General features: G+C 40.6%; 2 protein-coding genes, 1 long non-coding RNA gene and 1 pseudogene across 6 annotated transcripts; 2 read left to right on the top strand and 2 right to left on the bottom strand.

Annotated features, from left to right (window-relative positions):
* The first annotated feature begins 41,347 nt into the window (after positions 1-41,347).
* LOC133227406 (sorting nexin-24-like) lies at positions 41,348-42,484 on the top strand (annotated as a pseudogene).
* A 23,846-nt stretch (positions 42,485-66,330) lies between these two features.
* LOC133227578 (usherin-like) lies at positions 66,331-144,035 on the top strand. Its single transcript, XM_061382189.1, has 10 exons — positions 66,331-67,946; positions 71,060-71,381; positions 97,306-97,515; positions 100,615-100,853; positions 102,246-102,454; positions 110,102-110,278; positions 112,111-112,194; positions 118,072-118,316; positions 138,510-138,731; positions 140,145-144,035. Exons 1-10 carry the CDS (start codon positions 66,835-66,837, stop codon positions 140,232-140,234), a joined length of 2,910 nt encoding a protein of 969 aa, XP_061238173.1. The 5' UTR covers positions 66,331-66,834; the 3' UTR covers positions 140,235-144,035.
* Positions 77,188-78,693, bottom strand: LOC133227582 (uncharacterized). The gene is made up of 2 exons (XR_009729879.1): positions 78,460-78,693; positions 77,188-77,939 (listed from the first exon to the last, which is right to left on the bottom strand). It is a non-coding gene; the product is annotated as an uncharacterized LOC133227582 (long non-coding RNA).
* A 1,979-nt stretch (positions 144,036-146,014) lies between the features above and the next one.
* Positions 146,015-214,409, bottom strand: KCTD3 (potassium channel tetramerization domain containing 3). Of its 4 annotated transcripts, none has more exons than XM_061382191.1 (18): positions 214,245-214,409; positions 208,711-208,764; positions 208,431-208,476; positions 206,209-206,282; positions 200,491-200,549; positions 200,139-200,219; positions 199,012-199,152; positions 198,471-198,561; positions 184,338-184,528; positions 173,378-173,493; positions 161,617-161,704; positions 161,382-161,498; positions 159,351-159,521; positions 155,393-155,548; positions 151,565-151,661; positions 148,503-148,687; positions 148,285-148,417; positions 146,015-147,635 (listed from the first exon to the last, which is right to left on the bottom strand). In XM_061382191.1, the coding sequence occupies exons 1-18, from the start codon at positions 214,325-214,327 to the stop codon at positions 147,074-147,076; spliced, it is 2,445 nt and encodes an 814-aa protein (XP_061238175.1). In that variant the 5' UTR covers positions 214,328-214,409; the 3' UTR covers positions 146,015-147,073. The 4 variants fall into 4 exon arrangements, with proteins under 4 accessions (XP_061238175.1, XP_061238174.1, XP_061238176.1 ...); XM_061382190.1 differs by having other exon boundaries at positions 148,285-148,423; positions 214,245-214,408; XM_061382192.1 differs by lacking the exons at positions 206,209-206,282; positions 208,431-208,476; positions 208,711-208,764; positions 214,245-214,409 and having other exon boundaries at positions 148,285-148,423; positions 200,139-200,289; positions 200,491-200,547.
* Positions 214,410-288,358: the final 73,949 nt, after the last annotated feature.

Here is a 288,358-nt window from a genome sequence, read left to right as displayed (position 1 = left end):
ATGAATGCCCTTTAAATATATAGTTCCTGGTTTAATAATTATTTTTGTTTTCTTCTTAAGTGTTAAGCAACATTAAATTAACTTGAATTAGAAGAGGGAATTACTGAAGTATCTCCCACATGAGCTTAAGCAGAGGCAACTATTTGGCTCTTCAGAGAGAACCGGAAATGTGGTTTTCCTGCACACAGACTGTTCCGGAGGAAACATTTCCAGTTAAATGAACAGTTGAAGCTTACATCTTAAATAAATTAGAAAAAATTGTTGTCTATTCAACATCTTCTATTCAGAGTTCATTCAGACATAAAAATGTCCTATTTTTTTAAAAAATACCACAGATGAAATGGTTCAGTTCAGTTCAGTCACTCAGTTGTGTCCAACTCTTTGCGACCCCATGAATCACAGCACGCCAGGCCTCCCTGTCCATCACCAACTCCCGGAGTTTACCCACTTATGTCCATCGAGTTGGTGATGCCATCCAGCCATCTCATCCTCTGTCGTCCCCTTCTCCTCCTGCCCCCAATCCCTCCCAGCATCAGAGTCTTTGCCAATGAGTCAACTCTTCGCATGAGGTGGCCAAAGTGTTGGAGTTTCAGCTTCAGCATCAGTCCTTCCAATGGTTACCTCACTATAATATTAATTATTTCTTATCAGAACTGAATATTTAACCAGGCTGCATCCTCCAACTATTTTTGTGGATAAATTTGGGGTTAACATAATACTTTATCTCTTACATAGTACAGATTTTTAAAATTTACACTTTCAGGCAATTTTTAAAAGAATATCCACAATGGAAATTTGCTGTATGGCTCAGGAAACTCAAACAGGGGCTCTGTATCAACCTAGAGGGGTGGGATGGGAAGGGAGATGGGATGAAGGTTCAGGAGGGAGGGGATATGTGTATATCTTATGGCTGATTCATGTTGAGGTTTGACAGAAAACAACAAAATTCTGCAAAGCACTTATCCTTCCATTAAAAAAGTAAAAACAAAGAATATCCATTGTGTGTGTGTGTTCTTTTTTTTAATTTTTTATGTTTTCTCCTACTTTTTTTCCTTTTTGTTTTGTTTTTTCTTTTCTGTTTTAATAGAATGTCAGTTTTATGACAACTGTGGCTATACCTCAATGTAGGAATTCATGAGAGTTTAACAAAAATTCATTCAATTGTCATAGAAAGTTTGAAGCCAGACAAAACAGACCATTTTATTTTCCCATAGAGGTTCAGGTGTTTGTCTGCTGCATTGTATTCTCAGCAAACACCTTTTGAAAAACTTACCGAGAGGAGTTTTTGGCTGTGAGCCCTGTGGTCCTCATTAGAATGGATCCATCCCACTGATGCACCTGGTACCTGGTGTCAGCAGCAAGTACAAAGGCCGAACCCTGCACACCTGTACGGGGTGCAGAGTCTGGCCCAGTATGGTGGCACGGAGTCATGAGGTGGGTTGTTGAACCGTAATTGCAGATCACTGGGATTATCTGTGAGTTCTTCACAGCCTCCAGCAGGTAGACTGTCATTGCTCTTTCCCAGGTCATAGTGACTTATCAACTTGAGTATCATCAAATTCTCAAAGCCAAAGATTTTAAATATCCTGCCTTTTCTTGAAAGGTACTGTCATTTACTTTGTCTTAATAACCCTTTCCATTTTGATGGTTAATCTGATATGGCAGCATGTGAACATGCCAGCATCTGAAGAGTGAGTTAATTAAATACCCCTAACAGCCTGGAAAATACTCATTTATTCATCAGTCTTTTAACTGGAGATAAAGCAAAATGAGGAAAGGGTCATCCCTTGGGTATAATTCTTCCCCATCCTAGAATACTTACCCTCATAGGAAAGAAGGGTTGATAGAGATGAGGCAAAGATGCAGAAAACTCATGGAATTATATGACTTTGGGCCATTCATTCAAAAAATTATTTGGACTGGAAGTTTGGGGCTAGTAGTTGCAAACCGTTATATGTAGAATAGATAAACCACAAGGTCCTACTGTAAAGCACAGGGAACTATATTCAATATTCTCAGATATATGGTATATCTGAGAATATACCATAATGGAAATGAATATAGAAAAGAATGTATCTACCGAATCACTTTGCTGTATAGTAGAAATTAACACCCCTTTGTAAATTAACTATACTTTAATTTTTTTTAAAAGTTTTATTAAGCTTACTGGGTTCAATTGCTGGTAACACAGAAAGAAACCAACCACAATTCCTTGGAAACTTCCCATTCTGGTCAGGTCTGCATCATGATTTTATACCCAGATTAGCAAGTATCTTCCAAATGAAATATCATATAACATATTTGGGGTCATTCTAACAAGTGACAATTCCATTTCTCTTACTTAGACATTTAATGCTCTATGTGTATGTGGGTGGGTGTTAGTCGCTCAGTCGTGTTCAACTCTGCAACCCCCTAGACTGTAGCTCGCCAGGCTCTGTTGTCCATGGGATTCTCCAGGCAAGAATACTGGAGTGGGTTGCTGTTTCCTTCTCCGATGCTCTATATATTGAGTCCCAGAAGAGTTTGCATGGGCCTTAGGGGTTTTTGCGGGGGTGAGGAGGGGAAGGTTGAAATATAATTGATTTAAAATGTTGTGTTAGTTTCAGATGTACAACAAAGTGATAGTTACTTGTTTTTTTCTGTCTGACTTCATGAGCCCTAGTTTTGACATCAGTAAAATCTAAAGATGGGACTAAATTCCTTTCTTAGATAGTTGAAAGAATATTTTGAGCATACCTTGCTTTTTACTAGGTTTTGGAGAAGCCATCTGAAATAAATTTGACTTTTGACCTTTAAAGAGTTCCGAAGCAAACTCCTATTATTAGACTTACCGTGTTCATTTTGTTAACGGGACTGTTGAAAAACTGAGTTTGTAACAAATTCTTCTAAAAAGCAATTTCTTACTCTGTCCACAAACTCTCTTGAGTGTGCGGTGTCACTGACTCCTTCCTGGTTTCCTTTCAGACGTCCTACTGGCACTGAAGAGGAATCCCTTGTGTTTGTCTGGTCAGAAGGAGCCCTTGAATTTATTGACGATGCAGACACTTTGAGGCCTTTCACGCTCTATGAGTATCGGGTCAGAGCCTGTAACTCCAGGGGCTCTGTGGAGAGTCCGTGGTCATCAGCACGAACTCTGGAAGCCCCACCTCAAGATTTCCTGGCACCTTGGGCTCAAGTCACCGGTGCCCATTCAGTTCTGTTGAACTGGACCGAGCCAGACTCTCCCAATGGCATCATCTTCCAGTATCGTGTAGTTTACCAACAGAAAACTGATGACCCGACCTTGAACTTCTCTGCTGTGCATGCTTTCACAGTGATGGTAAGAACTTTAGAAAAAAGAAAAAAAAAAGAATAACAGGTACTTAGATTTTTAAATTAATTTTTATTGAGGTGTACCCGCTTTACAATGGTCTGTTATTAATAGTTTCTACTGTAGAGCAAAGTGAATTAGCCATTGTTGTTGTTCAACTGCTAAATCATGTCCGACTCTTTGCAACCCCATGAGTTGTAGCTCACCAGGCTTCCCTGTCCTTCACTATCTCCTGGAGCTTTCTCAAACTTACGTCCATTGAGTTAGTGATACTATCTAACCATCTCGTCCTTTGATGTCCCTTTCTCCTTTTGCCTTCAATCTTTCCCAGCATCAGGGTCTTTGCCAATGAGTTGGCTCTTCACGTCAGGTGGCCAAAATATTGGAGCTTCAGCTTCAGCATCAGTCCTTTCGGTGAATATTCAGGGTTGATTTCCTTCAGGATTGGCTGTTTTGATCTCCTTGCTGTCCAAGGACTCTTAAGAGTCTTTTCCAGCACCACAATTCAAAAGTATCAATTCTTCAATGCTCAGCCTTCTTTATGGTCCAGGTAGGCTGTAGTCCATGGGGTTGCTAAGAGTCAGACACGACTGAGCGACTTCACTTTCACTTTTCACTTTCATGCATTGGAGAAGGAAATGGCAACCCACTCCAGTGTTCTTGCCTGGAGAATCCCAGGGACGGGGGAGCCTGGTGGGCTGCCATCTATGGGGTCACAGAGTCGGACACAACTGAAGCGACTTAGCAGCAGCAGCAGTAGACATATACATATATCCCCTCTTTTTTGGATTTCCTGTCCCATTTAGGTCACCACAGAGCATGGAGTAGAGTTCCCTGTGTTATAAAGTAGGATCTTATTTGTTATCTGTTTTTTCCCTTTGGGTATCTATTTTATGCATAGCATCAATAGTGTCTATATGACAATCCCAATCTCCCGATTCATCCTGTCACCCCTCCCTTCACCCTTGGTATCCATATGCTTGATCTCTATGTCTGTGTCTCAATTTCTGTTTTGCAAATTAGATCATCTGTACTATTTTCTTAGATTCCACATATTTGCATTAATATATGTTTTTCTCTTTCTGACTTGATGCTGTATGACGTCTCTATGTCTATCCATGGCTGTACATTGAACCCAATTTTGTTCCTTTTTATGGCTGAAATATTCCATTGTGTTTAAGAATAGGTACTTATATGGTTAATATGTTGACATTAATTTTCTTAGCTGGCTTATCATTTTTCTTTACTTGATGCTTAAATCAGAGAAGGCAATGGCACCCTGCTCCAGTACTCTTGCCTGGAAAATCCCATGGGCGGAGGAGCCTGGTAGGCTGCAGTCCATGGGGTCGCTAAGAGTCGGACACGACTGAGCAAGTTCACTTTCACTTTTCACTTTCATGCATTGGTGAAGGAAATGGCAGCCCACTCCAGTGTTCTTGCCTGGAGAATCTCAGGGACGGGGGAGCCTGGTGGGCTGCCATCTATGAGGTCGCACAGAGTCGGACATGACTGAAGTGACTTAGCAGCAGCAGCAGCAGATGCTTAAATATATGGGAATTGTTAAGTGCAAAAGTTGCAAAGTAGTCATGGGGACAGGATACTGAACTAAGTATAGGGGATACTGGAGACCAGTGTTCAGATCATAGTTAATCTGTGTTACTGCCAAAAAATAACTGAATCTCTTTGCATGACTTCCAAACCCATTAAATGGAAGTATTAAATGTTTCCCTCTGCACCTCACAGGGATGAAGCTCAGATAAAATTAGACATGTCACATATGTAAATATGATATTATTGACTCTTTGAGGAAAAAGAAAATTTAATTTCTAGATATACCTATCTAGATATATAGATATAATTATACATATACATCACATGCACTATAACTCAATGGTGATTTTTCAGGGCTGGCCTCCTCTGGCCCATACCACCCTTAATTCAATTTACCTTCTATCTCCTGAGAGCTTTCTTTGTACCTGGCATAGCCTTATGTTCTATAGAAGATACAAAAAACAGCATGGTCCTTCTCTCAGGGAGCTTTCTCTCTAATAATATTGCAGAGATGAGAATTGAGCACTAAAAAGTAAGCGAAGCAGTGGGTTACAGCCTGTAATATTCACCACACTGGGATTCAGATCCCAGACCCCACCACCTACTGGCCACAAACCACAACACATGAAAACATCATACATCAAAAGTGTTAAGCAAGAAATGCTCTGGAAAGTTTGTAAATGTGATTCTATTTGTATAAAAAGTTCTAGAATATCGTAAGTATAGAGAGGAGATATATTGGGACAAGGAACTTCTCTGCCCTTATCAATAAGGCTACCTGTAAGGAGAGGAGACAGTTTTACATTTTGCTTCATGTAATTCTCTCTTTTTTATTTTTTCTAATAACTATTATTATTTTATTTAAAAAAGTTTAATCTTAGTAAAGATCTGTAAAACCCCAAATTAATCAAATTATGTCTCATAGATATTAGTTGGCAGCCCTGACTCTCCCCAGCATTGAGCAGAATGATGGGCAAGTAGCAGATATTAACAAAATAGGAAAGACAGAATGAAATGCTCTGGGAGGTCAGCAGGAAACCTTGACTGAAGGGATTTCATGGGAAAGATGAAACATTATGGTCTTGGGAGTGAAACACACATGGTTTTCAAAATGTGCGATGACTGTCCTAAATATGCAAACCCCTCACAAGGAAGAAAAACTGGACAACATAAGGCATCATTTTCAAAGACCAGATCATTTTCTATGCTTCCAGTTTTGGAAGCCCAATTTACATGAAGGTTATCTTATAGAGGATACCCAAAATACCTAAATAAGGTGAGGCAAACATATTTTAATGAAACTCCAGAAGAATCTTCATAAATGAATAGAATGTAATATTTTCTCACTATCAATGTTCAAATTTCTCCTATGACTAAGAAATAAGCAATGTATGAATTAAAGAAATCTTCGTTTTTAACTTAATTTTTGTTTATATTGGAATATAGATGGTTTACAATGTTGTATTCCTTTCAGGTGCACAGCAAAGTGATTCAGTCATGCATTTCATATATCCATTTTTTCCCATATAAGTCATTGCAGAATGTTGAGTAGAGTTCCTATGCTATACAGTAGGTCCTTGTTGACTATCAACAAGGCTTTATATTTTATATATAGTTTGTATATGTTAATCCCAAGCTCCTAATTGACCCCTCCTCTCCTATATTTCATCTTTGATAACCATAAATTTGTTCTCTGAGTCTGTGGGTCTGTTTATATTTTGCAAATAAGCTCATTTGTATCATTTTTTTCTTAGATTCCACATATAAGTGATATCATGATATTTGTCTTTATCTGACTTCACTTAGAAATTTAATCTCTAAGTCCATCTATAATGTGGCAAATGTCATTCTTTCATTTTTTTATGGCTGAGTAACAGTCCCTTGTATATATGTACCACATCTTCTATATCCTTTCCTCTGTCAAAGGACATTTAGGTTGCTTCTATGTCTTGGATATTGTAAATAGTACTGCAGTGGGTATTGAGGTGCTTGTGTTTTTTCAGATTAGAAAACTCTAATGCCCAGGATTGGGATTGCTGGACCATATGGTAGTTTTATTTTTAGTTTTACAAAGAACCTCCATACTGTTCTCCATAGTGGCTATACCAATTTATATACCCATGAACAGTATAAGAAGGTTCCCTTTCTCCACATTCTCTCCAGCATATATTGTTTATAGAATGTTTGATGATGGCCACTCAGAATGGTGTGAGGTGATACTAATCTTTTTTAATTTGCATTTCTCTAATAATTATCACGGAGAAGGCAATGGTACCCCACTCCACTACTCTTGCCTGGAAAATCCCATGGACAGAGAAGCCTGGTGGGCTGCAGTCCATGGGGTCGCTAAGAGTTGGACACGACTGAGCGACTTCACTTTCACTTTTCACTTTCATGCATTGGAGAAGGAAATGGCAACCCACTCCAATGTTCTTGCCTGGAGAATCCCAGGGATGGGGGAGCCGGTGGGCTGCCATCTATGGGGTCGCACAGAGTCGGACATGACTAAAGCGACTTAGCAGCAGCAGCAGCAGCAGCAATAATTATCAATGTTGAGCATCTTTTATATACCTCTTGGCCATCTATTTGTCTTCTTTGGAGAAATGTCTATTTAGATTTTCTGCCCATTTTTTGATTAGGTTGTTTATTTTTTTATATAGAGCTGCATGAGCTGTTTGTAAATTTTGGAGATTAATCCCTTGTCAGTTACTTCATTTGCAAATATTTTCTCCCATTCTGTGGGTTCGCTTTTCATTTTGTTTATGGTTTCCTTTGCAGTGCAAAAGCTTGTAACTTTGATTTGGTCCCATTTATTTTTGTTTTTATTTTCATTACTCAAGGAGATGGATCCAAAAAGATTTTGCTGAATTTTATATCAGAAAGAAATCTTCACTTATATTTAGAATTAAGAATGTATTTTTTATTTGACACTTAATTTATATATCATGGTCTTTTATATTACATTTAACAGTGCCCTCATTATACGATTAGAAGCAATGTTCTTAAGCGTAGAAGTTCTTTTTTAGTTATGTGAACCATGGGGAAATCTATTATCTCCCACCGTACCCCTGTATTCATGTCCTCAACTTCCACCCTGAAAGAAGAATACTGAAAAATCCTTGACAGGAGCTTTCTGAATGAGACATCTTAATTTAAATATATTTTATTGACAACATCATTATTGCGATTATTAAACTTCTAATCTTTTAAATATGGCTTTCATAGATATGAGCCAAAACATTTAATCTCTCAGAAAGTTCTACTGGAATTCCAACATGACTTAGCCTCTAAGTCTTCCCTTCACATTTTTGTTTGTTTATTTGCTCAGTCATATTCTACTCTTTGTGACCCCATGGACTGTAGCCCGCCAGTCTCCTTTGATCATGGGATTTCCCAGGCAAGAATACTGGAGTGGGCTTCCATTCCCTTCTCCAGTGGATATTCCTGACACTGGGGTTGAACCCACTTCTCCTGCATCTCCTGCATTGGCAGGCGCATTCTTTACCACTGAGCTACCTGGGAAGCCCTCATCCCTTCATATCCAGTTTCATTTTACAGCACAATACTCAAAGTATTCAATGAACTATGTTCTTTATTTAAGCTGTTTGATACTATTTTTATTACACTAAAAAGTTCCTTCAAAAGAGGAAGGTTTATAGCCTCAAGCTTTAAGCCTTGCATGTCTCTTGGTATATGGGCCTTCCCCAACATTCATTTACCAGACCAATATTGCTTTATTCCTCCATTTTTCTAAAGATTAATCTTTGCAGTGTTAAAAAGAAGAGCCAGAATAATTGAGAAACAGTATTTCTGCATTCTGTTTTTGAGTATATGTATGTGTGTGTGTTCAAAGTGGTCCTCCAAAACCTGGATCTTTGTCCCTGAGTATCTCAAGAGGAAATTTCATTAGCGTCATCAAGAAAAGTCCCATTTGAACTTTTTAGCAATCAAGGACATATTCCACAAAGCAATCAGGCTAGAGTTATGACATTCTGTTTACTAGACAAAGTGTCCATGACTCTTTATGGACTGACGTCTTTGAAAGAAGTAATCAAGAAAACAAACTATTGTCTTTGAGTTTCATCCATTCCTATGTCCCCAAGAGAATGTGTTCAACCATTTTTTAAAGATACCTAAAGAAGGAGATTCTAGAGGTTCTTTCCAATTCCTCATTATCAGAGAAGAATGTTCCTTTTAGCCTATCCAAATCCCTCCTCCTATATTTGAGGTCCATCTCTTCCTATTCAAAATAGCATTACTTCTTTCTATACTAGTATATTGGAACCTCGGGGTCAAGAACATGTTATTGACCATTCAATCCAATTTGGCAAATAGTCATTGAGTACTCTATTCAATTTGTCAATACTCTATACTGCCTTCTACTGTATGAGAGAAGTCTGCCATGCAGCTGGGCTATGGGGCAGAGACTCTGAGGGAAGAGAGTAGTCAAGTCTGAGACACAGATTTTTCACTGCTAGGCATTTCAGGCTTATAAGGTTCTTTGCTTCTGAGTTTCTGCTGCTCATGTGTTGATGTTGTTTTTCAATTGCTAAGTCATATCCAACTCTTTGAGACCCCATGGACTGTAGCATGCCAGGCTCCTCTTCCTCCACAGTCTCCCCTGAGTTGGCTCAAATTCATGTCCTCTGAGTCAGTGATGCTATCTAACCATCTCATACTCTGCCGCCTCCTTCTTCTTTTGCCTTCAAGCTTTCACAGCATCAGGGTCTTTCCCAATAAATTAGCTCTTCGCATCAAGTGGCCAAAGTATTGGAGCTTCAGCTTTACCATCAGTCCTTCCAAAGAATATTCAGAGTTGATTTCTTTCAGATTGACTGGTTTCATCTCCTTGCAGTCCAAGGGACTCTTGAGTCTTCTCCAACACCATAGTTCGAAAGCATCAATTCTTCAGTGCTTAGTCTTCCTTATGATCCAGTTTTCCCATCCATACATGACTACTGGAAAAACCATAGCTTTGACTACTTGGACCTTTGTCAGCAAAGTGATATCTCTGATTTTTAATATGTTATCTAGGTTTGTCATAGCTTTTCTTCCAAGGAGCAAGTGTCTTTTAATTTCACAGCTGCAGTCACCATCCACAGTGATTTTGGAGCCCAGGAAAATAAAATCTTGCACTGCTTCCACATTTTCCTCTTCTATTTGCTGTGAAGTGATGGGACTGGATCCATGATCTTAGTTTTTTGAATGTTAAGTTTCAAGTCAGCTTTTTCACTCCCCTCTTTTACCTTCATTAAGAAGCTCTTTAGTTCCTCTTTACTTTCTGCTATTAGAGTGATATCACCTGTATATCTGAGGTTGTTAATATTTCTTCCAATAATCTTGATTCCAGCTTGTGAGTCATCCTGCCCAGCATTTTGCATCATGTACTTTGCATATAAGTTAAATAAGCAGGGTGATAATATATAGCTTTAATCTACTCCTTTCCCAATTCTGAACTGGTCCATTGTTCCATGTTCAGTTCTAGAGAATATATGCTTTTTGAGCTGCATACAAGTTTCTCAGGAGACAGGCGAAAGAATTTTCCAAAGTTTACTGTGATCCATACAGTCAATGTAGTCAATGAAACAGAAGTACATATTTTTTCTGGAACTCCCTTGCTTTCTCCATGATCCAACAAATGTTGGCAATTTGATCTCTGGTTCCTCTGCCTTTTCTAAACCCAGGTTGTACATCTTGAAATTCTCCGTTCACAAACTGCTGAAACATAGCTGGAAGGATTTTGCACATAACCTTGCTAGCATATGAAATGAGTGTAATTGTGTGGCAATTCTTTGGCATTGCCTTTATTTGGGATTAGAATGAAAACTGGCCTTTTTCAGTCCTGTGGCCACTGCTGCGTTTTCCAGATTTGCTGATATATTGAGTGCAGCACTTTCATAGCATCATCTTTTATGATTTGAAATAGTTCAGCTAGAATTCCATCACCTCCACTAGCTTTGTTCATAGTAATGCTTCCTAAGGCCCACTTGACTTCACACTCCAGGATGTCTGGTTCTAGGTGAGTGACTACACCATCATGGTTATCAAGGTCATTAAGACTTTTCTTGTATAGTTCTTCTGTGTGTTCTTGCCACTTCTTAATTTTCTGCTTCTGTTAGGTCCTTGCCATTTCTGTGGTGATTTCCTTTTAAATCTCTCTATGGCCTTCCTGGCTCTACTCACTGTTTTTCCAATTCCTACATCAACTAAATGTCTTCACTACCTCTTTCCATTTCTGTGCCTCTCCTAGGATATTTTCCAACTTTTTGTTTCATTGACAACTGTGGCTGAAATGCACCAGAGCAAAGGAACTACATTTTCGATTTGTGAGATACAGAATCCATGCCCACAACCCAGGATTACAGTCCAGTTCCCAGACTTGCAAGAGGTGTCACTAATGCCCCTCATTTAGTCTCTTGTCTCTCTTGGGATCCCATCCCCCACGAGAAGTCACCAATAAATTGTGTGTAGAGTCGTGCCATCACTGACTTGTCCCAGAGTCCCCCCAGAGCTGTTTATAGACAGGTGGACGTAGCTGGGAGAGCCTCATAAAACAGGTGCAATGAATGCATGAGTCCTCCTGATGGTGGCAGTGGATGGAGAACTGGCAGTGGGGGCCCTCCATGGGGGTGGAGAGCATATGTATTGGCAGGAGCAACAGCAGCAGAGGCAGCAGGAGAGACGAAATAGAAAGAGGATGGCTTTTAATGTATCACCAGCTTCTCTCCTAATCACATGAAAAGTTTCATCTCTGTTTGGACTTACAGAGATTCTTCTAAGGGGAAGAGAGAGATATCTAGTTCCTTAGGGTCTCTTCAAACCAAGCCCCTCCTCTACTGAAAACCAGCTTTAGGTAGAAGTCCTTAAGCCCCCTCCCAATTAGCTCGGTGATGAATTGTGCGGTGTCAGGAGAGAAACTGCATGTAGCCTTGCTTGGCACGGGAGAGTTCCATGGTGGTATTTACAGGGAACACTCCTGGTGAGGTTGGCGGTACTGTTGCCACCATTCAGATGTGTTTGCTTTTTTTCCCTGGCACCTGCCATCACACTGGCAAAAATAACTTGGGACAGAAAGGCAAAAGTGGTTCACCTGTCAGTCTGTGTTGTCAGTATATCCCTGCTCACCCCACAGGGTTATAAAACATCGAGCCCAGATTAGACACTTGCCCAGTCCCCTGAAAGATAGATGGTCCCTCGCTCTGTACGTAGAATCGAGCATGCGGTGCTGAGGAGTAAGCAAATTATATGGGTCACTAAAAGTTGGCTTCCGATCTGGAAATAAAATCCAGAATTACAGACTCTAGTTTCTAGATTCTAACTGCCAAACTTCCTCACCCAATGTCACAGAGGAAGTATTCAAAACGTCCCCATGTGGTTGTCGCAAATCTCTTTACCATTAAGTAGATATGTAAGGGGAAAAAAATGAGACTCTTTATAATTGCCATATGATAGGGAGTTTGTGAATAAATCAATGATTTATTTTTAATCCCATTTTCATTTTGGCTTAGTCTAATGTAAAATATTATTGCTCTTTACATATGATCTTGAATTAGTTGGAGCTCTTAAATTTGATTGTTCTTGGCATTTTTCCCCAGATCCACTGATAAGTCAAAAGAAATGCTTTGGGAAATACAGTTATCTAAAAAGACTACTTTGGTGACTGTTGTTCCAAAATCAAGAAAAAATAGTGATAAAAACAATAGCCATACTTTCTGTGTCAGTTGGGGCTTTCACATTATAGAATATGAGTAATAACATCATTCATTCTGATACAAACTATGGGAGAGTAGATGTCACACAAAACAACGTGTTGGTACAACCCATTTTTTATTGTAAAGACCTTTGTTTGCTCTCAACTGTTCATTTATTAGGCTTCTGTTATCTTTCTGCTTTTTTCTAATACCCTACCCTACCCTAATACCTAACCAATCTTCTTGCTCAATATTATTGGGCATAAAAAAACATGTAAGTCTTGAACTTTGTGTAACTGGTTCCTTGGAAGGGCCTTACTTATCTCCAACCACTTTATTCCACAAGCTTTATCAAGACTTCCTTCTTTGCTCATGAGATCTCTAGAGCAAGTTCCATGGTTTTCCAGTCACTTTCAGTGACAAGGACTAGCCCAGTTTTGGTAATCAAGACTCATTTGTATGCTAAAAAATCCAGTCTAAAGCCTGACTTATGTTAAGGCATCAACAGTGGGGAATAGAGGGCATGTCCATTTTTATTTCTTTTGTTCTTGATTTCCCAAGGGTCATGGTAGAAAAGATAAAATTAAACTAAAAGAGACAGAGCCTAATATTGTTCTGGTCCATCTACCATTGCCTTCGTATGTGTAAATGTCTCATGGGATTTTTTTTTATGGGTTACATAGACGTCTCCCACGGGAAATTCCATGCTTCACAGTTCCTGATGCAGGCAACCCACTCTTTGGCAAATTTCTTGCATGCTTGTCCATTACTGCCCCCAAAGATCCACCCACAGCCTTCTACGTGTAGGTTCCCCTCTCCCAAAACATCAGCCAATATCAGGACCTAGCATGTTAGCAAAACTCATTCCTTTCTTGACATTCATAGGCTTGTGGAAAAGTTGTTCTGTTTAAAAAGGAAAGTACAACTAGTCCAGCACTATCTTCTCTACTTGCTTTACCACTGGGTGGGACCCAGCCAGCCTCAGAACTTGAGAATTCATTGAAAGAGAAGCAGGTATCAGCTTCTGTGTTAGGCCATGATCCCCAAATCCTGGGATCATGTAAGAATCTCAGAAGACCCTTCTTCACCCTGGTGGCTGCATAAAAATTGCCCTATAAGTCTCTTTACCTCCATAGCTGGCCTCTTGAAGAGAGTGGAAGGTCCATCTTGCCTTTTTTGCAGGCACCCTCAATTTCTTCCTGATGTTCTCCAGAGCAGTGGTACCTTTTTGACATCAGGTACCAGTTTTGTGGAAGACAGTTTTCCCACAGACTGGCATGGGGGGAATGGCTTCAGGATGATTCACGCACGTTACATTTATTGTGGACTTTATTTCTGTTATTATTATATCAGCTCCACCTCCGATCATCAGGCATTAGATGCTGGAGGCTGGGAACCCCTGATCTAGGGTGTCCTTCATATGCCTGAGAGAGGAATGTGGAGCACTTCCCCTCCCTCTCTCAAGTGGTAAAGAGATAACCTGGAGACACTGCCCTACAGAATTCCTCTCTGGAACTTGCTTTTCATAAACCTGGATCTTCTCTTATATAAGTTGTCTTAAACAGATCTTCAGAGGGAAGATGAACTTGAAGATGTAAACCTGATACTTTCTGTAAGTCGTGCAGACGTTTACCTAGCACTTCCAGTACAGCTGCATTGTTATTCAGTTGCTAAGTCATGTCCAACTCTTTGCAGCCCCCTGGACTGCAGCACACCAAGATTCCCTGTCCTTCAGGAGTTTGCTCAAACTTATGTCCATTGAGTAAGTGATGCTATCTAACCATCTCATCCTCTGTCACCCCCTTCTCCTCCTGCCTTCAGTCTTTCCCAGCATCAGGGTCTTTTCCAGTGAGTCAGCTCTTCGCATCAGGTGGCCAGAATATTGGAGCTTCAGTTTCAACATCAGCCCTTCCAATGAATAATCAGGGTTGATTTCCTTTAGGATTGACTAGTTTGATATCTTCACTGTCCAAGGGACTCTCAAGAGTCTTCTCCAGCACCACAACTTGAAAGCATCAACTCAGCCTCCTTTATGGTTCAACTCACATCTGTGCATGACTACTAGAAAAACCATAGCTTTGACTACGTGGACCTTTGTCCGCTAAGTGACGTCTCTTCTTTTTAATATGCCATCTAGGTTTATCAATAGCTTTTCTTCCAAGGAGCAAGCCTCTTTTAATTTCATGGCTGCAGTCACTGTCCACATTGATTTTGAAGCCCAAGAAAATAAAATCTGTCACTGTTTCCACTTTTTCCCCACATATTTGCCATGAAGTGATAGGACCAGATGCCATGATCTTTGTTTTTTGGATGCTGAGTCTTAAGCCAGCTTTTCACTCTTCTCTTTCACTTTCATCAAGAGGCTCTTTAGTTCCTCTTCACCTTCTGCCATTAGAGTAGTGTCATCTGCCTATTGAGGTTATTGATATTTCTCCCAGCAATCTTGATTTCACCTTGTGCTTCATCCAGCCCAGCATTTCACATAATGTACTCTATATATAAGTTAAATAAGCAGAGTGACAATATACAGCCTTGACATACTCCTTTCCCAATTTTGAACCAGTCCGATTTTCCATGTCCAGTTCTAACTGTTGCTTCTTCACCAGCATACAGGTTTCTCAATAGGCAGGAGTCACATATTTTTCTAAGTTCTAGTCATTATTCTGCAGCACACCCTGTTACATAGCTAAATGGATCCATCATCTTTCTAGTTGGTTAAGCCGCACCATAAGTTGTGTGGCTTGAGTCCTCTACTTTGCTTCCATATCCAATCTTTTCCTAAGTTCTGTTGATTCTACTTCTACAGTATGTTGAATCTTCTGCTTGAAGGTCCCATGATGTCCACTTCTCAAATGATCACATTGTTACACTTCAGATGGATCCGGCATCCTACTTAATTGTCAAGTTTGAACTATAGTGTTACTTACCTCACACAGGACTTGTTGTTTCAAGGACTAAATAAATGAATGCATTTGCAAAATATTTTAAGACTGGAAATAGCAATATAAATAAGCTATAAAACTTCAGATATCCTATTATTTTGAATAACAGAGGCTGATAACAATAACCCTGTGTACGAGACAGCAAATGAGACACTGATGTATGGAACAGTCTTATGGACTCTGTGGGAGAGGGAGAGGGTGGGAAGATTTGGGAGAATGGCATTGAAACATGTAAAATATCATGTATGAAACGAGATGCCAGTCCAGGTTCAATGCACGATACTGGATGCTTGGGGCTAGTGCACTGGGACGACCCAGAGGGATGGTATGGGGAGGGAGGAGGGAGGAGGGTTCAGGATGGGGAGCACATGTATACCTGTGATGGATTCATTTTGATATTTGGCAAAACTAATACAATTATGTAAAGTTTAAAAATAAAATAAAATTTTAAAAAATGAGCAAATGCAGAAAATATTAGGCTTGGATAAAGCAACTATATGAACTTTGTCATGACTGGAAAACCTGTGTTGCTGTGCTGTGTTCAGTCATGTCCAACTCTGTGACCCCATGGGTGACCCTTTGGACTCTAACCTGTCAGACACCTCTGTCCATGGAATTTTCCAGGCAAGAATATTGGAGTGCATTGCCATTTCCTACTCCAGGGGATTTTCCAGACCCAGGAATCAAACCCATGTCTCCTGCATGTCCTGCACTGGCAGGCAGATTCTGTACCTACTGAGCCACCTACGAAACCCCTTTGGGAAAACTTAGGTTGTATTTCTTTTAAGCAAGCCTTACCTTGCAACAAAATGCTGAGCTTGCAAATTTAAACATTTCCTCATACCTTACTGTTAATTTCCAGGTAATATCTCAGATACTGGGTTAGACTCTGTTTCCTTCCTAAGTTTCCCAGAGCGAGAATATGCTTTTCATCTCCCTGAGGTTTAGTCCTGACCCGTCTCCCCTCAAGACCATCAACATCTCACACTGGTCACCCTAAGAGTCCTCCTCAGGCCATTCCCACTCTAGATGCCGCTCTGTTTACCTGCCATGACACTCACAGGACCCTGCCCATTCCCTTGGAGCTGAGATCATATCAACAAAACATATGGTCTTTTGCACACACACACACATACACACACACACTTCCCAAATCATACAGATGCAGCCAAGTTGGCAGCCACCCACTTCACTTTTGCCATCGGTGTATGGGACACGGGTGGGAAGACTGTTTGCCCTTTAACTCAGGTATGTTGTTTTTTCCTGCTCTTTAACTGAATTATAAGGAAGCTCTATTTAGACACCAAGATTTTTCTCAGAGCCTTGTTAACAAATACTGTTTGATTCCATTTATTACAATATACTTAGGATAGTCAAATTCATAGAGTCAGAAAGTACATTGGTAGATGCCTGGGAAGGGGAGAGGGGATAGGGAGTTAAGAGTTTAATGGGGAAAGAGTTTCAGTTTAGGAAGATAAAAATTCAGGAGATGGATGATGTGAGAACTCCACAATGTGAAAGTACCTAGTGCTGACCTGCATAGTTCCAGATGGTTAAAATAACATGTTTTATATTATGTGACTTTTGCCAAAGAAAAAAAATTTTTAATAATATATGTATATATGGATATGTACACAAATATATGTATGAAAGTAAAAGGAACTAGCCCACACTCTAAACAGGCCCAGGTCATAAATTCAGAATATGCACTATTTAGCAGAGACAGCAAGCTGTAAATGGCAGTGAAGGGCAGAAGCTAATTGAACTCCAGGGCTCTTGTCGCCAGTGCAAAGTCACCAGTACCTGAGACAAGATGGCTGCTCCCAAATCCCCCTTTGTAGCCAAGAGATCACGTTCTGAGCTCTGCAAGGGCTTCTGGGTGAGGGGGAATCATACACAGATGACCAATTCTTTTATGGTTCACAGCCGATCAAAGTGAAATTCAGCAGCTGTTCAGGACAAGTGACCACTGTAACGGCTGTAATATAACCTACTAAATAGAGAGGGAATTGCATTAGAGCAAGAGGTTAGCCGTGATTATCGGCAGGTGAGTGCTTTATTGAAGTTGAAAGACCATTAACATTGATAGAGTAATTATTTCAACTTGAAAGTAATTACCTTGATGGGTGATAACTTCTCCAGTGTTCCCAGATTTGATTGGGCCAAACAATGGTGAGCTCCTGAAGCCTAGAAAAATATTACAACAATACCGTGATTTTTAAATTACTGAAACCACTGTTGGAATATTTTAATTATGCCGAACAGTGAAAAGATTTTGCCTTACACCAGCCAGTGACCTCTCATGTAGAGAGAGACATTTGCTTTTTAATCCAAATGCAATGACCCACACCCACCACCTGTGAATACATATGTGATGAGTTTCCAAATGAATCTTTTTTTATCTCGATATAATGTTTAAGGTGAAACATCTTGTTAATGCTGTAGCTGGATGTTACTAAGTTCCAATGGCTAGCCTTGGGGATCATAGATGTGAAGTAGGAGGCCCCAAAATAGCATTTTCTCTTTGTCACAGAGGGTTTAAATTTGTATGTATTAAATATTTTGCTAATGAAATTCTCAAAATTGAAAATTATGAATACCATGTATGTGGATCCCAAATCTCAGATTGTAGTGTGTCCTCTAATCCATTTGTTGAAATAGCTTTCTTGTTTGATGCGATGCAACTCCACTAGAATCATACCATAATCAGGGTACTTTCTGTTCATTCACACTGAGCTGCTGCTGCTGCTAAGTCGCTTCAGTTGTGTCCGACTCTGTGTAACCCCATAGACGGCAGCCCACCAGGCTTTGCTGTCCCTGGGATTCTCCAGGCAAGAATACTGGAGTGGGTTGCCATTTCCTTCTCCAATGCATGAAAGTGAAAAGTGAAAAGTGAAGTCGCTCAGTCATGTCCGACTCTTAGCGACCCCATGGACTGTAGCCCACCAGGCTCCTCCATCCATGGGATTTTCCAGGCAAGAGTACTGGAGTGGGGTGCCATTGCCTTCTCCGTCACACTGAGCATCAGTAAACAAAGTGAAAGTTGAAAACTTGAGCTTGTCTGAAAACTAATGCACGTGTGAAAACTGTGCGTTGTTTGCATTTGAGGACCAATACACACAAAATCTAAAGTGGTTGATCAAGACCAAGAAATATTATGGGACTCCTCCATTCATCAGCTGTTCACCTTAAGTTTCTTTTCAGATTCTGTCATGCACAGAAGCTACAACAGATGCAAAGTCTCTCCTCTCTGGGGCCCATGGTGTTCTTAGAGCAAATAAAGGGAGGGATAAATTACAAAATAATAAGCAATTATTTTTGGTTGTGCATAAGCATTGACTGTACTTACAAACATTTAGAAGAACCTGGGGCTGTCCTAACTCCTTCCTCTGCTTCCAAACCCAGCACTCACTCTCTGGAACCACAAAGCGTTGACTGAACACACACAGAATCATGAGTCTTAGTCCTGCTGTCAGAAAAGATGAATGTGGCATCACCCTCAAGTTCCTGGATGATTCCTTAGACCTTTCTATCATCTTGGCAGGATTTGATCAGATTATCAGCCAATGAAGGACTGTCTCTATGGCAGTACTTCCCAGGAGTTTTTTCCTAATGAAAATCTCAGACTCTCCTAAAGGCAAAACAGGTTTCCACCTGTTGTCTGAGAGCCGCCAAGGACTGTTTCACCAAGCAAGCCGTAATTCAGGACGTATGCCATGTGTGTTTCCTCCATCTCCCCTTCTCTGCTCTGAATTTTTCTCCATAGACAAAGATGTTGGGTCTCTCTTTTTTAGGGACTCAGAATGCAGAAATCCCTGCCTGTCAAGCTAAAAGAGATGTGCTAGCTGAAAAGTATAAGCACTGCTTTGAATTTGGTCAGGGAGTAAGGGTTTGAGATGAAACCATTGGGAAAGGAACGAGTTGATGGTTTGTATTATAAATCTCACCATTAAGGCAGCCAAAAAGGGAAGAATTCTGACCCAGGAGATGTCACATCAGAGTTCTCACCACAGTAGGCTCGCTGTGCATCATATATAGTTGAGCTAAAGATTGTATGAAGGAGTCCCTCAGGTACTCTGAATTTAAAATAAGTGAAATAACTAATTTTTAAACATTTTCTATGATACTTAAATTATTAAATGTTCACATTACAAAATCAGAGAGTTTTAATCCATTCCAAAAGGTGCATTGTCTACCTCTGAAAGATAATAGTCATGTCTAGATAGTTAAAATTACAATATTTTTTTAATGCATGTAAATGTTACTTTTTGACAAGACACAAGTAATGAATTTTCTCATATAAGTTCCTATTGGGTGATTATGATACAGAGTTTTATTTTTGCTCAAGCAATTACTAGTGTCATGGCTGGATACCTGTGCCCATTAGTGGCTGGTTCTGTGTTTTTTTAGGATGGTTATTGATCTCTTGCTGAGCTGAGATTCAGGTTTTATGCCAGATAGCTTGATTAATGGGTTGGTTTCTATAAGTGGACTGAATGGGGATAGAAAGCAGGGGCAGCCTGCTCTGCCAACCCCAAATCCGTCAAGACGCATAGCTCATTATGAAACAGTTATCAAGGATACATGAAAAATTAATTGGGCTCAGTTTGATTCTGAAAAGAATCGGCTTTCTACTTGGCGGGCCCCCCCACTCTTTCCAGATGTTGTGCACTGGCCCCTGGAGAAACAGCAAAGGGAGATGTATTAATACATTGTATTGATTAGATCAAGACCCCTGACAGTTATTTGTAGAGATACCATCTGGCTGCTGTTCGAATTCCTTCACCAAAAACAGGACGTGACAAGTTATTAATCTCAACTCTCTAAGTATAGACAGTTGCCTTTTCTGCTAAACCGCATTTTACCATTCCGTAGGAGATGGAGGCAGACCTGAAGGGTGCAGAAATTAAGGTTATTACACAAATTGAGCCATATGGTCCAAATATTTCAGCAAGAAAATTGCCAGGCAATAAAAATTGCTCCTGCCTTCCTAATGGTGTAAATTACAGTTTAACCATGCCTCTGATGATGTCCTTCTGCCGCGCTTAACTACTGTTACATGAAGGACATTGTTTTAAAAATATAAAAAACAAGTAAATGCCAGCAGCGTGTTTTACAATCTGTTAGTGTGTCATTAAGAACACTGTCAGAATTACATAAACATAATGGCAGGCAACCCAGCATACAAAAGAACTCGGATGGAAATAGAAAGAGTCTTGAAAACTCTTCTTTAGCTCTGTAATGTCAAGAGCATGGTCCCCTCTGGCAATTTTCCAGAGAGAAAAGCCCTGTCTGGGGATTTACCCTAATTCTCTCCTGTGCCCCGACAAGAGTGTTTTTCCAAACAAGACTCGCGAGACCTCATGGGCCTCGGTATATATCCTGCCCCAAGTGAGGGGAGAGCTAATGAATGCTAAATGGAATGATGGAAGTTGACCTTTTTAAGTATTTCTCTTGGTGGGGAGAAGCATCAAAACCCCATCCTCTTCCTAAATGGTGACAAGTAGCATTGAAAGTACAAATTCTGCTCTGTTTGCAAAGAAACAGATCCTGTTCTTTGAGTCACAGAATTAAGAGGATGCTTAATCAAGATAATTGTACAGTAAACACCATTCATATTTGAGGAAGACCTGACCCCGTCAAATTTTTTTTTTCCATTTATACCAAAGTGCCTGGCCTACCTTGCTATCATTTCAGTCCCCTTCCTCCACCACACATACACTTTCTATCCCTCTTCCCTGCTTCATCTTTCTCTTTAATATTTAATATTATGTAGCAGTATATTGAAGAAGGCAATGGCACCCCACTCCAGTACCCTTGCCTGGAAAATCCCATGGGCGGAGGAGCCTGGTGGGCTGCAGTCCATGGGGTCGCTAAGAGTCGGACACGACTGAGCGACTTCACTTTTCTCCTTCATGCATTGGAGAAGGAAATGGCAACCCACTCCAGTGTTCTTGCCTGGAGAATCCCAGGGACGGGGAGCTTGGTGGGCTGCTGTCTATGGGGTCGCACAGAGTTGGACACGACTGAAGCGACTTAGCAGCAGCAGCAGCAGCAGTATATATTTTCACTCATGTATCTCATTTACTGTCTGTCTCTCCACCCAGAATATAAGCTCCATGAAAGCAGGGATTTTTTCATTTACTTATTTCCCTTATTCCCATAACCTAGAACAATGTCACTTTTAGACAGACATTTGTGTAATGAATAAATGGATTGATGAATTGATATACTGTGTAATAAGCATGAGGAAACTTGCATTTTGTCTCTTGTTTCTATTCAGACTATAATCATATTCTAGAATTTTTTTAATTGCTTGGTAATGCTATGTATTTAGCTTAAGAGGAAATTTATATGTTTACAGATAAATCCAGTTGAGGTAGAATCATTTAAATCCTTCCTTTTTTATTGTATGTATTTATTTTGGCTGTGCTGGGTCTTCACTGTTGCACATACGCGTTCTCCAGTTGTGGCAGGCAGGGGCTACTCTTCACTGTGGTTTGCAGGCTTCTCATCGTGGTGGCTTCTCTTGTTGCAAAGATGGTTCTAGGGCACGTGGGCTTCAGTGGTTGCAGCACATGGGCTCAGTAGTTGTGGCTCATGGGCTTAGTTGCCCCACAACATGTGGGATCTTCCCAAACCCGGGATGGAACCCATGTCTTCTGCACTGACAGATGGATTCTTAACCACTGCACCACCAGTAAAGTATAGTGTCTTCCAGTTTTAATCAATAAGCAGTTATTGGCTGATAACTTTCTACATAAAACATATTGTGGACACGTTACACATGCTATCTCATTTCATCTTAATATCCACTTTGTGCAGTGAGCATTTTTATTTACAGTTTATTAGTGAAGAAACAGAAGCTCAAAGACATGCCCATGGTCACACATGGTTCAGTTTCAGGTCTCATTAATTCTGAAGTCTGTTCTTTCTACTAACAGTGCTGCCTCTTGAGTTATCAGCCTGTAGGAAATAAGATGCTATTTAGAAACAGCTGAATATTGGGTTGGCCAAAAGGTCTACTTGGGTTTTTCCATAAGATGTTACAGAGAATCTGAACAAACCTTTGGCCAAACCAGTAAATGAAAGCCACAAGCCATAGCTCCATACGAGTGAGAGATGCTGCATAGCTTAATATGGTTGTCTAATAGAAATATAGAAAACCATTTATAATGGATTCAAAGAATTAAAGGATCACTTGGTCTGAAAAGTTTAAAGAAGACTCTAGGGATAGGTCTGTGCCTTAAACAATGAATAAGATTCAGAGCGAGGAGAAACTGACATTTCCTTACTCAGGCAAAGAAACAGAAGTCTAATTTTTATAATAAGCATCTGAAGGCATATCTCTGGTTCAGGAGGCAGAGAGGGGGATATTTTTTTTAATCTCTCACCATTTATTGGGCTGATATTAAGACAGCTTTATTTAAAATAAATAAAGATGCCTAGCAAAGCTGTCAAGTGACGTAGTCAATGACTTGGGTCCTGGGAGGCCAGGCAAGAATGAGCTAGAGACTGTCTCAGCATCTTCCTTGGTGCGCCTTGGGGAGGTTAGGTCTAGGAGCAGAGCCCCATAGAGTAGCCAAAACAAAATAAATAACTCAGTGGATGTTAGTTCTTATGATCTGAAATAGATTGAGAGAAAAATCAGTATGTGACAGTGTTTTTTTTTTTTATTTTATTTTTAAACTTTACATAATTGTATTAGTTTTGCCAAATATCAAAATTTGCTTGTGTATTAACAGGGTTCTTTCTGGAGAGGCTCATTCAGAACTTTTTAAAAGAAAAAGAAAAAGTTGTCTTTCTTTTTTATTATTCCCCCTTCCTTCCCTACCAACTTCTTTGCCAGAAGCATGTGCCACTTAACAAGTCACAGTAATAGAAGAATGGTCTTGTGGCAACTCTTGACCCAAGAGTCGAGGTGACAGTACTGAGAAAGGAAAGGGCAGGCTACTGAGTCTTCTTCTCCAAAGCTGACCTGAGATACTAAACTCATTTAAAATTTTACCTGTGGGACTTCCTTGGTGGTGCAGTGTTAAGACTCTGCACTGCCAATGAGAGGGGTACGGGTTCAGTTGCTCATCAGGGAAATAATAGGCCTCATGCTGCATGGCATGGCCAAAAGAAGACAAAGAAGAAAAGAATATCCCAGAGAATCTGGGAATTCTTTATAAAATAATACCTAAAGTTCACAGTGTTCAGGTGATGCCTCACTTAGCTGTGGGCAGTGCTCAATCCCACTCCAATCTTATCAGGTAAGACTGTGAGGTCTTCCCTGGCTTTGGGGCGATGGCCTGGGGCCACCGCACCAGCCTTCAAAACTGAAGCCTTGACCACAGCCAAAGCGGTGAGGTCACAGCCCCGGGTACTACCCTTGAGATGCCACAGAGCCACATACAGAAGGAGGGGAAAGGAATTGCCAGTCACTCTTCTGAGGTCATCTCGTTTTTCTCCATGCGGGACCTGTGTCTCCATCTTTTCTTACCTTACCCTGTGTCATTCCTGATTTACCAAAAAACTTAATATATACCTAAAATTAGCTTCCTGAGCATTGCTGTGTACATTAAACCGTGACTAATGCTCTTCCTTAGTGACCGACCACATTCTAGAAATACGATAATGAGCACATTTAGGTTAAGGATGGTAACAGCCTCAAGAGAGCCCACCGATGTGTCCTTTCTGCCCAGAAGTACCTGGTCATGATACCTCACACCTTGGCATCCTGTCCTTAACAGAGTGATAATTATTTACTAGTGGAATATATGCTTATCACATCCAGAAATTAAAGTTGTGAGGGGCATTGTGCATCCAGGTCCCTGTGGCTGGATGGCCCCATCTGTTAGAGATAAATCACTTTAAAAAATTATATTAGCCTCACAGACGGTCAAGAAATGGAGAGGGGGAGGGGCGGCAAGGAGGCTTGGTTTTCAGTCCTGTGAAATAGAGTGTGGTCAGTCCACTGTCAGCACATTGCAGCCTTCAGACACCAACTCCACATTTCCACGCTCTGAACCCCAGGTGGCCAATTAACAGTGTGTGCTATTTATTCATTACAAAACAGGCAGGAGAAATGGGATGGTTAGATTGACTGATAAGAACTCTTAGCAAGGAATAGATAAAAAATCATAAATGAAGAGGCACCTCCCCTGCCCTCCCCCCCACACACACAGACAAAAAAAAACTCTGGGAAAGTCCAGAAGAAATCTGGAGGAATCCTCTTAAGTGTATCTGGAGTTTCAACTGGAAGCAAGGAATTTAAATGGAAAGATTCTCTTTGTACATTTTCTTCCTAAATATATATTACTCTTTAATTCTCTCATTTCCTTAGAATGTCTTTCCTTCCTAAGGCAAAAAACCAAAACAAAACAAAACAGTCTTAAATTCTTCCCATCAGTTATCATTAGGATGTTTTTGTGCTTTTTTTCTTTCTTTCTTTTTTTTTTACAATAAGCATTGCCATCCTGCAGCCTCTCTGTTCTTGAAGCTGCAAGTCTATAAATGAGGGGCCTGTGAGTTTACCTGCTATTGTGAATATTCATTTTTACTACAAATGTGAGTGAACTTAAGCAGGGATTCTAACACAATCTATCTGTATAATTTAAATTCATTTAAATATATGCATTAAATATATTAACGTATGCATTTTCATTGGGTGGCCAAATAGCATATGGTTCTATAATAGCTGACATTTATTCCTGTAAACGTTGCTCTCTTTTCATTGGAAAACATACATCGGAAAAATAAACTGGAAGAGAATGAAGGTTTGAGGATTTTCTTTTCACTGATGCGGTAGTGATGCGCCATGCAGTGTTACTGGATTGCATGCTTTGGGAATCTATAGAAGCTTATATAGGTTTCCAGAACAAGAAATCTTAACCTCACCTTCAAAGATCCGAAAAGATATGTTAATGCTCTTTGTTTATTAACTTTTAAATAACTTAGTAATTCTAGTTCAGAAAGATAAAGGTTTCCATCTGACAGAATCTAAAAGAAACGATTCAGTTGGGTACACCTTTGAATGCCAAATATATCACTTTAAAAGTCAGTATTTGTTTCAGCAGTAACTGTTTCTGACTATGTTAGCATACTGAGTATTTTCAGGCTTGAGCCCTCCAGCTGAGCACTCCATCGATAATGGTCTGTCCCCTTTCTTTCCACAAGGAGGATGCCCTTTGCTGGATATGTGTGCATGCCATGTACCACTGTGCATCAAACGTATAAGCAGTTAACATGCACCTGAGCATCTTAGGGAGGTTTTTGGAAAATCCTTGCCGCTTCTTGTACCAGAATGATTGCAAGTGTGAAAGTGGCCATAGTTCACTGTGGTTTTCTTTTTACTGCTGTATTATTGCACCCTGTTGGGGGATACATCTGAGCATTTCATGTGTCCTACTTTTAAAATGCCCAGATGGTGACTACGTGCTCTGGTTTGAATTGGGCAGGCCTCATCTTTCATGCTCCATAGTCTGCCTAGTTATCAGAGAGACACGAAACAAGGAAAATTCTTCCATTTTTCAGCTCCTCTTCATCTGTTTCGAGTCACCCCCAGTGAATGATGTACTTGCACAATTGTTAAGATGACAGTCACCATGATAACTGAACATCGCTTCCCTGGGCTGGGTAGTGCCCTGTGTACCCGGAGCTCTCTGCTCCCCTCCCAGCATTTTGCTGTGTAACTGATTACTTGCCATCTTGTAAGTAACACGGGAGTGAGAGACAGTGTAAATATTTTATACCTTGCTGAAACCACTTATATTTGCATTGGTCTTCTTCACACTAGACTATAAGCTTAACAGAGAATTTAAATCAAATCATTCAACCTAAGAAATAGTGAAAAGAACTAATGAAATAAATGTAACAGTGTAACTGGTTAAAATAGCCCAAGAGCATAATAGAGGTTTCAGATGATTTTGTGACATGCACCTTTTATAGGACTTTTGTCTCCGACTATATTCTTCAAAGTGCCATCAAGGCAATGACCGTCAGTATCGTTTTTATCAATAACAGTCAGCACTTCCCACTGGGAAATTAGTCAAGAGGATGAGATATTTTTTTTACAAAATCATCTTTAAGCATTTATCTTCCAAAAGATATTACAAAACTGTCCATTATAAGGCAGGAACTTAAATGAGTTACTTGTTCTTTTAGAATTTTATTCATAATAAGCTAGTGATCAGATTCCATTTTATTTAGAGAATAAAATGATTTTGTTTTGTTTTCTTAGTAATAGCTTTTCTAAAGACAGAATGTTAATATAGTCCAGTTGTTATCAAACTTTTTAAAATGTACACTCCTATTAATAATAATTTCTAGAGTACACATCCCCATTACATGTATATTTATTTATTTATAAATTATAAAATATGTGCATGCATGCATGCCTAGTTGCTTCAGTCATGTCTAACTTTTTGTGACCCTGTGGAATATACCACACCAGGCCTCTAGGTCCATGGGATTATCCAGGCTAGTGAACAAATATTATTTATACTGTGAAAGTAATCATTTTAAAAGGAGTCCTTATTGTTCTTGTTTTGTTGATAAGTCATGTCCAACTTTTTGTGACTCCATGGACTGTATGTAACCTTCCAGACTCCTTTATTCATGGGATTTCCCAGGAAAGAATAAGCGAGTGGATTGCCATTTCCTTCTCCAGGGGATCTTCTCAGCCCAGGCATTGAAATTGCATCTCCTGCATTGCAGGTGGATTCTTTACCACTGAGCCATAGGGAAGCCCTCTAAAAGGACTTGAGCTCAGTTCAGTCACTTAGTTATGTCCGACTCTGTAATCCCATGGACCACAGCATGCCAGGCTTCCCTGACATTCACCAGCTTCTGGAGTTTGCTCAAACTCATGTCCATCAACTCTCTGATGCCATCCAACCATCTCATCCTCTGCCGTCCCCTTCTCCTCCTACCTTCAATCTTTCTCAGAATCAGGGTCTTTTCAAATGAGTCATCTCTTTGCATCAGGTGACCGAAGTATTGAAGTTTTGCTTCAGCATCAGTCCTTCCAATGAATATTTAGGACTGATTTCCTTTAGGATTGCCTGGTTTGATCTCCTTGCAGTCCAAGGGACTCTCAAGAGTCTTCTCCAACACCACAGTTCAAAAGCATCAATTCTTTGGCACTCAGCTTTCTTTATAGTCCAACTCTCACATCCGTACATGACTACTGGAAAAACCGTAGCTTTGGCTAAACAGACCTTTGTTGGCAAAGTAATGCCTCTGCTTTTTAATATGCTGTCTAGGTTGGTCATAGCTTTTCTTCCAAGGAGCAAGCATCTTTTAATTTCATGACTGCAATCACCATCTGCAGTGATTTTGGAGCCCAAAGAAATAGTCTGTCACTGTTTTCATTGTTTCCCCATCTATTTGCCATGAAGTGATAGGACAAGATGCCATGATCTTCATTTTTTGAATGTTGAGTTTTAAGCCAGCTTTTTTACTTTCCTCTTTCACTTTGGTTCTTCTTTGCTTTCTGCCATAAGGGTGGTGTCATCTTTGCATCTGAGGTTATTGATATTTCTCTTGGCAATCTTGATTCCAGCTTGTGCTTCATCCAGCCCAGCATTTTTCATGATGTACTCTGCATATAAGTTAAAAAGCAGGGTGACAACATACAGCCTTGACAATCCAGTCTGTTGTTCCATGTTCAGTTCTAACTGTTGCTTCTTAACCTGCATACAGAGTTCTCAGGGGGCAGGTCTGCTGGTCTGGTCCATCTCTTGAAGAATTTTCCACAGTTTGTTTTGATCCACACAGTCAAAGGCTTTGGCGTAGTCAATAAAGCAAAAGTAGATGTTTTTCTGGAATTCTCTTGCTTTTGTGATGATCCAACAGATGTAGGCAATTAGATTTCTGGTTACTCTGCCTTTTCTAAATCCATCTTGAACATCTGGAAGTCCATGGTTCACGTTGAAGCCTGGCTTGGAGAATTTTGAGCATTACTTTGCTAGCAGCATGTGAGATGAGTGCAATTGTGCACTAGTTTGAACATTCTTTGGCATTGCCTTTCTTTGGGATTGGAATGAAAACTGACCTTTTCCAGTCCTGTGGCCACTGCTGAATTTTCCACATTTGCTGGCATATTGAGTAGACATAGACAAAATCATCAGTTGAATATTTTCTTAATCAAGAGCTAATACTATCATTAGTACATCAAGAAAACAATAGATTGGAAAAGTCTAGAGCTCTCTTCACGGTTAGAGATACCAAGGGAACTTTTCAAGAAAGTGTGAAAGTTGCTCAGTCACGTCCGACTCTTTGCGACCCCATGGACTATAATGTCCATGAAATTCTCCAAGCCAGAATACTGGTGTGGGTAGCCTTTCCCTTCTCCAGGGGATCATCTCAACCCAGGAATAGAACCCAGGTCTCCTTCATAGCAGGCAGATTCTTTACCAGTTGAGCCACAAGGGAAGACCAAGAATACAAGAGTGGGTAGCCTATCCCTTCTCCAGTGGATCTTCCTGACCCAGGAATTGAACTGGGGTCTCCTACCTTGCAGGTGGATTCTTTACCAACTGAGCTATCAGGGAAGCCCATTTCAAGGAAAGATAGCCACAATGAAGGACAGAAACAGTTAGGCTCTAACAGAAGCAGAAGAGATTAAGAAAGGTGGTCAGAATACACAGATGAACTGTATAGAAAACATTGTAATGACCTGGATAGCCATGGTGGTATGATCAGTCACCTAGAGTCAGACATCCTGGAATGTGAAGTCCAGTGGGCCTTAGGAAGCATCACTACGAACAAAGCTAGTGGAGGTGATGGAATTCTATTGTTGAATATTTCAAATAATAGTTGAACTATTTCAAATCTAAAAGATGATGCTATTTAAATGCTATACTTGATATGACAGCAAATTTGGAAAACTCAGCAGTGGCCACAGGACTGGAAAAGTTAAATTTTCGTTCCAATCCCAAAGAAAGGCAGTGCCAAAGAATGTTCAAACTACTGCACAATTGCACTCATTTCACATACTAGCAAGGTAATGCTCAAAATCCTTCGAGCTAGGCTTCAACAGTAAGTGAACCAAGAACTTCCAGATGTACAAGCTGGATTTTAAAAAGGCAGAGGGACCAGAGATCAAATTGCCAACAGCCTCTGGATCATAGGAAAAGCAAGAGGTTTCCAGAAAAAACATCTACTTCTGCTTCATTGACTGTTCTAAAGCCTTTGACTGTGTGGATCACAGCAAACTGGAAAATTCTAAAGAGATTGGAATACCAGACCACCTTACCTGTCTCCTGATAAACTTGTATGCAGGTCAAGAAGCAACAGTTAAAACCAGACATGAAACAACAGACTGGTTCAAATTTGGGAGAGGAGTACATCAGGCTGTATACTGTCACCCTGCTTATTTAACTTAAATGCAGAATACCTCGTGTGAAATGCTGGGCTGGATAATTCATAAGCTGGAATCAAGATTACTGGGAGAAGTATCAACAACTTCAGATATGTAGATAACACCCACCCTAATGGCAGAAAGTGAAAAGGAACTGAAGAGCCACTTGATGAGGGTGAAGGAGGAGAGTGAAAGAACCTACTTAAACATAAATATTCAAAAAAGTAAAATCATGGCATATGGCCCCCTTACCTCATGGCAAATAGAAGGAGGAAAAATGGAAACAGGGACAGACTTTTATTTTCTTGGACTCCAAAATCAATGTGGATGGTGACTGCATCCATGAAATTAAAAGATGCTTCCTCCTTGGAAGAAAAGTTATGATAAACCTAGAAACATATTAAAAAGCAGAGACATCACTTTGCCAACCAAGGTCCATATGGCTATGATTTTTTCAGTAGTCATATACAGATGTGAGAGTTGGACTATAAAGAAGGCTGAGCATGGATGTATTAATGCTTTTGCACTGTGGTGGTGGAAAAGACTCTTGAGAGTCCTTTGGACAGTGAGGATATCAAACCAGTCAATCCTAAAGGAAATCATCCCTAAATATTCATTGAAGGATTCATGCTGAAGCTGAAGCTCCAATATTTTGGCCAACTGATGTGAAGAGCTGACTCCATTGGAAAGAAACTGATGGGAAAGATGGAGGGCAGGGGATGACAGAGGATGAGATAGTTGAATTCCATCATCAATTTGATGGATATGAATTTAAGCAAACTCTGGGAAATACTGAAGGACAGGAAAGCCTGGTGTGCTGCCATTCACGGGGTTGGAAAGAGTGAAACACAACTGAGCGACTGAACAACAGCAACAAAACACAGAATTTTTAGGCGCAATTTTAGATACTGGGTATCAAAGCATTTTCCATGTGGTCTCCTTGACAACATGAATTTTGTTTTGTCAATTTCTGGTCAAAGATGCTTGGACTGTCAATGTTTATATCTTATACTATGGCTGGTGAAAAAGCTTGTCTCATAAGTAGGAAATATCAAACTGGTCTCTTTTTTGTTCTTTATTTAGTTATGAATTTAGATATTCTATCTGAACCATGGTTTTCCGTTTTTCAGGAACCTTGAAAGGTACCCATGTTTCCAAAGTAGTATAGTTAAAACCAGATAATATAATTCATGAACCACTTAGCATGGAGTCATAAACCACATCATGATGTACTGAAAGCTAATAAATGAGGTAAATATTTCTAGCTCCTCCACACTGTAAAACTCTTGTTCTTCCCTTTTCAGGGACTAATCCAGGACTTCATTCATTCATTCATTCACTTATCCAATTAGTATGCCACCAGGATATGCAGCAGTAAATACAACAAAAAGAATACAAAAATTCTTTCCTTTTTAGGCTTTTATTCTAGTGAGGAAAGATGGTAAACAGGATAAATAAGCAAGTTAAAATATATGTGTATATTAATATGTGTGAATGTATGTGTATATATGAATGATAAGGGCAATGGAGAAAAACAGACCATAGATGAGGGATCAGCAATTCTGTGCTCGCCTTTCAGGAGAGTATTATGTTGGCCAAGCATGGGACTAGGTAGAGTGTTGGCCTGGTGAGACAGGGAGGGTGAAACTTAAAGTAAGGAGGCCACGGAAAGCTTAAAAGAAGGTGACACTGGAGCAGGGCTTTGAAGGTGAAAACCATACAGTTAACTGGGAGAAAAAATTTTACTTCAGGAGGAGGGATATACAATCAGATTCTGGGCTTTAGGAGTCTGGGTTTGGCTCCTGCCTGTTCCTTTAATTCCCCAAACCCATTAGTATGTGCATTGACCTTCAGCCTAGGAGTCTGAAAGGTCAGGTTCAACCACTGACATCCCTGTGATGCCCCGTTGACAAGTAAATGCTTCATAGCTTGGGGACTTAAGGCTCAACCACCAGCTGAGTTGTGTAATGTAGACATTTTCCCAGTTTACAGATCTGCTCTTTGAGTCTGTAACATTCACGTACTGGTAACGAAGGCTACCTTGAATGCCAGTCCATCATCTGGGTGTCTGACTTCCTTCATTTCTTCCCATATCATCTTCCAAAATATCCCCACATTCCAGGTAAACCAGAATAAAATGAATTCATTGCAAAATAAAAGTCTTTTATTACTATCTGAAGTTTATGGAGGCAAGACCACCAAGAACTCAGATCGTTCAGGAATGAGTTTGGTTGTGCTCATCAGCCAAATAATCTCAATTTGTTAGGGATATAAGAAAGGGAAGTCATAAATACCACAACTGGCCTCATGACCTATTATAGAAATAAAGTCTAAAGACTGTACTCTGAACTCTTAATAATTTCCCAAATCTTTCTCCAGGTTTTTTTCCTAATCCCATTTTTATAATCTATAGCCCAAAAATTAAATAGTAAGTGTAACCACCTGGAAACATCAGGTATACAATATTGGGTGAAAAGAAGAGAATGAATATTTATATACACAACACAGAGTACAGTCTATAGACTTTATTTCTATAATAGGTCATGAGGCCAGTTGTGGTATTTATGACTTCCCTTTCTTATATCCCTAACAAATTGAGGTTATTTGGCTAATGAGCACAACCAAACTCATTCCTGAACGATCTGAGTTCTTGGTGGTCTTGCCTCCATAAACTTGCAGTGATCTTACATTAGCCTGGCAGAAGGTAATCGAAGTAACAGGCAACAATTTTCTGCCTTCAATTCAATGAAGGTGTTATAGAATCATTCTTCTTCTAAATTAGCAGATTCCAGAGTCTTAGTTATAGTAAATAAAGCTTTTACAAATTGATCTTTAGTCTCATTATGTTTGCAAGGAAGCCTCTCCTTGTACCTTTTTACCCCCAGTCTTCTGGGATTTCTGCATCAGATGTGATGGTCAAATAGCTAACTGTAAATGCTCTTCTGACTCTTAAGATTCTAGAAATTTTAAATTTGTTTTAGTTTGCTGAAATCTTACATTGGATGATACAATGACTACTCTTCTATCACATATACCTAGTACATTTCATGTGTATTGCTATTTAAAGCTCTTTCCATGCTGTGGAGTTTTTTTGTCACTGCTTAATTTAAGCACATAATAACTTCTTTAGTGCGAGTTTCCATGTGTTTTTACAGTGCTTTCTTGAATGTGAGTTTTGCATTCCTAGTGAGTTGCAGTACCTGAAATCTAAGATTTGAACACTTTCTACTTCTTTTCCACTCCCTTTAGTGCTTAGCACCATGTTAGAAAAAGTAGATGCTCAATCGGTATTTGACCGTGGATTTGACTCTCAGGCCATAAACCTATCTCAGCATTTTTCGTTGGTGAGATCTTTAAACAAAGCATAAAATCAAATTTATAAATAAATCAAGTGTACTTCAATTATAAAAAACAGGTGCCCTTTGAAATCAAATCATTTCCTTAGCTGCTTCTGATAGCAAGGATCTGAGCACTTTTACTGAACCCCATGAACAGTATGAAAAGGCAGAAAGATAGGGTTCAGTAAAAGTGCTCAGATCCTTGCTATCAGAAGCAGCTAAGGAAATGATTTGATCCTGACATTGAAGGATGAGCCCCCAGGTCAGTAGGTGTCCAATATAGTACTGGGGAAGGGTGGAGGAATAGCTGCAGAAAGAATGAAGAGCCTGAGCCAAAGCAGAAACAACACCCAGCTGTGGTTGTGTCCAGTGGTGCAAGTAAAGCCCGATGCTCTAAAGAACAATATTAGAAACCCGGAATGTTAGGTCCATGAATCAAGGCAAATTGGAAGTGGTCAGACAGGAGATGGCAAGAGTGAACACTGACATTTTAGGAATCAGTGAGCTAAAATGGCCAGGAATGGGTGAATTTAACTCAGATGACCATTATATCTACTACTGTGGGCAAGAATCCCTTAGAAGAAATGGGGTAGCCCTCATAGTCAACAAAAGAGTCCTAAATGCAGTATTTAGGTACAATCTCAAAAATGACAGAATGATCTCAGTTCGTTTCCAAGGCAAACCATTCAACATCACAGTAATCCAAGTCTATGCCCCTACCAGTAATGCTGAAGAAGATGAAGACTGATCTGTGAGGACCTACAAGAACTCCTAGAACTAACACTAAATATGTATGTGTGTGTATGTGTGTGTGTGTATGTGTGTGTGTGTGTGTATGTACTTTTCTTCATAGAGGACTGGGATACAAAACTAAGAAGTCAAGAGATACTTGGCATAAAGGCAAGTTTGGCCTTGGAGTAGAAAATGAAGCAGGGCAAAGGCTAATGGACTTTTGGCAAGAGAACACAATGGTCATAGCAAACACCTTCTTTTAGCAGCACAAGAGACAACTGTATACATGGACATCACCAGATGGTCAGTACCAAAATCAGATTGATTATATTCTTTGTAGCTGAAGATGGAGAAGCTCTATAAAGTTAGCAAAAACAAGACCTGGATCAGACTATGGCACAGATCTTAAGCTCATTATTGCAAAATTCAGGCTCACTCAAATTGAAAAATGTAGGGAAAACCACTAGGCCATTCAGGTATGACCTAAATCAAATCCCTTATGATTATAAAGTGGAGGTGATGAATAGATTCAACAATTAGATCTGGTAGACAGAGGTCCTGAAGGACTATGGACAAAGGCTCCTAACATTGTACAGGAGGTGGTGACAAAAGCTATCCTCAAGAAAAAGAAATGCAGCAAGGCAAAATGGTTATCTGAGGAGGTTTTACAAATAGCTGAGAAAAAAAAAAGGGCAAGACAAAGAAGAAAGGGAAAAACATACCCAACTGAATGCAGAGTTCCAAAGAATAGCAAGGAGAGTTAAGAAAGCCTTCTTCAGTGAGCAATGCAAGAAATAGAAGAAAACAATAGAATGCAAAAGACTAGCCTTCTCTTTAATAAAACTGGAGATACCAAGGGAACATTTCATGCAAAGATGGGCACAATAAAGGTCAGAAATGGCAAAGACCTAACAGAAGCAGAAGAGATTAAGTAGAAGTGGCAAGAATACACAGAAGAACTATACAAAAAAAGGTCTTAATGACCCTGGTAACCATAATGGGTGTGATCACTCAACTAGAGACAGACATCCTGGGTTGTAAAGTCAAGTGGGCCTTGGGAAGAATCATTATGAACAAAGCTAGTGGAGGTGATGGAATTCCAGCTGAGATATTTCAAATCCTAAAAGATGATGCCATTAAAGTACTGCACTTAATATGCCAGCAAATTTGGAAAACTCAGCAGTGGCTACAAGACTGGAAAAGGTCGGTTTTCGTTCCATTCCCAAAAGAAGGCAATGCCAAAAATGTTCAAATTACTGTACAATTATTCTCATTTCACATGCTAGCAAGATTATGCTCAACATCTTTCAAGCTAGGCTTCAGCAGTATGTGAACCAAGAACTTCCAGATGTACCAGCTGGATTTAGAACAGGCAGAGAAACCAGAGATCAAATTGCCAACACTGATTGGATCATAGAAAAAGCAAGAGAGTTAAAAAAAAAAAATTCTACTTCTGCTTCATTACATTAAAGCCTTTGACTGTGTGGATCACAACAAACTTGGAAAATTCTTAAAGAGATGGGAATACCAGACCACCTTACTTGCCTCCTGAGAAACCTGTATGTAGGACAAGAAGCAGCAGTTAGAACTGGACATGGAAAAATACACTGGTTCAAAATTGGGAAAGGAGTACATCAAGGCTATATATTGTCACCCTGCTTGTTTAACTTATATGCAGAGTACATCATGCAAAATGTTGGGCTGGATGACTCATAAACTGGAATCAAGACTGTCAGGAGAAATAAATATAAACAACCTCAGATATGCAGCTGATACCACTTCAATGGCAGAAAGTGAAGAGGAACTAAAGAACCTCTTGTTGAAGGTGAAAGAAGAGAGTGAAAAAGCTGACTTAAAACTCAGCATTCAACAAATGAAGATCATGGCAACAGGTCCCATCACTTCATGGCGAATAAATGGGGAAAAACTGGAAACAATGTCATATTTCATTTTCTTGAGCTCCCAAATCACTCCGAATGGTGACTGCAGCCACAAAATTAAAAGATGCTGTTCCTTGGAAGAAAAGCTGTTACAAACCTAGGGAGTGTATTAAAAAGCAGAATCATCACTTTGCTGACAAAGGTCCATGTAGTCAAGGCTGTGATCTTTCCAGTAGTCATGTATGGATGTGTGAGCTGGACCATAAAGAAGGCTGAGCACCTAAAAAGTTGATGTTTTTGAACTGTGGTGCTGGATAAGACTCTTGAGAGTCCCTTAGACAGCAAGGAAGTCAGGCCAGTCAATCCTAAAGGAAATCAACTATCAAACCTGAATATTCATTGGAAGGACTCATGCTGAAGCTGAAGCTCCAATACTTTGGCCACCTGAGTTTGAAGAGACAACTCACTGGAAAAGGCCCTGATGCTGGGAAAGTCAGAGAAGGCAATGGCACCCAACTCCAGTACTCTTGCCTGGAAAATCCCGTGGACAGAGGAGCCTGGTAGGCTGTGGTCCATTGGATTGCTAAGAGTCGGACATGACTGAGCAACTTCACTTTCACTTTTCACTTTCCTGCATTGGAGAAGGAAATGGCAACCCACTCCAGTGTTCTTGCCTGGAGAATCCCAGGGATGGGGGAGCCTGGTGGGCTGCCATCTATGGGGTCACACAGAATTGGACACAACTGAAGTGACTTAGCAGCAGCAACAGCTGGGAAAGCTTGAGGGCAAGAGGAGAAGGGAGTGACAGAGGATGAGGTGGTTGGATGGCATCACTGACTCAGTGGACACTGAAGAAGTTCTGAGCAAGTTCTGGGAGATAGTGAAGGACAGGGAAGCCTGGTGTGCTGCCATTCACGGGGTTGGAAAGAGTGAAACACAACTGAGCGACTGAACAACAGCAACAAAACACAGAATTTTTAGGCGCAATTTTAGATACTGGATATCAAAGCATTTTCCATGATTCAGTGGACACCGAAGAAGTTCTGAGCAAGCTCCAGGAGATAGTGAAGGACAGGGAAGCCTGGTGCACTGCAGTTCATGGGGTCACAAAGAGTTGGACATGATTTAGTGACTGAACAACGACTATGTACCAGGCTCTTTCAGAAGGTCATCCAGTTTAATCCTTACAAAAGTCCATGAGAGATATATTAACTGTTAGAAACCAAGACTCATAAAAAGTAGGTAATTTGCCAAATGTCCCCTCTAGTATGAGTGACAGAGTGGTCTTCTAACTCTAAGTTAACTGCTTTTATTTTTATTAAAGGACCTCGGCTCTCAGAGCTTACCTCATTCCCCAGACATTAGTCACAGGGCTTCTCAGAGAATTTCTTCTTGCATTAAAGAGACCATTTTTGTTTTTTTTTGCTAAAACAGGGCAAGCAAAGTAATAGATTGCAGAATAATTTTAATAATGCATTTAAGATGCCAAACTCATACCACACCGTCTATCCTCAGTGAGAAACTTTTTTTTTTCTGTTTTGTCCAACGGTCTAAAAACAATCTTTGACTTGCCTCAATGAAAATAAGAACCACAACTTCTGGCTCTCAGAACAAATATAAGTTGTTTTTATTTTTAATTAAGTATGCTTAGCTTAAGTACGTTTTCTCTTAAGGTGTAATGACTAAACCGTGATCATTTCTTTTTGTTTATTCATTTAAAGCGCAAATAAAAGCAGATAATCAATAGATCATAATCTAAAACAGGAGGATTTACAAGTTAATAAGCTTGAGTCAATAGATATTCCATAGTGAAGCCTTCAATGCTGAACCTGACATAATTTGCTTTGCACTAAGCTAGTTGACTTAATGCTTTAATTTAATGCCAATATTAACTGAAAAATCCAAAGAAAAGGGGAAATTTTAAATCCTATTATACTAAAATGTTTTCAAAGCAACAATGCAATCATGTCACAACTGCTTAAGTATGCCACCAGCATCTGCCTAAACTGCCTGCATGCTGCGTGCCTGCTAAGTAGCTTTAGTCGTGTCTAACTCTTTGCAGTCCTATGGACCGCAGCCCACCAGACTTCTCTGTCCATGGGGTTCTCCAGTCAAGAATATTGGAGTGGGTTGCCATTCCCTTCTCCAGGGGATCTTCCCGACCCTGGGATCAAACCCTCATCTCTTATGTCTCCTACATCAGTAGGCAGGTTCTTTACTGCTTGTGCCACCTGGGAAGCCCTGACTGCCTGGGCTCTGGTTGTTGGTAACAGTTAACCCCTTGGGGCCTGGCACATGTGAATTTTGGAAGATGACCTACCTTTGCAGTATCTTTTCTTAGCCTCAAGTGTTATCATTGTTTAGTCTTATAAAATCTGCTTTTCCTGACTTGCATGCAGATCATTGGAGTTGTGTTTATTTTGAAAGCTGTGTTATTTTGAATCTTTCTATTCCCCTTGATTCCTCTTGAGATTCTTCTTCATAAAACAGAGCAGTAAACAGGTCAGAGAGCAGAGGAAGTCTTTCTGGGTGCCTGGAAGGAAGAAGTGAGACCCTTTCTTTATAGAGAAGTAGTGTAGATTGGCTTCCACCTTCTGAAATCTGGTGGGACTATTGGGGGTATATTCAGGGTTATGAGCCTGGACTCTATAGTCAGAATGCCTCCCCTCAAATCCTGGTTCTGCCTCCTATAATTATATCAGTTCAGTTCAGTTGCTCAGTAGTGTCCGACTCTTTGAGACCCCATGGACTGCGGCACGCCAGGCTTCCCTGTCCATCACCAACTCCTGGAGCTTGCTTAAATTCATGTCCATTGAGTCGGTGATGCCATCCAACCATCTCATCCTCTGTTGTCCCCTTCTCCTTTTGCCTTCAATCAGGGTCTTTTCAAATGAGTCAGTTCTTTCCATCAGGTGGCCAAAGTATTGAAGCTTCAACTTCAGCATCAGTCCGTCTAATGAATATTCAGGACTGATTTCCTTTAGGATGAACTGGTTGGATCTCCTTGCAATCCAAGGGACTCTCAAGAGTCTTCTCCAACACCACAGTTCAAAAGCATCAATTCTTCAGCACTCAGCTTTCTTTATCGTCCAACTCTCACATCCATACATGGCTACTGGAAAAACTATAGCTTTGACAAGATGAACCTTGGTTGGCAAAGTAATGTCTCTGCTTTTTATTTTTTTATTTTTCCTCTCATATTTTATTTTTAATAATTAAAAAAAATACAATGATGTAAAATGCACCACAATGCTGTCTTTTAAAATATTCAGAGACCTGATGAAAAGGGAATATGAAGGTGCTAATTCTCTATTTAACTTTATAAAGATAATAATTCATATTCAAGTATATTCTCTTAGTGTTTAAAAATATCCTTTATTTTAAATTAGACAGGATTGAAAGATGAACTCAGTCAGTACTCTTTGGAATCAAATCATAACACAAGAACCTTATCTCATATATTGCTGTACAGTCACATGACGATTTTACTTTGGAGAATTTTAATAGAAAGAATATAAGCAATAAACTAACTTCAAACTTGATTTTGCAAAATGTAAGATTCAAGGAATTTAAAAAGCTTTACTTAATATATTTACATTATTTCTTTTGCAAATTGCAGTGTTTTTTTATATCTTTTTTTTAATAATTTTATTTTATTTTTAAACTTTACAATATTGTATTGGTTTTGCCAAACATCGAAATGAATCCACCACAGGTATACACATGTTCCCCATCCTGAACCCTCCTCCCTCCTCCCTCCCCATACCATCCCTCTGGGTCGTCCCAGTGCACCAGCCCCAAGCATCCAGTATCGTGCATCGAACCTGGACTGGCGACTTGTTTCATATATGATATTATACGTATTTCAATGCCATTCTCCCAAATCATCCCACCCTCTCCCTCTCCCACAGAGTCCAAAAGACTGTTCTAAACATCAGTGTCTCTTTTGCTGTCTCGTATACAGGGTTATTGTTATTATTAATATGCTGTCTATGTTGGTCATAACTTGTCTTCCAAGGAGTAAACATCTTTTTATTTCACAACTGCAGTCACCATCTGCAATGATTTTGGAGCCCAAAAAAATAGTCTGCTGCTGTTTCCCCATCTATTTGCCATGAAGTGATGGGACCAGATGCCATGATCTCAGTTTCCTGAATGTTGAGCTTGAATCCAACTTTTTCATTCTCCTCTTTTACTTTCACTCTCCTCTTTTACTTTCATCAGGCTCTTTAGTTCTTCTTCACTTTCTGCCATGCTGTGCTATGCTATGCTAAGTCACTTCAGTCGTGTCCGACTCGGTGTGACCCCATAGACGGCAGCCACCAGGCTCCCCCATCCCTGGGATTCTCCAGGCAAGAACACTGGAGTGGGCTGCCATTTCCTTCTCCAGTGCATGAAAGTGAAAAGTGAAAGGGAAGTCGCTCAGTTGTGTCCGACTCTTAGCGACCCCATGGACTGCAGCCTACCAGGCTCCTCCATCCATGGGATTTTCCAGGCAAGAGTACTGGAGTGGGGTGCCATTGCCTTCTCCACTTTCTGCCATAGACAATCATAATTATATGACCATGGACTATTTGCTTCAACTTTACATACATTTCCTTATCTGAAAATGAGGATAATAGCAGTGCTATCTCATGAGATTGCTTTAAGGATTAATATACATAAAGCACTTGAAAAGTGCTTACCCTATAGCATGTACTCACTGTCTTAACCCTTTGAGAAACTATTTATGAAAAGGATGAAAAGTACATAGACTATATGCTACAAATCACTTTGAAAGCAGCAGCACTGAATGTAGTAGTCAGATATGTCTTTCTGCACTGCTTTGTATGCACAACAAAAGTCCTAATGTATTCCATTTGTTACCACCCTCACAGCCTCATTTGTGAGTTCCCAGTCTGGTTTTCATTTCGTGCCATTGCTGGTTGCACTATAGCCAAAGTGGCGGTGTGTTTGGACTGCCCTTTAAGTAGGCCAGCTTTAGCTTTCTGGTCCCATCATTGTCACCAAAAACAAATCAGTTCGCTTTTCTAAAATAAATGGACTATAAGTTATGCACTGGTTTTTACCATAGGGTGAAAGTGAAAGTCGCTCAGTCATGTCTGACTCTTTGCAACCCCATGAACCTTACAGTCCATGGAATTCTCCAAGCCAGAATACTGGAGTGGGTAGCCTTTCCCTTCTCCAGAGGATCTTCCCAACGCAGGGATCAAACCCAGGTCTCCCGCGTTGCAGGCCGCACTCTTCTATTCAGGAAGGATACTCGGAAAACAAAGAACAGAAAGCTCATTGATTTTTATGATGAACATTTTTTCACATTTCTCCACCTCTCTCTGAAACCACATGCAACTAAGTCTTACCATCAGTGTAAGTGGCAGTTATTACCTACTTGTCATTTCCTGGGTCTGGATGAACTTGATCAATGCCATTCACACTCCTGTCACTTCAGTTGAGTTACCTACACTGCCAGTACTACACACGTAGCATTTAACTGCCACTTAAAATGTCTTCAAAAAGATTATACTATGGGCCCTCTGTCAGCCAGCTGGTGCGACCATGAAGGTCTACATCCTGTCCTTTTGCTACGAGGAGAGTGACCTGGAGCGGGGATACACAGTGTTTAAGATAGAAGTGCTAATGAATGGAAGAAAACATTTTGTTGAAAAAAGGTACAGCGAATTACATGCCCTGCACAAAAAGCTTAAGAAAGATATTAAAACCCCAGAAATTCCTTCTAAACATGTTTGGAACTGGATCCCAAATGTTGGAACAGCGATGACAAGGTTTGAAACCTATTTACAGGCTGTCATTCTGGAAAATGAAGAACTTCCCAAACTATTTCTTGATTTCCTAAATGTTCAACATTTGCCCTCTCTACCAAAGACAGAGAGTTGTGGATCTTTTGATGAGACAGAGTCTGAAGAGTAAAGCAAACTGTTCCACCAGCCGGTGCTGCTGTTCTCAGGGATCCATACGTCTTGCTTATAGCCAGTGATTTTCCAAATGTGGTTACTGAAGAAGTTCTCCATGGGATATTTTACCCTCATCTACAACCCAGGTAGAAATCATCCATGGCTAGAAGAAGCTGAAGCTGGTTTTGAAGTCGTAGTCAAGGAAATTGATACCTACCAAATTAACCTAAACTCTATGACATAACAGTTCTCTCTTGCTAGTGGTAAAATTCACAGTCCCAGCTTAATTCAGAGCAGGGACATTTCCATTGGAATGGTGCCTTTAAAATAGAAACCAAATCGGGGTGGTGCTGAGGTTAAGGCCAAATGTTTAAGAAGTAGAATGTAGCTGCCAATTTAGAAATCCCAGAAAAGAAGACTAAAGAACATCTTTGGGACCTCCAAGTGTAGCAGAACAGTTACTCTCCACTTCAATCACACCATTTGCTAATTGAAAATCTTACCCTGAATCATTATGAGACTGATCAGCTTTGGTAGATTTTTTTTGTTCAGATTCTATGACACACTAATCTTTTCATCGTGAGATTTTTCTCAGCCAATGATAGATAACATTCTGAAATGCTGGCACCAGGAGAGCATTACAGAAACGCACTGCTAAATGTGAGGAAGGAACTAAACTGGAAATGAAATTATACTGACCATACTAGGGCATTTAAAAAATCTCGGCATTTTAATTTGCATTACAGTGGAGTTGCATCATATGCAGGGATTTACTTCCAATGTCAGCCCATAAAGTAGACTGAGGTATCAAGACTGACCTTGAAAGCCCTTTAGAATGGTGCCATATCGGAAATCTCCATCCATGACAGCCAGTTTTTCCTCCCGTGTTGGAAGAGAGAACTGTTTCTTCAGTTGAAGACCAATTAAAGTTGTTGGTGCTTGTTTAGGGACTATTTTATAGAAGAAGTACTAACCTTTAAATGCTAGAATTATACTTACCCTTGCAAGATGCTTGCCCTATAAAAGGTACATGTGAACTGACAGTAGCTGAGGGAACACCAGATTGACAACACTCATCTCAGTTTACTCAAGGGTATCCATTCATTGAATAGGTGGTATAATTGCCAGATTGATTGTTATTTTCCTTTTTGCTTATCATTTCCTTTTCACTGACCTCATACATTGAATTAATATAAATTAAATGGGTTTATGATGCACCTCCATTGTAAATCTTACAGACATTCAGATTTTGACTAATAAAGAATAAAAGCATATGCAGCCTGTATATGTGTGCTATCTTTGGTCATTTCCTTGAAAACTAATTAATAGCTAGCTTATTTATGATTATTAGATTAATAAGCTTCTGTGTGGGAGAAAAGTATTTAAATTCAAAACTAATAAGTAAATCATGGTTTTTGACTAGGCTCTAAACATACAGATTTAAAGCTTGCTGCAAACTCTTGGTGATGTATTTATGCTAGATGTGTTAATACATATGGAAGCAAGTAAGGACTGAATAATCAAGGGTCATCAACCAAAAATGACTGAATAGTCAAGTGTTGGAGATATTTTTTAAGTGTTTTTGTCATTAGCTATTTTGGGTTAAATAAAAATGAAGAACCAAAAAAAGAAAGATTACACTATAATTTAGCATTAAAATGAAGTTATTTATTGTATACACAGAAAGACATAAGAGCCTCAGTTCAGTTCAGTTGCTCAGTCGTGTCCAACTCTTTGCAACCCTATGAATCGCAGCACGCCAGGCCTCCCTGTCCATCACCAACTCCCAGAGTTCACTCAGACTCATGTCCATTGAGTCGGTGATGCCATCCAACCATCTCATCCTCTGTCGTCCCCTTCTCCTCCTGCCCCCAATCCCTCCCAGCATTAGGGTCTTTTCCAATGAGTCAACTCTTCGCATGAGGTGGCCAAAGTATTGGAGTTTCAGCTTCAGCATCAGTCCTTCCAAAGAAATCCCAGGGCTGATCTCCTTCAGAATGGACTGGTTGGATCTCCTTGCAGTCCAAGGGACTCTCAAGAGTCTTCTCCAACACCACAGTTCAAAAGCATCAATTCTTCGGTGCTCAGTTTTCTTTATAGTCCAACTCTCACATTCCATGACCACTGGAAAAACCATAGCCTTAGCCAGATGGACCTTTGTTGGCAAAGTAAATGTCTCTGCTTTTCAATATGTTATCTAGGTTGGTCATAACTTTCCTTCCAAGGAATAAGCGTCTTTTAATTTCATGGCTGCAGTCACCATCTGCAATGATTTTGGAGCCCAGAAAAATAAAGTCTGACAGTTTCCACTGTTTCCCCATCTATTTGCCATGAAGTGATGGGACCGGATGCCATGATCTTAGTTTTCTGAATGTTGAGCTTTAAGCCAACTTTTTCACTCTTCCTCTTTCAACAACAACAAAAAAATGCAAGTCTCAAGGTATCTTTCCACATGTATAAGACAAAAATTCTAAGTGATAAAAGAGCATTGTATCTTCATTCAATTGGAAACATTTTTTTCTTTCTTGGGGATACATAAAATAACAGTGTGTCTTGGACTCCTTTGAATCCAAGGATTCAAAGAGAGGAGGTATATTCCATGAAGAATATTTTAAAAATTTATTTTATTGAAATTCTTGATTCATGATGTTTTGTTCATTCCTGTTGTATAGCAGTGATTCAGTTTTATCTTTCATATTATTTTCCATTATGGTTTATCACAGGATATTGAATATAGTTTCTATACTACACAGTAGGACCTTCTTGTTTTTCCATTCTAAATTTAATAGTTTGCATCTGCTAATCCCAAATTCCCAATCCATCCTTATCCTGTTCCCCTCACCCTCAGCAACCACAGGCCTGTTCTCTGTGTTTGTGAGTCTGTTTCTATTTTGTAGATAGGTTCATTTGTGTTGTATTTTAGATTCCATATATCAGTGATATTATATGGTGTTTTTCTCTTTTACTTAGTATGCTAATCTCTAGCTCCATCCATGTTGCTGCAAATGGCATTATTTCATTCTTTCTATGGTTGAGTAGTATTTCATTGTCTATGTATACCACATCTGCTTTGTCCATTCATCTGTCAGTTTATATTTAGGTTGCTTCTGTGTCTTGGCTACTGTAAGTAGTGTTGTTATAGATTGCATGTATTTTTTTGAGTTATGGTTTTGTCTGGATATATGCCCAAGAATGGAATTGCTGGATCATATGGTAGCTTTCAGAGACGGCAATGGCAACCCACTCCAGTACTCCTACCTGGAGAATCCCGTGGATGGGAGAGCCTGGTAGGCTGCAGCCCATGGGGTCGCTAAGAGTCGGGCACAACTAAGCAACTTCATTTTCACTTTTCACTTTCATGCATTGGAGAAGGAAATGGCAACCCACTCCAGTGTTCTTGCCTGGAGAATCCCAGGGACAGAGGGGCCTGGTGGGCTGCCGTCTATGGGGCTGCACAGAGTCGGACACGACTGAAGTGACTTAGCAGCAGCAGCATGGTGGCTTTATTTTTAGTTTTTTAAGGAACCTCCATACTTGTCTGCAGAGTGGCTGTATCAATTTACATTCCCACCAACAGTGTATGAGGGTTCCTTTTTCTCCAAACCCTCTCCAGCATTTTGTTATTTGTAGATTTTTTAATGATACTATCCTGAGCACTGTGAGGTGGTACCTCACTGTAGTTTTGATTTGCATTTCCCTAATAATTCACAATGATGAGCATCTTTTCATGTGACTATTGGCCATCTGCACATCCTCTTTGGAGAAATATCTGTTTAGGTCATCTACCCATTTTTCGATTAGGTTGTTTGATTTTTGTTGCTTAATTGTATGAACTATGTGTATCTTTTTGAAATTAGGCCTTTATCAGCATTTAATTTGCTTATTTTCTCACAGTCCATAGGTTGTCTTTATTTTGTTTATAGTTTTCTTTTCTGTGCAAAAGATTATAAGTTTGGTTAAGTCCCATGTGTTTATTTTTGCTTATATTTCTATTGCCTTGGGAAACTGACCTAAGGTAACACTGATATGATTTACATCAGAGAATGGTTTTTTTTTTTTTTTTGGTGTAGCATTGCCTAGAATTATCAGTACAATAATGAATGGAGGGCATCTGTCTTACCCTGTCTTACCTGATTGTTATCTTGATCATAAGATTTCTAGGACTTTAAATATAATTTACTGTATGATTTTAGTAAATTTTTATCAGATTAAGGATAATTTCTTCCATTTTTACCTGGCTAAGAGGTTTTATCATGAATGGGTGATGGATTTTATTAATTCTATTAAAATGATCATATGTTAATCAACTTTTCTAAGGGCTAAATCCTACAGAGTCATAATATGTCTTTTAAATGTGATGTTGGATACTACTTATTAATAATGTGACTCCATCTCAAGTGATTTTGATCTATGAAAACACATTTTTCTTATTATGTTCTTGTTCAATTTTGATATTTTCTTAAGACATGTAGAAACTTTGTTATGTGGCCAGTTTACCTATTTTCTGGAACTGCCCCCCCCCATATATAATATCAGTTATCAGTTGCAGATTTAGTTAAAAAGCAGTAACAGAAAACTTCCCTGGTTAAACTCTCTGGACCAGGGCCTTTTTAGAGTAAGAGGCTCATTCAGGACTTTATTTCATTTTGTTTTAAAGCTGATTAATGTATTTGAGTGCAGTTGTTTAATTTTTCCTGTTTTTTTAGAATTTCCCACTTTATGTAAACTTTTACATTTACTATCATAAAATTGTTCACATTTTTCTGTTTCTAAGGATAACCTGACCCACGAGGACTGAATGAGTATCTGTCATCCTAATACCCAAGACCCTCTGAAAAATATCATTTTGAGTGCATTACTAACAAACTGTCTTTGTAAATGTTCCATATTACCTAATAGTGTTATTTGTTCTTCATTGGAAAAAGATATTATCTTTTTCACCTCAGTCCCCAAAGTCAAGATATGTAAGAAGACAAAAACTGCATCATATTGAATGCCCTGTAGGTAAAAGTAAAAAAATCATGCCCATTATTAGATAATCCAGTTTATATATATGTACATATATATAAAGCTGCGTCCGACTCTTTTGTGACCCAACGCACTGTAGCCCTCCAGGCTTCTCTGTCCATGGGATTTCCCAGGCAAGAATATTGGAGTGGGTTGTCATTGCCTTCTCTAGGGGAACTTCCTGACCCAGAGATTGAACATGTGTTTCCTGAATTGCAGGTGGATACTTTACCACTGAGCTACCAAGAAAGATCCATACATATATGTATGCTGCTGCTGCTAAGTCGCTTCAATCGTGTCCGACTCTGTGCGACCCCACAGACGGCAGCCCACCAGGCCCTGCCGTCCCTGGGATTCTCCAGGCAAGAACACTGGAGTGGGTTGCCATTTCCTCCTCCAATGCATGAAAGTGAAAAGTCAAAGTGAAGTCGCTCAGTCGTGTCCGACTCTTAGCAACCCCATGGACTGCAGCCCACCAGGCTCCTCCGTCCATGGGATTTTCCAGGCAAGAGTACTGGAGTGGGGTGCCATTGCCTTCTCTCACATATATGTATCAGATCAGATCAGATCAGATCAGCTGCTCAGTCGTGTCCGACTCTTTGCGACCCCATGAATTGCAGCACGCCAGGCCTCCCTGTCCATCACCCGGAGTTCACTCAGACTCACGTCCATCGAGTCAATGATGCCATCCAGCCATCTCATCCTCTGTCGTCCCCTTCTCCTCCTGTCCCCAATCCCTCCCAGCATCAGAGTCTTTTCCAATGAGTCAACTCTTTGCATGAGGTGACCAAAGTACTGGAGTTTCAGCTTCAGCATCATTCCTTCCAAAGAAATCCCAGGGCTGATCTCCTTCAGAATGGACTGGTTGGATCTCCTTGCAGTCCAAGGGACTCTCAAGAGTCTTCTCCAACACCACAGTTCAAAAGCATCCATTCTTCGGCAGTCAGCCTTCTTCACAGTCCAACTCTCACATCCATACATGACCACAGGAAAAACCATAGCCTTGACTAGACGAACCTTTGTTGGCAAAGTAATGTCTCTGCTTTTGAATATGCTATCTAGATGTAAATAAATTTCCATGTAAATTTATATATGCACTTATATTTAAATAAATTTCTAAAGACCAAATAGTTGAAGTCAATAACAAGGCAGAATTTTCTCAGTTTTTCAATGCACATTTTTCCAGTACCTACTAGGTCTTCACAGAAAACATTTACAGAGATATTGCTTATAAATTTAACTTAAAAGATGTACTTACATTTATAAGATACTATGCCTTTTTTCAACATACCATTCTCCATATAGTCTCCATCTGAGCCAGGGTTCATTTCAGTTGCTCAGTCATGTCCAACTCTTTGCAACCCCATGAAATGCAGCACGCCAGGCCTCCCTGTCCATCACCAATTCCCGGAGTTCACTCAAACTCACGTCCATCGAGTCGGTGATGCCATCCAGCCATCTCATCCTCTGTCATCCCCTTCTCCTCCTGCCCCAATCCCTCCCAGCATCAGAGTCTTTTCCAATGAGTCAGCTCTTCACATGAGGTGGCCAAAGTACTGGAGTTTCAGCTTTAGCATCATTCCTTCCATAGAACACCCAGGACCGATCTCCTTTAGAATGGACTGGTTGGATCTCCTTGCAGTCCAAGGGACTCTCAAGAGTCTTCTCCAACACCACAGTTCAAAAGCATCAATTCTTCAGCGCTCAGCTTTATTTATATTCCCAATTCTCCCATCCATACATAACTACTGGAAAAACCATAGCCTTGACTAGATGGACCTTTGTTGGCAAAGTAATGTCTCTGCTTCTGAGCCAGGGTAGTATGCACTAAAAATACCTTGTTAGCTCTCCGTTGCTTGAGAATCAACCTTTTATTCTTTCATAACTTCCAGGATATTTATTGAGTGTCTTATGGATAGAAGTATCTTTTAGATGTTTAAGATACTAATAATAAAATCTAGCACTTATTAAATACCCTATATATCAAAAACTATTCTAAGATATAACTCACTAAAATTTACAAACTGAAAAAGATAGGTACCATTACTGTTCCTTTTTCATGTATGAGGAAACTAGAGTAGAGCAAGGTTAGGGAACACTCCTGATGCAAAACATTTCATTCACTTTGTAGTAGATGGACAAATAAGTGAACAGACAGATACAATACAGAAGATCAATTAATAAAGGAAGTACATCTATGAATAAATACAAGCCCATTCTCTTTCACAGGTGGTAATACTTATTACAAAGAAATTTGGGACAACTTGTTTCAAACAAATAGTTTTAATTTTAATTGAAAAGAGTATATATGTATGAGTTGGGAAGCTCAAGTTCAATTGCAAATCTAGTACTGATGGATTGTAAGATCTTATGCAGGTAATTTATGCCATTTGGACTTTAGTTTCAATCATAAAATTAGGCAGTTGAAGTATAGTCCAGTTATAATTTTTTGACTCTTTAACCCTAATTAAAAGTTTTACTAATAGGACTTATGTATACATGGATACTTCATATTTAATCACAAGTATTATGAGTGTGTCTATCAAAAGTTAGAAGTATAAGACTCCTTCTTTCACTGCATAAAAGTTCAAACAAATCTTTGATTAATCTTTAATTGGTACTTTAATTGGTCAATTAAAGCAGAGTATAATGTAGTTAAGTGGTATCACAATGTAGTTCATGAACCCCTTAGAGTCCCAGAAACTTTTTCAGGAAATCTACTAGGTCAAAAATATTTTGATAATTGATATGAGGACATTATATGTCTTTTTCAGTCTCATCTCCTCAAAGTGCACAGTGGAGTTTTCCAAGTATGTAATGATGTTTTCTCTCTGCTGGCTAGTAGAGTATATGCTTCTTAATATTTTCTCAATTTTAATTTTTTATATAGCAAATGTTAGGATATATAAAGCACAGAAACTAAAGCTTTTAGGGATCCTTATTATTTTTTAAAAAGAGGGGTCCTAGGACCAAAACATTAGGACTGTGGATGCAGTTGACAAGGACATTTGAACTGAGAATAGTACAGAAATAAAACATAACCATGCCATTTGTTAGCACTGTGACTCTGGGCAAATTACTTACCTAAGCCTCAGTTTCCTTACCACTTTCAGAGCTTTGTCATGCAGATGAAATGAGATAATGCGTGTAAAGCCCTTTTTACACTAGGTATGACAACTTCCCTGTGGCTCAGACAGTAAAGTGTCTGCCTGCAATGCAGGAGACCTGGGTTCAGTTCCTGGATCAGGAAGATTCCCCTGGAGAAGGAAATGGCAACCCACTCCAGTACTCTTGCCTGGAAAATCCCATGGATGGAGAAGGCTGGTTGGCTACAGTCCATGGGGTCGCACAGAGTTGGACATGACTGAAATGACCTAGCATGCATGGTATTTCTATTATGGCAGCCTGAGTAGACTAATACAACCCCCTACATAAATTTTTCACACAGCAACCAAAGTGGTCTTTTTTTTTATTCCTTTATTTGGTAACTCAGATGGTAAAGAATCTGCCTGCAATGTGGGAGACCTGGGTTCAATCCCTGGGTAGGGAAGATTCCCTGGAGAAGGAAATGGCAACCCACTCCAGTACTCTTGCCTGGAGAATGCCATGGACAGAGGACCCTGGTGGGCTACAGTCCATGGGGTCACAAAGAGTCAGACACAACTGAGTGACTAACACACACACACACACACACACACACACACACACACATTTTTTGTTGAGGTATAGTTGATTTATAGTGTTGTGTTAGCTTATGGTGTACAGCAAGGTACTCAATTTTATGTATATATTTATTTATATATATATATATGTTAGTATATATATATATATGTATATATATACACATCTTCTTTTTCAGATTATTTTCCATTATATTTTATATCAAAATATTGAGTATAATTTCCTGTACTATGCAGTAGGCCCTTGTTGTTTCTCTTTTTTATATATAGTTTTTCTGCTAATCCCAAACTCCTAATTTATTCCTCATGCCTTTCTCCTTTGATAATCAAAAGTTTGTCTTCTATGTCTGTGAGTCCATTTCTGTTTTGTAAGTAAATTCATTTGTATCACTTTTTAGATTGCACATATAAGTGATGTATGATATTTGTCTTTGGCTTACTTCACTTACTACGATAATCTCTAGGCCCACTCATGCTGCTGCAAATAGCATGATTTAATTCCTTTTATGGCTGTGTAGTATTCCATTGTATATATGCACCTCATTTTCTTTATCCACTCATTCATTGATGGACATTTAGGTGGTTTCCATGTCTTGGCCTTTATGAATAGTACTGCAAGGAACATTCCCGTGCATGTAGCTTTTTGAATGAGAGTTTCTCCAGATATATGCATAAGAGTGGGATTGCTGTATCATATGGTGACTCAATTTTTAGTTTTTTAAAAGAAGAATGATCTCTTTAAAACCTAAATCGAATTGTGTCACTCCCTTGCTAAAAGGCCTTCAATAATTTTCCATTGAAATTAGCATCAGGCTCTGACTCTTGGCCTAAAAGATGCACACCGTCTCGCACCTGCTCATCACTTTGACTGTACCTTGGGCTGTTCTCCTTCTCGCTCACACCCTCACTCACACTAGCTTCTCTCTGTCAGCAAAACTCCCAAGCTCATCCTTCTGCCTGAAAGTTTCTCCCCTGGTTCTTCACATGGTTTCTCCGCAGTCTAAAGAAGTTTCTAAATGAAACGTCTTCAAGGATTTTCACCCACCCTCCTTAAGCCAAGACTCGCTCTCCCCACCACCTAAACCTAAACACTAGTTCATCACTCTACTTATTCCCTTCATAACTTGCCACAATTTTTGACTCTCTCCATTTTGCTTATAGATGGCCCATTTTTTCTCATTTTAATATAAGACTCAGGAGGGTACTGTTTCATCGCTTTTGTTTTCTGCTGTGTCCTCAGAGCTTAGAGGGGTGTCAAGTACACAGGAAGCCTTCACTAAATGTGTTTAATCAAGGATTGAATAAATATAAGGCTGGCTGGAATGAATGAAATTTGGTTCAATGTAGTTTAGTGCCCTTTTTCTATAAAATAGATTGCCAGGTCATTGAGTATGCATATTTTTAATTTTGATAGATCAGGACTGCTTTTTAATATTTAGTGTGACTGATTTGCCACTTTAAAATTTAATTATCACAAATTTATTTTTTTTCCTCTTCTCTTTTGAAAAATGAGCCATTTCAAACTATTCTTTTCCTCTCTCAGTGTTTTTATGGTACCTGAGGTGTCATCGTTCACTTTGTAAGAACCCTAGCTTTTGCTTTACAGGCTAAATTGATAGACCCCATTCGTCTATAAAGAAAACTTTTGTGAATTGAATGTTCTTTTTGTATTGGCCCCTCATTACAAAATGAATGACATACTTCAATGAGAGAAAAGAAATACCACACACCCCCCAAGTTTTTCACATATCATTCTTCTTCTCTGAACATAGGTATTTGTAAAAGTACAGACACAAAAGTATACTACATGGCACTAACACATGAATACTCTAAGCTAAACATTTTAGATTTGAAACTTATAATTTTTATAACACACTCCTGACTAATCAATTCTATAACAATACATGTTAACAATTACTTAATGGGAGGATATGCATTTATACTTTCTTAAAATCTTTCCAGTTGAGCCCTCTGACATTAGTTAGAACCCAGAACTAGGAATTCCCTGGTGTCTCAGCTGGTAAAGAATCCACCAGCAATGCAGGAGACCCTGGTTCAATTTCTGGATTGGGAAGATTCCTGGAAAAGGGATAGGGTACCCACGCCAGTATTCTTGGGCTTCCCTGGTCAGGCTCAGCTGGTAATGAATCTGCCTGCAATGAGGGAGACCTGGGTTCGATCACTGGGTTGGGAAGATTCCCTGAAGAAGGGAACAGCTACCCACTCCAGAATTCTTGCCTGGAGAATTCCATGGACTGTATAGTTCATGGGGTCCCAATGAGTTGGACATGACTGAGGAACTTTCACTTTCACTTTTCATTCCTATTGTTTATACCTTTGAATCAGTTCCGTTTTACTTTGTGGTCATCAGCAGTATCCCTAAACTTTTCTAGTTGATTCTAGCTGTTTGATATGTACAGGGTATAAGGGTATGGATGGTTTAACACAAACATGTCTCCGCTACCAACAGAAACCATAGACCCAGGTACATGCGATCCTGACAGGAAGTCAGGACACAGGACAGTATAATTGGCTTCAATTCAGTCCAGTTTTCATAATCCCCACCTGGATACAAACACTGGGTAAAGAGTAATTTGAAATTTTGAAATGAAGCAAACATTCAATACATACAGTATACTAACACATATATATGGAATTTAGAAAGATAGTAACAATAACCCTGTGTACGAGACAGCAAAAGAGACACTGATGTATAGATCAGTCTTATGGACTCTGTGGGAGAGGGAGAGGGTGGGGAGATTTGGGAGAATGGCATTGAAACATGTATAATATCATGTATGAAATGAGTCGCCAGTCCAGGTTCGATGCATGATGCTGGATGCTTGGGGCTGATGCACTGGGACGACCCAGAGGGATGGTATGGGGAAGGAGGAGGGAGGAGGGTTCAGGATGGGGAACACAGGTATACCTGTGGCGGATTCATTTCGATATTTGGCAAAACGAATACAATATTGTAAAGTTTAAAAATAAAATAAAATTTAAAAAAAAAAGGAAAAAAAATCTTATTCCCAAGGTTATCATGTTTCAATTTATAGGAGCAGAAACTTTGTCTCTTAAGACTATGAGCTGAACAAGGCACATATTTGGCGTTATCATACACAGTTGAGGAATAATAGCTTCAACCTCTTTGTACGGCTGCCATAGTCACTTATGTATAATATCTGTGACGGTGAGCATTTTTATGCCAACATTATCTAGTTTCCAATTGTAAATTTACTATTATTTATAGCATATCTATTTTTTTCTTTTTTTCAATTGAAGTATAGTTGATTTATAACATGTTAGTTTCAGATGTGCAGCAAAGTGATTCAGATATGGTGTGTGTGTGTTCTTTTCAGATTCTTTTCCCTTATAGGTTATTAAAAATATTAAGTAGAGTTCCCTATGCTATACAGTAGGTCCTTGGTGTGTATCTATTTTATATATAGTAGTGTGTATATTTTAATCCAAACTCCTAAATTACCCTTATTGTTTATTTTATATATAGTAGTTTGTATCTGATAATCACAAACTCCTAATATATCTCCCTGGTCCCCCCTTTCCCCTTTAATAGCTATGTTTATTTTCTATGTCTGTAAGTTTGTCTATGTTTTTTATGAGTTGATTTGTATCATTTTTTAATATTCCACATATAAGCAATATAATATATTTGTCTTTCTCTGGCTGACTTACTTCACTTAGTATGATAAACTCTAGGTTCATCCATGTTGCTGCAAAATCTAATTCTTAAGAAAGCACTCTATCACCTTTTACATATGAAAAATCTATACATGTTGGCTGAATAATAATTAAATTAATTATTTCATCTAAACAGATTATTATTTTACCACCCACTAACCATGACCTGTACTATGACAGGACAAAATTTAAAAGTTCTTCCATCATTCCTTCAAATGATAGAGTTCTTTACTTATTTATAACTATAATTATTTCTTAAAATTGTCTCTAATGTTGTTGATTGTTTCCTACCAAATATGGTCCAAAAACTTTAGGGTGACATTCCACAATCCCTTCCAGTCATACCACCCTCTTCCTTGCCTTAATCCCCACTATTGCCCTATATCTACAACTCTGTGGCTCATTCAACTCTTAGCTCTTTCCCAAACGTATCCTGCAGTTTTTCTTCTATTCTTTCCTCTAATCCTGCACACATTTTCATCTACTCAAACTTTACATCTTTCCTGTCTTGTATCAGATGCCAATGAAGTTTTCCCCAGTGCTTTACCTCCTCCTTTCCCAACTAGAAGTATCATACCCCTCAGTAATTCCCTGATTTTCCTGGCACTCAGTTATAGCATTTACTGTACTCTGAATTGTGTGTGTCTGTATGCATTGTTGATACGCTCTATTAGATTATAAGCTCCTAAGAATCAGAAGCCTGTCCTATGCATCTTGTATCCCCCACACCAGTCTTGTACCAGATGCCCCAAAGAACTGAAAGAATTGAAAGCAGCTCCTGGCCAACAATGCTGAATGTTTCCACTGACCATTCTGGGACCTCTGTCATGCCACTAAGCAACGCTACCTAAGAAACACACTGTTCACATGCGTGACAGTAGACCATGAACCTAAAGGGTATTTTCTTCTACCTTTCTTATACGATCAGTCTATCTGTTCCTTGGAAGAAAAGCTATGACAAACCTAGACAACATATTAAAAAGGAAAGACATTACTTTGTCAACAAAGATTTGTATAGTCAAAGCTCTGGTTTTTCCAGTAGTCATGTATGGGTGTGAGAGTTGGACCATAAAGAAAGCTGAGCACTGAAGAATTGATGCTTTTGAACTGTGGTGTTGGAGAAGACTTTTGAGAGTCCATTGGACAGCAAGGAGATCAAACCAGTCCATCCTAAAGGGGACCAATCCTGAATATTCATTAGAAGGACTGATGCTGATGCTGAAACTCCAATACTTTGGCCACCTGATGCGAAGAGCTGACTCATTAGAAAAGACCCTGATGCTGGGAAAGATTGAAGGCAGGAGGAGAAGGGGATGACAGAGGATGAGATGGTTAGACGGCATCACCAACTCAATGGACATGAGTTTGAGCAAACTCTGGGAGTTAATAATGGACAGGGGAGCCTGGCGTGCTGCAGTCCATGGGGTTGCAAAGAGTCAAACACAACTGAGTGACTGAACTGAACTGAACTGATCTTAGATTCTGGAGCAACTCTACATGTATTTATGTGTCATCGAAAAATGTCTTCTTTATCCCACCAACTAGGAGATCTGCAGGCAGAGATGGCACTCATAAAGTCAGTGGATGTGTGAAATCAATGGAAATTTTCTTACTATATTAACATTTTGCAGTCTTGGAAGTCCATGCTTATCTAACCATGAATAAGCATTCAAGGTTGATAATTTGGTGATGGGTGATAGAGAGATCATTTCTGTATTAAGACTGATTTGATTTTTACAAAATAAGTACTAGATATAAATTATATTGATGAGCTTTTGGAGAACTCAAAAATTAACTTTATGAATGGAAAGGAATATATACTGATAACACTTCAAATTATCTGGCTTTCAGAAATCTAGAAAAATATCTTGTGATGATTTTTTAATGCACTAAACTGCATACAAGTCATCCAGTTGATTGGATGTACTCTGCTCAAAGCCATGAATTTCAAGTGATGCTAAATGAGAACTTTTTCTATTTCTCGTGTTTCAGTTGTAACTAAGCCAGAAGCTTCTCAATAGCCATTCATTTATTTTATCATTATGACAAGGCAACTATAACTTTTGATAAAACCGAGAAGCAGTATCCAAGTGGTTCAACTGAAGTTAATATATTTATACTTATAGAAGTTAATATATTTAGATCTAGATTTCTCTAAAGCTCTCTGCAAAAAAAAGCAAACTTTTGATATGATGTATTCTCTGGCTCTTGACATTCATGAGAATTAAGGAGGCGAGGAAATATCCTACAACCAGGTAAAGACTGATAAACCAAAAGTCACCCTTTTAAATGAGCCCAAGATAAGGGGTAAAGGCAGAAGAAACCTCATTGGCTGGGAATAAAGTTTAAGGTGACCAGAAAGATTGGGCTTCCCAGGTGGTGCTAGCAGTAATGAACCCTGCCAGCACAGGGGAGGTGAGAGATGTGGGTTCGATCCCTGGGTCAGGAAGATCCCCTAGAGAAGGGCATGGCAACCCACTCCAGTATTCTTGCCTGGAAAATCTCATTGACAGAGGAGCTTGGCGTGCTGTAGTCTATAGGTTTGCAGAGTCAGTCACGACTGAAGTGACTTAAACTTAGCAGGAGGATTAACCCTTTCCAGAATATAATAAGCACACAGAAAGCTTGATGAGCACAGCAGTGCCCAGACATCACTGCTCTAGTTCATTACCAGGAGCAGAATAAAAAGAGTCTTTAGGGCCAAGGAAAATGGGTTCAATGAAAATGCACCTTAAAGACCAGAGGGAAGGCTCTGGAAACTGCTGGATCATCAGATCAATAGACTCAAAGATGACTAAGTTAGGTTGCTTTATGCAGTTTAAACATTTGTGCAGGGAGTCTCCCCATGCAGCCTTTTATTGACAGCTACAGATCAATGGTAATTTTTGATCATTTTCAACCTACATAAACCTATTGACCCCATGGCCACCTTTGGGGCACTTCAAGTCATCAAAAATAATCAGAGGAGATGGTGTAAAATTGTCAGGCTGGCAAAGACTCCAAGTAGTTTCATGTGCCCCAGGAGCAGAGTTGAGAGGTTAAAATGTAGTTCAAATTGCCCGCAGAACCTCAACTGGCAGAGTGTTCCAGAGAGTCTTGTCTTATGTCTCATAAAAGGACTCACTGATTTGTATCCAGATGCTGCTGTTGTTGTTGCTTAGTCACTCAGTCGTATCTGCCTATTCTGTGACCCCATGGACTGTAGGCTGCCAGGCTCCTCTGTCCACAGGATTTCCCAGGCAAGAATACTGCAGTGGGTTGCCATTTCCTTTTCCAGGGGATCTTTCTGACCCAGGGATTGAACCCCCTCTCCTGCAGTGGCAGGCCTATTCTTTACTGCTGAGCCATCAGGGAAACCCATCCAGATGCTGACTCTCATGCATATCAGATTAAGAACAGAAAGCGTTATCTCATGGAAAGTATTAGGTTGCAGAGAACAGATTATTTCTGTTTTCCTTTATTGAGTCATTCTTTTCATCTGCTGCCTAACGGAAGTGGTTAATACACTTCTAGAATTTTTAAAAATAGGTACATTATGTGGATGTAAACGTGGATGGGGCAAAGACAAAAGGGAAGCAGGTATAAGTTGGTAGCCCAGAGGTCAGGAGTAACAAAAACATGTATATCTAAAAAAAATCAGTAGGACTGGAAAGCGAAATAAAATGACAACAATGGAGAGAAAAAAGGAAGAGCCTTGAATTAAGATCATCTGCAGAGGGAAGGAGGACAGGAGCAGCAGAGGAGTAGAAGTAAGGAAGATGGTTTTTAATAAGGACTTTTCCCAATCAAGGGAATAGCCTGCTGCAACCCCAAAGGAAGGAAAGGAACCCCAAGCATGTAAGATCCACAGGGCTCAAGCACATATTCTGAATTTAAGGAAAATCATAAGTAACTAAATAAACAGGCAAGACACAACCCAATCTATAGAGATTTTATAATGCCCAGATTTTATAGTAAGATTCCAAACTAGGGAACTCTGAGGTTAGAAATCCATTCAGGGAAGAATGACATAAATGATTTCCCGAAACGTCTGTTGGTATTGAGATTTGGTTATTGCCACAGGATAAATTTATAGGGATTGTCCTGCCATTTTTAAGTTTTCTTTATTTTTTATATAAACTTTACTAAGTACTGACAAAAAGTGTGGCTGCCACTGAGGTTTATTTAAAGCATATGTGTGTGTGAATGTGTATGTGTGTGTGTGTGTGTGTGTGTTGTAACTTTGCGGAAATAACAAGTTAACATAATACGGAAATTTGTCATCAGTATAAATGTATGATATAAAAATTCTCCTTCATGTTTCCTTTATGTTTATCATATATGATTATTCTATTTTTTAAGAAGATATATAGGCCAAATTAAGCAAAACAACCACTGTAATCACCTTTTGTAGGCGTCTACATATAAACATTTCTGTGTCAGGCATGCATGAACTGAAGCTCAAGACCTGCAGGTCATATTTCCACATTAGATGGTGGAGGTTTTGAGGCCAGAGCATTTTCAGTACTTCTGCTTTTAAGGATCTGGCTATAAATGTTTATTAAAAGAATCTATAATGAAATCAGTTTTGTTATTTTTTAAATGGTTGCCTGGAGTGTGTTGGATGACTGAACGTCGGTTGTTAATCACTGAGCACTCTTGGTACCAAAACTGTTTGATAGTATTGCCATCTAGGGGCTGAACGGAATTCTCAGCTCTGAAATAAACTGTAATTGAGCAGGTGCTGCTATTGACAATATACATATGTTTTTGCTTTATAGCCCACATGCTTTTCATGTTTCTTATGACAAAAGGATCTCTAAATGTCCCCCAGCAGCCTACCTTTTTTTTTTATATATAATCTGTTAGAGGTGATTACTATTTGCTTTGGAGCTGATGCTTTTTTGGCATCTATTACCGAATATTCTGAACAAAGAATTGTTCTTTTTTGCATTATTAATCTTGCCCATGTTTGCCCTATTTCCACAGAAAAGGAATCATTTATCAGAAAAGAATGTTTGTAATCGGGACTTGTAGCATCTTCAGCTTTAATATTCATTATGGTCATTCTAGTTCTGTGCTATATTTATCTAAAAGGCCAATCCAATGTTGTTGGAGAAATAAGTTTTAAATATTTATGATCTAACTTTTAATATTTCAAAAAAGAGAAATTAGTATTTCTGTAAAATTTGTTTCAGAGTCTGGTCGCTTAGCAAATGTTTAAATATTAAAAGATTTCAAGAGGTTAGCGTGTAATATCATAATAGGACCTTATTGAAACAGGAAAATTGACTTTACAAGTTTTTGATAAGTAAAGGAAATTATATTTCCTCTGTTTGTGTTTAACACATAATAAACATTAACTCATACCAACTTTACAAAACTTATCACCAAGGATGTGGGGAAACAGTGTCAAAAATGATTTCTACAGTGTTTTGGTTTTGTCTGACCAGGTGTTTTTTTGAAAAGTGGTTCAGTTGGGTTTGTTTCAGAATTATTCTAGATTCTATTCAAAGTGTTATTTGGACGCCCTCAGAAAGAATTTCCATACACATGACTTTGGTTCTCTCTGGTACCTACTCTCAGAAATAGCTTCCTCTTTTTCATCTCACGTTCCTCCTCCTGTGCCCACCAAGAAAAGGCAATTGGAGACTATCTGTCACATTTAAGCATCAAATAAACCAAAGCTGACCTCATGCACCATTAAGTGTAGATATTCTACTAAACCAGTAAAAAGTTCCTTGTGATTATCCACACCCAATAGGTACACAACAGAAAGAGTCTGTGGGTGTGTGTTTGCCTGTACACACATTACTGGTCACTTGCAGACATAATTTCTATCTGTAAGCAGGTATTTCCATCCAGCCCAGTCCTAAGCAAAGAGCACCTTAGGATTCTTGGCAGTTTAATTAAGCAAAATATGGTAATTGCTGGTCTCCAAGCAGAGGATAACTCATCCTGCTATCCTTCTTTTTTTAATTTTAAATTAAGAAGAACCGAACACTGAAAACCTAGCTAACAGTTATTTTTGGTAAATTAAGTAGTTTTAGTTAGCATGTTTTTAACAAAGTGATTTTCACACTGATATTAATAGTAGACTGCTCTCTGGATGTTTGTGCATTTATAGTTCAGTTAGTGGTTTTCTCTTGTGTTTATTTTATTGCCTTTGTAAAATGTATATGCACACCAAGAGAATGAAAGAGGATACTGGAGAGATGGGGAGAGTTTTCTATATAAACAAATAGTTTTGGGGTTTAAAGAGAGAATTACGGTTGCTGTGGTTCAACTTCTAGACCCCTAAGATTATCCCATTCCCTGCCATGCAACTTGGTACCACTGATTTCCATCATAAGCTGGATGCGACACTGACCTGAAACATCTTAGATTTTTGTATTGTTGTAATTATATATCACATCCCTTGGGTTGCAAGCTCTGGAAAAGCAAAGATCCTACTGATCCGAGGTGTGTATGTATGAAATCACACAACATTAGGTAATACATTTAGCGTGTGAAGAACAAGAAAACACCATATTGTTTTCTTAATAATTCAAAGCTCTGCTGTGCTATTTGTGCTGCCAGTGGTGAGATACCTTGTCCAGAGAATGACCTTCTAGCCACCAGTAGCAATTTTCCAAAAGGAAACTAACCTGTTCATTTTCTTCCAGGGAACCAGCTATCAAGCCCACCTGTTTGGTTTGGAACCCTTCACCACATATCACGTCGGTGTTGTGGCCACAAACCAGGCAGGAGAAGTTTCAAGCCCCTGGACTCTGGTTCAGACCCTCGAATCTTCCCCCAGTGGGCTGAGCAACTTCACAGTGGAGCAGAAAGAGAATGGGAGGGCACTGCTGCTGCAGTGGTCGGAACCTGTGAGAACCAATGGTGTGATTAAGGTAAAGTCTACCCTGGATATGTGGTCATATTTGGTGTTCTCCAGATAAATAGATGAGCCCTGACGTGCCATCAGGTCACTGCGGGAACACTCCCTTCACAGTCTGGTTAATTCTTCCCGATAGCTCCTCCAGGCACTTAATCATAGATCAGAGAAAACTAGCTCACATGTGTTATGCTTCCTGTGAACCTGACGCTAGCTAAGTACTCTCCATGGATTATCTCATTTAATCCTCACATCAGCCCTATGCGGTAGGTATCATTAAATCTCACCAGGCACATAAAGGCTAAATCATTGTCCAAGGCTAAATAGCATTGTGATGATTGAATTGGGATTTGAAGCTAGGAAGTCACACCAGAACTGAACTCCACATGACTGTGTTCCTACTACGTCCTGAATGGTCCTGCCCGACCCTTTGCTCAACCTTTCTCTAATGTGCACTTTGAATGGAGCTCACTCAGCAGGAAACAGGAAGCCCCACATGTCTGCTAAGTCCCCAATGTCCCTATGTGGCCAGGAGGTGCAGTCTTGTTAATATCACATATAACTCAGGCTTCACCAGTCTCTGAGCCCAAATGAGGTTGCATTTCCATTGTTACCCAAGTTAGGATGCTTTGAAGTATCACCCACATGAGAAACAGCCTCATCTCCCTTCTGATTTTCTTCCACCGTGGTAGTGGCAACTCAGCTGTCCACCTATTACTGTCTCAGTCCATAGTCTTCTCTGGCCCTGGACCACTACTCAGGCCTTCACCAACTGCCTTGTACAGGCTGGGGCTGCAGAATTTCCATCCGCTACGCCTCTCATAGACACTCTGCCTCTCCTTGACCACTGTCTCTCAAGGTGGCTGAGACTCAGCTATGCCTTTGAGTAAAGCTTCCCTGAAACCCCTATGAGGAGGATGCCAGCAGGAAATTACCTACAGCAGTGACTTAGAGCCATAACTAGAGCTCGCAGCCCAGACCCGCTCTCATGGGCCTTCCTGTGGGCTGCCTCACCGCCTGGTGTGCTGGCTGCTTCTCTGCCCACCTCCAGGCCTACTGCAGGCAGCACAAGCAACTGCTTTCTCCCAGTCCCCAATGTGTGACACAGCCAGACTTCACCAACTCTGGGACAGGAGGCCTGAGCCTTAGGAACCATGGATTTGAAATCCAAGCCACAGCGCTAAGGTTCCCAGCAGAAGGAAGAGTTTCTTTTCTCACACCCATCAAGGCATCCCTGATTACGAGTATTTGCTTCCTGTCCCTGCATCTGCCTTTTCCCAGAATGATTGACAATAAAAATATCTACTCCTTATATCTGCATTTGCATTTTGCCAAATATTTATTGAGCTTCTACTAAGTGCCAGGCAATTATTCAAGAGTGAACAAGACAGGCACGGTCCCTTCTGTTACAGACCTTACGTGTGTGTCAAACAAAAAACTAGTACACAGATAGACCAGAGATCTTCAGAGAGTAGTGAACAGAACTAGCGAATTAAACAGAGTAATGTAATAATTCCTGTTCAGTCTTTAAAATGATCATTTGAACTGAGTTGACATTTGAGCTGAGCCCTGAATAAGACAGAGGCAGTCATGTGAAATATGAGAACAGTAAATGCAGGACCTGAAGCCAGGGATGCATTTGGTGTCTTCACATCAGCGAAAGCAAGCCAGTGTGGTTGAAGCAATGGCTGGGGGAGGTGGGGCAGGGGATAGAAAGATGACACTAGAAGAGGTTCAAGGGATCAGCAGGGAGTGGATGGTGCGCAACCTTGTGGTCTGTGATCAGGGGCTTAGAATTTATTCTGAGTACAGTGAAAAATCATGGAAGTGTTTAGGCAAAGGAATAGCCCAATCAAATTTATATTTTTTTAAAATCACTCTGGCTCCTAGGTAGAAAGTGGGCTATAAGACCAGTGGTGTTTGGAGTCTATTAAGAATTCAGGGTGGAATTGACTGTGGGTTGAATCCCAGTGGAAGTTGTGAAGGCAGAAAAATGTGGGTGGATTGGGAGCGCATTGAGAAAGTAGAGATAATGATATTTGTTAATGGGCTAAATGTGACATGTGAAGAAAAAGGAATATTTCTGAATGACTTACAGATTTTGGTCTTGAGTCCGTAACCAGAAAGGTAAGGCTGGAAGATGGGCAGGTCTAAGGAGACAAGTAGGCAGGTGGAGGTACAAGTCTAGAACTCTCTCAAGAGTGCTTCATGAAGATGTATGTACTTGGAATTCATGAGCAGATGGGTAATGTTCAAACCCAAAGTCCTAGAGCAGATCAGCTATGGAGAGACTATAACTGAGATGAAGAGACCCTGGAATCAAGCCCAGGGGAATACAGAAATTTGGAGGTCAACAAAAATTTGGAGGTCAAGAGAAAGGAGATGATCTGGCAAGGCAAGTGAGGGAGGAAAAATAGATGAGTGGGATATTCCAAAAGGGAAGAGAAAATGTGCCAAATGGTGTAGAGAGATAAGTGAAAGAGGGCAGAGATACGACCCTGTATTTGGAAACCAAGAGGTCATTGTGATCTTGACAAGAAAATCAAGTGGTAACATGGGAAACCTGATCGGGATGTTTTGAGGAAATAGGATAGCAACTCCTCAAAGAAGTGTAGATGGAAAGAAAAGCAGAGAAATGGAGCACGAGCCAGGGGACTATGGCGTCAAGAAATTTTCTTCAAAAATCAATGAAAGATACTAGAGTACATGTAAACGCTAATGGAAGTAACTCAGTAGAGGGAGATAAACCAGTGATGCAAGAAATAATGAGAGTAATTGTGAGAGTGAAATCTATATGAAGGGGGGAGGCATGGGATCCAGGGCCCAGGTGGTCTTCAGTGGGGGCAGAAATACTTTATCCGTAACAAAAGGAGGGGAGGCAAATAGTGTAGTCTGGATTCACACATATGGTGGTGATAATATATAATGGGAGAACATTCCTTTCTGACTGCCTCTAGTTTCCTCAGTCAAACATGTGGTCATGTCAACAACAGGAGAGGTTGGCCATTAGTAGGGAAAGGAGAGACATGAAATAATCACTTTGGAAAATGAGAGAGTAAGCATGTGGTTTTATAGTTGGTGATCATCTATTTAAAAGTTATAGGAATAAGTTTAAAATGAGACCAGTTGTTGTTGTTGTTCAGTCACTAAGTCATGTCCATTTTTTTGCCACCCCATGGACTGCAGCACACCAGGCTTCCCTGTCATTCACTGTCTCCCAGAGTTTGCTCAAACTCACGTCCATTGAATCGATGATGCTATCCAACCATCTCATCTTCTGTTGCCCCCTTCTCCTGCTGCCCTCAATCTTTCCCAGCATAATGGTATTTTCCAGTGAGATGGCTCTTCATTCACATCAGGTGACCAAAGTATTGGAGCTTCAACTTGAGCACCAATCCTTCCAGTGAATATTCAGGGACCCAGTCAATATATTTGACTGTTTTTGTCCAAACTCAGTTGGAAGCTAAGTTTGAGAGGGAGAAATGAATTTAGCATTAATTAGAAATTTGCTTCAGATGGTGACTGCAGTCATGAAATTAAAGACGTTTGCTCCTTGGAAGAAAAGCTGTGACCAACCTAGACAGCATATCAAAAAGCAGAGATATAACTTTGCCAACAAAGTTCCATCTAGTAAAAGCTATGGTTTTTCCACTAGTCATATATGGCTGTGAGAGTTGGACCATAAAGAAAGCTGAGTGCCGAAGAATTGTTGCTTTTGAACTATGGGGCTGGAGAAGATTCTTGAGAGTCCCTTGGACTGCAGGCAGATCCAACCAGTCCATCCTAAAGGAAATCAGTCCTGAATATTCATTGGAAGGACTGATGCTGAAGCTGAAACTCCAATACTTTGGCCACCTGATGTGAAGAACTGACTCACTGAAAAGACCCTGATGGTGGGAAAGATTGAAGGTAGGAGGAGAAGGGGATGACAGAGGATGAGATGGTTGGATGGCATCACTGACTCAATGGACATGAGTCTGAGCAAACTCTGGGAGCTGGTGATGGACAGGGAAGCCTGGCGTGCTGCAGTCTGTGGGGTTGCAAAGAGTCGGACACAACTGAATGACTGAACTGAACTGAGAAATTTGCCAGGTGAATATGGGGTGTGAGAATATTGAGGGGACAGAGAATCATTGAGGCTTTCAAATTGATTATGTAATCTGAATTCCCTTCAGAAAATACTCTATACCTCTTCCCTCAGGGGTATAGATTATGTAATTGAATATGGGGTGTGAGAATATTGAGGGGACAGAGAATCATTGAGGCTTTCAAAATGATTATGTAATCTAAATTCCCTTCAGAAAATACTCTATACCCCTTCCCTCAGGAGGGTGATCTTGCCTTGAGACCCCCAACAAGAAAATCACATCAAAATACAATAGTCCAACAAGAAGAAGATTTCCAAGTCTAAGTTCTTTAATCTTAAATAATGTTAAAGTACATCAACAACCCAGTCTAAGTCAAGCAACAAGTTAGGCTACTTCTCCTCTTCCCCAAAGAACAATGAGTAGTATATGTTGGAAATGTGCTCTACATTTGTATAATGAGTTTTCAGATGGTTTTCCCCAGAAAAAAAGTATATTTTGCTCCAAAGCAGCCACCAATTCTTCCATAACTGGTGAGAGAAAATAGGGTGGTTTTTTCCATTCCTTGTCTCCTCGTATCTATGTTTTTATACACATGTATAAGGCAATGGCAACCCACTCCAGTGCTCTTGCCTGGAAAATCCCATGGATGGAGGAGCCTGGTGAGCTACAGTCCATGGGGTTGCGAAGAGTCAGACACGACTGAGTGACTTCCCTTTCACTTTTCACTTTCACACATTGGAGAAGAAAATGGCAACCCACTCCAGTGTTCTTGCCTGGAGAATTCCAGGGATGGGGGAGCCTGGTGGGCTGCCGACTATGGGGTCGCACAGAGTCGGACACGACTGAAGTGACTCAGCAGTTATAACATATATGTGTACCTCGGCACATACATGTGTGCCTATACACAGACACATTGATATATTTTCTGCCATGGCACTCTAGTACCTATGATTAAGCATTATAATCCATTTTCCAATAAATATTGTAGGAGATAGACAATGTGGATATGCCCTATTAGCCTACTGGGGATGAAATCAGAAGCACTTAATATTTATAAAATAGTGAATTGGAATACTAATCCCCACTTCTAAAAAATATAAAAACAGGAGGAAACCCCATAAGCACTCTTTAAGTCAAAGAATCAGGTTCAGTAACTCTTAGCTTTTAGATACATGCTTACATGACACACACAGAGTCAGACACAACTGAGCTGACTGACTACATGACACCCAACTTAATAAAAAAAGGAGAGCAAAGATCCCATTCCTCAAATTAATATCAGAATGCTTCTTCTGGGTTAGGGTCATCAAGATGAGGAATAGGAGAAAGAAGAAGTTAAAAGTAACAAAATAATGACACCAAGAAACCGTATGCTTTATTTTCCATCTTCCTGCAGACATACAATGTCTTCAGTGAGGACATCCTGGAGTACACAGGCCTGAATCGTCAGTTTCTCTTCCGACGCTTGGACCCCTTCACACTCTACACCCTGACCCTGGAGGCCTGCACCAGGGCGGGCTGTGCACACTCGGCGCCCCAGCCGCTCTGGACGGAGGAAGCCGCCCCCGACTCTCAGCCGGCCCCCACCATCCAGTCGGTGGGCTCCACCAGCGTTGAGCTGAGCTGGTCGGAGCCCATTAAACCCAACGGAAAGATAATTCGCTATGAAGTGATTCGCAGATGCTTCGAGGGAAAAGCTTGGGGGAATCAGACAATCCAGGCTGATGAGAAAATTGTTTTCATAGAATCTAATACTGAGAGGAATACATTTATATATAATGACACAGGTCTGCAGCCATGGATGCAGTGTGAATACAAAGTTCACACTTGGAACTCAGCTGGCCACGCCTGCAGCTCTTGGAGTGGGGTGAGGACCAGGCAGGCACCTCCAGATGGCCTGTGTCCACCTGAGGTAGCCCAGGTATCTGTGAATCCCCCCAAAGTGCTGATTGCCTGGGTCCCTCCAGAGCAGCCTAATGGCATCATCCAGTCCTACAGGCTTCAGAGGAATGGAGTGCTCTATCCTTTCAGCTTTGATGCTGTGACTTTCAATTACACAGATGAGAAGCTGCTCCCTTTCTCCACTTACAGCTATGGGGTCACAGCCTGCACCAGCGGGGGCTGCTCTGCCAGCACGACCACCAGCATCACAACCCTTGAGGCCGCCCCTGCAGGGGTCCACCCTCCGGCTCTGAGGACCATCAGCGCCACTCAGATAAATGTATCTTGGTCCCCGCCATCGATTCAGAATGGAGAGATCACTCAGTATTTACTCAGGTTGGATGGTAAAGAGTATCTCGCTGGGCAGAACCTGACTCTGTTGGTTTCCCACCTGCAGCCTTATACGCAGTATAATTTCTCCCTGGTGGCGTGTACCAAGGGAGGCTGCACAGCGAGCATGCCAGAATCTGCCTGGACAATGGAGGCCCCACCACAGAACATGGATCCTCCAAAACTGCAAGTTACGGGCTCAGAATCCATAGAAATCACCTGGAAACTGCCCAGAATCCCAAATGGCCGGATCAGAAGCTATGAGCTGAGGAGGGATGGAACAATTGTGTACACTGGCCTGGAAACTCGGTACCATGACTTTACTCTCACCCCAGGTGTGGAGTACGGCTATACGGTGATGGCCAACAACAGTCAAGGGGGTGTTTTGAGTCCACTTGTCAAAGATCGAACCAGCCCCTCAGCGCCTTCAGGGATGGAACCTCCGAGATTGCTGGCCAAGGGCCCTCAGGAGATCTTCGTGACCTGGGATCCTCCAGTAAGGACAAATGGTCGTATTGTCAACTATACCCTCTTCATCCGTGACCTGTTTGAAAGAGAAACAAAAATCATACACATAAACACAACTCATAATTCCTTTGGTCCACAGTCGTTCATGGTAAACCAGTTGAAACCATTTCACAGGTAAGTAACTGACTCTGGGTTTACTGAGAACAAGCCACTGTCTCTTTCTATTACATGAACCCTTGGTCAGTTCCAATGAAGACCAAGAGCAAAATGTGTGATGCCCTCCAACCCCTCATCCATTTAACCATCCAAGTAGACTAACCACATCCTTATCCAGCCCAAAGCTGCTTGCATAACTTCTGGAGAGCAAAAGTCTTGCAGATGACATTTTGAGAGTCAGCTGTTTAGAAATGTCTGCAACTCATCACAATGTCTGGAACCAAGTAGCGGAGAGATGCCATCACTTCCCTGAGTCTGGTCCCCCCTGGAAACAGGCCAGCCCCTGGGCAGTTCTAAGAACACCAGTGGGCTTATCTGACCTAGGCTCTGAGGAAAAGGAGGTATTATTTTAAACAATAAAACAAGTAGCAGGCAATGAGAGCTGTTGCCTGCCAGGGTTGGACTGATCCAAAATTTGTTCTGGAGAAAGCACTCCTTATTGAATCCAACACATCTTCCAGGAATGATGAGGCTCCTCTGACTATTTCTGTAGCTCCTTAGGATCCCCTCAGCTCTGATCCCATAGTTTCTTGGGACAGTGCCACTTCGGCAGCTCACGTTTCGTCAGTGGCCCCCTCTGGGCTCTCTGATGAGCACGGCTGTGTGTTGCTTTCCACACAAAGGAATCTGACCACCGGTGCTCTTCCCATAGCTTAAAGAATTGCTTGACTTTTTTCCACATCATATTTTAGGTAACATGAATCCCCAGCAAGAAGAGTAATAAAAAACATTTTATGCTTAAAATTTAGTAAAATGAACAGAACCACTTAAAAAAATTAAAGGCTAGAAAAGTGTTGATTTCCAACTACCATTCGTAAAATTCAGCTATTATTATAATCTACTGATATGCAGATTAGATCTCTCCTACAATTATCTCTGATATATAGTGCTGTTGAAATGAAACATTTGCAGTCCTGTGCATCTCCTCATGACAATTATTTAGGGTCACATTAAATATTAAACAGTAATTAAAACTTCCACAGGTATCTTCCATAGCTAATCCGCATGCTGTGTGAGCTGGCTTTCATCTTACTCTGATGCAGGGTATGAAAAGGGTGCATAGCTGCAGAACTGTACATTTTATCCTGGCGTCCTCTTTACATGACTGGTACCTGCACATTTTAAAGATCATATCAATTTGCTCCCCTTTGAAACTCTTACTAATAAATATTTCTAAGGGAAAAAAAAAAAAAGTTTCCAGATGTGAGAAGGGTACTTTTCCCAGCCTGAAAAAAGAAAATCTTATTTTTCTGAGACACTTAGGCATGTAAGACAATGAGAGATGTCCCTTGACTGTCCACTGTGTAACTGAAGATGTAAGTGACATAAATGACTTAAAATATCTGTGGAATATTACTCAGCCCTAAACAAAAAATGTAGTCATTTGCAATAATATGGGTAGACCTGGAGGGTATTACCTTTAGTTGAAATAAGGTGCACAGAGGAAGACAAAGGTTGTATGTACTCACTTACACGTGGAATCTGAAAAAAACAAGCAAACAAATACAACAAACCAGAAACAAGAGAGCAAACTAGTGTTTCCAGTGAATAGGGGGGTAAGGGATGGGCAAGATAGATGAAGGGGGTATTATACTACTAGGTATAAAATAAAGAAGCTAAATGGATGTAATGAACAATGCAAGAAACGTTGCCAATATTTTATAATAATTTTATATAGAATGTAAACAGTAAAAACATCAAATCATACACCAAAAATAAAAGCAAAATATCACTTCTATATGAAGTGGGATTTATGTCATTCGGGGTTTTCCCAGCAGATTAACATTTACTGAATACTGCAAATTAGTGTGCCCTCCTTGGGGTACCCCCAGCTGGTCAGTAGGAAGAAGGATCCTAGGAACACTCTAAGAAGCGGAAAGAATCTGACCCAGAATTTTTTAATCCCCACAAGTAATCCAGAAAGCAAATATTTCATATGTGAGAAATCAAAACTAATTCTCAGAATCACTTAGAAGTCTGATGTGCTATTCACAGCTGTGATTTGTTCACCAGTAAACTGGCAGCCCGTCATGGTGGAGATGGGCATGGGAGGAGAGGAAGGGAGAGGGAGCAGAAAAGGAAAGCAAGAGACTCCCCAAAGGGAGAGAAAACTGTAATTAAGAAGAGGGGAGGGGAACAGAAAGAGCAAGAAAGTGAACAGAAGGCGGGGATTGTCTGGAGGAGGTAAAGCAGGAAATAGAAGAGGGAATGGCCAGAAGCTAAAATAAATAAAGGGAGAGAGGAAGGTGGCTGGGGCTTGAGGGGAAATTAGGGGTGTCAAAGTCCGCTGGGCACGGAAAAGAGGAGGAAAGCACTTATTTGCAACCGCAGGCACTTAACACTAACAAAAGCCCTTTTTGTTGAAAGGAAAAAGTCCCTGGTATGTAAATAGACCTTTCCCAGTGGCAGGAGACCAGCTCTGAGGCAAAACATAATTGATTGGTTGAGTTTAACTAGATGGTGATAAGGTGTCTCTGTGATTGATAATCTGGTGTGTAGCTGGGTTAACTTTGGCCCCAAAAGGTCTCTGTGTGGTGTAAGGGAGCCTGTTCTAAGATGTTGGGTATCAGGTGAGGGGATTTATTACCACAGAGACCTTTACTCCATGACGTTCTTTCCTGACCTGAAATTGTTCCTGGGGAATCATTTAGCTCCAACTGCAAAGGGAGGAGGAGCCCAGGGTTGCTGAAAATGCGTTCAAATTCCCCAGATCTGTGTTCTTCCTCCCTGTAGTAAGTAATTCTACAGAGTACCAGAATTTTCCTGAAAAGTATCTTGAAAGTGTATTGATTCTGTGCATTCCTGTTTAGGGAAGAATTGTGCCCACCCTTTCCAGACAGGTGAGGATCTTTGCTTTAGTTTGGAAAGCCAAGAGGCTTGAAAATGCTCTAAAATTTCCATAGAAACATGACTTTGTTGACTTTGAAAAGGGCTTATTATAGATAAGGATAAATATAAAGGTATCTGTCTTCCCCCACCCCCACCCCCAGAAAACACTTGGTCTTTTAAAGATTCTTCCCATGAAAATAGATTTTGCCAATAATGGGTCATTTCTGCCTTGTGTCCTGAAGGTATGAAGTTCGAATCCAAGCCTGCACCAGGCTGGGCTGTGTGTCAAGTGACTGGACATCCATAGAGACCCTGGAGGTTGCACCGCAGCAGCAACCCCCTCCCCATCTAGAGGTGCAGATGGCTCCAGGGGGGTTCCAGCCCACCGTTTCCCTTCTGTGGACAGGACCCCTCCAACCAAATGGAAAAGTTTTATATTATGAATTGTACAGAAGACAAATAGCAACTCAGCCTGAAAAGTCAAAACCAGTGCTAGCCTATAATGGAAGCTCAAGCTCTTTTATGGATGTCGAACTACTGCCTTTTACAGAGTATGAATACCAGGTAAGAAGCGGGTGTTATCAACTCACTCTCAGTTGGCGGGCACACATCAGTGCCTACTTGAAGAATTGCTTGCTGTCTATAAAGTCACTTAAAGAAACATGGGGCTTAAGGAGTTTAATAATATTCTTTTTTAAAAAAACTTAAGCAGTAAATGGGGCTTCCCTGGTGGCTCAGATGGTAAAGCATCTGCCTGCAATGCGGAAGACCCGGGTTCAATTCCTGGGTTGGGAAGATCCCCTGGAGCAGGAAATGGTAATCCACTCCAGCACTCTTGCCTGGAAAATCCCATGGACTGAGGAGCCTGATAGGCTACAGTCCATGGGGTTGCAAAGAGTCGGACACGACTGAGCGACTTCCCTCATGACTGAGCGACTTCACTAAGCAGTAAATGAGGGAGGAAAAGGCATATTCATTTGCCTTCTTCGTTTTCTTGATTCTTGATCCATGTGATACATGCTTGTTATTCCCAGGTAGATTTCAGGTGAAGTATTAGCATTTCTTATTAATGAGGTGGTTTCTATCATTAAGCTTCTTTCTGTCAGTGTTGCCTTGGCTGCAAATACTCCTTGTGAAAAGATCACTTTGAAGATAACTCATGAATTGTAAAGAGAGAAAATAAAATCTAATGAGCAAGTGTCTCCAGCCCCTGTGCTGAGAAAAGTCTAGTGGAAACAACTAATCTGGGCATGAGAATGAAATAAATTTTGTAGGAGCACAGCCTAAAAAAAGAGGACTTTACATACCCCTAAAAAGCCAGGCAGAGAAGGCAATGGTACCCCACTCCAGTACTCTTGCCTGAAGAGTCCCATGGACAGAGGAGCCTGGCAGGCTGCAGTCCATGGGGTCACTGAGGGTCGGACACGACTGAACGACTTCACTTTCACTTTTCACTTTCATACATTGGAGAAGGAAATGGCAGCCCACTCCAGTGTTCTTGCCTGGAGAATCCCAGGGACGGGGGAGGCTGGTGGGCTGCCGTCTATGGGGCTGCACAGAGTCGGACACGACTGAAGCGACTTAGCAGCAGCAAAAAGCCAGGAATGAAGAATACTCTGAAGGTATTTTGAAATCAATAGAAGACTTCCCTTAGGTTTGTTTTGTTTGCCGTCAGAGTGCATTTGCAGTTTTCTTGTAACAAGCAGCCCCCGTTCCTGTGCGGGAGTGACTCCCCACCCGTGCTCAGGCTTCAGGCTTGGTGGCAGTGTTAATCAACACGTCAGGCTGTCATATAGCCAAGTGGTGGGCACCTGAGTCATATTCAGCCCCTCAGACTTGCCTGGGGCTTGATCTCCAGCAAAGTGACTCAGAATTTTAAAAGGTGGAACTAACTCAAGGTAAAATATCTCTAATTTCAATCCAAAAGCTTTTCTTATCCTTGCCATTTCCAAGCCTGGTTCCTCAACTGTTCTTTTAATTACACATCCCTTGGTATCTGAGGGTGGGGTTGGCTCCAGGAACCCTACAGATACCAAAATCTGTATAAATTGGCATAGTATTTGCATATAACCTACACACAGCCTCTTCAGTTTAATTCATCTCTAGATTATTTATAATACCTAATACAATGAAAGTGCCACATAAATAGGTGTAAATACAGTATAAACACTATGTAAATAGCTGTAGGCACATGGAAAATTCAAGATTTATTTTTTGGAGTTTTTGTCAAAAACTTTTTTATTGAATCCATGGATACAGAAGTCATGAACAAGGAGAGCTGACTGTGCTCCCAATAAGCTCCCTTTTGCTTAAGTCAGAATCAGCTTCTCTTGCTTACAGTTTCAAAGGAAGCTTGCTGAATGATGCAAGCACTATGTGCCCGGCAGAAGACCAAGTACAATTTTCTAAAAGAGGAAACTGGGCCTCTTAGGAAACTAAGCCAAGAGCTTACCATAACCAGAAATAATAAAACCACAAAGTCAGCAGGAATATGGTGAGCAAATCAATGGGGACAATGACCAGAGGTAACATTTTAAGTGTCAAAGGAATATGTTTTAGGCCTATAATATATGGGACAAATTTCCCAGTGAAGTTAGTAAGAATTGAGACTATAAATTCATTTTTGAATGGTTTGGAGATGTACACAGATAGAAATCCATAACCCCTTGTTTGTAATCCCAAATCTAAAAATGTCTTAAAAACAAGATTTTATCTAGGTTTGGCACAACTCATTTAGCAGCAAAACCCATTCTAAACAAACCTGAAGCTATTTATAGCATTTATTTATCCAATTTAAAGTGAATATTTATGTATTTTACCTCAGAAACATTATGTTTTATTACAAGAGCATTCTGGGGCCATTGCAAAATATACAGTGTGTGCATGTTAATAACTCCAAAACTTACAGAACAGGTATTTAAAAACACATCAATTCCCAAGGGTTTATGGTAAGGATTGTGATTTATGTCATGGAGGAACAAAATACCCATTGATGCCACAGTTGGAAACAGAATTTGGTTAAAAACAGCTAGAACCTATGTAGCCATCTTTTTGTGCTTTATCATTATCTTTACAGGAAAGTGTCAAGTTATCAGAGACTCTCTGTCAATTATCTAGCCTGCTTTATGAATAAAACTGCACCTTTGGAAGAGAACTGGATGGAATCAGCATAAGATATTGATATTTGGCCTCTCTTTAGACAAAGCTAAGTGATCCGTGGATACTAAAAGTGAACCAGTGATTATAGCTTCTTTGGCATCAAGTGTCATTGAGTTAAATAATTGGCTGCGTCATCTGTAAAGTCTTAGCTAAATTTTCTAAGGAATGGTAAACCCCAAGCGTGTGCCTTAACTCTGTCAGTTTTCTCACTGTTGGAGGATGGAGGGAATGAAATGTGCTCACTGAACTGAGAAGGTATCTTGAGACCAAAAAATGAAACAGGCTTCTCCATAGAATCAATTTATTATATTTACAGGCTCAGCTGGTAAAGAATCTGCCTGCAATGTAGGAGACCTGGGTTCGATCCCCAGGTTGGGAAGATCCTCTAGAGGAGGGAAAGGCTACCCACTCCAGCATTCTGGCCTGGAGAATTCCATGGACTGTATAATCCATGGGGTCTCAAAGAGTTGGACACGACTGAGCGACTTTCAGTCACTCACTCACTCATGGCATATTTGGGCTTCCCTGATAGCTCAGTTGGTAAAGAATCCACCTGCAATGCAGGAGACCTGTTTCAACTCCTGGGTCAGGAATATCCACAGGAGAAGGGATAGACTATCCTCTCCAGTATTCTCGGGCTTCCCTTGTGGCTCAGCTGGTAAAGAATCTGCCTGCAATGCGGGAGACCTGGGTTCGATCACTGGATTTGGAAGATCCTCTGGAGAAGGGAAAGGCTACCCACTCCAGTATTCTGGCCATTTAGGAGAATTCCATGGACAGTATAGTCCATGGAGTCACAAAGACATGACTGAGTGACTTTCACAGGGTGGGATTGGGCAGGCAAAGACCCAGAAGCATTGGCAGCTGTACTGTGTATCATGAAGGGACCGTTGGGACAATTTTATAGTTAACCTAAAGTAGGGGATACGTGCTGAGAAACAGGATGTGCATTTCTAAGTCAGGGTTTATGAATGGGTAACTAGTTTTGTTACCTATTAGAATATTCATTGGAAGGACTGATGAAGCTGAAACTCCAAAAATTTGGCCACCTGATGTGAAGAACTGACTCATTAGAAAAGATCCTGATGCTGGGAAGAATTGAAGGCAGGAGGAGAAAGGGACGACAGAGGATGAGATGGTTGGATGGCATCACAGACTTGATGGATATGAGTATGGGCAAGCTCTGGGAGTTGGTGATGAACAGGGAAGCCTGGTGTGCTGCAGTCCATGGGGTTACCAAGAGTCAGACATGACTGAGTAAACTGAACTGAACTAGTTTTGTGAGAACTGGGAATATCTCAGCAAAGGTCTTTATCATTGTTTGGAGAGTAACAGAGCACAGAGGCCTCCTGGTCCTAATGATTATTAAACAATATATTAACTACAAGCCCTTGATGACAGAGAAGTGATTCACTGCACAGTACAGTCCTGGGTAGGGTCAGTGGAAGGACAGGAAAAAAATGTATGAGCCCAGTATGGTGTCAGTGATGCTAACAGGCATACACTCACCAGGAGCTAAGAATAACCAGGTACCAAGGGACCCACATTTCAGAGGAGAGATGAGTTAAGAACCTCAGGCTATGCTGTCTATTATGTAACTGTTACTACCAGCCCTGTGTCATGTTCTTCCTCCATATTCAGTTCACCTAAATGAAATTATTTAATTTGATTTTCATTTGATTTCTAATTTGTATTTACTAGCTAATCCCATGTTATATAGAAAACAGGAGAAAAAAATCTAGCCTATCAGCCCCAAAACCCAGTTCTTACAAGAAATATTTTGAAAAATATAGATTAAATGCCAAAATAAATGAACTAAAATATTGGATTTATTTAGCCTGTGCAAATGCTGAGTCTTTATAGATCCTGAGTTATCTTACAGAAGTCATTTAGGAAGTAATGTACTAAAAGAATTGATTTCCCTTTAACAAAGAACATTTTGTCTTTGAGATGAATTTGAATTGTTCTCAAACCTGTCTAAGGATTACTTTTCTGCAAGTTGCTTTTTAGAAAGCACCTTTATTGTCCTAAAATCATCAGTTTACCCACCATGCCAGTGATTTGACTGACCCTCCTACAGAGGATTGTGTTTTGAGATAATCCATATATTTGTAGGAGATGAAAACAAAGAACTTAGAAACTGCCCAGAGATAGAAACCTATTCCATCAGAAGCATGGTAATGATCTGTGGTTGGGTAGGTGGCCATCCACCTGATGTGCCTAATGGGTATCAGATGGCCCCCTATTATTGTATTCATACCTGGTTTTGAGTTAAATCATTGATGGCAGCTTCAAAAATTTAGTTATGTGGGAAGAAGAAGACAGTATTCCCTATGTTATCACATAGAGGGGTCCTGCTACTTGCCACTTACAAACTCAATTACATACTCACAAATGTCAATAGAATGGAAAGATGCCTTTAATCAACAATGTAGCTGTACACCTCTGATTGAGACCTGAATCCAGTCTTTTAACTGATATCGTACCTGGTCTCAGGTTCTTAATGTCTGTCTCATTGCAGAAAGAATTCAGTGAGAGACAAAGTAGATGTATTTAGAGAGAAATACTCCACAGACTGTGGTCCATCTCAGAAAGTGAGAGACCTTGAAGTATGATGTGGTTAATTTTTATGGGCTGGGTAATTTCATAGGCTAATGAGTGGGGGGAATATTCTAGCTATTTTGGGGAAGGGGATGGGGATTTTCAGGAATTGGGAATCCCACTTTTTAACCTTTGTGGTCTGTTTTGTATCTGTCATGACATCTGTGGGTGTGTCATTTAGCTTGCTGACATGTTACAGTGAGCATTTAATGAGACTGAAGTTCCACTGGATGTTAAATCTTCTGCCATCTTGGACCTTGCTGGTTTTAAACGATTTTTTTTCATGGTGGGCTGCAGTCCATGGGGTCGCTAAGAGTCGGGCACGACTGAGCAACTTCACTTTCACTTTTCACTTTCACACATTGGAGAAGGAAATGGCAACCCACTCCAGTGTTCTTACCTGCAGAATCCCAGGGACGGCGGAGCCTGGTGGGCTGCCGTTTATGGGGCCGCACAGAGTTGGACACGACTGAAGCGACTTAGCAGCAGCAGCAGCATAGTGTCATTCTTTTAAATGTTGTGCGCCCTGCCCCCTTCCCTCTTATTTCAAGAATAGCAGCAATCTGGAAGGATGGTAGATTTAGCATCCCCGAAAAACTGTCTCAGAAGATTCTGTTCGGTCATGAAAGCTTTTAATGTCAGATAATCATTGACACAGAGGATCAGAGTCATTGTCCCCTGCTGTGAGCAGGCTTGTGATCATCTTCTAGATCTTATCTTGTTCACACAGTCTGATCACACAGTTTGTTCAGGAGATTACTGAAGGGGAAGCTAGGGGAGAGACCTGGTCATCTGTTAATTACTTAGTCTTCATTTCTATTTCTTTGATCTAAGGAAGGAACCAACAAATTAGGCTAGGTCAAAAGATGTGCTTGGGCTGGAGTGGAGTAGAGCATGGGAGTGCTTGCTTTAAAAGTTAGTTACAATATACCTTTGCTAAAATAAGAAAAGCGGCTTCCTGCCGAGGGTGGTTTCCTGCAAAGAGCTGCTGACAAATCCCCACTTGTCAGAACATCAGTCCATTTCTGTGGGATTAGGGGTGAAGTTCTATCTTCTGTGATTTCTTCATGCTGATACAGGGCACTGTATTCTCAGAGTGGAAGATGTCAGCATGGGTCTAGAGCATCTCTTTGCTGACTGTTTTCGTTGCCCCCTTACACATACAGACAGAGCAAGCTACAATTATTATGATACCTACAAAGATATAGAGTAGTAATGTTAATGCCATCCCCTTGAGACCAGTTCTTGGAATTGTGCTAGCCACAGATTCAGTACTGCTCAAGATGGAGCAGCTTATATCATAGCTCCAGTCAGATCATCACGCAGTTAGCTTTCTTCTTCCCGGGACTGTTGTAAGAATATCTGTAAAACAAGTCAGAAATATGCATCAGACTCTGAGTCTGTGACTCTGTTGTCCTAATCGTTTACTGTTGGGTTTGGTACTTGCATGGGAGGAGACCCTGCAGGGTTTTGCTCCAGTCCACCTCGTCTATATTAATTCTTTGACCTGATGACCAATGATAGACCTCTGGGCAAGAGAATAGTGCATGGATAAATTCTGATAAACAGGAGGGTCAAAAAGTATCTGGAGAAAGAGATTCTTACTGAGAGGGGGAGAATCATTTGCTACAGAAGATTTGGGAGGCAAAATGGTCACCTCATAATGACTCATGCAACCAATTTGGGAAGTAGCATGTTTGAAGCAGGCAAAAGCTGTGTGACTTTACAAGCATTTCCAAAGTTTTCAGTAATACCTCAAAATTGGATACCCTAAAGGTAGTAGACTCAGGATTTATAGTACAAAAGAATTGCCTAAAGAGTACATTCACAATGCAAATACCCAGGGGTGGGGGCAGAGATTCCCAGAAATCTGCATTTTTACCCAGCAGCTTAGATGGTCCACATCCTCTCTTTTTTGAGAAATACTGCCCCGGAGGGTACAGGGATGTTGCTATGCTACTTAAGCTCGATTTTCAGGTGCTGATTTCTTAAATCAGTGGTTCTCATCCCTGACTGCACATTAAAATCACCTGGGGAACTTTAACAACATTCCGGTTGCCAAGGCCCCATCCCCCTGTAGTTCTAATTCTGGGGTGGGTCCAGGCTTCGGTGCATTTCAAAAGGTCCCCAGGTGACTCTAATGTACAACCAGGGTTGAGAATTATAGTCCTAAAGCATCGTAAACTGATTGCCTAAGTAAGTGAACCCAGCTCCCCACAAGTGCCTAATTTACATGATGATAATTGATGGCCAGCCTATTTACCTTGGTCTGTCCATGACTTCCCTGAACCAGTTCTCTTTATTGTTTTGGTATGAAGCTGGAAAGAGGAACAGAATATATAACCTGCTAAAGCTCATGTCTTCAATTAATCAAATAATTTCATTTGCACTTCCTCTTGGATTTTGTTTGGTTATGGTTGTTATTTCATTTTGTTTTGTTTCTCATTTGGGAGGCCTGGATTTTGGTGAGAAGAGTTAACACGACCGTCATTGAAAATGGGAATTTTCTAGTTTGATTCATTTCAACACAGCTTCCAGATTGCTGGGTTTCATAAAACGAGTGATGATCTATAAATCACAGAAATTTGGAATTTTTTGAAAAAAGGTTTATTTATGGCTGCACTGGGTCTCTGTTGCTGTGGGAGGGCTTTCTCTAGTTGTGGCAGAGGCTTCTCTCCGTTGCCGTGTGCAGACTTCTCGTTGCAGTGGCTTCTCTTGTTGCGGAGCATGGGCTCTAAGGCCTGAGGGCTCTAGGGTGTTGACTCAGTGGTTGTGGCATTTGGACTTAGTCGCTGTCTGGCATGTGGGATCCTCCCAGACCAGGGATGGAACCTGTGTCCCCTCCATCTTCCCCTCCATCAGCAAGCAGACTCTAAATGAATAGACCACCAGGGAAACTCAGAAATTTGGAATTAAAAAAATATATATTTCACAAGGATAAATGGGCTGACTTTGCTGAGTGATGAAGTGCAGGTTCTCATCAAAGAATAGACATTTGTGAATTTCAGATACAATTTTGTTTACCAAAACCCAATTTTCAAACAACTCTGCAAATGTGTGGATCGTACATAAATGAGATGCCTCTTTGCTAAATGAAATTCTTCCAGTGCACAGACCTTTTCCTTAAATAGAGATTATAGGCTTGCTAGAGGATGAGATGGCTGGATGGCATCACTGACTCGATGGACATGAGTCTGAGTGAACTCCGGGAGTTTGTGATGGACAGGGAGGCCTGGCGTGCTGCGATTCATGGGGTTGCAAAGAGTCAGACACGACTGAGCGACTGAACTGAACTGAACTGATGCTACAAAATACTTACACATTTGGTAGGAATTTTTTTTTTTTCCACAGACAATACTCATTTCTATCATCAATGCTTTCAAAATTGGGATGTACAAATATATATGATGTAAAAGCTCCACAGATTCTATGTGGGGAAGTTCTTAATTGTTCAGCAAGCAAATTAAGATAGCAGTCTCTCCACAGGCTTCAGAGACGGACCTGGGCGTGTATCTGCTTTTATAAGAAGCCTCAGCTTTGGCCTGCGGGGAGAGAGCTGAGGCCAGTGAGTGGTTCTCAGTAACTGCGCCTTCATATTCATACACCCGCTTAAGGCCACAATGACTCATCATGGATTTACGAGGGCTGTCATGGCTCCCCTTTCATTGAATCCTGCTGTCAGTGACTTAATTCGCTTTCCTGAAACTTCCCCACTTTGACAGATTTTTTTCGATAAGCACCCCCACACACGCAGGGTCTCTGAAGGCTTCTGGGGCCTCGTGACTGGATGACTGAGACACAGCAAATAGCCTTGGAGGAAATCCCATGTGTGACTCACTGGCGTGTGGGTCTAATCTCTGAGCCGCCCAGAGTGGCAGTCTGCTACTTACTAACAGACTGACACTGCCCCCGAACAGTTCTGTCTGAGGATTTATGCAGGAGAGGCTGGGAGGAATGGCTATGGGGGAGATGTACTGGGGGTCCCTACTGCTCCTGCCCCAAGCGCTATGTGACGACTCCAGGAGGGGACAGTGGAGGCCTTCTCTGCACCAGCCCCCACGGAAGGTTCCCACAGTGTGGGCGACAAGCTATCAACAGAAGGCAGGAGCAGAAAGGATGGCAGGTTTTAGTTCTTTATCCCTATTTCTGGATCCTTGAGCAAATTAACTTCCTTCAGCCTTTCCTCACCTGGAAGTAGCAGCTCTTTCCAGTTCTAGATTCTGGGGCCTAAGTGGGGGGTCATCTCCAAGCACACGCTTTTAAAAATTCTCATCAGGGACTTCTGTGGCAGTCCAGTGGTTAAGATTCCGTATTTCCACTGCCGAGGGCATAGGTTCATTCCCTGGTCGGGGAAATAAGATCCCATGTGCCTCTCAGTATGCCCAAACAAACAACAACAAAATTAAAAATTCCCATGAAACGTTAGCTTCTCTTGATTGGCCTTGGTCATCTATAATTTGAAAACCTCACAGAATACATGCTGACCCTAAGCAACTTGATTTTCTAATAGTATTTAGGTGTAAGTTGTATCAAAGCATGTACGTGTATAAACAGCAAGATCCTGTTGTACAGCACAGGGAGCTATATTCAGTTCCCCTGTGGTAAACCATCATGGAAAAGAATATGAAAAGGAACACATGTATGTATAAGTGAGTCACTTTGCTGTATAGCCGAAATTAGCACAACATTGGAAATCAACTATAATTCAATACAATTTTTTTAAAAAGTCAGTGAGGCTGTGAGACCAGTTTATATACTAATAGTCATGTCATTGTGCTTAGTCGCTCAGTCATGTCTGACTCTTTTTGACCCCGTGGACTGCAGCCCTCCAGGCTCCTCTGTCCATGGGGATTCTCCAGGCAAGAATCCTAGAGTGGGTTCCCATGCCCTCCTCCAGGGGAACTTCCAAACCCAGGGATTGAACCCGGGTCTCCCACATTGCAGGTGGATTCTTTACCATCTGAGTCACCAGGGAAGCCCAAGAATACTGGAGTGGGTAGCCTATCCCTTCTCCAGGGGATCTTCCTGACCCAGGAATCGAACTGGAGTCTCCTGCATTGCAGACAGGTTCTTTACCAGCTGAGCTACCAGGGAAGCCCAGTCATGTCACCACCAAAATGGATATATGAGAAGATCAGTAGCGATGCTTCTGAAACCTAGTTTATTTACTAGTAGATTTATCGAATGAATTAGAAGTATATTGTAAAATATAAATGGAAATACATAACAAACCTAATTTATTTAGTTCACTAAATAAGAGTCCCACGTAAGTCCTTGAGAAAATTTACATCATCCATATGGTATCATAACTATTTTGCTATAATTGGTAGAAAGACAATTTTCCCTTAAACGGAAGACAGTTGCTTCTGTTCACCTGTCTGGGAAAGGGACTAAAGACGTTCCTTGAAACCAAGGAAAAGGTGCACTTTTCTGTCTCTGAAGAATCTCTCTCAAAATGCAGGACTTGATGCTGTTAGATTCATCCCTTATCTCCTTTCTTTGCCTCAGATTGTCTTTATTGGGCTTCATTCCATACCAGTCTCTCTCCAGGCATCAGAGTAAATTACTACCCCAGTGCTTCCTGACTCAAACCTTCTCTGTGTTTCGGTTTCCTTGTCTTTGAATTGTGGGTAGAAACACCACTGAACTCCTGGGCTTGCTTTGGAATTAAATGTGTTGAAACATGAATGTGCTTAGGTCAGTACCTCATACATAGAAACTATTCACACCGAACAGTAATAACAGCTAGTATTATGATAACTGTCCCACTTCAGAGTGGAAATGATCTTGGGTGGCCTCGGCCTGCAGGGGCTTGAAGCAGGATTTCAGTTCCTGGCTAGAGATTGAAGTTGGCCCATGGCAATGAGAGCCCTGAATCCCAGCCACTAGACTTCTGGGGACCAGTGGCCAATGAAAAGGTCCTGGCCCATCAGCTGTGTAGAAATGAATTTCCACATAGAGACGGAAAGTAGTGAAGCAGATAACGTGTTTATTAGAAGGAAAAAAAGTACAGTATGTGTCGATGGACACATGGGTAGACTCAAAGAGAGTTATGCCTTCTCTCTCTTTGGTTTGAATCACTTATGTGGGGCATTTCTTCTGGGTTTCCTTTGGCCAGTCATCTTGCTTTGCCTGCTTCTGAGTCTATTTGGTTTATCTTGGGGTCCTCCCACACGTACGCCCACATCTTTTAGCCAAGATGCCTTCCAGACAAGAGGCCCATGGCAGTCGACATTACTTACTATGGGGTGATACCCCCTCCCTTTTTGACCTCCAGGGAGCCTTTCTGTACCTGTGTAGTCAGGAAGGTCTCCTTGACTTCAAGAATGAAGAATATGTGGTCTTTTATCTCTAATCTGAGTACAGCTCAACTTCCTCTTGGAAGAGACATCAACTGTTCAGTCTGGGGCCCATCTATCTCCTGCCTCAGTAAGGACTTCTCTCTCCCTCTATCTATAGGTCAATCAAGGGCAGGAATCTTTTTTTTTTTCTAATTAATTAATTTTTGGCTCTGCTGGGTCTTCACTGCTGCACTGACTTTTCTCCAGTTGCAAAAGGCGGGGGCTACTCTCTAGTTTTGGGTCACTGGCTTCCCATTGAAGTGGCCTCTTCTATTGCAGAGTACAGGCTCTAGGGCACGTGGACTTCAGTAGTGGCAGTGCCCAGACTCTAGAGCTTAGGCCCAATAGTCGTGGTACATGGGCTCCTTGAAATGGGGGATCTTCCAGGCTCAGGGATGGAACTCATGTTTCCTGCATTGGCAGGTGGTTTCTTTACCACTGAGCCAACAGAGAAGCCCCAGGACAGGACTCTTACTGATGTACTAACACCTTGCACCTTCCTGTAAACAAGAGGACGGAGAACTGTGATGAAACAGGCCTGGGCATGAGACCCCCTCCTCCACTCAGGGCTTCCTGGGTGGGAGATACCTTTAGCTAGAAACCAGAGCTGCCCCAGAACACTGAACACAGCAGCCCTGCTATGTAGAATAGTTAGAAACCTCATGTTCTCTCGCATTCGATGCTCTCAACCATCCTGTTCTTCCAGGTGAAAATGCTAAGTGAAAATCATGCAGGTTGAGCAAGATACTTAAGTTCTCATAGCCTCACTTGCTCATTAAAAATGGGTGCATAATGAGAACCCAATTTTGTGTGTGGAGCAGCATGCCTGCTGCATAGTAGAGCCACCTCCCCACTCTACCTTCACTGTTCAGTTACTGAGTCCTGCTCAACTCTGCCACCCCATGGGCTGCAGCACACCAGGCTCCTCTGTCCTCCACCGTCTCCCAGAGTTTGCTCAATTCAGGTCCATTGAGTGGATGATGCTAGCTAATCATCCCATTCTCTGCTGCCCATTTCCCTTTGCCTTCAATCTTTCCCAGCATCAGGGTCTTTTCCAGTGAACAGTATGAAGGATATGACACTGGAAGATGAGCCCCACAGGTTGGAAGGTGTCCAGTATGCTAGTGGGGAAGACCAGGGGGCAGTTACTAATAACTCCAGAAAAATGAAGCAACTGGGCCAAAGCAGAAACTATCCTCAGCGTCTCACTAAATAAAAGAAGGTACTTTCTTCCAAGAGAGAAAAGAGGCAGGTTAAGAAAACTCTTATGTCTCTCAACAGTCATTAATACAATGTTAGAATGCAAACATCTCTAATTAAGAGCACAGTTGGTCCTGAAGATGCAGTGCTCCTTTGATGAAAGAGTTCAACCTTTCTTGTCCTTGCTACTCTCTTCCCAGGAAAGGAATAACATGTCCATGTTTGCACAGCTAAGATTCCCTCCAACTCTGATAGTCTGATTCCACATTTCTGTGACTAGCGACATGCTTCAAATTGTTTATTTTCTTGTGCCATCACTCTTAACTCATTCCTTTCCTAAGCCTTTTTTTTTTTTTTGTATTACATTTAGAGAAAATTCATTGAGCACCTTGTCTGTTTGGCTTTGGACTTGCATTTAATTAAGTATGAATCCCACTAACGTATTTCTGACCAGTGTGGAGGCTGATGTTTGGTTAGTTTCTCCCATGAGATGTAAGCTGCTCCCACCCACAATTCCCGCAGCTCAAGGTCTTAAATGATTTATTGATATTGGCTGACTCTAGCCGTGCGTGTGCTCTAAAACCCTAGAGCCTGAGCGCCACTGCTTAGACTGAAGGCCGTCAGGACATTCCGTGAACAGAAATCTGAATTCTGCCACTTGGTCCAGGGACTGTGTCCTTTTTAGCCTTCGGGTTTTGTGTTCCAACAGGAGGTCATTTCTACCTGTTTGTACGAGAGCATACAGGAGCAATGCTGGTTCACATATATGCAGGCCCCTGTCTTTTTCTGTCCCTCAGGGTGTCCCCTAGGACTCTATTCCTAAGCCCCTACCATTGGCAATCTCTACATTGCCTTTGAGACAAGTTACTCATCTGAAGATGGGTTGTTTCTCACCCTCCTTCAGACCCAGTTCATTTAAGCCATGTTTGAGCCTCCTGTCTCTTGTTGGAAGCTCCTTTGCTGGACGTAAAGCATTCAATGCAACAAGATTTCCTCTAAGCGAATGTAGATAATGTAGAATTCTGATCTGCCCCCATGGCTCTTCACAACTGGTTCCTGCTCCTCAGGGTAGTTGTAAAAGGAGAAGGCTGTATAAAGTCACCCAAAACTTAGGTCCTGTATGAATATCCAGGAAAGAGTGAGACATATTTCCTTCTTCCCCTTTAGCCTCTAAGCTGAGAATTTCATAACTTGTCATTATTAAGCACCCACCAAGTTCAAAGTGTATGTTGAGTTGCTGGGATTGGAACTAGAAGCTAAAAACCATGGACTCTACCCCCCAGAGGCTTAAAGTTTAGTTAATAAGGTAAAGAAACACACCCATGAACAATGTACTCATAAAAATACACGGATGGTAGTGTAAGCTGTGAAGACAGAGATTTGAGTGATGGCACAACAGACCTAGGGAGAAACAGACATGTCCTCAACCAGGAACAGCACAGTCTCCACACCAAACCCTCCTGGACACACTCTTTCCACTCTGGCCAGATCGTCTTGAGGAGTTCCTTGATATTAAAGATTGAATATCATACCCTAGGGGCTTCCCAGGTGGTTTAGTGGTGAAGACTCTGCCTGCCAATGCAGGAGATGCAGATTCAATCCCTGAGTGAGGAAGATCCCCCAGAGAAGGAAATGACAACCCACTCCAGTGTTCTTGCCTGCGAAATCCCAGGGGCAGAGGAAGAGCCTGGTGGGCTACAGTCCATGGGGTTGCAAAAGAGTTGGACCTGACTGAGTGAGTAAACATCATCATTCCATAGAGACTATTCAGTCTCGCAAAAAAAATGCTCTTCCATATCTCTCCATTCTTATGAGCAAACGCCTCTCTTAGCCTACCCACCATGATTGGTACCTGGTAAAGGTTCAAAATGTTCTCTCCTTTGTCAATCAGGATTTCAGCAGGAAGTAGCATACTCAAACGTGCATTTAAGGAAAGTTTAATGAAAAGGCTACATATGAGCAGTGGGCAGGATGAAGAGAATCAACAAGGGATGTTGACATACCTAGGGTCTAGCCATCATTGGGAGCTAATACCTTACCCTCTAGACCTAAAGGGGCAAGGGGAAGAAGCTGTTTCTGTAACTCAGTAAATGTTATAACCAGTGGGGAGGGGCTGCCCTGGAGAAGCTGCGTTCATGGAGAAGGAACACAGCCTGTTGCCAAACTGGGATGCCAGAGAGAGAGAAGGAGAAAGTGACAACTCTCTCTTTTTGTAAAGCGGGCCACCGAGCAGAGAAGGGCAGAGAATGGATCTGGAGGCAAAGAGAAAATCCCCCATACCCCAAGTGGGTGCTGTTTCTCACCCAAGTTATGACAATGCCTTTCCAGGAGAATTCTTTCTGGGCTGGAGGATCACCTGGCAAACTTTGGCTTGCCACTCTATGATTATTGATAAAACACTTGGTAAATCTAAGTACTTGAACTAATGGTTTATTTCCATTAAATTCCAAACATCTTGATCTCTATGAAGCTGTCACATCTAGAGAGAGTAGCAAAAATGTTAACATATTGAAGTAAATCAGATGCCTTCGATAGAAATCTTTAAGAAGACGGTCAAGACTTTATCTTGTAAATTGATTTATCTATCTGTTAATGTATCTGGTCATTACTAAGATGCCTATAAATGTCTAGGAAACTGAACAGTTCTCTCCCAAAGGCATATTTGCCATGAAACTGGAAACAAGATTCTTTTCTTTGAATAATGCATTCCCTTTCTTCACTGTTTCCTTTTTATATATCTTGAGGTACTTTTGAGAAATTTTAATAAGAAGGTAAAATGGAGGATGCCATCCAATCAACAAAGTTTGATGTAGAAGCAATATTCTGAAAAGCCAGGCTTTCATTTATTCTAACCCTCAGAGTTCTAGAGTGGAGAAGTACCCAGAGACAAAGACACAGAGAATATGGGTTGACCTCAGAATACGGTCAGGGTTTTCAAGTCTGTTGTTAATCCATAACAGCTAAATGGACCCAGAAGTGAATTAGAGAATTGCTATTTAGTCTCACTTTCTCAACTAAGAAGTCATATCCTGACTTTTTACACAAATATAATAAAAACCATCATCGTGTATTTAGTGCTTGCCCCACTTCAGTACTCTTGCCTGGAAAATTCCATGGACGGAGGAGCCTGGTAGGCTGCAGTCCATGGGGTCGCTAGGAGTCAGACACGACTGAGCGACTTCACTTTCACTTTTCACTTTCCTGCATTGGAGAAGGAAATGTCAACCCACTCCAGTGTTCTTGCCTGGAGAATCCCAGGGACAGGGGAGCCTGGTGGGCTGCCGTCTCTGGGGTCGCACAAAGTCGGACACGACTGAAGCAACTTAGCAGCAGCAGCAGCATGTACTGCTAAGGACTCTTAAAAGTTTTGCATGCATTAACTCATAATAATCATCTGAGGCAAGGATTATTCTAAATAATAACCCTTAGAAACCCTTAGTTAACATGCCCAAGGGTACAACTGGTAAGCGAAAGAACTGAAATTTGAACCTAGAATTCAGGTTCCACAGACTGTGTTCTTAATTCACCCTCTGGTTGCTCCAAATTGTGTTTGTGTACAGCTCTGGGGCTTTCAAAATCTTAGTAAAATATTTATAAATGTACTTATCCTCCACCCCATTTCTCAAAATTTATAGCAATTTTATTGCCCATAAATCTCAAAATAATCCTATGAGGTAGATATTATTTTTTCCATCATAATCAGGAAACTGAATGACTGAGCAAAGTGCCTAGTCAGGAAATGGCAGAGTCAGAACTTGGGTCCAAATGTTCTGACACCAGATCCCATCATTGTTCTGCTGAAACATAGCGTCCTCAAGTCACCCCATCAAGAGCATGAACTCCTGACCCTGCAAAGATAAACTGACTCAGGGTGTAATCTGGGCTGCAGGACTTATTGTCACCGTGTCCTCAGCCAGTAATTTACTCTCTAAGCCTCAGTTTCCTTACCGCTAAAATTGGGATGAAAAAAAACTTACCTTAGTATTTTAGTTTTACCCACCAGGGTTCTTGACCTCCTTAATAAAAATTGATCAGAGGCCAGAAAAAAAAATTAGGACAGTGCTTTATTGGAGCCCCTGCTGTAGCAGGGGGAGCAAGAACAAGTAACAGTTTCCCTTGCTAGCTCACTGAGGGTAGGGACAAGCTGGTTCCTTATATGGGGTGAGGGTAGGGGTGTGTCCAGGGTTGGGTTAGAGGGATGGATTAGGTGGTCTTCCCACCCCTTTGGTGATGTTGAGTTTTAAGGCAACTTTTTCACTCTCCTCTTTCACTTTTCATCAAAGGCTCTTTAGTTCCTCTTCACTTTCTGCCACAAGGGTGGTATCATCTGCATATCTGTGGTTATTGTTATTTCTCCCAGCAATCTTGATTCCAGCTTGTGCTTCATCCAGATTGGCATTTCCCATGATGTACTCTGCATGTAAGTTAAATAAGCAGGTGATAATATACAGACTTGACATACTCCTTTCCCAATTTGGAATCAGTCCGTTGTTCCATGTCCGGTTCCAATTTTTGCTTCTTGACCTGCATACAGATTTCTCAGGAGGCAGGTAAGGTGCTCTGGTATTCTCATCTCTTGAAGAATTTTCCACAGTTTGTTGTGATCCACACAGTCAAAGGCTTGGCATAGTCAATAAAGCAGAAGTAGATGTTTTTCTGGAACTCTCCTGCCGTTTTAGTGCATTTATATGGATTTCCCTAGTACCTCAGCTAGTAAAGAATCTGCCTGCAATTCAGAAGACACTGGTTTGATTCTTGGGTCAGGAAGATCACTTGGAGAAAGGATAGGCTACCCACCCACTCCAGTATTCTTGGGCTTCCCTGGTGGCTCAGATGGTAAGAATCTACCTGCAATGTGGGAATCTTGGGGTCAATCTCTGGGTTGGGAAGATCCTCTGGAGAAGGCTACCCACTCCAGTATTCTTGCCCAGAGAATTTCATGGACAGAGGAGCCTGGTGGGCTACAGTCGACGGGGTTGCAAAGAGTCGGACATGACTGAGCAACTTTCACTTTCACTTTACACGTGTTTGGAGTAGCAGGGAAAGTATTTGACTAGTACTTGCCTCTGTATAACAGGAAGTATTGTTTAAAGCATGATACGTAGCAGCAGGTATGGATACTGTGATGTTTGTGGTCGTTTCCACCACCTCACTTTAGGGCTCCTCTCTGCGAAACAGCCAGTCTGTGCAGAGTTCAACAGCAGCCTCAGGGCAGTATCTCGAACACATAGAAGATGTGTCTATCTAGGACCTCCTTCAATAGAAAAAGCAGAGGGCTCAAGCTTTTACCTCACATACCTGTATGACAGGGCTGGTCCTACACTTACCAAGCTGTCTCTGTGCCTCTGTTTCCTTGTGTATAAACTGGTTATGATGCTGATAGCCCCTCACAGCATGTTGAGAGGAGGAAGTAAATCAGCACGCGTAATTCCCTTATACAGGTATAGGTGCTCACTAAACCCATGAACTACTTTTACATATCCTCCAAGAGAGCTGGACAGGACTGAGTCCCTGAGTTTGCTCTCTCAGGGAGAGCAAACACAGCAATTAAAAGGGAGTATGATAAGTTCCAAATTTTCATTATCATTAGGAACATCAAATGGAAGCTAATTTCAGTATTCTCCGCTAATATGGAAGCCAGTTTTCCTCTTCTTACATTTTAGGAAAGAGCCATTCATACTTACTGAGCACCTCCACAGGACATGGCTGTGTGCTGAGCAGTAGTGACAGAAGACATCCATTTCTAGTGAGGAAAACGTCTTGTAATCTCTTTACTTAGCTTCACATCTCTGAATTTCAAAAGCACCAGTAGAAGCAAACACAATGTTCTGCTGTACCCTTCTTCCCCTGGGTCCCAGAATTCAATTAAAATCATGTTCCATCTTGCCTGATGCAAAGTGTTTTAGATTAAAGGAGCCTGGAATGCAAGGACCATATCTGTAAAAGCATAACTATAATGGACCCGGCAAAGCACCATGCAAACAGAGATGCTGAAAAAAGTCCATTTGATGATGAAAGAAAATCAGATAGGTAGATGGTTAAACAGATAGCTACCCAGAGCTTTTCAGCCAGTGATTCCTTTATGAATGCAGCCTGTGGGACTGTTAATGAATTTTTTTAATCTTATCATCATCATATTATTTCAGATTTATTGCCTTCTCTTTTTAGTCTCTCTTAACCTCAGTCCTGGCAAAGCCTATTTTAGTGTGTTGCTCTTTGAACATACTCAAAACCCATGGCAAGCTACCCTTTAAAAAGGCATTGGCATGAATGCCATGGGAAAATGTACTCCAAGGTTGCAGATGAATTGATATGATTTCCTTGATTGTATCTTTTTATTTATGAGGCATAATTTATGAGCGCTGGAGAGCAAACTGCAATGAGTGATGACTAACTGCAGCCCAAGTCATAAATCAGGAGCAGTGAAAGAAGAGGTGATTTTGATCGAATCTATTGAATTAGCTGTTGGCCTTAGCCAATATAGGTATCGGAAAGACCTTTTTAATATCTATTTGTCTCTCTCCTGGGAGTGGGATCACAATCTCATTACATGCCCCTAGGAAACAAATAATTTAATTGTTTGCCTGTTAACATGTAACCTATTTACTCTTCTTATTAATTACTGGCAGGGCTGTTCATGTTGGACCTGGTTGTTTCTGATGTGAATTGTCCTGAAAATATATTCATATTCTCCAGTTTTTGTGAATAATGTTGCATCCCTAGTGCTGCTTGATGAAACAATATTGTTTGTTTGGCTTTTTTTTTTTTTTTAACTCGGCGGCACAGACCCGCCCCGACCCAGCGCGCCGGCGAGCTCCGCCCCCTGGGCCCTCTCGGGACACCGCCCCGGTCCGGCCGGAGTCCAAAACAATATTGTTGAAATGTTTCTGTTTTATCAAAAATTGCCATTATTCCACAAGGAAGTATGTTATAGAATATCACAGAAGTTGCAGAGAACTGAAAAATTCCTCTGTGTATTAATCCTCTCAGAGTCACAGTTATACTTCAACTTGTAATAAACAGCCTGGAAAAAAGTGCAAAATCTTAAAATGCTTCAAGGGGAAGGACAGCCACTGTCGCTTACATTAAGAGTTATCAGATAAGAGGGTTTTTGTGAAAGATCACTGGCTGAATTTGGTTATTCCTATATGTGTGTGTGTGAGTTGCTCAGTTGTGTCTGACTCTGCAACCCCGCCAGGCTCTACTCCATGGAATTCTTGAGGCAAGAATGCTGGAGTGGGTTGCTCTCATATCTCTAGGGGATCTTCCTGACCGAGGGATTGAACCTGAGTCTCCGCATTGCAGGCAGATTCCTTATCTCTGAGCCACTAGGAAAGTCCCATTATTCCTATGGTCCATTTTTATATGGAAAATGATAACAAATTCATGACCAAGTAGACATCAACTGGATACTAATAGTATAGAAAGCATTGCTAGGTTTGTTCTCCTGGTCTTATCAAGACTTGTAGCATTTCCTCAACCAAAAGAATCATAAGGTATTTTTATAATTAAGAAACCCTGAAATTTTACATTAAGAATTTCTCTTTGCACTAAGACTGCACTTGGAAAATATTAGTCCTGGGGAATGTTATTTGAGAAAGTATGGCTGGGGAATGTTATTTGAGAAAGTTATGAGCCATTGAGTGAGACAAATCATTAGAATGAAAACTACAGTTAAGCATGGAAGTTGTGCTAAAGAATAGTTAGGTCATTAATGTAAGCACCCATTGGGCCCCCACGCTAAGGTTTCTAAAGCGTCTCTCTTCTTTCATCCTCACTGGAGTCATGATTCCTTCTCTTTCTCTTTTACAAAATTTCTTACAAATGCTTCTGTTCACAAACTCTTGCTTTCCCTCTGGAATAAAATTAGGAGGGAAAATGTTGGGTGAGAGGAATTAAGAACATTTAAAAATAGTTAATAATGTTCATCTGGGCTGCATGGAGGGGAAAATACCCAGCAAGTTCTAGAGATAACAGTATTTCAAGAAATTTGCTCCTCAAGTGAAAACTAGGTGCCAAATGGTCATTCTACAAAAGCTAGTGAACTCTGGTTTGTTTGGAACTCTGGCCACTGTAATAAACTCGGTTAATGATCATTGCACTTGTAACATATTCAGCCAGATACATGCTGTGTGTTTATTTGAATGGCTGAAGGTAATGACAAAAGTAACGCAAAGTGCAATTCTGAATAGACAACATGTGAATAGAAATTGAAAAAAAAAAAAAACTGTATGATTTCTCTACCTGGTTCTGTAGGGAATAGCTCTCTGTGTTTCTCAAACAAGACTGGGCACAAGAATCACTTGGAAAAAAGGCAGGTTCTGAGATCATTTCACTAGAAATTCTCTTACAGGAATGCAAAATGATTCTGAAGATAATAGCCAAGGAGCACGTTTGGACAAAGACTCCTCTGAAGGAAGATTTGTAAAAGGCAGTTTTCAACAGAGGACAAACAATTGAACCCATTGTTTCCACAGCAGTGAGATTTGGGCAGCATGGTGGCAGATGTTGACATTTCATGTAATTAAAACTTTTTAAAGCAACATATAGTAATTAGTCCTAGGAGGCTGGGAAAGTGGGCAGAGGATAACTAAAAGAACAATTTTATCTTTAATGGGCAACAGCATAAGGTTGGTGATAGTCACTAGTTAGATAACAAAAATTAGATTGAAAACAAATAGATCTACTCTTTTGCTAGTCAATTAGAAAATTTGGGGTTAGCTCATTTTAGTTATTTTTAATTTATTCAAATATTTAATCTGTGTTTTCTATGACATCTTCTTACATTGTAACTCCTTTCATGGTTTCACCCAAAACCCTGGAGAGGAAAGCACCCCATCTCAGCCAGCCCTAACCTGTTCTAACTAGTAGCTCTAAGTTGGGAAACTCCAAACTCTTACAGTTATAATGTGTGGGTGTGTGTGTTGTACGTGTGTGTGTGTATATGTGCACATGTGCAAATGTTCATTAAACCCAAATGATAAATAGAAACTTTAATCACCTTTAATTTTTTTTTATTATCAAAGGATAAATGTGTTCAACTAGATGGTGTGAGTGTGAGGATATTTTGCATAAACAAAAGATGAAAATGTATCCTTACTTTTTTTCATTCTTGAGCATGAAATTCATAAATTATACTTTAGTTTTCAACTCTTAAAAAGTCCCTTCTTTTTTCTGAGTAACTCATACATTGTTTATATACCCTGGTGGCTCAGTGGTAAAGAATCCACCTGCAATACAGGAAATGCGCGTTGGATCCCTGAATCAGGAAGATCCCCTGGAGAAGGAAATGGCAACCCACTCCAGTGTTCTTGCCTGAGAAATCCCATGGACAGAGGAGCCTGGCGGGCTACAGTCCATGGAGTCACAAAGAGTCAGATATAACTTAGTGACTAAACAACAGCAACAAGAATATGTGAGGGGATCTTGGAATACAAATCAGGTGGGTTGGTTTATTTTAGGTAAATAAGAGGTAGATAGGTGGCAGATAGATATAGATATTTTGTTAGCCAAAAAGTTCATTCAAATTTTTTCATAACATCTTATGGAAAAATGCAAATGAACTTTTTCGCCAACCTGATAGGTGGCTAGATAGACAGACTAAGTACGCAATTCTACCTCTGTTCTCAAGATATCTCATTTCTTAATGTTTATATAGGTTCATTAAAAATAGAAGATCAGAGTATACTACTCATATTTCCCCATACAAGATCTCTGCTTTTTATCTACCATATAAAGATGGACCTAAATCTTGGAGCCATTATTTCTCAGTAAAAATAAACCATAAGCATAATCTGTTAGTATTTTTATCCTGAACCTTAAGCTATACTTTAGTTCCTTTATCTCCTGTTTAGCTGGGCATAGACAAAAATCTACAGCGATTTTTAGCTAAAGGACTTTTTACCTTGAGAGAGAGAAAGAAAGAGATTCAGTGACAGTTTCTTTCTGCCTTTTCTTCTGGTAGTTTGGCATAAGAGACACTGCCTTGTGGTATAACTCTTGAGAAATCCATAATGCTTCATTAGCACAGCTTTCTTCATTGTAACTGCTTTCATTTTCAGAGGAGCGCATGTAAATAGGCTGCTCCTGCTTTGCATAAGCATGTTGATTTATATGAATGCTATTTTGATCTCAAATTGATTGAATACTAAAAAGAAAGACTAGGAAAAAAAGCACTGTATTATGAAGGTCTCCTCTCAAAGACAAAAGACACTAGAGCCTACATTCATTCCCAGTTACTGATGGGGAATTCTGTATGGCCCCGTTTTTTTTTTTTTTTTTTAATATTTCTAGAGAAATACAGTAAAATACTACATTACTGAGACTCAAGTGTTTTAAAATACCATGAGTTAAATTATATTTTGGAACTAGAAGTTCACCCCATAAAAACTCATGCAACACAGAAAGGCATGAAGTCTAGACCTAACTGCCAATGTGAGCATTAAAAAGCCTTAATAGATTTGGTGCGCAGTAGTTAATCCACCTGCCAATGCAGGAGACACAGGAGACACAGGTTTGATCCCTGGATCAGGAAGATCCCCTGGAGGAGGGCATGGCAACCCACTCCAGTATTCTTGCCTGGAAAAACTCATGGACAGAAGAGCCTGGTGGGCTACAGTCCATGGGGTCTTCAAGAGTTGGACACGGCTGAGTGACTGAGCACGAATTAATAGGCAGCTTGCTGAATTTTTATTTTGTCAAACCCAGTTGCACTTTCCTCCTTGTGTTCTTCTCCATCCTTTGTGGCCCCTACTAAAATCCTGTATGCACTTAAATTACCAACCAAAGCCTTTCACTTGGCAAAGAGTTTGATATCAGCGTGTTCACCTTATTTTGCATCCCTTTCTCAAGAATATTTATTTTCTTTTCAAACTTTGTTACTTATTGTGTAATCAAAAATGCTTTCCTACCCTCCAGAAAGAAATTTTTATTAAAAGAGGTTAGTCTGGAGCAGACTGAAGTCAGAGGCTCTTTCTCATCAGCCTTACAGTATGACCTCCTCATCAGTTATTTCCTATAGCTACTCTCCCTGTTGTTAGACTGACCATGGCCATTCCAGAGAGGGTGGTAAGAGCAGCTGTTGTGTTCTGCCCTGGACCCTGGTTTCCATGGAACCTGGCTCTCACATTGCTAAGACAGTTTTCTGCTCCTTACTTCCCTGGGTCTATCAAAACAAACCTTCATCATTCAAGGCAACCTGGGTGTGTCTGTTTACCCTTGCAAGCTGAGATTTTACCTAATTCCAGAATTGCAGGTAATTGTCTATAGCTGCTGCTGCTGCTGCTAAGTCGCTTCAGTCGTGTCTGACTCTGTGCGACCCCATAGACAGAAGCCCACCAGGCTCCCCCGTCCCTGGGATTCTCCAGGCAAGAACACTGGAGTGGGTTGCCATTTCCTTCTCCAGTGCGTGAAAATGAAAAGTGAAAGGAAAGTCGCTCAGTCGTGTCCGACTCTTAGGGACCCCATGGACTGCAGCCTACCAGGCTCCTCTGTCCATGGGATTTTCCAGGCAAGAGTACTGGAGTGGGGTGCCATTGCCTTCTCCAATTGTCTATAGACAGGTTATTTAATATTCATAATCCTGAGTATCTTATTTATTTGTATGGATGACATACAGAATCAAAAGCACAGCTTACTGGAAAGAGCAATAAAATTTCCTGGAGAGTAGAATTCTAGTTTCAGGTATTGTGACTTCTGTCACCTTGAACAAGAGAATCACATTTCAGAGGCTTGATTTCCCCATCTGTAAAAGGGGCCAATAATATATTCTCTAGCCACCTTACAAAGTTGTGTTTGTGAGGACCTAGTCAGTGAACATTTGTTAAAGTGTCTTGTAAAGTATAAAATTTATACAAATGTGAGTGATTATTATCCACATGATGGGAGCAATGGATCAGAACACTGAAAAGAGCAGGCTCTACTTAGTAAGTAGGTTAGTTATCTCTTTTTAAAATCGGGCATGTATATCAATTATTTCTCAATAAAACTGGGGGTGAAAAACAGGGCTTCTGGCAATCCTATCAGCAACAGCCTGGAGATTTACTCTTGACTGTAATTCAAGAGCAATTCAACATCAGAAAGATTACTTTTAGAGAAATCTGCAAAAAAAAAAAAAAAGTACAGAAACACTGATAGGAGTTAGCCTAACTGCTGAAAGCTCTCTGATTCATTAAATTCTCTTAAAGATATTATTGATGTGAAAGCAAAATAAAAATGAAACTAAACTCTCATTGCAAAGTATTCTCCTACAGTGTTTCCTAAATATCTTGCATTTGAACATTCCACATGCTCTTTTAACATCACACACCTAGAACATGTGCACTATAGAATGAAGTTTTCAAGACTTGCCTTTAAAAGCTCAAAACAAATATATATAATTAAATACATATATATGTTATAAATAGACAATTATATGTATTATATGAATTATAATATTCATGTATGTGTATATATGTGTGTGTATACACACACACAAAGACACCAAATGCAGAAAAATTTTCCTGAAGTTAGACTTGCCCAACATGAAAGCTTACTAAGGAAGACTCCTACTCCTAAACATGCAGACAGTCCGCTTGTATTGCCATTTAGATCTATCATCCTGATTGATCACTGTGTAGTTGGCTGTTATTGGGCCTAATTTAACCCTATCCACTCATACATCCATCTACTCTGTCTATTGTACCTGACATTCTACAAATTACTTACTCATGCAAATAATGACCTAAGGCAACCTTTTAGGATATTCGTGTTTAATTATACAAATGGTGCTTGATAAATAAGATTATACTTCCTTCCATATGTTTATTCCCTCCTTGATGAAAGGAAAATTTAATTTTCATGCAGATTGAGTGAGGACAGGGTTTAAGAATTGCTGAGTTTTATGGAGTCTGCAGATCCATTCGGTTTGCAGAAGCTAACAAAAATCACTCCACGCCCTGCACGGGGATGAGCAGCTTTTCATTAGGCTTAAATCAGCTGATTGCATTTGGAAACCGAGGTTCTAATCAGCCCCTCTGTGTTCACAGGGTCAAAGGCTAAAAAGAGGGAAGACCTGCCCTCCTTTGCGATTGTGAAGTTCCAGAATCACAGTGTCTCTCATTCTGTGTGTTCAGTTGCTCTGGTTGCCAGCTTCTTTGCAGCTTGAGGTTACCTTGCTTTTGATGGGTCTTACTGATTTCTCTTTGGAGGTCTGGGCCGTGAATTCAGCAGGTAAAGCCCCCAGCAGCTGGACGCGGTGTAGAACTGGACCTGCCCCCCCGGAAGGTCTCAAGGCCCCCAAGTTCCACGCGGTTTCTGCCACCCAAGCAGTGGTCAACATCAGTGCCCCCCAGAAGCCCAACGGGATTGTCACTCTCTACAGATTGTTCTCCAGGAGCACCAGCGGGGCCCAGACAGTGGTGAGCAGCAGTATTCTGATTGGTTTACTTAAATAACCAAGCTTGGTGCCCTTGCTTTTTGTTAGCCTTGATCCTTCTTTCTTATCCATCTGTTCTCAGTTGCCCCATGGTGACCTTAGTGACACAAAGATCCCACTGCAAAGAAATAGCATCAGGAAACATACAGAAGATATGTAAATACTTGGGATGAGGAGGGCTAAAGGTGGTATTCAAGACTCCACCGATCTTGTAAGAAGCCTAAGACCTTAGAGATAATCAAATTAATTGAATGAATTTAATTAGGATACACATGTCAAGCACTTAACACAGTAGTGGCTTGTAGTAAGGGGCCAAGAAACAGTCTTTGTCAGTGATGTAAATGTTAATATGAAAAGGGAAAAAAACAGAGCAAAGGAAAACCTCAGAATCCCCATTTGGCATGAGCAAATCTCTAATCATACACTGAAAACTCAGTCTTTTGAGAAAGTTCTAGGTCTTTGGAAAAGACAACAGAATGGTTCAGCTCAGCCCTACTCACTGTTCATGCATTAACACATTTGGGGCACACTGAGGAGATAAGACAGTCCTGTGGAGGGAAATCACCTTTCACATTGTGTTTTAGCCCAGCCACTGGCTGAAAAGGACACTAGCAATCAACTCGTCTGGTTCCTGCATTATTTAAACCAAGAGACTACCATCCTGGAGATGAAGATGAAGTCTCTTTTCTCTGCAGGACAGCTGGTATCACTCTCACATTTCTCATGAATAAGTATAGATTATAATACTTTGTTCACACAGACCTCATAGAGAAATTGTGCACATCCCAGTATTACATGATAAATTATTTAGACTGATTGAGGGAACAATTTTGGCAAGTGTGGAGAAATCCTTTGAGGCCAGCATGCCAGGTATGGAAACACAATTTCAAAGGATCACTCACATGCAAGGAAGTCTCGTATTGAATGTTAAAGAAATATTAGCATATTTTCTACAAGGCTTCTGATTCAATAAATATAGATGATGTAAATACAATCAACCCTTGATTATCCATGCTTATAAAATGATAATATTAATAAACTAAAATAATTTATATTTGGAGTGCCTTGTATACATTTTTCTAAATAACAGGTAGCTCTTCTTAATTAAATGTTGCTTATGTCAATGTGAAAATGAGTTTCCAGTTTCGGAGCTCTCCTCTTCCAAAGAGCACTTAATAAAACCACAATAAGGTAAAAAACATTTGCTCCAGATAAACTAAAAAGTTCATAATGCAACAAAGATAACTGAGGAAAAAAGTATATTTCTTATAGAACAATACCTTTAGAGAAACACATGGACTTTCAAACTCTTAAATATATATAAATATATCAAAAAAGCAAGAGAGTTTCAGAGAAATATCTACTACTGCTTTATTGACTACGCCAAAGCCTTTGACTGTGTGGATCATAACAAACTGTGGAAAATTCTTAAAGAGACAGGAATACCAGAACACCTGACCTGCCCCCTGAGAAATCTATATGGAGGTCAAGAAGCAACAGTTAGAACTGGACATGGAACAACAGACTGGTTCCAAATTGGGAAAAGAGTACATCAAGGCTATATATTGTCACCCTGCTTATTTAACTTCTATACAGAGTACATCATGCAAAATACCAGATTGAATGAAGCACAAGCTAGAATTCAGATTGCAGGGAAGAAATATCAATAACCTCAGATATGCAGATGACACCACCCTTATGAGAGAAATCGAAGAACTAAAAGGCCTGTTGATGAAGGTGAAAGAGGAGAGTGAAAAAGTTGGCTTAATACTCAATATTCAAAAAACTAAGATGATGGCATCCAGTCCCATCACTTCATGACAAATTGATGGGAAAACAATGGAAACAGTGGGAGACTTTATTTTGGAGGGCCCCAAAATCACTGCAGATGGTGACTGAAGCCATGAAATTAAAAGACGCTTGCTCCTTGGAAGAAAAGCTATGATCAACCTAGACAGTGTATTAAAAAGCAGAGACAAAACAAAGGTCCATCTAGTCAAAGGTATCATTTTTCTAGTAGTCGTGTATGGATGTAAGAGTTGGACCATTAAGAAAGCTGAGTGCCAAAAATTGATGCTTTTGAACTGTGGTGTTGGAGAAGACTCTTGAGAGTCCCTTGGACTGCAAGGAGATCCAACCAGTCAATCCTAAAGGAATGCAGTCCTGAAAATTCAATGAAAGGACTGATGCTGAAGCTGAAACTCCAATACTTTGGCCACCTTGTGCAAAGAACTGACTCATTGGAAAAGACCCTGATGCTGGGAAAGATTGAAGGCAGGAGGAGAAGGGGACGACAGAGGATGAGATGGTTGGATGGCATCACCGACTCAATGGAAATGAGTTTGAGTAAACTCCGGGAGTTGGTGATGGACAGGGAAGCCTAGCGTGCTGCAGTCCATGGGATCGCAAAGAGTCGGACACAACTGAACGACTGACTGATATATAAAATATATTTCAAGCTCATGATACTCAACTTTAGAATTTGAGGGAAGTTTTGATACCCAAATTATTGATCCACACAAGTAACAATGGCAGAATATGAACCTTAGAAAATGTTGAATTTGAAATATAATTCAAATATAGATTTTTTTCAGAAAGACATCATTCTGAGGGTCATAGAACTTGGTCAGTATTTTGTGAGCTTTGTGCCATTTTCTAGTATTTATGGTAATAGACAACACTGCGCCTTGTGATTCCTATCCTGTGGCCTCAAACTTCTATCTAACTGTTATCTCATTGCATTTTTTGGCATGTGTAAGCCATGACTCTCCCACTGGGTTGATCATTCCTGAGGGTAAATATTGTGCTGGATGCTAGGGTGCATCTCCCAGAGTAACTAGCGAGGCACTGTTTTCAGAGAATGTATGGTACATGATTGGAGAAGGAAATGGCAACCCACTCCAGTGTTCTTGCCTGGAGAATCCCAGGGACGGGGGAGCCTGGTGGGCTGCCATCTATGGGGTCGCACAGAGTCGGACACGACTGAGCGACTTGGCAGCAGCAGCGTGATACATGATAAAAGTGAACCAACTGTCTGTGACTTGCGACCCGGCTTCATCTAGCCTTCTCTCTCCTTCTACAGCTGGCTGAAGGCCTGGCCACCCAGCAGACTCTTCACAGCCTGCAGCCCTTCACGACCTACTCCATTGGGGTGGAGGCCTGCACTTGCTTCAGTTGTTGTAGCCAAGGGCCAACAGCAGAGCTGAGAACTCCTCCTGCTCCACCCGCAGGATTGTCCTCTCCGCAAATCCAGATGCTGGCCTCAAGGACAGCCTCCTTCCAGTGGAGTCCGCCGCTGTCCCCCAACGGTGTTATTCAAAGGTAGTGTGGGAGAGCCAAAGGGAGAAATAAACCAAAATAAGACATGCACACGGACCTTCAGCTTCCCCACCCTCCCCAGGAAGACATGCTGATTGAACAGGTACCTGTAGCAAAATGGGCTTTCCAGGTGGCTCAGACAGTGAAGAAGCTGCCTGCAATGCAGGAGACCTGAGTTCGACCCCTGGCTTGGGAAGATCCCCTGGAGAAGGCAGTGGCAACCCACTCCAGTATTCTTGCCTGGAGAATTCAATGGACAGGGGAACCTGGTGGGCTACAGTCCTTGAAGTTGCAAAGAGTTGGACACAACTGAGCAACTAACACTTCATTTCATTTTATAGCAAAATAGACAAAAAAATCGATGAGTGGTCACATTCCTTACAAAGTGTCTCAATCATAAAATCAGCTAAGGATAGAAAGGTGAACAACAAAAATAAGGAACACAAGGCAGGGACTTTCCTAGCAGTCCAGTGGCTAAGACAACATTCTTCTACTGCAGGGGCTACAAGTTTAACCCCTGGTCCTTTGTGGCTCGCAGTGTGCTGCCAGAACAATGAAAGAAAGTTGAGGAAATGTGTTCCCTGTCATTGAAAGAATGTGCTCCTCCTCATGGTTCCCTGAGGAGAAGGCGATGGCACCCCACTCCAGTACTCTTGCCTGGGAAATCCCATGGACAGAGGAGCCTGGTAGGCTCCAGCCCATGGGTCGCTAAGAGTCGGGCACGACTCAGTGACGTCACTTTCACTTTTCACTTCTATGCATTGGAGAAGGAAATGGCAACCCACTCCAGTGTTCTTACCTGGAGAATCCCAGGGACGGGGGAGCCTGGTGGGCTGCCATCTATGGGGTCGCACAGAGTCGGACACGACTGAAGCGACTTAGCAGCAGCAGCAGCAGCGTGGTTCCCTGGCATTTTTCACTCTGCAGGGCTCAGTTAAAACATAAGGAACTTCTGTGGCTGAATCAGAATTCCTTTGATGTAATTTAGAGTTTTGTAATGAACCACTGTTTAAAAGAGCAAAGAAGTTATTTCACTCAAAATAATCTGTAGAGAGAAGAGATATTCTTTATTTCCGACAGGAGAAGTTTTATCACTGTCCTCTAAAAAGAGAACTATCTTATCTGTACCAACAAGGATTCCTGACTGCTGGGTGGACAGCAACATGTGTATACAGGGGACTTCTCGTATCGTTTCTCTGGTTCCATCTGCTGCCCACTTCCAACAGTGTTAAATAAAGTGTTTCTGAAAACAAGCATCTCCCACAAGTGGGAGTTTTAAAGTGCTGGTAGTTCGGTGAAAGCAAAATGGTTTTTCACTAAACATGATCAGGTATAAAAGAGAGTTAGACTAATTCCACTGACTGTTTCCTCTTTCTGTGTCCCTTCTCCTTCCAGCTATGAGCTCCAACTCTACAAGGCATGCCCTCCGGATTCAGCCACCCCCTGTACCCCCAGCCAAACTGAGACCAAGTACAGGGGGCCAGGGCAGAGAGCCAGCCTCGAGGGTCTCCAGCCCTACACCACCTACAAGCTGAGGGTAGTGGCCCACAACGAGGTGGGCAGCACGGCCACTGAATGGATCAGCTTCGTCACCCAAAAAGAATGTGAGTAGAAGTGGCTGCCACCATGTGCCCGAGAAGCGGCAGGGCAGCCAGAGGGGAGGCTTGTCCTGAAGGGAGGGGAACAGTTGGCTAAAGGGATTGAGTGTTCGATTTCAGTGAACGCTACTGAGACATCCATGAAGACAAGTATCGGGCGAAAATGCCCATTGGATTAAATAACATGGAGATCAAGAGGGAATTTAGGGAGGACTTCCCTGGTGGTCCAATGGCTAGGACTCTGTGATCCCAAAGAGAGGGCCCAAATTTGATCCCTGTTCAGGGAACTAGATCCCGCATGCCATAACCAAAGATCCTGAGTGCCACAACTTAAGACCCAATGCAGCCAAATAATTTTTTAAAAAAAGAATGAATTTAGGAAGATTTGTCATGTGGCAATGGGATGAAAACCAATTTAGAGAAAATTAATATATGGGTAAGATGAAAATAGACAGTGAAGATGACTTTTTTGTAATTCTTAAAACTTTTAATGAACCAATTTGGTAATTTATTTAATTTTGACTGTAATGGGCTTCATTGCTGCGTGGGCTTTTCTCTAGTCGCAGCGAGCAGGGGTGCTATGTGGTTGTGGTGTGCAGGCTGCTCACTGCAGTGGTTTCTCCTGTTTCAGTGCACAGGCTCTGGGCATGCAGGCATCAGCAGCTGCAGCATGAGGGCTCAGAGCGCAGGCTCAGTAGCTGTGGTGCAGGGCTTAGTTGCTCCACGGCATGTGGGATCTCCCTGGATCAGAAATCAAACCCGTGTCTCCTGCCTTGGCAGGTGGATTCTTTACCACGGAGCCACCCGGGAAGCCTTATATATTTACTTTGGGATAACTTTTTGGAGAAGTTTGTCACTCCTCTCCCTTACAAATGACGTAATCGCTCACATTGCCAGTAAGCACTGAAATCTGGCCCTTCCAGGAAGAACACAAGGGCTCCTGAGTGCAGAAAAGGGCAATTAACTAATTCATTGTGTCCTTACATTTCTATAAAATAACACCTTTTCTGAATTGATAAGGTTTATATGTCTACTTTTTAAAACTGGCAAATACAAAAAGTATGAAGAAGTACTTATAATCAGAACCAGCTATGTAGTTTGTGGGGTCCACTGGAAAATAAAAATACGGGGTCCCTTGTTCAGGAATCATTAAGAACTTAAAGACAATGACAGCAGAGCATCAGACTAAGTCTATAATTCTCCTACATGAGGGGCCCTGGGCAGCTACACAGGTTACACACCCATGAAGACAGTCCTGCTCATTATCCCACTCCACCCCAAGGCAACCACCGTTAATATGTTGGCATAATTTATTCCTTTAATCCCTTTTTATGCAGCTTTTATTACGTGGTTGAGATCATACTCTAATGAAAACTTAATATCTGATTTTTATACTTGATATTATTTTATTTGCATTTTCCATGACATTAAAAACTCTTAGCCACCAAGGTTAATGGCTGTATAATATTCCATCGTGTGAATTAGTTGAGCCATTCCAGTTGTTTCTAATATTTTCCTTTTATAAATGTGGTGAGAAATGAACAAATCTTTGTGTGAATGTCTGATTATCTTCTTAAATGGAATTTATCTTCAGCAAATGGAACTTACTACATCAGGTATTTTAAGTTTTTGAACACTTATTGCAAATTTGCTTTATTTATTATCAAAAACTTAAATATTTTAAGTTTTTGAACACTTATTGCAAATTTGCTTTCCAGAAACATTGTTAACAGATTATAATCTCATTTGACACTGACATTTTTAAAAATGAGAGATACACATTCACGAAAATTCAGTGCCTCGTACAAAGACCTTAATGTGCCTAAGCAACAATATAGCAGGATGTTAGCAAAAGGTCATCTTTAAAGAGCTTGCTTATTGCTGGCACTGTTCAAGCATTTGACAAATAATCCTTACCACAGACCTATGAAGTTAAGTCCTATTATTAACCAGATTTACAGATGAGAAAGCTGAGGCAGGGCTACGGACTGTGCATTACAGTTCCAGGATGCTATTCACGTCCGTTAGAATCTGCACTGAGGCTCCTGGGGTTGTGTGAGGAGCTAAAGCTAGCACTTCAGTCCTTCCATCTTCCACACTTAGAAAGTGGAAGTGTTTCTCTAAGTTCAGGATCACTCAGCTCAGCAGCAGCCTCAGTACTGCTGTATTAACCTGATCAACTAACCCCCTACTATCTGTAATAGAGATTTCAGACCTTCTCCACCCTCCTCCAACCCCTCACTGCTCCTCACCCCATTCCCACATGCCCTCACCATCCTCACCCACCTCACCCACCTGCAGAACTCCTTCCTCATAATTCACCAGGAAAGGAAAAGTCGTCGATTAGTAATTGGCTTCCTTCCCGCCCCAGACAGCCACATGCCCTACATCTCCATGATCCCCATCAGGGACATGGCAGGAAGGGATGGTCCTTCCATCTGAAATAGACCCTCCTCTTGTGTTTTGACCACCACTTCCATCCCTACTGATCACCGTTTTTCTATCCCTAATCTTTAGTACATCACTGTTGCTTCTACCCTTCTAATTTCAAAGCAAACAGACTCCATTTCCCTTTTGATTCCTGGCCAGGCTCCTCGCTCCAGGGCACAACTCTTCTAAAGAATGGTCTTCAAGTGCTTTCCCATTTTCTTTCTTTCCACATTTTATTTAGCTTCCTCCCAACTGATTTCCACATCGTCCCTGCATGAAAATCTCTTCCTAAATTTGCCCTTGACCTCCACACCGATAATCCATTGGGCATTTTTCACCAGTAATCACATGGTCTTCTTGGGAACATTCAGTGAGATTGAACCCTCAATCCTTGGTTAAAAAGTGGTTCTCCATACTTTGCATGGCAGGTCGCTCCCAGTTTTCCTCCTGCCTCTTTGGATGTTCAATTTTATTTCTTTTATTTTTAAAATTTTATTTATTTAATTTATTTATTTTATTTTTTATTTATTACTTAATATTATTATTTAATTTTTTTTATTTATTTGGCTGTATCAGGTCCTAGTTGTGGCAGTCAAGATCTTCACTGCGTCACGTGGGATCTCCCGTTGCCGGGCATGGGCTCTCTAGTTGTGGTGCATGGGCTCTGTGCAGGTTTAGTTTCTCTGCAGTGTGTGGGATCTTAGTTCCCTGACCAGGAATTGAACCCATATCCCCTATATTGCATGGCAGATTCAGTGGTAAAGAATCCGCCTGCCAGTGCAGGAGACACAGGAAAATGGGTTGGATTCCCTGGGTCAGGAAGATCCCCTGGAAGAGGAAATGGCAATAATGGCACTCGAGTATTCTGGCCTGAGAGGAGCCTGGTGGTCTACGGGCCATGGGGTCACAAAGAGTCGGACACAACTGGAATCACTGAGCACGCACGTACCTTCTTAACCTCTGGATCACAAGGGGAGTCCCTGTTCCATTTTAGTCAACTTTGTTGGTTGATCGTCCACCAATCAAGTTCTTTAAGCTTAAACCCCAAACTTTCTCTGCCCACACTTTCCCCTTCCTCCCCCTTCACTCTTTTTTCCTTCTCTTCTCCTGCCTCACCTCTTCCCTCTTCGGATGAGTTCATCTCTTCGAAGGCTTCCATTGCAAAGGCTGACTCCCAAATGGTCACCTTCTCCCCAAGCCCTCGGCTTGAAACCCAGAATCCCATACCCAGCTTCCACACCTCTCTTTGAGCTTTTCATAATCAGCTTGAGTTTGGAAGACTCCCTGACAGAGCTTGTATCTTCTCCCTTAAATCTGTGTCTCCTTTAGCCTCATTCTCTGCATTTTATCTCTAGCACTGGGCAGAGTGTTTTAGATACCCAGAATGTGTTGTTTATGGAGTGAGTGAAGGCATCAGAACTTCCTTGACATTGGAGAAGTGGCTAAAGGTTGCATTAGTACTGAAGGAGAAAGGGTTCTCTTAATCTGCTTACTGGATCCACAGACATGGAAAAACACGACAAATAATTGGCTGTCATATGGGGTTTAAATACTATTTATATTCCTTTTAACTCATTATACAAACTAGCAGAGAGAAAATGTGGATCAGACAATACAAACCACAAGATGCTTTGAAGATAGCATTTGCAGTTTTATGTAAATGTAATCACATGTACATGGTTTTAGAAAGGCAGAGGAACCAGAGATCAAATTGCCAATATCCACTGGATCGTCAAAAAAGCAAGAGAGTTCCAGAAAAACAAATATTTCTGCTTTATTGACTATGTCTTTGACTGTGTAGATCACAATAAACTGTGGAAAATTCTGAAAGAGATGGGAATACCAGACCACCTGACCTGCCTCTTGAGAAAACTGTATGCAGGTCAGGAAGCAACAGTTAGAACTAGACATGGAACAACAGACTGGTTCCAGATAGGAAAAGGAGTACGTCAAGGCTGTATATTGTCACCCTGCTTATTTAACTTGTATGCAGAGTATATCATGAGAAACTCTGGGCTGGAGGAAGCACAAGCTGGGATCAAGAGTGCCAGGAGAAATATCAATAACCTCAGATAAGCAGATGACACTACCGTTATGGCAGAAAGTGAAGAAGAAAAAAAGAGCCTCTTGATGAAAGTGAAAGAGGAGAGTGAAAAAGTTGGCTTAAAGCTCAACATTCAGAAAACTAAGATCATGGCATCTGGTCCCATCACTTCATGGCAAATAGACGGGAAAACAGTAGAAACAGTGGCTGACTTTATTTTTCTGGGCTCCAAAATCACTGCAGATGGTGATTGTAGCCATGAAATTAAAAGACGCTTACTCCTTGGAAGGAAAGTTATGACCAACCTAGACAGCATATTAAAAAGCAGAGACATCTGACTCTGCTGTAGGCCTGATAAAATAAAAATAATGGAAGAAAAAAAAATAAAAAGCAGAGACATTACTTTGCCAACAAAGGTCCGTCTAGTCAAGGCTATGGTTTTTCCAGTGGTCATGTATGGATGTTAGAGTTGGACTGTGAAGAAAGCTGAGCGCCAAAGAATTGATGCTTTTGAACTGCGGTGTTGGAGAAGACTCTTGAGAGTCCCTTGGACTGCAAGGAGATCCAACCAGTACATCCTAAATGATATCAGTCCTGGGTGTTCATTGGAAGGACTGATGTTGAAGCTGAAACTCTAATACTTTGGCCACCTGATGCAAAGAGCTGACTCATTTGAAAAGACCCTGATGCTGGGAAAGAGTGAGGGCAGGAGGAGAAGGGGACGGCAGAGGATGAGATGGTTGGATGGCATCATCGACTCGATGGACATTGGTTTGGGTGAACTCTGGGAGTTGGTGATGGACAGGGAGGCCTGGCGTGCTGCGGTTCATGGGGTCACAAAGAGTTCGACACAACCGAGCAACTGAACTGAACTGAATCACATGTACACTCAGTAAAGCTCTGGAGAAGCATTAGCAGCATATTCTGCCCTCTCTTTCTAAATTACACCTTCAGTGCGAGAGCAGAGGTGAGGTACAAATGTTTAACAACTGGCCTTCTTGAGAAAAAAATGTCGTGACTTGAAGGACTTGCCAATTTCCACAGTGTAAATACTCCCACTTGACTGATTTTAAGTTGCCAATGTGACAGCACTGAACACAGAGTTGGGAAGAGATCGTGTACTGTTATATAATATTTCCACCCTCCAGAGAAAGTAGATGTAAACAGCCTGAAGAACACAATATTAAAATGCAAAGTTTTAATATTTATTACCTTTGTTTTAATATATTTAGTTTTACATGATTTAATTTTTAATAGTGACTGGGTTCAATAACCAACTCACAAAATTCCTGAATATTTAACAATCAGGATGAACCAAATCAGAACTGGAGTGCCCCCATAAAGTAAATTAGTAAATCATGCTCCTTTAAATAAATGCACATTGATTACAACAAAATAACATAGCCTTTGGAGTTAAGCAAGCCTGGGTACAGATCCTTGGTCCCTTACCAGCTGTTGACCTTTGCAAGTTATTTAATCTCTCTGAAACTTAGTCCCTTCCTCTGAAAAATTAGGAGCTAATTCTTACAAGATTGTTTTAAGGAGTAACTGAAAAAAGTACATTAAGTACTCTGTTGTATGTGCTTTGGATTGCTTTATTGACATAGTAGTTAATAGTAGTTAATCATTTTCTCAATCTCTAAACCCATTATTCCTGATTATTTTGATAGTTTGATCACTCTTTTTTTCTTCAGGAAGATCTCCACATCCTACAAGGCAAATAAAGCCCCTATCTTTCTATTTTCATACTATTTACAAGCCTTCTCTTTATCTATACTGTTACAATGTAGGGGAGAAGTAGAAATCTACAGAAATTAAATGAAAGAGTGAAACCACAACAACCACAATAGTATCTTTCATTGTGATATTAGGCTCAATTTGGCCTCAATTAGGCTAGATGAGCCTTTCATTTCATTTTCAAGTGAAAAATGAATACATTTATCAACAGTATTGAAAAATGACTTGATACTTCTTGTTTCAGTATTTGCAGAAACATTTTCCTCTGTTTATGGAAGCATTTTCCTCTCGTCTTATTTTGAAAGATGAGAACCAAATTTGTCTTCCTAGTTTTAATCTATGATCACAATAGCATAATGATTCCTTATTTTGTTATATTTCCCCACATCAGCAACACATGGATTTGATTTTAAAAGAAAAAAGGATACCCAATTTATTTCTTCCACTCACTTTTTTCCTAAAAGCCAATTTCATATATAGCTGGATCTTAGTGTTGTTACAAATGTATTGATTATTTTGGAGCAAATGAGATCTCATGAAATAAATCACTTCTGACTTGACAAGATGATATGGTATCCCTTCATTTGTTGCTACCGAAATGATTCATTTAGAAGATGAGCCTCCGTTAAGGCTTGTTCTTCCTTTATTTTAGTAAGGAGCTGAAAAATGAAAAGGGAGCATTCCTGCTAAATGCACACAAAGTCACTTCTCTATCTGATATAATACTTACGAGACCTGCGCTTGATTATATACTAATGTACTGTGTTATTGATTGATTAGTCAGGGCAATGAATTATTATTCTCGAATTGCTACTTGCAAGGCTTTTTAACTATCTTAGAAAACAAACTAACGGTTCAAGAAAAAGCTTTAAAAATAAATGGGCGCCAAAAGAACATAATTCACCATCTAAGCAGTTTGGTTGGGAGAAAAAAATATATATATTAACTTCATCTAGTCCTTGGGGCTTTGTAGCAATAAATATTGATTTGATATGAAAAATAGCTATCCACTGGAGTTAATAGTGTTAAGGATACTTTACCTGTTAAAAGAAGGAAAATGTAACAAAATGTGAGCTCTGGGGCTATGCTGATGAGCAGAACCATTGTATGTTAATAGTTGTATTGCATAAAACACCATTCTTCATTGATCTTTTTTTTTTTTTTTGGAAAGCAGGTGCAACATTGCTGAGAAAGCATTTCACACATGTTCCAGTGATTTTCTTTTCACCCCCCAATGCCAGGTTTTTCCTTTAAGCTATAAGGTAAATAGGAAGGGTTCTAGCAACGGCAAAGTTTAAAATGTGTGCTCATATTTGAAAATGAAAAGCATGCACACACACCCACGCCACACTATTTTTAGAACTTAGAACCTACTCTCAGCTGTTGTTAGAACTTAGCACCTTCTGCCAGCTGTTTTCAGAACTGACATCCCTCTCGCACAGTGCCGCAGTACCGTGCCCCGTTCTCAGTGGACAGCAACCTGTCCGTGGTGTGTGTGAACTGGAGCAACTCCTTCCTGCTGAACGGGCGGCTGAAGGAGTTCGTCCTGACCGACGGAGGACAGCGCCTCTACAGTGGCCTTGACACCACCCTCTATATCCCGAGGACCGCGGACAAAAGTGAGTCTCCTGCTCCCATTTCTCAGTGCGTTAGGAGCTGGGTTTCCCAGCTTTCCAAGACGCTGGATCTGAAAAGTTGACCCGCAGACGTTCAGCATTAACACGTCCTGGGTTAAGTGACTACTTACGGAAAAATGACTGCTCTGTGTTGACCTGCCTGGTGCACTGCGTTTGTGATGCAGTCCTCGGAGCACTGCTTCCGCTGACCTGAGGGTCCCCAGGAACAAGACAGGAGGGCAGGTTGTGTGTGCCAGAGCAATAGCACTCACTAGCCACGTTGTTGTTCAGTTGCTAAGTCATGTCCGACTCTGGACACCATGGACTGCAGCACGCCAGGCTTCCCTGGCCTTCACTGTCTCCCAGAGTTTGCTCAAACTCACACCTTCTTGAATCACTGATGCCATGAGCAATGCCTGAAACAATACACTTTTAGGGACTTTGCAGATATTCTTGAGGCACCACCAGCACAGTTAGGCCATGACCATCTCCAGATATTAAGGACCCTGCTGCTACTGCTAAGTCGCTTCAGTCATGTCCGACTCTGTGCGACCCCATAGACGGCAGCCCACCAGGCTTCCCCATCCCTGGGATTCTCCAGGCAAGAACACTGGAGTGGGTTGCCATTTCCTTCTCCAGTGCATGAAAGTGAAAAGTGAAAGTGAAGTCGCTCAGTCATGTCCGACTCTAGGGACCCCATGGACTACAGCCTACCAGGCTCCTCTGTCCATGGGATTTTCTAGGCAAAAGTACTGGAGTCGGGTGCCATTGCCTTCTCCGAAGGACCCTGAATAAGGGCTTTTCTTAACCAACCTCCGTATCTGTTCTTGAAATAACAACCCTCTTCCCTCTAACACTGAATTCCTTCACCATATTTAATTACATGTGCTGCTTCCGTTTGCCATGTTTTTAAATTGAAATGAGAAAATGCTTTACAAGATACTATCTTCTGAGGATCAACATGGCCATAGGACCAATAGATGAGAGGTCATTTTGAACAATCTGGGTTTATACAATGAATTAATTAGTGGTGGGTTTTTTGTTTTGTTTTGTTTTTAGTTTCCTTGAAAATAGGTACTACTTATTTTGACTGAAAGGTGCAGGTAAACCATGAGCCTCCAGTATTGCATTTATAGCACTTGAAACTAATCAATAACATTTTTACAACAATCCAGCACATTTTTGTGGTCACAGTTCTTGGTCACCTGGGCAGCTTGTTGTGATGCGGAGATGGCCCACGGTTGGGAGATTCAGGTTCTACCCCTGGCCGGGCCTTTAACCATCTGTGTGACCTTACAAGACTCACTTCCCATGGGGTCCTGAGTACTGTAAGAAGTATTTAGGCCATTTGATTTCCAGGATCCCTTTTGAGCTCTCCTGCTTAGTGAGAAACTCTGGGTCCCCTAGTGAAGGAACACCTGTGCATTTTAAAGAAACAGGTTCGGACCATATGCAGAACAAGATACACTGTATGTATTGGGTTGGCCCAAAAGTTTGTTTGGGTTTTTCCATAACAGCTTATGGAAAAAGCCAAATGAACTTCTGGGCCAACCCAATATTATCCTTTACTCCTCTGATAATTCTTTTCCTTTGCTAGATAACCTCTGAACTTCTTTAGTTCTGTTACTTATATGTATGCTATTACTACACTAATAATAGCTGGTTTTCTTGATAGTTTTTAACTTTGAAATTAAAGTTTACGTAGTAGATAAAACCTCAAAACTTGCTGTGGAATCCTGTTTTTAGACTATTTCATGTTCTAACACATTGCTTTTCTGAAACTGTGCCCACTATTTGTTGATGTTGAATAACTAAGTCATCTACCTCTTGTTTAGCTTTCTTTTTTCAGGTCATCTGCATTACAGAAGAAGGAAGTGCTAAGACGCCTTTGATCCAATATGATACCTCCACTGGATTTGGTAAATATTTAACTCAAATTATATTTAGTGTAGCATTTACTCATTTTCCTAAAGAAACATGCATGTTTATTTGTACATACTTGTTTATGCATATATATATATATCTGTGTGTATGTATATATATAAATATATACACATCTTAGCATAGACTGTATGGAAGAAATTGTGTTAAGTGTTGTAAGAATTTGTTTTTAAATCCTCATGAAACTTACATTAGGCAAGGGGTTAGGGTATGCTCTTAAAATGCCAAATCATTGAATTGTAGATGCAGAGATATATGACAAAACTTCTCTCCTAATCAAAAATTCTGTCAATAAAAAGCCCTATGAATTTGTTTACCAAAAAAAAGTGAATTTATAGAGGAAGTCAGAGGAAAGAGAAAATACTCTTAATACCAATTTGTGTTGATCATAACAATAATATTCCAGATTCAGAGACTAAAATGATGAATTTGGGAAATTTCTGTCTTGTATCCTCTGTAAAAGATTATGATTGACTGTTAATACCAGGTAATTTAGTTGAAGTGGTGAAATTGCAATTTTTATGGAGCAGCTTTTAAATTGAGTTTTCCACATAATCTTTGCATCAAATGTAAAATAATTTACAATTTCAAAGGGCAAGTTAGAGAAATGCTGAATCTTTTCCATTAAAGTAGAATTGAGACTACTACCGTATTTTAAATTCCAATAAGTAATGTTCTGTCTACTTTGGATGCTTATTTAGTTTGCTTAAAAAAAAATTCTGAAACACAGGTGTACACACATACTGTTATTAAAGATAACTTCAATCTATAAAAATAACGAAGTACTATTCTGTTCCCAGACATTACATGTCTGGATGCCATGTAAAATCTCTTGTAACACCTAATGCATAGTGTATTTCATCTTACATAATAGCAGCTGTGGCACAGAGCAGACCTCATTTGGTCTTCTTTTAGGAACCCCAATGTTTCCACAATGGGAAAGATTAAGACCTGAGGGACATGGGGACTTATCCAAGAATGCCCCCTGCAAGCTCATTCAGTTCAGTCGCTCAGTCATGTCCAACTCTTTGTGACCCCATGAACTGCAGCACACCAGGCCTCCCTGTCCATCACCAACTCCCAGAGTCCACCCAAACTCATGTCCATTGAGTGAATGATGCCATCCAACCATCTCATCCTCTGTCGTCCCCTTCTCCTCCTGCCCTCAATCTTTCCCAGCATCAGGGTCTTTTCAAATGAGTCAGCTCTTTGCATCAGGTGGCCAAAGTATTAGAGTTTCAGCTTCAACATCAGTCCTTCCAATGAACACCCAGGACTGATCTCCTTTAGGATGGACTGGTTGGATCTCCTTGCAGTCCAAGGGACTCTCAAGAGTCTTCTGCAACACCATAGTTCAAACACATCAATTCTTCTGCACTCAGCTTTCTGGTATAGTCCAACTCTTACATCCATACATGACTACTGGAAAAACCATAGCCTTGACTAGACAGACCTTTGTTGGCAAAGTAGTATCTCTGCTTTTTAATATGCTGTCTAGGTTGGTCATAACTTTCCTTCCAAGGAGGAAGCGTCTTTTAATTTCATGGCTGCACTCACCATCTTCAGTGATTTTGGAGCCTCAAAAAATAAAGTCAGCCACTGTTTCCCCATCTATTTGCCATGAAGTGATGGGGCCAGATGCCATGATCTAAGTTTTCTGAATGTTGAGCTTTAAGCCAACTGTTTCACTCTCCTCTTTCACTTTCATCAAAAGGCTCTTTAGTTCTTCTTCACTTTCTGTGCAAGCTCATTACTGAGAAGTTAAACATGGTTTTTCTGTAGACTCCTGGTCCCATGATTTTTATTTAGCAGTTCTCAAATTTAAGAGTAGATAAGAATCATCTTGCTGATTTTATTTATTATATCCTTTCCAGGGCGCTGGTGGAGATTTTGAATCAGATGGGCCTAGGAATCTGCTCTTTTAAACAGGTTCTGCCCAGTGATGCTGACACAGGGAGCAGGACCATGTGATGAGTAAAACCACATGAGATCTTACCAGTCTAGTCTCCCTGGCCAGTGGGGAGTATGCCTTCCCTAGAGACAGGCAATTAACAGGATGGGATTTACTCTGACTCCAGCTCTGGGTTGGGTTTTTCTTTGGAGTCAAAGGGAATTGACTTACCCCCAGGAATCCCTTACCCTGACCATGAATTTCCCACTTGATGAGTGGAGTCCCTTAAAATGAAAGGGTACTTTGCAAAGAGAAACAGGGATGAAGAGACACGATCTGGTCAGGATTTTCAAGCTCTTCATAACAAAGGAGAAATCTCCTCTCGGTTCATGAATACAAATTGGGGTCCCATTGCTGAAAGGAGGAAAACCGAAAACCATGTGAAGTTATGGAAGATTCTAAGAGGTCTTGTCCAACTAATGTCCATAGTCACATTTAATTTGTATGATATAACTTTAAAAATGTTTCTGTTCCCTTGCATGAAGGCACCTTCAAGCAGGAAATTCACACAGACCTCATTTCCATCCAACTGGTGGGAGAGCTGTTTCCCTTTGGAGGCTTCCCCTGGACAGGCTGCCCTACATCCCCCTGAGTCCTCTTAAGCAAGGGGTCCACTGGGACCGTCAGATCCACTTCTGGAGTTACAGTCCTGTGCTCCACATGGAGAAAGTGCAACTCTTCAGTGCCTAGGCAAAAACTGTTGAGTTGTTTTTTAAATCAAACAACAAACATTGGTTCCTAATTAGAGGAATTCCAATCTGCTGGAGCTTGATCAGAATTTTGACAACAACATTTCATTTTAGAGATGAGGCCCAGAGAGGCAGTGACTTTTTTAGGACAGAGCTATCAGAAAGAGCTAGGGTTAGCAAAGTATATCCCTCACGGCATTCAAATTTTAAGTCACCCTCTCTCCCTCCTTGAAACATCCTCACCCCAGTACTGAACACTTCCTCTTTGATCCACTTCCCCTGAGAATGTGGGTGTGAGGGCCAAGCAAGCCCAAGCAGTCCTTCAGGTGCTGAAAAGGCAGAAGGCCATCCACAGAACAGGCATTTGCAGCTATGTCTGTCTGTCCTTCTTCCTCTTGACTGTTTGTTGTTGTTCAGTCGCACAATGTCTGATTCTTTGTAACCCCATGGACTGCAGAACACCAGCCTTCCCTGTTCATCAGTTCAGTTCAGTTCAGTCCCTCAGTCGTGTCCGACTCTTTGCGACCCCATAAATCATAGCACGCCAGGCCTCCCTGTCCATCACCAACTCCCGGAGTTCACTCAGACTCACGTCCATCGAGTCAGTGATGCCATCCAGCCATCTCATCCTCTGTCGTCCCCTTCTCCTCCTGCCCCCAATCCCTCCCAGCATCAGAGTCTTTTCCAATGAGTCAACTCTTCGCATGAGGTGGCCAAAGTACTGGAGCTTCAGCTTCAGCATCATTCCTTCCAAAGAAATCCCAGGGCTGATCTCCTTCAGAATGGACTGGTTGGATGTCCTTTCAGTCCAAGGGACTCTCAAGAGTCTTCTCCAACACCACAGTTCAAAAGCATCAATTCTTCGGCACTCAGCCTTCTTCACAGTCCAACTCTCACATCCATACATGACTACTGGAAAAACCATAGCCTTGACTAGACAGACGAACCTTTGTTGGCAAAGTAATGTCTCTGCTTTTGAATATGCTATCTAGGTTGGTCATAACTTTCCTTCCAAGGAGTAAGTGTCTTTTAATTTCATGGCTGCAGTTACCATCTGCAGTGATTTTGGAGCCCAAAAAATAAAGTCTGACACTGTTTCCCATCTATTTCCCATAAAGTGATGGGACCAGATGCCATGATCTTCGTTTTCTGAATGTTGAGCTTCAAGCCAACTTTTTCACTCTCCACTTTCACTTTCATCAAGAGGCTTTTTAGTTCCTCTTCACTTTCTGCCATAAGGGTGGTGTCATCTGCATATCTGAGGTTATTGATATTTCGCCTGGCAATCTTGATTCCAGCTTGTGCTTCTTCCAGTCCAGCGTTTCTCATGATGTACTCCAACTCCCAAAACTCACTCAAACTCATGTCCATCGAGTCAGTGATGCCATCCAGCCATCTCATCCTCTGTCATCCCCTTCTCCTCCTGCCTTCAGTCTTTCCCAGCAAAGGGTTTTTCCAATGAGTTGGCTCTTCACATGAGGTGGCCAAAGTATTGGACATCAGCTTCAGCATCAGTCCTTCCAATGAATATCCAGGGTTGATCTCCTTTAGGATGGACTGGTTGGATCTCCTTGCAGTCCAAGGGACTCTCAAGAGTCTTCTCCAACACCACAGTTCAAAAGCATCAATTCTTTGTCACTCAGCCTTCTGTGTGGTCTAACTCTCACATCCGTACATGACTACTGGAAAAACCATAGCTTGGACTATACAGACGTTTGTCAGCAAAGTGATATCTCTGCTTTTTAATATGCTGTCTAGGTTTGTCATTGATTTTCTTCCAAGGAGCAAGCGTCTTTTAATTTCAGGGCTTCAGTCACCATCTGCAGTAATTTTGGAGCCCAAGAAAATAAAGTCTGTCACTGTTTCTATTTTTTCCCCATCTACTTGCCATGAAGAGATGGGACTGGATGCCATGATCTTCGTTTCTTGAATGTTGAGTTTTAAATCAGCTTTTTCATTCTCTTCTTTCACTTTTATCAAGAGGCTCTTTAGTATCTCTTCACTTTCTGCCATTAGGGTGGCATCATCTATATATTTGAGGTTATTGATATTCTTCTGGCAATCTTGATTCCAGCTTGAGCTTCATCCAGCCCAGCATTTCACATGATGTACTCTGCATATAAGTTAAATAAGCAGGGTGACAATACACAGCCTTGACATGCTCCTTTCCCAATTTTGAACCATAGCATTGTTCCAAGTCCAGTTCTAACTGTTGATTCTTGACCTACGTACAGGTTTCTCGGGAGGCAGGCAAGGTGGTTTGGTATTCCCATCTCTTGAAGAATTTTCCTCAGTTTGTGCCATGAGCCTTGGCTTTAGAAAAGCAGCTCCCTGGCTCTCTGCTTTATGCCAGTCTAATGGCAGCTGCCACAGATTCTGAGGCCTCCAAGCTGGCCCTGGCAAGGGGCTAGGCTTGAGATGATCTCTAGACTCTCTCCTGCCCAGGTCAGCAGGCTGATGGCAGGATTCCACCACCTTACCCTGCCCTGAAGTGGACCCGGAAGCCCTTCCTACCTCCCTGGCCCATTCCAGTTCTCCAAGGGCATTTGAATGATGACTTGCAGAGCTTTTGCTGCTTAACCGAGGGGCCAGAGCACAAGAAGTAAAGAAACTATATGTTAATGAGTGCAGGCTATTAACAACCCAACAGAAAATGGGATCTGCTGTCTCAATATCTGTTTTGCACAGAACTTCACGGGAACAGGGCAGTTACAGGAAGTGAGGGAACTCTGGATTCACACAGCTATGTGTGTTGTGTGATGAGGTGTCTGTAGCAATATTTGTCTTGGTTCCAGCCCTTCACGTGAGCCCAGAAAGGACTTTGCTCCCAGGACAAACAGCTGTGACTTAGGCTTTCCCCAGGGTTACTTGGCATGCATGCACATGTGCTCAGTTGTGTCCAATTCTTTGCAGCCCCACAGAAGGTTACTTTGATAACCCTCTTGAAAATCTCCTCGTCCTGCCTCCAACTGTAATTCCAGGGAATGTGCCAAGGCAGCTGCCATTTCCAACCCGAGAAGTGTCAGCAGGGTCTCCTGAGGGTTGTCAGGGTCTCCTTATATCCCGCCGACCCACTGTACCATTTCCCCAGCCTGAGCACAAGTGCACCCTAACACTATAAATTCCTGTCTAGTTTATTATCAAACAACAGAGCAAGAAGTCACAAATTTGCCTTTTGAAATAACGTTTCCCTTTTCTGTCCTTGGGTTTTGCAGGCCTGGTGCTGACAACTCCTGGAGAAAAGAAAGGATCAAGAAGCAAAAGCACGGAGTTCTACAGCGAGTTGTGGTTCATAGTGTTAATGGCAGTGCTGGGCTTGATTTTGTTGGCCATTTTCCTGTCCCTGATACTACAGAGAAAAATCCACAAAGAACCATATATCAGAGAGAGGCCTCCCCTAGTGCCTCTTCCAAAACGAAGGTCTCCACTGAATGTCTACCCACCCGGGGAAACCCATGTGGTATGTTTCTAAAGGCAGCCTCGCTTCTCTCCCAATGGACCAGAATATTTGTTTTGATTTAGAAGGAAGGATTTTCAAAACCACAGTAACAAGGGACTAGATGACAGTTCAGTCTGGCTAAATGTGGGGCCAAGGGAGGCTAACCCTTGAATAGCATTCTCAGCTTCGGCTGCTCATTAGATATACATGGTGTGTGTGTGTGTGTGTGTGTGTGTGTGTGTGTTTATTTATTTATTTTTAATTAATTTATTTATTTGGCTGTGCTGGGTCTTAGTTGTGACATTCAGAATCTTCCATCTTTGTTAAGGCGTGTGGGATCTTTAGTGGTGGCCTATGGGATCTAGTTCCCAACCAGGGATGGAACCTGGGCCCCTGCATTGGGAGAATGAAGTCTTGGCCTTGGACCACCAAGGAAGTCCCCTGGTTGCACAACAGAACCACCTGCTGCTAGAGACAGAGTCTTGGCGTGTGCCCCCCAAATTCATATGTTGAAACCCTAGTCCCAAATGTGATGCTATCTGGGGGGGAAGGGCTTTGAGAGGCAATTAGGTCGTGAGGATGCAGCTTCATGACTGGGATTAGTGCCCTTATAAAAGAGACCCCAGGGAGTTCCCCTGTCCCTTCCACCATGTGGGGACCAGGAAGTGTGCCCCCATCACACATTCAATCTGTTGGCACCTTGATATTGGACTTCCCAACCTCCAGAGTTTAAGAAGTAAATTAGTGTTGTCTCTAGGCCACCCAGTCCACAGTGTTCTGTTACAGCAGCAGGCTAAGACATCTAGGAAACTGAAAATACCAATGCCTGGGCCTTATCCCAGAAATTCTGATTTCATTGGCCTTGGATGGGACTTGGGGATTGGTATTCTTTTTCAAACTTCAAAAGTGATTCTAATGTGCCCTGGGGGTGAATATGTCTGCTCTGTAGTTATGTCAGGGCATGGCAGAGGAGAGTTGTATGTTGAAATCAGCTGGGGAGTTTATAGGTTATTGTTACTGTGCAACTTGGAAGATTAGAGATAAAAGGGAAGATGGGGAGGGATTTAAGTCCTAGCAGTGCTGGATCTGTCCTTGGCCATAACACCCTGCACCAGGGCGGATGGATGGCTCTTTGTGGCTCCAGACCACCCACTGCCAAGACAGAGGTCGGGCAAAGATTCAGGGGCTAAAGGTAACACAGAGGGTGACCCGGGGCATTGCCCCACAGAGCACTAATTGAAGGCGTAAAGGAGACTGATCCCCACGGTGCACTCTGCAGTGGGGCTGTGTCTGCCTGGGCCAGGAAAGGCTGTAATTTCTAATCTCCCCCAGGCACCAGTCTGCTCCGCAAACTGTGTGCCAAAACCCATCTGCCTCATCTTCCCCCAGTTTGCACTAGACTCTGTGTGAGCTAGTGGCCACCGTGTGTAACTGAAATTCTGATCACCAATTCCAGTGTGTAGGGGAGGTTTTCCACACCAGAACAAAATTCTCTGACATCAGCTGGGTGTCTTCCAGTTCAATTCAATTCTGTCGCTATCTACCCAGAAACAGCCTCAGATCCCACCAGAGTCTCAGTCCTACGAGACTCTTGCCTGCTCTGTGTCCCCTTCCTGCCAACTTCAGACAAGTCGAGGTTGTGACTACTGGCTACAGATTGGAGGTTCCAATGACCCACTCCTTCAGTTTTTAAATTTGTTAACGAATTTAACAAATGGTAACAAAATTTCAATTCATTGTCATTTTCAAGATCACAAAGCATGAGTTTAGTCCCGCTAGTTTAAGTTCAGGTTTTACTTCCACAGTCAGCCCTACATATCTACAAGTTCCACACTGACACCCACACAGGGCTGACCGTAAGATCCGAGCTTTCTTGGATTTTGGTACCCATGGAGGGGGCGGTTCCTGGAGCCAGTTCCCCTTGGATATGGAGGAACAATTGTATTTACTGGCTTGCAGATTCTTTCATTCTCTGAAATACTAAAAAATCATGCAGTGTCACTTTGGACTAAGCAATTAGTTTCTACTAACTGAGTTCTGCAATTTAAATTGCAGAACTCTTTATGTTATGAAAATGCATCTCCAGATAGTAGTAATGTGTGGCTATGATTATGCTGTCCTTGGAGAAACATGAAGAATTTGTTTTTATTTTAATTTTATTAAAATATAGTTGATTTATAATGTGTTGATTTTGCTGAAGGACAGAGAGATTCAGTTATACATACACATATATATATATTCATTTTCATATTTTTTTCTATTGTGCATTATCAAAGGATATTGAGCATAATTCCCCTGCTGTACAGTAGGACCTAGTTACTTATCCACCCTGTATACAATAGTTTGCATCTACTAATCCCAAACTCCCAGTCCTTACCGCCTCCATATCCCTAGGCAACCCAAGTCTGTTCTCTGTGCCCTTAGGTCTGTTTCTGTTTCATAGATAAATTCACTTGTGACATATTCTAGATTCCACCGTAGGTATTATCATACAGCACTGGTCTTTGACTTTGGCTTACTTCACTTCGTGTGATAATCTCTAGGTCCTTCCATGTTACTACCGACGGCATTATTTCATTCTTTGTTATGGCTGAGTAAATATCCCACTGTGTAAAACAACACGTCTTCTTTATCCATTCATCTGTTGATAGACATTTAAGTTGTTTCCATATCTTGGGTATCGTAAATAGTGCTGTTATGAACATTGTGGCTGCATGTATCTTTGCAAACTAGAGTTTTGTCTGGACATGCCCAAGGGGTATGACCACTGGATCATAGGACAGCTGTATTTTTAGTTTTTTGAGGAACCTCCATGTTGTTTTCCATAGTGGCTGTACCAATTTAGACTCCTACCATGTGTATAGGAGAGTTCCCTTCTCTGCCAGCATTTATTGTTTGTGACTTTGTTTCTGCTGGCCATTCTGATGAGTGTGCGGTGGTATCTCATTGTAGTTTTGATGTGCATTCATCAAATAATTAGCAATTGAGCATCTTTTCATGTGTTTATTGGCCATCTGTGTGTCTTCTTTGGAGAAATGTCTATTTAGGTCTTTGGCTCATTTTTTAAATGGGTTGTTTTTCTTTATTGAGTTATATGAACCATTTATATATTCTGGAAATTAAGCCCTTGTTGGGCTGTACATATTTGCAAATATTTTTTCCCAGTTCATATGTTGCCTTTTCATTTGGTTTATGGTTTCCTTTGCTATGCAAAAGTGTATAAGTTTGATTAGGCCCCATTTGATGATTTTTAGCTTTTATTTCTATTGCCTTGGGAGACTGAGCTAAGAAAACATTAGTACGATTTATGTCAGAGAATGTTTGATCTGTGTTCCCTTCTAAGAGTTTGATGGTGCCGTGTCTTGTATTTAAGACTTTAAGCCATTTTGAGTATATTTTTGTGCATGGTATGAGGGTGTGTTCTAATTTCATTGACATGTGTGTGGTTGTCCAGCTTTCCCAACACCACTGTTGAAGAGACTCTCCTTCCCACTGTATTTTCTTGTCTCCTTTGTTAATTGACCATACGTGTGTGTATTTATTTCTGGGCTCTTTATTCAGTTCCATTGATCCACATGTTTTTTGTGCCAATCCCATATTGTTTTGATTACTGTAGTTTTGTAATAATGTCTCACAACCCACTGTTTGCATTCAAACAATTTGCTAGGACAATTCACAAAACCCAGAGAAACATTTTACTTACTGGATCACTAGTTTCTTATAAAAGGATATATGTCAGTAACAACTAATGGAAGAGACCTTGCAGAGGGCAAGGTCTAGGGGAAGGACCCAGGGCATCCATGCCCCAAATGCACCTCTCTCCCCAAATCTCCATGTGCACAACAACTCAGAAGCCATCTGGGCCCCATGTTGGGGGCAGGGGTGGTGGTTATGGAGGTTTTGTTATGTAGGCGTGACTGATTGTTATTGGCTATTGGTGATTGATTCAACCCCCATTCCTTCTCTCCTCTCTGGAGAGCAGAGGGTGAGACTGAAAATTCTGACCCTTTAATCAAGGCGTTGGTTTCCCTGGCACTCAGCCCCAAATTAAGTGCAATCAAAAGTCACTTCATTAACATAACAAAAGACACATTTGTCATGCTAATTATTTAGAAAATTCTAAGTATTTGAGAAGCCCTGTGCCAGAATCCAGACAAAGATCAAATATGTATTTCTCATTCCAAGACTTCATCCTAATCTCAAAGAAGTGCAATGCCAACAAATGTTTAAACTACCATACAGTTGTACTCATTTCACATGGTAGCAAGATAATGCTCAAAATCCTTCAAGTTAGGCTTCAACAGTATGTGAACTGAGAACTTCCAAACATACAAGCTGGGTTTAGAAAAGGCAGAGGGACCTGAGATCAAATTGCCAACATCCACCGGATCGTAGAAAAAGCAAGAGAGTTCCAGAAAAACATGGGCTTCATTGACTACACTAAAGCCTTTGACTGTGTGGATCACAGCAAACTGTGGAAAATTCTTCAAGAGATGGGAACACTGAAGCACCTTACCTGCCTCCTGAGAAGTCTGTATGCAAGTCAAGAAGCAACAATTAGAACCAGACATGGAACAAAAGACGTTCCAAATTGAGAAAGGAGTACATCAAGGCTGTATATTGTCACCCTGCTTATTTAACTTATATGCAGAGTACATCATGTGAAATGCTGGGCTGGATGAATCACAAGCTGGAATCAAGATTGCTGGGAGAAATATCAGCAACCTCAGATATGCAGATGAAACAACCCTAATGGCAGAAAGTGAAGAGGAACTAAAGAGCTTCTTGTTTAAGGGGAAAGAGGAGAGTGAAAAAGCTGGCTTAAAACTCAACATTCAAGAAACGAAGATCATGGCATCCAGTTCCATCACTTCATGGCAAATAGATGGGAGAAAATGGAAACAGTGGCAGATTTCATTTTATTTTATTGAGCTCCAGAATTACTGTGGATGTTGACTGCAGCCATGAAATTAAAAGACACTTTCTCCTTGGGAGAAAAGCTATGACAAACCTAGATAGTATATTAAAAAGCAGAGACATTACTTTGCCAAAAAAGGTCTGTATAGTCCAAGCTATGTTTTTTCCAGTAGTCATGTATGGATGTGAGAGTTGGACCATAAAGAAGGCTGAGCACCAAAGAACTGATGCCTTTGAACTGTGGTGCTGGAGAAGACTCTTGAGAGTCCCTCGGACTGCGAGGAGATCCCACCAGTCAATCCTAAAGGAAATCAGTCCTGAGTGTTCATTGGAAGGACTGATGCTGAAGCTGAAGCTCCAATACTTCGGCCACCTGATGCAAAGAGCCAACTCATGGGAAAAGACCTTGATGCTGGGAAAGATTGAGAGCAGGAAGAGAAAAGGGCAACAGAGGATAAGACGTTTGGATGGAATCACCGACTCAGTGGACATGAGTTTTAGCAAGCCCTGGGAGATAATGAAGAACAGGGAAGCCTGGCATGCTGCAGTTCATGGGCTCACAAAGAGTTGCACAAGACTTAGCAACTGAACAACAAATGATTTGAGAAGTCCGGTGCCAGAATCCAGACAAAGATCAAATATGTATTTCTCTTTATAAATTAGTTATCACAGCATCATCCAATTTAAGCACAGAAACCTGGTCAAAGTGCTTAAGTTTCAAGACTTCATATGAAGGAATGAAAGCACTGCCCACCTTCCAGACCTGTTCACTTTTCAAAGACAGAGCAATGAGCAGATGAAAAAGTCCCGAGGAAGTGAGATCACAGCCAAGTAGCAGAAGCCTTGAGAGCACAAGAGAGCCACAGTCTCTCAGAGACCCTTGGACTGCGGCTGGTGCAGGAAGCAGCCAGGGGACATTGACTGGGTGGTGGGAAAGCAAGAAAGATGCTCTCTATCCCCTGGCACTTGGCTCCCTCGACAACCGGATCCCCTCTCCTGGCTCCTCCTCCAAGCCTCCCTCCTCCCTGAGCATCTGGGTCCTCGTGCGGGCCAGCTGCTGAATGTACGGCTGCTGAGTGATCAGTTCAAGCCCAGGGTCACGTGCTTCTGTTCAGGGGAGAGTCCTGAGGAGACTCTCTTTGAGGGGCTGACACTGCACAGTTTTGGACAATGATGTTCTCAGCACTGATGGAGAGAGGAACCAGGAAGGCTGGAAAGGTCTGTTTAGCTGACCTAGGAGATGACTCAAATCACCCCTGGGACCCATTGAGTGTGAGGAGAAGGTGAATGGGGTGGTTGCTCAGGTACATCTCTATGACATGACGTGAGTTACAGGAGACAAACCCACAGGCCAGTAGCATCCAGAACTGGGTCAGGGGTCATTTCTGTCCCTCAACCCATCCCTCCAGACAGGCCCCTCTGCCTGGTAGCCTGTCCTGAGGAGGAATCTAGTTTTGCCTCTTGGGTTGAGTTAGTGATCAAGAAGCAAGCAGGTCATTTCTGTGGGCAAGTTAATATCGGGACGGTTCCTTTGCATGGGGTTTTCCTGAGTCTTGTTAATCATGGTTTTGTCCAAGTGAGGTTCCTAAATATTGGTATCAGCGTCACCTGGGAGGCAGTCCTGAATCTGAGGAGGAAACCGGAGAATCTGCCATTTCCAGCAGCCTCGGGAGGTCTGAGCTCAGGGAAGTTTGAGGACAGCCCTCAATGAATGAAAAGATGATTTAGTTGCTGTGAGCTGTGTATACAGTCCCATAGCCAGTAGAACCTGCACAGGGAGGTGACTGCAATTCCATTTATGTGAGGTATTTACATAGTCAAAGTCAGGGAAGCAAAGCCCAGAGTGGTATTGCCAGGGGCTGGGGGAGGGGGGAATGGGCAGTTGCTATGATCAGGTGGAAAGTTTCCGTGATGAATGACGCAGTTCTAGAACTGTGCTCTACCACATGCTCCTGCTGCTGTTGCTGCTGCTGCTAAGTCGCTTCAGTCATGTCCGACTCTGTGGGACCCCATAGACGGCAGCCCACCAGGCTTCCCCGTCCCTGGGATTCTCCAGGCAAGAACACTGGAGTGGGTTGCCATTTCCTTCTCCAATGCATGAAAGTGAAAATTCAAACTGAAGTCTCTCAGTCGCGTCCGACTCTAGTAACCCGACCCTATGGACTGTAGTCTACCAGGCTCCTCTGTCCATGGGATTTTCCAGGCAAAAGGTACTGGAGTGGGGTGCCATTGCCTTCCCCACCACATGCTCCTACAAAGAGCAATGCAGTGTTGTTGGGAAGTTAGATTGCTTACTTTAATACAATCAAATTTAAAAATAAAACAGGTGAAACTACTTATGAGCTCAACAAGACCCAGGCCAAGCTACACGTGGGGCCAGACAGGCTTCAGCTGGGAGAAGCTGACAAATTCAAACCCCTCCTCCTCTGTTCCTGAGAACATCTGAGTACAGCAGAGCACCCCGCCCCTGCCTCGCCCACAATTCACTTCTGCTGAGGGTCCTAGACGGAGTGAGGAAGGGAAGGAATAGGAGGCCAGGGGCTATGGGCCCAGAGAAGTGGCTCTTAGTAGGCAGGGAGTGTGCTATTTTCAGGTTCTGGAGGGTTCACAGAAGAGAGTGCCGGCAACATTTGTCCGAACCCCATTGAATCACAGTTTAATTCTACCCAGTGGACAAAAGATCCTTGCAAGCCTGCTTTTCTCAGACCTTATTGAAACTATTCTCATCAAGTTGGAGACTTGGATGAACATTAGCAAATGTTATTCAAACTAAAGAGAAGACACTTGCATTAGGAGAGCAAAACCAAGAGCTGAAATAGATGTCCATGGGCTCCAGAATCTGCAGGTAAGAATCTGAACAGGAGCGGGCTGCATTCACCTGCTCAGCTTCACTGACTGACTTGCTTTTCACTTGAGTACTGGGTTCTCAATGCAACACACACACACACCCACACACCCTCATCATGTGACAAGCTGTGGTCTCAGTTCTGCTGTAATCCTGTCCCAGGCACTCCTGTCCTCTGAACAGCTAAGGTACTCTTTGAGGTCAGAAACAAAAAGAATTTAAAGCTCCATCCTGAACAGAGGTAAACGGGTCAGTAGTGCCAGAGAATGAGAGAACTGTTTATATTGTTTAATACTAAATTTTTTTTTAACATTTTCAAAATGACACAGCATCAATTGAGTCCAGCTAAGTTTAAGTGCAGGTTTCACTTGCACAGTCAGCCCAAGTCTCTACAGGTTCCACACCCACAGACAGAGGGCTGACTGTGGGACTAGAGCATCCTCCAATTCTAGTACAAGGCCAGGGTCCTGAGGCCCATCCCCCTTGTAAATTGAAGGATAACTGTAATGTAATTACTGACTTGAAGATCCTTTCATTCTTTACTAATAAATGTCAGCATGGTGCTAAGTCTCTGCTCACCAAATCTTTTATATTGTAGAACTTTGTACATATCTGAAAATGCATCTCCAAATAGTATTAATGTTTGGATATGCTTATGCTGCCTTGGGAGAAGCACAAAGAACTTGGTTTTTGTCTGCTTGTTTTGTTTTATTGAAGTAGAGTTGATTTACAATGTTGTGTTAATGTCTGCTGTACAACAAAGTGATCCAGTTATACATATATATTTATGCATGCTTTTTTATATTCTTTTCCACTATGGCTTATCTGGGGATATTGAATATGGTTCTCTGTGCTCTAGAGTAGGACCTTGTTTATTCATTGTATGCAAAATTCTTTGTACCTGCTAATCCCAAACTCCCTATCCATTCCTTCCCCGTTTACCTCCCCACTGGCAAACAAAAGTGTGTTCTCTGTGAGTCTGTTTCTGTTGAATATGGGTTCATTTGTTTTGTATTTTAGATTCCATCATAAGTAATATTGTATGGTATTTGTCTTTCTCTCTGACTTACTTCACTTAGTGTGATAATCTCTAGGCCCATCCATGTTGCTCCAAATGGCATTATTTCATTCTTTTTTTGTGGCTGAGTAATATTCCATTGTATATATGTACTACATCTTCTTTATCCATTGCTCTGTTGATGGGCATTTAAGTTGTTTCCGTATCTTGACTTTGCAAATAGTCCTGGTGTGAACATTGGGGTACATGTATTTTTTAAATTTATTTTTAATTGAAGGATAATTGCTTTACAATATTGGTTTGATTTCTGCCATACATCAACATGAATTAGCCATGAGTATACATATGCCCCCTCACTCATGAACCTCCCTCCCACCTCCCACCTTTTCCCACCCCTTTAGGTTGTTACAGAGCTCCAGTTTGAGCTGCCTGAGTCATACAGCAAATTTCCATTGGTTACATTTATCTTTTTGAATTAATTTTTTTTTCTGGATATATGCCCTGGGGTGGGATTGCTGGATCATATGGTAGCTCTATTTTTAGTTTTTTGAGAACCCTCCATACTTTTTTTTCACAGTTGGCTGCACCAGTTCACATTCCCACCAGTAATACAAGAAGGTTCCCTTTTCTGTACAGCCACTCTTGCATTTGTTGTTTGTAGACTTTTTAATGATGGCCATTCTGATCAGTGTGAGATGGTTCAGTTCAGTAGCTCAGTCGTGTCCGACTCTTTGCGACCCCATGAATTGCAGCACGCCAGGCCTCCCTGTCCATCACCAACTCCCGGAGTTCACTCAGACTCACGTCCATCGAGTCAGTGATGCCATCCAGCCATCTCATCCTCTGTCGTCCCCTTTTCCTCCTGCCCCAATCCATCCCAGCATCAGAGTCTTTTCCAATGAGTCAACTCTTTGCATGAGGTGGCCAAAGTACTGGAGTTTCAGCTTCAGCATCATTCCTTCCAAAGAAATCCCAGGACCGATCTCCTTCAGAATGGACTGGTTGGATCTCCTTGCAGTCCAAGGGACTCTCAAGAGTCTTCTCCAACACCACACTTCAAAAGCATCAATTCTTCAGTGCTCAGCCTTCTTCACAGTCCAACTCTCACATCCATACATGACCACTGGAAAAACCATAGCCTTGACTAGACATATATGTACGTTAATGCTGTTTCAAATTCTTTCCCCATATAGCTTATTACAGAATATTAAGCAGAGTTCTCTGTGCCATACATTAGGTCCCTGTTGATTATCTGTTGTATATGTGGTAGTGTATATATGTTATTCACAACCTCCTAATTTACCCTTACCCAGAACTTCCCCTCTGTAACTATATGTTTGTTTTCTAAGTCTATGAGTCTGTTTCTTTTTTTGTCAGTTCGTTTATACCACGTTTAGATTCCACATGTAAGAGATATCAGATGATATTTGTCTTTCTCTGTTTGACTCACTTCACCTAGTATGCTGATTTCTAGGCCCATCAGTGTTGCTTCAAATGGCATTATTTCCTGCTTTAATGACTGAGTAATAATCCACTATGACTATGTACCACATGTTTGTCCACTCATCTTTTAATGTACATTTGTTTCTTCCATGTCATCACTATTGTAAATAGTGCTGCAGTTAACATTGGGGCACATGTACCTTTTCCAAGTATGATTTTTCTGGATATATGCCCAGGTATGGGAATGCTGTGTTACATGGTAGCTCAAGTTTTTTAAGGAAACTCCATGCTGTTCTTGATAGTGACTGTTAACAATTTATATTTCCACCAACAGTGTAGGAGGGTTCCCTGTTCTCCGCACCCTCTCAAGCATTTATTGTTTATAGACTTTTTGATGATGGCCATCCTTACTGCTGTGAGGTGACACCTCATTGTAGTTTTGATTTACATTTCTCTAATAATTAGTGTTATTGAGCATCTTTTCATGTGTTTTTTGGCCATCTGTATACATTCTGTAGAGAAATGTCTATTTGGACCTTCTGCCCATATTCTGATTGTCGTTTTTTTTTTTTTTTTTTTTTTCAATATTGAGCTGCAGGAGCTGTTTATACTCTTTGGAAAGTAACCCCCTGTAGATCACATCATTTGCAAATATTTTTTTCCCCATTCTATGGTTTGCCTTTTTGTCAGTGGTTTCCTTTGCTGTGCAAATCTTTTTATGTTTAATTAGATCTCATTTGTTTTTATTTTTATTTTCCTGACTGTAGAAGGTGTATCAGAAAAAAATCTTACTGCAGTTTATGTCAAAGAATGTTCTGCCTATATTTCCTCCAAGAGTTTTATAGTGTCTGGAATTACATTGGGGTTTTTAATCCATTTTGAATTATTTTTGTGTATGATGTTAGAAAGTATTCCAATTTCATTCTTTTATTTGTAGCTGTCCACTTTTTCCAGCACCACATACTGAAGAAATTATCTTTTCTCTGTTGTATGCCCTTGCCTTATTTGTCATAGAATAGGTGATAGCAGGTGCATGCGTTTATTTCTGGACTTTCAACCCTGTACCATTGATACAATTTCTTTGTTCCAATGCGGTACTGTTTTGTTTACTGTAGTTTTGTAGTATAAAGTCAGGTAGCCTGATTTCTCCCACTCCATTTTTCTTTCTTATGTTACTTTGGCTATTTGGGGTCTTTTGGTTTTAATTCTGTGAAAAATGCCATTGATAATTTGATAGGAATTGCATTGCATCTATAGATTGCTTTGGGAAGTATAGTCATTTTCATAATATTGATTCTTCTAATCCAATGCTATGCTATCTCTCTCCATGTCTTTGTGCCATCTTTGATTTCATCAAAATCTTACAGTTTTCTGAGTATGAGTCTCTAGCTTCCTTAGATAAATTTATTCGTAGTTGTTTTATTCCTTTTGAGGCAGTGGTAAATGGGATTGTTTCCTGAATTTCTCTTTCTGATCGTTCACTGTTAGTGTATAGGAAGGCAAGAGATTTCTGTGTATTAATTTTGTATCCTGTCACTTTACCAAATTCATTGATGGCCCCTAAAAAGTTTCTGATGGCATCTTTAGAATTCTGTACATATAGTATCATATCATTTGCAAATAGTGACAATTTTACTTTTTCTTTTCCAATTACGATTCTTTTTCTTTTTCTTCTCTGATTGCCATGCTAGGACTTTCAAAAGTATGTTGAATAATAGTGGCAAGAGTGGACATCCTTGTCTTTTCCTGATCTTAGAAGAAACACTTTTAGTTTTTCACCATTGAAAATTGTATTTGCTGAGCATTTGCCAAATATGGCCTTATTATGTTGATATTGGTTCCCTCTATGCCCACTCTCTGGAGAGGTTTTTTTTTTTTTTTTTTTTTTTTAATGGGTGATGAATTTTATCAAATGCTTTTTCTATTTCTATTGAGATCATGTGGTGTTTGCTTTTTTGATATGTCATATTTCATTGACTGATTTACACTTGTTGGACCATACTTGTGACCCTGGGATGAATCCAAGTTATTCATGGTATATGGTATCTATTACGTATTGTTGGATTTGGTTTGCTGATATTTTGTTGAGAATTTTTCTATCTGTATTCATCAATGATATTGACCTATAATTATCTTTTTTGGTAGTGACTTTAGTTGTGGTGGGGCTTCCATGATAGCTCAGTTGGTAAAAAAAAAAAAAAATCCATTGGCAATGCAGGAGACCCCGGTTCAATTCCTGGGTCAGGAAGATACACTGGAGAAGGGACAGGTTATCCACTCCAGTATTCTTGGGCTTCCCTTATGGCTCAGCTGGTAAAAAATCTGCCTGCAATGCAGGAGACCTGGGTTTGATCCTTGGGTTGGGAAGACCCCCTGGAGAAGGGAAAGGCTACCCTCTCCAGTATTCTGGCCTGGAGAATTCCATGGACTCTATAGTCCATGGGGTCGCAAAGAGTCGGACATGGCTGGGCGACTTTCACTTGCACTGGTTGTGGTATCAGTGTTGGTATGCTCATGGAATGCCTTTGGGAGTGTTCCCTCCTCTTTAGTCTTTTGGAAGAGTTTGGGAAGGATCAACGTTTTTCTTTGTATGTTTGGTAGAATTTGCCTGAGAAAACATCTGACCCTGGAGTTTTGTTTGTAAGTTTTATTTAAATTACAGATTCTGTTCCACTGCTAGTGAATGGACTGTTCAGGTAATCTTATTTCTTCTTACTTCAGTTTTGGTACACTGTGTTTCTCAAAACTTGTCTGTTTCTTGTACGTTGTTGAATTTGTTGACAAAATAATTCTTCACAGTTTTCTCTTTGTTCATTTCTGTAGTATCAGTTGTCAATTCTCCTCTTCCTTTTCTTATTTAATTTCGTTGCATCTTCTTCTATAACTTTAAAATCTCTAATTTATTTCCTATCTGATTTTTTTTTATCTGCTTGTTTCTGCCGACTTTAGGTTTTGTTTCTTCCTTTTCTCTTTTAGATGATGTGTTGAGTTGTTTATTAGAGATTTTTCTGTTCTTAAATAAATTCAATATAGCTGTGAACGTCTGTCTCACCAGAACTGCTTTTGCTGCATTGCCCAGATTTTGTATGGTTGTGTTTTCATTGTCATTTGCCTCAATGCATTTTTAATTATTTTTTGTGTCTTTCACAGAAAAGTTTTTATTTTCCTTATTTATCTTAAAATAGTTTATACTGAAGTATAGTTGATTTACATTGATGTGTTAGTTTCAGCTATACAGCAAAGTGATTTAGTTATACATAGTACATATTGTCCAGAGAAGGCAACGGCAACCCACTCCAGTACTCTTGCCTGGAAAATCCCATGGACGGAGGAGCCTGGTGGGCTGCAGTCCATGGGGTCGCGAAGAGTCAGACACGACTGAGCGAGTTCACTTTCACTTTTCACTTTCATGCACTGGAGAAGGAAATGGCAACCCACTCCAGTGTTCTTGCCTGGAGAATCCCACGGATGGGGGAGACTGGTGGGCTGCTGTCTATGGGGTCGCAAAGAGTTGGACATGACTGAAGTGACTTAGCAGCAGCAGCAGTACATATTGTCAACATTCACTGGATCATAGAGAAAGCGAGGGAATTCCAGAAAGACATCTACCTCTGTTTCATCAGCTACACTAAAGCCTTTGACTGTGTGGATCATAACAAACTGTGGAAAGCTCTTAAAGAGATGGGAATACCAGGCCATCTTACCTGTCTCCTGAGAAACCTATATGCAAGTCAAGAAGCAACTGTTAGAACCCTATATGTAACAACTGGTTGGTTCAGGATTGAGAAAGAAGTATGACAGGGCTATCTATTGTCACCCTGTTTAACTTATACACTGAGCACATCATGAGAAATGCCGGGCTGGATAAGTTACAAGCTGGAATCAAGACAGGTGGGAGAAACATTAACAATCTCAGATGATACCACTCTAATGGCAGAAAGCAAAGAGGAACTAAAGAATCTGTTGATGAGGGTGAAGGAGGGGAGTGAAAAAGCTGACTTAAAAATAAGTATTAAAAAAAACTAAGATCATGACATCCAATCCCATTCATTCGTGGCAAATAGAAGGGAAAAAGGTGGAAGCAGTGACAGATTTCCTCTTATTAGGCTCTAAAATCACTGAAGATGGTGACTACAGCCATGAAATCAGATGATTGCTTCTTGGCAAGAAAGTTATGACAAACCTAGACAGTGTGTTGAAAAACAGAGACATCACTGTGCAACAAAGGTCTGTATAGTCAAGACTATGGTCTTCTCAATGGTCACATACAGTTGTGAGAGCTGGACTGTAAAGCGGGCAGAGCACCAAAGAATTGATGCCTTTGAACTAGAGAAGACTGGAGAAGATTCCTGTGAGTCCCTTGGAGATCAAACCAGTCAATTTTAAAGGAAGTCAACCCTGAATATTCATTGGAAGGACTGATGCTGAAGCTGATATTTTGGTCACTTAATGTGAACAGCTAACTCATTGGAAAAGTCCCTGATGTTGGGAAACATTGAGGACAGAAGAGGGTGTCAGTGAGATGGCTGGATGGCATCACCCATGCAATGGAAATGAACCTGGGCAAACTTTAGGAGATGGTGAGGGACAGGGATGCCTAGTGTGCTACAGTCCATGGGGTCACAAAGAGTCAGCTATGACTGGATGACTGAAAATCAACAGTACATACATTAATGCTGTTTCAGATTCTTTTCCATAATAGATTATTACAGAGTATTACATTGAGTTCCTTGTGCTATATATTAGGTCCTTGTTGATTATCTGTTTTATACACAGTAGTGTATATATGTTAATCATAACCTTCTAATTTATTCCTACCCGTAACTTTCCCCTTTGTAACTGTGTTTGTTTTATTTTCAAAGTCTGTGAGTCTGTTTCTGTTTTTTAAGATCATTTGTATCATGTTTAGATTTCACATATAACTGGTATCATATGACATTTCCCTTTGTCTGTTGGGCTTAGTTCCCTTAGTATGATTTCTAGGTCTATCCATGTTCCTTTAAATGGGATTGTTTCCTTCTTTAATGGCTGAGTAATAGTCCATTATGTGTATATACCACATCTGTTGATGGACATTCAGATTGCTTCCATGTCCTGGCTGTTGTCAGTAGTGCTGCAATGAACACTGGTCTGCGTTTACTTTTTCCTGGTATGATTTTCTCTGAATATATGCCCAGGTGTGTATGGTAGTTTTAGTTTCTTTAGGAACCTCCATCCTATTCTCCATAGTGGCTGTACCAATTTGCATTCCCACCAACAGGGGTAGGAGGGTTCCCCTTTCTCCATAACCTCTCAAGCAATTATTGTTCAGACTTTTTTGATGATGGCCATTCTGACAGCTGCGAGGTGACACTTCATTGTAGTTTTTATTTGCATTTGTCTAATAATAAGTGATATTGAGCATCTCTTCACCTGTTTTTGTTTTTTTTTTTTTTGTCACCTGGATGTCTCCTGTAGAGACATGTCTGTTTGGATATTCTGCCCGTATTTTGATTGTGCTTTTATTTTTTTATTGAGCTGTATGAGCTGTTCATACCCTTTGGAGATTAATCCCTTTCTGGTCACATGGTTTGCAAATATTTTTTTCCCATTCTGTGGTTTGTCTTTTTGATTTCAGTGTTTTCCTTTGCTGTGCAAAACTTTTTAAGTTTAATTACATCTCACTTGTTTGTTTTTATTTACCATACTCTAGGAGGTAAATGTGAAAATATCCTGCTGCATATATGAAAAGATTCTTGCTTATCTCAAAGAATGTTCTGCCCATACTTCCCACCAAGAGTTTTATAGTGTCTGGACTTCCATTTAGGTCTTTAATCCATTTTGAGTTATTTTCATGTATGGTCTTAGGAATTGTCCTAATTTCATTCTTTTACTTGTAGCTGCCCATTTTTCCCCAGGACCACTTATTGAAGAAACCATATTTTCTCATTGGTATATTCTTGCCTCTCTTCATAGGTAGATGATAGGTGCATGGGTTTATTTATAGGCTCTATCCTGTACCATCGATCCATATTTCTGTTTTTGTGCCAAAACTGTACAGTTTTGATTACTGTAGTTTTGTAGTAAAGTCAGGGGCCCTGATTCCTCCAGCAGGTCTTTCTTTCTCAAGATGCTTTGGCTATTCAGGATCTTTTATAAATTCTAAAAATTTTTGTTCTAGTTCTTTGAAAAATGCCATTGGTACTTTGATGGGGATTGCATTACATCTGTAGACCGCTTTGGGTTGTGTAGTCATTTTCACAATATTGATTCATCTAAGCCAAGGATATGCTGTATCTCTCCGTTTGTGTCATCTTTCTTTCATCAGTATCTTATAGTTTTCTGAGTACAGGTCCATTGCTTCCTTGGGTTTATTCTTGGGTATTTTATTCTTTTTGATGCAGTTGTAAATGGGATTGTTTCTTAAATTTCTCTCTCCAATCTTTCATTGTTAGTGTATAGGAATGCAAGAGATTTCTATGTATTAATTTTGTATCCTGCAACTTTATCAAATTCATTGATAGGTTCTAAAAGTTTCCTGGTGGAACCTTTTGAATTTTCTATGTATAGTATGATGTCATTTGCAAACAGTAACAGTTTTGCCTCTTTCCCAATTTGGATTCTCTTCATTTTTCTTCTGATTGCTCTGTCTAGGACTTTCAAAGGGAGAAGGCAATGGCACCCCACTCCAGTACTCTTGCCTGGAAAATCCCATGGATGGAGGAGCCTGGTGGGCTGCAGTCCATGGGGTCGCTAAGAGTCAGACACGACTGAGTGACTTCACTTTCACTTTACACTTTCATGCATTGGAGAAGGAAATGGCAACCCACTCCAGTGTTCTTGCCTGGAGAATCCCAGGGACGGGGGAGCCTGGTGGCTGCAGTCCATGGGGTTGCACAGAGTGGGACACGACTGAAGTGACTTAGCAGCAGCAGCAGCAGGACTTTCAAAAATATAGTCAATTATAGTGGTGAGATTGGACATCCTTGTCTTTTCCTGATCTTGGAGGAAATACTTTCAGTTTTTCACCATTGAGCATGATGTTTGTTGTGGATTTGTCATTTATAGCCCTGTTATGTTGAGATTGGTTCCCTCTGTGCCCACTTTCTAGAGTTTTGTAAATCATAAATGGTTAACTTTTATCAAATGATTTTTATATATCTATTAACATGATCATGTGGTGTTTGTCTTTTCTGATGTGGTGTATCATCTTGATTGATTTACATATGTTGAATCATCCTTGTGACCCTAGTATGAATCGAAGTTGTTCATGGTGTTTGATCTTTCTTATGTATTGTTGGATTCTGTTTGCTAATATTTTGCTGAGAATTTTTGCATCTATATTCACCAATGATATTGGCCTGTAATTTTCTTTTTTGGTGGTGTCTTTGTCTGGTTTTGGTATCAAGGTGATGGTGGCTTAATTGAATGTCTCTGGGAGTGTTCCCTTCTCTTCAGTCTTTTGGAAGAGTTAGAGAAGGATCAGTGTTTAAAATTTTTCTTTGTATGTTTGGTAGAATTTGCCTGTGAAGCCATTTGTAAGGAGTATCTTTTATTACCTACTCTTTTTGTTTTCATCACTCTAAGAGGTGGGTCAGAAAAGATCTTCCTGTGCTTTATGTCAGCAAGTGTTTTTCCTATGTTTTCCTTTATGGTGTCTGGTCTTACATTTAGGTCTTTAATCCATTTGAGTTTATTTTAGGGTATGGTCTTAGGAGAGTGTTCTAATTTCATCCTTTTACTTGAAGCTGTCCAGTTTTCCCAGCACCATTTATTGAAGAAACTCTTTTCTGTACTGTATATTCTTGCCTCCTTTGCCATAGACTAGGTGACCACAGGTGCCTGGGTGTTATTTCTGAACTTTCTATGCTGTTCCATTGATCTATATTTGTTTCTGTTTAGTGCCATACTCCTGATTACTGTAGTTCTGTAGTATAGTCTGAAGTCAGGGAGTCTGATTCCTCCAGCTTCATTTTTCTTTCTCAAGATTGCTTTGGCTATTCAGCATCTTTTGCATTTCCTTACAACCTGTAAACATTTTTGTTCTAATCCCGCCTTCACACATTTAGTGGGCCTCTTCTTTGCTCTGTGTTGTCGCTACATGTCAGGGGCAGGGCCTGCTCCTGAGTTGTTGGAGTAGAAGCCCTCGGTTCCATTGCTGAGCTGCAGTGAGAGGTAGCCAGAACTGGAGAGCTCCTGCTGGGAGAGGTGCTTTGGCTGGGGTATTCCCTCCCCAGAGCTGTCTACTGTGGGGTGCATCCTGTGGTGTCACCTGCACAGGCTCACAGAATGAACTGTTGGCAATACCCCTGGCACGGCCTCCGCTGGGAATGCAGCATTTGGCCCTGGTGTCCCTCAGGCGCTGTGGTTACAAGGCCACCAGCACAGATCCTTAGGTGCCCACTCACTGAAGTCGGGACCACAGTGGTCATGTACCTGGAGCCATCATGGGAGCTGTGGAAGCCCCCCAGCCCCACCTCTGCATGTACATGCCACAAAGCTCATAGCTGCTGAGACCAGACTGGTGCCAGACATGGAAACACCTACTGTCCTGCTCCCAGAGCCCTTAGAGGCAGCTTGATGAAAGAGGCTATTATGGCAGGCCACGCCCACCCCTTCACACACCCTTTAGCAACAGTACTTTGCTGCTGGGGTGGGCCCAGGCTTTTTCTGCAATCACACTTTAGCCCTTTCTGGCTGTCTTTGTGTAGCCAACCTGTGCTCTCCCTGGGCCCGTTCTGAACCCCAAGTTTCAGCACCCAGCCCCTGCACGTACAGGCCGGTGTGCATCTTGGGCCATGTACTGCAGCAAGATAACACCAGTCCTCTTTGCCAGTCTGTCTTCTGCCTGCTTCCACCATAGCCAGAGCACCAGTCAGTACATTCATCTTCTGAGTCTCTGAAGCTTGCTTTCTGTCCAGACTGACCTCCTGGCCAGTGAAGGGGCTTCCCAGGGCACAGAACAGTTTCCTCTTCCACGGCTCCTTCCCCGGGGCCAGGTCCCATCCAGATTCCTTTTTCCCTTGGTTATATGGAGTTCTTTCTTGCACTTCTGGGTGTCTGATACCTACTGCCATCATTCAGTAAGGTATCACGTGAGAATCCATCCATGTGTAGATGTATTTCTGATGCATTTGTGGGAGGAGGTGAGACCCAAAGTCCTTTTTATTCCCCCATCTTGATTCTTCCCTCCATAGCATTTGTTTTTAAATGTTCCACAGACTGATCCTCCACTTTGGTTTTCAGTTTGACTCTGTGGCTGATGTATCTGATGTGTCGAGCAATGTCACCCTAAAGAGTTACACTGTGCACTTGGAGGTACCTCTGTGTGCTGCATAATGCATGATCTCTGCATGGTGTGTCAACTGCATGATGATAAGCCACACAGTTTGGTTAAATCAGCTCAATCAGAAACCTGATGTTTAGAGTGGCTACATTTCTTAATGGCACATTCTAGAACCTAATCCTAGAGTACTTTTCTTTCTGATGTGTTTTGCGTCCTCTTTATTTTGGAAGCTTTGCAACAAGGGGAACAAGGTGGGATGAGAAAAGAAGGTAAGAGTCAAGTTCTGTACATAAATCCAGGAATTTTAAAGTGAAATACAACTGCTCACTTAGTAAGTGATTATGAGAGAATACTGCTCTTTTCTCTGGGAAAGGAAAGTTGTCGAGGAGGTTCTGTGCTGATGGCCATGAGGAGCTTACCTTGCTACCCCTCACCCTCACTCTACTGCTTTGCTATGCAGCAGCCCTGTCCACAGGGAAACACAGCCAGTGCCCCAGCCAGTACATGAGCTCTTGGAGGCCCCAAGGACACTGGCTGTCTAATAAGACCATTAGCTTATTATCTCACTTTACCAGGAAGTTGTGAGCTACAGTATTCCTGATGTACACAATTGTGTAGGATATGGGGACAGTGTTCCCTTCGTTGACAATGTGACACATGATTTTTTCTCTTGCTTAAAGCCCATTTTCTTTAGACCTTACTCACCAAGAGCAACTTTCTCTTCAGGGCTTAGCTGATACCAAAATCCCCCGGTCTGGGACACCTGTGAGCATTAGGAGCAACCGAAGCCTGTCTGTTCTGCGCATCCCAAGTCAGAGTCACGGCAGTCAGACCTATTCCCAAGGCTCTCTCCACCGGAGTGTCAGCCAACTCATGGACATTCAAGACAAGAAGGTCTTGATAGACGACTCACTGTGGGAAACCATCATGGGCCATGACAGCGGACTGGTGAGTCGTTTCCTAATCTGGAGCCTTTGTTAAACACAAGTATGTAACAGGTGGCATGGTTTCCTGTACCCCGCAGAACAATCATCTCCCAAACACTCAGTTCATCCCTCTGACCACTTACCCAATTATTTTGTAACGACACGTTTACCTGCCTGAGTAGTGGGGGAGAAACTGTCTTATTCTTTTGGCACACAATAGAGGCTCAAAAAATACATTCATGTGTAAGTGAAGAGATGAACTGGTTCTACTTCATTAACTTGGACAGGACATGACTGAAAACACTGGAACATGCCTAATTGAGACATGAAGTACAAGCTCCTATTTTACTAAAAGAAAAAAAAAAGATACGTATTTTCCTTCTCGTTTATGGTTAGAGGAGAAAGAGAGTCTCTCAATAGGATCTATAGTTTCTTTTCAAAAAACTCAGAAAATCATGATAAATATAAGAGCATTGGTATGTATAAACCTCACTTTTCATAACTCCAGCCCAGGGGATACAAAAAGTTAACCTCATCATTATCTAATACTTTTTTGAGTCCCTAGCTCTGGTTCTACATTTGACTCTCACTCACTCTCTGCCCCCCTAATTCTCACTTTTGCTTCACTGAAATGTTGATGATTTTCATAAAGACTTCCTTAACTAATGGCAAGAAATAAACTTTCATGGCTCCAGATTTCAGTCACACATACACACAAAATAAAATTGATAGTCCTTCTGGTTTGTTAGGATGATGATATATAATAAGGACTTTAAAATCATGAGCCTGTTTGAAGTTATGATGACTACTGAATTCTGTGACTCCATTTCAGATGTGACGTTTCTATGTCAGGAATAATTATATTAGGTTGAAACAAAGAATTTGTTAATTGATCATATTTGACATACAAAATGGCAATTTCATATAGTTCAATATATTACATTGAAGGCTAGATGCATGTGTGCTCTTACCCAAGGACACACATCTAATCGTAATTTTTTTTTGGAACTGGGGATCTTAAAAGCACTGATTACAGCACCTCCATTCTTCACTATTGTACTGTGCTGACATTTTTGCTTACTTTTGACCATACTAGTAATAGGCAGTATGCAAAGCAATTCAGTGAAAGCTTTTTAAGATATCCGTATGTGGCAAATTATCTGTTCATTATAACATTATAATCCGTATTCATAGCCCTATTCAATTAAAAAAAAAAACACTAAGAAGATCGGACATAATGAAGCACAACAGCTTGCATTCTGGCTCTTCTGCTTAAATTCTGAACTGAATCATATGAAACCTCCCCACTTTCGGATGAGAAAACTGAGGCTTACACTGTGCCATGTCTTAACCTTTTAATGCTCAAAAGATATACATTTTGTGTAACACTGTTGCCAGCAAATATCCTAACCAGTGAGGACTGGTGTCTTTTCAGTATGTGGATGAAGAGGACCTGATGAACGCCATCAAGGGTTTCAGCTCTGTGACTAAGGAACACACCACATTCACCGACACCCACCTGTGAAGGATGGAAACCTGTAAGACATAAGCTGGATGCAGGCCCCACCCCTCATCACCACTGGGTTATCAGATATCATAAATGCTGAAAAGCTATTGCTTGTCATGTTGTAATCCTTTAAAGATGAGTGTTTTTGAAATTATTTCTCCCTAATCGAGGTCTAAGTTGTTTTTCTGGCAGTCTAAAATGAGGGGTTTCTGAAATTTTATGTCCAAGTGAAAATGCTTATTTTGCTCTCCTTATTTTGAGGACACTAAGCACGTAACTGTCACTTGGCTATGTTTGGCAGTGACACGGCTATTTAAATGAATATTCAGTGGCAATTTCAGGTTGGCCCACAGTTGCTACAGGTAAGTTACTAATTTAAAAGCTAAGGGGTTCTTCTGAGAGGATGTCATTGCTGCTGCTTTAAGCAGCAGAACACTGCTTCTGCTCTCAGCTCCTTGTTTATGGAAGTTGAAATAAACCAGTGAGGAACCATTCTAGTAACAGCTGCAAAATCAAATCCCAATGTCAGATCAAGCCGAAACACTCAAAGAGAAACAAACTGCATTGAGGCTATACATTTGACTGTGTAGGTTTCTATTTGATTATGATGTTTAGGGATAAGTATTTACCAAACCACATATACTTATAAATGTCTGTTCTTACATGTGTGAATCTTCTAAAAATCTGAGGAACAAGCAGCTAACTTATATATTTCAAAGAGAAAAATGAACTGTTTTGATATTTTACATAATTTTGACACTCTAGTCATTACTTTTTATAGAATTGTCAATTCACTGAATACCCAGGAATACCTTCACCTTGGCACATTCTATATGGAAACTACTGCTTTATTTGCATTTTTAACTAGCCTACGTGGAATTAAAGAAGAAAATTTATGTTCCTTCCAGCTTTGAAAATGTTTAAAATAACACATAAATATACATGTTTAACATATCTGTCCTATATTCCTTCATTTCAGAGAACTACTAGAATCATTAAAAGGAGAAATTGGTACTTTAACTGTTAAAGTGACTAATGACCAATTTCCATGAGTCAAAAAGTTTTTGTTATATACTCTATTTGGATTAGAAAGTTATTGGTAAGTCCTACCTCAAGAAACACTTTCCTCCCCAAGTAAACATAAAATGAAAAGTATTTAAGTTTATTCTTCACAGAAAACACTGTAAGAAAACCTCTTCTTCATTCTTAGAGGTCTTAATGATTCTGGGAAATTACTTTTGAGTCTGTATATCTCAAACACAATTGTTGGACATATTTTGTGAATTACATTCAGAGATAAGTAGATTACCCCAAAGCTGAGCTGTCAAAACTTGGAGCACAAGGAATAACTTTGCCTATTCTGCCTGAAAATGAGGAATCACACTAACTGTCCAGCAGTCAAAGAAAGACCATGGACTTTGAGGGCACTGAGACTTTATCCCAATTTGCGAAAGAGCAGCTCCTCAGAATGACCAACTCCTGGACAAGCCTTGCCAACAGTAAGTGTCAAAAGCACAGACCAGTGTTAAGCCCAAGTTCTGCCCCCTCGTTAGAACTGCTACAAACGAATCCATGAATTCATTAGCTGACTCGTTCACGTTTTGATCCCCTGGCTCACAGGGGACAGAAGCCTGCATGGCTTCCACCCACACCAACCCCGCAACAACTCTGAACATGACTTGTATCGATTTCAGAGAAGCACACGATGTTGTCTTCCTGCTTTAGGTGGTACCCGGTGCCAAGCCTCTACTCAACAGTCAGACTCACCCCTAGATATTCTGATTCAACTGGTCTGGGGTGGCACTGAGGTGTCAGTACTTCTAAAAGCCTCCAGGTGTTCCTCATGTGGAGACCCGGTTTTGTGAAGAACCTGAAAGAATACATGCTGTGCACTGGGACTCCGGTCCTCGCCCACTTCTCCTTTGCCGAGGCGACAGCAGACAGCTCTCTGTACACCTCCTGGCTCTGGTCCCATCACATGCTCAGCTTCAGTTTCAAGACCTGCTGTATGGTGTCTAACAGTAACTGATGAGAGCGCACAGCTATGCTTGCGTAAGCTCAACTAAGAACTGCACTTATCGATGATCTGTTGTCATTGCTGCCTGAATGTGAGATCTGTATTGGTACCTTATGCTGACCTAAAAATCATCTTGGCATCAATATAATTCAACCTGAACAACCTGTAAATAAAACATAGTCCAGGTGGAATAATTCAGTGAGTAGGAACTTAATTATGTCACACGTGAATAGTAGTTTATTTCCAATGCACAGATATCATGTAATTAATCGAAAGGTGGTTTGCTTAATAAATATTTAACTGTGAACCAAGTTTGATTTAATATATTTATGAAAAAATACTCTTAACAGCTCTGGGTTGTATTTACAGTTTACACATAATGATAAAGGTGAGCCCATTTAAGAAAACAGGATATTCTGAATAATCGATGTACATTAGAATCAATGTAACACATTTTGTAAGACGTGAGTCCCAACCGGCAGAGATACATATTTAGCAGATAACCTCAGGTGGCTCTGATATGTAAGCCTGGATGAGAAAGCCAGAAAAAGACCACAGGCTGCAGAGACAGATGTGGGTTCATGAGGTGGCTCAGTAGCTAAGGAGCTTTGTGGTGAAGCTATTGATCCTCAGAGGGCCTTGGTAATCTCATCTTGAAAGAGGATAACAATACTTATCCAGTTGACATGAAAATACTTATTTCATAATTACTGGGAAAACTTGACATCATGAGAATTATAATTCTGTTGTTTTTCATCTGTCACACAAAGTATATACATAGATTCATTTTTTTCCTCCACGTTTGTGTGTTTTGCAGTTTTTTTCTTATAGCTGATTTCTAATCTCATAGCACCGAGGCTGGGAAAGATACTTGATTACGATTTCAGTTTTCTTCAATTTACCGAGGCTTGATTTGTGATCCAAGATGTGATCTATCGTGGACAATGTTTTGTGTGCACTTGAGAAGAAAGTGTATTCTCCTGCTTTTGGATGGAATGTCCTATAAATATCAATTAAGCCTATCTAAGCTATTGTGTCATTTAAGGCCTGTTTCCTTACTAATTTTCTGTCTGGATGGACGATCTGCCCATTTAGGTAAGTAGGATGTTCAAGTCCCCCCAGTGTTATTGTGTTCCTGTCCATTTCTCCTTTTATGTCTGTTAATATTTGCTCTGTATTTTGAAGTTTGCCTTTACCAGTGAGCTTTCCCAAGGGTAATTTTGTTTCTAGTGTTTTGGGCTTTTCCACTTCCTTTGGCTTTTGCTGTAAAGCTAGTTTGACGGTACTGAATTCTTAGCTTTTGCTTGTGTATAAAGCTTTCTATCTCTCTGTCAAATCTGAACAAGAGCCTTGCTAGGTAGAGTATTCTTGGTTGTAGGATTCTCTTTCATCACTTTAAATATATCATGCCTTCTGGATTGCAGAGTTTCTGCTGAAGAATCAGCTGACGGTCTTAGGGGACTCCCATGTATGTTATTTGTTGCTCTTCCCCTTGTTGCTTTTAATATTTTCTTTTTGTCTTTTTTTTTGGTCAGTCTGACTACTGTGTGTCTCAGCATGTTCCTCCTTGGGCTTATCCTGTATGGGACTGTCTGTGCTGGGTGACTATTTCCTTTCCCATGTTTCAGCTGTTACCACTTCAAATATTTTCTCAGGCCCTTTCTCTCCCTCTTTTCCTTCTGTGACCCACCTATAATGCAAACATTGGTGCATTTAACGTTATCCCAGGGGTTTCTTCCATTCTTTGTCTCACTTATTCTGCTATTGATTCCTTCTAGTGTATGTTTCAATTATTGTTCATCTGTTTGCACTTTAGCTCTTCATTAAAATTTTTGTCTTTATTCTTTCACCAGGTTCTTGGATCCTCTTTAGGGTGATTACTCTGCACTCTTTCACAGACAGGCTGGCTATCTCCACTTCACTTAGCTATTCTGTGGGGGTTTTATCTTGTTCCTTTGGGACGTATTCCTCTGCTCATTGTTGACATTTGTTTGTATTTTTGTGTGTGTAGGAGCTTAGTTACGCTTCTCCATCTTAGAGAAGGGGCCCTTTGTAGGGGATATCCTTTGTGTCCCAGCAGAGGATCAGGAACCAGTTGGTCCTAGCGTAGACTCTGATCTGTGTTATAAACTCAGTTCTGCAGAACCGTACTATCCTTGCTTCTGGCGTCTGCTCCCTGATGGGTGAGGCTCTGTGTAGGTTTTCTGGGTGGGAGGGGCTCATGCCTCCTTACTGGTGTGTGCAGCAAGGTCTTGGGCCTTTGGTGGGCCAAGCTCTGTCAAAGGATGTGTCTAGGGGCGGCTGAGAGTCAGGAAGTCTAGGCAGCTTGTCTGCTGATGGACAGGGCCATTTCCTACCCCTCTGGTTGTCTGGCCTGAGGCGTCCAGCATTGGAGCTTACAGGCTGTTGGGTCTCAGTGCTAAGGACTCAAAATGTCTGACTCCACGCAGCATTCACATAGGTCCCCACTGTATCAGCCACCAGCTTTTATGATGGCAGACAGCCACAGCCGCCCCCACCTCCCAAGGAGACCCTCCAAGACCAGGAAGTAGGTCTGGCCCAGGTTTGGGTGGAGTCTCAGCTTTCGCCCTGAGCACGTGTGTGTGTCCTCCGAGGGTGGAGGCGGTTCCCCCCATCCTGGGGGGCTCCTGCAGTTAAGCCCTGCTGGCCTGCAAACCCCAATGCTCTGGAGGCTCCTCCTCCAGAGACTGACCCCTGCGCTGGGGAGCCTGGCATGGGGCTCAGCTTCCACTCCTGTGGGAGAAGTTCTGTGATTTAATTATTCTCCAGTCTGAGGGTTGTCCAGCTGGGTGGTATGGGATCTGATTACACCATGAGTGCACCTGTCCTTTCACCTCTTGATTGCATCTTCATGTCTCTGGATGTAATTTTTTTTTTTTTTTGGTGTGCTCAAAGAGAGGAGACTGAGTTCTACTCTAGCACCTCGGCTGAAAAATCTGTTCATGGTTCTGGAGGCTGTGAGCCTGGCATCAAGGTGCCATGGAGATTGGTTTCTGGTGAGAGCTCTCTTGTAGACGGCCATCTTCTCTCACGTCCTCACATGGCCTTTTTTCTGACATCTTATTCCTCCTCACACAATGGACAGTGCTCCTGTTCTCCTAAGAAGTGAGAGAGGTTCACATGGTGCAGGTGGTTCTGGAGGTTTTCCCCCTTTTGGACTAAAAAAGGAAACTATCCCTGCTATGCCTAAGATTTTTCATTATAATCTGCTGAAGTTTACAAAGTTACGTGCCAGAATAGACTCAAATTTCTGCTACACCATCAAGGTGCAAGCTCTTTTTACAGGGAAGAAAAACAACCTGACTGTAGTGCAAATATTGACAGAATAACTAGAGTGAGCTGCCGCTGCAGGTGTTCTTTTGTTTTTCAGAATTACACTAAAATCCCATAAAGAGCCCTTTTACTCTTGGAAAAGACTGGGTAAGTATTTAATTTTTAGTTTTCTTACTTGCCCACCCAACTTTTTACATGAGTATAATAATGAGAAAAAGGGTTTAAGAGATAAATACAATCCTTGGTAATACTGAAATTATGCTTTGTGTACCCTTTTCCCTGACAATACAAGTTAGTTTTCATACATATAAGATCCTCCCTCTTTCCTTTATTATGGGAGGAAGCAAAGCATGAACAAAACCTAAGTACACTTTAAACAGGATTACTATTCCTTAAATAACTGAAAACACCTAGTCTTAATCATTTTTATTTGCCTTACTTGACAAATAATTACAAGAAAGTGTCTATGAAACCACTGGCAATATAATAAACTTTAAAGAATTTATTTTGACTTGACCTACTTATATTTCTCAGAATGGGAATATATACATTATTCATCAATAAATGCTTAATGCTTTAAATTTACAATTACCTTACTTGCAGAAATTTGGAAATCAATTAAATCAAAGTACAAAAGATTTTTTTGTTCTTATATTTAAAATAAAATTTCTATAGCAGCCAAAACCTTTAACCAAAAATTCAGAAGTGCAGTCTCTTAAGTTTAACAAAATGGCCACATTCTAATTTAATTATCTTCATTATTAACACAAGAAAAAAATATGGTGGCTCCTCAAACAAGGCAAATTAGTAATTGGTAGTTTTCTTTTCTGGGCACTTGAAACTGTCTTTATTTCATCTGTTCAAACAGTTGCTCCAACTTTAAAGAAAGTTTAAATGGATTTTTGACATTTAATATTGGTAATGCTTGCCAAGACTTAAGTACTCCAACAATGAGAATCAGAAAATGACCACAATTAAAATTATCCTAAAGGACTCAGTACTACACAGAGCAATCTGGTATTCAATAGTGTTTTTGAATTACATATTTTTCCACAAACGTAGCACCTCATTAAATACCTGGTAAACCACTCTGCAGTCACAGTAAGGGTTGGGAGATTAAGTTCCAAAGAGCATTATGGAATTTGTTAAACAGAACATTGCAAGACAAAGCTCAGGCAAAATCAGCATAAGGAATGCAGTCTGTTGATTCTCACACTCTAAGGGGATGGTCATCTATAATGGGCACCATCTTATTGAGACATGGTATTAATACTATGCTTCCAAAATCCAGAGTAGATAAACATGGAAATGGACTCCTTCTTTACAAATGATCTATTAAATGTGCCTGTAAAACTAAAAAAAATTTCCAAAAGATCAGATGAGATATGGTTATTTTATCTCCTTAACCCAGGTAACTCTGTCAAAAAGATGATACTAAATGAAGTCCAATCTTAATATGTAAAGTTTTGGTGTAAAAGCTAATTGAAATCCAGTAGAGTTTAACTCTCTTCTGAATAATGAAACTACTACTCACTTTGCTGAGTTGTCACAAGCTGTACTCTTGACCTGAAGAATCACTTTTCTTGTGCCGAGGAGAGGGCGCAGTCTTTGTAGGAGACGGGGATGCAGTACCAGGTGAGTCAGTTCCTCCATCAGACGTACTTGGTGAAGATGCCAAGTGAGGGACTTTCTTTCTTCCAAGGAATCCTCCTCCTTCAAACCCTCCTTTCTTCCGTGACTCCACTTTATTTTCATTTTCATCTTCTGATGACCTTTTCTTGGATTCCAGAAAACCTTCGGCTAGTCTATGAACTTCCACTACACTATCTGATTCTCTCAAGCTTTTAACTTCTGTTCCAGGAGACTTCCTCTCAGACACATTACATTCCCCCGCTGCCCTCTTAACTTCGGCTTGTATTGGACCCAAGTTACCATTTTCAGGGACAGCTCTTTCTATGTTTCTGTTCAAATTCACAGTCTGGAAGTCCCTATAACTGTGAAAGCTCTCAGTCCTCCTTGCTCTTGCTAACAAAGGACTTTCTCTGTAAGGCCTAATGGAGCCATAAGTAGCTGCTTCGTGGATGGTTTCATGGTGCTGGAGCTGAAGACTGAAATACAAAAGTCACATGTCGTCTTGGGAATTTTCAGGGGCACATCTAATAAACTACCAGTTTAAATATATATAAAGAATATTATACATAAAAATGTATCTTAGCATGCTATATAAAAATATATCTTAAGCACTCTATATACTATGTGTATAAAATTAACAATGCAAATAATACCATACATATATTCACAATGAAGCTAGATTCCTAAATAGCTGAAAAAAGCCAGGGGAAAAACACCTTTAAAATCAATGTGGAACTAATATAGTTTCAGTATGTGGCCCTTAGTTCACATTTTGGAATTTTTCAAAAATATGCTTAACTAAAAGCAAACATGTCATTGTATTAAAGTACATACTGTTTAAGACTAAAGGGGTAATTTTGGTTAATATGTCCCTGAGACAATAGGAACAAAAGTTCCACATAGCATCTAAGGGGACATGTGATTTTTCTAATTTCCTTTGAATGAATTCTTGATCACGTTAACAGACATCTAAATTGAACTTTATTTAAAAAAATTTTTAAAAATTGAATAGTGACAAAGTATGATTTTAAAATGTACTTTGAAAAATTTGGTTTTAAAAGGTTATGTGATTACAGTATTTTAGCCAATTTTCCAAAAAGCAATCGATTCAGTGCATGAACCTACCTAGAACTTGATTCGCGAAGACGGCTATGCTGAACCACAGAAGTTGCTGGACTGATATTAGGAGTGGCGCAGCGAGACGTGCTCAGGTCACACTGATCCAGTAATTTGAGTAGTTCTTCTTCAGTTGGACCACCTACGTCTTAGGAAAACATACACCACTGTTATCATTTGCATCCAAAGCCTACCCTGTGACGAACACTGTTCCTTAAGGAACATACCCTTATCCTCGCTTTTGTTGACCATATCCATGGCGGTGGTCAGGTCCCACATCTGAATGCTGCCGTTGGTGTGGCCTGTGAACAAGTACCGCCTTGGCCTGGAGCCCATCCTGCTGGAGCCCTCACATTCTCTTACTGTAAATGAGGATATTGTAGTACAGTCAACAGCTTGGATTTCGCAGATTCTGCAAAACATAGTGTGTAGCTGTTAACTATGGAGAACCAATCACATTTTGTAATTCAGACTTTTAAAATTGCCTTTTTTCGAAGTTATAGTCAAATATTCCACATATATAAAACAGATTTAAAGGGATCAAAGAAAGTCCATAAAATTCAAGGCTTGTTTCTTTGAACCTAGAGAAAAGGCTCTTATAAAACAATGTATTAAGTAACTGAAATAAGACAAATAAATCAATCTTAAAAGAAAATTTAAAAGAGCCTTGATGAGAATTAAGCAATTATTCAAAAGGAAGTTACTAAACTAAAAAGGCATAAAGAAAGCAAGCAGGCATGATACTAGAAAAAAAAAATCTTGAAATCATTTAACATTTCTGTGAAAATTTTAAAAATCTAAAACCAGAAATGTACAGCTATATGGAGATGTCTAAACAGTATCCTCCAATAAATTAATATTGTTATTAAAATGCTTTGAAGTTATTTTCATTGATTTTTTTTTCCATAAAAGATAAACAGTAATCCATATTTGACAAATGAGAAGACCAATAAATAATGTCAGTAAATGATGTGCCAAAGTCATAGAAAGGTTAACAAAATTGTACTTGATTGAAATATTTATCCCAGCCCACTTTAAAAAAAAGAAAAAAAGATTAAGAACAATTAATGCCAGGCAAATGCAAGGTCAAAAAATGAAGAGGAAATACAATTCATATTAATAAGAGAGACACAGGCAAAGAATATGAAGCTTAGTTGAGCTTCCCAGCAGGCAGGGAAACGGAGAGGGAGGGGAAGAGTTGATTCCTGCAGTGCCCACACAGAGTGATAGAGGCTATCCCAGTCTCATTCCCAACCTCAAGGGAAAAGCTTGTAACATTTTACAGCTGAGTGTGAAGTTTGTATAATTACTTTTGCAGATATTATTCATCAGGTTAAAGAATGTGGCTTTATTAAGTGCTAGGATTCTTTTTTTTTAATCAAATGGTTGCCAAACTATCGAATGTTTTTTTCTGTTTATTAAGATGATCATTTTTCAATATTACGTATGAACTGACAAAATATTTTTTAAAATCTTGATTCCTGTTTAGAACAACTATAGTCAGCTCTCCGTGATGTGGAACCCACACAGACAGAGGGCTGAGTGCACTGTATCATTTTATATATGGGACCTGAGTATGGTGGGATTTTGGTATCTGCCTGCAGGGGGTGGTTCTGGACACAGGGGCCCACTGTCAAGAGAATTAAGAAAACGGGGACAGTCACGTGCAGTCAGTGAACGCACACAGCACGTGCAGCAGGGACAGTCACGTGCAGGCAGTGAACGCACACAGCACGTGCAGCAGGGACAGTCACGTGCAGGCAGCGCACACCTTCACACCACGCACAAAAATAAACTCAAATGGCTTCAAGACTTAATGTAAATACACGATACCATAAAACTAGAAGAGAACGCAGGCCAAACCTACTGACAAATTGTACAAACATCTAATAAAATGTTTTTTGATGTCAGTTGCCCAAGACAATAGAAATAAAAACAAACAAACTGGATCTAATCAAACTCACAAGCCTTTGTACAGCAAAAGAAACCATAAACAAAATGGAAACAAAACCTACAAACTGAGAAAAAAATTTGCAAGTGATTTGACCCACAAGGGCTTAATTTCCAGAATATACAAACAGCTCATAAAACTAAAAAAACCAACCCAATCAAAAGCAGGAATACGTAAATAGACATTTCTCCAAAGACCTACAGATGGCCAACAGGCATGTGGAAGGATGCTCATTATTGCTGCTTATGAGAGAAATGCAAATCAAAACTACAATGAGGTACCAGCTCACACAGGTTAGAACTGCCATCATTAAAAATATCTACAAATCACAAAATGCTGGAGAGGATGTGCAGAAACGAGAACCTTCATGCACTGTTCGCAGGAATGTAAACTGGTAAAGCCAGTGTAGAGAACACTATGGAGGTTCCTTAAACTACAACAAGAGTTGCCATAGGATCCAGCAATCCCACTCCTGGGCATATATATCCAGACAAAACTATAATTCAAAAAGATACATGCATCCCTACATACACAACCACACTGTTTACAACAGTCAACACATGGAAATAACCTAAATACCCAGTGACAGACCGATGGATAGAGAAGATAATGTAGTTACACACAATGAACTATTACTCAGCCTTAAAAAGAATGAAATGATGTCTTTTGAGCAACAGGGATAGACCCGGAGATTATCACACTAAGAAGTCAGAGAAAAACAAATACCACATGACATCACTTATGTGTAGGAATCTAAAATATGACACGAATGAAACAGAAACAGACTCGCAGACAGACAACAGACTTGTGGCTGCAAGGCAGAGGATGGATGGATGGTAGGTTTGAGCTTAGAAGACGCCAACCGTGTTTATTAGTCGCTCAGTGGTGTCTGACTCTTTGGACCCCATGGACTGTAGTCCACCAGGCTCCTCTGTCCATGAGATTTTCTAGGCAAGAATAGTGGAGTGGGGTGCCATTAACTACAGGGGACTATATACAAAATCCTGTGACAAACCATAGTGGTAAAGAATATGAAAAAGCTGTGTGTGTGTATGTATAAAAAACAATCACTTTGCTATAGAATATAAATAGTGTAAAGCAATCATATTTCAAAAAAATAAAAATTTTAAAAAGTACAGAAAGCCTAAATGTGTGAAAATAAACATATGATTTGGCTCTTTTAATTTTTCCTGTAGGATAGAGTCCTTAGAGTTACCTCCTCCTCTAAAAGATGTTACAGGTTCTTCTCCCTGGTCACTTTTACCACTGTCAATTACTTCCCCTTTTGTAACACAAACGTTGACTTCTGAACATAGAATCTTTTCAGTAAAGTGTTACCTTTTCCCAGTAGATGACAGTCTTACAAACAGTTTATTAGTGATGGGAACAACTTTCTGGATAAACACCTGTTGATCATCTCGCTCTCCAAAAGGTCCTTTATCAGAAAACAGAAAACACTGATGTAAGTTTAAGTTGATGTTTTTTCCAATTTTTTAGATTTCTAATGCCTGGAACAAAAGCACTCAATAAATATGTCAATGCTATACCTTTCAGTTACACAATGTTACTTGTCAATTATATCTCAATGAAGTTGGAAAAAAAAACTTTGTTGTCAAAACTGTAAACTTTCAGTGTCTATCATCACAGTTGGAAGTGGGTTCACAGGGCAACTATTAAAACTGACAACACTGAGCAGTTCTCGCTCTAAAAATACTAAGACCGGTTGTACAATTCTCATAAGCAGCTTACATTTTTTAAAGATAACTATTTTGAAGTCTTTACTGTGGGTGCATATTCATTTAATAGTTTCATGCATAAACAATTCTCATGTACTCCTTACATTCCACCAGTTCTGCCTATACAGGTGATCTAGAAGGCACATTAACGAACAGGTCCTATAGAACTATTAAAAGTATGGTGGGTATAGCACATATACATTACAGATTGTTTCAAACGGATCTTTACAGAAAAGAATCTACTTCTGTGAAGATTCTGTGTGTGTATATATGGTATGTTATGGCGTATGGAGAAACTGATTTAACTTTATATACCTTTTGCTAAAATCAGAGCCTTTCAGTAGAGACATGCTATACTATTTCCTGACAAATGCCATCAAAACCACTCTCAGAATCTAAGAACATCAGCCCCTTTCCAGCTTCAAAGTTATTTTCAGGTTAATTATTAGCAACTATGGAAAAAAAGTATTTCAAGTTTCAAATGTATATACCCATCATAGCTTCTAATTTTAAAAAAAGTGGTATTTGGAGATGGTATCACTTCAGTTCAGTCACTCAGTCGTGTCCGACTCTTTGCGACCCCATGAATCACAGCACACCAGGCCTCCCTGTCCATCACCAACTCCCGGAGTTGACTCAGACTCACGTCCATTGAGTCAGTGATGCCATCCAGCCATCTCATCCTCTGTCGTCCCCTTCTCCTCCTGCCCCCCCAATCCCTCCCAGCATCAGAGTCTTTTCCAATGAGTCAACTCTTTGCATAAGGTGGCCAAAGTACTGGAGTTTCAGCTTCATTCCCTCCAAAGAAATCCCAGGGCTGATCTCCTTCAGAATGGACTGGTTGGATCTCCTTGCAATCCAAGAGACTCTCAAGAGTCTTCTCCAACACCACAGTTCAAAAGCATCAATTCTTTGGCGCTCAGCTTACTTCACAGTCCAACTCTCACATCCATACATGACCACAGGAAAAACCATAGCCTTGACTAGATGGACCTTTGTTGGCAAAGTAATATCTCTGCTTTTTAATATTCTGTCTAGGTTGGTCATAACTTTCCTTCCAAGGAGTAAGCATCTTTTAATTTCATGGCCACAGTCACCATCTGCAGTGATTTTGGAGCCCAAAAAGATAAAGTTTGACACTGTTTCCACTGTTTCCCCATCTATTTCCCAAGATGTGATGGGACCGGATGCCATGATCTTCGTTTTCTGAATGTTGAGCTTTAAGCCAACTTTTTCACTCTCCTCTTTCACTTTCATCAAGAGCCTTTTTAGTTCCTCTTCACTTTCTGCTATAAGGGTGGTGTCATCTGCATATTGGAGGTTATTGATATTTCTCCCGGCAATCTTGATTCCAGCTTGTGTTTCTTCCAATCCAGTGTTTCTCATGATGTACTCTGCATATAAGTTAAATAAGCAGGGTGACAATATACAGCCTTGACGTACTCCTTTTGCTATTTGGAACCAGTCTGTTGTTCCACGTCTAGTTCTAACTGTTGCTTCCTGACCTGCATACAAATTTCTCAAGAGGCAGATCAGGTGGTCTGGTATTCCCATCTCTTTCAGAATTTTCCACAGTTTATTGTGATCCACACAGTCAAAGGCTTTGGCATAGTCAATAAAGTAGAAATAGATGTTTTTCTGGAACTCTCTTGCTTTTTCGATGATCCAGCGGATATTGGCAATTTGATCTCTGGTTCCTCTGCCTTTTCTAAAACCAGCTTGAACATCAGGAAGTTCACGGTTCACATATTGCTGAAGCCTGACTTGGAGAATTTTGAGCATTACTTTACTAGCTTGTGAGATGAGTGCAATTGTGTGGTAGTTTGAGCATTCTTTGGCATTGCCTTTCTTTGGGATTGGAATGAAAAGTGACCTTTTCCAGTCCTGTGGCCACTGGCTGAGTTTTCCAAATTTGCTCACATACTGAGTGCAGCACTTTCACAGCATCATCTTTCAGGATTTGAAATAGCTCAACTGGAATTCCATCACCTCCACTAGCTTTGTTCATAGTGATGGTTTCTAAGGCCCACTTGACTTCACATTCCAGGATGTCTGGCTCTAGGTCAGTGATCACACCATCGTGATTATCTGGGTCATGAAGATCTTTTTTGTACAGTTCTTCTGTGTATTCTTGCCATCTCTTCTTAATATCTTCTGCTTCTGTTAGGTCCATACCATTTCTGTCCTTTATCGAGCCCATCTTTGCATGAAATGTTCCCTTGGTATCTCTAATTTTCTTGAAGAGATCTCTAGTCTTTCCCATTCTGTTGTTTTCCTCTATTTCTTTGCATTGATCGCTGAGGAAGGCTTTCTTATCTCTTCTTGCTGTTCTTTGCAACTCTGCATTCAGATGCTTATATCTTTCCTTTTCTCCTTTGCTTTTCGCTTCTCTTCTTTTCACAGCTATTTGTAAGGCCTCCCCAGACAGCCATTTTGCTTTTTTGCATTTCTTTTCCATGGGGATGGTCTTGATCCCTGTCTCCTGTACAATGTCACGAACCTCATTCCATAGTTCATCAGGCACTCTAGCTATCAGATCTAGGCCCTTAAATCTATTTCTCACTTCCACTCTATAATCATAAGTGATTTGATTTAGGTCATACCTGAATGGTCTAGTGGTTTTCCCTACTTTCTTCAGTTTCAGTCTGAATGTGGCAATAAGGAGTTCATGATCTGAGCCACAGTCAGCTCCTGGTCTTGTTTTTGCTGACTGTATAGAGCTTCTCCATCTTTGGCTGCTTAGGAAATGCTAATAAAGATGAAAAATCTGCTCTCAACTTTTTAACAACTAAAAATAATTCCATAATACATATCTTCCTGAGCTTATGATGGGGTTATGACTTACAATACTGAAAATACCATTAAGTCAAAACTGCATTTAGTACTAAACATCACAACTTAGCCTAGCCTAGAGTAAATGTGCTCAGAACACTTACATTAGCCTTCAGGTGGGCAAAGCCATCTAACACAAAACCTATTTTATGATGAAGTGTTGAACACCTCATGTAACTTACTGAATACTGAAAGTGAGAAAGAGAATGGCTGTGTGCACACAGACTGATTCCAAGCATATCACTTGTTTACCCTTGTGGTCATGGGGCTGACTAGGAACTTACCAGGCCTGCTGCTGCTGCCCAGCATCACGGAGGAATATGGTACCACACATCCCTAGCCCGGGAAAAGATCAAACTTCAAAGTACTGGTTCTACTGAATGACTGTCACACTTTTGTACCATCATAAAGTCAAAAAATATCATCTGTATAATTTTTTGACTTTAGAGAACTTAATCAGAAAAACACACTAAGCTTCTGTTTTAAATAAGTTTAAAAGTGAAAATGAAGAATTTATATTTACAACTCTTTTTTTAGGTTCCTACTACCAATAATACACCTCTTCAGCACTGCCTTCATAGTACTTGAGAATGACCACCTATGTCGTTCCCAGAGGAGTAGCTTCCGTGGCTTTCTGTCTCCTCCAGAGACAGGATCTTGAACGATGCTAAAGGAGTAGAACCCGGCTGAGTAGAGATCATTCCTCTGAATCGTGTTACTGTCCATGTCCGGACATGATTATTATCTGCACAAACTAGGAGAGAAAGAGAACACACAAGAGTTTTTAAATACAGATTGTAAGAGCACCAACAACATCACTTTTATAAATTCATTTTAACTTTTTTCACTATGATCTACAATAAGTAGATCACAGCACATTTTGAGTGACAAAACAACTTATCTTAAAATCATACTTAAATTTGTACCTAGCCAACAAAAATGAGATAACAGAATATGGTTTACCTTGCTGCAAATATAAGGTATATAAGTTAATCTACGGATCCTTATAAAAGTAGCCTATAGGGTATAGATTTAGAAAAGGTTAAAAAAAAAGTGTATGTAAAAAAAATGTTGAATATTTTCTGTTCTGTTGGTAAACTACACTGAAGACAAGTTGCCTACTTTATTTTTTCCAACCATATAAACGGTTTCTGCTTATGTTACTCAAATATCAAACAATTAAGACCAGGAGTTACTGAAAATTTACTAGCACAAATGACATTTGTCCCAAAACTTGCTGCTCATTCAGTTACATCACGGAAAACTAAGATTTCAATACTAAAGTTGAGAATTATTTTTATATATGAGACTGTATTTAAGTAACTTATAATATTAAGCAGTTATATACTGAGATATCTCTGAATAAGTAATCTGTTTCTGTTGGTTTTGTCTGAATAGATACCCTATTAAAATATATAAACAACTATAACATTAATCCAAGAACTGTACTTTTGTGGCATGCTTTAAAAAATTTACTAACTTGTCTTTTATTATATATATAGCATTATATATAGCATCAGTATATACTATGAAATTATCCAAAATTTCTTCTATACACACATTTCCTCCTGGATAGGTGTCACAGTTGCACATTTTAAACAGAAGTTTAGAAATTTAATTTTAGCAAACAGCAATAAGAATAAAAAGTGTACATATTATACAGCAAAATTCTCAATTCTCGGAATACTAGTTTTCTAGTGAAAAAGAAGACACTTAGTTCTAGGCTATAATCAACTTAATGGGAAATAATTTCCTGATTTCATTATTAAACTTAAGGGGATTCAGAAAAATAACTGAAATATTTTTAGTAATTATGAAATCTGTTAGTATGAATAATCATCATACATTTATAACATTGAAACTAATCATTTACAATGTTGTAGAGTAATCGTTCACAGCACTGAAACTAACACTAAGAGAGACAGAACGTCATTACATATACGTGCATATCCACCAGGTGGCAGAGTAATACAGTTGAGCACATATAAAATACCCCCAGATTTTTGGCTAAACTGGGTATTTTTCTTGACAAATTTATATTTCAAACCTATACAGATATTTGTTACAAACCAAACTTCACCAAGTAATTCTTAGACATCACATCCAACACTAACATCATTACCAGCAAAACAGTATTAACTGCTCTTTAGTGCGCACTGTCATTTAAATATCAAAATGGTCTAGCAAGGAATAGTCTGTTTTTCTCACAGGGTCATATTGTGTCGTTTCATTCGTTTATTCACAAGAACTACGTTAAGTGCTGAGGACAGGGTGGAGGACAAAAGTTTCTGCTGCTGTAGAAACCTATATTCTAAAAGAGGGAGAGAGAGAGAGATCAGAAAGCAACAGTCTGTGAAGAAAACAAATGGATACTGACAGCAAAAGCTGACTGGACAGAGGTCTGGCTAGGTTAGACTGAGTGGCCAAGGAGGCCTCATCAGGAGGAGTTTGAAGTGGGACTTGAATGCCAAGGAGAGGCAGCCAAACAAATATCTAGGAAAACACATTTCAAATGAAAAGAAGAAGGTCAGAGGTTCTAAGGCATTTTCAAGAAATAGAAGAGCCAATGAGCTAGGGTACCATGCGCAATAAGGAAAGTGACAAGGGAGGCTGAGAGAAGAGACCCGAAAGCTAAGCAGGGTCCAGAACAGGAAGCGCCGCATTAAGTTACTTCTTCTACATACACTAGGAAGCCATCGGCAAGTCAGACCTGGTTTGCATTTCTAAAGATATTTCTGCCTGTTGTGTGGAACGTGAACCATAGAGAGCCAAGACAGAAACAGGGAAACACTGAGAAGCTCAGCAACCCAGGGGAGAAATGCTGACCTGAGCTACCAGGTTGGCAGCAATGGACACACAGTGAAGTACTCGGACGTGTGATACATGCTCAAGCAAAGACTCGGGAGTTACTGATGGATTCCACATGGGAGGCAGGGAGGCGACAGAAAGGGAGGAATCAAGCCTGATTCCTAGATTTTCAGCCTGGGTATAAAAGATTAGTGATACTGTGTAATAAGATGGCTTTTGAGAGAGAAATCAAAAGTACCATTTTATCCACCAGGTTAATTTAGAGATGCCTCTTAAACCTACAACCAAATCCTAAGGACAAGCACTGTATACACAAGTCTGGAAGTCTGTGGATGGTCACAGGTGGAAGGAAAGTCTGGAAGTCACTGGCATATAGATGACAGCATTCAAATCACCAGGGAAAGAAAGTACAGACAAATAAAAATGGAGAATCTAGAAAAAGATTTAAGGCAAACCAAAACTTAGTAACTGGGCAAAAGAGGAAGAACCAGCCATGCAGAGCAAGAAAGACTCCTCAGTGAGGCAGATGTTAGATGAGTACTGCTTTATAAAAGATTTAAAAAAGAGCTTGTTGCGGGAAGGCATCATTATATCCAAAACAGTGAGACATTCAATAAAAGCAGTCATCCATCCATCTACCCTTTTACCCATCATCCATCCATATATGGACAAGGTATTTCAGCTCCATTTGATGTTTAATTAGAGAAAGATGCATCACCTTTTTATATTAGGTAGTCTTCATATAAACAAAAGTTGATATATAAAAATAATGTTTATAAAAATTTAAATTAGGCAGGAACTGATCTACAAAAGATTTAATGCAAAATTGTCTTATAAATGCAAATGCTACTGATATACCTGACAATTCAATTTTTGTAAGGTCTTTCAGAAATTGTCTATCATATACAATAATTTCACAGTGGAATTTTACTTTTTGATCATTTTATGCTGTGTCATCCTAATTTTGCTTTAAAATCTGTAACTATTTTTTTAAATATTAAATTTGTATCTAAAATTTTTAAAAATCTATGACTATATAGAATAGAAAGTCCCTAAATCATGTCCAACTCTTTGCCCCCCCATGGACTATACAGTCCATGGAACTCTCCAGGCCAGAATACTGGAATGGGGAGCCTTTCCCTTTCTCCAGGGGATCTCCCCCAACCCAGGGATCGAACCCAAGTCTCCCACATTGCAGCCAGACTCTTTACCAACTTTACCAACTAAGCCACGGGGGAAGCCCTCTATGACTGCGAAAAACAATAAACCCACAAATGTTATTTTCTTCACACCTTTTTACACGTTTTCTAATTTTTAATATTAGTAGTTGATGTTAGACTACCAACATTCTACTAACTTTAGCATTAAACCTTAAGACAATACAACCAAATTTATATTAAATTCATATAAATTTCTCTAATAAAAAATTCTTAACAGGATTGAGAAATTTTCTGAAGTAAAACATACCATAAGAACACACTATTAAAAGAGAGTAAATAAAAGATACAATACCTTCTAAATCTATGTATACTACAGCTAGACAAGATCAAAGAAAATCATGATATTTTCACAGTATTAAGAGATAATCACAGTATTTCTTATTAAACTTTTCTACCATTTTTTGGTATGCCTATACATAAAACACTGCTTTTGTATTTTTTTAATTTGTAGAAGTCTAGAAAATTATACCCCAGGCAAGGTTTCATATGAGGCAGCCCACCTTACCAATACCAATAAAATCATTTCACCTGATACCAGATGCTTCTCTGACAGCATGATTTTTGTGACAGGACTTCGGTGAACAGTGAATGTCTGAAAAAGCTGAGGGCCCGACCCAACCGTCTCTGGGTGCTGCACAATGACGCGTACTGCGCCAGAACTCGTACCATAGGCAATCTCGATCCAGTTACCACTGACACCTACACAAAATCAAAAGTGGAAAGGGGAAATAATAGAAGACGATCAACAGAAAGCTGCCCTTGCAAGTGTTCTCTGTGACAGAAGAGGCAGAGCTGGATTCAGCACTTGTATCAGCCCAAATCCCACTCAGTGCAGAAATCTGAAGACTTCTCTGACTGTCTTAATGCCTTACTTCCTTTATTAATCGCTTCCTAACACTCACTCCACTGTACTAAGTGTTAGATTCTACCACAGCAACTGTAACCACCCAGTTCTCTATCTACCTCTACTCTTTATTGATGAGACTGAATCATAATCAGTTTAGATTTAAAACACCTTACAGAGTGCCTTGCCTGAGACAGTAGGTACTCATTAACTGCTTAAAGAATAAATCTGATATGCTAAGAACACCACTGATACAGCACAGGATTCCAAAAGTAATGCTCCATATGACTTCTAGCTTAGAATGACCACCTGTGTTACTTCTGCTACAACATTAAACCTTCTCTTTGAGTAATCAAGTACTGTAATTACTTGTACATACACAAGTAATATGCTCTTCAACAGTTTCAAAACTGTTAACTAGGGAACAAATATACCCATTACACTGCTGACATCACACTTACCTATGCTGTCTCTTTTAATTATGTACAAGTAGTTCATCATGTTAGGTTCGTGTGTGGATTTTTTCTCAAACAGGTGCCCAGATTCCATCACATATTTAAAGACAGAATGGAGTTCAGGGATAGATAGCCTTTCAAAGCTTCACAGAGAACCTCTTAATAGCTATTGTTTCTGACCAACCCAAAAATATTTGAATCAAGGGAGAAAGGGCAGGCTATGGAAAACACTTCTCAAAATTTAAGGCAACTACACCCTCATGTCTTAAAAGAAGATACTGCCACCACAAAAGAAATTTTTTTCTCCCTTTTAATTTGCGGGGGCAGGGGGAGCATACTTCATTCTAGAGCAGGGGTCAGCAAACTTTCTGTAAAAGGCTGAATAGCAAACAGTTTAAACTTTGCATGCCAAACTGTCTCTGTGACAACCACTCAATTCTGACACAGGGGCACAAAAGCAGCCAAAGACAATACATAAAACTATCAATGAAAAGAACATGGTTTGCTGACTTCTGTTCTGGAGCAATATAGTTTAAATTCTACCATAATTTCAATAAAAATCTGTGTACACCAGAATATTTTTCTTTCATATAGAAGATAATGATTTCTTAAAATCATTCAATAATATGATTCTACACAAGTAATATATTCAACCTATTAATATTACTGGCCACATGTAAATATTTCCTAGAATTCCTTTCATTACAGATAAATTTTCAGTTCCCCATTTATGTTTATCCTTCACTCTAGAATACAAAAATTCTTAATAATTCACAGAACTAGTTTGTTAATTTCACTGTAATGGCCTCTGAAAGAGAAGTTATGGGTACTGATATTTTCCAAAACTTAAATTTGAAATTTCTCAGAGAAATAAGCTCATTTTCCAATAGAGATTAATAGTCTAAAAGCTTCTGTTGTTGTTGTTGTTAAAAAGATAAAGCTCTTAATTTCAAAATGAAATCAGCGATCATAGGAAGGTAAATGTGCAGGTCAGTTTTAAAAATAATTTTAGTTATTATTATTATCATAAAAATTAACAATACAATTCAGAAGAAGGAAAGTTCTAATTTTCTACCCCAGAGTATGTTTATTGGTCATGTTTGACCTCAATCTAAAACCAAACATCAACTTCAGACTAAAAGAGATGAAATCCTAGCACTGCAGCTTACCAAAACAAAGGACCAGATTAGTATTAGAATAAACCAATGAATAAACATACATAAAATAACATCCATAATAATAATTTTGCTATGCACTAACTTGTTTTGGGTGTGAGGTAAACACTCAGAGCAGTAATAGCATCATTTGAGGAATCATGATAAAGTTCAGTTACAAGAAGATCATTATCCTTCATTCGCAATGGGAACTTCTGCATATCTAAAAAGTAAAAATAGTATGAAAATAAATGGTAAATATAAAACTTAAGTTAGTACTTTCTTGTTTTCATTTAAAAAGTCATACTAAACAGAGCCACACTAAGTGCCTGACCACTTACCTATATAATATATTGATCCATTGTTACATCCCAGCAGCAGGAATGAGCCAGCAGTGTCGTAACTAGTTATAGGAACGACGTCTTGAACCTGATGTAGTGAGAATATTGTTAGATGTCAGATGTTAATTACAATCTATATTTTCTGCTCAATGTCCTCAAATTTTTTATGCAATAAAGAAGATACTTAATTAGGTCTTAGAACATGGACTTTCTTTACACACACACACATCCATGCGGAACTCTGAAGAACCACCAATATAGTCCCCTTTAAAGCTTTTTTCTAAAAAAAAAAAAAAAAAACTTATTTCCAACAGCAGGACTTTCCTTTCAGAATTTAGTTATCTCCATTTTCTGCACATGACCATGAGGTTAGAGCACATATTAGGACTGGAAAACTAAGTCTGACCCAGGCCCCTTTCTCCCTTCTCTCTCTCAAATAAGAGATGAAATGACCTGCCCAGTTAGAATCATAAAACAGATCAGCCAACTTCAAGACACTACTTGCTCCCTTGATACACTGTCATTTCTTCGAAAAGGCAGCATTCTCTATCTCCCCCTGAAGACTTCACCTCTGTATCCTAGGAAACGGCCAATCAAGTTCTCAGATGCTTTTGTTTTTTCAAGCATTAGAATAAAAAAATCAGTTTTCCAAGCAAATCAGGCTAGTTACAAATTAATGAATGCTTATGTTTGTGCTAAGAGAAAAGCAAAGGGCATGACTTTTACTATAAAACAAAACAAAAACCAGAAAGTCTTACCGAGTACTGGCAAGAAGATCAAACTGAATCCCCCTTATGTACAGCCAGACCAGGCATGCATGTGAAACTTTACACACTCAACATTCACATTATATACTTTTCATATCTAGGTGAACAAGTACTGGAATGGACAAGGGATGTTGAAATACTACTTCTGCTCCGTAGGCGCTTTGAAACTCATGGGCAAGAAAGAAAAAAAAGACAATTACAATGTAAAAGGCACTAAAATAGGATGTGCAATACAACCATGGAGGAAGAAAGGATTCCTGTTTAAACTCCAGTCCAGGGAGGACAAAGATCAAGGAAAAGTTCAAAAAGGAAGTAACACTTGAAAACAAAACAAAGAAATAACTAGGAGTTAGGCAGAGAGGGAAAAACACACATCTGAAGGACAGCAAGTACAGCACAGAATCTATGCCAATTCTAACTAAAAACCAAATTTAAAAACAGCTAAATCTTGGAAATAATGACTCGAATAAGCTGTTCATGTTCACAGCCCTAAATTCTGGTGTCATGCTTGGGTATAAGTCACACTAGCAATACCTCTGCAGAGATTTTGATGGCCACCCTCAACCCCAGGTCAGGTTTCTGTTTCAGCAGAGCCAACAGGTTCAGAAGCAGGTAGTCACTGAGAACTCTTCCGTGATGAGTCAAGAGGTCTGAAGAAAGGAGGGGAGGCTGCTTCACTGATGTATTTTCTTATATCAATTGTATCTTTTTAGTTCACTTACTCCAGAAAGTGCTTCAGTTCTACCCCAGAGTCTTCACAGTCAGAGCATAGGGGTAGGTAAGGCCATGAGACTCCTCTCTCTCTAGACCAGTTTTCAATGAAAGGCTGGCAGCAGCTTGGAGCTTTCCCTGGGACATCCCAGACAGACACTTGACCTCTTATTCTCTGGGAGGGTGGGCGCCAGGATTAGAGCCTTCCTAATCCTGGAGCAGTGACGGATTTCCTCTTAAGCTCTAAAATCACTGCTGATGCTGACTGCAGCCATGAAATTAGAAGAAAACTGCTTCTTAACAGGAAAGCTATGACAAACCTAGACAGTGTGTTAAAAAGCAAAGACATCACTTTGCTGACAAAGGTTCATATAGTCAAGGCTATGGTCTTTCTAGTAGTCATGTACAGATGTGAGAGCTGGACAATAAAGAAAGCTGAGCACCAAAGCATTGATGGTTTTGAACTGTGGTGTTAGAGAAGACTCTTGAGAGTCCTTTGGAAAGCAAAGAGATCAAACCAATCAATCTTAAAGGAAATCAACCCTGAATACCCTTTGGAACGACTGATGCTGAAGCTGAAGTTCCAATAACTTTGGCCACCTGATGGGAACAGCTGATTCATTGGAAAAGACCCTGATGCTGAGAAAGACTGAGGGCAAGAGGCGAAGAGGGCAACAGAAGATGAGATGGTTGGATGGCATCACTGATTCAAGTGACATGAACCTGGGCAAACTCCAGGAGACAGTGAGGGACAGGGAAGCCTGGCATGCTACAGTCCCTGAGGTTGCAAAAAACCACATGACTTGGTGTCTGAACACCACCATCACCTCCTTCCCTGCACCCCGACCAAGTCCTGCTCTTCTCATGTCCACCTCTCAGCACAAGGAGAACAGAGAAAGCAGAGGACATGTGAAGTTAGGTTACAGAGGAGATGGTACCAAGATCTTCTCTCCCAGCATAAGCAAGGAGGCAGTCATTTTGCGGCCTTCTCTTCTTTACCCCAATAACTTCATGGCAAGAACCTGAGAAACCACACTGATCAGTACATGTGATTCCATCATGGTGATCACAAACCTAAGGTAGAAGTGAGTTTTCTCTCCTAAGGTAGTTCAGTGATTATCATTAATGTCTATGTAAAAATTTAAATGATTTACATTTTGAAAATAATCAGTCTATCTTCCCAAGCAATACAAGGCCCCTTAAATCTTGTAACCACAATCTCTACCTGGATAATCATTTGTTAACAAAATGTTTTAACTCTCCTCCATTACTTTTTAAATACTTAGATTCACCAACATATCGAGAAATGCCTTTGCTAGTAAGGTTTGCAGTATTCCACTCCTTCCTCTTCTAAGTAAAATAACCTTATCAAAGGGCATTTCTTCAGCAGTCCTTCCACTGAGGGTTGTAAATGACAAACTCTATCTGTATTATATGAAAACATCTCTCATTCATGTCTGAATGACAGTTTTGCTGAATATAAAGCTCTAGGTTGAAACTTATTTCCTCAACTAACTCGAGAATAGCCTACTGTCTTCTGGCTTCTACTGTGGCTCAACAAAGAATCTGTTTTACATCTAGCTAGAGAGTAATGCTCGAAATTCTCCAAGCCAGGCTTCAGCAATACATGAACGGTGAACTTCCAGATGTTCAAGCTGGTTTTAAAAGGCAGAGGAACCAGAGATCAAAGTGCCAACATTCGCTGGATCATGGAAAAAGAAGAGAGTTCCAGAAAAACATCTATTTCTGCTTTGTTGACTATGCTAAAGCCTTTGACTGTGTGGATCACAATAAACTGTAGAAAATTCTGAAAGACATGGGAATACCAGACCACCTGACCTGCCTCTTGAGAAACCTATATGCAGTTCAGGAAGCAACAGTTAGAACTGGACATGGAACAACAGACTGGTTCCAAATAGGAAAAGGAGTACGTCAAGGCTGTATATTTTCACCCTGCTTATTTAACTTATATGCAGAACACATCATGAGAAACACTGGGCTGGAAGACGCACAAGCTGGAATCAAGATTGCCGGGAGAAATATCAATAACCATAATAAGATATGCAGGTAACACCACCCTTCTGGCAGAAAGTGAAGAGGAACTAAAAAGCCTCTTGATGAAAGTGAAGAGGAGAGTGAAAAAGTTGGCTTAAAGCTCAACATTCAGAAAACGAAGATCATGGCATCTGGTCCCATCACTTCATGGCAAAGAGATGGGGAAACAGTGGAAACAGTGCCAGACTTTATTTTTTGGGGCTCCAAAATCACTGCAGATGGAGACTGCTGCCATGAAATTAAAAGATGCTTACTCCTTGGAAGAAAAGTTATGACCAACCTAGATAACATATTCAAAAGCAGAGACATTACTTTGCCAACAAAGGTCCGTCTAGTCAAGGCTATGGTTTTTCCAGTGGTCATGTATGGATGTGAGAGTTGGACTGTGAAGAAAGCTGAGTGCCAAAGAATTGATGCTTTTGAACTGTGGTGTTGGAGAAGACTCTTGAGAGTCCCTTGCACAGCAAGGAGATCCAACCAGTCCATTCTGAAGGAGATCAGCCCTGGGATTTCTTTGGAAGGAATGATGCTAAAGCTGAAACTCCAGTACTTTGGCCACCTCATGCGAAGAGTTGACTCATTGGAAAAGACCCTGATTCTGGGAGGGATTGGGGGCAGGAGGAGAAGGGGATGACAGAGGATGAGATGGGAAGATGGCATCGCCGACTCGATGGACATGAGTTTGACTGAACTCCGGGAGTTGGTGATGGACAGGGAGGCCTGGCGTGCTGCAATTCATGGGGTCACAAAGAGTCGGACACGACTGAGCGACTGAACTGAACTGAGAGTGTATCTGGGAGCTTCCCTGATGGCTCAGACAGTAAATAATTGCCTGCAAGGCAGGAGACACAGGTTCAATCCCTGGATTGGGAAAATCCCCTGAAGGAGGAAATGGCAACCGACTACAGTATTCTTGCCTGGAGAATTCCATGGACAGAGGATCCTAGCGGGTTACAGTCCAAGGGGTTGCAAAGAGTCAGATACAACCGAGCGATTCATTCTCTCTCTCTCTCACACACACAACGTACCTGTCAGTAATCTATGGACACCTTTTGATATTTTTATCTTCTATTACATCACAATGTATATATTTGATTTTATTAGCCTTGATGTATTTCTTTAATCAACATAATCAAGCCTTTCTTTCATTCTCCAAAATTGTTAGCAATTATCTTTTCTAAATCCCATCCACTATTCCCTTCTGAAAGTGATTGTCTCATTTCTTCTTTTCATATTTTCTACTAACTTTCTGCTTCACTGTGAATGATTCTCTCGGATGCGTCCAGCAATCCACTGTCTTTTTATTTGTCCTTCTGTTTAACACATTAAGTCAGCAGTCCCCAACCTTTCTGGCATCAGGGACCAGTTTTGTGGAAGACAGTTCTTCCACAGACTAGGGCTGGTGGGAGGGATGGAGAGAGACGGCTTTGGGATGATTCAAGCAATTGTGCATGTTACTCCTAATCCAAGCGCAACACTGATCTGACAAGAGGTATGGGTCTGCAGCCTGGACACTGGGGACCCCTGCACTGAGTATGAGTTTTGTTTTGAATTTTCAATGGCTTTCAAATTTCTACTGTTTTATTTTGTTTCTTTTCTGACTGTTCCTATTTATTATAGTCTAGTCCTTCGTCTTTCTCATTAAATAACTTGAAATTTATTCAGAAGTACCTAATTGTTCAATTATTTTCAGCTCTAAGGTACATTTGTACTCCAACTGCCTACATTTTATGACTTCCCCTCATTTGCTTTCATGTGTAGTTTACACATTTGGGGAGGTTATGGGCTCACTTGGAAAAGGCAATGGCACCCCACTCCAGTACTCTTGCCTGGAAAATCCCACGGATGGAGGAGCCTGGTAGGCTGCAGTCCATGGGGTCGCTGAGGGTGGAACACGACTGAGCGACTTCACTTTCACTCTTCACTGTCATGCATTGGAGAAGGAAATGGCAACCCACTCCAGTGTTCTTGCCTGGAGAATCCCAGGGACGGGGGAGCCTGGTGGGCTGCTGTCTATGGGGTCGCACAGAGTCAGACACGACTGAAGTGACTTAGCATGGGCTCACTTTCAGTAGAAATATTTGTTTCGTGAAGCCCTATGTGCCTTATCTTGCTTGGTTTCATGTCCATCCCTAGAAATGTAAATGACCCTAGACCAGTTCTATAAATTTCTCAAATTGGAATTCCCAAATCTTTGTGCTTTCAAGTCATGTATTTGTACTCCTAATATGACTGTGGCCTCAATTTCTCATTGATGGTTTTCTCCTGCACTACCTTTCCCAATCCAAGATATGGAACATATATCAAGATTTCTTATTCTAAAATTATTAAGCAAAATTTTCCCAGTCTTCTTCTCAAGGACTGAGGCAGATTATTAAAGCTTCAGCTTTTTGCAGGAGGCTGGATTTACATGCTCCCCTGAAGCCATGCCTCCTGGTCCTGGTGGAATCCCAGAATCCAGAGCCTTGACTTTGATATGGGGTATGCAAATATGTATAAAGAAACAAATAACAAATATAATTCAATACCTGATATTAATAGAATATATACTATTTTAGTATTTTTACCCAATATTTCTGTATGTCAGTATTGGGGGGGCTAGTGTCAGCTGATTTAGCATTGTTACTGTAAATCCCGATGGTTCAGCAAGTAAAGAATCTGCCTGCAATGCAGGAGATGCAGGTTCGATCCCTGAGTTGGGAAGGTCCCCTGGAGGAAGAAACAGCACCCCACTCCAGTATTCTTGCCTGTAAAAATCCCAAGGACAAAGGAGCCTGATGGACTACAGTCCATAGAGTCACCAAGAGCCTGACATGACTGAGCACACACACATGCACTAAAAATCCTAAGCAAGCAAGTAAGACATACTCAGGGTAGTGATCAGTACACACCAGACATCCAGGTGTCAAGTCTCCTTGCCAGTGACTGAGCTAATTCAGCTGTGTTGCTGTAAATCCCAAGTCAGAAATACAACCTACTTGGGATAGTGTTCAGGACACAATAGGCACCCAAATGCCAGTCCTCTCTCCAATAAATTCTGGCCCTAAGATGCCAATTCCCACCTTATTCCTAACTTGCTGCTGCTGCTAAGTCGCTTCAGTTGTGTCCGACTCTGTGCGACCCCAGAGACGGCAGCCCACCAGGCTCCCCCATCTCTGGGATTCTCCAGGCAAGAACACTGGAGTGGGTTGCCATTTCCTTCTCCAATGCATCAAAGTGAAAAGTGAAAGGGAAGTCGCTCAGTCGTGTCCGACTCCTAGCGACCTCATGGACTGCAGCCTACCAGGCCCCTCCGTCCATGGGATTTTCCAGGCAAGAGTATTGGAGTGGGGTGTCATTGCCTTCTCCGTAGGGCTCACAAACCTGTTACAAATACAAAAAACAAGACAGCCAACCCAAGTAAGCAAACTGTACTTGCGACATCAGTGCTGCAAGTGCATCAGACCACAACAGGAGAGAAGTGAAATCAAACAAGCCTCCGAATTCTAGTCCAGCACAGCCCTCAGACCACAGAAATTCACTTTCATTCTCCTTTAAGCCAACATTTCCTCCTCAAGTTTGCCCTCCACTCTTCAGTTAGGTTATGACTCAGATGACCTAGGTGACTTCGGCTGACGAGTCTAGTCTTTCAGAATGAACAGAGTTTTCTGATCCTTTAGGAATCAGGATACACAATGACTTTCCAGGACTGACTTCCAAAACTGTCTTTCAATATGAGAGTGAAACATGTAATATGTTTCCAATATGCATCTACATTTAAGCTTGAACGACTGGGGAAATAAGTCCTAAAACTGCTATTCTGCCATGTAACTCAGCCTAGGCTACCTATTTGCAACACTCCTTATTACTAACCTTCTTTAAAGAGGAATTGAGAAAACTGAAATGTTTCTTTTAAAACATAATTTCCCTTTTTCTTACTCAAGTCAGATACAATGCGCATAGAACACTTTCATTAGCATTTTACTGAAGCTGTCCTCGCGCACGCGTTTGCATATGTTTTGTGTGTTTAGTGGCTCAGTCGTGCCCAACTCTTTGCGACCCCATGGACTGTAGCCCGCCAGTCTCGCTGTCCATGGAATTCTCCAGACAAGAATACTTGAGTGGGTTACCATTTCCTTCTCCAGGGGGTCTTCCTGACCCAGGGATCTCAAGTCTCTTATGTCTCCTGCACGGACAGGCAGATTCTTTACCGTCTGAGCCACCAGGGAAGAGCTACAGTAAGCAACTGCTACACCTAAATACCACCATGGCTTTGAGGCTTAAAAACGCTTGCTCTCAGGCTTGCTCATCTGACTCAAATATTTCAAATCAATCTTGATCATACAACTGGAGTCAGGAACTACACCAGTTGTCCTGTGTACTTCTGTGTTACTCCTGGGCAGAACTGTGGCTATAGGCCAGATCAGAACCTGCTCATCCGTGCCACAGCAGTCAGCCCCAGGTCAGAACTGTCTGTTGAGATTTTCAGATCAGACACTGAGATTTCATGACATATTAGCTCAGTCCTGCACACCAAAATAAAAATAAATCATCTATCTAGGTTATAAGTTACAAGGCTTGTTTGCTGCATGAATGTTCAACTTACCCCAGGTCTTCCTGAAATGTGATAACAAACCTACTTTGTCAGCTATGGTTTTCAACTCATGCATGTACCAGACAAGAAGCAACAGGTTATACCCATGGGACTAAAAGCTTAACAAGTATCCACATTGAGGACACCAGTATAGTTTCAGGGATCTCAAAAATATGAAAAATTTTATGTGCAGTTGTGACATCAGAAAAAACAAAAAAGGTGATGAAGACACACGTCCCCTTAGGAACTGAAATGCACCTCACCACTTGTATGGCACCGATAGCAGCACTTCTCCGAGCCACTCAAAGTTCAGACTTGACATATTAGCCAAGTAACCTACCTGAGAGCAGACCTTCCATAAATCGTTAAAATCCACATTCCTCTTTACAGGAATAGCACCAGCTGAAGAATCCCTCCTCCTCGATTTTAGATCAACCTAGATCAGTCCTTTCCCACACTCCCTGGCCCATCACTTTTATGGTAACACCTTTATGATGCCTCTTCTGTGCCTATATGGAAGGTCCTATATGAATTAGCTCAGTCACTAGCGAGGAGACTTGACACCTCTTGTGTACGGACCACTAACTGCCCTGAGTATGTCATATTCGCTTGCTTAGGATTTTCAGTGCATGTGTGTGTGCTCAGTCATGTCACGCTTTGTGACTCTGTTGATTGTAGCCCACTAGGCTCCTTTGTTGGAGAAGGAAATGGCACCCCACTCCAGTACTTTTGCCTGGAAAATCCCATGGACGGAGGAACCTGGTGGGCTACAGTCCATGGGGTCACTAGACTCAGACACAACTGAGCGACTTCACTTTCACTTTTCACTTTCATGCACTGGAGAAGGAAATGGCAACCCACTCCAGTGTTCTTGCCTGGATAATCCCAGGGACGGGGAAGCCTGGTGGGCTGCCGTCTCTGGGGTTGCACAGAGTCAGACACGACTGAAGCGACTTAGCAGCAGCAGCAGCAGCAGCAGCAGGCTCCTTTGTCCTTGGGATTTTCCAGGCAAGAATCCTGGAGTGGGTTGCCGTTTCCTCCTCCAGGGGACCTTCCCAATTCAGGGATTGAACCTGCGTCTCCTCCATTGCAGGCAGATGATTTACAGTAACAATGCTAAATCTGCTGACACTAGCCCCACCTAATCTTAGCTAGTATCTTTTTTCTACAACCATGACTTCCATGTCTTCACCTAGAATGAAATTTAATTTTCCCTGATGGTAATCTCTTTCATTGGAAGTCACTCATTCTCTCACCACTTCCCCGCCATCTTTTGTTGCTATTCAGTGGCTAAATAGTATCTGACTCTTTCCGACCCCATGAACAGCAGCACACGCCAGGATTCCCTGTCCTTCACTATCTCCCAGAGTTTGCTCAAACTCATGTCCATTGAGTTGGTGATGTTATCTAACCATCTCATCCTCTGTCATCCCCTTCTTCTCCTGCCCTCAATCTTTCCCAGCACCAGGATCTTTTCTGATGAACTGGCTTTTCTCATCAGGTGGCCAAAGTATTGGCACTTGTTAGGCCCTGGCATAAGATCTCAAGGACATCCCTGCACAAGCTCAACCCAAGCATGACATTCGATTACCCTCTCTCTGCCCCAACTGCAGCTTCCAGATCAACCTATCACCTTTGCTAAGGAGCTGGGCATCTGATCAGCTGGCTTTCTGTCCCATTCTCTATCACTATCCTGGTACCTACATGTCCACCCTGATGACCCTCACAGTTCTCTGACCCCTATTTCAACTACTTTCACCTTTAAGTCAGTCCAACATATGATTTAAATGACTACATCACCGAGAACTGCTCCAACTCCAAAATCTTTATTTCGGCCTTTGACAACAACTTCCTGTTTGTACCATTTCCACTCCTTTGAAGTCATCAACCTGCTCTACCTTCCCTCTAGTCCCTAGAATCCTTGCACCCTCCTTTGCTTACCTGGTACTCCATTACAATTTTACAGTTTCAACTGCTTTGCCATTTTATGTTTTCTCTTCCCTTTGTGGGTCATACCTATTTAATTACATCTTCAATCCTGAATCAAGCCAACACTGTTTTCTCTTGCTCTTGTTCCCTCCCAGTACTGAGGATTAAGGAGGAAACTCATATAACTATAGCAGCCAGGTCCCTTATAAGGATTTATAATCTCTGCAATCCCTGAAACATACCTCCATGTCTTTCTCCTCCACAGAACTCCTTCCTGACTCTTCTGTCACAGAGAAAAAAGCCTCTCTTCTCTGTTGGGTCTACTATGTCCTAGACACTATGTACATATACTCCTGACTTCTATGGGACTAGCAACATCTCCATTCTTTCCATCTTTAAATGCTTTCTCTGCCAACTCCCTTCTCTAACAAGCATGCTCAAGTTTCTAAAACCCTAGAGAAAAAAATAAAGCACTGAATATCTTTTCCTCCATCTAGCCTTGATCCTTAAACTATCACTTCATTTCTCTGCTCTACTTCACCATCAAACTTATGAAAGACATGCTAAATTTGCTGTCTCTAATCTCTGATCTTTTAAATTCTCAATTCCTGCAATCTGTCTCCCCACCACAACCTAACTTTGCAAATGATATTCTACCACCAAAACCAACGCCATTTCTCAATTGCACCATATGTGTCCCTTTAGCTCTTCATTTCCTATCCTGTTCCCTTAAAAAGCTAATGTTCCCCAGGATTTTAGTTCTGGCTTTTCTTTACAGATACCCTTTCAGTGGAAAATCTTATCAATTCTTATCTTTCAATTACCACAGGTTGCGGCTTCTAAATGTTTTTTTCTAGCCCTTTCTTCTTTCCTAAATTCCAAAGGGGGTACTCCCAACTGTTTCCTGAGCTCCTATATTCGAATACCTACAGGAATCTCAAAAGAAACATATTTAATCATTCTAATTATTCCTCACACTATGCAGCAGCATATATGCTCCTCTCACTCCATTCCCTTTCAATTTAAAATATTACCAGCCACCCAACTGTCAAAATTAGAAACCCATCTCTCTTCTTTAATTTTCTACATCTAATCAGATACCAATCCTTATTGTTTTAGGATGGCTTACGAAATGTTTTCCAAATAGTCTCATCTTTACAGTCTACTCACTCTGGCTGAATCTCTGTTTCTTTTGCTAGATACCTTCCCTGATCTCCAGTCCACTTTTCGTATTAGCTATTACTGTTATCTTTCTAAACTATGGATTTGATCAAATCACTCTCTGCTTAAAGTTCTTTAATTTTCTCCTCTCCTTCAGAATAAGGTATTAACTTTTCTTTAGTCTTACATCCTTCTTGTTCCTCTCAAGTACCTGAGACCATTTAGCTAGTTATCCTCTATTTTCCTACAGAACTGTGCTTCTACTCAGGAGATGAAGTTTACCTGAACTACTACTATTCCCAAGGCATAACACTTAAAACATTTCAAGGCAATAAAGAAATATCAAACCACAGTATAAAAACCCACTCATTTTCCAAAGTGACTTAAGATTCTTGAATATATAGTCAGACGTGTATCCAGAAGCTAATTTACCACTAAATATATTCAATATTCTATATAATCAAAACAGAAACAATACGAATTCCACCAGAACAAAGCACGTGCATAATTAGCACAAGCTTCAGAAGTAATCTCATTTCTGTGATACACATTAGTCAAAACTAACCTGCCAGTGCTGGGTGACAGCATTCCACACTCCCACTTTCCCTGTATGACTCGTGGCCACCAACTGGTTACCGATAAAGAAGAGAGCATCGACAGGAACACCAAGGCTGAATACTCCTTAAATGATAATAAAAAAGAGGTTAATCAATCACCATCTTTCAATTAATCAAAACTCAGCCTAAAAACATCTTAAAGGTATCTCATTTCTACAAATTGTGTGCCAGACATTCTGGGAACCAGAAATAAGAAACTTTAAGCTCTTAAACAGCAGGTAAAAGTTTGCCCCAAGTAATCTCACTCTGATTGAACAGCTTGTTATCTGAAGCTGTGGCTCCCAAACCTAGCTGTTGTTGTTCAGTGGCTCTGGCGTGTCCAACTCTACAACCCCATGGGCTGCAGCACGCCAGGTTTCCCTGTCTTTCACCATCTCCCAGAGCTTGCAAAAGCTCATGTCTACTAAGTCAGTGATGCCATCCACCAATCTCATCGTCTGTCACCCCCTTCTCCTGCCTTCAATCTTTCCCAGCATCAGGGTCTTTTCTAATGAGTTGGCTCTTTACACCAAGTGGCCAAAGTAATGGAGCTTCAGTATCAAGTCTTTCCAGTGAGTATTCAGGGTTGATTTCCCTTAGGATTAACTGGTTTGATCCCCTTGCTGTCCAAGGGACTCTCAAGAGTCTTCGCCAGCACCATAGTTCAAAGGCATCAATTCTTTAGTGCTCAGCCTTTTTTATTGTCCAGCTCTCACATCCATACATGACTATTGGAAAAACCATAGCTGACCATCAAAACAACTGGGTAGATTTAAAGTGAACACAATAAAATAGCAAGGATCCTGGGATTCATGCTAGACCCACTAAATGAGAAAACCCACTGCCTTTGTATAAAATCCATAGAAGCTTCAGCTGCAGCCTGCTCACAGACCTGATATTTGAGAATCACTGATCTGAAGACACAGACTTGGCAACCCAACTATCCACAATGTATCTACAAATCTGAAAATAAGCAAACAAGAAAAACGAAACAGCAAGTAGTCATGCTGTGTGCAAAGTAAACATTCAGGCCTTTATCAGAGCTTATTTTAAACCTCTCATCTGCCAATACTGCAGATTTCAATTTAATTCACTCCAAAGACACTATACTAGGCCATGGGATTAAAATACATGAAATGATGGATAAACAACAAGGATTTGCTGTATAGTACAAGGAACTATATTCAATATCTCGGCAGTAACCGGTAATGGAAAATAATCAAAAACAAAAAAATACATATAGAGGACTGCCCCAATAGTCCAGTGGTTAAGAATCCACCTGCCAATGCAGGGGATATCGGCTGGATCACTGGCCTGGGAGGATTCAACATGCTGGAGCAACTAAACCATGCACCACAACTACTGAGCCCAACCACCCTAGAGCCCATGCTCTGCAACAAGAGAAACCACCAAAAATAAGCCCACACATCACAAGCAAAAGTAGCCCCTGCTCGCTGCAGCTAGAGAAAGACAGCATGCAGCAACAAAGACCCAGCACAGCCAAAAATAATTTTTTTAAAAAGTATATATACATATTATCTATCTCTGAATTACTTTGCTGTAGAACTGAAGCTAACAGAATATTGTAAATCAACTATACTTCAATAAAAAAGCAAATAAATATGAGAAAATAATATATTACTAGGTACTTGTGATTTAAAAGAGAAAAAAAAAAACCAACAACCAATTATGACATAATGCAACAAAAGGATGCACACAGTAATAACCAGAAGAATAAAAGAGAGTTCCTAGGAAAAGTTTTCAGAATATTTCTTAGAAAAGAAGCCCTCTGAGTTGGGTTTTTAAAAAGGTGAAAACAAGTTCCTCAAACCGGGGGATTTGGAATGGGTAAGCCCAGGGAATGTGAGAAAGGGGGAGAGGAGATACAGGGGAGGAAGGACTTTGTAATGAGAGCTCACATTAATAGCAAAAGAGCCACAACTGCCCCAGCTAACCTTGGTCTCCCATGTGTGGCACTGCACAGCTGTCTCTCTTTAGCTGAGCACTACACCTGCGTAGCATATTCAAAAGCAGAGACATTACTTTGCCAACAAAGGTCCGTCTAGTCAAGGCTATGGTTTTTCCAGTGGTCATGTATGGATATGAGAGTTGAACTGTGAAGAAGGCTGAGCGCCGAAGAATTGATGCTTTTGAACTATGGTATTGGAGAAGACTCTTGAGAGTCCCTTGGACTGCAAGGAGATCCAACCAGTCCATCCTAAGGGAGATCAGCCCTGGGATTTCTTTGGAAGGAATGATGCTAAAGCTGAAACTCCAGTACTTTAGCCACCTCATGCGAAGAGTTGACTCACTGGAAAAGACTCTGATGCTGGGAGGGATTGAGGGCAGAAGGAGAAGGGGACGACAGAGGATGAGATGGCTGGATGGCATCACTGACTCGATGGACATGAGTCTCAGTGAACTCCGGGAGTTGGTGATGGACAGGGAGGCCTGGCGTGCTGCGATTCATGGGGTCGCAAAGAGTCAGACACGACTGAGCAACTGAACTGAACTGAACTTAACACCTGCAGTCAGAAGATTATGTATTGGAATCCTGGCTCTGAAAGTACCTTTGCCACTTTTCGGGTTACTTATCTGATCGATAAAACAGGGTCTATGCTCAATGTCTCAAGGCTCACTTTTACTTTAAAAATGCTATAATTCAATTTTGACATTTAAATAGTATTATCTTAATTATTTGAAAAGCATCTTATGAAAAGTATCTTTTTATCTAACCATAAGTTTCATTATAAAATAAGTCTAAATAAGTCTCATTATAGAATACTGTTTTATGTGGCTCTTTAGCTGTTTTGAGTATCAGATTTTTTTTATTTTAAAAAGGTAACTAATATGTGACACAGAGAAGGCAATGGCACCCCACTCCAGTACTCTTGCCTGGAAAATCCCATGGATGGAGGAGCCTGGTAGGCTGCAGTCCAGGGGTCACTAAGAGTCGGACACGACTGAGCAACTTCACTTTCACTTTTCACTTTCATGCCCCAGAGAAGGAAATGGCCACCCACTCCAGTGTTCTTGCCTGGCGAATCCCAGGGACGGGGGAGCCTGGTGGGCTGCCATCTATGGGGTCGCACAGAGTCAGAAACGACTGAAGTGACTTAGCAGAGAGAATATGTGACAACAAGAACAATTTTCTCAGCATCTAGCTGAGAAAAACAAGGATTCACAAGGCTTTGAAGAACCCATGGGAAGAAACAAAGCAATTAAATGTAACTGCAATGTGTTAAAAGCATAAGCCAGAAAAGGTAACTGACTTCTTTTGAATTTTATATCAATGAGGGGTATTTCTCTTTCTGTTCAGAACTGTACTACATATGAGACCAGGCCAGTGGCAATAAACAACACCTTGAAAATTCTTAACCAATCTTGAAAAAGCCAGGCATCTCGCAAGGAATAAAAATGATATAAACTTGACAAAAATGAAAAACAAATCTGGAAAGTATAGCCAGGAATGTCTTCCATATACACAGCTTAACTTTTATGTACTTATAAATACATATTTATACACATGAATAGATCACCTCAGCCCAACCTGTCAACCAGAAAAACCAGAGCAAAATAAAACAAAGCCTCCACACAAAGCTAAGCTCTTTCATTAAAACTGGTTGAGAAACAAACTTGCCACTTCAAAGCACAGTGTACTCATTTCACATGCAATTTCAGGGATTCTCATGTATTAGTATTTTAATTTTGATGCTAGACAATTTTTCAGAACATGTTAAGATACCTATATTCAGTAATATAGGCTATGTGAAAGGCAGAAATAAAAACTGGAAAACTAACAAACACTGATTACTTGAGAGAAGAGTGAGATTCTGGGAAATCAAGGAAGACATTCTAAACGATCTCAAGAAATTTAAAGTGTCATCCCTGACCCTTTCTTAGACTCAACAATCCTGACTGCTATCCACAAAGAAGACACTGTAAATAATGACAAGCTCTTGTCTTAAGGGAGCCTCCTGGTAAAACACTGCTTATAGCAGCAAGCCAGCAGTACTGTCTGATACAAGTTACAATGAAGGAATTCAGCCTCTAAGTGAGCTCTATCATGGATACACCAGCTCTCAAGTTTTCTTTGGATAGTTTTGTCAAGTTCTGAAGAATATTTGTAACAACAAATGATCTCTTTGTGAACAAATTACTATGTATTATCTCAGTAAGTAGCTAGCAAGTCAGCCTTTGGGGAAAAAAAAAGCAAGGCATAAAATCTTCACTTATTGGCGTGTTACAAGTGACAACTTGTAAAAATAAACAAAAATCACAATTGAGCTCCTTTCTATATAATTACAAGTATATTATAATTTTAAAACATTTTAAGTTTTTTCCCTAAAGTTTTAAGAAGGACTTTCACTACCAGTCATGATGGATACATGACATCAGACTATTTCTTACTATAAACAACAATAACAAAAGACTGGCCAAAATACATGAGACAACTGTTTTTAGACACTGGCCAACAGGCAGCAGGAGACTTGAAAGCCAGTAAATACACAAGATAAGCCCCATGATCAAACTGGCTTTCTGTATAAGCCTTCCTGACAACAGGGAAGTGAAACTCAAGGGAAAACCAAATGACGGTTTTTCTCAACTGAGAAAGCTGAGATCAGAGGCCAGAGCTGTTGAGGAAGCCAGAATTTATGAATAAGATATAAGAAAGAAGGGAAACGCACCATGGTGGGTGTGGGGATAGCACAGAATTTTAGAGGGGTTTCCCTATGCCTTGGCTGAGGCCAGGCTGCACTGGACTGGCCTAAGAATCCACAAGGAATAAAAACGAGGGGCTGCAGCAGGCCTGGGAGCTGAGTGGAGACAGCAGAGGTCACTTGCGGGGGAATTCAATAGTTCCAGCTCAGTACATGTGAAGAGTCTCACTCTTCAGGCATTCTGTTAAGATTCTAAAATGACAATACTTAACACACCCTGAGTAGAAGCCATGCCCTAAAATAAAATATAAAGCTGAGAAAGACTAAAGCAAACAAACAACAAGCCTAGCAGAATAAACATCCTCTGGTAATTTAACTGCCTGCTGGAACAAAACTCACATCTTAAAAGAAGACAGCACTACTGAGACAGTAAGATACTGATCTAAACTGAAGGATGGGGAGAAAAGAAACTGGAAAAAACTAGTGCTCCAATGGTCTGTGAAGTGAAGTGAAGTCGCTCAGTCCTGTCTGACTCTTTGCGACCCCATGGGCTGTAGCCTACCATACTTCTCTGTTCATGGGATTTTCCAGGCAAGAGTACTGGAGTGGGTTGCCATTTCCTTCCCCAGAGGATCTTCCCAACCCAGGGATTGAACCTGGGTCTCCTGCACTGTAGGTGGACGCTTTACCATCTGAGCCACCAGGGAAGTCTCTTAAAAGAAGACAGCACTATTAATCCATACTCCCTACATAACGGATCATGCAATGCCCAACATATGTCACAAGTTCCTAGACATGCGAAAAAGCAGGAAAATGTAACTCAAAATAAATCAGATGATTCAGATAATAGATTTAGCAGACAAAAACTAGTAAAACAGCTATAATGAATATGTTGAGTTTAAAAAACAAGATATAGTGAGTGAACAGACTAGAAAAATCTCAGCAGAAAACAAACTAAAATAAAAATTTTAAAAGGCAATCTTAGAGCTGAAAAGGCCAACATTTCAAATAAAAAACTTATCATATGGGCTTCACTACAGACTAAATGAATACCACAGCAAAATGGCAAAAGACAGTAAGATAGATCTAAACTGAAGGATGGGGAGAAAAGAAACTGGAAAAAAACTAGTGCTCCAATGGTCTCTGAAGTGAAGTGAAGTCGCTCAGTCGTGTCTGACTCTTTGCGACCCCATGGACTGTAGCCTATCAGGCTCCTCTGTCCATGGGATTTTCCAGGCAAGAGTACTGGAGTGGATTGCCATTTCCTTCTCCAGGGGATCTTCCCCACCCAGGGATCGAACCTGGGTCTCCCGCGTTGCAGGCAGACACTTTACCATCTGAGCCATCAGGGAAGCTCAATGGTCTCTAGGCAAATATAAAGTAGCCTAACATGAAACTGAATCTCAAAAAGAGGAAGAGAGAAGAGGGAATGAGGGAGGGATAATAGGGAAAGAGAAATGGATGAGGGGAAGTGGGGGAGGAAGACAGAAGCCTCCTTCCTCAATGGTGTCAACCAAAAATGTCTCCAGACATTCCCACAGGCCCGGACGGACATTATCCCTGGTTGCAAATCACTAAGCCAATCTATGTACAGATTAGATTAGATCTACGTAACCTAATCTATGGCAAATCAGTAAGAGGATGACAATCTCATAAAAACAGGGTAATGATTTTTAAAAGACATGTCTCAAAAGAAATAGTACAAATGGTCAATAAAGACATGAAAAGATGTTTAATACCATTAGTCATTAGGCAAATACAATTAAACCCAACATTAAAATCACTGTATGTCCACTAGAATGGCTCAAATTAAGATAATAAAAAAGTGTTGGGAAGGGTATGGAGCACCAGAACTCTCATATACTGCTATACAAATGTAAAATGATTTAACCACGTGCAAGACACTTGTACATTTTCTCATAACATTAAGCATACACTTTTCCTACATCCCAGAAATTCCACACCTAGATATTTAATTTATAATATGTCCATAAAAAAAGTTCTACTGAAATGTTTATGGTAGCTTTATTCTTAGCATCCCCAAATTGAAAGTAAACCAAATGTCTATCAACAGATGAATAGATAAACAAATTCTAGCATATCAATTCAATGGAATACTATGCAGCAATAAAAAAGGATGCACCACTAAAACACTCAACAACATGGATGGATCTCAAAAGCATTATGCTGAATGAAAGAAGCCAGCACAAAAGAAGACATACTACATAATTTCACTCACGTGAAATTACAGACAAAAGAAATCTAATCCATGCTGACAAAAAGCCTAAATGGCTGTGTAAACAGTGGGGTTTCTGCTGAACATCTGCTTTCCTTTCAAGAGTCTGGAGTCTTGGTACAGGCTAGGCAGAGGGTACTTCAGTGACTAGCCTCTAGTAATAGACTTGGGTACCAAGTCCCTAACGAACTTCCCTGAGACATCTCACAAGTTAGTCACAATTCACTGCTAGGGGGATTTTTAAGCAAATACCATTGGAAGGGAACTCCTGAAAGCTTGTCCCTGGTTTCCACTGAACTTCTCCCAGATGCCACCATGGGTCTTTTGTCAATTCTGCTTTGCATGCTTTCACTGTAAGACACCATGGCTCCAAGTATCTATGCGCTGAGTCCTCTGAGTCCTTCTAGCAAATCACTGAACCTGGGAATATCTTGAGGAACAGACACAGATATGGAGGAATGAAGCCCAAAGACTAAGCCCTGGGGCATGCCAACATTTTGAAATTTGGCAAATACGGAAGAACTATCAAAAGTAACTGAGAAAAAACAAAGAGCGAGGATAAAAATCAATGAAGTGAAAAAAAAAAAAAAATCAATGAAGTGCTCTAGAAGCCAAAGGAAGAAAGTCTTCAAAAGGAAAAGCGTAATCAACTCTATCAACACCAGTTCTAATCAGATGAAGACTATGAACTAGATCCTAGGCCTTAGCAGAATACAGACCCATGGGCAGCACTAACAGGAGTAGCTGCAGACAGTGCTTACGGACATGATGAGAGCAACTTCAAATCATGAAGAGGAGACGAGAATGACATAGAAACAAGACCAAATAAGGATAATGTGGTAGGATTTCTGGGAAGCCTTTAAAGGTCCACCAGAGAGAGGTCACAAGTTAAGACTACTGTTGTGGGTGTGCACACATTTCTTTCTCCACACTACACTTGGCTATTCAGGAGAGAAATGCCGATTTGGCCTGGGCTGTGGTTTCTTCAGGGAGGTAAGGCAAAGGGAGAGATCGAAGAAAACGGAGGCTCTATGCTAGAGTGGCCATAAACACGGAATCCAAGCCTGATGGCATGGGAAGCAATGAGTCAAGATCCCAGGGAAGGTCAAGAATTTTTGAGTTAGAAAATTCGAGTTAGTAATCTCAAAGGAATGAAGGGGAGTAATCCAAAGGCAGCGGAGCACTACAGCAAGTGTAAGTCCAGATGGAATGAAATTCGAAATCTGGGCAGGTGCAGCGGTGGGGGGATGGGGAGCAAGGGGCACCGAGAGAGGAGGGAAGAGACACGGTCCCCAAGCATGGTCTGGGAATCCTCATGGGGCTGTGGAAACCCTCGGAAGTCTCAAGTCAAGACTATTTTCACTGCCTTTAAAAATAAAAACCTCTCATTCTCTCAAGAATGTACAGACAAGGAGTTTCAGAGGCTACATGATGTGAGGTCACACTGAGACAACAGCACCTGCCCATGCATTCTTCTGTTCTCTAGAATGGTTTGTGGTGGCAGGCTGGGGGTACAACCAAGTTTCCCAAGACTAACTTAATTTGGCCTAAATACTTCCACTATCTTTAGTAGCCGTCTTCAGTTATAACTGCTGTAATTATTTTAGAATACAAGTTTTCCTTGAGCCCACAAAGAAACACAAGGAAAAGGTACACTTTGCTATTCTGCAATGTTAGTTTTTAAAATGTTATAAAAATCTTTCTACATTTTTAAATTTTACCTACAACTGTTAAATACTTTATTCTGAAACAAATTTATTTTTAATACATTTTTATTGTACTTACTTAACTTGCCTGCTCAATCCATATAAATCCAACAGAGCTGACAAAGATAAATATGACCTAGCAGAGTTCTTTGATTCATGGAAAGAAAGACTCTAAAGAAACTGGACAAAACTGCATATAAAAATTTGAAATAACAACTTCCCCCCAATTTATAGATGTTAATAACTTGCCTTATTGTGCCTAAGCAACAAAACCTTTTTGAACAGTATTATAAAGCCAGTTGTGGGTTCTTTCAGACCAAACAGTCGAGAGTTTAAAGAAGTATTTTAAATGAAGATAGGAAAAACTTTTGAAAAGTGGTAATCTGTTACAGAACTTCAAACCAGAAATGAAAAAGTCACTGAACCATCCTCCTGGGTAAGGTATGGCACTGCTCTAGCGAGAAGAGGGCACATCACTGCTGGGAGACAAGAAAGCCCGAACAGACGGCGATGCTGAATGCCTGCGAGATGAACGTCAATAAAGGAAACCACAATGCTGGCCCTTTTCAATGACACAGTAAATCCTCAAATTAGTCTCAAATCAGACTGGCGCAGACAGTACTTTGTCTGCAGAACTGCATTTTTGTCTTACAAATACACAGATGTAGCTGCATCTCGTGTCCTGTTTCTCTTCCTCTAGTATCAGCCTCAACCAGTCATTAAAGATCTTTTACATGAATATTTGATTACAAATACACATGGCATTGGAATATCCAAAGTGTTGAAAACTTACGAATCTCATGCTTTATCCTAGAACACCTGTGTTGATCTTTGCACTAACGATGCAAAACAATGTTGGGTAAAAACAGCATACACCTTAGCATGAATCATAGGAGAGCCAGTAAACTATCCTGGTACTGATTAAATTCTTCTCTGTCACATTTTCAAGGAAAGAAAACAGTTTAACTTAAGAATTTCCTAGATGAAGCAATCTGCATAAGAATTTTTACTGACTGAGTCTCAATTTTGAGGGTTATGTCTTCTTAACGTTCTGTGTGACTGAGTCCTCTCTGTGTCGAGAAGCACCTTCCCAACTGCTGGGGCTGAGAGGAAACCAGCTGCTCCTTTCACACAGGACCATTTTCACTGGACAGATGACTTACAACTATGTAATTCAGTTTTGGGTATTTGGTAGACTTGCCCCAAAAAGTGGAACTGAGCAAATCTGTTATTTCAGTGACACAAGCTCAATGCTTCAAGTGAATATCAGCAATCTGGAAAATGTTTTCTGCCACGGTAAGTATGAAAACTTCCTAACATTCTGGAATTCACAGATGTGATCAATGGTTATAGTAATAAATGTGATTTTTTAAAATGTACTGTACAATCTAAGGTATCAACATTTCGAAGATTTTACATGACTCAGTAAACCAACACTTCACAAATGACCAATGTATGATGTTATACAAAATTATATAAGGACAAAAAGACCCATTCAAAGTACAAAACAGACTGATTTTAATTTAACACAGTATGATCTATATGAACAGAGTTCATCAATATGATTTCAAAATTTGGGGACAGGAGCAAACAATATCCGCAATTATCTAAAAGGCTATATAAAAATGTTTTTTCCAACTATATATCTGTGTGAGGCCAAACTCTTCACCGAGTTCAACCAGAATAACAAATCACACACAGGAGACTGAATGCAGAAATAGGTATCAGAATTCAATTAAATGTAAAGGAGGTTTACAAAACGGGACACCATTGCTACTCTTCCCATTTTGGAGATAGTTATTTTTTACTAAAATTATTCATGTTACTGTGTAATGGGTTCTTATCGTTATTTTTTAAATTAAGTTATCAGAATTGCAGTATTAACTCCTATTATGGTAAATAGCAATAGATATAACCTATACAAACAAAAACAATTAACGGTCCTGAATGACCTAAGAAAGTAAAGTAGATTTAGAGGAGATTGAAAAGCTTGAGAACTTCGAGTCTAGAAGCAACAAGTGGAGAGGACAAAGGAAGTTATTTACCCCACCGTCAGCCCAGTGCTATGAAAGAGGGGGAGAGAGTGCAGCCACCACTAAACAGGATTCAGGAAGGGCACATTCTTACAGAGCAGTCAAGTCGGTTTGTGCCTCTTTACCAGACCATTCCTCTCACACTGAGCAGTCTTACTGTTACTGGACACCGAACAGAAGACGCACTAGCTCTAGCTAACTAATAACTAGTCCAAGTTAATTTCGATATTTAAGGGCAATCCCTCTTAAACTTCAGAATATCACGTGCAACAGCATCAACAACTTTTTCCTACCAATTTCGCTTCCACTTCCTCCATCTTGGACACTCCATAAGATGATGCTACTCTCTGAGGCAACAGCCACCATTTTGTCCTTGTCTCCATGTGGACCCCCGACCACTTTTGCATTTAAAGCTACTCGTTCAATAGTCCAATCCAAATATGGGCTTGTAAACACTTGTTGCCATCCTGATGATTCTTTGATTCTGTTGAATATAAACAGACAACATAAATAAGACTCAGCAGTACTTAGCAAAGAGAACATGAATGAACGTACCAAAATAAATTTAATCACAGCTATTTATCTATGTATTTACTAAAAAATAAAATACACATAAACCAGACTCTTTAAAAAGAGACTAAAGGTCTATACTCCTCCAAAGAATAATTTAGCAAAGTTCTCCAAACTATAAAGACTTAAAAACTTAAAAAAAAAAAAAAAAAACCCGGTAGTATCTTTTTACATTTTACACAAAAAAGTGGTACTTTGTCATTATTTGCAAACAGAAAGTCAACAAAAATCAGTTTCAGGAGAATTAATATCCCTATCAGTTACTAATCAGTTATTAAGTTATTATGATTAACTGAGAATCATTTCTTGATACTTCAGATGATAGTTTATTACGACAAACAAAGATAAAGGAGTGATCTGGTATGTGATAGCTTGGCATAATCAAATGAATGAAACATGACCTTTGGGAACCACTCACTGAGGACTGGATTTTAAAGGTTTCACACAAAATGAAAAAAAATCTCATGAGCCTACTCCTTATCCATAAGTAAAGGTGTCTTATTATGATTTAGATTTAGTTGACTGAATAAAAATGCTTAAATATATAATTGTTGATAAACATATGTGTAAATTTTTAATAACTTTTTCTGTGCTAAATGAATTGAAGTCTTTCAGACACGCATTATTTTGTAGGGTTACACTTTAAGCCTTCAAACATTTAAAAACTACACAGTTAAGCAATCATGACAATAAACGACCTGAACTTTAATGATGGAATATTTATTTTTAAAGTTACACAAAACAAGTGACAGAAACAAAATTGTAAAGAATCTCTTTGCCTTACCCAAAGACAATAAATATGAGTATGTGCTCCTTTAAACACTACTACCTGATATAAAACCACAAAAATCAAACTTAAGTATTCATAAATGATGACCAACAACCTATATAAAAACACTTTAGCTTTATTTTTGTTTAAAACGTATGCAAAATACAGCTATAATCCACAAAAATATGCAATTCAACCTTCTTATTAATTCTAAGAATTAATGATTTCCTTAAACTTAAAGGCAATATATAGAAAAATCTCACATGGTTTTCCTAGGCAATATATGGTCTGTAATTACCCACTTCAGCCACTAGGTGGGATTCATGTGTCAAAATACAAAATTCAAAATAATTATCCAATAAGCCCTAAATACTGACAAAACACTGAGAAATTAAACCTAGATGCTCTTAAGGACTGGCAGACTGGACACAAAGCAGGCACTGCCAGCACTTCAAGAATAAAGACAATATGCCAACATGTGCATGCAGCACACTGGGCACTAGGCTCACCTTCAAAAAAAGGGAGGCTGCACTGATTTAATGAGGGGAATGGTGTAATCTCATGACCACTAACAAAACAATAAAACGAAATATGATCTAATCTTTTACAAAAACTACTTCTAAGTCATTTTTCTCTAGAGAAATTAGGGTATTGTAAAACAAAAAGATGACAACAGTAAAAGAATCAGGACAGCACATTTGAGAGTGAGTATAACAATTACATAATTTAACTCAATGAGGTATGTGCATTTACTACTTAAGTTAAAATTAACTACAAAGAATAAGCAATATTTGCTTTACATTTTTCCATACACGTAAATATACAATTTTAAATGTGTAGAAACACAGAACAAGCTCTGATATTCCAACAACCCACCTCTTTATTCCTGCATAATGAAACAACACTCTGAAATCGTGACAGCTGTGCCAATATGGTTAACTTTCAAATTAAGATCATGAAAGATATAGTGGAGGCTATATGCTCTCAAATTTTTGAAACTTGCTGTAAATATACTTTAACCATATTGTATGAAAATTGATAAATATGTCAAAAGAACATAAGAGTCTAAAATGACAATAAGAGCATATTATTATTGTCTAACATGTTATTAGACACTAAGTCGTGTCCGAATGTTTAGCGACCATATGGCCTATAGCCTGCTAGGCTCCTCTGTCCATTAGATTTCCCAGGCAGGAATTCTGGAGTGAGTTGCCATTTCCTTGTCCAGGGTATCTTCCTGATCCAGGGATTGTACCCATGTCTCCTGCACTGGCAGGCAGATTCTTTATCACTGAGCCACTAGGAAAGCCCAATAAAAACATATGTACAGATAATTACCTTAAATGTAAATGGACTAAATGCTTCAAACAAATGGCATAGACTGCCAGAATGGATTAAAAAAAAAAAGACCTATATATATGTGTGCTGTTTATAAGAGTTCCATTTCGTATCCAGGGACACAAACAGATTGAAAGTGAAATGGAAAAGGGTTTTCAATGAAAATGGCAATCAAAAGAAAGCTGCAGTAGTAATACTCATATCAGACAAAATAGACTAAAATAAAGACTGTTACAAGAGACAAAGAAGGACACTACATAATGAACAAAGGATCAAACCAAGAAGATACAAGTGTAAATATATAGGCACCCAACATAGGAGCAACTCAATAAATAAAGCAAATGTTAACAGCCATGAAAGGAGAAATTAACAGTAACACAGTAATAAGAAAACTTTACCACCCCAACTATATCAATGGACAGGTCATCAGACAGAAAATTAATAAGGAAACACAGGTCTTACATGACACATTAGATCATCAGACTAGATGTTCTTTAAAAGATATTTATAGAACATTCCATCCAAAAGCAGCAGAATATACATTTTTCTCAAGTGCACATAGAAGATTCTCCATGACAGATGACAAGCAGGCCATAAAGAAAGCTTTGGTAAATTTAAGGAAATTTAAATCCTATCAAGCATCATTTTGACCAATGTTATGAGATTAGAAATTAATTACAAACAAAAAGCTGTTAAAAAAAAAAGAGAGGCTAAATGGATCACTGAAGAAATCAAAGAGGAAATCAAAACGTACCTAGAAACGAATGATAACAAAAACACAACAATCTGAACCCTACAGGACACACAAAAGCACTTTTGAGAGAGAAGCTTACAGCAATACAATCTTACCTCAGAAAACAAGAAAAATCTCAAATACACACCATAACCTTACACCTAAACAACTCAAGAAAGAAGAAAACAAAACCCAAACTTACTGGAAGAAAAGAAATCATAAATATCAGCAGAAATGAATGAAACAGAGACAAAACAATAGAAAAGATCAATGAAACTAAAAGCTGAATCTTTGAGAAGATAAAATTGATAAACCTTTAGCCAGACTCCTCAAGCAAAAAAGAGAACTCAAATGGATAAAATGAGAAATGAAAATATTACAAGGGACAGCACAGAAATTACAAAGGATAATGGACTACTAGAAGCAACTATATACCCATAAAACTAGAAGAAATGTTAAGTTCTTAGAAAGGCACCACCTTCCAAGGCTAAACCAGAAAGAAGTGAAAAGTATGAACAGACCGATCACAAACACTGAAACTGAAATTTAAAAACTTCCAACAAACAAAAGTGCAGGACCAGCTGGCTTCACAGGTAAATTCTATCAAACATTTACAGAAAAGTTATTACGTTATTACCAATCTGTCTAAAATCATTCCCACAAACTGCAGAGAAAGGAGCACTCACAAACACATTCTATGGGGCCACCATCACCCTAATACTAAAACCAGACAAAAGTAACACACAAAAAGAAAATTACAAAGCAGTATCACGAATGATGAAGCCAGGCTTCAACAGTCCGTGAACCGTGAACTTCCAGATGTTCTAGCTGGATTTAGAAAAGGCAGAGGAACCAGAGATCAAATTGCCAACATCTGCTGGATCATCAAAAATGCAAGAGAGTTCCAGAAAAACACCTACTTCTGCTTTATTGACTATGCCAAAGCCTTTGACTGTGTGGATCACAAAAAACTGTGGAAAATTCTTAGAGAGATAGGAATACCAGACCACCTTAACTGCCAGCTGAGAAATCTATATGCAAGTCAAGACGGAACAATTAGAACCAGACATGAAACAAGAGACTGGTTCCAAATTAGGAAAGGAGCATGTCAAGGCTGTATATTGTCACCCTGCTCATTTAACTTATATGCAGAGTACATCAAGAGAAACGCAGGGCTGGATGAAGCACAAGCTGGAATCAAGATTGCCAGGGGAAATAATAATATGTCAGATACACAGATGATACCACCCTTATGGTAGAAAGTGAAGAACTAAAGAGCTCCTTGATGAAAGTGAAAGAGGAGAGTGAAAAAGTTCGCTTAAAACTCAACATTGAAAAAACTAAGATCATGTCATCCAGTCCCATCACTTCATGGCAAATAAATGGGGAAACAATGGAAATAGTGACAGACTTTATTTTTGGGGTTCCAGAATCACTGCAGATGATGACTGCAGCCATGAAATCAAAAGACACTTGCTCCTTGGAAAAAAGTTATGACCAACCTAGACAGCATATTAAAAAGCAGAGATATCACTTTGCCAACAAAGATCCGTCTGGTCAAAGCTATGGTTTTTCCAGTAGTCATGTATGGATGTGAGAGTTGGAGTATAAAGAAAGCTGAGCGCCAAAGAATTGATGCTTTTGAACTGTGGTGTTGGAGAAGACTCTTGAGAGTCCCTTGGACTGCAAGGAGATCAAACCAGGCAATCCTAAAAGAAATCAGTCCTGAATATTCATTGGAAGGACTGATGTTGAAGCTGAAACTCCAATACTTTGGCCACCTGATATGAAGAACTGACTCCTTGGAAAAGACCCTGATGCTGGGAAAGATTGAAGGCGAGAGGAGAAGGGGACGACAGAGGATGAGATGGTTGGATGGCATCACCGACTAGATGGATGTGAGTTTGAACAAGCTCCAGGAGTTGGTGATGGTCAGGGAGAAAAGACAGTCTCTTTAATAAATGGTGCTGGGAAAACTAGACAGTTACCTACAACAGAATGAAATTAGAACATTTTCTAATATCACACACAAACTCAAAATGGATTGGGCTTCCTTGGTGGCTTACTGGTAAAGAATCTGCCTGCCAATGCAGGAGACACAGATTTGATCCTTGATCTGGGAAGATCCCACATGGCACAGAACAACTTAGTCTATGTGTCCCAACTGTTGAGCCTGTGCTCTAGAGCCCGGGAGCTACAACTACTACTGAGTCCATATGCTACAACTACTGAAGCCCACATGCCCTGTAGACTATACTCTGCAACAAAGAGATGCCACCACAGTGAGAAGCCTGTGCACTGAAGCTAGAGAGTAGACCCCACTTGCAGCAACTAGAGAAAAGTCTGTGCAGCAACGAAGACCCATCACGGTCAGAAATAAATACATAAAATTATAAAAAATAAACTCAAAATGGATTAAAAACCTAAACGTAAGACCAGATCCTATGAAAGTCTTAGATGAAAACATAGGCAGTATACTGTGATATGCATTGCAGCAAGATCTTTTTTGAATCACCTCCTACAGCAATTAAAAAGCAATACATGGGACCTGTCTGTGTGTGTTAGTTGCTCAGTCATGTCCTACTCTTTGGGACCCCAAGGACTGCAGCCTGCCAGGCTTCTCTATCCATGGAATTCTCTAGGAAAGAATACTGGGATGGTTTGACATTTCCTTCTCCAGCAGATCTTCCCGACCCAGGTATAGAACCAGAGTTTGCAGCATTTCAGGCAGATTTTACACCATCTGAGCCACAGGGAAGCCAAATTAAACTTAAAAGCTTTTGCACAGCAATGGAAACCATCCACAAAACAAAAAACCCCACAGAATGGGAGACTATATGCAAACAAAGACATTGATAAGGGATTAATCTCCAAATATACAAACAACTCATGTAGCTCAATATTTAAAAAAAAAAGGCAATCAAAAAATGGGTGGGTGGTCTAAACAAACATTTCTCCAAAGAGACACACAGATGACCAAGAGACCCGTGAAAAGAGGCTCAACATCATTAATTACTAGAAAAATGCAAAAACTACAATGAGTTATCACCTCACACTAGTCAGAATAGCCATCATCAAAAAATCTACAAACAATAAATGCTGGAGAAGATGTGGAAAAAAGGGAACTCTCCTACATTTGTTGGTGGGAATATAAATTGGTATATCATACAGAGAACAGTATGAAGATTCCTTAAAAACCTAAATGTAGTACTACCATAGGATTCAGGAATTCCATGTCTAGGCATGTATCTGAAGAAAACCATACTTTGAAAACATATATGCACTTCAATGTTCATTTGCAGCAGATGTGGTAAATATATAGAATGGAGTATTACTCGGGCATTAAAAAAAAAATGAAATAAGGCCAGTAGCAGCAACACAGATGTACCTAGAGATAATCATACTAACTGAAGTAAAACAAAGACAAATATCATATATCACATATATATAATTTTTAAAAAAAGATACAAACTCATTACAAAACAGAAACAGACTCACAGACTTTGAAAACAAACTCATGGTTACCAAAGGGGAAATGCAGGGTGCAGAGATAAATTAGGAGTTTAACATATACACACTGCTACATATAAAATAGATAATTAACAAGGATCTACTGTAAAGCACAGGGAAATCTACTCAATATTCTGCAAAGACCTACATGTGAAAAGAATCTAAAAAAGAATGGATATATGTATATTTATGATTGAATCACTTTGCTATACACCTAAATCTAACACAACATTGTAAATCAACTGTATACTCCAGTTTAAAACTTATAGAAGTCCTGCCTCGATGGCTTCCCAGGTGGCTCAGATGGTAACGTGTCTGCCTGCAATGTGGGAGACCTCGGTGATCCCTGGGATGGGAAGATCCCTTGGAGAAGGGAATGGCTACCCACTCCAGGATTCTTGCCTGGAAAATTCCATGGACTGAGGAGTCCATTAGGCTACAGTCCATGGGGTCGTAAACAGCTGGACACGACTGAGCGACTTCACTTTCACTTTCTTCCCTATCTCGATAGGAGCCTTATAGCAACTAAAATCCACACTGGAAGAGTAATATTTGCCTCCAAGTTGACGTGTGTTCTTTCTATCTGAACTATGAAACTCCTCACCAAGTGTGGTAGGCAGAATAATGGCTCCCCAAACACGTCCTCGTCAAAATTCCTGAAAACGGTAAAAGTGTTATCTTACATGGCAAAGGGGCTTTGCAGATGTGATTAAGTTAAAGAGATGGACGGACTACCCAGGTGCCTAGAATGTAATACCAAGGTCCTCATAAGCAGAGGTAGACGAGTGGGGGACAAGGAAGAGATCTGAAGATGCTGCGCTGCTGGTTTTGAAATGTAAAAAAGGAAACGCGATTAAAGGCCTCAGATGGCCTTTAGAAGTTGGGAAGGACAAAGAAACTTGCTGGAGCCTCCAGAAGGAACAAAGACCTGCCAATATCTTGACTTTAGCTCAGCAAGATCCAATTTGGAGTTTTCTGAACTCCAGAACCGAGTGATGAAAAACTGTATTGTTTTTTCATACTAAATGTATGGTAATTTGTTATAGCAGCAGGAAGAAACTAATACACCAAGGCACCTACATTATTTTCATTTTATACTTCTCCTCAGCCAAAACTTCGTTGTTCAGTTAATTTGTTAGTTGCTTCCACACCACTCAACTCCCTTAGGAGGAGAAACCACAAAGTGAGGAGGGGTAGCTCTCAGACTGAGCCCAGCCCACTGCCTGTCCCACTGAATCAAAGAATTACTAATGTTGTCAAAACTAACACTACTCACTTATACCAGAGACCAGGAACACGGTGTTTATTCTGATGCATTCTCAGGAATCTACTATGTGCCCGGGACATGAGAAGCACTGGGATGGAGAGAGTTGAGAATTCTGTCATTTCTTTCCCCAGGATGACCTAGGGAATTTCTCCAACTTGGTTTCTTCATTAGTAAAATAGGGATGATGAGATTCATGCCACAGGTTGTTGTGATAATTAAATGAGAACATGTATACAAGAGACTTCAGGGTTATATGCCTGGCATAAAATAACAGCTGAATAAGTTCCTAACTGGAAAGTCCAATTCATTTCTTAATATTCAGAAGCTATTTTTATGGAACTGGATGTTTTCCCAATATTTTCTAATCAGGAACCTCTAGAGTTGAGTCATCTTATTTTGAAGAGCTCTCCCTTCTTCCCACATCTCCCCATTCCTTTTCCAACTCCCAAATACATAATTTCTGCTCAGTGCTGAAATGTTTTGCCAAACCAGACTCAGTCAGATTTCCCTTTGCCTATTTTTCTTCAAGAGATGGACTCGAGACAGAAAAAGGGTTCTAGAGGTTGGTAAGGAGACTCTGCAACTAAAAACACAAATGTGGTTTGGGGAGGATACCACAGGAAGGCAGAAATACAAGCACACAATGATTCTTTCCTAAAGGTCCAGGTGGAGGAGCTACATGTGTTAGGCAACATGTGTTGCCTAAGTTCTTTTTTTTTTTTTAACACTATATATCAGCACAAAATCCCTCACTGCTTGTTTTCTACTGGACTTTTCTCAATATAACTTTCCCTGTTTTCTTTCCAACACCTCACTACCAGGCTAATTAGAAAGGAAGCTGATTCTACCTCTCAAAGGTTAAATTATGAAGCCAAACACATACGCAAGTTTTTCTCTTTAACACATAGGAATATTTCATCTTATTTCTCTTCCATCTAACACAACACACAAAAATCCTCCAATCTTCTATTTCAAATTCTCACCAGCTAATGAAAGGAATGATTAAGAAGATCCACACAAATAGGCCTATGGAACAGGTTTAAGAGCCCAGAAATAAGTCCAAGCATATATAGTCAACTAATGTTTGATAAGGTAGCCAAGAATACTAAATGAAGAAAAGGGAGCTTCTTCAATAAATGGTACCTGGAAAATTGGATATTTAAACAGAAAAGAATTAATTTGACCCTTACTGGCTTCCCTAGTGGCTCAGATAGTATAGAATCTGCAATGTAAGTGATGCAGGTTCAATCCCCAGGTCAGGAAGTTCCCCTGGAGAAGGGAATGGTAAACCACTCCAGTACTCTTGCCTGGGAAATCCCATGGACAGAGAAGCCTGGCAGGCTACAGTTCATGGGGTCGCAAAAAATCGGACACAACTAAGTGACTAACACTTTCACTTTCACTTTATACTACTCACAAAAATAAACTCAAAATTGATTGAAGACCTAAAACCATGAGGCTCCTAGAAGAAAACATAAGGAAAAAGCTCCTTGACATGAGTCGTGGTAATGACTGTTTTCAGAATCACACATAAAGCACATAAAATCAGAAATAAACAAATGGGACCACATCGCACTAAAAAGCATCTGCACAGAAAAAGAAACTATCGAAGTGAAAAAAGCAACCAATGGAATAGGAAAAAATATGTGCAAACCATGTATCTGATAAGGTGTCAATATGCAAATATATAAAGAATTCAAACAACTCAACAGCAAAAAACCAAATAATCCAACTAAAAAATGGGCCAAAGACTTGAATAGACATTTTCCCAAAGAAGATATACAAACAGCCAATGTACAAGAAAAGATCCTCTGCATCAACTGTCAATAGGGAAATGCAAATTAACCACAGTAAGTATCACTTCATACCTGTTGCAATAGCCATCATGAAAAGACAAGAGATGGATACATGTATACATGTATGTATGGCTGAATCTCTTTGCTGTCCATGTGAAACTATCACAACATTGTCAATTAGCTATATTTCAAAACAAAATAAAAATTCTGAAAAAACGACAATAAATGCTGGTGTGGATGTGGAGAAAAGGGAAACTTTGTCACTGCTGGAGGGACTGTAAATTGGTATAGCCACTATGGAAAACAATACGGTGTTTGATCAAAAAACTTAAGTACAAATCTACCCTATGATAATGCAATTTCAATTCTGGGAATATATTCAAAGAAAACAGAAACACTAGCCTGAAAAGTTCTGCACTCCCATGCTCACAGCAGCATCAATAGCCAAGTGTCCAACAACAGGGGGGAAAAAGGTTTGAATTAGATGCAAGTATACCCTTATGGCAGAAAGTGAAGAGGAACTAAAAAGCCTCTTGATAAAAGTGAAAGAGGAGAGTGAAAAAGTTGGCTTAAAGCTCAACATTCAGAAAACGAAGATCATGGCATCTGGTCCCATCACTTCATGGCAAATAGCTGGGGAAACAGTGTCAGACTTTATTTTGGGGGCTCCAAAATCACTGCAGATAGTGACTGCAGCCATGAAATTAAAAGACGCTTATTCCTTGGAAGAAAAGTTATGACCGACCTAGATAGCACATTGAAAAGCAGAGACATTACTTTGCCAACAAAGGTCCGTCTAGTCAAGGCTATGGTTTTTCCAGTGGTCACGTATGGATGTGAGAGTTGGACTGTGAAGAAAGCTGAGTGCCAAAGAACTGATGCTTTTGAACTGTGGTGTTGAAGAAGACTCTTGAGAGTCCCTTGGACTGCAAGGAGATCCAACCAGTCCATTCTGAAGGAGATCAGCCCCGGGATTTCTTTGGAGAGAATGATGCTGAAGCTGAAACTCCAGTACTTTGGCCACCTCATGTGAAGAGTTGACTCACTGGAAAAGACTCTGATGCTGGGAGGGATTGGAGGCAGGAGGAGAAGGGGACGACAGAGGATGAGATGGCTGGATAGCATCACCGACTCGATGGACATGAGTTTGAGTGAACTCCGGGAGTTGGTGATGGACAGGGAGGCCTGGCGTGCTGCGATTCATGGGGTCGCAAAGAGTCGGACACGACTGAGCGACTGAACTGAACTGATATAAAAATAAATATAAAGCAAGATGAAGGTTTTCAAATTCAATGAGAAAGGATGGTTTATTTAATAAGCAGAACATAATTAGCCACTCATGTGGAAGAAAATAGATTCCTAAATCTAATATCTTATACAAAAAGTAAATTTTACATGCATTAAAAATCTAAAGTGGAGGGCTTCCCTGGTGGCTTGGTGGTAAAGAACCCCCTGGCCAAAGCAGGAGAAATAGATTTGATCCCTGATTTGGGAAGATCTCACATACTATGGAGCAATTAAGCCCCTGTGCCACAACTAGTAAGCCCATGGGCTGCAACCACTGAAGCTTGCTCACCCTAGAGCCTGGGTTCTGAAACAAGAGAAGCCACTGGCACAGAGAAGTCAGTGTGCCACAATCAGGGAGCAGCCCGCACTCACCACAGTTAGAGAAAAGCAAGCACAGGAATGAAGACCCAGCATAGCCCAGATAAATAAATAAATACAATTATATTTTTTAAAATCTAAAGAAGAATATAAATTCCAAAAGGGTAATAATCTACAAATACTCTTTCAATAATTCAAGTAACGTGGTAAACTGAGCAAGAAAAAAAATATAAAAGTGAAGCATGACAATGCAGACAAAATGCCCAAAGAACAATGGACAGAGGTTTGTAATGCTGTATAGGAGGCAAGGACCCAAGCCATCCCAAAGAGAAAGAAAAGCAAGAAGGCAAAGCGGTTGTCTGAGGAGGCCTACAAATACCTAAGGAAAGAAAAGAAGGGAAACGCAAGGGAGAAACATAAAGATATACCCAACTGAATGCAGAGTTAGAGAATAGCGAGAAGAGATAAGGCCTTCTTGACTGAACAATGAAAAGAAATAGAGGAAAACAATAGAAGGGGAAAGACTAGAGATCTCTTCAAGAAAACTGGAGGTATCCAGAGAACATTTCATACAAGGATGGACGTGATAAAGGACAGAAACAGTAAGGACCTAAGAGAAGCAGAAGAAATTAAGAAGAGGTGGCAATACATAGAACTATACAAAACAGTCTTAATGACTTGGACAATCACAGTGGTGTGGTAACTCACCCAGCATCAGACATCCTGGAACATGAAGTCAAGTGGCTCTTAGGAAGAATTACCACAAAGCACCAAGTGCAGGCGACAGAATTCCACCTGAGCTATTTAAAATCCTAAGAGATGATGCTGTTCAAGTGCTGCACTCAATGTCAGCGTATTTGTAAAACTCTGCATATCCACAGGACTAGCAAAGGTCAGTTTTCATTCCAGTCCCATAGAAGGGAAATGTCAAAGAATGTTGAAAACTACCATACAATTGCACTCACTCCATATGCTAGCATTTTGAGCTCATTATGCTCAAAATCCTTCAAGCTAGTCTTCAGCAGTACAAGAATTCAGAAATTTCAGATGTACAAGCTAGATTTAGAGAAGGCAGAGGAACCAGAAATTAAATTGCCAATATTTGTTGGATCAGAGAGAAAACTAGCGAACTCCAGAAAAATACCTACTGCTTCACTGACTACTTGGAAGCCTCAGACTGTGTGGATCACAAAAAACTGTGGAAAATTCTTAAAGAGTTGGGAATATTAAACAACCTTACCTTTCCCATGAGAAACCTGTGTATGGGTCAAGAAGCAACAGTTAGAACTGGACATGGAACAACGGACTGGTTCCAAACTGGGAAAGGAGTGCATCAAGGCCATATAATGTCATACTCTGTATTTAACTTCTATGCAGAGCACATCGTGTGAAATACCAGACTGGAATCAAGATTGCCAGGAGAAATACCAACAACCTCTGCAGATATGCAGATGATCCCACTTCAGTGGCAGAAAGTGAAGAGTAACTAAAGAGCATCTTGATGAAGGTGAAAGAGGACAGTGAAAAAGCTTAAAACTCAACATTCAAAAAACTAACATCATGGCATCTGGTCCCATCACTTCATGGCAAATAGAAGGGGGAAAAGTGAAAATATGGGCAGATTCTCTTCTTCCGGGTTCCGAAATGACTGAGAACTGTGACTGTAGCTATGAAATTAAAAGGTGTTTGCTCCTTGGAAGGAAAGCGATGACAAACCTAGACATCATATTAAAAAGCAGAGACATCACTCTGCCGACAAAGGTCCATTTAATCCAAGGTATGGTTTTTGCAGTAGTCATGTACGGATGTGAGAGTTGGACTGTAAAGAAAGCTGAGCACAAAGAATTGATGCTTTTGAACTGTGGTGTTGGAGAAGACTATTGAGAGTCCCTTGGATTACAAGGAGATCAAACCAGGCAATCCTAAAGGAAATCAGTCCTAAATATTCATTGAAAGGACTGATGCTAAAGCTCCAATACTTTGGTCACCTGATGCGAAGAACTGACTCTTTGGAAAAGACCCTGATGCTGGGAAAGACTGAAGGAAGGAGAAGGGGATGACAGAATATGAGATGGTTGGATGGTATCACCAACTCATGAGTTTGAGCAAGCTCCGGGAGCTGGTGATGGACAGGGAAGCCTGGCATGTTGCAGTCCATGGGGTTGCAAAGAGTAGTACATGGCTTAGTGACTGAACACCACCACTGTTCTCCCGTCATCAACATTTCTCACTTCATACAGTAATTCCGAACTAAGAATCCTACCTCTCAGCCAAATAAAAAGAGAAATCCCTAGTATATACTCTTCCTTGTTCCTGCTGGTTTCTGAGAATGCAAGAATTAGATAAAACAAAACTACCTTGCACATTAGATACTAAACTACATCACTTCTGTCCACAATGGTCCTGCTTAACTACCTCACTCCCAAGTGTACAGTACTCATGACCAATGTAGAGTCTTATTCTCCTCTAAAAGTACAATATTTAATCATTACAGACAAAAAAACACAGGGGTCACATTAACAAGCCTGCCTCATTTAACACAACAGTTAAACGACTTGGAAGCTGGATACACTAAGCAAGAAGGTGTAACTTCAAGATATCTCACTTATTTCACAGTTTATACTGTATGGGCAATATTTAAATACACTGAGGCTATCAGTATTTATGAAATTAGTTGTAAAAATAAAAGTAAACTGAATTTAATCAGGAGGCAAAATCGAAAGGAAAAAAAATCTGATGACTAAAATTAAATAGCTCTTAAATCTACAAGTGTAAAATCACAGCTATTAAAAAATACCCCCCAAAGTAAAAAGCAAACCATTACTAATTATATAATACCTGTAACACACAGCAAAATGGGCATAAGCAGCTACGATCCAGTTGTGATGGCCAGCTACTATTAGCACCTTTCGTGGATCCACAGGAAACCCTGTTGACATTAGAAAAAGAGATGTTTTTTGTGTTCTAAAAAAGGGGTTTGCAAACTATGGCCAAGAGGCCAATTCCAGTCCTCTGCCTGTTGTGAGAAAGAAAGCTTTGTTGGAACACAGCCAAGCACATCTGTCCACACATCAAAGCTGCTTGTGCGCTACAAAGAGAAAGGAGCAGTTCCAACGGAGACCTTTAGGCTCATGAAACCCACTATGTCCACCATCTGGCCCAGAAAAAGTTTGTCAACCTCTATTCTAAAGGTTTACAGCAAACAGAAAATCACAAGCTTTTTAAATAAAAATATTAGGTGAGACTTTTCAAGATATAAATGGGAGACCTAGATTAAAAAGAGATACAGCAAAAGCTACAACTTTAAAAATAATTAGTCAATATCTAGAGCTAAAAATGTACATACTTTGCTTTTTTTATTTATGTAAGCTATGCTTACCTAGCCTAACAGTTTCTTCTCCAGTTCCAGAAAGAACAGGCTGAGTACCATTTCCTCGAGCTTCACCTTCTGTAAAATTTAGTCCATTTCTAGAGTCAGCTGAGGATCTAGTAGTGTTGTTTATTTTACGACTAGGAATACCTATGAAAGCAAAGAAGATAAATTGTTTTAAGTTCACCTACCAAAATTTGAAAATTTCATATGTTCTTATGCCTAAAAAACAAAAAAACTAAACATTATAGCTGAAATTTATCTTATAGTGATTTACTGCAAATAAGTACCATAACAAATAAGATGAAATTTTTAAGAAAGATTTCTGATATTTTCCATGTTATATATTTAATAAGTTAGACTAAGATTTATCATATGTATAATACCGAATCAATCACCACTAATTCATTCATTCTGTCACCAACTCTTTACATTTACGGAACAGTTACTATGAGATAGGTGCTATTCTATTAAGTTTACATTTTAACTTTAAACTTTATTAAGTTTAAATTTTTAAACTTTATTTACTAATTTAAATTTTATTCAGCTTTAGAGCTGAATTGCCCTATACTTCTCAGCATCCCTTATTTGGCAGAGGAGCCTTTTTGAAATCATTTTGAAATGAACTCTTGTTTAAAACCCTGCTACAACACAGGCACAGATCAAACTGTACTAACTGAAGAGGGGCAGAAGTGGCATGCACCTCACCCTCCTCTCCCCTATACACTGACAAATCTCTGCAAAGCTCCTAGGGTTCCACAAGGGAGATGGACAACCAGTTCTCAAACACAGGAATCAGCAAATCTGACCAAAGCCAAGTCCGGTCCGATGGCTGTTTATGTAAGTGAAGTTGTATTAGATGCCATCACACCCACCCATTTCTGCAGTGTTTACAGTGGAGTTCAGTTAACTGCCACAGAGATCTTCTAACGCACAAGCCTAACTGGCCCTCTACAGAAAAAGTTTGGCAAACTCCTACCCTACCTTATAGTCTGACCTAACTTCTGTTAAAGTTCTCATCTTTTCTAGTAGATTTACAAATGAGATAATCAAGAAACAGATTTTCCTGTTCACACATTTGTACTTAACGTAATGATAAAAAAAACTTGAACAACTCAATGAAAAAGCAGAAGTACCTGGTGGAGGCAAGTAACCATGGAAAAGGACACTGCCGCAAGATGAACGCTCCAGCTCTTCACATAAGAGAAGCCTTCTTACTAAAAACATTTCAAAGCAAACTTGTCAAGAGTACATGCAAACAGAAAAATAGTACTCCACTTATTTTCTCTAGTTAAAGAGGATAAGGAAAGAAAAGGGAAAATGTTTAAGTTAAATCAGCTGACAATATCTTTTTTCTATGAAAATCCACAAAAAGCAAGCACTGACTAGTCCATCAAAAATTAGGGCCTGATATAAAACACACTTCATTTGGGCCAGTTGAGTGCTCAAAGGGTCGAATCATAAATAAAAAATAGTAAAGATACATACCTAGTGGAGTGATTCCATAAAATTCAGCTTCATGTCGGAGAACATTAATACTCACTCCCCTACAAAGAAACAAATTAGTGATGTAAATCTTCTAACACTGGCAGCCTGGATGACCATCTGAAGCAGGAAAAGTACTAGGCTCTTAAACATGAACAAAATCATGGCTTTTAAAACTTACTTCTTCCCTAAGATCCTCAATCATTTGAAGAAGTATAAACAATAAAACTGCACACAACCATGAACTTTTTCTTATGAAAAAACCACTCATATATAGATGAACTGGATGACTAAATTAGAGATGAGGGCTTTACAGGGTTAATACAAGTAATATCAGTAAGTATCTAAGAGGCAAACAAGAGCAGAAATCATTTATATGGTATTAATTGCTTCTGACTGTAATTTCTATACATATTCTAACCTCCCCAATTAATCTACAAGCTCCCTGCAAGCATGATCCAGCTCTGATCCATGTCTGTAAACGTCACGCAGTGCCTACCACAGTGCTTGTATGTAACAATCGGCATGACTCCTCTCATCAAAAACCAAAAATTAAAGCAAAACGGAAGGTAGGGGGAAAAAAAGATCAGCCTTAAGAAGGGCTATGTTATCCAGATAGAGATGTTACAATAAAGTAATAAGAAAATAAGAAGTAAAAAAAAAAAGGAAACTTAAGAGTTTAAAAGCATTCATTTTAGGTTTCGGTTATAATTGTCCGTATTTTAAAAACACTGCCTGGGCAGAAAGGAGAGGGGGCATCACTAAGGATTCTGTGAAAATTAAAATGATGATAAAGGAATACTGTGAACAACTCTGTGCCTGCAAATTTGAGAACCCAGATGAAATGGACAATTCCTTGAAATACATGATCTACTAAAACTCACACCAAAAAGAAACTACCTCAGTCTATATGTATTAAAAAAAAAAAACAGATCAATAATAACCTCCGAAACAGCACTAGGCCCAGGATTCACTGCTGAATGCTACCAAATACTTAAGGAAGAAATTACAACAATTATCCACAATCTCAGAGAAAGAAGCAGAGAGAAACCTAATTTATTTTATAGGGCAAGGCCCACATTACTTTAACACCAAAACCAGAAAAATGCATTACAAGAAAATTATAGACCAATATCGCTCATGAACATAGACACAGTAATTCTCAACAAAATATCAGCAAACCAAATCCAACAATGTCTAAAAAGAAATATATACCACAACCAAGCAGGATTTATCTCAGGTAAGAAAGCTGGTTCAATATTCTGAAGTCAATTAATGCAATCTTTCACATCAACAGACTCACATGACCACATCAACAGGTGCAAAGAAAGCATCTGACAAAATCCAACATCTATTCATAATAAAAACTCTCAGTAAACCAAGAACTGAGGGGAATTTTTTCAACTTGATAAGACTTTAAAAAAATATCCTATATCAAGCATCATACTTAATGTGAGAACTTGAACATCTGGTTACAAGAAAAAGATTCCGTCACCACTCTTTTCAACTTCATACTGAAATCCTCATTAACACAATAAAACAAGTAAAGAAAAGGCATACAGATTGGGAAGAAAGATATAAAACTGATGATCACAGATGATATGACTGTCAAAATAGAAAATCCAAAGGAATAAACCCAAAACTTTTGGAGTTAATAAGCAAGTAAATCAAGGTTGTACCATATAATGTTAATGTACCAAAGTCTATTGCTTTTCAATATACCAACAGTGAACAAGAGAAACTTGAAGTTAGAAACAACACTATTTACACTAATACTCCCCTAAAAAGTAGTCAAGTATAAATCTAACTACACACACAGACACACAATCTATATATACAAAAAATACAAGAAAGAAAACTACAAAATGCTGATGGCTGAAAATCAAAGAATGAGAAAAATGGAGAGATATTTCTAGTTCATGGACAGGAAGATGCAGTACTGTTAAGACATCAGTTCTTCCCTACTTGATTTGATTCAATGAATTCCAATCAAAATGTAGCAAGTTATTTTATCAATATCAACAAGTTGATTCTAAAGTTTACATGAAAAAGCCCAAGAGCCAAAACAGCCAATATTATACTGAAGAACAAAGTTGGAGCACTGCCATTTCCCAACACCAAAATTGTAAACCTAGAAAAAACAAGATAGTGTGGTACTGGTAAGAAACAAACAAATCATGGAGTAGAACAGAAAGCCCAGAAATAAATCCCATACATACAGTCAACCGATCTATAACAAAGAAGCAAATAGTGCTGAAACAACTAGACATCAGCATGCCAAAAAAAAAAGATAACATTTAGGAGAAAACCTAAATGACACTGGGTATGGTCATACTTGTTTAGATACAACCCAAAGACACAATCCATGAGAGGAATAAGAATAAGCTAGATTTCATTAAAATTAAAACATTCTGCTCTACAGAAGACAATGTCAAGAAAATGAAAAGGCACCAAATGAGACAAAATATTTGCAAATGACAGATTTGGATGAGGGAGTGTCATCCCAAGTATACAGAGAACTCTTAAAATTCAACAATAAAGAAACTAATCCAATCAAAACATGGGCCAAAGACCTCAACCAAAGCCATACAGGCAGCAAACATATGAAATAAGATGCTCCACATCATATGTCATTAAGCAAATGTTAATTAAGACAAGTCACTACCACACATCAATTACTATGGCGAAAACCCAAAATGCTGTCAAGGATGTGAAGCAATAGCAACCCTAATTCACTGCCAGTGGAAAAGGAAAATGACAGTCACTGTCAAAAACAGTCTGCAGGTTTCTTATAAAACTTACCATATGATCCAGCAACTGTACTCCTTGACATTTACCCCAAGGAGCTGAAAACTTAATGTCCATGCAAAAACCTCCACATGGATATTTATAGAGGCTTTATTCATAACAGCTAAGACTTGGAAGCAACTAAAATGTTCTCTTCAGTAAGTGAATGGAAAAACAAATCGGCATCCAGGTAATGAAATATTATCAGCACTAAAAAGAAGTAACATGAAAGACATTTAATTGCATATTACTAAGTGAATGAAGCCAATCAGAAAAGGCTCCATATTATGTGAATCCAACTATGACATTTAGGAAAAAGTCAAATTATGCACATTTTTGAAAGATCAGTGGCTTGAGGAGACAGCAACAGGCAGAGAAGAAAAATTTTTAGGGCAGTGTAAGTACTGTGTATGGTATTATCAAGAGTTCCACATGTCATTATATGTTTGTGCTAACTCCTAAAATGTACAACACCAAGAGTGAACTGAAGATAAACTATGAACTTTGGGTGCTTATGACATCAATGCAGGATAACAGGGGGCACATGGGAAACCTCTGTACCTTCCTCTCAATTTTGCTGTAAACATAAAACTGCTCTTAAAAAAAAAATTTGATAGGCCTAATAGACACGTGATGGAAATATTAAATTGTTTTTATTTGAGAAAGTGGTTGTTACTAGTTTAACATAAGAAAAGGTAAAACTTTCTTATTCTATTTCAAAACTACCTCCGTTAACAGTACAATAGCTCAGGATACAAATAACAGTTTTGGAGAGGACAAATAAATAGGATAATAATACAGAGTGATAAAGGCAATGGAAGAATTTTATATAAAAAATGGAAGTAGAATATAGTGTTCTTTTATCAATTCCTTCCCACCTTCTTTTAGAAGATACTACTCATAGAATTTAAGTTTGCTAGATTTCCATTAACTGACATAAAGAAGCAAGTTGTAAGAAAAGCAATGAATACAGATATTTAAACTACTGCTGTCTTTTATGGGTAATTTAGTTGTAAATGAGTCACAAGGACACTGACTAAGAAGTAAACTTAGATTTTCATCAAATGCTAAAAATAATTTTACCCCAGAAGTAAACAGTTAATAATAAACTTCCCACCTACCACCCCAGGCCAAAAAATAGATAAACAAAAAGCCCCACCAAACTCTTTTTTTCATTTAATAAATATTCATTAAGCAGTTTACTATACATAATTTTTCCTTTTTTTTTTTTTAACAATACTCTGAACACAGCAAGGAACAAACCAAACAAAAAAAATCTTTGCTTTCAAGAAGCTCATATTCTAGTGAATATGTCAAAAATTATGTAATATTATACAGAAGTGGCTTAAACAAATATTTAGAATTCTAAAACCTGTATCTAAAAAAGTATTAATAGGTCCTAGTAAAAGTTCATTAGGTATATATAAAATAAAACAATAAAATACAAATTAGATTGTAGCTTCCTACTAGGAATCCAGACTATGGCAAAGTTCAGAAATAGTTTAAATTGTTATTTACTTGTGTCAAGTAAAACTGTATGGTTATGTATCATACAAAATAATGTATGGCTATATATCAAGCATAGTACTTGATCCTGCAGGTATACAGGAAACAACGCAAGCCCTTTTAGAATCTCATGTAAGAAAGACTACTGGAGTTTCGACAGTACAGGAAGCTCTGAACACCTGTCTGTATCAGGTGACACAGCAGAATCATCAGCAAGATCAAGATCAAGCCAAGATTGAAAGTGTTCAATCAAGAGAAACTAAGCAGGGGCCAGATTAACAGGAGTTCAAAATCCTTCACCATTAATCCAGCAGCTGATTAAATAAGAGTTTTAAGCAAAGTAATAACTAACTAGATTTTGAACTGTGGTGTTGGAGAAGCCTCTTGAGAGTCCTTTGGACTGCAAGGAGATTGAACCAGTGAATCATAAAGGAAATCAGTCCTGAATATTCATTGGAAGGACTGATGCTGAAGCTCCAATACTTTGCCCACCTGATACGAAAAAGAACTGACTCATTAGAAAAGACCCTGATGCTGGGAAAAATTGAAGGCAAGTAGAGAAGGGAGTGACAGAGGATGAGACGGCTGGATGGCATCACTGACTCGATGGACATGAGTTTGAGCAAGCTCTGGGTGTTGGTGGATGAATAGGAAAGCCTGGCATGTTGCAGTTCATGGGGTTGCAAAGAGCTGAACATGACTGAGTGACTGAACTGACTGAATAACTAGATTAGATTTATATTTTCAGGATATAATTTTGGCTACAGTGTGAAAAATGAATTGAAGGGATAAGACTGAAGGCAGGGAAACTGGCTAGGAAGCTTTGAGAGTAATCCATTAAGAGATGATTGTGGCCTGTATCTATGAGAGAAATTCTGAGGGAACTTTAAGCAAAAATAATCTTGAGGCAGGGAAAAAACTTTCCTTCATAAACGAAGACCAAAACCATGCCTACCAACAAAAATTTACTTTAAAAAGATACATTTTTGGGGACTTGCCTGGTGGTCCAGTGAACAGACTCCCCACTTCCAGTGCAGGGAGCCAGGGTTCAATCCCTGCTGCTAAGTCACTTCAGTCGCGTCCGACTCTGTGCGACCCCATAGACGACAGCCCACCAGGCTCCCCCGTCCCTGGGATTCTCCAGGCAAGAACACTGGAGTGGGTTGCCATTTCCTTCTCCAATGCATCAAAGTGAAAAGTGAAAGTGAAGTCGCTCAGTTGTGTCCGACCCTCAGCAACCCCATGGACTGCAGCCTTCCAGGCTCCTCCGTCCATGGTATTTTCCAGGCAAGAGTACTGGAATGGGGTGCCATTGCCTTCTCCATCAATCCCTGGTAGGGGAACTAAGATCCTGCAAGCTGTGAGGCACCGCCAAAAGTACATATGTAAAGAAATAAAAGCTTAAAAAAAAAAAGATACATTTCTTACCTTAAGTCTAGTTCTTTTGTCCGAAGAAAATTTAAAATGGGTGCAAATGCTGCTGGATCTCTATCAATAAATATCTGTAATAAAAGAATTACAAATTATATTTTCAAATTATAAACTTTTAACTTTAACATCTGTAACACTAACTTAGAGAACACTTACTGAATTACATAAAAACTCTATTTCCTTGATTATACTCTTAAATATTAATGCTTCTAAAACGGAAATGCAGTTATAACCACTACTGTATACTGTATAAATGTACAGTAGAAATGGTGTCTTTTCTCTCCCTGAAAAGCTATCATTAGATTGATAATTTAATATGCAGGGGAAAAAATGGTATCAAATTAGTCCATTTTCTCATTTCTAATTTTTTTTAATTTCTATTTATTTATTTTTGGCAGTACTGGGTCTTCATTGCTATGCACAGGTTTTCTCTAGCTGAAATGAGCGGTGCCTACTCTCTGGCTGAGATGTGCAGGCTTCTCACTAGTATATGCTTCTCTGGAGCATGGGCTCCAGGGTACTTGGGCTTCAGTAATTTCGGTGCATGGGCTTAGTCGCTCCGTGACATGTGGAATCTTCCCAGACCAGGGATCCAACCATGTCTCCTGTATTGGTGGGTGGATTCTTAATCACTGGACCACCAGGGAAGCCCTTATTTCTGTTTAACTAACATCTTTAGGCAAAGGGACGGACACTAAAAGGAAAATTTTTATCTGAAATATTCTAGAATTTAACACTTTGAAAATAATATGCATAAATAATACTTTTTATATCATCTGATCCCTAATTATTGGTGATAGTGATTATGATTTACATAATCTGTGACTTAAACGAATCATTAAAACAACTGTGTACTTTTATAATATATATGGGGCAATCAAGAAAAGTTAAAACTGAGTAACATTTTCACACTGTTTTTCAGTTTTGACAGTTTTGCTTTTCTTGACTGTCCCGTGTGTATTATAAAAGTACACTTTCACATACCACTATCTGTTTTCTCAAGGACTGAGGGTGGGGTGAAAGAAAAAGTGACAAGAACAAATTTTTTTTTAAATAACAAATACAGTACCACAGAATAAGGTCACAGAGTTGGACATGGCTGAGGCAACTGAGCACCCACCCACCATGAAATACTTATGGGGAAAATGTTTAGAAAATAGGAAATACATAATTGATAACTCTTTACAGGAATGTATGCCAATTCTATTTTGAACCAATTACAAAAGTTCTAACTATAAAACTGAATACCTTTTAAGATTTATATAAGTCAATCAGACAGCAGAATGAAGCAAAAAATATACCTCCTTATACTATGATCAATTATTATATACAGTGTTCTATACAGTGAATGAGGTTCTTTTGGCTTCATAAATTCTTGCTTTTTATTAGAATCAACCTGAAGTTAAAGAAACACGATAGATTTGTGGGTCTTATTACTGATGTCCTTTCTATAATCTCACATGGACATATCTGCTCATGCTACTTTATTTGATCTGCAAATCTCACCACAGCAAAGAAACACCTGCGGTCATTTTGCTGCCTCCAAACTGCAAGTCTTATTTGCTTTTCACAATTACTTGACCTGCTACTGTGCATATTAAAACTGCCTTTTAAATATAGATATACTTTTTTGTGTGCTGAAACTTAGTAATTCTTTACTTCCGTCACTTCACCACAGCTGCACAAGTTTATAAGGTCATTCTCCAAAACAAAAAATTGTAGGGCTTCACAAATTTGCAACATTTTACCACTCTAATATCAAAATGTTTTCGTGTTTACGCCTATCCATTCACTGTAGGAATGGCAACCCACTCCAGTGTTCTTGCCTGGAAAATCCCAGGGATGGGGGAGCCTGGTGGGCTGCCGTCTGTGGGGTCGCACAGAGTCGGACACGACTGAAGTGACTTAGCAGCAGTAGCAGCGTTCACTGTTAAAGTTTCAACTACTGATTAAAAGAAATGTTTCCTCTCGACAATGTAAGCTCAGATCCTACAATTTCTAATGATTATTTAAAATAGTATATGCAGTACTCTCTGTTTTGAGTTCTCATTTATAATTACAGACATAATTCATGACAAGAAATAAAAACCTAAGAACATATACTTTCATTTAGTAGTTATTAAAAGAGTAGTTCCCCTATCTTCTAAGAGTATAAGGACCAAACATTAGAGCATTATTTGATCTAATTTAGAAATATACATCAACATTGTTATACTCACAGCACCAGTTTCATCTCGAAGTGTTGAAATTCTTCCACTCAGCAAACTAAAAATCATTAAGACAGGATTAGTTTTTAAAATCTGAGTATGAATAAAATGCCCTAATTCTTTCAAACGTCAAAGACCAGTAAAAATGAATCATTGTATCCCCAAAGTAAATAACAACTTAAATATTCAAAGAGTTAAGATTTTATCTAATAAAAATATTAATGCAAGAGAATTTTTTATTGTTTTAATAAATAACTATTTTTTAAAAGTACTAAAGAATTATATGAAATACCTGGAAAAAAAAGAATCTGGAATCCACATAAGTGTTTGTCTTGAGGTACTAAATCTGCAATTAAAAAGTATCTGGTATTACAAGGGAGGACAAGATTTGAAATGTCAATGTTAGTTAACTTGCTTTAAACCGCTGGCTAATGACTTAGAAGTTGTTGCACAGCTATAGCTGCATCAATTATATTCTTTAACATCTAACGTAAAATTCTGCTTTCATTTCAGAGTTAAGATTATTCCAAGAACTCTCAACAAAATCAAATAATTCGCTTACATATAAAACTTCCTAAAACACTACTTTCTAACATGCCCATCAGACTAAGTCTAAATTTCTCAACATAACATATGAAATTATCTTCAGGTCACCATTTCACCTCTCCAACACAAACTACTGGCCTCTAATAAGATAGCACTTAACATCCCCAAACAATCCATGCTTACACCATTTTAGAACATTTCAGAATCTTCATCGCAGCTTATCAACCTCATGTTCAATTATCCGAGTTCTACCCATCTTTCTTGATACCACGAAGGTTTTACCTTCTCCTTAATTGGCTTTTCCAAATAGTCTATCCTATACTAGTTTTTTGAGCTCATATTAATTCCACTACACATAGTACATTTAACACTTTGGAGAAGGAAACGGCAACCCACTCCGGTACTCTTGCCTGGAGAATCCCAGGGACGGCAGAGCCTGGTGGGCTGCCATCTATGGGTCGCACAGAGTCGGACACGACTGAAGCGACACAGCAGCAGCAGCAGTTACAGTCTTGGGCTATTCACAACCACTGAATTCATTCATTCAAAAAATCACTCAGTAAACACTGTTTTGAGGTTAACTCCATTTGATCAAGCCTACTTATTACCACCAATGGGGGATGGCATGCTTTATCAAAGCCTACTGTAAGAGACCGAGGCAAAACAATAAACTGACATAAACTAACACAGCAAAGAATCTGATACAGGGTTCAACTGATGTCTGAATATTTTCATTTTAAGACTCATCACACTGCACTACGTATTCCTGACTCGTTGCCCCATCATCATGTGTCCTCTCACAGAAGAGAGCCTTACAGACCTTTATTTTTTCTCCACATTCATTTTCCAGCATCATGACTGTTTTAAAGCAGTTCCTATGCCCATTAGTCAGACTGAGAAAGCAGCCAGTTTTACCCAAGAAAACATGGCGAATTTTCCCAAGCATATTTCTTAGCACAATCTTTAAGAAAAAATGAAAAGTAGATTACAACTAAGTAGAGGAATCTGACTTGGTCAAATAGAAGCAAACCCAGTAAACAGTAAACTGAAAGATCCAAGGATCCACTGCAAAAAATGAATCACTGTATTTTGGAAGCCAACAAATTCTTTTCCAAATAAGAATGGTTCCTAACTTGTGACCTTTCATGTTCACGGCTTATTCAGCAAATTGTCTGCCAAATAACTCAAATTTTGTTACTTAGAAAATTACACCGGTCTGCTTAAGGTCATATTAGCAATTTAAATTAAAATCAGTAATTCAGGTGGGGATGAAAGTGAAAGTGTTTAATCGCTCAGTCCTATCTGACTCTGCAACCCCAAGGACTGTAGCCCGCCAGGATCCTCTGTCCATGGGATTTTCCAGGCAAGAATACTAGAGTGGATTGCCATTTCCTTCTCCAGGGGATCTTCCCAACCCAGGGATTGAACCTGGGTTTCTTGCATTGCAGGCAGTCTTTACCATCTGAGCCACCAGGGAAGCCTCGTATTATCAATTTAAATTAAAATCAACAATTCAGCTGAGTTTAGCAATCTGGAATTTTTAGGCAAAGGGATTGGACTCTCACCCCACCAATTTATTCCCCCGCCCCCAAACTTTAAAAGACAGGAGGGGAAAAAACCCCTCCTGTTTTATAAAACTGTTTCCAAATATGATTTCATGAAAACATTTAAATTACACACGACAAGCATAACTTTCTGAAATACATATGAAAAGCCTTTTCTGTTTTTATTTCATACCCACAGTATGCCAAGAAAAAGGTCATGTGCAATCTGGTCCTTATCCACATTTATACTTTATGCTACTAACTCCCTACTAAATTTACTTGGAAGCAATCGAGTTAAAATTATTCTGTAAAGTTACTATTGATAGCTAATGCCACTAAACGCTTGTATTTCCCACTTAATGCTTCAAATTCCTTTAGAAGGCTGGTACTATTTAATGTCATTAAATATTTTAGGAAACGAAGCACTAAAAAGTAATTTGCCCAAGGTTGCTGCGCTAGACTTGCACTGACTGGTCCCAGCCTTCTCTCATGAGGCCTCAAATCATACTCAATCAAAGCAGAAGTAATCACAAATTGAGCCAAACTGTCTTTCACCTCATTAGGCTTTTTTTTGGGTAAGTAATAATATTAATTCTAAATGAAACCTCATCTTCTTTCTGAACCATCCATGAAGTGTTAAATAAATCATAAAAATCAGTCATTTCTATAAATTCTTTGAATAGATCCATTTTCCTGTCCTCTCTTGGGGGGAGGGGGGAGATACTCCCTACTCTGCTCAAAAGAAACGCCCCTTTTGAGTGCTCCTTTTGAGTTTCACGCTATCACTGCACAGCTGACATCAATTCTATGCCACAGGTGGTTCTCCTGGGGGCAATTCTTCAACTTCAAAGACAATCACAGGAGGATTTTCTTTTTCTTTTACAATGCCTTAAGTGACTATCAACCTGTGTTTTACTCAAGATAATTTCTAGATCCCTTCTACCTCTAAAATGCTGCAAGTGTCTATGATCCAAAGTAACTCAAAATTATCTGCAGAGAACTTGGGACTGGATGTTCTATTTTCTATATACCATGTCATCACTTATTTTATAAATTTATCCTAGCAAGTCTCAAGTTTGGGCTTTTTAAACTTTCTCATTCCTATGTAACAACTCTCGTTTGCCTTCTAAACTGTCCGGTCTGATAATTATCTTATTTTGTATTTTTTAAATCACGTTGAAAAATTTAAAACCTGATAAAATCAAATTTCATACGTAATGAAAAATAAAATGTTGAGCTCCAAGGTAACTGTCTTATACAATTTAAAATTTTAAACTCAATTCTACAATCCTTAGCAAGAGTTCATTCATTTTTAAGCCATTTACTTTCAAACACAGTGAACAACACTTTTAGAATCAAATTAGAATGTCTATAGCATTCAAAAAGTATACGAACAATCAACAGAAATTAGAAACTAGGGATGACTATAATGCTACTCTCGAAGGCCAGCCCTTGCAGGGTATTTCATTTTTGCATCCGTAAGTTCCAGAAAAATATCTACTTCTGCTATATTGACTATGCCAAAGCCTTTGACTGTGTGGACCACAACAAACTCTGGCAAATTCTTCCAGAGATGGGAAAACCAGACCACCTGACCTGCCTCTTGAGAAATCTGTATGCAGGTCAGGAAGAAACAGTTAGAACTGGACATGGAAAAACAGATTGGTTTCAAATGGAGAAAGGAGTACGTCAAGGCTGTATACTGTCACCCTGCTTATTTAACTCATATGCAGAGTACATCATGAGAAACGCTGGGCTGGTGGAAGCACAAGCTGGAATCAAGACTGTCGGAAGAAATATCAATAACCTCAGATATGCAGATGACACCACCCTTATGGCAGAAAGCAAAGAAGAACTAAAGAGCCTCTTGATGAAAGTGAAAGAGGAGAGTGAAAAAGTTGGCTTAAAACTCAACATGCAGAAAACAAAGATCATGGCATCTGGTCCCATCACTTCATGGCAAATAGATGGGGAAACAGTGTCAGACTTTATTTTGGGGGGCTCCAAAATCACTGCAGATGGTGACTGCAGCCATGAAATTAAAAGACGCTTACTCCTTGGAAGGAAAGTTATGACCAACCTAGACAGCATATTAAAAAACAGAGACATTACTTTGCCAACAAAGGGCCATCTAGTCAAAGCTATGGTTTTTCCAGCAGTCGTGTATGGATGTGAGAGCTGGACTATAAACAAAGCTGAGCACAGAAGAATTGATGCTTTTGAACTGTGGTGTTGGAGAAGACTCTTGAGAGTCCCTTGGACTGCAAGGAGATCCAACCAGTCAATTCTAAAGGAAATCAGTCCTGAATATTCATTGGAAGGACTGATGCGGAAGCTGAAACTCCAATCCTTTGGCCACGTGATGAGAACTGACTCATTTGAAAAGACCCTGATGCTGGGAAAGACTGAAGGCGGGAGAAGGGGACGACAGAGTAAGAGTAAGAGATGTCTGGACGGCATCATCACTCAATGGACACGAGTTTACTCAAACTCCGGGAGTTGGGGATGGACAGGGAGGCCTGGCATGCTGCAATCCATGGGGTTGCAAAGAGTCAGACACGACTGAGCTGACCTGAAGTTATCAAACCTGCAAAACTTTCATTTAATTTTAGGAAACCATCCGTGTCTTACATTAGGAAACACCAATCTTCTACTCCATGAAACCGAAATCTATGTAGCAGCAATAAAGCTGTAAATTCTTAAACTAACAGTTTTGCATGGGGGTTGGGGAGGGGGGGCAGAGTGAGCAGAGTAACAGTGAGGAATTACTGTTTCCTGTGTTAAATTCTCCAGCACACTTTGAAAACTTTTAAAACACTGCACATTGTTATCACAAAGGTTCATAGTGCTGCCGCTCTGCATTTTTAAAAACACTGGTTAAAAACTCCCAAGCGTTGAAAACCTTGTATCTTCTCCAGCACAGCAAAATACACTGAATTCCACGGCGCTTCATGGCTTATCTCTTAACTAGCCTAAAACGGTAACCACCCCTTCCTTCAAACAGAGCTGCCAAACTCGCATTTCCGAAAGGAGTGACTCATAAACCATACCAAATCCAAAAGCATACTATTTTTTTTTTACCCCAACAAGCTTATTAAAAGACACAGTAAGGGAACGGAAGACCAAAGAGATGAGCGGAGAGCTTTCGCTCTGTTTACTAGGAGGGCGCCATACGGTGCCACTACCAAGGCTTCCCAGAACCAACTCTTCAAAACTGCAGCTTCCAGACACACTGCGCTACAAGTACAACAGACCCTTCAGAGCCATGAACCAAGAAACTCTGGAAATAAATAAGAGCGCACCGCAAATCTACAATGCTCCCTCCACCAAAATTATTGGCGATTAAAAACAGCCCTCAACGAGGCGTTCTCGCCCAAGCAAACCGATGTTACCTTGTTGACCAAACAGAAAGGAAGGCAGGTTCACCTGCAACAGCCAGACCACAAGGCCGGGCTTCGACAAAATAAACTCAAAAGTACACGTCAGGTTAGGTAAAGGAAGGTTACAGAAGGTTCCCCGGCCAGATCTCCTAAAAAGGGGGGGGAGGATCGTGGCCGCCGTCCTAGGAAGGCTGCAGCGCGGCCAAGGGCCCGGCTCTCAGAGACTCAAGGCCGCCTGCCGCCCCCCACACCCGCCCGGAGGGCCCTGTGCTTCCCACCCCGCTCGCCTGCGATGCTGGCCCGGGAAGACCCCTGCCGGCCGCATCCCGGTCCCGAGCCCCTTCTCCCCGGCTCACCTGGTCCCCCCCACGTTCAGCTGCACGATCTCGCCGCTGCCGGCCGCCGCCGCGGCGAAGCTGCCGCAGTGCCCTCCAGCCATGTCCGGCGGCTCCGACGGCACTCGCCGCCCTCCCTCCCAGGCCGGGGCCGCCGAGCCCGCGGCGGGAGCCCGAGGCGGCGGCGGGGGCTGCAGGGCCAGCAGGGCGGCGGCGGCCGGGGGGCCGGCGGCGCGCGGAGCCTCCCCCACCTTCTCGCCGGCCGGGCGGGGCTCCCCGGCGTCCGCCTCGTCCCCTCGGCTCCCGCAGAGCGGGAGGGAGGCCGGGCCTCCGCCTCTCGCGGCCTCCAGGCCGCCGGGCCGGGGGGCCTGCCGTCAGTGCGCCACGGGCCCCGTCGCCACCGCCGCGGCCACGGCGTTCGCGCAAGGAGGGATCGCCGCGCGGGACAAAATACGGCGGCGCCGGGCCCTTCGCCCGCCGAGGCCCGCGAAGCTCAAGGAGGGGAGAGGAGCGGCGGGGTGGGGCTCCCCAGCCCCGCGGCCGGCGCGTCTGGAGGGCGGGAGGAAGGTGCTCCGGGCCCAGCACCGCCCCCGAGATCGTGTTTCTTTCCTCCTCCCGGTTACAATCGCCTCTGCCTTTTAGGTTTCAGATTTTCCAGCCCTGGGACTCGAGATTTCTCACGTTGAGGGCAAGTCTGGGCAAACTGTCCTAAACATCTTTACAGTCTCCCTTTGTAACCAGGAAGGGTTAATGTTGACCCCTCATTGGATCTGCTTCTGTGACTTTAACTCTTACTTTGCCTCTTTTGTTATTATGGGTTTACAGAATGGCCTGCCCAGGGAATCCCTCACCCCCAACCCTCCCCCGCCCCACCTCCCCCCACTTCTCCCCTCCCTCCTCCCTTCCCCTCCCCCACACACCTTCCACCCGACCCTTGGGCTAGGGTGACTTTGGCTCCACTGAGAGATAACCACACACACACACACACACACACACACACACACACACACACACACTCCCCACCTGACCCCTGGGCTAGAGTGACTTTGTTTCGCTCCACAGAGAGATAACCACACACACACACACACACACACGACCTGACCCTTGGGCTAGGGTGACTGGCTGCACTGAGAGAGAAACACACACACACACACACACACTCCCCACCTGACCCCTGGGCTAGGGTGACTTTGTTTGGCTCCACTGAGAGAGAACCACACACACACACACACACACACACACCCCACCTGACTTTGGCTCCGCTGAGAGATAACCTGACCCTGCCCACCTGTGAAGGACTGTGACATTCTTGAGTTATTTGTGTGGGAAATGGCGCCTGCTTCCTGTAGGACTGAGACATTCACGTTTGGGGGGCCAGAATCCCAGATAGCTGTGGCATCTTTGTTTATTGATATGGCAGGAGATAGTTTCACACCACTGGTGAGCTGACTGTAAAGAAATGAAGCTAACACATCCACCCTGCCTGAGGCTTACCCTTCTAGGAGATAGTTGGGACAATTAAATAGCCTTTTTACTTTGTTCTCTCACCTCCCCGAACCTCTGAGCCATAAAAGAACCTGGCATCCAGGCCCCAACGGGATGGTTATTTCCAGACGCTACTCTTCCGTCTTTTCTGTCTGCCAGCTAGCCAGCTGTCTGAATAGTCATATTCCTTGCCTCAAACACCTTGTCTCTTGCATTTATTGGCCTATCCTGCGGTGACTAGACTGAGCTTGGACTCAGGAACACCTTCATGTGGATGTAGGAGATGAAAGGAAATTTTCTTAGAGGTTGAAGTTGTGCCTAAAGTATATTATTTACTGTGGAAATGCGGTGAAAATTTGAGGATTTTAAAAGTTTATAGCACTTACATTAGCAAACTCCTTACCTTATCCTCTTCCATCTCATCCCTACTCTCCCAAGAAGTTTGATTTTTTAAGCAGGGGAAGAAACAAAAGACAAGCAAAAAAAGGTAAAACCCTAGGCTGTGTAGGGCCCCATGTTCCTGGACTATAGTAAGAGGTCAACTAATGTTACACACAGAGATACAATTTTTGTAAATATATTTGTTTTTGCTTTAAGTAGTACATATTGGAAACTAAAGCTCTAATGGCTACTGAAATATATCTTTAAATACTATTATTTAAATACTATACTTTAAATACTATTAAACACTATAATAGCTTGTGAAATAAAATTCATATTTTATGGCAAGAGGGGGAAAGTTTTAAGATCAATACAAGGAGCATCTGCCTTCCCCGGACCTCCTTAGGAGATAACCTTCCTTCTTAATCTTGGGGCCACTCACTTTATACCTGTAGATCTGAATTGGGTAAACCATCAGAAGTACAGCATTTAGTGTACAGCCCTCTGTCTCAAACACTTGTATAGCTGTGCTTTGACCTCTTGTGGGCAGAAGTTTTCTATTTCTTTTTTAATCTTTAGAGATTTTCTAAGTTCTTTTTTATTATATATATATATATATTTTACTGAAGTATAGTTGATGTCTTCATTTCTTTCTTTGATCTACTGAGTAATTGCTTTTTTTAACAACCTGATTCCCCTCAAGCTAGCAAAGATGGTATCTGATGTTTCAGAAGTTGTTTGTGGTTCTAAATCCTTAGCATGAATCAAGTTTGGTATAGTTTCACCATTGGAATTCAAAGTGAAGACCTATATGATATTGTTTTTAATTTTCATTATTATAATAATTTTTTAGTCCTCTGCTGGCAAATATGACAGTGATAAGATGACCTTGGGCTTCCCCGGTGGCTCAGCAGTGAAAAAAATCCACCTGCAATTCAGGAGTTGCAGGAGACTCAGTTTTGATCTCTGGGTCGGAAATGTCCCCTGGAAGAGAAGGCATGGCAACCAACTCCGTGTTCTTACCTGGAGAATCCCATAGACAGAGGAGCCTGGTGGACAACAGTCCAAGGGGTAGCAAAGAATCGGACACGACTGAAGTGACTTAGCACATACAAGATGACCTTATGCAAATTTGACTTAAAAGAGGATAGCAATATTTACAGATATAAGATAAATATTATTTACTCCCAGTTAATGATGCTCAGACTACCACACAATTGCACTCATCTCACACGCTAGTAAAGTGATGCTCAAAATTCTCCAAGCCAGGCTTCAATAGTACGTGAACCATGAACTTCCAGGTGTTCAAGCTGGTTTTAGAAAAGGCAGAGGAACCAGAGATCAAATTGCCAACATTCACTGGATCATCGAAAAAGCAAGAGAGTTCCAGAAAAACATCTATTTCTGCTTTATTGACTATGCCAAAGCCTTTGACTGTGTGGATCACAATAAACTGTGGAAAATTCTGAAAGAGATGGAAATACCAGACCACCTGACCTGCCTCTTGAGAAACCTATATTCAGTTCAGGAAGCAACAGTTAGAACTGGACATGGAACAACAGACTGGTTCCAAATAGGAAAAGGAGTACGTCAAGGCTGTATATTGTCACTCTGCTTATTTAACTTCTATGCAGAGTATATCATGAGAAATGCTGGGCTAGAGGAAGCACAAGCTGGGATCAAGATTGCCGGGAGAAATATCAATAACCTCAGATATGCAGGTAACACCACCCTTATGGCAGAAAGTGAAGAGGAACTAAAAAGGCTCTTGATGAAAGTGAAAGTGGAGAGTGAAAAAGTTGGCTTAAAGCTCATCGTTCAGAAAACGAAGATCATGGCATCTGGTTCCATCACTTCATGGGAAATAGATGGGGAAATGGTGTCAGACTTTATTTTGGGGGGCTCCAAAATCACTGCAGATGGTGACTGCAGCCATGAAATTAAAAGACGCTTACTCCTTGGAAGGAAAGTTATGACCAACCTAGATAACATATTGAAAAGCAGAGACATTCCTTTGTCAACAAAGGTCCGTTTAGTCAAGGCTATGGTTTTTCCAGTGGTCATGTATGGATATGAGAGTTGAACTGTGAAGAAAGCTGAGCGCCGAAGAATTGATGCTTTTGAACTGTGGTGTTGGAGAAGACTCTTGAGAGTCCCTTGGACTGCAAGGAGATCCAACCAGTCCATCTTAAAGCAGATCAGTCCTGAGTGTTCATTGGAAGGACTGATGCTGAAGCTGAAACTCCAGTATTTTGGCCACCTGATGTGAAGAGCTGACTCATTGGAAAAGACCCTGACGCTGGGAGGGATTGGGGGCAGGAGAAAAAGGTGATGACAGAGGATGAGATGGCTGGATGGCATCACCGACTCTATGGCCATGAGTTTGAGTGAACTCCGGGAGTTGTGATGGACAGGGAGGCCTGGCGTGCTGCAATTCATGGGGTCGCAAAGAGTCGGACACGACTGAGCTACTGAACTGAACTGAAATGAACTGAACTGAATGATGGTAATGACAGCTAATCTGTATTTGTTAAGGATTTATCATATGCTAAGTGATATAAATATTTTCTGTCATTTTTTAATCACAAATATTGTTTCACTATTTCAAAAGAAGAAAAGTAGGACTTAAAATGATCAGAAAACTTGTTCAAAATTATGTAGCTGGCATGTGGCATAGCAGGAATTTGAATACAGGTAGTTTGAAAACAGGGCACAGCATCTCATATCTTCACTTTACTATTGTTGTTCAGTCTCTCAGTTGTGTCCAACTCTTTGGGACCCATGGACTGTAGCACGCCAGGCTTCCCTGTCCTTCACTGTCTCCGAAATTTACTCAAACTCAAGTCCACTGAGTCAATGATGCCATGCAACCATCTCATCCTCCGTTGCCCATTTTCCTCTTGCCCTCAGTCTTTCCCAGCATCAGGATCTTTTCCAATGCGTCAGCTTTTCACATCAAGTGGCCAGAGTATTAGAACTTCAGCTTCAGTATCAGTCCTTCCAATGAATATACTGAGTCCTTCACTTTATACTGAGAAAATAAGGGAGCAGCAAACTAATTATTTTTCAAGAAAGAAATGGCAACCCACTTCAGTGTTCTTGCCTGGGGAATCACAGGGACGGGGCAGCCTGGTGGGCTGCCGTCTCTGGGGTTGCACGGAGTCGGACATGACTGAAGCAACTTAGCAGTAGCAGCAGTAGCAGCTTAGTAGCTCAGTCGTGTCCGACTCTGTGCGATCCCATGGACTGCAGCCTGCCAGGCTCCTTAGTTTGTGGGAATTCTCCAGGCAATGCTGGAGTCGGTAGCCTATCCCTTCTCTAGGGGAACTTCCCTACCCAGGAATTGAACCAGGGTCTCCTGCATTGCAGGCAGATTCTTTACCAGCTGAGCTACCCAGAAAGCCCTTTCACACTTTAAATAGTGTTAACTGTTTTTGTTCTAACCCTTTGCTTTCAAATTTGAAGGACAGAATTAGATGGTTAAAAAAGACCATTTAATATCCCTGGGTGTTTAATTTTTCCACTGGAAGAAAGTAAAAGAACATTTATTAACAGATTTTTCTCTTTAATAAACTTAAGAGCCAAAACAGTTTGGAATAAAGCCTTGTAAATTAAAAAGAAAAAAAACTGTAAAATTATTTGTGACAAGGCTTATCTTTCCTGAAATAAATAAATGAAACTATATTCATCTCATGCATAGTAATTATTAACTATCAGTAAGACGTCTCATCAGAAGAGGAAAGACCCACTATTTTATAAAACAAAATGGTCAGGGCTTCTTGATGTGTCCAGATCAATGTGAGTCTGAAGGGATTTCTTACTCATAAAACTTAAAGTTAGGATACGATTTATTCCTTAAAAATGAATAAGGCAGCCCTGGTGGCTCAGTGGTAAAGAATCCATCCGTCAATGCAGGTTCAATCCCTGGGTCAAGAAGATCCTCTGGAGAAGGGAATGGTTACCCACTCCAGTATTTCTGTCTGGGAAATCTCATGGGTAGAGGAGCTTGGCGGGCTATAATCCATGGGATCACAAAGAGTCTGACACTAACACTTTCACTTGAACAAATCAGAACATTACTAACAAAGAAAAGTAGCAGAATGGAAAAAAATATTTATACTACCAGACAAATGATTAAAAATCCAAGGCACATGATTACATGTATCATTTGACAAATCAACTGAGAAGAAAAAATGTGAAAAATATGAAAAGTATATCAACAGGCAAGAGATGGAATGATAACTACCAAAAACACTGAAATTTTTCTCAAACAACAGAGAAAGATGTAATTTTCACTTATGAGATTGGAAAAAATTAAGAGGTTTGGTAAATATCTGGTATTGAAATGGTCACATACATGCACTGTTGGCTGGAATTTAAAGGGTACAGTTTTGGGAAAACAACTTGAGAGTATCAACATTTGAAGTGTATACACCCTTGACCCAGCTCTTATCTTCTAGAAATAGATCCTGCAGAATTATCGTAGAAATGCACAAGGTGCAGATCAAGAAGTGATCTTGATACTGCTACATTTATTGTAGCAGTATTTAGTATAAATTAGACTGTTCAAAGGAGTCCATCAAGTCCGTCCGTATATTGTCACCCTGCTTATTTAACTTATATGCAGAGTACATCATGAGAAACCCTGGGCTGGAAGAAGCACAAGCTGGAATCAAGATTGCCGGGAGAAATGTCAATAACCTCAGATATGCAGATGACACCACCCTTATGGCAGAAAGTGAAGAGGAACTAAAAAGCCTCTTGATGAAAGTGAAAGAGGAGAGTGAAAAAGTTGGCTTAAAGCTCAACATTCAGAAAATGAAGATCATGGCATCTGGTCCCATCACTTCATGGCAAAGAGATGGGGAAACAGTGTCAGACTTTATTTTTCTGGGCTCCAAAATCACTGCAGATAGTGACTGCAGCCATGAAATTAAAAGACGCTTACTCCTTGGAAGGAAAGTTATGACCAACCTAGACAGAATATTAAAAAACAGAGACATTTAATTTGCCAACAAAGGTCCATCTAGTCAAGGCTATGGTTTTTCCTGTGGTCATGTGTGGATGTGAGAGTTGGACTGTGAAGAACGCTGAGTGCTGAAGAATTGATGCTTTTGAACTGTGGTATTGGAGAAGACTCTTGATAGTCCCTTGAACTGCAAGGAGATCCAACCAGTCCATTCTGAAGATCAGCCCTGGGATTTCTTTGGAGGGAATGATGCTGAAGCTGAAACTCCAGTACTTTGGCCACCTCATGCGAAGAGTTTACTCATTGGAAAAGATTCTGATGCTGGGAGGGATTGGGGGCAGGAGGAAAAGGGGACGACAGAGGATGAGATGGCTGGATGGCATCACTGACTCGATGGACATGAGTCTGAGGGAACTCCGGGAGTTGGTGATGGACAGTGAAGCCTGGCGTGCTGCGATTCATGGGGTCGCAAGGAGTTGGACATGACTAAGCGACTGAACTGAACTGAACTGAACTGAGACTGTTCAACAATAGGGGAATGCTTTTTTGAATTGCTGCATATTATGATTATTATGGAGCAAATCATTATGAAATGACCAGAAAAGTTCTCCAAATAAATTGGTGGGGAAAAAAATCAGGTCACAGAATAATACATTGAGTGCAATGTCATTTATTTTAAAAAAGCAAAACTAAAGTTGTCTGTATCTACTAATTTCTATATAAAAGTGTACATATTAAACTGGGAAGAAATGTTAACACTAGAACATTAGAATCAAGGCGAGGAAGGCATTAATGAGGAACAGAGGTAGAACTTTTTACCTCTGGACTTTCACATTGTTTAAAGTGTTTACAATGAGTTTTCATTCATGTATTACTTGTATGTATGTACATGGAAAAGAAAAGTGAAAATGGGAGTCCCTCACGTTTGCACGCTAAGTTGCTTCAGTTGTGTCCGACTCTTTGAGCCCCCAGGGACTGTAGCCCACCAGGCTCCACTGTCCATGGAATTCTCTAGACAAGAATACTGGAGTGGGTGGCCCAGGGGTCCAACCCGCATCTCCTGCAGCTCCTGCACTGCAGGCAGAGTCCTTATCTTCTGAGCCACAGGAGAAGTCGCTCAGACTTTCACTTGTCCGACTCGGTGACCCAGGCCAGAATACTGGAGTGGGTAGCCTTTCCCTTCTCCAGGAGATCTTCCCAACCCAGGGATCAACCCAGGTCTCCCACATTACAGGCAGATTCTTTACCAGCTGAGCCACAAGGGAAGCCCAAGAATACTGGAGTGGGTATCCTATCCCTTTTCCAGCAGATCTTCCTGATCCAGGAATCGAACTGGGGTCTCCTGCATTGCAGGCAGATTCTTTACCAACTGAGCTTTCAGGCTGTATGTATGTATTCTTAAAAAAAAAAAAAAAAGAATAGATTCAAGTTGTCCAAATGACAGTGTTAAAATTTTGTATCATTTAAAGATTTATACATGTAAAAATATAAATTAAATGTTTTCTAAATAAGCCTTTTTTTTTTTTTTAGTGGACATGTTGAATTTGAATGTCTACTAGACCAGTACTTCTCAAACTGTCTTAGGCTATGAACAATTTTGTTTTATTTCCAATTCATTGCAGATCAATGTTTGTTCTTACTGCATGTGATTGGAACTCACCCCATGCCAAGTACAACTTATCAAGCAAATTTGACAACATCCAAACTGGTCTACACCTTGTGCAACGAGATAAGAATATTGCTGATGGACTTGAATGAGGTGAAGTGAAACTGCTATAAAAGTTGTTAAACTCATTCTCATTTTTGTACTTAGTCTGTTGCAGATAACAAATGATTTGTGGATGGGCTCCAGTCAGAGGGCCACAATTGAGGCAGCATTGTATCAGATATTGAAGTGAGATGTTGAGTAGGCAGCTATATTTTGGGGTCAGAAGTTTAGGAGGGACACCCAGACTGAAACCACTCTTTTTGTTGTTGTTTAGTTGCTAAGTCAGATCTGACTCTGTGACTCCATGGACTGTAGCCCGCCAGGCTCCTCTGTTCTTGGGATTTCCCAGGCAAGAATACTGCAGTGAGTTGCCATTTCCTTCTCCAGGGGAACTTCCCAACCCAGGGATCAAATCCGCTTCTCCTGCATTGGCAGGAGAGTTCTTTACTGCCAAGCCCCCAGGGAACCGTCAGTCAAATTCTTAGGCTGGATTTTCTCCCCACATTGTCATCATAGATAAAAAGAAAACAATATAATGATTTTCTTTCACTTTGTGCAGAGGAAACTCCCATGGTTGTGATCATTCTTCCCATTTCCCCCAGATGTTGTGCAGCATATTTAAATTTCTGATTTACAGGAATGTGGGTTAGCTATTGAAATAGGATACATTTCAATAGGATTGGGACATCCCGTAAAGTTTTAAATCTTAAATACAACCATATATAAATACAAGGTTTGTATTTATACAAAATTCAGCACCAACAATTCCTTAAAGTGTAAAAAGAACTAAAACTTGGACTACTTTGGCTATAATAATATGTCTATTTTGGAACAATTTCTCAGATGATGTTATTGATTAATATATTCAGTCGAGTACTTTTTAAAAGTTTCTTGTAACCATTAGTCAATATCTGTTGAATTTGCATTAAAGGTTAATAAATTATTATATAAAAGTACTTTGAAAACTGTAAATCCAAATCCCATTCCATTATTGCAAGATTTGGGGAAAAGGGAAGGAATAAGAAGAATTCTTCAAGTGTTCAAATTGTGACATTATGCCCTGTGATCTGGTTTGTTCCCATAAAAGCACAAAATGTAGAAACACTTCCTCTATAATTGATACTATTTCCTTCATATCATTTAAGAGAGCATTAGTTCTGCCTCACATTCTTGGAAGAAATGTTTACAAATTTCATTATTTCAAAGGCACAACATTTTTCTTGATAGGTTTGCTCAAAGTCTAAGAATCTAAGAATAGTAGACTTCTTAATTTAAAAGAATACAGAATAACTGAAGCGGGGGTGGAATTCATTTCAATAAGATTTTTAACTAAAATTGGTTTCTGTGATGAAGATTGCTTTCTTAAAAAGTAGCTATCATCTTATGCTTAATTTAGTAGGAAAAAACTTGGACCAAGAAATATACACAATATACATGAAATTTTGAGAAAGCACTTCCTAATGCTATGGTTTAAATAAGAAATCATATCACTGTAGCTTGAAATTGTGATCTCCTTTTTAAAAATCAGAAATATTCGTCAAGTCTCAGAATGAGTTCATATGATGAACAGAAGTGAGTAAAACAAATAAGATTTCTGTTAACATGTAACCAAAATATTAGGCTACTTAAATGAATAAATACATCAATGCTAAATATAATTTGATTATCTAAAATTCCCATAGAATCTGAAAGGTTGGTTTAGAAAAAATTTCATCCTAGATTATAACCATTATTGTGAGAGCCATTAGGTACAAAGAAGAGTATTACTTCAAACCTTTCTCCATTCAGCACATCCTAGTTATTCTTTCCTGGTTGACCAAATTGCTCAGGCTCAATATCATTTTATAACAATTTATTATAATAAAAGCACTAAAGGTTCCTCTTTTTTTGAGGTTTCTAAAGGCTATTAAAGAGCCATTTTGCAGAAAACATATAAAGAAAATTTTCTCAGTTTTTTTTCTGTTAGTAAGTGCTAGATTTCAATCTGAATAGTATTTTCTTTTCATGGGGACCATTGTTTACCTAAGTGATATTTATTGAGTTCTACCAATGAAATAATCATCAAAAAAAGCAAGAGAGTTCCAGAAAAACATCTACCTCTGTTTTATTGACTATGCCAAAGTCTTTGACTGTGTGGATCACAACAAACTGTGGAAAATTCTTCAAGAGATGGAGAATACCAGACCACCTTACCTGCCTCCTGAGATTTCTGTATGCAGGTCAGGAAGAAACAGTTAGAACTGGACATGGAACAACAGACTGGTTCCAAATAGGAAAAGGAGTACGTCAAGGCTGTATATTGTCACACTGCTTATTTAACTCATATGCAGAGTACATCATGAGAAACACTGGGCTGGAGGAAGCCCAAGCTGGAATCAAGATTACCAGGAGAAATCTCAATAACCTCAGATATGTAGATGATACCACCCTTAGGGCAGAAAGCAAAGAACTAAAGAGCCTCTTGATGAAAGTGGAAGAGGAGAGTGACAAAGTTGGCTTAAAACTCAACATTCAGAAAAGTAAGATCATGGCATCTGGTCCCATCACTTCATGAGAAATAGATGGGGAAACAGTGGAAACAGTGTCAGACTTTATTTTTGGGGGCTCCAAAATCACTGCAGATGGTGATTGCAGCCATGAAATTAAAAGATGCTTACTCCTTGGAAGGAAAGTTATGACCAACCTAGACAAAATATTAAAAAGCAGAGACATTACTTGGCCAACAAAGGTCCATCTAGTCAAAGCTATGGTTTTTCCAGTAGTCACATACGGATGTGAGAGTTGGACTATAAAGAAAGCTGAATGCAGAAGAATTGATGCTTTTGAACTGTGGTGTTGGAGAAGACTCTTGAGAGTCCCTTGGAGTGCAAGGAGATCCAGCCAGTACATGCTAAAGGAAATCAGTCCTGAATATTCATTGGAAGGACTGATGCTGAAGCTGAAACTCCAATCCTTTGGCCATGTGATGAGAAGAACTGACTCATTTGAAAAGACCCTGATGCTGGGAAAGATTGAAGGCTGAAGGAGAAGGGGATGACAGAGGATGAGATGGCTGGATGGCATCATTAACTCGATGGGCATGAGTTTGAGTGAACTCCAGGAGTTGGTGAAGGACAGGGAGGCCTGGCTGCAGTCCATGGGTTCGCAAAGAGTCAGACACAACTGAGTGACTGAACTGAACTGAATGAAATAAAAGTTCTCTGTTCACCACACAGCTTTGGCAAAGATTAAAATAATAAATGACACATCAAACACACTGTAGTTTAAATTATACTGTGAGTTGCCATTCCTTCTCAACAGAGATGATCTTTTACAGATAGCACACATCTCTATTGACTGGGTGGCCATTGTTCACTGAATTCCGTATCACATCTGGTTTGTGGAAAGACCATATCCAGATATTGGAGTGAAAGTTTTGCATACATCAAGTTCCTGGTGTCATCATATAATACTCACCATCTGCTTCCCTCGGGGTGTCATATTGTTTTTAAAATCTCTGTTCACACCTCGGGGACAATCATTCTCTTTTTATGTTTTGTAGTTGGCTCATTAGAGAACTAGTTGGTTCATTAGAGAACATTGCTGAAGGCCTCAGCATCCATATATTCTGCCACATTTAGTGTTCATCATAGGTTACACATCTAGGTTTAATCCCTGGGTCGGGAAGATCCCCTGGAGAAGAGAATGGCAACCCACTCCAGTATTCTTGCCTGGAGAATTCCATGGACAGAGCAGTCTAGCAGTCTATAGTCCATGGGTTTGCAAAAGAGTCAGACACGACTGAGAACACATACGGATACACAGTCTACACACAAGCCCACTTATTTACCTTTAATTCTATCAAACCTGGTAACTGGTCTTTAAAGACAGAAAATCCACTAGTGACTAGAATGTCCAACAGTCTTTCCTGGGTGAGTGGGTGATAAGCTCATCACTGAAGGGAATGGTACTCTGTTAAGAGTCATTGTTCACTTTACCCTTCAGTTACAGATTTGTTTCTTCTCAAAGGGCTTCCCTGATGGTTCAGTCGGTAAAGCATCTGCCTGCAATGCGGGAGACCCAGGTTCGATTCCTGGGTCTGGAAGATCCCCTGGAGAAGGAAATGGCAATCCACTCCAACACTCTTGCCTGGAAAATCCCATGGACAGAGGAGCCTGATAGGCTACAGTCCATGGGGTCGCAAAGAGTTGGACACGACTGAGCAACTTCACTAGACACAGACAACTTCTGAGTAGAAGCTGGCTGCTTTCTGCAGTCACAATCTGCTTTCCATCACCCAGACAGCTGTTTTAGCAACATATCATCTTGATTTACGGTCACAAAGAATGAAAACCTCTGCTGTTCAGCATCATCTCCCTTATCTGATACATTGGTAGTAATTCTCTCATGCCATTTAAATGCAACACTGGGATTGACACGCATACCCTTTTATAAAGTAGATAACTAAGAAGGACTCCCTAGTGCTCAGGGAACTCTGTTCAATACCCTGTAATAACCTATATGGGAAAAGAAGCTAAAAAAGAGTGGGTATATGTATAACTGATTCACTTTTCTGTACACCTGAAGCTAACACAGTATTGTAAATCAACCATACTCCAATAAAAACTAAATAAAGAAAATAACCAGGGGGTAACATGGTCTACACAGTGTGAATGGAGTAATATCTGTAATCAATAATTTGTAAATTGATCAACAGCCGTCACTACTTGAGGGAGAAGAAGGCTACTATTTACATGGAAATTGATGTCACATGGGCTCATCAATCCCCTGGAGGAGGGCATGGCCCCCCCACTCTGGTATTCTTGCCTGGAGAATCTTATGGACAGAGGAGCCTGGCAGGCTACAGACCATAGGGTCACACAGAGTCAGTTACAACTGAAGCAACTTGGCACAGCATGGCAAGGGCTTATCAGTTACCAGGGACTAATTAAGTCTTATAATTAAGAGGATTGGGTAGTCCTGTGAGTGAAGCAGGGCTTGGCTGAGCAGGGGGGCTGCATAAAAAGCAAGAGAACAGCCGTCTTATTTGGTGTGACCACACACCTGGTCACTCACAACTTCTATCTGACTGGGCTATGAATCTGAGAATCCCATAACCCCCTCCTGTGGTCTGATTAATTTGCTAGGTTGGCTAACAGAACTCAGGGAAACACTTACTTGAGTTTACCAGTTTATTAAAGGTTGTGGTAAAGTCCATAGATAGAGTGCCAGTTGAAAGGATATAGAGGGTGAGGTTTGAGAGGTTCCTGAGAGCAGGCGCTTCTGTCCCTGTGAAGTTGGGGTGTACACCATCTGGATTCATGAATGTGTTCACTGATCCAGAAGCTCTCTGAACTCAGACTGTTGAGATTTTTTTATAGAGGCTTCATCTCAGACACATGATCAATCAACTCCATTACTGGCCCTTCTCTCTTTTTAGGAGAATGAGGGGCAAGGCTGAAAATTTCAGGTTTTTAATCATAGCTTGTTTCCCTGGTGGCTCAGATGGTGAAGAATCTGCCTGCAATGCAGGAAAACTGGGTTTGAGCCCTGGGTTGGGAAGATCCCCTGGAGAAGGGCATGGCAACCCACTGCAGTATTCTTGCCTGGAGAATCCCATGGACAGAGGAGCCTGTTGGGCCATAGTCCATGGGGTCTCAGAGAGTCAGACATGACTAAATGACTAACACAATCATAGCTTGGTCTTCTTGGTGACCACCGCTCATTTGGGAGCTATTCAAGGGCCTATGAGAGTCACCTCATTAGAACAAAAGACACTCCTATTACTCAGGAAATTACAAGGGTTTCAGGAGTTCTCTGCCAGGAACTTGGAGCAGAAACGTATATGTGTGTATGTATTTATATATATATATTTTTTTTTTCTATTATTACACACATGGTGATTGTCTTAGGTAGTGTGGTACTTAGGGTAAGAACAAAGGGAATAGATGGGTAGAGTAAAAAAGAAAAATAGTGAAACAGGTAGGATGCATATCATAAAGGATCTTGTAAGCCACGTTGGAGAGTTTTGTGGTTACCACATTTTGGATGAGATTTTTTGAATTTTATTTCTCTTAGAAAACTATTTATTAGTTGAGAGAATAAAAACCCAAAATGGATCTTCAAAGCAGTTTAAAATTGGAACAGCTTTTATTAAACAATATTTTAATGAATTAAGATTAAGCAAGTCAGAACTATATGTCTCAAATTTTCCTTGAAATGTACATAAGTACCACAATAGCACAGTTTATTAAAAATCTGGAAATTGATTAATAAACACAATAAGCCACTAATCACAATAAACAGCATATCTTCTTCATCACTTTGCTGTTCAGTTCAGTTGCTCAGTCGTGTCCAACTCTTTGTGACCCTATGGACTGTAACATGCCAGGACTCCCTGTCCAGCACCAGCTCCCGGAGTTTACTCAAACTCGTGTCCATTGAGTTGGTGATGCCATCCAACCATCTCATCCTCTGTCATCCCCTTCTCCTTCAGCCTTCAATCTTTCCCAGCATTATGGTCTTTTCAAGTGAGTCAGCTCTTCATATCAGGTGGCCAAAGTATTGGAGTTTCAGCTTCAACATTAGTCCTTCCAATGAATATTCAGGACTGATTTCCTTTAGCATGTACTGGCTGGATATCCTTGCAGTCCAAGGGACTCTCAAGAGTCTTCTCCAACACCACAGTTCAAAAGCATCAATTCATCAGCGCTCAGCTTTCTTTATAGTCCAACTCTCACATTCATACATGACTACTGGAAAACCATAGCCTTGACTAGATGGACCTTTGTTGGCAAAGTAATGTCTCTGCTTTTTAACATGTTGCCTAGGGTGGTCATAACTTTTCTTCCAAGGAGCAAGAGTCTTTTAATTTCATGACTGCAGTCACCATCTGCAGTGATTTTGGAGCCCCCCAAAATAAAGTCTGTCACTGTTTCTACTGTTTCCCCATCTATTTGCCATGAAGTGATGGGACCAGATGCCATGATCTTAGTTTTCTGAATGTCAAGTTTTAAGCCAACTTTTTCACTCCTCTTTCATCAAGAGGCTCTTTAGTTCTTCTTTGCTTTCTGCCATAGGGGTGGTATCATCTGCATATCAGAGGTTATTGATATTTCTCCCAGCAATCTTGATTCCAGCTTGTGCTTCACCAACTCTGGCATATAGGATGTACTCTGCATAGAAGTTAAATAAACAGGGTGACAGTATACAGCCTTGATGTACTCTGCTGTTCCATGTTCAGTTCTAACTGTTTCTTCCTGACCTGCATACAGATTTCTCAGGAGGCAGGTCAGGTGATCTGGTATTCCCATGTCTTTAAGTATTTTCCACAGTTTGTTGTGACCCACACAGTCAAAGGCTTTGGTGTAGTCAATAAAGCAGAAGTAGATGTTTTTCTGGAACTGTTTTGCTTTTTCAATGATCCAACTGATGTTGACAATTTGATCTCTGGTTCCTCTGCCTTAGATTTTCCCTGATGGCTCAGACAGTAAAGTCTCTGTCTATAATACGGGAGACCTGGGTTCGATCCCTGGGTAGGGAAGATTCCCTGGAGAAGGAAATGGCAACCCACTCCAGTACTCTTGCCTAGAAAATCCAATGGATGGAGGAGGTTGGTGCAGGCTACTGTCCATGGGGTCACAAAGAGTCAGGTATGACTGAGCAACTTCACTTTCACTTTCCTCTGCCTTTTCTAAATCCAGCTTGAACATCTGGAAGTTCACGGTTCATGTATTGCTGAAGCCTGGCTTGGAGAATTTTGAGCATTACTTTACTAGCGTGTGAGATGAATGCAATTGTGCAGTCGTTTGAGCATTCTTTGGCATTGCCTTTCTTTGGGATTGGAATGAAAACTGACCTTTTCCAGTCCTGTGGCCACTGCTGAGTTTTCCAAATTTGCTGGCATATTGAGTGCAGCACTTTCACATCATCTTTTAGGATTTGAAATAGCTCAACTGGAATTCCGTCACCTTCACTTGCTTTGTTCATAGTGATGCTTCCTAAGGCCTACTTGACTTCGCATTCCAAAACATTATCCAAAGCACTTTGCTGACAAAGGTCTGAATAGTCAAAGCTATGGTTTTCCAGTAATCATGTGTGGATATGAGAATTGGCCATAAACAAGGCTGAAAGCTGAAGAATTGATGCTTTCGAATTGTGGTGCTGCAGAAAACTTTGGAGAGTTCCTTGGATTGCAAGGAGATCAAACCAGTCAATTCTAAAGGAAATCAACCCTGTATATTCATTGGAAAGACATGATGAAGCTTCAATACTTTGGTCACTTGATGTGAAAAGCCAACTCATTGGAAAAGGCCCTGATGTTCAGAAAGATGGAAGGGAAAGGGAGAAGGGGGCAGCAGATGAAATGGTTAGATAGCATTACTGACTCAAAGGACATGAACTTGAGCAAACTCCAGGAGACAGTGAAGGACAGAGGAGTCTGGCGTATTGCAGTCCATGGGGTTACAAAGAGTGGGACACAATGCAGCAACTGAACAACTTCTTCATGAATACATTACACACAAATTCATGCAGCATTTACACACACACATATATCTATACACAGAAACCATCTCTTGGTTCTAAAATGCAGTATTGTATTATTACCACCTTGAGTCAAAATATATTTGTAAGAAATCCCTTCTGATACTAGGATTGTGTCACCATGTTGAACTAACACCTTGAAAAATTGATGAATCAATCATTTTGAGAAGCTTCAGTATTAAAACATAAAATACTGGATTGTAACACTTGTTACTTTCCAATATATAATATACAAACTTCAGAAACGGCCCCTGTGTCAGCTGCTGTCATGAAATTATATACCATGTATATTTGTCCATAGAGTTGTTTAGTGACTGAATGAAAAAGTAGAATAATTTCTCTTCTTACATGTGTTCAAATGTAAGGATTACATTTGTGTTCAAATAACACCTTTCTTTAAAGAAATATATTGCTTTGCCTATACTACTTCATAAAAATCAGAATCATCAGTACAGAAAAATAACTCACATTATCCCACCTAAGGAAAAGGGCTGAAGTTTACCAAACAAGCTTCCTAAGTTTCAATGTGGGTTCTGATTCTGACTTTGTCATATATTAGCTCTGTAACTTTTGGAGTCTCCAGTTTTTAAAAAAATAAAAAGATGATAACAGTATGTCACTTTTCATGCCAATATGGTCGGAGGGCAAAATGTATTCATTCAAAATTATTTATAGATCGTCTACTCTGTGTAGAGCACTGAGAAGCTAATGAAAAACAAGGACAGTCTCTGCTCTCAAGAGATTTATGGGCCAGTTGGGAGGCTAGACAAGTAAACAAACAGGCAGTCCTATTAGCCTAGGACACCATAAGAACTCATGAGGATTAATGCAAAGATGTTATTTATTCCTCTGGGTATCTTACAGCACGCACCCGAGCTATACTCGGGTAAACCACTTGATGTGGAAGGGGAAGCTCAAAAGACACTTTCCATCTGTAGTATATGGTTGCCACACAGACTTTTAGTCAGGTGGGTCTGTAAACTGCAGGGCCTTGTGTTTGTTGAGCCCTGGGGCTAATGCAGCAGGCAGTTTGGAGAAGAGTGGAATTGCTCTCCACAAGAGAAGTGGAGAGGGGAGCTAAGGCAGTAGGGAGAGATCAAACCTGCCAGAGGTAGAAGATAGGAGGAGACAGCAAGGAGGAGAAGCAGCAAAGTATGTAACAGGATTTCTTTCACTGAGCTATTTATTGTGCCAAGCTATGGTACTGAGTACTCCAAATAAATCAGGTTGCCAACAAGGCGAGGAGGTAGGTCATATTATATCCATTTTAGAGTTGATAAATAGAACAGTTAGTAGATGTAGGTTGTTTGGGGATGGTTATGCAGCAAACACCATCTTTTCTGTCTCTCCTATGAAGTCCCCAGTTAATCTAGCATTATTCACTAATATTTTATAGCAGCGTTCTCAACTTTTTTGGCACCAGCGGCCAATTTCTTAGAAGACAGTTTTTCTATAGACTGGGGTTGAGGGGGTGGTTTCAGGGGATGATTCAAGCACATTACAATTATCGTGCACTTTATTTCTAATCCAATGCCACCTCTGACCTGATAGGAGGTACCCATCCACATCCTGGAGGTTGAGGATCCCTGTTTTATAGAATTGGGTCTGGGAGAGGTGGCTTGAAGAGATGCTTGAGAATACTGTTGAAAAAAATCCAGGTTATACATCAAATGGGCATCTAATTCAATGTGAGAGGCTTAGATACTACTTCCCCCAAAAAGTGTGATTTGAACAGACTTGAGAGAGACCAGGATTCAGCCAGACTGTGGGTGTGATACAGGATATATTAGGCAGAGAGAAGAGAATATCTCAAGGCTCAGAGCCAAGAGTACCTGTAGAACATTTGGTGGTAGTGGTTCAGTCGATAAGACATGTCCAACTCTTGCAACCCCCAGGACTATAGCCCACCAGGCTCCTCCATCCATGGGAATTCCCAGGGCAAGAATACTGGAGTGGGTTGCCATTTCCTTCTCCAGGGGAGCTTCCTGACCCAGGGATTGAACCCTGGTCTCTTGCATTGCAGGCGAGCTCCTGCACTTCAGGCAGATTCTTTACCAACTGAGCTATGAAAGAAGTCATAGAACATTTGGGAAACTATTAAATGTTAACTTTCACTCCAAGAGAGTCATGCATAATAAAGACTATTTATAGGACTTTTTTTTAGTATCTTTCTTTCTCTTCTTTAACTAAGCATGGCTCCCATGAGGGTTATACTGCCCATGAACATTCTGAATATACATAGAAGATACGGAATATACCACAGCAACTGATTATGCCAAAGGAGTGATGGTGAAGTATCACTGCCTACTGTAAATCATTAACAAAGGATATCCATCCATTTTATCAAATATATTTGTTCTGCTGTTGTATCAAATCTATCACAGATGTCCTCTTTATGGTCCCCACTGCCATCCAAAACTGGGTATCCTTGGTGTGCTGCGGGTTGATTATAATGGTTTACTAAGGTCTTCATGCTGTTTGTCTTCTTTCCCTGCCAATTAATTCCTCATACTGCTATCCAAATATATGTAGAAGGTCCTCTGACCATGATCCTTAGTGCAATCCTTAATAAATTAGGTGTAAACTCCTTAACCTAGAAATTTGTTTCTAATGTTCTTTGGGAGTTTGGTATTCCTTCCAGCCCAAATGCTATTACTTTTCAACACATGTGTCCACCAAAGTGTATTCTCTGAAAATGCCCTTTATTTGTATATACTGATGCTTTTATTCACCATACTTGGACCTCAACACAGCATCCTGTGTCCACTTGCAAAGTCCTACCTTCGTCTGAATTCCAGCTCTTTGACCTAGTGTGAGTGTGTGTTCAGTCGTGTCTGACTCTTTGCCATCACATGGACTGTAGCCCGCCAGGCTCCTCTGTCCATGGGATTATCTCAGCAAGAATCCTGGAGTGGATCGCCATTTCCTCCTCCAGGGGATCTTGCCGAACCAGGGATCGAGCTTGTATCACTCGTGTCTCCTGCATTACGGGTGAATTCTTTACCACTGAGCCACCTGGGAATCCCCTTTCATGGACACTTCCTGATTCTCTATCCACTACTCCTGATAGAGCAAAGATGAGATTAACTCCTCAGCTGAATATCCATTGAGTTTTAGGCTTATTTTATATATCGTGTATATCTGTACTGCGTTCTGTCATCATTGTACACTACCCCTCTTGCTGGTCTCTAAGTTCTTGAGAGGCAAACATCTCTGGCCCCAAAACTTGGGGGAGGCCTGTGAAGGCCAATATGCATTCCTATGATTCTCAGCCTTCTGGAAATTTGTGAGCCTAGGGACCTATCTTCTTCTCTATTACTCTTTCTCCTTCAAAAAATATTTATAGAGAACGTTCCCTGGTTCTCCAGTTGTTAGGACTCCGTGTTTCCCTGGTTGAGTAACTAAGATCCTATACACAGAGCAGCCAAAAAAAAACCAAAACAAAAAAGAGAAAATTATAGAGCATTTGCTATGTGCCTAGCATATAGCTTGGGGGGACATAAAATGATAAGGACAACATGTTTCCTGTCTCTGTGAATGTATAATTTTGGTAAAGGGGTAGGTGAAAAAACTAACCACCAAATAATTACACAGAACTATAGAATTTCAGTTGTATAAGTGTTTAAAGAAACATAAGGACCCAATCAAAAAGTGGACCAAAGAACTAAATAGACATTTCTCCAAAGACATACAGATGGCTAACAAACACATGAAAAGATGCTCAACATCACTCATTATCAGAGAAATGCAAATCAAAACCACAATGAGGTACCATTTCACATCAGTCAGAATGGCTGCAATCCGAAAGTCTACAGCAATAAATGCTGGAGAGGGTGTGGAGAAAAGGGAAACCTCCTACACTGTTGGTGGGAATGCAAACTAGTACAGCCACTATGGAGAACAGTGTGGAGACTCCTTAAAAGACTGGAAACAGAACTGCCTTATGATCCAGCAATCCCACTGCTGAGCATACACACTGAGGAAACCAGAATTGAAAGAGACACGTGTACCCCAATGTTCATTTCAGCACTGTTTATAATACCCAGGACATGGAAGCAACCTAGATGTCCATCAGCAGATGAATGGATAAGAAAGCTGTGGAACATATACACAATGGAGTATTCAGTTCAGTTCAGCCACTCAGTCGTGTCCAACTCTTTGCAACCCCATGAATCGCAGCACGCCAGGCCTCCCTGTCCATCACCAACTCCCGGAGTTCATTCAGATTCACGTCCATCGAGTCAGTGATGCCATCCAGCCATTTCATCCTCTGTCGTCCCCTTCTCCTCCTGCCCTCAATCCCTCCCAGCATCAGAGTCTTTTCCAATGAGTCAACTCTTCGCATGAGGTGGCCAAAGTACTGGAGTTTCAGCTTCAGCATCATTCCCTCCAAAGAAATCCCAGGGCTGATCTCCTTCAGAATGGACTGGTTGGATCTCCTTGCAGTCCAAGGGACTCTCAAGAGACTTCTCCAACACCACAGTTCAAAAGCATCAATTCTTTGGCGTTCAGCCTTCTTCACAGTCCAACTCTCACATCCATACATGACCACGGGAAAAACCATAGCCTTGACTAGACGAACCTTTGTTGGCAAAGTAATGTCTCTGCCTTTGAATATGCTATCTAGGTTGTTCATAACTTCCTTCCAAGAAGTAAGCATCTTTTAATTTCATGGCTGCAGTCACCATCTGCAGTGATTTTGGAGCCCAAAAAAATAAAGTCTGACACTGTTTCCACTGTTTCTCCTCTATTTCCCATGAAGTGATGGGACCAGATGCCATGATCATCATTTTCTGAATGTTGAGCTTTAAGCCAACTTTTTCACTCTCCTCTTTCACTTTCATCGAGAGGCTTTTTAGTTCCTCTTCACTTTCTGCCATAAGGGTGGTATCATCTGCTTATCTGAGGTTATTGATATTTCTCCCGGCAATCTGATTCCAGCTTGTGTTTCATCCAGTCCAGCGTTTCTCATGATGTACTCTGCATATAAGTTAAATAAGCAGGGTGACAGTATACAGCCTTGATGTACTCCTTTTCCTATTTGGAACCAGTCTGTTGTTCCACGTCCAGTTCTAAATGTTGCTTCCTGACCTGCATACAGATTTCTCAAAAGGCAGGTCAAGTGGTCTGGTATTCCCATCTCTTTCAGAATTTCCCACAGTTTATTGTGATCCACACAGTCAAAGGCTTTGGCATAGTCAATAAAGCAGAAATAGATGTTTTTCTGAAACTCTCTTGTTTTGTCCATGATCCAGCAGATGTTGGCAATTTGATCTCTGGTTCCTCTGCCTTTTCTAAAACCAGCTTGAACATCAGGAGGTTCACAGTTCATGTATTGCTGAAGCCTGGCTTGGAGAATTTTGAGCATTACTTTACTAGCGTGTGAGATGAGTGCAATTGTGCAGTAGTTTGAGCATTCTTTGGCATTGCCTTTCTTTGGGATTGGAATGAAAAGTGACCTTTTCCAGTCCTGTGGCCACTGCTGAGTTTCCCAAATTTGCTGGCATATTGAGTGCAGCACTTTCACAGCATCATCTTCCAGGATTTGGAATAGCTCCACCGGAATTCCATCACCTCCACTAGCTTTGTTCGTAGTGATGGTTTCTAAGGCCCACTTGACTTCACATTCCAGGATGTCTGGCTCTAGATGGGTGATCACACCATTGTGATTATCTGAGTCATGAAGATTTTTTGTACAGTTCTTCTGTGTATTCTTGCCACCTCTTCTTAATGTCTTCTGCTTCTGTTAGGTCCATACTATTTCTGTCCTTTATCGAGCCCATCTTTGCATGAAATGTCCCCTTGGTATCTCTAATTTTCTTGAAGAGATCTCTAGTCTTTCCCATTCTGTTGTTTTCCTCTATTTCTTTGCATTGATCGCTGAGGAAGGCTTTCTTATCTCTCCTTGCTATTCTTTGGAACTCTGCATTCAGATGCTTATATCTTTCCTTTTTCTCCTTTGCTTTTCACTTCTCTTCTTCTTCTTTTTTTTTTTTTTTTTACTTCTCTTCTTCTCACAGCTATTTGTAAGGTCTCCTCAGACAGCCATTTTGCTTTTTTGCATTTCTTTTGCATGGGGATGGTCTTGATCCCTGTCTCCTGTACAATGTCATGAACCTCATTCCATAGTTCATCAGGCACTCTATCTATCAGATCTAGGCCCTTAAATCTATTTCTCACTTCCAGTGTATAATCATAAGGGATTTGATTTAGGTCATACCTGAATCGTCTAGTGGTTTCCCTACTTCTTAAATTCAAGTCTGAATTTGGTAATAAGGAGTTCATGATCTGAGCCACAGTCAGCTCCCAGTCTTGTTTTTGTTGACTGTATAGAGCTTCTCCATCTTTGGCTGCAAAGAATATAATCAATCTGTTTTCGGTGTTGACCATCTGGTGATGTCCATGTGTAGAGTCTTCTCTTGTGTTGTTGGAAGAGGGTGTTTGCTATGACCAGTGCATTACTCAGCCATTAAAAAGAATACATTTGAATCAGTTCTAATGAGGTGGATGAAACTGGAGCCTATTATACAGAGTGAAGTAAGCCAGAAAGAAAAACATCAATACAGTATACTAATGCATATCTATGGAATTTAGAAAGAAGGTAACAATAACCCTGTATGAGAGACAGCAAAAGAGACACAGATGTATAGAACAGTCTTTTGGACTCTGTGGGAGAGGGTCAGGGTGGGAATATATAGAAGAATGGCATTGAAACATATAAAATATCATACGTGAAACGAATCGCCAGTCCAGGTTTCGTGCATGATACAAGGTGCACTGGGATGACCCAGAGGGATGGGATAGGGAGGGAGGTGGGGGGGGGCGGTCAGGATGGGGAACACATGTACACCCGTGGTGGATTCATGTCAGTATATAGCAAAACCAATACAATATTTAATTATTGTAATTATATATTAAATATATATTTAAATATATATATAAAATAAATTAATTAATTTAAAAAAAGAAACATAAGATACTCTATTATCAATATACTCTGAACTTTCACGCCACCAGTCAATTTTTCCATTAAAGTCCTCACCATAGTGCTTCCTATACCTGCATTCCATTGAAAATACACAGGCCAATCCTGTAACTCTTTTATTGAGTGCTCAGTCTACCAATTTGCCCTAACTGATGCCTGGCTCTGCCCTTTCCACGCCCCCCACCCACCTTACACCACTTGTCTTAAAGTTCTCATGAGTAGAGGCTACTCTATTAGCTCAGGAGGCACGCTTCTTACTCCCCCTCAACCTCCAGCCTGGCCCAACCATGTTCTGCTTCCATTCCAAGGCTTTTCCAACCTCAGCCTAAGGCTCTACTTTTCAAACCTACATTAAGCGTTTGGAAAGAGCTTTGTATTGTATAATCAGGGAACTGAGAGACAGCTAGTGTAGCTGGATTTTCTTTTTTTTTTTTTTCTGGCTGCACTGAACAGCATGTGGGATCTTAGTTCCCTGTTCTGGGATCAAACCCATGCCCCCAACCACTGGACAGCCAGGGAAGTCCATGGCTGGAGTATTGATTGGGGGAAAGTGTTTTATAAACTAAGACTGAAGGGACAGGCAGAGCTCAGACCACATAGCCCTGTGGGCCATGCTGAGATGTTATCTGACTCAAATGTTAAAGAATCTGCCTACCAACCCAGGAGCCGCAGGAGATGTGGTTTGAACCCTTGGATCAGGAAGATTCTCTGGAGGAGGAAATGGCAACCTACTCCAGTATTCTTGCTGAGATAATCCCATGGACAGACAAACCTGGCGGGCTAGAGTCCATGCAATCACAAGGAGTCAGACTCGACTGAGCATGCATGCACACACCAATGAAAACACAGGTGTGAAGGGTTCAGCTGAGTGGAGCTGTTACGTGCCCCCTGCCTACAAAAATGAACCAAAATGAATGCAGTAATCAAGCCTTTAATAACTTACTGTGATAGCATGAGCAAAAGGCTAAACCAGAGAAAAAACTGACTCTAGTTTCCATTCCCCCCCACTGAAATGGAGCCAGCATAGGGTAAGTGAATTAGCACAGCTCTGGAGAGAGTAGTTTCCCAGCTAAGGAAACCCCCCACCCACACACCCCACCCCAAGCAAAAGACTCCTGAAGTTTTATGAGACTTGGGGCAGGAGGCAGGGAGATATCAGTTTTAAGACAGATCACTTGGGAACTCCAAAACCTCGCATGGTGGAACTGTGGCATCCTGGATGAGAGACACCATGGAGACCTGATTCTTAGAGACAGCCAGGGCTCATCAAGCAGGAAAATCGAAGGGGGACTCTCACCACCTCTGCAGCCAAAGCATTGGACCATAACCTCCACCCAGGAAGATATCCTCATGGTGACACCTGGCCATGGCCCCACAGGACTTGAGTGGGTGGGTGGGCAGATCCCAGCTGCCCAAGGCATGGAGAGAGGGTCATACTCTGCATGTTAGTGAAGCCAGGGTGCTGGTCACTAGTAAGGAGAGGCCGGGTCAACTGAGTGGGGTATTAGGGAACAAAGCATATGCCTAATTTAAAGCTCTAAGTTACCCAAGAGACACCCCATGTCCAAGGTAAGAGAAACACAAGTAAGACGGTAGGCATTGAGAGAGGGCATGAGAGGGCAGACAGACTGAAACCACAATCACAGAAAACTAGCCAATCTGATCACATGGGCTGCAGCCTTGTCTAACTCAATGAAACTAAGCCATGCTGTGTGGGGCCACCCAAGACCAACGGGTAGAGAGGTCTTACAGAATGTGGTCCACTGGAGAAGGGAATGGCAAACCACTTCAGTAGTCTTTCCTTGAGAACCCCATGAACAGTATGAAAAGGCAAAAAGATAGGACACTGAAAGATGAACTCCCCAGGTCAGTAGGTGCCCAATATGCTACTGGAGATCAGAGGAGAAATAACTCCAGAAAGAATGAAGGGATGGAGCCAAAGAAAAAACAATACCCAGTTGTGGATTTGACTGGTGATAGAAGCAAGGTCCAATGCTGTAAAGAGCAATACTGCATAAGAATCTGGAATGTTAGTTCCATGAATCAAGGCAAATTGGAAGTGGTCAAACAGGAGATGACAAGAGTGAACATCAACATTCTAGGAATCAGCAAACTAAGATGGACTGGAATGGGTGAATTTAACTCAGATGACCATTATATCTACTACTGTGGGCAGGAATCCCTTAGAAGAAATGGAGTAGCCATCATAGTCAACAAAAGAGTCCAAAATGCAGTACTTGGATGCAATCTCAAAAATGACAGAATGATCTCTGTTTGTTTCCAAGGAAAACCATTCAATATCACGGTAATCCAAGTCTATGCCCCTATCAGTAATGCTGAAGAAGCTGAAGTTGAAAAGTTTTATGAAGACCTACAAGACCTTCTACAACTAACACCCCAAACAGATGTCCTTTTCATTATAGGGGATTGTAATGCAAAAGTAGGAAGTTAAGAAACACCTGGAGTAACACGCAAATTTGGCCTTGGAATATGGAATGAAGCAGGGCAAAGGCTAATAGAGTTCTGCCAAGAGAACACACTGGTCATAGCAAACACCTTCTTCCAACAACACAAGAAAAGACTCTACACATGGACATCACTAGGTGGTCGACACCGAGATCAGATTGATTATATTCTTTGCAGCCAAAGATGGAGAAGCTCTATACAGTCAGCAAAAACAAGACCGGGAGTTGACTGTGGCTCAGATCATGAGCTCCTTATTGCCAAATTCAGACTGAAATTGAAGAAAGTGGAGAAAACCACTAGACCATTCAGGTATGACCTAAATCAAATACCTATGATTATACAGTGGAAGTGAGAAATAGATTTAAGGGACTAGTTCTGATAGCTAGAGTGCCTGATGAACTATGGAATGAGGTTCGTGACATTGTACAGGAGACAGGGATCAAGACCATCCCCATGGAAAAGAAATGCGAAAAAGCAAAATGGCTGTCTGGGGAGGCCTTACAAATAGCTGTGAAGAGAAGAGAAGTGAAAAGCAAAGAAAAGGAAAGATATAAGCATCTGAATGCAGAGTTCCAAAGAATAGCAAGGAGAGATAAGAAAGCCTTCCTCAGCGATCAATGCAAAGAAATAGAGGAAAACAACAGAATGGGAAAGACTAGAGATCTCTTCAAGAAAATTAGAGATACCAAGGGGACATTTCATGCAAAGATGGGCTCGATAAAGGACAGAAATAGTATGGACCTAACAGAAGCAGAAGATATTAAGAAGAGGTGGCAAGAATACACAGAAGAACTGTACAAAAAAGATCTTCATGACCAAGATAATCACGATGGTGTGATCACTCACCTAGAGGCCGACATCCTGGAACGTGAAGTCAAGTGGGCCTTAGAAAGCATCACTACAAACAAAGCTAGTGGAGGTGATGGAATTCGAGTTGAGCTATTTCAAATCCTGGAAGATGATGCTGTGAAAGTGCTGCACTTTCACAAATATGCCAGCAAATTTGGGAAACTCAGCAGTGGCCACAGGACTGGAAAAGGTCAGTTTTCATTCCAATCCCAAAGAAAAGCAATGCCAAAGAATGCTCAAACTACTGCACAATTGCACTCATCTCACACGCTAGTAAAGTAGCCAGGCTTCAGCAGTACTTGAACCATGAACTTCCAGATGTTGAAGCTGGTTTTAGAAAAGGCAATGAAAGCAGAGATCAAATTGACAACATCTGCTGGATCATGGAAAAAGCAAGCGAGTTCCAGAAAAACTTCTATTTCTGCTTTATTGACTATGCCAAAGCCTTTGATTGTGTGGATCACAATAAACTGTGGAAAATTCTGAAAGAGATGGGAATACCAGACCATCTGACCTGCCTCTTGAGAAACCTGTATGCAGTTCAGGAAGCAACAGTTAGAACTGGACATGGAACAACAGACTGGTTCGAAATAGAAAAAGGAGTACCTCAAGGCTGCATATTGTCACCCTGCTTATTTAACTTATATGCAGAGTACATTATGAGAAATGCTGGGCTGGAAGAAGCACAAGCGGGAATCAAGATTGCCGGGAGAAATCTCGATAACCTCAGATATGCAGATGACACCACCCTTATGGCAGAAAGTGAAGAGGAACTCAAAAGCCTCTTGATGAAAGTGAAAGAGGAGAGTGAAAAAGTTGGCTTAAAGCTCAACATTCAGAAAACGAAGATCATGGCATCTGGTCCCATCACTTCATGGGAAATATATAGGGAAACAGTGGAAACAGTGTCAGACTTTATTTTTTTTGGCTCCAAAATCACTGCAGATGGTGACTGCAGCCATGAAATTAAAAGACGCTTACTCCTTGGAAGAAAAGTTATGAACAACCTAGATAGCATATTGAAAAGCAGAGATATTACTTTGCCAACAAGTTCCGTCTAGTCAAGGCTATGGTTTTTCCAGTGGTCATGTATGGATGTGAGAGTTGGATTGTGAAGAAAGCTGAGCGCCGAAGAATTGATGCTTTTGAACTGTGGTGTTGGAGAAGTCTCTTGAGAGTTCCTTAAACTACAAGGAGATCCAACCAGTCCATTCTGAAGGAGATCAGCCCTGGGATTTCTTTGGAAGGAATGATGCTAAAGCTGAAGCTCCAGTACTTTGGCCACCTCATGCGAAGAGTTGACTCATTGGAAAAGACTGATGCTGGGAGGGATTGGGGGCAAGAGGAAAAGGGGATGACAGAGGATGAGATGGCTGGATGGCATCACTGACTTGATGGATGTGAGTTTGAGTGAACTCCGGGAGTTGGTGATGGACAGGAAGGCCTGGGGTGCTGCAATTCATGGGGTCGCAAAGAGTCGGATACGACTGAGTGACTGAACTGAACTGAATGAACAGCCAGGACTGATCTCCTTCATGTGCAAGGTCTAAGTTCCCTTAAAAAGGATATTCCTCCTGAAGGCAAAACGAAAGGTCACTAAACTGCTTGGCCAGGGCAGGGCCTAGCCGCCTGGCCAGTATATTTTCCAATAAGAGATACTCAGGAACCCTGTTGGTTGGAAACGGCAGTGGTAGCCAATTTGCACCTTCCACCTAAAGAGTTATTTTAGTAGGTGGGCACCCTCTAGCATGGCGGCGCTTCCGTGTTGGGGACCTAGAGGTGGGCAGGCCCCAAGACGGCTGAAGGGATGTGAAATGCACATCGGCCTGCTGTGCAGCAGTGGGGAACTGGGGCCTGGAATTCAGCATAAATAAACAGAAGCCTGGTCACAGTAGGGAGCATTAGGGGGTTCACAGGGTTAAGCCTAATCACAGGCTTGAATTATCCAGTGGGCACTATCCCTGCTAAAGACGGAAACGTAAGGTTTACTTGACTGTCTTGGCAGACGAATATTTCCCAATAAGAAACACCCAGAATCCTGCAGCTCAATTCCAGAAAAATAAACGACCCAATCAAAAATTGGGCCAAAGAACTAAATAGACATTTCTCCAAAGAAGATATACAGATGGCTAACAAACACATGAAAAGATGCTCAACATCACTCATTATCAGAGAAATGCAAATCAAAACCACTATGAGGTACCATTTTATGCCAGTCAGAATGGCTGCTATCCAAAAGTCTACAAGCAATAAATTCTGCAAAGGGTGTGGAGAAAAGGGAACCCTCCTACACTGTTGGTGGGAATGCAAACTAGTACAGCCACTATGGAGAACAGTGTGGAGATTCCTTAAAAAACTGGAAATAGAACTGCCATACGACTCAGCAATCCCACTGCTGGGCATACACACTGAGGAAACCAGAATTGAAAGAGACACATGTACCCCAATGTTCATCGCAGCACTGTTTATAATAGCCAGGACATGGAAGCAACCTAGATGTCCATCAGCAGATGAATGGATAAGAAAGCTGTGGTACATATACAAAATGCAGTCTTACTCAGCCATTAAAAAGAATATATTTGAATCAGTTCTAATGAGGTGGATGAAACTGGAGCCTATTATACAGAGTGAAGTAAGCCAGAAAGAAAAACACCAATATACTAACGCATATATATGGAATTTAGAAAGATGGTAACGATAACTCTGTATGTGAGACAGCAAAAGAGACACAGATGTATAGAACAGTCTTTTGGACTCTGTGGGAGAGGGAGAGGGTGGGATGATTTGGGAGAATGGCATTGAAACATGTAAAATATCATATATGAAATGAATCACAAGTCCAGGTTTGATGCAGGATACAGGATGTTTGGGGCTGGTGCACTGGGGATGACCCAGAGGGATGGTATGGGGAAGGAGGTGGGAGGGGTGTTCAGGATGGGGAACACGTGTACACCCTTGGCGGATTCATGTTGATGTATGGCAAAACCAATACAATATTGTAAAGTAATTAGCCTCCAATTAAAATAAATAAATTTAAATTAAAAAAAAAAAAAAAGAAACACCCGGAAGCCTTAAGTCCTGGAGGAGCCCAGCACTCGACCAGAAGTAAGTCCAAATGGGGACTGACGGTGGCCAGTCTACCACTGCCGCGTCAGAGTGATTTTTACGCCCTGAGTGCCCTCCACCTGGTAGCTATGCCTGTGGTTGGGGCCGAGCTGTTGTTCCACAGACCTGAGGGGCTACTGCTGCCCAGGCTGGCTCACAGGAGCAAGAGGATTGAGGGTAACGAGGTTTCTGCGGAATTTCCAAACCCTGGTAAGCACATTCATCCTTAAGGCAGAGCAGGTGGGGGCTGCACTGTCTTGATGGAGAACACCTGGCCGGGTGCCGCAGAGGCTGCTGGGAGCTGGGAGCAGAACACTGGCTGCTGGAGAAGCCCAGGGCCAGACCTGGCAGGAGGTTCAAATGAGACTAAAGGTCATCAGTTTGTATCCCATGCCTTTGATTAATTTTCACTTACTCAATGGAGACTATTTACCCTCCTGGCAAAATACAAGGCTGCTCCACTACCTTTTCAGGCCTGGGTCCCACAAGCTAACCAAAGTTTGCCAGGTAAGAGACTCCTGGGAGCCCTGATTCCTAGAGAAGCTGGCGCGCTGATCCCACAGAAAGTTCACAGGAAAACTGTCGGTCGATGGTGGTTTGCAGCTGCAGTCTCAGAATGATTTTGGGGTGCTGGGGCCCTTCACCATGGAGGCTTTGCTGGAGTTTGGAGCCCGGACCCAGCTCCACAGGCCTGGAGGACCCCGCTGCCCGAGGACTGTTAACCGGGTAAGTCATGATGCGCATGCAGCATGGGCTGCGGGACCTCTTAGAAGGCAAAGCAAAGACCGCGAGAAAGGGGGTTCATGGGAAAAGACTCTTGGGAGACAAAAGGGGAGATGGTTGGCAATTTGCCTCTGCCATTTTAGAGTGATTTTTCTGGGTGTGCGCTCCCTTACCCTGGAGGGTATGTGAATTTGGGGGCTTGATGCTCTTTCCACAGGCCTGGAGGGCCCCAGCTGCCTAAAATGAGCCAAAGGGATTCCCTTACTGCATGTGCGCGTGCCAAGTGGTTCAGGGTGGCCACAGACCTGGAACAGGTAGCCAATTTGCCCGTTGTTGTCTCAGAGTGATTTTTGTGGGGGTGTGTGTCCTCCATCTTGGATGGTCTGCAGTTGTTTGGAAGCATGCACTTAGCTCCACCATCCTGGAGGACCCTGGCTGTCCAAGGTCCTCCGTTGGCACTCCTGGGCATGACCGTCAGGGAAGCCAGACTTGGAGAACAGGTGAAGACTGACTGTAGCCCATTTGCAGCTTCTGCTTGGGGCCATTCGAGGGGGTTTTCACCCATCTTCCTTGAGGTCATGCAAGTGGTTGGGATCTGGCTAGCAGTGCCTGCTGAAGGATCTGTGCTGCATGAGCCTGTGCTAGGCAGTTCAGGGCAGCCAGGGACCTGGATCAGGGCAAAGGTTAGGGGTGGTCAGGTCAGAAGAGCAGGATCTTGTGAGAAAAAGGCATCTCTCTAAATCTGAGCCCTGATATATGCAAGTGGGCATATTGCCCTTTAAGGCAGGGCCTGGGGATGCTGTACTGCATTGTCAAGTTTCCCGAAGCAGATTGGTTTGGTTATTTCCAATAAGAGGCAAGTGGGAGTCCTGCTTGCTGGAGAAGTCTGGTTGCCTGAGGCTTATTGTTGGAGATCTAACTGCTGGTGTGGGCTAGTGAAGCTTTCTATGTAATGGTGTGAGGGTGCCCAATTCTGGTACCGAAACAGCGTCAGGGCCCATTCAGGTGTGGTGAGTTTTTTTAGCTTGTTCATTTCCTGCAAGATATGCTGTTATTTTCTAATATCCATTTCCTTGTGTTTAATTCCAAACGGATCTCACACACATACTCCAAATTTCCCTGACAGCCTCTAGATGGTATATGTTGTCATCTTCCATGTCAATGGATCATTATTGGAAATAGCACAGGGGCTACTCTGCAGTTTTAAACTTCTCACAAAGTTCAACACAATGAGGACCTAATTTTTCAAAATGAGTTATTGGCAACACAATGAATGTTCTCTTTGTGTGAATTACAGCAGCTTTTGTTAATTGCCTAAAATCTGCAAACCTGTGGGAAACATTTGCAATAAATTGATTTTTCTAGACATTGCCTCAGTAATAAATAAGTCAGTTTGGTGACTAATAAATGCCCCTTCTTTTGATTTTGTGCCCTTGTAATTAAAAAAACCTGAAGACAGAAAATCTGAAAGCTACATCCTCCAAAATATCACAGTAAGAACACCAACCAGGGCTGAGGTCTGCAGTTGTTCTTACTGTAAATTCCACTCTTGAGACTTTCAGTTGCAAATGACAGGAACAGAATTTAAAGTAAGGAATAAATTTTAGGGCTGTGCAACTGGAAATTTTTTTAAGGAGATTTTGTTTATTGAAGTATAGTTTATTTACAATGTTGTGTTAATTTTTACTATAAGCCAAAGTGATTCTTATATATGTATATATACATACATACACATTCTTTTTAATATTCTTTTGCATTGTGGTTTATCACAGGATATTGAATATAATTCCTTCTGCTATACAGTAGTGTTACCGAGATTAAGCTTGCTCTGCTTGCTTCACGACAGGCCAATGATTTGGAGACAAGGTGTTGAGGCAAGGAATACCCCAACCAGAGAGAGCGGCTGACTCAGAAGACGGCATATTAATGTCTCAAAATAACCATTTTGTCGAGGTCTGGATGCCAGGTTCTTTTATAGAACAGTGATGCAGGAGAAGTGAGAGAACAAAGTAAAACAGCCATTAATCTTGTAAATTCTAGGCAGAGGATGTGTTAATTTCTTCCTTCCTGCCATCCGCAGGTGGACAGGGTCCTGAACAAAGGCACTGCAGTTTAACAGACAGGCAGAGGGGCAGGATTCTCTGAGGCCGGACATTATGTGTGATTATAATAAAAGCAACGGAAAGCAAGTCAAAGAAATGGTTCTAATTTGTAGTCAGAATTGGTTATTCCCTGCAACAGTAGGACTGCTGTTTATCCATGCGATACACACACACACGCACACACACATCAGTTTGCATCTGCTAACCCCATACTCCCGCACCATCCCTCCCCCTTGGCAACCACGTGTCTGTTCGCTATGTTTGTGGGTCTATTTCTGTTTTGTAGATAGGTTCATTTGTGTTGGATTTTAGTTTCCACATATAAGTGATGTCATGTGGTATCTGTTTTTCCCCTTCTGACCTTACTTAGTATGATAATCTCCACTTCCATCCATGGTGCTGTAAATGGCATCATGTCCTTCATTTTTATGGCTGAGTAGTATTCCATTGCATATTCATATTGCAGCTTCATTATCTCTTCATCTGTCAGTGGACATTCAGGTTGTTTCCACGTCTTGGCTGTTGTGAACAGCACTGCTATGAAAACAGGGGTGCATGTGCTTTTTTAAATTATTGTTTTGCTGGATATATGCCCAGGAGTGGGCCTGCTGCATCATATGGTAATTCCACTTTTGGCAATTGGGAATTAATCCAGTTTCAAATTTGACTGGGTCAGAGGTGTGAAGAAAACCAGAATACGTCACTCCAAAGTATTCCTCTTTGACATAAAACTATTTTGAACTGAAAGCAATTAGGAAGCAGCAAACCCAGGAAAAGCTCCCGCTTTTCTGCAGGATCAGTTCAGTTCATTTGCTCAGTCCGTTCAGTCGTGTCTGACTCTTTGCGACCCCATGGACTGCAGCACGCCAGGCCTCCCTGTCCATCACCAACTCCCTGAGTTTACTCAAACCCATGTCCATTGAGTCAGTGATGCCATCCAACCATCTCATCTTCTGTCATCCCCTTCTCCTCCTGCCTTCAATCTTTCCCAGCATCAGGGTCTTTTCCAGTGAGTCAGCTCTTCACATCAGGTGGCCAAAGTATTGGAGTTTCAGCTTCAGCATCAGTCCTTCCAATGAACACCCAGGACTGATTTCCTTTAGGATGGACTGGTTGGATCTCCTTGCAGTCCAAGTGACTCTCAAGAGTCTTCTCCAACACCACAGTTCAAAAGCATCAATTCTTCTCCACTCAGCTTTCTTTATAGTCCAACTCTCACATCCATACATGACAACTGGAAAAACCATAGCCTTGACTAGACAGACCTTTGTTGGCAAAGTAATGTTTCTGCTTTTTAATATTCTGTCTAGGTTGGTCATAACTTTCCTTCCAAGGAGCAAGCGTCTTTTAATTTCATGGCTGCAGTCACCATCCGCAGTGATTTTGGAGCCCCCAAAAATAAAGTCTGACATGTTCCATTGTTTCCCCATCTATTTGCCATGAAGTGATGGGACCAGATGCCATGATTTTAGTTTTCTGAATGTTGAGCTTTAAGCCAACTTTTTCTGCAGGGTACGTGCTCTCTTTTTACTGGGGACCCTCTTATGAGCCCAGAGACCTTCCGAGGAATCTGCAAACAAGCTTTCCTTCATTAGTTGCTCCCATGTATTTATCTCTCCTCAGTTTGCCACTTTTGGAAGCCTGAAACTGTGTGCTTTGTTTTGTCATTTCTCTATAATATGTTGTTTTGTCAAGAGGTTGAGTTACTTTTCCTTTAGGTTTCTTCCCAGTGGTATTGTGTTGATACACTGCTTACTTTTGTTAATGTCTCTTTGTTAAAGAGTTCCTGCTGATAACCAAAGTAGGATAAAATGTTGCCTCCCTTACATATGAAACGTGTCATGAGTAACTTTCTCTGCCTTGGTGTCCTGGTTCTTATCTTTCCTTAGAATCTGTCCATGGCAAAGAGCCAGCCATAGACAGTTCCCTGCCCATATCATTCTTGTAACTTGTGGACTTAAACTCTTTTTCTTCGATTCCACATGTAGACTTTCAGGGCTGAACACAGGTCTAAAGTGTGCATTCCCTCTTAGGATGTGGACCCAGGTGGATCCGTGTTCCTGAGCATCTGAAATATGTGAGATATTGTCCCAGGTACCAGGGATGTGATGTGAACAAGAGACGTGCAGCCTGTACTCTCCTGAGGTGAGGAGAACATTAATGAATGAATGAATCACTCCATTCTGGTGAGGGAACATTAATGAACAAACCAGCCAACCAATCTCCGATAATAGTAATACTTTTATATCATAAATGTGCCTTAAAGGAAAATAAAGCAAACTGAATGGGTGAAAGATAACATGGTATTGTGATGGTGAAAGTGAAATTGTTAGTTGCTCAGTCGTGTCCCACTCTTTGTATCCCATGGACTATAACCCACCAGGATCCTCTGTCCATGGGATTCTTCAGGCAAGAATACTGGAGTGGGTTGCCATTCCCTTCTCCAGGGGATCTTCCTGACCCAGGGATTGAACCCAAGTGTCCTGCACTGGAGAAGATTCTTTTCCATCTGAGCCACCAGGGAAGCATTGTGATGGTGGTGTCGACTAAAAAAGATGCACAATGTGAGAGCTGTGAGTTAAGTTTTATTTGGGGCAAAATGAGGACTGCAACCCGGGAGACTGCGCCTCAGATAATTCTGAGGAACTGCTCCAAGGAGGTTGTGGGGGAAGATCAACAATCAAGATATAAGATTTTGGTGAAGGCAAAGTTCAGTGCAATCAAGTGCTTATTTTACAAGAGGTTTTGTGCTAGTCACGAGGAGCTGTTGTCATCATGAAGGGATTCAGTGCAAAGATTGGGATGCAAAGATTGGGATCACGAAATCAGTTTCTGAAAATATCCAACCATCTAAAGACCTGTTCTGCCAGTTTCCCTGGAGCACGGCGTGCGTCACTCTTGCACCCTGAACTCCTTTTAGGGCATGTTGATGGTCAACAGCAGCACCAGCACAAGGTTCAGGGAAAATGCCCTTGGCAAGTGCCAGTTTGTAGTTGACAGTGGTATTTGTGGGGTCAAGAGAGGACTTTGTAAAGAGGTAACATCGAGTGGCAACAGAGCATGGCTTCAGGTATTGTGTTCTGACTTTCTGTTTACTCTAGACAAAAAACCAGGTGGGGAGCATTTGTCTCCAGAGCTCCTGGAAGTATACATGGTAAGAAATCTCCCAGACACTTGGAGGTCTTAGAGTTGGATGTATTAGAAGACAGGTATAGAAGTAGTAGAAGACAGGTATAGTGTTGGATGTATTAAAAGACAGGTATAGGAATAACTGTTTTCTCTTCTAGGAGATGTAGCAGATTACCCAAGACATGTGGCTTCTCCTGATAGAAAGGTGTATGATTCCCAAGATACCTTTCAGCTCTAAATTCAGTGATTCTGAATTCATCCTATAAGCCATTCATTTTCATATTTTCTTTTAGCATTCAATAATGTCAGAATGAATGATGCAAGGAGGGCAAAATTGAATTGTAGAATCATCATTTACATTCACCAGTTTATAGAAGGACATTATAAATAACCTTACCTATAAAAGACAGAAGTTCTATTCGTCAATGACTCATGTGTCAATATTTGTAAATCCTATTAAATAACTTTAAGAAAGCCTAAGTGACATAGTCATTACTTTCTAGCTTCCAAGCAACTGTGATTAGATTAACATCTTTTTGATCAGCGAACAGCCTCTAAGTAGAGTTGATATAACCTTGGCAGTTAGTAGAACAAATACTTAAAGGAAATTTTATATGTTGTGTCTATTCTTACTGGTGCCTGCTCAGTCTTTAAGTTATGTCCGACTCTTTGCGACCCCATGGACTATAGCCCGCCAGGCTCCTTCTTTCTGTGGAATTTCTCAGGCAAGAATACTGGAATGGGTTGCCATATCTTCCTCCAGGGAATCTTCCCAACCCAGGGATTGAACCCGTGTTTCCTGCTTGTCTTGCAGATTCTTTACCACTGAGCCACCAGGGAAGCCCATTGCTACTGGTACTGTTTGATTTGAAAGTGAAAGTGAAGTCCCGCAGTCGTGTCTGACTCTTTGCGATCCTGTGGACTGTAGCCCACCAGGCTCCTCCATCCATATGATTCTCCAGGCAAGAGTACTGGAGTGGGTTGTCATTTCCTTTTCCCTCGACCCAGGGATTGAACCCAGGTCTTCCGCATTGCAGGCAAACATACACTTTAACCTCTGAGCTACCAGGGAAGTGAGCGTGAAATAATTCCCTAGAGAAAAGTTATCTATGAGAAGTGCTTCCTTATTATTAACTTTTTTATTGATGTTTATTGTTTTTTATTGATGTCTACAGTGTTTTACATCTACATCATAGTGATTCAGCTTACATATATATATATATAAATATTCTTTTTCTCATTGTTTCCATTATAGATTATTATAAGATATTGAGTAGAGTACCCTGTGCTGTACATTAGGTCCTTGTTTTTTTTTATTTTATTCATTTTATATATAGTAGTGTATAGATGTTAATCTCAAACTCCTAAATTATCCCTTATTCCCATCCCCTTTGGTAACCATAAGTTTGTTTTCTATATCTGTTTTCAAATGTGAGTCTATTTGTTTTGTAAATAAATTTATTTGTATCATTTTTTTTCAGATGTGATATCATATATTTGTCTTTCTCTGACTTAGTATGACAATTTCTAGGTCTATCCATGTTCCTGCAAAGGCCAGTACTTCGTTCTTTTTTAAGGGTGACTAATATTTCATTCGGAGAAGGTGGTGGCACACCACTCCAGTACTCTTCCCTGGAAAATCCCATGGATGGAGGAACCTGGTAGGCTGCAGTCCATGGGGTCGCTGAGAGTCGGACACGATTGAGCGACTTCACTGTCACTTTTCACTTTCATGCACTGGAGAAGGAAATGGCAACCCACTCCAGTGTTCTCGCCTGGAGAATCCCAGGGATGGGGAGCCTGGTGGGCTGCCGTCTATGGGGTCACACAGAGTCGGACATGACTGAAGTGACTTAGCAGTAGCAATATTTCATTGTGTATATATACACCACATTTTCTTTATGTATTCCTCTGTTGATGGACATCTAGGCTGCTTCCATGTCCTGGCTGTTGTAAATAGTGCTGCTATGAACACTGGGGCACATAGAAGCTCTTCCTGTTATTGACCAGTCATGCTTAAACAGAATGACTATAATAACCTTCAATTATTATATTATCTATAATTATTATATTGTGTTAAGCAATAGTAATAGTTAACATTTATCAAGTAGTTACCGTATGTCAGACACTTTTCCAGATGCCTTACATATTTAATGTATTTGAATCTCCATTGAGGCAGTCTGAGTGCAGGTTGGAAAAGAATTTCTAGACACAGAGTATTTCAGAAGGGAGTTTATTCAGAACAAAGAACAGAGATAATGAGGGCACTTTGAGCATGGTGGGCCAACCTCCTGACAGATCAGGGAGAGTGACAGTTTTTGTGGATAATAGCCGATTTTTATAGCCTCAAGACAAAGGAGATTCCTGCTGAAAAGTTGGCATTAGATGATTGGTTAGAGCACTATAGGGTGACTACCGGGTTGGACTTTTGCCTAATTTGGAGTCAGGAAGCCTGCCGGTGATGATCAGGGGGCTTTTGGCAATGGTTATAAAGGGGCTTAATCAGCTTTGGGGGTGACCTTGATTCTGGGCTCCGCTTCTGTGGCCTTGAAGCAAGGCCTTGCACTCAATAATGTTGGCAACCCTATGAAATGCTGCTATTATTAATCTACTTTTCAGATGATGGAATTGAAACATGGTGAGGAATCTGCACCTCACAACAGCAGATCAGGTGATTCGATGGCATCACCGACTCGATGGACACGAATTTGAGTAGGCTCTGGGAGTTGGTGATGGGCAGGGAAGCCCGGCGTGCTGCAGTCCATGTGGTCGCAGAGTCAGACACAACTGAGCTACTGAACTGAACTGAGGAACCTGCCCTAGTTCACAGACCTGGTTGATAACAAAACAGTGTTTCAAATCTAGGTGTTCTTGATCTTATTAAATAATTCAAGTTTTTAGCCACATATGCTACTTTACATGTATTTTAAATCTGAATGGGAAATGGTGTTTATTTTTTCTGGTGTGGCAAATAATATTCAGAGACTGAGATCATCTTTGCTATAGGTTATCTTTGCCATAGGTTGCCATAACATAGGGTAACTATGGGAATTAAACTAATTTCACAAGCCAATAGCATACAGGATCATATCTTTTAATTAAGCCAATAAGAAGTAACACACTCCAACCAGTAATAGATTAATCACACTATTGTTTCAGGCAAAGAGAAGATGAAAGGAATAAAGTCCAAATTTAGTTCAGATGTACCTTTGGTAAGCTGATGTCCAGCTGTCAGCGCAAAGTAAAAGTCCTTTGTTTCTAGGGCACGTTGCTAGGGAACAAAGATATCAGTGTTGGCAGGCAAGATGATCTCCTTGGGCCACTGCATGGCTTTCACCACTACCTGGCAAGGAATCATCTTGCCAAAGCAGAAGCTAATGCCACAAGGTCTTCGGTCTGCTGTTGTTGAAATCAGTAACGCAGACAGAGCACTCTTAGGGTGCTGGTCAAACCTTAATGTCTCCCAGAGCTGCCTCCTACACGTTCTTGTCCATCAAGGCTTCTCAGTAACTGAGCTGCTGAGCATGTGACCACAGGGGTCAGCCCTGACATCCGGCTACAGCTTCCTAAATGTATATAACTTCACTCAGAACCAAACAACCTCAGTCTTAGATAAAAAAAAAAAAGAGTCCAAAACAAGTAGATTTGAAATCATATCAAACCAATATATATCAGCATTTAAGTCTACTTTAGGAAAAATTTACTTTGGTAAAGAATCTTTCTGCAGTGCAAGAGACCCTGGTTCGATCCCTGGTTCAGGAAGATCCCCTGGAGAAAGGAATGGCAGCTCACTCCAGTATTCTTGCCTGGAGAATTACATGGACAGAGGAACCTGGCAGGGTACAGTTCATGGGGGTTGCAAAGAGTCAGACACGACTGAGGAACTAACACAAACATAGGAAAAATTGGACTGTAGGTGACATTTACATGCTGCCAATTTTATACAGCCGTGTCCTCTTTTCCTCTTTTCATCTCTGCCCTATTCCCTTCTGCAACCCCCAGGGCTGTATTTCACCCTCAAAATATGTGAACCCCCAAAGAAGATGATACTAATTGATAACAATTTAGTATCATTTTGGAGAAGGAAATGGCAACCCACTCCAGTGTTCTTGCCAGGAAAATCCCATGGACAGGGGAGCCTGGCAGGTTATAGTCCATGGGGTCGAAAAAGAGTCGGACACGACTGAGCGACTTCACATTTCTAGTATCATTTTAGTCCTTGGTTTGCCTCTTTCAGAAGGATTTATACTTTGTATTTTATGAAGGAACAAAAGGCTTTTTCCTGCTGAAGGGATTTCAAATAGAAGCCAGTGAAAGGAAGAGAGATTTGGAGGGTTGGATTGCTCGAGCAGTGTCATTTCAGAGCTTGGAAGTCTGTCTTCTATGGTACCTATGCAAATTGTTTCCCAATATTTGATGCTGTCGGAAAGGGTATTTAATGATATTAAATATGCTAAATTATGGGTGGGCACAGGATAGCATTACTGATGTAAAGTCATTCCTAGAGGATGATTTTATTTATTTTTAACACTTTGTTTTTTAATGAAACAAAGATGAATATTTTCAATGATAAAAGGTACAGTTCACAAAGAAGACAGATATCATAAGCCATTAGACACCTAACAACAAAGAAGCAAAGACACATAAAGCAAAAATCAGGATGAGGATGATTTTAGACTGCAATAAATATCGAAAGGTCTTAAAAAAGAATTGGCATAAAATGAAGTAAAACTCAAATTGTTCAACCACCTTCTATCGTGATAGAAGACATAAAATGTTACTCACCAAAACAGGGCTAAATATCTTGCCTCCTTGATGAGTGTTCTTGCCTCCAGATTGTCAGTGGGATGGGAAGATACTTCCGTTGCCTAAGGAACCATGTAGGTGCCTCAGATCTCCTCGGGGCTTCCCAGGGGGCTCAGTGGTAAAGAATCCACCTGTCAGTGCAGGAGATTTGGATTCGATCCGTGGGTCCAGAAGATCCCATGGAGGAGGAAATGGCAACCCACTCCAGTCTTCTTGCCTGGGAAATCCCACGGACAGAGGAGCCTGGCGAGCTCCAGTCCAGTCTATGGAGTTATGAGAGAGTCGGACAGGACTGAGCGACTGATCACACGTTATCTCCTTGGTTCCTGTCCCACCCGGTGGCAGGGGAGGCCATGCTGAGGCAGACCAGCCCTCAGACAGAGTTAAGCACCCTTCAGTCGCTGAACTTTTAAACTCTGATTTGTGAGGTGTCTGCCTATGTATTTTCTATGTATTTTCCTTTATCCTCTGCATGCCACGTACCTGTCTAGGGGACTCTGTTTCCTATTGAGGAACCACTGCCTCGCATGCTAACCTCTGGGGGAAACCAGAGGTAAGGAGAATTGGCAGAGCTTCTCCTCTCTGTCTTTTTTCCTTTTATGATTCTTCTCTCAGTCCTTTCTCCCCCTCTTCCCTTCCTGACTTGCTTTGGAGCCCAAACACCTCCTTTTGTATTCTGGCTCGTAAGCCTTCTTGTTGCGTGACCTCAGGCAAGTTTCTGAACTTCTCTGAACCTCAGCATTTACCTTCTAGGGTAGTTGGAAGTATTAAAAGAATTTAGAAAGTGTGAAGCACTTTAAATAACACCTGATACTTAGTAGTCAAGTGTTCATCATTCTCACCATTGTCATAATCACTATTGATTTTTGAAAGTTACTCAGTTGTGTCCGACTCTTTGTGACCCCGTGGACTATACAGTCCATGGAATTCTCCAGGCCAGAATACTGAAGTGTGGGTAGCCTTTCCCTTCTCTAGGAGATCTTCCCAACCCATAATCATTGTTCCTTTCCATAAATATTTACTGAGTCTTATGTATGTTTGGGGGAGAAGATCCTCTGGAGGAAGGCATGGCAACCTAGTATTCTTACCTGGAGAATCCCAGGGACAGAGGAGCCTGGCGGGCTACAGTCCACAGGGTTGCAAAGAGTCAGACACGACTAAAGCTACTGAGCACGTGTGCACGTATGTTTGAAGGACTCCCCTGGAGACTCGGTGGTAGAGAATCTGCCTGCCAATACCAGAGACACAGGTTCAATCCTAGCTTTGGGAAGATCTCCTGGAGAAGGAAACGGCAACACATTCTGGTATGCTTGCTTGGAGAACCCCTTGGATCCTGACGTGCTACAGTCCACGGGGTCTTTAAGAGTTAGACAAGACTTAGCAACTGAACAGCAATAATCTATGTTTTAAATGCTGTGCTAAAGAATTAAAGTGACCAAATGAACAAAATATTTCAATGGAACTCTTGGATTCAATGTTCAAAGCCCCACAAGTCAGCGTGAGGATCCTTACTCTTTTCCCTATCAAATCATACCTATTCTGTTTTCTCACTTCTTAGAGAATGCTCTTTGCCAAGTGGCAACAGTGGTTAAAACAGATGAATATACACATTTAAAAATGTTAGTTTGAACCCAGTAAATATGCACGTTTCCAGAAGCCTTTCAAAGAACCAACCTTGTGGTAATAGTTTCAGGTATCACAGCTACTGTACTTCTAGGGCTCAGTTATATTCACATTGGTCTTTCAGTGACATTCAAGTCACATCCAAGTATATTCATCATTTTGCCTGCACGCTTGCTTGGACAGCTCTTCCTGCTAACTTTCTTTTGTAATTGACATAAAGCATAAGATATCGAGGAAGAAGGAGATGTTCTCTACTTGCTTTTCATGTTTTTTTTTTTTTTTTTTAACTCTAGCAGGTGCTCGGAGAAGGCAATGGCAACCCACTCCAGGATTCTTGCCTGGAGAATCCCAGGGACAGGGGAGCCTGGTGGGCTGCTGTCTATGGGGTGGCACGGAGTCAGACGTGATTGAAGTGATTTAGCAGCAGCAGCAGCAGGAGGTGCTCAAAGTTCTTTTTGATAACTCTTTTTTGTTTAGAATTATGAGAGTTCATTTTAATTCCAGTTACTTGGTAGTTCTTGCCATCATGCTTCAAACCTTTTTTAAAAATCAGATTAATGAAAAAGAAAGTTGGTAGATCCTAGGAGCATTTTCTGTGTCCTTAGCTGGGTTATTTATAATTCCCAGGTTAAGAATTATCACAATTACTGGTCTTCAGAAAACCCCATGTATCAATACTTTCCTAGTTTACTTTCGGAGAAGGCAATGGCAGCCCACTCCAGTATGCTTGCCTGGAAAATTCCATGGGGGGAGGAGCCTGGTAGGCTGCAGTCCATGGTGTCGCTAGGAGTCGGACACGACTGAGCGACGTCACTTTCACTTTCATGCATTGGAGAAGGAAATGGCAACCCACTCCAGTGTTCTTGCCTGGAGAATCCCAAGAACAGGGGAGCCTGGTGGGCTGCTGTCTCTGGGGTTGCACAGAGTCAGACACGACTGAAGTAACCTAGCAGACTTAGCAGCAGTTTACTTTGGTTGAAGTACTCCCTAAAGAGAAAGTACATATTTTCATTTTTTTCCTCTCATTTTGATTTGTTCATGGTTGTGCAGTAAGGTCTGAGTTTCCAGTCCACGTTGCAAGATACAATAGGCACTCTTCATGCCCAGTGATGGCATTTATGCTGTGGGGTTTTTCCCTATCTCTTCTTTCCTTGTCAGACAGCAGAATATCCATTTCTGGTCCCTGTTTTAACTCAGTTCACTAGAAGCAGTATTTAGGTGGGATGACTAATCTGGAAGCCAAAAGAGGTTTTATCTATTAAATAGAAGCAACCTCTGACAGAAAGCCTAGGGCAGAGTAAGAGAGGAAGATGACAAAACCCTGCTCTACACACGAACTCTTGGTTTGGAGCCTGAAACTCAGGTGGTTTTCCTGCCTTTGGGGCCTTTGCCTGTAAGCATTGTAAACAGCTAAACAAATAAATTTTGCTGAAAAGTGGATAATGCAGGCAAGTGGATCTATGTAACAAACCCTCTCTCAGCTGCTCATTTTAGACGATGATTTCAGACGCTTCCTGAAATTGTATTACATCCCGTTTGACTGTTTTTTCCCTTTGATTAACAATTCAGTTTTCTGTAACATGCCAGTGAGTCAGAAGTCTTAGCTTGAGAAGGGTCCTGCCAAGACGATGACAAATTACAAATTACATACTACTCTTTGTGGGGATTAAAATAGATGAAATCGGTAAAACATTTGGAGTAGTGTTTGCTGTAACTGTGAGCACTCACTACTTATTAGCTCTTAATAGTCTTACTATTAGAAATTACTCGGGGTTCATTTTATCCTGTGGCACTGCCCTGAAATTAAAGGCACAAACCCAATACAAATGCACAGTGAGAGCCTGATACAGATGATGATTTCAGTATGGAGTCACATAGCTTCCTGGAATATATAGCATGTTCTATCAGTAGTGTTGAAAAAATGAACTTTAAATCATTTTGAATTCAGGTATTACCAACAGTTTGTTATGTTTACTGTGTCAGGCAATCGGGTACACATTCTACTTGTAATTAACCCCGTTTTCCAGTTGAGGAAACCAAAGTTCCGAGAGGCTATATCTAAACCTTCCAAGTCACACAGTTGGAGAGTGATAGAATGGGTTCTTCTGTACCACACCGGTTTACACAATGTTTAGAAATAAACATTTTTTGGCTGCGCTTTGTGGCACGAGTGATCTTAATTCCCCAACCAGGGTTAAAACACACGCCCCTTGCAGTAGAATTGTGGTCTTAACCATTGGACAACCGGAAAAGTCCCCACGTAAATTCTTTATTAAAGTATGTTGAGTGATGAATGGTCTATTAATTTCCCTCTAGCTAGTTTAAACAATTTTTTTTATTGAAATATAGTTGATTTATAATGTGTTAGTTTCAGGTGTACAGCAAAGTGATTCAGTTGTATATGTGTGTATATATAAATACATATATTCTTTTTTTTTAACTCATTTTTATATTGGTGGAGAAGGATGTGGCAATCCACTCCAGTGTTTTTGCCTGGAGAATCCCATGGACAAAGGAGCCTGGCAGGCTACACTCCACGGGGTTGCAAAGAGTTGGACATGACTGAAGTGACTCAGCACACATGCGTATTTAGTGTTGGGGTACAGCCAATGAACAATGTTGTGATAGCTTCAGGTGAACAGCAAAGGGATTCAGCCATACATACACATGCATCCATTCTCCCCCAAACTCCCCTCCCATCCAGGCTTGCCACATAACATTGAGCAGAGTTCCTTGTGCTATGCACACACAGTGTGTGGTTGGTTATCCATCTTAGTATATAGCAGCTACTTTTGCATGTGATGTTCACTATTGATGATGTAAGTACACACCACGTCATGAAATTTGTGTTGATTTGTTTCCCAGGAGTCCAGATTGCCTCTTCCTCTTCCTGTTGTCCCATTGAAATATTCTACCTCGGTGGGAGGGGGAATAATGGTTCTTTACAGTCTAATCTCTGGACCCTGTAAACGTGTTACCTTACTCAGCAAAAGATTTTGTAGATGTGAGAATTGAAAGAGGGAGGCAGGAGACTCAGAAGAGATAAGGACAGAAGCAGAGGTCAGAGGGATGCAGTTGGTACCTCTGAAGATGGGGGAAAGAACCGTAAGTCAGGGAACGCAGACCAGCTCTAGGAGCTGCAAATGGCAAGAAGACCAGTTCTCTCCCAGAGCCTCAAAAAGAAACACAGCCCAGCAGACACCTTGGTTTTAGCCCCATGAGACCCATTTCAGACTTTTGATCTCCCGATCAAGTTTAGGCTGTTTGAAGCCACCAAATTTGTTGCAGTGGCAATAGGAAACTGCTGTACTCTCCTTGCAGTGTTTACAGAGTCTCACCTTCTATTTTAATGCTCCTATGAGTTAGGACAATTGGCTTATTTATTATTTAGGTTGGGCTTCTGAGCAAGTTGTTTGCAGTGATACACATGGATCAACCCAACTTTTAAAAATCGTTCTTTTAATCAGTAAAGAGCTTTGGGTGGATTGATTCAGTATATGAGTTTAGGAGAAGGAAGGAAGGGAGATGGCAGCTTGAACCACTAGAGGTTGTGGGGGATCTTGAGGGAAGGAAATTGCTTTAACTTGAGAGTTTCTCAGGAAATCCTGATTAGGCCCGATGAGGGCCTGTGAAAATCATTGACCTAATGGAACTAGTGACAATTGAGCAATTCTGTGCTAATTATAGTTCTAAGAGCTTAACTTATATTGACTCTCTTTTCCTTATACCAGCAGTGAGGTACATACTATTGATAATACCTGTTTTTACAGTAAGGAAACTGACACATATGGCTATAGGTTTTACTTAAACATTCTGATTATAATGGGATTGTTAACATTGAACTGGTTGTCAAATTGTATTGATAACATATATAAACATTTATGATCACAGAATTATTTTATGTTCAAATTTTAAGCCTTAGAGGTTTTTTTTTCCCCTACCATTTTGCATTTAACTAGCTATAGGGTTAATGGGTTCTAGGTAACTAGCTATTAGGTTTATTCTAAACTAGACATTTAGAATATAACTGTTAAAGACAGGTTTAAAAGCATCTTGTCCATAAAAGCACTAAGTAAGACGCTGCCTTGGCATAAAATGTCCACTGGGTGGCAGGTTTTCATAAGAAGTACACGGCATTAGATTTCATATCTTAAGTTTCCCCAAATTTATAAGACCAAAGAACTCATTTGCTTTGGGTTGTTAAATAGCTAACTTTTTGAGTTTCTTAAACTGTATTTAATATCGATTCAAAATAGAAACAGAGCTTTAGCGGCTTAACACTTTTGAAATATATATATCCCTTTAAATAAGGACTTAATTTGAAGTGCATTTTACAAATTAAACTTGAGCCCATGGGCAAACTTGTAAAATGTTGTTGATTTTTTTAAAATGAAGCTGTAATAATAAAAATCTATATGGTCTTACATCTAGTAACTTTATACTAGAAAAATTTTAGTTTTTTAAGAAAGATAGCAAAAAATTATACACTATGAACTTATTTACAATTATTGCATGAACTTCTTTCCTACAAGCTTAAAGTTTTCACAAAGAGGACAAATTTCCTCCTACTAAGAGTTTTCAGGGTTACAATTTGAGGCCAGATCAAAGTTATTTACTTGTTTAGTGCTGAATTCAGGAAGAAAAAGGTACTTTGAAAGCTACTCAGATCAGATCAGATCAGATCAGTCACTCAGTCATGTCCGACTCTTTGCGACCCCATGAATTGCAGCACGCCAGGCCTCCCTGTCCATCACCAACTCCCGGAGTTCACTGAGACTCATGTCCATCGAGTCAGTGATGCCATCCAGTCATCCCATCCTCAGTCATCCCCTTCTCCTCCTGCCCCCAATCCCTCCCAGAATCAGAGTCTTTTCCAATGAGTCAACTCTTCGCATGAGGTGGCCAAAGTACTGGAGTTTCAGCTTTAGCATCATTCCCTCCAAAGAAATCCCAGGCTGATCTCCTTCAGAATGGACTGGTTGGATCTCCTCGCAGTCCAAGGGACTCTCAAGAGTCTTCTCCAACACCACAGTTCAAAAGCATCAATTCTTTGGCACTCAGCCTTCTTCACAGTCCAACTCTCACATCCATACATGACCACAGGAAAAACCATAGCCTTGACTAGACGAACCTTTGTTGGCAAAGTAATGTCTCTGCTTTTGAATATGCTATCTAGGTTGTTCATAACTTTCCTTCCAAGGAGTAAGTGTCTTTTAATTTCATGGCTGCAGTCACCATCTGCAGTGATTTTTGAGCCCAGAAAAATAAAGTCTGACACTGTTTCCACTGTTTCCCCATCTTTTCCCATGAAGTGATTACCTTTAAAGACTGTTTCTATGAACATATGCTTGGTGCCTTTGTCAGCTGACACCTGCCTAACTGCCCTTCATCCAAACAATAGACAGGAAGGTGCCACCAGGGGGCGCTATACTAGCACCAAGGCTGCCCACTTCCACATTCAGCTCCACAAAGCTTATTAACAAGTACTAACTTTCTATTCTTCCTGCTCCTCTCCTGCTGCTTTAATCAGTATTCCTTTGGCCTGTGTATCAAGTTGTTAGCACAGTGGTCTAAGTGTTTCTAAGACATCACAGACTCTTCTGTCTTTGGAAGGTGCTAGGGGTTTGCTAGGAGTCGGACACGACTTCACTTTCACTTTTCACTTTCATGCATTGGAGAAGGAAATGGCAACCCACTCCAGTGTTCTTGCCTGGAGAATCCTAGGGACGGGGGAGCCTGGTGGGCTGCCGTCTATGGGGTCGCACAGAGTCGGACACGACTGAAGCGACTTAGCAGCAGCAGCATGAGCTCTGACTCCCTAGCCTTTTAACATGTAAATAAGCCAATTCGTGAATTTTAAACTGTACTTTAAAGTGATCAGTTCAGTAGCTTTCCCTAATCATGAAATCATGAAAAAGAAAAGATTCTGCCACCATGCCCTCATTTAAATGTCAGTGACTACACATTTAATGGCTCATATTTTATCTATTGAACTGAATTTATGAACTTAATTTTTGAAGTACAAATATTCAAATACAGTTGAACTTTGAGCCTATCATAGCAAACGTGATATGCAAAACAAGTAGGATGAAGTCTACCAGAATATTTTCTCCATCAATTAGCTCTGCCACACAACTGAAAGGTGAATTCCCCAGTGGCAATTTATTCATACCATTTTTGACAGTTTTCAAACCTGAAGCTTACATTTAACATCAGCACTTTATCTTACTTTATACTGGTTCTAAATTTAAGCAATGAAATGTCATTATTTCCTTATCAGAAAAAATAAAGGAAATGAAAAAAATCAATAGCTGATGACAGTTGGCAGAAATAAACAACATAATATCAATTAAGGGGATATTGAGTATCCATTCAATGCAAAAAATGTAGTAGATACTCAGCTAATACTCCACTGCTGGTTGATTTATTGGTAATGCTTGTTTCTGTCCATTAGCCTCAGACATTCATGTTTTTTAAAAAAAGAAACTCACTGCAAATGAAAATGTGAACAAGCATCAGTAATTGACTTTAAAAAAAAAAAAAAAACCTTTTTATATTGGCATGTAGGTGATTAACACTGTTGTGTTAGTTTCAGATGTACATCAAAGTGATGCAGTTATACATATACATGTATCTATTCTTTTTCAAATTCTTTTCCCATTTAAGTTGTTACATAATATTGAACAGAGTTCCCTGTGCTATACAGCAGGTTCTTGTTGGTTATCCATTTTAAATATAGCAATGTGTACATGTCAGTTAGAAACTCCCTAATTATCCCTTCCCCCTCAACCATAAATTTATTCTCTAAGTCTGTGAGTCTGTTTTGTGAATATGTTCATTTGTATCATTGTTTTAAAGATTCCACACACAAGTGATACCATGTAATATTTATCATTCTCTTTGACTTCGTTCAATAAGACAATCTGTAGGATCATCCATGTTGCTGCAAAAGCATTATTTCATTCTTTTAAATGACTGAGTAGCATTCCACTGTGTGTATATATCACATCTTTATCCATTCATCTGTCGATAGACTTTTAGGTTGCTTCCATATCTTGGCTATTATAAATAATGCTGCTATGAAGATTGGGGTATTCTTTTGGGTCATATTTTTCTCTGGGTATATGCCCAGGAGTGGGATTGCAGGATCATATGGTAGCTCTATTTTTATTCAGAATGGCCATCATCAAAAAATCCACGAACTATAAATGCTAGAAAGGGTGTGGAGAAAAGCAAACCTTCCCACACTGTTGGTGGGAATGTAAATCGGTACAGTCACTGTAGAGAACAATATGAAGGTTCCTTAAAAGTGAAAATAGAGTAATTGACTCTTGTTTTTAGCAAACTATGTTGTCTCATTGCCTCAGTCAGTTCAGTCGCTCAGTTGTGGCCCCATGGACTGCAGCACGCCAGGCTTCCCTGTCCATCAGCAACTCCTGAAGCTTGCTTAAACTCATGTCCCTGAGTTGGTGATGCCATCCAACCATCTCATCCTCTGTCATCCCCTTCTCCTCCTGCCTTCAGTCTTTCCCAGCATCAGGGTCTTTTCCAGTGAGTTGGTTCTTTGTATCAGGTGGCCAAAGTATTGGAGTTTCAGCTTCAGCATCAGTCCTTCCAATGAACATTCAGAACTGATTTCCTTTAGGATTGACTGGTTGGATATCCTTGTTGTCCAAGGGACTCTCAAGAGTATCCTCCAACACCACAGTTCAAAAGCATCAATTCTTCAGCGTTCAGCTTTCTTTATAGTCCAACTCTTGCATCTGTACATGACTACTGGAAAAACCATAGCTTTGACTAGATGGCCCTTTGTTGGCAAAGTAATGTCTCTGCTTTTTAATATGCTCTCTATGGTGGTCATAGCTTTTTTTCCTAGGAGCAAGCATCTTTTAATTTAATGGCTATAGTGATTTTGAGTCCCCCAAAATAAAGTCTGTCACTGTTCCCATTGTTTCCCCATCTATTTGCCATGAAGTGATGGGATCGGATGCCTTGATCTTAGTTTTCTGAATGTCAAGTTTTAAGCCAACTTTTTCACTCTTCTCTTTTACTTTCATCAAGAGGCTTTTTAGTTTTTCTTTGCTTTCTGCCATAAGGGTGGTGTCATCTGCGTATATGAGGTTATTGATATTTCTTCCAGCAATCTTGATGCCAGCTTGTGCTTCATCCAGCCTGGTATTTTGCATGATGTACTCTGCATATAAGTTAAATCAGCAGGGTGACAATATACAGCCTTGATGTACTCCTTTCCTGATTTGGAACCAGTCTGTTGTTCCATATCTAATTCTAACTGTTGCTTCTTGACCTGCATACAGATTTCTCAGGAGGCAGGTCAGGTGATCTGGTATTCACATCTCTTTAAGAATATTCCACAGTTTGTTGTGATCCACACAGTCAAAGGCTTTGGTATAGTTTTTCTGGAACTCTCTTGCTGTTTTGATGATCCCACGGCTGTTGACAATTTGATCTCTGGTTCCTGTGCCTTTTCTAAATCCAGCTTGAATATCTGGAAGTTCTGAGCTATCAGGGAAGCCCTCTTATTGCCTGGGATAGTATTAGTAGAAAATATAGGTTAGTGTTAACTTTAAACATAACTGTAAGAAAACATTTAATAGAGTCCTTATGCATTGCAGAGTTGTTTTTCTTGTTGTGCTAAGTCCGAGTTGTGTTTTTTTTTAAATTATGTTTGTCATTGACTATCATCAAATAGTTTACAATTTTTAGCAAAACAAGACATACACAAACTGGAAAACTGGATGATAAAAGAGGACAAAGTATAACTAAGTGCCAAAATGCAAGATAGCCTAGCACTCACTGACAAGCATCACAATGCAGAGCAAAGTGCTCTGCTGCTGCTGCTGCTGCTAAGTCACTTCAGTCGTGTCTGACTCTGTGCAACCCCATAGATGGCAGGTCACCAGGCTCCCCCGTCCCTGGGATTCTCCAGGGGGTATCTATCTCGTTTTCCTTTAAATAAAGCATTTACAATGTGTTGTCATTTTTTTAAAACTCAAAGTGAATGCAAGTTCTAAATGTAATTTTAATGCCCGTCTTTTCTATTTATGATTTTGAAGTACAGAATAATTAGCATTTTTCATTTTTTTATAGGTCCATGGAGGAGTTACCACATCACATACTATGTGGAAAATACATTTCATAGAAATCCTCATCCAACTTACTAATATTTAGACTTAATTTTACCCTGCAGGCTGGTTGTAATATTAATATAAGTCAGCACTGCACACCATTTTTTATTTGGGCTAATTATTGTTTTTTCCCATCCTGTAACTCTCCACCACAGTTTTATTTGTTGCTTTGAGATTTTCTTGCCCATTCTGTGGCCGTGGTGTAGGCTGAGGATTGGGAAGACCTGGCAGGAGGTAGAGATGAGCTCAGCTCACCCGTCTCTTCAGACAGTGCTCTCACTAACTCTCCAGACGTGGCAGTAAATACAGAAATGACCATCATTGGCAGGTTATATTTTCTCCTCACAATTTAATCGAGAAGACCAGGAATGCTTTTGTAGTTCCACAGCTGCAGGATGTTCCGGTGCAGAATCAAAAGCCCGGAATCGGACGCCTGCCGCCTTATATTGTTGTTGTTCAGTTGTTCAGTTGTGTCTGACTTTTTGTGACCCCATGGACTGCAGCATGCCAGCCTTCCTTGTCCTCTACTATCTCCCTGAATTTGCTCAAACTCATGTCCATTGAGTCGGTGATGCCATCCAACCATATCATCCTCTGTAGCTCCATTCTCCTCCTGCCTTCACTCTTTCCCAGCATCAGGGCCTTTTCCAATGAATCGACTCTTTGCATCAGATGGCCACAGTATTGGAGCTTCAGCATTAGTCCTTCCAACGAATAGTTAGGATTGATGTGATATATACTCAATAAGATAGTTTTCTTTTTTCTTTTATAAAGTTAACTCCACTCATTAAAAACAGTGATATGATATGCATAAAATTATAGCTTAAGAGGACCTTAGAATTGAAGTAAGCCTTTGCTATTTTCTAATCAACTTCCATCTCAGTCTTCTCTATAACTGAAAATTTGTAGGATGGCTGAATATAATCAGACATCAGGGAGGCCCTGGATAGCATATTGTTAGTGATATTTTCAGCTGGAAAACTCAAACTGGCATAAACAAAAAGAAATATATGTTATGAAAACTTCATTGGTCAGGCAGTTTGGTTGATTTAATAGCCAAGGACCCAGACTTTTCCCCATTTCTGCTTTGACATCCTTTGTCTGTGAATTTTACTCACTAATTCATGATCTCAAGATGCTGTAGTTGTGCTCAGCATCGCAGGCAGATGTGACTACAACTGGAAAGAAAAGGGACCTTTTCTCAGCGTCTTTTAACTTATCATACAAGACTCAGGAATTCATTTCTGGAAATCCCCTCTCATTTTGATTGGCTGAAATATTATCCATTTCCAAATCAGTTACTTGCAAAAAAGAAAACCACCCCAGGTTAAAAAAAAAAAAAAACAAATGAGTTTACTGTGACTTTTTAGAAAAAGCATGTGGAGAGAAAGACTGCTAATGAGTCAAACTGATTTTGCTGCTCTTCAAAGCAGCTCCTTTTCAATAAAGAGTTTGCTAGTTCCTCCAATTTATCTTCCTTTGTTTCAGATAAGACTAGTGAAAGGTCCTTCAGAAAGGCAAGGTCAGCGTTAAATGATTGTTACAAAGATTCTGTAATGAGCACACACACCCATATGAAGGCACACAGTCTAGAGATCCAAATGAAGGAAGAGTCACGTTGATGCTGAACTTGTGACTTATTCATAAGAAATTAAGTTTCACTGGTGACTCCCTCAAGTTTAGTTTGGAGAAAAATTCAAATACATTATCTTCCAAGTTATCTTTGGATCTTACAGTTTTTCTAACGCTTCGGGGAAAGGGCAGTAGGTGAGAATTGAGGTTTAAAGAGGCAGCTTTATTTTGTAGGTAGACCGTGATGGACAGCAGGATGTGCCTCCTGCTCCTTTTGTACCTGGGTCCAGTTCTGCTGCTGCTGCTAAGTCGCTTCAGTTGTGTCCGACTCTGTGCGACCCCATAGACAACAGCCCACCAGGCTTCCCCGTCCCTGGGATTCTCCAGGCAAGAACACTGGAGTGGGTTGCCATTTCCTTCTCCAATGCATGAAAGTGAAAAGTGAAAATGAAGTCACTCAGTCATGTCCGACTCCTAGCGACCCCATGGACTGCAGCCTACCAGGCTCCTCCACCCATGGGATTTTCCAGGCAAGAGTACTGGAGTGGGGTGCCAGTGCCTTCTCCTTCTCCTGCACTGGGTCCAGTGTAGCCCAATCCTATTCTGGTTCATGCCAAAGGCATGAAAGAGCAGCATCACTTATGCGTTTTTGTTGTTGACGTTTGGTTGATTTACAATGATGTGTTAATTACTGTTGTGCAGCAGAATGACTGTGGCATACAGATATATTCTTTTCCATTATGGCTTATCACGGGATATTGAATCTAGTTTTCCTGTGCTATACAATAGGACCTTGTTTACCCGTTTTATATATATATAATAGATGGCATCTGCTAAACCCAAACTCCCGATTCACCCCTCTCCCACCTCCCTCCCCCTTGGCAATCCAGTCAATCCTCTGTGTCTGTGACTCTTTTTCTCTTTTGTGGATAGTTTCGTTTGTGTCATATTTTGGATTCCACATAAGTGATATCATGTTTCTTTGTGTCTGATTTACTTCACTTTGTATGATAATCTAATTTCATCCATGTTGCTGCCAATGGTGTTATTCTTTTCTGTGGTGCGGTAGCACGTCTTTCTCCATTCATCTGTTGCTGGACAGCCTTTTAGGTGGTTTCCCTGTCTTGGCTATTGTACACAGTGCTGCAGTGAACATAGGGGTGCGTGTATCTTTTTGAATTAGTTTTGTCTGGATATATACCCAGGAGTAGGATTGCTGGATCATATGGTAGGTCTGTTTTTAGTTTTCTGGGGAACCTCATACTTTTTCCACAGTGCTACACCAATTTACATTCCCACCAACAGTGTAGGAGGGTTCCCATTTCTCCACACCCTCTCCAGCATTTGTTATTTGTAGACTTTTTAATGATGGCCATTCTGATCAGTGGACCATTATCACCTCCACTTTAATGAAAGACTTAGTATGCTCTAATGCGAATCTCTACTCCAGACTGTGAGACAGATTGAGAATTAAGAGGGGGATTCTGCTGTTTCCTGCGGTAAGAACCTGCCTGCCAACGCAGGAGACGTTAGAGGTGAGGGTTTGATCTCTGGGTTGGGAAGATCCCCTGGAGGAGGAAATGGCATCCCACTCCAGTATTCTTGCCTGGAGATCCCATGGACAGAGGAGCCTAGTGGGCTACAGTGCGTGGGGCCGTAAGAGTCGGACATGACTGAGTGACTTTGACTCCTTTGACTTTGACTAGTGTTCATTTCACAGATGCTTCCCTGACAATATACAGTTTACACATGAAGTGAGGTCACTGATATCTTCACTTGTTACATGCCAATATTAAAAATAAAAGGACAATTTAAAACAGTGTGGAATAAGACCTTTCTGTGTTAAGTGCCTGTGTTTGTGCTGGGTCTCAAGAACTGAAGGGGCTGAAACACCACCCTTCTTAGAGGAAATAAGTAGCCTGCCACCATTTCTTCTGTGCAGAATGCATACGCAAGGCTGCCGGCAGAGAGAGAAAGGATGTCACCACTCAGGGTGCAGCAAGAGGTCTGAGGATCACCTGTGCCTGGGATCCCCCTGCCCTCCACTTCCAGGAGGCGGGGGTGATGACACGGAACAGACCCAGGGACGCTGTGTGGTCTGTGCCCTCTGAAGAGCACCGAGCTTAGGACACTCCCTGTGTTGTAAGGGGCTGCTGAAAAACCCATCCATCCTTTGCCCCGAAGCGAGGCTGTGTTCTTATTATGTGCACTGGGAGACAAATTTGCCCTCCATCCCAGAGGGAAATACTCTATTTTTTCAAGGCTATTTGCTCTACAGACATTCTTGTAAAGATATCCTGGAATAAAATACTCGTATATGGTATATATGGTGTTGTGTGGGTGATATCTATGTATACCATTTAATTCTCTCCGTAATTCTGTAAAGATAGCTCAGAATTCTTGTTTTAGATGTAAAGAAGGAATATCAGCTAAGCATCTTGCCTCATGTCATAGAGGTTGTAAGGGACAAACTTTTGGATATTCAATCCTTTGTTCTTCTACTCAACAGCCAGTAATCTCTCTGACCAGCCGATGCACTAATTGCCGTGAAAAGCAGAGACACTCGTATGTATTCTGTGACCGTGAGTTCTAGAAAGAAAGCCCTTTGACTTTTTATATTGCTTCTGCTAGATATTTCTATTCCTATTAAAGAAATATCTGTGGTGCTGTTGTCTTCATGATTGGATTGCTACAAAGCGTATCATGTACAGTACCATCCAAACAAGTATGGAAGATGGTGATCGATGAAGCAGTAAGGTTTCCCCCTTCAATCAAACCAATTGCTTTTTGTAAGTAGTATTTTGGAAGATACAGTTAAAAAGATGTTGAATTAAATTGAGCTTCTGAAAATTGCTCACCTCATGATTCCTTCTGATTACATCTTGGCATAATTCCGCCAAGTTTCAATATGTAATTTAGGGATAATGTATAATGGGTATTGGAACTATTGCAGCTTCTCCACATTTAAAGGAGAGGCCAATTTTATTAGTAACAACTGTAATAACTCTGCTAAATAGGTTCTATGACTTAGTCACTCATTAGGAAATTATTTCTCAGCAGGAACATATTACCTTTATATATTTAATTCAAGTTTTAAGAAGGAAATTTATTAGCATTGCAAGTGTTTCCAGAGAGCTAGTTTTTCAGATACTATATTAAGATTCTAATGAATTGTTTCCTCTAGTGTTAAACTCAAGAGCTTATTTTTCATTGTTTTATTTTTTAAAAACTTCATATTCACACAAGACATTTAAAAATTATGCAGTGATGTTTAGACTCCAGTTATTAAAATACCAGAGAAGTGACAAGACCCCCTTCCATTTTGTCACTCAGTGTTTGGTTGATACCTCTTATGGGGGAAGAACATTTCTGGATTAAAAAAAACTACTACAAATATGTAGCTAGACACTGGTATGTATCATGCTGCTGCTGCTGCTAAGTCGCTTCAGTCGTGTCCGACTCTGTGGGACCCCAGAGACGGCAGCCTACCAGGCTTCCCCATCCCTGGGATTCTCCAGGCAAGAACACTGGAGTGGGTTGCCATTTCCTTCTCCAATGCATGAAAGTGAAAAGTGAAAGTGAAGTCACTCAGTTGTGTTCGACTCTTAGCGACCCCATGGACTGCAGCCTACCAGGCTCCTCTGTCCATGGATTTTCCAGGCAAGAGTACTGGCTGCCTGGGGTGCCATTGCCTTCTCCGGTATGTATCATATACTAACCTAAATGATGCCTACTCTAAAAGGAGTATCTCTAGTAAAATAAATTTGGAGAAAAGCTGGTTAAGTTTTTACAGGAATTATTGTGTAGTTGCTAAGTCATGTCCGACTCTTGGTGATCCCATGGACTGCAGCCCACCAGGCTCCTCTGTCCATGGGATTTCCCAGGCAAGAATACTGGAGTGGGGTGCCATTTCTTCCTCCAGGGAATGAACCCAAGTCTCCTGCATTGGCAGGTGGATTCTTTACCACCGAGGCACCAGGGAAACCCCAAAGGACTTATGTAACATATTAAACAATGGTGCAGAGAGGTCCTGCTCAGAAATGGAGTTGTTTCATCATCTTTGAAATGTGTTTGATCCCAGAGCCCTTTTACTTTGTAAGCTGCCCTATATTTGAGGAAGTCCTGAATACTCTCTTGAAAGAAAGTGAAAGTGAAAGCTGCTCAGTTGTGTCCGACTCTTTGCGACCCCATGGACCACACAGTCCATGGAATTCTCCAGGCCAGAATACTGGAGTGGCTAGCCTTTCCCTTCTCCAGGGGATCTTCCCAACCCAGGAATCAAACCCTGGTCTCTCACATTGCGGGCAGATTCTTTACCAGCTGAGCCACAAGGGAAGCGCCCAAATACTCTTTTAGAAAAATTGTGTTTATTTACTTATTTTTGCTTGTGCTGGGTCTCTGTTGTTGCACTCAGGCTTTCTCTGGTTGCTGTGAGCAGGGGTCCCCTTTCTTGCGGTGCATGGCCTTCTCATTGCGGTGGCTTCTCTTGTTCCAGAGCGTGGGCTCTAGGTGCATGGGCTTCAATTGCTGTAGCACCAGGACTGAGTTGCTCTGAGGCATGTGAGATCTTCCCGGACCAGGGATGGAACCTGTGTCCTCTGCCATGGCAGGCGGATTCTTGTCCACTGGACGACAAGAGAAGTCCCTGAATACTCTTTCATGATTTTTTTATTCCACTAGAATGGCATGGATCATAAACTTAATTGTTTGAGGGTTCTCACATACTGGATACAACCATTTGTTTTAAAAGAAAAATTCAGTGAGTTCATCATATTCCCAGGTCTCACATTGACTTGAAGAGAGACAAGTGGAAAGGTCATTATAGCAGATGGAAGAGGTAACCTGGGGGACTGAGTGATGCCGAAAGTGCTAGGTTGATGCCAGAATGAGCGATAGGGATTTATTGGTCGTTGTCTCTAAGCTCTTCATTATGTCTTGATTTCCTCATCTTTAAAATAAGAATGATGCCTTCTAGATGTGTTGACTGTAAAGATTTGTAAAATCATCTACTTTGGAATATTCCATAAATGGCAGTTATTTTAATTACTAATTATTTCAGTTCATAAAAAGTGACTTTTGAAGTTATAAACATGGAAGTAAAAAAAAGAAGTAATCTTTTTTTTTTCTTCCTGAAAGTTACTTTCTTCTTAATACTGTGTAATACTTACATGAAACTGTGTATAGAACTCACCCAGCACTGTATCTGTAGTGCAGTATGATACACATGTACTGGAATTTTCTTTGTAAATTAGCACTAAATTATATCACACTTTGCTCAGTTAGTTCAGCAATATTTTTGAGTTACCAAGTGGCAGACGCCTCTCTAATTGCTAAGATACGTCAGCAAATAGAAAGCAACAAAAGTCCCTACTTTTATATAGCTTATATTTTCAATTGAAGCAAGTTCTTATACTTTCAGTAGAAGCAAAGAGAAAATTACAGAAAATTGGAAAAGCAGTTTAACAATAGCATGCGAGAAAGACTTAAAATTCGATTGCACTAAAATAGGCGAGATTTCATGTCTCTTAAAAGCAGCTCAGTTAATTTCTTGACAGAGACAGTGTGCATGGGTATGGAGATGATAAGAATGCCCTTACAGCTCTGAGCTGCTGATTTTAAGATAGGACTTCTTTATATTTGTAAGCTTCTAGCAACTTATTTTTCCACCAAACTGTGCAGATTTATTTTTACTTGATCTTTAAATCTCTCCTTTTCAAAATAGACTGTGTGAGGCTCATTCCATTTTGCAGATTTGAACAGCTCTCCTCAGAGAGGTGCTCCCTGAGTTCACTGAGAAGCAGGTCAGTACAGCAGAGAGAGAACAGAAACCAGACCTACTCCTGGTGGAGGGTGCTTGCTGTTCCTGGTTGTTAAGGGAACCTGACGATGTTGCCTGTAACAGTGACGGTAGAGGGTGACTGAGGCTGAATTTTCACACGCACGCAATCCGAGCATTCTTCAGAAATCATTTTTCCCTGAAAAGAGATAATTACATCTAAAGTGAAAACTTGAGAAGGAGAAACATGTTAAGGTCGGATCGCCTTTCATTCTATCTTACTAATTATTCAACATATAATTTGCAACTTCACATATTTTGAATGAGCCCCAGCAATTTGAATTTTTTTCCTGTACTCTGATGGAGGGCTGCTAGATCCATCACAAATATGGGTGTGCCCTGGATTTGGAATGGCCTTCACACAGGAAAGAAATTACTGTTAGAATGCCAGTTAGGAGAACTAACTTGGTAACTTGCCTTGTTTGCGTAATGTGGCCTTGCTTTGGGAAGCATAGGGGTTAAACTGCCTGTGGGTGAACTCAGGACTGGGCTCAAATGCTATCTCTACTGCTGCTGCTGCTGCTGCTGCTAAGTTGCTTCAGTCATGTCTGACTCTGTGCGACCCCATAGACAGCAGCCCACCAGGCTCCCCCATCCCTGGGATTCTCCAGGCAATAACACTGGAGTGGGTTGCCATTTCCTTCTCCAATGTATGAAAGTGAAAAGTGAAAGTGAAGTCACTCAGTTGTGTCCGACTCTTAGGGACTCCATGGACTGCAGTCCACCAGGCTCCTCCACCCATGGGATTTTCCAGGCAAGAGGACTGGAGTGGGGTGCCATTGCTGTCTCTACTAGGGGACATTATTCAACATCTGTAAGCCTCATTCTTCTTAATGTATAGACCTAATAGCAATGTCTACTTAGGGATAACTTTAAGGTTTACATTAGATAATGCATATGCCTGATAGTTATCACTCAGTCAGATATTAACTATTATCATACCCCTTTGAGGTTAATTGTTCAAAATATGTTCAACAAAATTAACAATCTGTTAAGACATCCTATTCCAAGTTACTTTGCTCAGAAATTTACCACGGAGATGTCTTGTGCTTTTGGAAGTCTCAAATATTGACAGTCTTAAAACATATATGAGGCAGATAAAGAGGTAACACACAGCCAGTAAAGGATTAAATCCATTTTGAACATGACTTCTTGTATATCTGTCTCATGCTTGATTTTTAAAATTATTTATTTCATTTTTTGGTTGCTCTGTGTCTTTATTGGGCTTCCCTGATAGCTCAACCGGTAAAGAATCCTCCTGTAGTACAGGAGACATGGAACATATGGATTGGATCCCTGGGTCAGGAAGAATCCCCTGGAGTAGGAAATGGCAACTCACTCTAGTATTCTTGCTGGGAGAATCCCATGGACAGAGGAGCCTGGTGGGCTACAGTCCAAAGGGTTGCAGAGAGTCAGACCCAATGGAGCGATCAAGCATGCACGGATCTTTGTTGCTGCTAGTGGGCTGTCTCTAGTTGTGGTGAGTAGGGGCTACTCTTCATTGCAGTGTGTGGGATTCTCATTGGGATGGCTTCTCCTCTTGTGGGGCACAGGCTTAGTTGCCCCATAACATGGAATCTTCCCAGACCAGGGATTGAACCCATGTCCCCTGCATTGGCAGGTGGATTCTTATCCACTGGACCACCAGGGAAGCCCTGTGTTTGATTTTATATGTTCCTATGAATAAGTTCTTGAAGTTTGTTTTTCAAAGATCCTCTGCAGAAGAATTTCTGCTATCAATGAGAATGACAGTTAAACATAAGTGCTCCTTTTTCAATTTGTCTTAACATGACAGTCTTAATTTAATTCCTGGGGAGACAGAAGTAGGAAGAATAGAGACCTGTAACATGACTGGTTTTAGTCCTGAGCGTGAAGGAAAGAAGCACACTGTCCCAAGGATGCCGTGGTGGCAAAATCTCAGTTCCTGGTTGACAAGTTCAATGAGGAAATTATACCGACAGTTCCTTGTCAAAAGATAAGAAGACATTTCTCTATTGGGAGTGATGTGCAGTTAGCATAATAGTTATTATTAGGCAGGAGGGGTTGGAGAAGGTATGAATTCCATGGGGTGTTATCTGGGTTGCATCAGGCAATTTCAGATGCATGATTTTTAAGATGGGTATGGACGGTATGATTTTCCAGGGTATGATAGTGGAATTGCTCATCTAAAACATGGTGTCTCCTCAAAAGGAGTGAAAAAAAATCTTGGCTTTACGGAAGGTAATGTAGTAGAATTCAACAGAGCATGATGGCCTCAGGAGCTGGGCTGCCTGGGTTCATAGCCTGTTTCTATCGCCTCCTAATGGTGTGATCATGAATAAATTGCTTAACTTCTTTATGCTTCAGACCCTTCATCTGTAAAATAGGTGTAATAATAGTCCTCACTTCATAGGGTTTTCTAATGCTGAAATAAGACAATGACTATAAAAGATCTAGTGTGGAACATAACGTGTGTTTAATATATGTTAGCAGTTACTACCTGTACATTAGAGAAGAATGCCTTAAAATAACATAGCACTTGACCATATTAAATGCTGCCTCATTTAACCTTCACAGATCCTAAGGTAAGAAGTTCAGGTAGGACCCTCCTCCCTGACAAACTAGCGAGTTGAAGTTCAAAGAAATCCAGGGACTTGCCCAAGTCAGTGGTGGAGTTGATTCTATAATGAGACATCTAGTTGGGTAGATGTTCTTTAATATTTTTTTCAGGTCATGTCTTCACCATCACAAGTGATGGTTTTCCCACAGGACAGCAATGTGCCAGAGTTAACAGATGAGTGACATAAATAGCAAAAGCTGGGTTTCCAGGGAGGGTCAGAGAGAGCAGCTATACTGACTTTAGGGAATAAGAACTGCTAGGGTTGGGTCTTCAGATAATCTTGGAAGGCATGAGAAACACACTGCAACATGGCTGCTACATGAATGCAGGCTGAAAAAAAAGATCTATCAGCTAAAATTGTAAAATATCTTTATGTGTAATTAAAATAATAAATGATGCAGTGTATTATATACTGATTACCTGCCACATATCCAGAGACATCTAATTCTCTATTTTGTTCTTGGCTTTGTAAGTGTAGGGAGAAGAAATCAACCTTTATTCTAATATTTAAGTTGCCCTATCACTCAATATAAATTGCCTGCCTTCAACAATTATGGAAGATATTAGGCACAGCAAGACAGGAAGAAAATTAAGTCAGTTCTACAAAAGGAAATATTGCCTTTTCAATAGCTTTTACTAATGTCACTTTGAAAAATCTTGAATATCTGTTTTCCTGTTCAATTATTAAAAACAATATGCTCATGAGACTTAGCCCATTAGTTCTGAATTTTGTTTCATGCTATTTTGTATAGTGAGACACTACTCTAATTATCCTGGGCATTAACTTAGCCCTTCAATATTTTTCTTTGGATTTGTTACATCCTGCCAATGATTTATAAACATTCAAGTATAATTACTGAAATCTTTTTTTTTTATAGTTAAAAATAATTGAAAAAGGTGAATCAATGTCTGGAAAACCCATAATTTAAACATAAAAGCTTTCTTTTGCAATTAAAATTTCTGCATATACCTAAAACTGAAGACCTATAAACCTTTGGAAAAGGAGATGAAGTTCATAAACAAAGAGTAAAATTCTTGGCAACATGCATAATACTATTTTGGAAACATTAAAATAATAAAATTTTACTGAAATTTTGGTTCAATTAAATTTAACTTAGTGATATCCTTATTAGGCAAGAAATGTTACTTAAAATTTATTTTTTAGCATAACACTTATAAGAAAATGTTCACATCAAAGCCTTGTTTTTAATCTCTAAAATAAAATCAGCATCTCTTAGAAAAGAGTTGTGATACTTAAATTACATACTGTATTTTTGCCACCACATATCAGCTACCACAGGAGAAGGCAATGGCACCCCACTCCAGTACTCTTGCCTGGAAAATCCCATGGATGGAGGAGCCTGGCAGGCTGCAGTCCGTGGGGTCGCTAAGAGTCAGACATGACTGAGTGACTTCACTTTCACTTTTCACTTTCATGCACTGGAGAAGGAAATGGCAACCCACTCCAGTGTTCTTGCCTGGAGAATCCCAGGGACGGGGGAGCCTGGTGGGCTTCCGTCTATGGGGTCTCACAGAGTTGGACACGACTGAAGTGACTTGGCAGTAGCAGTAGTAGCATCAGCTACCACAATGTCAGATCTAATATCTCTGGAAGATAAATTCAATGTTAAAGAGAATCATTTCTAAGTATATTTAAATTATAAATCCTTTTGAGACCCTAATGGAAGCTGTGGCCCCTCTTTCAAAAAAAAAAAAAAAAAAAAAGCTGCACATATGCACTATGGGTTTTAAATTTACAGATGAAGTAACTTTGTCAAAGGAAATTTGTCTTGTGATTTAACTGATTTAATCAATATATATTTTTAGCATACTGGGGCTGGAAATTATGAAAGAGGGAAAGTTTGCATTTTTTTATTGGCTAATGTGGCAGAACAGATAACACAGCCATTGAGATCATTAAAAAGAATTATAAGAAGGGACTATTTATAGAAATATAGGGAGGATTTAAGAAACTAATAAAGGATGGTGGAGTGCTCTGTGACTAGCAGCAGTCTCTGATATAAATATTAGGGCAGAGATTCAAACATAGTTGAGAAGAGTCTTTAACTTGAAAGATAGAGCCTAAATGAAACAATAAAAAAGACTAAATGGACAATTCAGGAAACACAGGAAACTTAAAAAGAAACTCCTGTAGTTTGTCTTATCTCTATTTGATAAGAGAAGAATATTGCATCCATTAAGTAGGACCTGGATGCCATCTAAATGAACATTCAGAGAATAAGAAACAACTTTTCAAAATTAAATTGCTAGTTAATATTTTTACAACCATGAGTAAAACTGAGTAAGATAAAACAAAAGTAGATCTCCTCAGATGACAAAAAGGTGTAAAAGACAATTAGATAAACAGTAAAGGACCAGTCCAAGAGGCACATCAATGAAGGCTCAAGACAGTGGAAAATACTATCAAAATCCTAGGAAAAACTAATGTACGATCTATAACCCCATACCAGGAAAAGTAGACACACCGAGTATGTGGGTGGGATAAAATTATTTTTATTATACAAAGTTTAAAGTTATCTTCCGTGTAGTGTACCTTTGCAAAAGAAGTTACTGGAGAATGGGGAAACGATGGAAACAGCGATAGACTTTATTTTCTTGGGCTCTAAAATCACTGCAGATGGTGAATGCAGCCATGAAATTAAAAGATGCTTACTCCTTGGAAGGAAAGCTGTGACAAACCTAGACAGCATATTAAAAAGCAGAGACATTACTTTGCCAACAAAGATCCATCTAGTCAAGGCTATGGTTTTTCCAGTAGTCATGTATGGATGTGAGAGTTGGACTGTGAAGAAAGCTGAGCACCGAAGAATTGATGCTTTTTGAACTGTGGTGTTGGAGAAGACTCTTGAGAGTCTCTTGGACTGCAAGGATATCAAACCAGTCAATCCTAAAGGAAATCAATCCTGAATATTCATTGGAAGGACTGATGCTGAAGCTGAAACTCCAATACTTTGGCCATCTCATGCGAAGAGCCAACTTATTTGAAAAGACCCTGATGCTGGGAAAGATTGAGGGCAGGAGGAGAAGGGGACAACAGAAGACAAGATGGGTGTATGGCATCACCGACTCGATGGACATGAATTTCAGCAAGTTCTGGGAGTTGGTGATGGACAGGGAAGCCTGGCATGCTGATGTCCATGGGGTTGCAAAGAGTATGACACAGCTGAGTGACTGTATTGAACTGAACTGGAGAATGTGAGCCATCAAATGAAAGCAGCAAAGACTTGGAGTTTAAAAACAAAGAAAGTGCTGACCATGGGTAAAAGTAAAGGTTTGGTCCAGGATGACAGCTCTGCAGAAGGCTAGAAGAAAGAGAAAGTTTAGAATAGAGCAGAATTCCACAGATTTGATTGTGTGGAAAAGGGTAAGGAGGGGCACACTACAGAACTATGGCAGGATATGCAAGGGCTTCGCTAGACATACAAAAACAGAACAAATTTTAAGAATGAGGCGTATTGATACTAGAAGAAGAGAAACTTTTTTCCTAAGAAAGAAAGTATAGTCAGTTGTAATCAATTATAGTCATAAAAATGAAAACATTGGAAACTGGTTTAACCAAAAATTGAGGTCTAACTATACTGGAGGCTAGTGCTGAAGAATTGATGCTTTTGAACTGTGTGTTGGAGAAGACTCTTGAGAGTCCCTTGGACTGCGAGGAGATCCAACCAGTCCATCCTAAAGGAGATCAGCCCTGAGTGTTCTTTGGAAGGAATGATGCTAAAGCTGAAACTCCAGTACTTTGGCCACCTCATGCGAAGAGTTGACTCATTGAAAAAGACTGTGATTCTGGGAGGGATTGGGGGCAGGAGGAGAAGGGGACGACAGAGGATGAGATGGCTGGATGGCATCACTGACTCAATGGACGTGAGTTTGAGTGAACTCAGGGAGTTGGTGATTGACAGGGAGGCCTGGTGTGCTGCGATTCATGGGGTCGCAAAGAGTTGGACACGACTAAGTGACTGAACTGAACTGATACTGGAGGCTAGGAGAACTGTGAACTTGAGTAATAAGTTTAAAATACTTGACTGTTATTATCACTTGCTGTTTACTAGTGCCTTCTTTTTGATGTGTCTGATTTTTTTTTTTTTAACTTTCTATTTCTTTTGGGATATAGCCAGTGAACAATGTTGTGATAGTTTCAGGTGAACAGAGAAGGGACTCAACCAAACATACACTTGTATCCTTTCTCCCCCCAAACCTTCTCCCATCCAGGCTGCCACAGAACATTGAGCAGAGTTCCCTGTGTTATACACTAGGTCCTTGTTGGTTATCCATTTTAAGTATAGCAGTGTGTACATGACCATCCCAAACTTCCTAACTATCCCTTCCACCTGGTCACCTTAAGTTTATTTTCTAAGTCTGTGAGTCTCTTTCTGTTTTGTAAGTAGGTTCATTTGTATCACTTTTTTTTTTTTTTTAAGATTCCACATATCAGTTCAGTTCAGTTCAGTAGCTCAGTTGTGTCTGACTCTTTTTGATCCCATGAATTGCAGCACACCAGGCCTTCCTGTCCATCACCAACTCCTGGAGTCCACCCAAACCCATGTCCATCGAGTCGGTGATGCCATCCAGCCATCTCATCCTCTGTCTTCCCCTTCTCCTCCTGCCCTCAATCTCTCCCAGCAACAGGGTCTTTTCCAGTGAGTCAGCTCTTCGCATCAGGTGGCGAAAGTATTGGAGTTTCAGCTTCAGTCCTTCCAATGAACACCCAGGACTGATCTCCTTTAGGATGGACTAGTTGGATCTCCTCATAGTCCAAGGGACTCTCAAGAGTCTTCTCCAACACCACAGTTCAAAAGCATCAATTTTTCGGCTCTCAGCTTTCTTTATAGTCCAACTCTCACATCCATACACGGCTACTGGAAAAACCATAGCCTTGACTAGATGGACCTTTTTTTTTTAAATTTTATTTTATTTTTAAACTTTACATAATTGTATTAGTTTTGCCAAATATCAAAATGAATCCTCCACAGGTATACATGTGTTCCCCATCCTGAACCCTCTTCCCTCCTCCCTCCCCATACCATCCCTCTGGGTCGTCCCAGTGCACTAGCCCGGAGCATCCAGTGAACCTTTGTTGGCAAAGTAATATCTCTGCTTTTTAATATGCCGTCTTGGTTTGTCACAGGTTTCCTTCCAAGGAGCAAGTGTCTTTTAATTTCATGGCTGCAATCACCATCTGCAGTGATTTTGGAGACCAGAAAAATAAAGTCAGCCACTGTTTCCACTGTTTCCCCATCTATTTGCCATGACGTGATGGGACCAGATGCCATGATCTTTGTTTTCTGAATGTTGAGCTGTAAGCCAACTGTTTTCACTCTCCTCTTTCACCTTCATCAAGAGGCTCTTTAGTTCTTTTTCACTTTCTGCCATAAGGGTGGTGTCATCTGCTCAGATCATGAACTCCTTATTGCCAAATTCAGACTGAAATAGAAGAAAATGGAGAAAACCACTAGACCATTCAGGTGACCTAAATCAAATCCCTTATGACTATACAGTGGAAGTGAGAAATAGATTTAAGGTACTAGATATGATAGACAGAGTGCCTGATGAACTGTGGACGGAGGTTCATTACATTGTACAGGAGACAGGGATCAAGACCATACACAAGAAAAAGAAGTGCAAAAAAGCAAAATGGCTGTCTGAGGAGGCCTTACAAATAGCTGTGATTCCACATATAAGGGATATCATACGATATTTCTCCTTCTCTGTCTGACTTACTTCACTCAATATGACTGGATGTATCTGAGTTTTTTTCTTTTTTTTTTTTTTTTAAATCTTCCAATTTTATTTTATTTTTAAACTTTACATAATTGTATTAGTTTTGCCAAATATCAAAATGAATCCGCCACAGGTATACATGTGTTCCCCATCCCGAACCCTCCTCCCTCCTCCCTCCCCATACCATCCCTCTGGGCCGTCCCAGTGCACCAGCCCCAAGCATCCAGCATCATGCATCGAACCTGGACTGGCAACTCGTTTCCTACATGATATTTTACATGTTTCATTGCCATTCTCCCAAATCTTCCCACCCTCTCCCTCTCCCACAGAGTCCATAAGACTGTTCTATACATCAGTGTCTCTTTTGTTGTCTCGTACACTGGGTTATTGTTACCATCTGAGTTTTGAATGTACCATATTGACATCAATTATCTGGCACCAACTGGGTTCCTGTAATTCTTGAAGTTAGCATAGACCCCATTGATTAAATGCAAATTCTTCCTGAAGACTGCTCCCACTTGAGACACCAGCAGCAAAGTCTCAGAGCCCACCCACACTTCTGACTGAAAAGTGAAACTCACTCAGTCGTGTCCAACTTTTTGTGACCCCATGGATTTTAAAGCCCATGGAATTCTCCAGGCCAGACTACTGGAGTGGTTAGCCATTCCCTTCTCCAGGAATTTTCCCAACCCAGGAATCGAGCCCAGGTGTCCCTCATTGAAGGCGGATTCTCTACCAGCTGAGCCACCAGGGAACACTTCTGACTGATCGGCTATAAATTCTGGAGTCCCATGACCCCTTTAGGCTCCCTCTTAGGTTCAATAATTTGCTAAAGGACTAAAAAAACTCACTAAAAGAACTACACATATGATTATAGTTCTATTGTTAAGGCTACCACTGAAGAACAGTCAAATGGAAGAGATGCTCAGGATAAGGTCTGGGAAATAGAAGGGAAACAGAACTGTTATGCCCTTTTTTAGTGGAGTCCAGGTGAATAATCATCCAGGCACATCAGTGTGTTCAGCTAGGAAACATTTCTGAGTCTTCGTGTCCAGATATTTTTACTGGTGTTTCTTTGTGTGGCTATGATTGATTAATTCATTGGCCATATGTTCAAATTCAATCTCTGACCTCTCTGATCCCTCTACCAGTCTCTTCCTGGAGATACAACTGGCTGAAAGTTTCAAATCTTCTAATCACTAGTGGTTGGTCTTTCTGTCGACCAGTCCCCTACTCTGAGCTATCTAAGGACCCACCAAAAATCACTTCATTAGCTTAACAAAGACACTTGTGTCACTTAGGAAATTCCAAGGGTTTATGAGGCTCTGTGCCAGGAAGCTGGGATAAAGAACAGATATATTCTTTATTATACCATGAAAGTTGACCAGTTAAACTCAGTAGATTGCTTCTAGAAATGCAAAACAAATAACAGAACTTAGTATTGTACCAACAGTAAGACCATGCCCACAGGTCCACCTCATATTTCTTCCAATACATATATACAGTTTGAGAAGAAATACTTTAAAAGGGCATTCCTAGATTTTGTCCCCCTTTATCAGATCAGATCAGTCACTCAGTCGTATCTGACTCTTTGCGACCCCATGAATCGCAGCACGCCAGGCCTCCCTGTCCATCACCAACTCCCGGAGTTCACTCAAACTCACGTCCATCGAGTCAGTGATGCCATCCAGCCATCTCATCCTCTGTTGTCCCCTTCTCCTCCTGCCCCCAATCCCTCCCAGCATCAGAGTCTTGGGAACAAAATGAATTACCCTGAGAAAGTTGAAGCTGTTTGTCCTTCTTTAGGATGAGGGGAGGAAGAAAAGCCTCACCAAATCTCTGTCTCTTTGGGTACTTGCCAGCCCACTCTTCTAATCAGGTACTTCTTCAGCCTTCTTTGTCTTGATAGAAATTTGATATGGTTGTCCACTCCTTCTCTGAGCATCACAGACTTGTAGAGACCCAAACTTGTGGTCCCTTAAGAACCATGCAGATCGTTTATCATTCTGATTCCAGAAATTTTCACACTTTCTTCTAAATGATATATTGTGCGTGTGCTCAGTTCCTCAGTTGTGTCCAATTCTGTGACCCCATGGACTGTACCTGGCAGGCTCCTCTGTCCATGGGGTTCTCCAGGCAAGAAGACTGGAGTAGGTTGTCATTTCCTCCTCCAGGATATCTTCCTCACCCAGGGATCCAACCTGCAAAGGAGATATTACATAACACTTAACCTAGAAAATTATAACAGAACTAAAGAACTTGATCTTTGGAAGCACACAGACCCATCTTCAAACTATAGTCCTGCTACCTATTTTCTGTGGACCAGGAATATTCAAATGATAATAAAGTAGGAAAAATACTATTTATAAAGTGATCAACTCAGTATAATGTCATTTATTTTTTCTTATGCAGGTGTACCTCAGAGGTGTTGCAGGTCTGGTTCCAGACCACTTCAATAAAGCAAGTCTCAGAAAATGAGTCACTAATTTTTTGGTATCTCAGTGCATATAGCAGTTATATTTACACTAGACTGTAGTCTATTAAGTATGAAATAATGTAAAGTGTGCATAACTGAAATAAAAAATTTGTTGTTGTTTAGTCGCTCAGTCATGGATGACTCTTTACGACCCCATGGACTGCAGGACCCCAGGTTTCCCTGTCCTTCACTGTCTCTTGGAGCTTGCTCAAACTTACATCCATTGAGTCGGTGATTCCATCCAACTATCTCATCCTCTGTTGTTCCCTTCACTTTCTGCCTTCAATATTTCCCAGCATCAGGGTCTTTTCCAGTGAGTTGGCTCTTCACATCAGGTGGCCAAAATATTGGAGCTTCAGCATTAGTCCTTTCAAAGAATATTCAGGGTTGATTTCCTTAGGATTGACTGGTTTGATCTCCTTGCTGTCCAAGGGACTTTCAAGAGTCTTCTCCAACACCACAGTTCAAAAGCATCGATTCTTCAGCGCTCAACTTTCTTTATGGTCCAACTCTCACAACTCTGCATGACTACTGGAAAAACCATAGCTTTGACTAGACGGATCTTTGTTGGCAAAGTAATGTCTCTGCTTTTTAATATGCTGTCTAGGTTGGTCATAGCTTTTCTTCCAAGGAGCAAGTGTCTTTTTAATTTCATGGCTGCAACCACCATCTGCAGTGATTTTGAATTCCAAGAAAATAAAGTCTGTCACTGTTTCCATTGTTTCCCCATCTATTTGCCATGAAGTGATGGGACCAGATGCCATGATCTTTGTTTTTTGAATGTTGAGTTTTAAGCCAGTTTTTTCACTCTCCTCTTTCACCTTCATCAAGAGGCCCTTTAGTTCCTCTTGGCTTTCTGCCATAGGGTGGTGTCATTTGGATGTCTGAGATTATCGATATTTCTCCCAGCAATCTTTTTACTAATTAATTTATTTTTATTGAAGGATAATTGCTTTACAGAATTTTGCTGTTTTATGTCAAACCTCAACATGAATCAGCCATAGGTATATATATCCCCTCCCTTCTGAACCTCCCTCCTATCTCTCTCCCCATCCCACCACTCTAGATTGATACAGAGCCCCTATTTGAGTTTCCTGAGCTGTATAGCAAATTCCTGTTGGCTATCTATTTTACATATGGTAATGTAAGTTTCCATGTTACTCTTTCCATACATCTCACCTTCTCCTCCCCTCTTCCCATGTCCATAAGTCTCTTTTCTACATCTGTTTCTCCACTGCTGCCCCTAAATAAATTCTTCAGTACCATTTTTCTAGGTTCCATATATAGGCATTAGAATACAGTATTTATCTTTCTCTTTCTTACTTCACTCTGTATAACAGGTTCTAGGTTCATCTACCTCATTAGAACTGACTCAAATGCATTCCTTTTTATGGCTAATATTCCATTGTGTATATATACCACCGGAAAATTTTCTTGCCTGGAAAATCCCATGGATGGTGGAGCCTGGTAGGCTGCAGTCCATGGGGTTGCAAAGAGTCGGACACGACTGAACGACTTTGCTTTCACTTTTCACTTTCATGTGTTGGAGAAGGAAATGGCAACCCACTCCAGTGTTCTTGCCTGGAGAATCCCTGGGAGGGGGAGCCTGGCGGGCTGCTGTCTCTGGGGTCACACACAGTTGGACACGACTGAAGCGACTTAGCAGCATATATACCACAACTTCTTTAACCGTTCATCTGTTGGTGAACATCTAGGTTGCTTCCATGTTCTAGCCATTGTAAATAGTGCTGCAATGAACAATGAGATACATGTGTCTTTTTCAGTTTTGGTTTCCTCAGGGTATACGCCTAAGAGTGGGACTTCTGGTTCAATTGGTGGCTTTATTCCTAGTTTTTTAAGGACTCTCCATACCGTCTTCCATAGTGGCTGTATCAATTTACATTCCCACCGATAGTGCAAGAGTGTTCCCTTTTCTCCACAACCTCTCCAGCATTTATTGTTTGTAGACTTTTTGATGATGGCCATTCTGACTGGTGTGAGGTGATATTCATTGTGGTTTTGGTTGGCATTTCTCTAATAATGAGCGATGTTGAGCATCTTTTCATGTATTTTCTACTGGCAATCTTGATTCCAGCTTGTGCTTCATCCAGCCTGGTATTTCACATGATGTACTCTGCATATAAGTTAAATAAGCAGGGTGACAATATACAGCCTTGATGTACTCCTTTCCCAATTTGGAACCAGTTTTTTGTTCCATGTTCGGTTCTAACTGTTGCTTCTTGACCTGCATGCCGGTTTCTCAGGAGGCAGGTGAGATGGTCTGGTGTTCCTCTCTCTTTAAGAATTTTCCACAGTTTGCTGTGGTCGACAGTCAAAGGCTTTAGTGTAGTCAATGAAACAGAAGTAGATGTTTTTCTGGAATTCTCTTGCTTTTTTGATGATTCAACAGATGTTGGCAATTTGATTTCTGGTTCCTCTGCCTTTTCTAAACCCAACTTGAGCATCTGGAATTTCATGGTTCACGTACTGTTGAAGCCTGGCTTGGAGAATTTTGAGCATTACTTTGCTAGCATGTGAAATGAGTGCAATTGTGAGGTTGTTTGAACATTCTTTGGCATTGCCTTTCTTTGGGATTGAAATGAAAACTGACCTTTTCCAATCCTGTGGCAAAAATTTTTCCAAATTTGTTGGCATATTGAGTGCAGCACTTTACCAGCATTATCTTTTAGGATTTGAAATAGCTTAGCTGCAATTCCATCATTTCCACTAGCTTTTTTCATAGTGATGCTTCCTAAGACCCAGTTGACTTCACATTCCAGGATATCTGGCTCTAGGTGAGTGATCACACCATTGTGGTTATCTGGGTCATGAAGATTTTTTGTATAGTTCTTCTGTGTATTCTTGCCACCTCTTCTTAATATCTTCTGCTTCTGTTAGGTCCATACCATTTCTGTCCTTTATTGTGCCCATCTTTGCATGAAATATTCCCTTGGTATCTCTGATTTTCTTGAAGAGATCTCTAGTCTTTCCTAATCTGTTGTTTTCTTCTATTTCTTTGGATTGATCACAGAGGAAGGTTTTCTTATCTCTCCTTGCTATTCTTTGGAACTCTGCATTCAAATGGGTATATCTTTCCTTTTCTCCTTTGCCTTTAGAGTCTCTTCTTAGCTATTTGTTTTGCCTCCTCAGACAACCATTTTGCATTTTTGCATTTCTTTTCTTGGGATTGGTTTTAATCTCCATCTCCTGTACAATGTTATGAACCTCCATCCATAAATAAAAAATACTCTTGCTAAAAAATGCAAATTATCATTTGAGGCATCAGCAAGTTTTGATCTTTTTATTGATGATGGTTCTTAGTTTGATGTTGACGGCTGCTGACTAGTCAGGGTAGTGGTTGCTGAAGGTTGTAGGTGGCTGTAGCAACTTCTTAAAAAAGGACAGCAATGGAGTTTGCTGCATCAAGTCACTTTCTTTAATGAATTATTTCTTTTGAGTGTGTAATGCTGTTTGATAACATTTTACCTATAGTAGAACTTCTTTCAAAATTAGTCAAACCTCTCAAATTATGCTGCTGTTTATCAATTTATGTAATATTCTAAATATTACATAATCCTTTGTTGTCATTTCAAGAGCATCTCCATCAAGAGTGGATTCCATCTCAAGAGCTCCCTGTTTTACTCATGCATAAGAAGCAACTCCTCATCCATTTTCTAGAAGGGTTCCCATTTACTTTGCCCAAAGATCTGTAAGAAGACTCACTGTCTATGCTGCTGTAGCCTTACAAAATATATTTCTTAAATAATGAGACTTGAAAGTTGAAATTACTCCTTGAAACATGGGCTGCAAAATGGATGCTGTGTTAGCAGGCATGAAAACAACATTCATCTCATCATACTGCTCCATCAGAGCTCTTGTGTGGCCCGGTGCATGGTCACTAAGCAGTAAT

The sequence above is a fragment of the Bos javanicus genome, chromosome 16 (assembly GCF_032452875.1).
Source record: "Bos javanicus breed banteng chromosome 16, ARS-OSU_banteng_1.0, whole genome shotgun sequence".
In the NCBI taxonomy this organism is placed as follows: domain Eukaryota; kingdom Metazoa; phylum Chordata; class Mammalia; order Artiodactyla; family Bovidae; genus Bos; species Bos javanicus.
This window is presented reverse-complemented; position numbering and strand designations above follow the sequence as displayed.

What these genes read in the sequence shown, in the direction of transcription:
- LOC133227578 (XM_061382189.1), top strand. Translation starts at nt 66,835, where the DNA reads ATGCAGTGTGAATACAAAGTTCACACTTGGAACTCAGCTGGCCACGCC. An exon ending in TGATACCTCCACTGGATTTG is followed by an intron (nt 112,195 to 118,071) that starts GTAAATATTTAA and finishes TGGGTTTTGCAG; the next exon opens with GCCTGGTGCTGACAACTCCT. An exon ending in CACCCGGGGAAACCCATGTG is followed by an intron (nt 118,317 to 138,509) that starts GTATGTTTCTAA and finishes CTTTCTCTTCAG; the next exon opens with GGCTTAGCTGATACCAAAAT.
- KCTD3 (XM_061382190.1), bottom strand. Translation starts at nt 214,327, where the DNA reads ATGGCTGGAGGGCACTGCGGCAGCTTCGCCGCGGCGGCGGCCGGCAGC. An exon ending in ACAAAAGAACTAGACTTAAG is followed by an intron (nt 200,550 to 206,208) that starts GTAAGAAATGTA and finishes GTTTCTTTGTAG; the next exon opens with GGGAGTGAGTATTAATGTTC. An exon ending in TGGTTACTTGCCTCCACCAG is followed by an intron (nt 199,153 to 200,138) that starts GTACTTCTGCTT and finishes TTGCTTTCATAG; the next exon opens with GTATTCCTAGTCGTAAAATA.